This window comes from Fundulus heteroclitus, chromosome 6, assembly GCF_011125445.2.
Source record: "Fundulus heteroclitus isolate FHET01 chromosome 6, MU-UCD_Fhet_4.1, whole genome shotgun sequence".
In the NCBI taxonomy this organism is placed as follows: Eukaryota; Metazoa; Chordata; class Actinopteri; order Cyprinodontiformes; family Fundulidae; genus Fundulus; species Fundulus heteroclitus.
In genome coordinates, this window is record NC_046366.1 from 14630951 (window position 1) to 14917937 (window position 286987).

Genomic DNA, 286987 nt, shown 5'->3' on the forward strand with positions numbered 1-286987 from the left:
AACATTCTCTGATTATTTTATTTTGTACCCTATATCTATTGATATTGGTTCTGATCCCCTGCTGACACTTAATGTATGATAGATAAAAACCTAAATCAAGATCAAACCAAAATAATGAAAAAATGACCTTCTGCTGGTAAATATTATTTGAGTGATTTACAGATAATTTGTTAAAATCATTGGTTGCCAAAATAGGTACAAAATGCCTCCAAGAAATGTAGGAATTGGCACCTGGTCAATTTGGGACATCCCATGGGACGCCCCCCCCCCCTCCCAGAAAAAAAAAAGTACAAAAAAATGAGGGTACAAAAAGAAAATGAAACTTCGAAAGTCCAAAATAATGAAGGGGCAAAATGAGTAGTACCTCATGAAGATACTTTGCTTTCATGTGTTCTAAGTTTGAAATCAAATTCTGATAACAGGCAAACCACCTCTTCAGGACCAAAGGGTCCTTCACAACCAATTTGATTGATGCTGCTGTCACCATGACTGGTATTAACTGTCCCAGCACTACTCATGTCTTCTGAACGATCACTCTCCTGGTGCTAACACAGACTGGTATGTTTAGCAAAATGTTTGCCTTGTTCATGAAGGACAGAATGAAACAGCTTTTCCTGGCTGGACTCTCATAGCTTTAATTCTTCCTCAGCAACTCCTCAGTTTGATCACTGTCATTATGTCGAGAGATAATACCCTGCTTAAACCAACTTGATAGTTACTACACAAATATCAACGTTATCTGGGTTGAATTTTTTTTAAAGCAATAAATTAAGCCTTCTCAAATCTCGTTTATGTAAACCTCAACAAGAATATGTTGTAAAAGTGCATCGGCAAATGCCAGGGTCTGTCCGGTTCACAGATCTGTGTGGTTGTGCAGGTGTTTTTCCTCTCTCTCTCCCTGCAGGGTGCGATTGGCAGATTGCAGAGCTTGTGCTCATCATCTAATCTGATAAGCGGGAGCATAAAAGGGAGCAGGAGACATAGGGAAAGTGTCAGAGTGTTTGCTCATTTAAGCCTAGTGCACACGTAGCCAGACATCTGGGAAAAAACAGATACATTTTTATGTGGTTATGTCTTTCATCCACATGTAAACAACATTTTAAAAACTAATGATTCTGAAAACTTCAGCCAAAGTGGAGATTTCTAAAATCTCCAGTTTTGAGTCTGAGTGTTTACATGAAAGGATGGAGTTTTAGTTACCGGCACATCACAGCGTTGACGTCACATGCGTGCAGCCATTGTTATAGACTCAGCCTTAGTGGAGTAAAACATAAATGCTGTCAACAAGGTGCTGATTTCTACATTGGTGTTGTGATTGACTAAATAATGTTAAACTGGACAAATTCACTAACCTTCGGCATCTCTGGTTGTTTATTTCCAACTGACACCTGGCACCGCAAAGCATTTCCTGTTATCACCTCGGTATCGAGACTTCAAAGTAAGAGTATACATGGAAGATTAGAAACATTACAACCCCAGTCGGTCGAGGCAGATGACCGTTCATACTGAGCCCGGTTCTGCCGGAGGTTTTTTTTTCTCCCGTTAATGGGTGGTTTTTCTTCCCACTCTCGCTTCATGCTTGCTCAGTATGAGGGATTGCAGCAAAGCCATGGACAATGCAGACGACTCTCCCTGTAGCTCTACGGTTCCCCAGGAGTGAATGCTGCTTGTCGGGACTTTGACGCAATCAACTGGTTTCCTTATATAGGACATTTTTGACCAATCTGTATAATCTGACCCAATCTGTATAATTTGATTGAACTTGACTTTGTAAAGTGCCTTGAGATGACATGTTTCGTGATTTGGCGCTATATAAATAAAATTGAATTGAATTGAATTGAATTTGGTTAAAGAGGGCTTTTATTTGTTTTTTTTTTTTTAAAAGCACATCTTCTCCAATACTTTGAGGTGCAAATGAGAAAAAGTGCTTGGAGGTCAGCTGTTTTACACAGGCACAATGCTGTTCAACTTCAAGGAATCTGACAGGCTGATGTAGGTTTTAGCTTTGCAGTACTCTGCCTTCTATGTGTCTGGCATGTTAAAAACAATGGTCAATGATGAATTTACACGGGCTTGTTTGAATGAAAACTTTTCTAAAAATGATCCTGTGTGTACAGTATTCTTTTAAAAAAACGATGTGGGGAAAATGATTTTTTTTTGGTTTTTTTTATAAATGCCTGGGTACGTGTGTACAAAACCTTAGAGTGGTACCTGACCAGATGCTTGATTCAAGAATCAAGCTTTCATGAACTTACCTAATGTTCTCTGTTCTCAGGACTCATTGCATAACATAAGATAAGAGATAAGCTAAGATAGGCTTTATTGATCTCACAGTGGAGAAATGTCACACATCTGCTCAATAGTCAAAAGAAGGTGCCAAAAGGAGGAAATGGTGCATAGGGTATAAACAGTGTTGGCATTTCTTCAGCTCTCTTCAACCCCAGTCCGGTTTCTGCTGTAAGAACCAAGCAAGATGTCTAACCTGTGTTCTTCACACTCTCTGGTTCAGCTCCGAGCTCCAGGAAGAGCTTCCTGAAGCCAGTTGTGCAGAAGCCCTCCCAGAAATCCCGCAACCCAGTGCTCCTAACTGGGTATAAATCCATCCCAAACCCATGCTGCAACACCTACGATGCCAAAATGCTGGCATAAACCATTCCTGGAACTTCGCATCAACCTCCATACAGACTGTCAAACGCAGCCCTCTTTGTTTATGCTCAACTTCTCCCCAGACACCAGCAAACATTCAGAGTCAGCCAGTTTTGACTCAGTCCAACTTTTTCCTGTCTGCTGCTGGTGGTTAACTCTATTCTGTTTTCAGTCTGTGACCTGAGCCCTCCCAGTAACCCTGGTTCCCACTACTCAACTATTTCAATAAACCTCCATAAACTACTCTCTGCTTCTGTGTTTGCTGTAACATTAGGAGTCTGTTAGAACCCCTAATTATGACAGGGTCAGAATGTGTTATGACAACATAAAGCATTAAAAAGCTTGTGGCAAAAGTATTTGCACATATGAAACGTTTAGGCGAAAAATAACAAGACTTTGAGGAGACTTTAAATTGGTACGTTCCATTTGTCCTCGGTAGTTGGGATTCTCAAACTCCGGGCCGGAAAATTTATCTGGAACAGCCCGTAAAGCTGGTATTAAGAGTCGGAAAGTCAGTACAGCAGGATGGTAGCCGATATCGGCATTCATGATGGCTGCTATTCACAGCAGCATTGAGTAAAACCTCATACTTTGAGTGTTTGTAGCAGCTGTCTATCATTTATGTAACATTTAGTCAGTCATACAGGTGCCACCTTTCCTGTGCATCAGACAGGATGTTTCAGTTCTGCTTATTTATGACACAAAATACCACCTAAAACAGCGTTATTGTCATTGTTCCTGTTTTTTCCTACTGTCCGAGGAAAACTGGAATGCAAAAAGGATGACTTAATCTGTGACTAATGAGTTCCGACCCTTAGGCTTAAGGAACACATCATAAGGTTTGATGAAACAGATGTGTTAGTGCCTTTACAGTTATCCTTTCCCCATGTCGAGGAAAATCTAATTTAACAGAACATGTAGCAGATAGGGTTTTATTATATGTGTATTAGCATTGTAATTCCACATAATATTAATTTCCAAAATGTATATGTAGTTTGTTAATTCTAACCTTTAAAAAGAGACTACTGGGACAATCAGAAAGAGCAGAGCACTTTTAATAGAGCTCAACTACACTGTATCGTAATGATACAAAAATGACAAAATTAATCACAAAACAAATGACAGGATGTAAAATATGTACATTTATACACATGCGAGGGCATAAAATTCCAAGTGGAATATGGGTGAATTTACTGCTGCTTTAGAGCAAAACGCATGATGGTTGAGCTGTTGTTAAAGAACACAAAATGTTACACATTCAACCTTTGAAAGCTTGCATAGTTACTATCATTTTCACTCTATTCCAATTTGACAATAAGGCCTCCTTATATAAATGCAAGGGTGATTTAAATTACATTTAATATTTGTGTTTTCAGGAAGGGTGTAGTAATTTCTAATCATCAACCCAACTCATACAGCCACAGTTCAAACCAGATATCTCCATACATTGTATAAAAAGAGAACAGTTTTTTTTTTTCTTTTCTTAAAATAAAGTTTAGTGTTTAGGTCAGTTATGACTAATTAAGCTATTCTCATTTGACAAATGCCAGAATAATGAAAAAAAAATAATTCTAGAGAATGTTGTATTATTTTATTCAACTTAAATATTTACATACACTGAGCTTCTAGAAGGTTAATTTACAACATTTAGGTTAAGCTGAGGCACAATTATGAATGTATTTCAAGGAAATGCCTCAAACACACTTCTTCCTTCTGTAACATGATGGAAAAATAAAATAAAATTCTGATAAAAAAACTGATCTCTCTCTCATTATTTTGGCAATTATGTATAGAAATTGTTTGATCTAAAACAGACAAAAGTATATCTGACTTATTGTGTGGCAGTCAGGTAAATATAGCTGTATGTTTCTTTTACATAGAGAATGTGCATATTTGATTTAAACTATATGTCTCTGTGGTAATGCCAATTAGTATAACATTATCTTCTGCATTAAAAAAAAACTGCTACTCAAAAGAAGGCATGTCTGAACATAATTAGATTTTCTCCTTCCGCTTTGTTCTCTGCCAACAAAAAACATTTTTAACTGTTGTAATCACCGAATGGGGGCGGGGGGGTTGTTAACCCTAGGATATCTGTATTGCTTTGTGATTCCACAGTATCTGCTTGCAGTAGACCAGGGAAAAAAAATCACTGTTGGAAATGTTCAGGGAAAATGGGGCTTTGTGAGAAGGCCAATCAATTTGAAAAGCTTGCATTTTATACGTGCAATGATGTGCAATTCATCAAGCAAACACACAAAACAGGATGCACAATCAACATTACTAGAGCCAGCATTTTACAAGCATTTTGCTCAAAACTCTGAAACTCCCCAGTCTTGTAACGACTTCATGTGGTAAGTTATGCATATTTTCCCTTTATTTTTGGCATCAAAACCCTTTTGACATGTTGTGTAGAGCTGTCAAGCATAGCCCATTCATGAAGGAACACAAATTAACAATCCATTCAGCTCATGTCGTACATTCACTCAAATCTCTCTAACTATATACAGTTGCTTGCTACACTATTCACACCTAGTTTGTCTGCACAATATGTTTAGCCGTGCATGGAAGCTTGTGATGTACCTGTGAAGTCATTACATTCTAATCCCTGCAAGGTACACAGTCATTAGAGCATGTCAAATCTGCCATTTTGGGCCAGGCACCCGGGGATGGATCTATCGGTTTTTCATGCATTCCTTAATTTCCAAAAACAGGACTTAAATTTATAAAAGTGCAGAGTTCTTCCACCTGGCTGGCATTAGTGCAGTGCTGTGAAGAGGTTTGTGGCTTAGAATATAAGTAAAATCAAAAACAGAAAAAGAAGACAGCTCTTATATGTTATTTGAATTATGTTTGTAGTTAAGTGTTTACAGTTGTAAACGTTATTAAGAATGATGCAACCCCGTTTTGAATCACAACGGTTAGGTCTGTGCAAGTGAAGCCAGAGCTGTAGCACTCCTTTATACTCCCATCTAGTCCCAGTCAGCATAGTGAAAACAAGTCTAGTCTTTACAAGCATTCACAGTGGAGATCCTGTAGGAAGAGACCCTGCAGTCGCCCACCCATACACAGGCTTCTACGCTGTTGTCCACACACTGTCCCACTCTTCATTTCTGTGTTGGCCTTAATGACGTCTGTCCGTGCAGGATGATGACAGGATTAAGGAACATATTTGTGATATGTCAATTATATGAGTGCCATGGAAGTTCCTAAAAGGGCAGGGATGAGGAGGGATTTTTTTTTGTTTTCTTTTTAAACAGTGCTGTCATCAGAACAGCATCCACTTCAAACAAAGTCCAGCAAAAAGCAGTGCAAGGCACTGTGGTTGTTGCCAGCTTGTAGGCGGTGAACCTCCGACCACCTTCACCGCGGGAGGTTTGGAGGGGTTTTCTTGTGTGATGTCACCTCCATGCTGTCTTCCATTTGATGTTCGTCCATTGACAACATCTTTATGGGACACAAAAACAAAGAGAGAGAGAGAGAGAGAGAGAGAAAAATAAACAGATAAATATTAGGCTTCAACAATGTGATCATTGGCTGTTTTGAAGAAATAGTTCTGGATTCTAGAAATTAAGTTATGCAAAAAGGGTCGGCAATAAGGAGTTATTAATGTCTTAATTGTAGTAGAAAGCTCTGCTGGCATCTTCATTCAGTCAGTCCAGATTAGTTGATCCCAAAAGCCTAAAGCTAAGAACTATTCCAAATGGGGCCATGACTAAAGGGAACCTCTGCTATCTTAAAACAACAACAACCTCAAAAGCACCATAACAGTTTATTTTAAGATCATTTTCTGAACCATTAAATGATTGTCACATTTGCAATTGCGATTGTGTTTTTTTCACAAAAGTTGACAATGATATACATACAACAAATGATCATTCCATGTTAAACATGGAGTGAGAAATGGAACATTTAAATTGTGTCTGGTCAGAGTAATTAGCTGATGGAAAAAGTAATGCAGTGTAAAAAGCAAAACTATTACTGATTTTTACACTGCCTTACCTTTCCATCAGATGTTTAACTGACTAAAAAATGTTTTACATATTCTGTTTCCAGCACTTTTTTCCCCATAGAAAGATCACTGGAGGTGCACCACCTCCCACCTCCATTTCCTGTGTAAAATATCATCAGTTTTTTTGTGTACGCATGGCTAAAAGCAAATGTTTTGACAGATTAAAGGGTAGCAAATCCACATTAGCAAATTCTGCCATTATGTTATTGAGATTGGAGTTGATTTAAGATCATAGAAGTTCTTTTCAGACCCTGACACTAAGCCATTAGCCCTTGTCATCAGGTCCAACTAATTTAGATTTATTCTAAATGAAGATTCTGAATGAGTTATCCTGCTTGTAAGACAGCAGCTGGTTATAAACGTTTTACATAACCTCATTTATTAAAGCCTGGACTACATCTTAAAACTGTTAAAGAAATATATATATATATATATATATTTTTTTTTTATTGCTTCCGTTTCACACTGAAATCATTCAGTTGTGGTCTATGTAAAGTAGAACTGCAATACTTTGTTCTATATTCCTTATTAATTTACCCCCATGTTCCCCTTTTCTACCACTAGTTTTGGCGGTGTCTCTTTAAATCTAAAGAGGGCACTTCCCACTCCGCCCACTTCCAGGAGCTACAAAGTGTTCCAATTCATGGGGGATGGTTTAATGAACATTTTACCTTTTCCATTTGTATCCTGGCATCCTTTAGCTCAGAGAAACAATAATGGCAGATTTGTGCGATTAGGAAGACCTTGTTTAGCAGCTCCGAAGGAAATACTGTGACATAGTAGTTCAAAAAAACATAATAGAAAACAGAGAAAACTCAACAGCTTGAAAAATATGATCCAAACAGAGTATAAAGATATCTAAGCAGCTACTGGGTAGACTACATACATTTTATTCTGCACTCATAGAGACTCCAAGTACCCAACAAAATGTTTTAAGGGCCAAAAAAGTGAATTTTGCATGAAAATGACCTTTTACTGATGTTTGAAACACACCTACAGTTTCCATGTATTACTGTTAAGCTGCCAACCAGGATCTGACACCAGTATTTCCAAATATGCAGTTGCGAGGAAATACCTTGAAGTCTTCTCACCTTTATGTACCTTATACAGTATATTCATATAAACTCAGACACAACCACACAACTTTCCTGCTGACACCAGTGAAATCTCAGCTCTGCTACACTTTTATCCTCATATGTCAGTGTCATCTGTCTTTATTTCTCTTTCCCGTCTAGATGATGACAAGGTGGAAATGGATTCCCCCTATTCATTGCCCATCCCTCTCACCAGTTCTCAGTATAAATTCCATCCAGACCCAACCCAACTCTGCTGAGAAACACAAGTGTACGGGAGCCAACGTAACACTTTCAGCACAGAAGAATCACACAGCAGGATCACACACACCCATAGATAGAAAGATGAGAGGGAGCTTTTTTTTTGTATGTCTCAGTGTGAGGGGCTCATGGAAGCCTCGTGTGAGTGTAAAACAAGATCAGGATCAGTATAACAAAAGATACAAAAATAAATTGATTGCAGATGTGGTTAAAAGGTGGAAAAACATAGCATGTGTACTGAAAATTTGAAGAGCAGAATTTTGTTGTTCACTCAATGGCAGGCAAATTCAGCAATGATTTCCTCTGCATCATGTTTCAACCAAACTGTGTGGGGTTCTTACTAAGTGAAACCTCTGTGTCTCCAAGGACATGGATATAACACTACCTTGCAGTGGGGCAATGTATTATGGGGTAATCCAACACCACGTTCATAAAAGTAAACAGATTTATTTTGCACACCAAAGAGATATGGGAAATTGGTATCCAAATCTCTCATTTTTTAAAGTAAAAGAGAAAGCATTCTGTTTTGTGAGTGTCCAATGATTTATTTATTATTTCTCCTTCAGCTATCTTTGAATTTACATTCTTTTGTAGGGCTGAGAAGAAAACCCATCCCTAACCCTGCTCGTGGGTTTCTGTGCATCCCTCTGTGAACAGGGTATGGCAGGGCTTTGGAGAGAGGAGTGTTTCCCGTTCCAGGGATTTTTTGTTGTCCTGGTAGACAATAGACAAAGACATTATTTATCCCAAGTCAGATTGCTGTTATTGTGTAATGGCAATGGGGTGTATCTCATCACAGAGATGTCAGAAAACAGAGTTTTAATGAAACAAGTCAATGGAAACGCATCTCTACAAGCCAATCTAATGAAAGTTTAATGGAGCAGATAGTTGCAAATACAACAAATGCCATTACAGTTTCACAGTATTGCCAAATGGATAGGGTCATTTTATAGGTTGTTTGCACTTTAAATTATGTCTTCATCCTCCCACTCCTTTTTGAGTTAAAGTACCTTAAACCTACAAACAGAAACTTATGATATATATATATATATATATATATATATATATATATATATATATATATATATATATATATGTGTATATATATATATATATATATATATATATATATATATATATATATATATATATATATAATAAAGTCAAAGTATAACTGTTGGTGCTAATGGGTGGAAGGGCACATATGAGAGTGCTTTAGGAGTTAGATAGTCACCGTTCTGAAGCTGTCTAAATATAACCGTGCAGACTTTCTAAAGATGCACTTGTGAACATGGTGATCAATGTCAACATGCTGATGATGCAGCACTACTAGAAAGGTTAGAAATTTACAGCATTCACAATTAGTTTTTAACCTACCCTATTATGCCAACAGGGTAATTTTTTGTGTCAGAATAATGATTTTTCTGATATTTAATGATATTATATGACATACAGTAGATAACTTGTAATTTTATTTCATTGAGCTTAGTTACACAACCAAACTACTCCTTAATGCAGTCTTTCAGACCAGGACATAGAGCAGGATATATCTTTTGCCCCCTTTATTTCTGACTCTACCTTCTTGGTATTATCTCTATTTACTCATGTCATTTCCCTGACATAGTTGCAAGTTGTCTACATCAGTGCTTCTTGTCTTCTGTGAAATAACCTTGAGTTAGTCGTTGTCGATTGTTGCTCACATCCTGAGCTGGGTTCTGCCGAAGATTTCTTTTTGTTAAAAGGTTGTTGTTCTTTTCCACTTTTACCTAATGCTTAGTCAGGAGGAGGGTTTTCTGCAAAGTCAAGGATTTAACACGATCAGCACAGATCCTGGTTTATAAGGCCACAAGTCTGGCCTAATAAACTGAATTTGATTGAATTGTATCATAACTAAGATCTAATTGACATATTTATTTTTATTTTTTTTTAAAACTGAACTAGATTAAAGCTGTTTAGGTCAGATAGGATGATCAAAATTACTTTTATTTGTTAAATGTTAGAATAACAAGTTTTATATTTTTTGTTTTTCCCCGAGATATTTTGTAATACTATCTTCAAATTCAGACGTTTACAACCACTAAGATTACTATACTCTGAAACAACTTTGGAAAGCCTAAATTATGATTTCATCACTTTGTAAGTTTCTGATAGGTTAGTTCACATCACTCATGTAAAAAATAAATGAATAAATAAAAATAAATCAGTCAATACATCAGGAAAAGAACTGGTTTGCTGTTGTGGACAGTTTCCAGACACCATTAGGTGTTACATTTGTCTGTACAAACAATTCTACCCAAGCATCAACACTATAGGACTCTCTGGACATCATACTGTTCAGGAAGGAGATTGGTTTTAATGCTAAATATGCATATCAGCCCCAGAAAAAAAGCAAAAGATTAAAGAAGAGGCTGGCTGAAGTTGGTAAGAGTGTCATTATTCCCAGTGGAGTCGCCGACGATGAGAAGCAAAATATATTGTGTTTATTATCCTGTAGACAGGAAAACAAGCTCAAAGTGTATCTGCATAGCTTTGTTTCTCTCCTAAATGAAGCCACTAGGAGCTACAACTATTATTAACTTTATGCTTTCCTCTATCAAAGAAAGTACTGTGATATAGTAAAAAAAAATACTCCTTTTTTATAAAGTGCCTTGAGAAGACATTTGCTGGGAATTGTCGCTATATAGATGAATTGAATGAAGTTGATTCTATCTTTTTATACAGTGTATGTTCATCTATCTGGTTTTAGTTGTATGTAAATTAATGTGAATCTATTTATATGATTGTATTTTACTGTACTGACCTTCTTGAAATGTTTACTTGTTCATGCAATTGCACATTGTTCTGTAAAGTGACTGTTCTCTGTCTTTTTGAACATTTAAATATTATCGACAGATGCTAGGGACTATTTGCACACTTTTTAGTTTCTCGGCAAGTGTGGTTGGTATATTGAACTTAAACATTATGTCTTTGATTTGTTTCTGTGTGTTATATGTGAATTCTGAGCTGGTATCTCACAAAAATGTCTTTATGGTTACATAATGACAATAAAAATCCATCATATGTGACAAGTTTTTCAAGTAAAAGGCCATAAAACAACATTTATTTGATTTTGCACTGTGTAAATAATCTAAACTAAGCTTCATACAACTTTATGCAATTTCTTTCCATCTTCCAGCTTGATTGGAACATATTGCTTGGATCAAATTTCGACTTACAAAACCAACAAACTCTCAGTTTTTTACAAACAATCAAACAAATATTATCTACACCTGTATCAAAGTGTTATGTCACATTATTTGATAACACCCAGTAAGTGTTGAGCAAGTTTGTAAAAACTCCCAGTTTTTACAAACTTGTAACACCATTTGTAAAATCTTAGCTCCATTGAGTTTTTTAACATTCTTGTCCCATTCAAAAAGGAACAATCAGACAAATATTATCAACACCTGTATCAAAGTGTTATATCATATTATTCGATAACACCCAGTAAGTGTTGAGCAAGGTAGAAACTTGAGAAAACAAGCTGGAGTGAGGCAGCCTGGAACACAGAGAAATCCAAGAAGGAAATGGAATGTGATTCTGTTGTCATAATCAAACAATGTTAGCAGATAAGCCATTCTTTATAAGCTGGCTCATGTGTAAATCCTCTAAATACGAAGGGGAAAATCAAAAAAGATCAAGAAAGACAGAAAAAAAAACAATGAGTGGGAGTGAGAGAGGAATGTCATAGGGAGAGAGAGGAAGAAAGCATTTGGCCTTTTAAGTAGAAGAAGGATGGATATCCGTCATCGCTCATATCAAGACAGATGGAATCAATCACTTTAGGTGACATCAATTCTATGTAGTGGCACAAGGACATTCCTCTTCCACTATGTTGCCAGTTGCTAAAAGAAAAAAGAATGTCTTTTAAATTGTAAAGTTTTTATACAGCCATTAACAATAAAAACTGATTAAAAAGCAGTTTGGCACTAAAAAGTTTAGATGAATGAATATATTAGTGGTAGCTGTAAATTGTTATTCAGACCTAAACGGACTATTTAATATCTCTTCTGATATAACACACAGCTTTAGGACCTTGTTGACCTCTGTGTTGGCAAAGTGTGTGAGAAGTGGTTCCTAGTGTCTTTTGTCACTAATGCTTCCCCAGATGGGTTAGCTTGTGTGTTTAGAGAAACAATTTCCCACTGGCCAGGGAGAAAACACAGCTGCCTGTAGCAAGTCTGACTATAACAATAGAGCAGTTCTGGCCAAGAGGCAAAGCAGAAAAAACAGTAGGGTGGGTGAAATAAATAAACAACTAAGTGAATACTTCTTGACCATAATTTGACCAAATATGAAGCTTGCTTATCTTCATTGCTAATTTTATGTGGTGTGTTTGTGAGCAGTTTCTATTAAATGTTTATTTTGCTACGCTTTGCTCGCTGCACACACTGGTTCGCTGGTAAAATATACCACTTCTGATCAACTTGAGGAGTTTTCCCACTGCACAATATTTATTCTAATGTATAATTCAGCTCAATTATAAATCTTCCCAGATGAATACGCATATTATCTTTGCTTTCCCAATCATTCAATTTGGCTGTTTTGGCCTCGTTTCAGAAAGCTGGGTTAGTAGATATGCAGAGTAATTTCAGGAGTAAATTCCTGCAAACCCTGGCTTTTCTGTTTCAGAAAGCTCAGAAGCCTTTAACCTTAGTCAAAATATGACAACAAATTCCTCCGTGAAACAACCCTGCTACCGAGCACAGTTGTTTGGGATCACCCTGAGTTTTTCATGTCCTTTCTGGAGGAGCCTATACAGGCTGAAGCGCAATACTCTGCAGAAATCTCTGTCAGAAGAGGCGGATCAGACCATGATTAAATGTCTTATAATTTCTGGATTAATAGTTTTCAAGCAATACCCTTTTTCACCACTGTCATTGGTTTATCTAAGTATTCTCAGCCAACACATTGCTCTTATAACACAACGAGGGGATGCAACAATTTCTTTATGCTGCTCTTCGTTTTTATGCTAACTGTGGCGTTTTAATAACGTAGGCGATGCAGAGAATATTGCAGAGGCAACTGTATGAATATAGTGTGAGAATACAGCTTTAATTCTTGCTTATGCTTAACTTAGAGTTGATAGGAAGTTGAGTTTAGTTACCTAATTGATACTACCTGTTCTGAAACTGAAAATGTTGAGTATGACAGCTTGAGGTAGAACTACTCAGAGTAGCTGCTTTCTACTCAGGTTAGATGAGGCAAACCTTTCTGAAACAGGGCATAGTAGTTGAAATTATGGGACAAACCAGTTCAACTTATTGTGTGAGTTCTTCCAGGATGATGATAAGTCATGGAGAAGACAGACACAAAGAGTGAATGTACATACTTCTCAAAGATGGACAGCATGTAACACTGCTACACTTACATAATGTAGCAGTAATGGGGCTAGTAATCAGTTAATCTATGAAGGGACAAACCTGGTGAGACATTATTTGAAACTAAAGACTATATATATATATATATATATATATATATATATATATATATATATATATATATATATATATATATATATATATATAGATAGATAGATAGATAGATAGATAGATAGATAGATATTGCGTAGACAAAAACCTGTACATGTCGGTGTGTGAGTTGCGCATGCCTACACAGAACTCCTGAAAATCTTAACTGTGATCCATCTAGGAAATATGTTGCTGTACACTCAGACCTATCATGTTATCATGTAATTTGATATTGAGCTGGCAAAGCAGCTTTTCCAGACAGAAAACACATGTGTAGCAGCTATAAATATTGTCATCTGTGCTATGATAATAGTTATGCTTCCTATTTTAATACCACTGACTGAAATTTACTCAGAATGCTTTAATAGCACCTCAGTCAATTTAACTGGGACCGGCTGTTGAACATTGCATCTTAAACGTTCACTAAAGTTGAATGTGTATGTATTTTATCTTTGATATTATAATAGCGTTAAAGCACCTCTGCTCTTGGATGCTGTCTGCAATTATAAGATACCACGAAGCAGAGAATAGACTGATGACATATTAAATGTGTGGTGGATGTTGATGGGATGAGTATTGCTTCTCATCATGCTTTATGTCCGTTTCTATATCTCTCTTAGCTCCACAGCTGCCTTGACCTTGCATCGCCTCAGCCTGTTAAGCAGTTGATGGGTGGCGGATGCAGCGGTTGGGGACTTTAAAGCAGCTCATGAGTCTGGCTTTTCACAAGGCCACTGAGTCTGGCGCATGGTGAGCTTTCATTAACACCAGTAACCTCTGACACAGTTTTTACCACTCACAAAGCCAGCCACATAAATGTAAGCAAGCTCAAAGGCAAAAAGATTTATGGAAGTCATGATGGATGCACATCTGCACGCACTGGCAAATGTGCTGTCTGAAGCACAATGTGGGTAACAGATATTCATATCTGAATAACTGAGGTGAATTAAAGATATTACCATAATTAGTCTGATATGTTACCTTTTCTATATAATCTGTTGTCTTCTCATGAAAAAAGTGGGGCTATTTGCATCCAGTGTGAAAGGGCAAAGAGCCAGAGATATGCAGTGAATACAGTGTTTCACCTTAGCCTACATCCATGGAAATGAACCAGGTTTGTAGCTTTGGGTAAACAAAAAAAGTTAATGATTTAAAAATGTTTAGGATACGATTTTTTATAAAAAATATGTATTACATTTTAGATTTTATGGGCTTAATAAATGAAAATAAAGCTCAAAGAAAGAAAACATTAGGTCCTCTTGTAGAGTAAGAATGAGCCCTAAAAACAGGTTGTGAATGTCCGAAACTTGAAACTTGCAATTCTACCCTGGCAAATCCTATAAAAGCAATGTAGTGCTATGGAAACAACACAGGACATGCCTGAACCTGTCTTTTTAAATCTTAAATCTTATGTTGATCTCACCCGCTGCTGGTGTTATCAGGAAGCACACATTCATATTCTGAAAAAACAAAACATTTGCTGCAAATGTTATATTTTAAGACGAGTCAGCCTTCAAATTTTGTCACAATACTCCATAGTTAGGATGGCGATACTGAGAGTTATTTGTAGTTATGTTGCTATACAATTAAGCAGCTGGAGGACATATAGTACTGACAACCTTTTCCTCACTTTGCTATTTTCTTCTAACTCTCTCCATTTTTTGCTTCATGCCATTATTATTTTTTTTTTAAGAAGCTACACTTGGCTTTGTGTCACAGTGCTTTGCTGCATCACCATCCTTGAGAGAGCCATCTGATGAGCTGTTGTTGCCAATAACTTAATTTCAGTCTCCATAGATCATAGACTTGGTTTTGTCTTTCTCTGATTAACTGTTTTCTATCCCCTAGCGATTGTATCGCTGACTCAGAATGTATGTGTTTAGCTGTGTTTCTCTCTTGGAAGTCCGCAGAAGTGCTTCTGCATTTGTTAATAGTATTTTTTTATTAACGTCTTCCACCTGCTCTATCTTTGTAACTCTCCAGTTGATTGGGACAGCTTTTCAGTCATGAGCCCTTATTCCACTGTCTCAATTTGGCACGCTCCACTCCACTCTGCCCACTTTGCGAACATTTCAGCAACCGTGTTTTAGGGCCAGCCCGGTTCCTCCGGCCCTGTTCAGGAGCAGGGTCAAACCGAGTGGACTCGAGGGCAGTTTTGACATGAACATATTTATTTTCAGTGATTGTTCAAGAGGGAGAAGAAACATGGAGGTTATTTACAAATCATGAACCATGTTTGAAGGAAAAAGAAAAGGATACCTCAGCTTTCTATATGCAGACACCATGTATCAGATCTGCACACTTACCAAGGCCTTTTCTCATTTTACAAACATTGAAAGCTGTTAAATTTTAAGAAGGTTTGGTTAAAAATGTGTTTTTGGCTGCTGATCTATCCTTTGTGTGTGGTAGAAGGCCGAGCTGCTGTCTGCCTTTCAGACTGAGAGCAGTCAGGGGAAGCTGCACGGAGCTGTCCACTACTCTGACCAAAAACTTCCCAGCGCAAATATGCAAAATCCAAATAATTTCACTGTGGTTAAAAATCTTTTGCCCTATCAAAGGGCTCTTGTCGCTCCCACCATGACTTAGGCGAAATTCTCAAGAAGCTCTAAATTGCAACTCTGTAAGGCAAACTTTGGAGCAAGTCAGACAGCCCTCGTCTCTCCTCTCTGCTCCTGTCTCTGATGTCTGATCAAAGATATTTATCCTAGTGGATTATGTTATCCTTAAAAAATATGTCCCTAAAAACTATGTCTAATGCCACCCAGAGAAGGCATTTCCCTCTTCCAGGCATTTCTAGGCCAGTCGAAAGAAAAAACACACAGAGTAAAATGGAGCTGGGTAGGGAAAAGCTGGTCAAATTGAGTAGTCGGTAGAAATGGGGCTGTACTGAGCTAAGCTCTGCTATAAGTCTCTGTTAAATGAAACGTTCCTTTTCACTGTCACACCATACTAGCTCAGTTTAGGGATTGCTAGACTGTTAACCAACCGTTCACTGTTGCAACATGCTTTTCTCAGCATAAAGGATTGCTGCAATTTCTTTGGGTCAGTGCATTTGGCTTGGCCTCCAATAGATAAATGGGGTTATGAATTGAATTTCAGTATATTGTGTTCCAAAACTGGATGAAAATTTAAATTAAAGGTTGAGTCTATGATTTTACCAGAAGTTTCCCCAAGTCCCTTTTTGAATAACTGCGCATGCGTAAGACCGTCTTACCTGCTGTTCCGCTCCTTACCGGGATCACATGAAAAAAAAAAAGACCAATATTGTGCACCTGCTTGGAAACATATAGGAGCTAAAGAGTTCCAAAATACTGGGACACCAGTAGGATACACATCTTAGCCCACAGATACCCTAGCAACCAGCAACACAGCATGGCAACTCTATAGTAGAGGTCACACCAAAGGCATCTGTCAGGACTATTGAGCTTACTGGCCAGAAGAAAATTTACACCCTCAATACAAACAAAAACAAAACAAAAACCCATATACATAGAATAAATTGCCATGTGGGCCTCTGGGGACACAGTGACCTGTGCTATTTATAGTGACAGCTCCTCAAGATCATTTGGAAACTTTTGAAGACAGGAAACACATCTCCACAGCAGTTAAATGTTCAACACAACTTTGCAGTCTCACATGCAAATGCAAGCGGACATACACACACAGCACCCCAACAGAGTACAAAGAATACACCCTACACCTGTGTGCACTCAGACGCCAGATGCCTCATTGCACTGGCAGGTGTCAGGCTGTCCTTGCAGACAGACAAGCATGAAGGATGCAGAAATAAGCTCACATTCATTCTCTTTTACCCTTTTTTTATTATCCTATACATGCATGCAAACACTTAATCATCATCCATTGTAGTCAAGGGGAAGAGAACGTAAAGGTAGCAATCAAGAAATTCTGTCAATTTTTGTATGACCGATCATATTCAAAAATGAAATCAGTCAAAAGAATAAAAATTAACGCTTACCCCTAAATATTTGTTTGTAATTTTAACATTTTACTGCATGCATTTGTTCTATAACAACAATACTGCTCCTTTTGATATTAACATCAGCAACTGCTGAAATCACTATTAGAATGGAGTAATAAGTGACAGTAGTTATTCAAAGTCAAAACTCTTTCTCTAAAGATTTTGTTTCTCCATAACAAAGTGTGCAATCATTATTTTTGGCATTCAAATAAAATTCACATTAATAAAACTTAGATAACTTTTTAGTGAAAATCAACATTCTTAAAAATTCAGTACTGTTATTTAAAAAAACAATCACAAAGCTGGAAAAAAAATTATAACGTATCAAAAATGCCTTATGGTACAATGCCTGGTCGAAGGTACAATTTCACAATCTCCTCAATGGAGGCACTATGTCCTGAGCAGGAGGCAGAGTTTTAGGACTCCGGGAAAGGCAAGTCTATCAACATGGCTGAGGATACTGAGTTTGTATAAAAGGCCGCTGGTTGCAGGACCCCACAGGGTGGGACAAGATATGTCCTGACATGCAAAGTGAAGGTCTCAATTTACCATTCTGTCTATGTTCTGATCCTCAGGAGTAGTAATGGGATTTGGAACAAGTCATAACCAATGCGATCCCGGATACAACCAGCAAAAATGAGCGCACTCGATGAGATGGCTGAACTCAGCCTTTGAGATGCGGTAAGATTTTTCTTGTCATCTTAAGGGAGCTCAAAGTGGAGCTGTTTGGAGAGATTGAGTTGAGGTGGTTTAGACATCTGATCAGAATGATCATGGATGCCTTCCTTTGGAGTTTTTTGGGGGATTTCCCACTGGGAGGAGATCAAGAACCAGGTGGAAGACCAATATATACCTTTTAGCCTGGAAACACCTTCAGTTCCTCAGAGTGTGCTGAAAATTGTCACTGCAGCGATGGCTGTCTGTGTTTCCCTCCCAGAGCTTTTACTCCCACGATCTGTTCTCAGATGTACAGAATTCAACCAAGGCTTGGTGGCAAGCAGCAAGGATTCACACATAAAAGTAGAGTGCAGAAATTAGAATGCAGCTCTGTGTTACTCCATGTGACTAGCCTCCCTTGACTAAAACTAATTTAAGTGATGCTTGCCAACCTTTCTTCAAAGTGATTTTAGATATCTGTGAGGGTAAGAAGAAACAACATTGTGCTGTGATGCTATAAATGTTTCATTTCCTGAGGATGAGTAAAATACTTTGATGTAAGCTTTTCCACGCTTACTCACCGCAGGTTTAAAGTATGCACATGCAATATGCATTGAATAAGCTGTCAGTGGTTCTCTCTCTTTACACTGTAATTAGCTAGTTTAGTTTGAGGTCAAACCCTTCAGTCCTCTGGCCTGACAGCCTGTTCCAGGTTCAGCTCTAATTAAGACATTTGTTATGCATAACAGAGAAGGCCTTTGCTGCTCGGGCAAATAGTGATGGTCTTTAATGGAAAGACTTGTCTTGAATCTCTCTCTTTGTTATATTTAAATTCTATACCCAGAGACCTGCTGGTAGTTAATATAAATAAATATATGATATAAGTATATTGTTATGGGGTCACAGTATTGCAGGAGCTAAGTAGTTTGTCCTGTAACTGGTGGGTTGCAGGTTCAAACCTCCATTCTGATTCTGACCTTGGGTTCGCCTGCTGGCGCAAAGGGCCTGCAGGCACTTGATCAGAGAGCCTGGTGGCAGCAATTGTATGGCAGCCCCGCTTCTGTCAGTCTGCCCCAGGGCAGTTGTGGCGGCGAGATAGCTTATCACCTTCAGTACAGGCCATTTACCATTAAAAATGGGCTGATTGCTTGTGGCAAACAACTTGTTTTTCATTTATTGCTGAATCAAATATGCCAAACATAATATATACAATGGTAATGTACAGCTGCCATCCAACCCTTTTTCAGTTTTAACTAGATGTACCTTCCTAACTGTGCATGATGGGGTCCCATCTTTCCTTCTCATCTCACCTAGTTTGTTCTGTATATCTCCCTGTGCAGTTATTTGAAATGAGACAGAATGAGTAGTACTAATCCTGCTCATCCGTCCACTGTATTTTTCAATATCTTTGGAATGTCTGTCTTTATTTACTCAATGCCGCCTTACAGCAGGAATGCCAGTTTATCTATTAATAGAGAGGGATAAGCCACAGCCAAGGCAAGACAGTCCAAGCAATCTCTCATGCTACACAAACACTCCTCTATACGCTCATCAAATTCCTATTGCAGCCCTCCAAATTGTATAAGCTTGAATAGGAGCTTCAATGAAGCAGATGGAAAAGCAAGTAAGTCTGTCAAAAAGTGGCCCCAGCCTTTAAAGCCAAAAACAAAATATTTCTTGAAAATCAATAAGCATCAGCTCCTTACAAAAAAAATTAAAGTAAAATCAATGCCAGGGTCAAGTGGAAAGGGTGGTGGCCACGGGTTTCATACACATAATAAACCTCAAGTTATATGCATTGAATTTGCAGTTTTCAATAAAGAAACCTTTATGAGTCTAGACGCCATCTTTTAGCATCCTTAAAATGACATTTATTGTGTTGAAACCTGCACAAGTCCATAAAGACTTCTTGAGATTAGTGAATATAAGTGTCTGGTGCTGTAGTTAATGCTTTTTATGTGGCTCTTGTATCAGAGCACTGAACTACTGGCATTCTTTGTGCTTCCGCTGGTTAACTTTCCGCCAGTCACACAAAGTTCTGAATTGTATGGATAATTCTCACTAATTTCCGTGGGTAGTTACTCACACCACAAGGCTCCATTTTATGGCCTGCTGCCACACTAGAGATTCTTGGTGTTGGCGGTCTGGGGAAGCTCAATCATAAAAGGCCCTGCACATACCACTTTAAAAGGAAATGATGATGATTGCTAATCGGAACTATGATCCTCTGATGAACATTGCCTGGGGAGCCTTTCAAGCTAACATCGTCCAGAAAAAGTGCAATAAAAACCAGAGTGCAGCACATGTCAGCCAAGGAAGAGAAAGGAGTGCACAAACAGGTTAGACGCATAAGGGTTTTAACAGCATGACAGGTGACAGGAGTTTATTGGAAAACACAAAAAGTCAAATTTGTTTCCACTGTCTAAGTTTCAAAGGTGTTTTCTAAACTCTCTTGAAAACATATTTGTTCCACAAGACAACAATTAATGGAAACCAAAACTTCCCCACATGTTTCTACAGCTTTTAATAAAGAAAAACGGCACCCTGCAAATGTGACTGGAAATGTGATGAATTCCTACATTTATCTGCAAACCGGACCGTCTTCCTGTCAATTGAAAGCCATCACAGATCCTCTTGTTCCTTCTTCTACAACACCGCTCTTCCCGGAGGAACTTTCTCTGAGCCTGGTGAGCTCTAGATGAAAAACGAAGGGAAATGGCAGGCCCAGTAGTAATATCCGCACCTGGGACTCAGCCACTACATCTGCTGGCCAGCTAGCTTCTATGCACGCAGTCTCAAGGGGGGGGGGGGGGCATTAGAGGAGGAAGATCCAGGGTTAGGGGAGTTCTAAGCAGCCAAACAGGGATTTCAACAACCAAATCCACCACATATGTTTCCAAACCTCCTCTCTCACAGTCAGTGTTGGGGAGTAACGGATTACATGTAACGACGTTACGTAATTTAATTACAAAAAAAGAGTAACTGTAATTTGTTACAGTTACAATGAGAAAATATGTAATTCAGTTACAGTTACTTCCGAAAATATTAAGAATTACAAATTTAGTTACATTTTTTTAAAAATATAAAGAAAAACCTTTGCGAAATATGTAATGATATTTTTATTGCTTCGCGCCATGTATCGCCGTTTCCCGCTACGGCTCCTTGTCTCTATCACTCTGATGATCCATCATGTGCTGGTGGAGCCTTCTGAAAGAACAGCAAGCGAGCGGACGTTTCACGGTTTTATTTCAGCTCAAGCAGCGCATCAAAAATGACAGCCTTCAAGCTTGTTGACAGCCACCTCTTGTTATTCACACACAACAATAAACCGTGAGAGCCGACGTGTGTTGTCGAAACTGCAAAACTTTGTCTTAAGCGGAAAATCAAAGGCGTGTCTACACAGCTCAGCGTTCACAGTGTTGCGTTCGTGAGCGTCGGAAAGCTATGGTGCATTCAGGAGCATGGGACATTTCAGTTTTACAACGAAAAAGGCAGAAAACGGAACAGAACTTAACTCATACAATAATGTATTTATCCAGAAACAGTGTGGGCTTTCTTACAATACTGAATGCTCTATATTTGTATTTCTGTTATTTTTGATTATGCAAATCTGCTAGCTTTTTATTCTAAAAAATCTATAATATTACAGCAGCAAATTATCAAAGTTTTTCAAAGCCTGTTTAAAAGCTCCAAATGGGGCTTCAGATCATACAGCAACAATTGTGCTGTCATTGTTTTACAGGGCAGAATTTGCATTTGCTGATGGATATATAATTGAATCACTGATTTGTTCACTAAATTTCGAATAATTTTGTTATCCATTTTTCTCTCATTTAGCAGTAGCTCTATTACTGCATTGTCTATTTTGCTGTAACATCATATCATACAGCAATATGCCATTAATTAGTTCTGCATCGCTCTGTTTGTGACGTTTTTTCTTCTCTCCATCCCACCAATGGCTATGACACTGGGGCTTCTAGCTTAATCCCCTCTTTCTGTTCTGACTTTTCTAAAACAAAAAAAGAAGGCATGTTCTTGTTTTAGGAAAACAGCAGGCTGTACTGAGCCTGTGGTGTTTTTCATCATAATCTTAGTGATAGTGGTGTAAGTTGACCCGAGTAGCCATTCATGTCTGGAAAGCCATTTTATGATTTGCTCAAACAGTGTTCAACTTTTAGGGCTTTGTGTGCTTTGGAGCAAAGCTTCAAGGTCAAATTCAAAGTCATATAGTGTCCCGCTAAAGTATTCAAACACCTTGAAATTTCTTGTTTTGTCTCTTTATAGCCACAGACCTCATCCATCCATACATCCATTATTCATTATCTATGCACGCTTATCCCTCATGGGGTCGCAAGGGGTGCTGGTGCCTACCTACAGCTATCAATGGACGAGAGGCAGGGTACACCCTGGACAGGTCGCCAGTCAACTCTTACTAGTTGCTGATAAAAAGCATACCCATAGCATGATGCTGCCACCAGATGTTTCAGCTTAGTTATGAGCAGGGTTAGTTTTCTGTCACGCACAGTATTTGGCACGTAGTCTCATCTGAGCAGAGCAAGATGTTCCACGTTCCTTTTGTGTCTTTAAACTACAAACAGGATTGGGAATGCCTTTCTTTCAACAACGTCCTTGTTTTCACCACTGTTCCAAAAAGCCAGACTTGTGGCTGTCTTGTGACTAAGAGCTGTCATCACATTCTCCCACATGAGTGCTTTATCTCTGGAGCTTGTCCTGAATTACCTAGGCCTCTTGGCAGCTTCTGTTTGGCGAACCGCTGAGGCCTTCACAGAACAGCTGTAGCAGTGTAAAGATAGTTGAATAGTTGAGTTCAGGCCATATGTTGTAGATTCTTGTTTTTATTTTTTTTTAAAGTTGAAAACCACGTATCATTTAGCTTCCACTCCATAATTATGCCCTACCCTTGTGTAGGACAATAACATAAACCCCTACTACAATACGTGTGGTTTAGTCACATTTATGTTTGTAACAGGACATAATAAGGTATAGATATTTTTGCAAGGCTCTGTAGTATCACATACATTACTGCTTCATCTTCTGACAGTGTTCATATTAACTGTATCTGTATCTCTGTGTATGTGTGTGTGAAGGTGGGGGTGAAACAGAGATAACTAATTGATAGAAAGCATAGATTTTCTCTTGCTGCTCTTTAAATGCTTGACCTTCCATTATTATGTCTTTGTTCACTTCTCACTTTCTCGATAAGCCAACCAATCATCCTGCCAGATGTTGTGAGTTACCAAACCGGAATTGTATTTTAAGGCTGAGTGACTCACATAATTATGCAGAGCATAAACCACCTCAGTCCCATGATTATCTCTTTTTGATTTATAACCTCCTTTTCCCTCGGCTTGTTTTATAAACTTCTTAAACCCTGTTTTAACATTATAATTTTTAAATCTTACTACTTACTAGTTCATTGTTTGTATATCTGTGCTGCTATATATGCAATAAAGCAAAACAACTTCACAAAATTTCCATTTGTGAACCTCTTGTTCAATTCATGCACAAACAACTCCTGGTAATTTACCGATCTGTTTCTTTGTAAGGGGCGTGGAATCTCTTTGGGAAACTTCAGACAACCCTCATTTAGCAGTCTTTTTTGCAGATGTACACTTACAAACTGGAGGAAAAAGGAACGGATAATATCTACTGGAACCTCAGGCAAGACTGTTGCCCACATCGGAAAAGAGAGACAAAAAAGTCTTAATGTGTCAACATTTGAAGAATCTCTTTTCTTAATAGAGAGATAGTGGTCTAAAGTACCATGGAAAGTATTTTAGAGATTAATCTGTTAATGAGCTATCTACAAATGAATAGCCCCTTTGGAAGCAGCACTGTAAATGTTCCCATGGCTAATGCGGTTAATAAGCCCTGGTCACGCCACAAAATGTACCACAGAAGAGGCACTCATGGCCCCAGAGAAGAGGGATAATATGGTTCATTAAAGATTCGCTGATTTATCCCCTCTGTTCATGATTGTCGCAATGGCAGTTCGTACATGACCAGACCTTGTTTGGCTGGCACACAAAGCACACCAGCATGTCCCTCGGCAAGAGGAGTGAGATCACAGCCAAGATCAAACAGGGATCAGCAAACAGTCAGAGTGCATTTTCTTCAAGGAAGAAACGGCGCACCATATTCACACAGTTTGATTTTGATGTTATTTTTATATTTTATACAATAATGTGTTTTTATTCATAATTGTATTTACCCCGTTATAGTCAATTTGATAATCTTTACTCTTTCTTCTTGTTTTGACACTTGAAGATTTGTTTCTAAGAATTACAAAAACATCTGCATTGTCATACCCTATTCAGAACAAGCAAGAAATAACATAATTACTTTTTGTTCTATTAAGCAGCAGGTCTTAAAAACAAACAGTGTTGCTTATTGACAGATATCGTTCACTGAGATCATTAATAAAATGCTTTACTAGACCAATCAACTGAGAAAGCAGTCAAACTATATAAGTTTAACTTTCTCAAAAATATTTATTCTGTTTTAAATGTTTGTGTAAAACCATAGTAGCCAATATTAAATTTCCACGTTTTAGCAAGTAAAGTGTGTCCAATAAACATCTCCCACTGAACACTATTTAAAAGCTCAATCTGCAGCTCATCAAGTCGTTCTAAATCTGCAGAGAGTGCATTAAACTTTAGGATTTTGTGACAGGCTGGAAGTTAGACAGAACAGTCTTATGCTTTTCCAGGTCTTGTGTTTGTTTGAAAATTATGCCAGGAGAGTTAAGATCAGCTAATTTTGCAGATTGATACAGCTGGCAGCCTCTAACAACAGACATGCATAGCTACAACCTTTAAAATTGTTTTGTGTAACACTGTAGGCACTTGATATCTGCTTGTACCACACTGTATTCTCGGGTATGCATTCAGTTTTAATTGTGTTAAATATTTTAAATCAGCTATAATTGGAGATCCATCTGATTAGCTATTAGCCCTATTTTACACTGTGGATTTACTGAGAAAACTTTGAATACAAAGTTAATTTATTTAAACAGGCAGCTTGTATATTAGATTTATTTGGAAACATACTTCCTCATTACAAATAATATGAATTAAAATAATAAATTCCAGCTCTTCCCCTACTACCAAAACCATGCGCAGCACTAGACAACATAATCATTTTTAGCCTTAATTGAGTCATTTTTCCTATATGATAACATTCTTAGAAACGTTGTGATGATGACATAATGATAAGGGAATAACAACAGTTAATAATAACAGAGATAGCACAAATTCTTAATAAAGAAAAACCTGACTTCTGTGGAAATAAATTAAATCAAAGTACATTTTGAGGCTTCTTAATATGGTAGTTCTAGTCCTAGACAAATGGAACATATGGTTCTCTTCAGAAAACCATCTGCTTTCCAATTACATCTGTTCTAGCTTTCTAGCTCTTAGACTTCCTGAGATATGAACATAAATTCATAATAAAGAAAAACCTGATGGATCATTGGGTTTTTATTTTTTTAAATAAATGGTTAATTTATTTTTCTTATATAAATTTGTATTTTTTAGAAGGAGAAACAAGTGTAAAGGAGGCACTCACAGGAAGGAATCATTAGCTGTTCTCCATCCATGGAAATTTGACAAAATTGAACAGAACAGCCACAAAATGGCATTATTTGCATCCAAGTCCTCTTGGTTTGTGACAAAAGAAAAATAATGTGCTCAGATTCTCTCTGTGCTTCAAACTCTTGGGTAAAGTTTGACAACAGTTTCATTGCCTTGATTTATGCCAGAAGAAAAGATTAAACTTTTCCAAATCATTTCTGCAATGGCTCTGGAAGTTACCACATCCTTTGGTCACGCAGCTGCCAGCAACATCCTTCAAATTTGTAGTCAAAGGAAATTATTAATTTGAGTTATCCGTGTACTGTTTCTATTCAGAATAATTTGTATTCAAATATTCAGAGGTTCCACTGAATTTACTATTTGGCAAAGTTATCTCAATGTGATATTGTTCTATTACAGATAAGGTAATCATTATTGATACAAAATAACCTCACTTCAAAAAACTAAAAACTATCCTTTTGAAATAAAAGCAAAATATCTGACAAAAAAAAACACAAAAAAAAAAAAAAAAAACTTTAAAAGCCTTCAGAAAACCTCAACAACTATTGCCAAGGTCCATTTTAAAAATGAGTACATAGCCTATTTTATTAACCATATGGTATGGTAAGTTTTGAAAAAATAAAAATAGGGTCTTGAGTCTGTTGTTATAGTGTCATTTATAGTAAATATCTTTTCTGGCCAAGTGTCAACATGTCAACAGGTTGCCTGTAGTTCCTCTTGTGTCAAGTTTTTTTTTTTTATGCTACTTTCATAAATGTAAATAAATGTAATATAGTTTTCAAACATAAACAAGATCTGATACTAAAGAGAAAATAAAAACAAGCAGATAAAAAAATTATGTTTGTTAGATAAATGGCCTTATATGAGTTATGTTGATAAGTTATAAGGTGATGAGAATAAGTAGATTCTTCCCCACCAAAGAAAAGGGTTCTTATATTTTCCCTTGACACTTGACTATTTGGGGCTTAAGTAGGATTAACTGTAACAACAATTACATAGATCCCCATCAGCACAAAGTGTTGTTGTTCGTGACCAGTTGAACTGTCAAAAAGCATAAGAAAATGTTTTAATTTGCTTTTGCTCAAAAAGTTTGTATATTTCTTACCCATTGCAACTTTGAAATACCCCCAAAAAATGTCCTAGATTTAAAATATATACAATGGAACATATGTTTGTAGAGTACACAAAATCTGATGTTTTATTATACTATATATAGGTGCGTTCTCATGCCTAGGTGATGTGCTAAAAGTGTGCTAGAGAGCAGTATTGCACTTGTACAAAACTATTGCATCAGCTGATGTCAGTGCAGTAGTTCATACTCCTGGGAAATACAAAGGAACTTTTTCTTACTCAGCCGGGAACATATCACTGTGGCTTTATGGTCCTTATGCTTAATTTAACACCTCTGCATATTGTCCACGAATGACCTAGTTACACACATGGAGCTGAGGTGCTTTACTTTTAATGACATTTTTGTTTTTTTATGTATTGGATAGCGTATGAGAGAAAGGAAAAAGTGGAAATATGATTGATTCATGATTTTACCTTGACTGTTCACCAACCTGAAATAAGAAAGCCAAACCCTAATTGGCCATGGAAATATTTATATCTATGTATATTTTAGACATACTGTGCAAAAACACCAGACAAATTAGGAGAAAAAAATAAATGAGAAAAAAAAACATCCATCTGTTTTTGTGAAATATGGATATAAACAGAAGTACATTTAAACTACAAACATAATATGACTGTGCCATGTAGTTTGTATTCGCAGATCATCAGGTGTGATCAATTTTGGTTTCAGTAAATCTCCGGTGTTTACTCAATACTTTAGTATCTTTAGGAGAGTGAATACCATCAAAGTCAGCACAGGACCTAACAATTTCTACACTGTAAGCAGGTTTGTTTCGATGCTCAGATAAATATCTGGCCTCAGTTTTTAAATAGTCTTTGGTTATATGGTACAGGGAAAAGAAGATAAAAACAATCAAATATCAAACAGCGTAAGCCCTTACTAGAGATAGACTCTGAAAATAATGTGGAATAATTAATGGAGGACTTGTTAGTATATATTTATGCCTAGAGTTAGTATAGGTTTGTACATTCATGGTCAGGTTAAGGTGTGACTTACAGTTGTGTTCTGCGCCATCTCCTGAGCTTTGGCAGCCATCTTCATCATCACAGTCTGCGGTGCTTCCTTGCTCTTCCCCACTGCCCAATTCTTCCCAGACTGCTATCTCGCTAAGATTTGTGAACTTCTCCAGGGTTTCCTACAAAAAGTATTGTAGAGTAAAAGAGTATCAGCATACACTAGAGTACCATTTTGAGGCTAAAGTAAAGAGCAAAAGACATACATTTTCGTCTACATTTTCATTCTAAATGAACAACGTGAGAATACTATTCATACAGTGAGTAAGTGGTTTTCTATGATACTTTGTGATCAATATCATGGAAATATTTAAAATAACAAATTAAACGTTCAGAAATTAATCCAAGGATTCACTTTAACATAAGATATGGATGATTTACTGTGACAATTGTTTTAAAAAGTACATGAAAATAGTCCAAGGGCTATGAAAATTATATAGACTGTTCAGAGACACCAGACTGGCATCTTATTTTTTACAGCTGGAACAAAGGATAAAAGGCTGAAAAGCCAGATGTAAATACTGAGTGGTTGAGAAGGGAAGAGAGGAACAGAGTTATAAGAAAATACACCACAGGGCAGAGCCACAGAATAAAAAGGTTGTTGACAAATTCAGTGCCTTGATTAGGGCAAATTACACAAGAATGGAAGTTATAACACAATTTGGATGTAACATAGGAAACTTGTAAGCTACTTTAAATTTAGTACAATAAGTTCTGTGTTGGAAAGGGGAGAATTATGTTTCCTTACTTAACTGGGGAAGCATTTCTAAAGATGAGACACAACCTCTTTAGCCTGGACATATCAAGTCTTGCAAATGTTGGCGAGAGCTCAAAATATCCTGGGGTAGATCAACATGGGTGGTGTACAATAGCAAAGGCCCCAGGTGGTAGGATTATGTGTTCCATTTACTGCCTACCACGTTTCTAGAGAAGCATTAACTCATACAAAAAGTGTTAATTATACATGACCTGTATTTATGTTACATATAAAATTGTGTTTCTCAGGTTATCTGCTGTACCTCAAGGCACGGGGGCAAAAGAATCCAAACTGTTGAACGCATGGAACCATAAAACTCATTATTTTGACACTGTAGGCTGTGTCAATATTCAAAGACACAAGTATCATTGATGGGGTTACCCCTAATAACTGACCTTCAAACAGTAAAAACATGCAGAGGTGAATGTGAGGAATGTGGGCAGGGTTTATCAATGCAGGGGGATGACAGATGTCTTTGCAACTGACACTAGACCACTGACTTACACACCTGGCAGCAATGGTGACCTGGAAATTCCCCACTGCAAAATCTTTCAGGAGATTATGCATACCAGAGCAGTGTTTAGGAAGTTAGCAAATTACAATCTCAGGCCCACTGAAAACATGACTTTTGTTCCATTTCTGTTACTTTTGTTACATTTACACTACAGCATTCTATCTCCTCCTGAACCAGTTGGAGTTTCCTGGACTGATTTCTGCTCTGTTTCTGTTGCACATAAAATTGTTACATTTTATCACCATTTCCTGGAATTTTCTGGATTTGGGACAATAAACCTCCTGAAATTATGACTGATACTGTTGGCTCTGTCTTTCAGTGTCTAACCCTAGACATAGCCATTGGCTGAGCTTCTGCTACAACTAACTGTGTGTGCTCTTTCATCCTCTTGACCTGAAAACTAGCTCAAAGCTTATATGTTTAACTGTGTTTATTTCCTATATAAAGCCACATATGGAGCTAGTCTGCCATTAGTCTTCTACTTTTCTCTAACTCAGATCAGTGCTTCTGTGTTCCTTCTGTGTACTCTGTCTTCTCAGACCCCCAGTAAGCCGTAGGAGATGGCTGTTCACACTGAGTCTGCAGGAGCTTTCTTCCTCCCAAAAGGGATTTTCCTCTTCACTGTCGTTACATGCATGCTCGTATGAGGGAATGCTGCAAAGTCTGTGACACAATACAAGTGACTGTCCTCTTTCACAACATGTTCATCCAGAAGGAGCGAATGCTGCAAGTCAATGACTTGATGCAATATACAGAGTTTCCTTAGATATAAAACTGTTAACCAACCTGTCTGTTGGATTTGGTACAGTTGACTTTGTAAAGTGCTTTGACATCACATGTGTTGTTAATTTGAGCTAAATAGAATAAATAGAATTTTAAAACTACATTGGTAGGTGGCCTGTTGCAGTCCTGAACATACGGTGTTCGGTCACAACCAAGAGAATACTGACATCCTAGGAAATGAGTTACTACGGATAATAAACATGGATAATTGCACACAAACCTAATTTACCACTGTGTTATAGTAAAGGCCAGTAGAAAACCAACCAAAATGCAAATCGTTTAAATATCTGAAAAACCTGTTTATTTGGCATATTCCGGTATCCTTCAATGAGTAGCATTGAAACATAGATGACAACAGATTCACAATGACTTGACAAAACCACAAGCAAATATCTATAATACATTAAATTAACAAGTATGAAATGAGAACATAAGCAGCATTACTATAAAAAGGAGCATACTGATGTTCATTTATGATTAGAATGGTTATTGCATCTTTCGACAGTATGTAAAGAGGAAAGAAAGAGTAAATGATTCAGTTACACAGATGAGTTTCTGATTTTGTAACCTAATCAATGTTAAAACACATCTCCTGAGGTGCATGTAAAGCAATACCCTACAGTGCAGCTGTAACACCATGGCACAAGGCCTGATGAATATGATACTTTGAAATCATATGGGCCTTGAAAACAAGACTGTTCACTTTGTCGCAAAAAAATAAAATATGGAGTCACAGGTGGACATCTCAGTTTGCAATTTTGCAACAGTTAGTTACAGAAAATGTTGATCAATATTGCATGATTGTTAAATTTGTGCTGTTTGTGTTTAATGGATGATCTATATTACAACCCGTATTTATTTTGAGGACATTTTGCCTCTTTGGAAATAATAACCAGATATTCTCTGTTCAATAGGAAGAAAAAGAACAAAAGTATTCAGTCAGAGAGCTCATAGTTCATATCACTAACAGTAGAAGCTGTGTGTATTTTTCTAAACTGCCAGTTCAAATGAAATTCAGATAAGATATGTCTGTGTTACTAACAACAATACAAAAATGAAACATAATTGTTACACTTATTTGGACATCCATACAAATTTTTATACATTTCACACACTCCGTAGCTCTGTAGTTCATCTTACACAGCGTTATGCAAAGGTTTGAACCCTCTTTTTGTCTGTTGAATTAGAACTATGCTAAAAATTATCTGTCTGAAAAAAGTGTATACTGTGCATATGCTGGACAGGTGCTTCCAATTATGTAAGATGATCCACTGCCAAGAGAAAGTGTTTGAAAAAATAAAATTCCAACCTTTCATTACTCTGGCATCTAAAGAGAATTCAGGTATTCCCGAAAGACTTGATGAAATAGTTTTTTAGTCCTGCTCGTAGAATGCAACCTAGTTCTCTATCCTCTTTCTTCTTAAACATATTTAGTCAGAGGATGATTTATTTTTTGTTTTAGGGCATCAAAGGCTAAATTTCTGCAGGCAACCTAGTCACAATAAAGTTCGTCCTAGAATGGAAAAATCTGTCTCCTTTATAAATATATGTAAAACAGACACACACGTTCATATTTAAATCCAGTATGATTTTCACTAGAGAGCCTAACAATATCTAATTCTGCAAACAAGAACTCCTGCTCTTGAATGGAAAATATACTTTGGATGAAAGACGGTAAAAATCCATTATTGATGTCCTCTGATCCTCCACCGATAGTTTAAAAATGGAACTCTTCATTGAGGCCGTTGGTGAGGAAATTACATTTGAGAAAAATGAAAATGAAGGGAATTGAAGGATAAAAATGCCATTATTACTAAGAAAAAAGTCTGCCAAGTATTTTTCATCGCTAAAAAATTCAAATCAAACTGAAACACGCAGTTGTTCTGAATAGATCATTATTCATACCTCAGGCAGATTTAGACTTCAAATGATTTTAATTCAAGTTATGTTTCTTAAAGAAAATAACACACACACAAATGATACAGACAGAGTTTTAAAATGTTTATAGTAAATGATTGTAAATGGCAAGTAGAAAGTGCAGGCTGAAACACAATGATGTTGACAGCAGAGACTGACTTGACCAGGTGATGCAGGCATAAGCTCAGTCTGAATACCCTTATAGAGCAAGGACTCTTTAGCCAAAGCAAAAGTGCATCAGCAGTCACCATCATCAGTGCTGTCCGAATAGTGCAGTAAGTAAGGAAGTAGGTAGGAAAAGTAGCCTGCATGCTCTCTCCTACGGCTAGTTTTACTTAGGAACCCAGCAACGTCCCTTACCAGCACTAAGAACCCTTAAGGTATCCCACAATAACTCGCATCATCCATGTGCGTTTCCATCATGAAATGTTGTTAAAGTTACGTAAAGGCTGTCTGAAATTGGCACAGCAGCCCGAAACTCCTTTCATCCCCACGATAGAGTTCTTACTGTTGACCCCGTGAAAGGTCATAGAACAGGACCTAAGAGCAGGGTATTCGGATGGAGCCAGAGACTGACTTGACCAGATGATGCCGATGAGTCCCCAGCGAGGGTAGCGTGAGATACGGAATACCCAGGAACAACCTGAACCGTGCGCTGCACACAATCACCAGTGAAGCCAAGCAGCGAGGGCAGGGCGAGAACAGGTCTAAAGGATTAGCAGGCTGAGCGACATATACACTGGGGCAAACACATGCAGTCAGGGAGACAAGAAGAGACGTTCCAGCAGGGAGTAGTAGAGTGAGACAGATATATGTAGATGGAGTCCCAGTCGGATTGGATTGGCCTAATTAGCATCAGTAGGTGAAACTGATAAATGTGAGCTGAACTGTGAATGGGAAGTTTGGAGCATGGATCAGAATGATCAGTCCAAATAGTCCAAAAACACAAACAAAACCCAAATCATAACACAATAATAAAAAAAGAATCTATATTTAAAAAAATAACAAGAAAAAAACAACTACAGCCTTCTCAAAAATCAGCATAAAAACTTCATCAGCATTGCAACAAACCTTACTTATACACACTATCAGGTTATATACAGTCATATTCAATAAATAAAAATATTATTGAAAAGTACCGACTGGCGACCTGTCCAGGGTGTACCCCGCCTCTCGCCCAGTGAACGCTGGAGATAGGCACCAGCACCCCCCGCGACCCCATGAGGGATAAAGCGGTTCGGAAAATGGATGGATGGATGGATGGATTATTGAAAAGTTGCTTTATTTCAGTATATCAGTATACTAAGGGAGACACATTATATAGATTAACATAAACTGATGATATTTTAAGCCTGATTTTCTGTAACTGTCTTCTCTTTGGTCTCTCTCAAAAATAGCCCCATAGGTGGTTCAGAATTCAGCTGCTTGCATGATTATCAAAACCCCATCATTTCATCACATCACCTCAGTCCTACAGCAGCTCCACTGCCTCCCATTTAGATTCCATATATAATTCAAAATTCTTCTGTACACATTCAAGGCCACCTACAACTTCACTCCCCCCCTACCTCTCTGATCTTCCACATCTCTACTCCCTCGCGCACCCTCAGATCCTCTCCCATTACTGTTCCTCCTTTCCATCCCAGCACCATGGGGAGCAGAGCTTTCTCCCACTCTGCTCCCAAACTCTGGAACTCGCTCCCCCCAGGCATCTGCAATACTGACACTTATTCCTACATCATGTCTAAACTGAAAACACACATGTTCAATAATGCCTACTCACTGTAATTGCCTGTTCATTGTAACTTTCTTAATGTGTGTTGTTTTTTTATGATGTTTCATTGTTGATATACTGTTGGATTTGTACAGTGTCCTTGAGTGCTCTGATGTTTCCTTTCCACCCCAAGCTAATAAAAACACAGCATTCAAGATTATAACATAGCATTAGACCAATAAAAAAAGCAATATTTTTCATGGAGAAATGGGGGCTTAATGAAAAGTATGCTTAATATTTACTTAGAGGTTGCTCTTTTGAAAAGGTACTTTTATCTGACAAAGCTACTTTAATCTGTCTAAATAATTGAATATGACTGTATCCTGGTCATGGGGCAAGAGATAGAGATGAGATAGAGAGAGAGAGAGAGATATGAGAGAGAGAGAACACACACACACACACACACACACACACACAGAGAGAGGATAGAGAGAGAGAGAGAGAGATATATAGAGGATAGAGCTAGAGATATAGATATAGATATGATATACACACACACACACACACACACACAGATATATATATATATATATATATATATATATATATTATATCTATATATATATTATATAATATATATATATATATATATAGAGTCCTATTCAGTTAATAACAATCTGTGTTCTGATTAGGTTAATATGTAAGGCTCAACGCATTTAGTCATCTCTAGACAACAGACCTTGCTGATGTTCAAATCGAGTGTCAGAATGGAGAAAGAAGGGGATTCACTTGGGTTTGTATGTGGTACTACCTTCAACCAAGGTCTACGGAACACCAACTCTGAATACCCAACATGTTAAACCTTTTAGCACATGGGTTATAGTAGCAGAGGAGCAAGCCAGTACTCCATCCTGTCAGCTAAGAATTACAACATGCTAATCAATAATGAACAATAACAGATTGGACAATGATGGATAACTTTTACTGCAGATAATACAGCCCAAATTTGGTATGAACATCGTGAAAGAATGGATCCATCCTGTCTTGCATCAAAGGTTTGGGCCCCTGGTGGGATTGTAATGGTGTGTGTGTGTGTGTGTGTGTGTGCGTGTGTGTGTGTGTGTGTGTGTGTGTGTGTGTGTGTGTGTGTGTGTGTGTGTGTGTGTGTGTGTGTGTGTTCGTGCGAGGAGGAGTGTGAACTTTGGGGTTCTTTATGTCCATCCTGCATTCTTTACATACCACAGACTACCTGAGTATAGTTGTTTCCACATCTATCTCTTTGGGACTCTGAATCATCTTGTTACTGAAATGTGCTTTAAAAATAAACTTGCCTTGCCAGATTTGCCTTTGGGAACACAGCATACCCAATGCTCAAATCATGTCAATCATTTGTCACCAGCCACTATAGTTTTACCTTTTGAATATCCTTTCTTTTATCCAGACAGGTTCTTATAATATATATTTAAAAAAAAAAAACTGGTCACTGGTCGATTTAAGTGCCTCAATCAGTGATAAAGAATTGGTTTATAATTTAAAATCGAAACATTCCAAGATCACAATGGAAAGGTAATTTTAAATGAAAATACAGATGACCATTTTTTTAAAAAAAACATCAATACTGTTACATTCTTGGACAAGTTTTAAATAAGAGCTGAGCAACACACTTCTACTCTACATGCTAGCACAAGCTGATTGTGTTACTAACTGTTAGTGACACCTTATTGGCTGTGACCTTACGCAACGCTCGTGACTCATTCACAGCAGTGCACTGTTTTGTTAGGCTGTCTCATCCTGCACCTTTCAGACACTCACTGGAGCATATTGCCTGTGTGTATAATGCATTTGTATTTGAATAAACTTTGACTTATGCTCGGTGAATAACAGATTTCATTTTTAAAAAAAAACAAATGACAGTTTGAATAATATCTGCATTTCTTTTCAGAGCGTGTTGCGACAGCTGCTTAGATGACAAAACAATTGTGAGAAACTGTGAGCCTGCTCCTGTGTTGCTGGGAACCTGAACTATTTCAAACATCAAACTGAGCTTGGCTTGTCCTCTAAGGGCAACGGTATGAAAGATTTGAAAAGCTGCTCTGACAAGGTACCACTTGAGGTCACTCAGCATGAATGCCCATTGTAATGGTAATAATCAGCCCACATGCTGAATTAATGGGAATAGCCTCTACAGTGCATGTACGTTTATTTCAATTGTCACCTAAAGAAAAAAAGTGACCTACTTTTCTATTGACTATAAACTGTATCTGTTTATCAATCCTTTAAAAAAAAACATTCACTCTTTGCAGGTTTTGTTAAATAACAGCAGCCACAGACGCCTATAAATTCCAAACGATAACTGTGAAAACAAGTATTGATTCACCTACGCACGTTGAACTCTTGAACTTCTCTACCTACTTTCTGATTAATTCAGGCAAATGTTATTCGACTATTTAGAGGCCCTTATTTGACATTAAGGCTGTAGTTGGCAATCCTCTTCAGAAACACTTTCTAGTATAATGGGTAAAATCGTCCTTCCATCCTGAAAGTAGTCAATACATTATGTATTTAGAAAAAGGAGGGTAAAAAAAATCTATCACTGTGGAAGCTGCAGGGCTGTAAAAACTCTCACCAATCCCTGCTCTTCACACCAAAGAGCAGAGATTGGTCATAGTTTTGTTGCTGCTCTCACTCCCCTCTGCCCCTTAAGTTCCAGGTGTATCGCCTTGTCTATTGGTTGTCCCACATGTCAGTCATTCTGATTCACTCCCCGTACAACCTTTCTGTTCGAAAAAATAAAAGAGCTCAAAATTATTGCTTACTCAGTAATGTTTCAACTGTAATTAGAACATTGTGCAAGTACTATTTCTTGTTGTTCAGCAAAGATGGAAATCTTCTGTGTTTTTTTAGGGGAATTTGATAACTGGGCATGTTATAGAGTGGTTCTATTCTGAATTAAGCCAGGTGCATATAAACGCACATTATGATCAAATTACTTGATTGTGTTGGTATTTTCAGAACTTTATGTTTCTACCACAAGCAAATTTTACGTTTTCTACACATGCCAAGACTTTTTTTTTGTTGTTGTTCTTTTTTTATGAATTGTAACACAAATATGAAGCAAAGGTATAAAACTGTCAATCCTGGCAGGATATTTACAAGCGTTGTATTAAATTACAGTGGTTAAAAAAATGTTAGGATCAAATTAGTCTGGCTTCATAAAGTTTGGTTGTCAGGAAAACACAGAGCCCTGTGTAGACAGACCTGTTACTGTATTGTTGCCACAGCAGCAGCAAAAAAGGAGCAGAGCTGCTGTGAAGACTAAGTCCATCATCTTTTTCAAGTGGAAAGAATTTGTCCCCTCCCTGTGACTTGGTGCCAACTAAGTCCAGGCTTTTTCTTCATCCCTTGACTGCAGTAAGTCTTTACAGCTCAAACTCCCATTAGACTAAATCATAAAATCCATCCAATGTTGGCAAGCTGAAGACAAAAAAAATGTATTATTGTTTTTGCTAAAAAGCATTCGCAAATTGCTATCAGAATAGAAATACAGTAAAATACAGTATATTCAATGGCAGAGATGACTGTGGATTCAGTGTATTCACAGTGTGTGTTTAACCCCAAGGGAGGCTTCTCCGGTATGGAACATAGCTGACCTGTGCATCAAAGCAGACAGAAAAGCAGTAGTCAGCCTCATCATTCACACACAACTGCTTTCTCTCAATTTGGCTTTTATGTTCTGTATTTCTTAAAAACGGTCTTCATGCTCCGACTTGTCAGTTACCGCAACTTCCCCACTTTTTAAATGGTCCTGTCAGGGTTTGTACATAGATGTTATTAGACATGTCTGACAGGAAATAAAGGATTAAAATACAATAAAAATGTGTTTTATGCATCTCACTAGTCACATTCCATTTACAAAAGGAATGGTTTTGCACATAGACAAATGTTCTGACCCTGTTGATGGCATGGGAACAAAACGAGCATTCTTCAAGGGTCCACACCCAAAAACAGCTGGACTAAATGCTATTAGTCAAACATGCTTTTCACAGCATTTATTATCCACTTTAGTAGTATTTACAAGCGGAGGGGAAGATAGTGAAAGGAGAAAGATAGTCAGGGGAGATGCACATGGGTGGATGCTGATCTGACTTACTGAATATGCCCTTTTAAAAAAATGATCAAACAGTAATTTTGACACGTGCGTGCATGTGTGTTTATGTTAAGATGTTATTTCTAGATTCTATTTGATTCAACAAATCTTGTGTATTTACAGCTGTGTATGTCTTCATTCACCACATAAAACTGTCAAACAGACATCACATGACTGTGAGAAGCTAGCATTTGCACTGTTGTTTTTGTTATGATTAAAGCTGCACTCATTCTTCTCTATGCATAAACAAAAATAATTACATTGCTACATTTTAGGCAAGTGCCTGGGAGATCCAAGAAGGAATCATATTAGCAGCGTGGAATACCATGAGCCCAACAAGAAACATATTTTCTTGTTGTTTTTCTTTCTCTGTCCTTTCAAGTTTTGTCAATGCCATAGTTCAGAGCGTTTTATAAACTTTGTGTTGTACTGTGAAAACTGAAATTGCAGTTCATGTAGACAGCACTGAATCTCAGTCATTCCTGCAGCTAGAATCTGCAGAGAGGGCAAGGCAGGCACTGCAAACCTTGAGAAGAAAGAATGAATCTGCACAAAAAGGTATTGAAAGCAAACACAACCTGTGGAAACATGTTGCCGTCATTCATTTTCCAAACCTGCCCATCCCAGCTGTCATCAAATAAGAGGTGGGGTAGACTTTGTATAAATGTCAGTCCATTACTGGGCCCCAAAGCAGACAAGTGGGACCAATGATTTGGCAAAGCCACGAAAATAAGAGCTGAAAATACAAACCTTGTGTGCAGCTACAACTAATTTTGCTTTCTGGAGTGTACAGTTATTTTTTTCCTCCCACTCAAGCAGGAAGAAAATCAGGATTTTCTTCCTGCTTGAAAAAACTAATGAGGAGTTTTAAAATGAAACAAATTGTTGGAGTTTTAAAGACCTTTTGTCTAAACAATTCCCCCCTGCAATTAGATTTTTGCCAATTTTGATTCTCTGTGGACAGGTTTGCTTTTCAGTTATTTTCAGGCATTGCTCCTCTGAGAAAAAAATAAAATAAAATGAGTCAAGAGTAGATATTTGCTTCCAACCAGTTGCTTATATGGTTCATATAAGATACCAGGTTGCTTGTGCTTAATTATGAAATATCGCAAGTGTGCTAATTAGACTCCCTTTACACCATATGTCCTATCATATGTATGCATTTACCAGCTCCTTTATTACGGTGGACCTTTAGAATCAGAATCATTCAATCCCAGGGTAGAAACTAAATCTAGATGGGGTAAAGACGACTTGTGGGATGTTCAAACTGAGCATCAAAATGGGGGAAAAACTAATTTAAGTGATTTTCAAGATGGCATGGTTATTGGTGCCAAACCAGCTGGTGAGAGCATTTCAAAAACTGCTGAACCACTGGGATATTCACACGCTCTTGGGTTAAAAGAGAAGGGTCTGAATAAGAGCAAATATTCAGACAGCACACACATGGATCAAAATGCATTGTTGATGTTAGAGCCCAGCCACATTGAAAAGATTAGTTTGAGGTAATAGAAATGTAAATTCAGCTAAAAAAGTCAACTAATTGCAACCAATGTATGCAAACTATTATCTGCATGCGCAACAAGTTGAGCCTTGCAGCACACAACAAAGGATGCATCTCCTGTCAGCTAGAAACAGAAAGAAGAACAGAGGCTGCAATTTGCACAGGCTCGTCAAGATTGGACAAAAACAGAGAGGAAAAATGTTGCTTAGTATAGTAAGTCTTAATATCAGCTGCAATGTTCAGACGGTAGAAACAGAATTTGGTGTAAGCCATATGAAAACATGGATCCACCCTCCTTGTATCAATGTTTCACGCTGTGGTGATGGTGCAATGATGTGGGAGATATTTCTTTGGGATACTTTCAGCCCCTTCTGCCCTGTAGAAACTCTGAATGCAACAAAATAACTGCTGCTGTAAAATAGAAATGGATAACATAATAGCACTGATGACAAGAAATACAGAGTAAACAGAATACATATTAGTTGGTTGACTAAACACTAAGCCTTTTGTTATATGTATTATATTGTTGCCATAATATTTTACAGTTCTAATGGCTAGATAGCAGGCTGGTTGTTGTTTCAAAGTACAATGCTTTGAAAATGTATTCACCACTGTCACATTTACATGTTTCAGATCAACAAACACATTTTAATATCAGATGTAGTTAATTTGAGGAAATGCAAAATGCAGTTTTCAATGGATTTTATTCATTATGGGGAAAAAAAGCTATCTGAACTTAACCAGGCTTTTTTAATCATACCCCTTTTTAAGTCATGATTTAATCGTGATTAATTACATCAGTTGTAAAGATATGTTTATTTCTACTAGCCACACCTTGGCCTGATTACTGTCAGACCTGCAGAAAACAGAAATCAAATAGATACAACCTTTGTCTAACAACAAGAAGTAGTCTGCAAACTCAAAAGAATTATGTCTGTATTAACAGAAAATCCCGAAAAAGCATGTCCGTCCATAATTTTGCAAACTTAAGCTCAAGTGCTAATATTTAATGCTGCATGGTGAGTGAATTAAGTAGAAATTCACAAGAATAATTTACACCATGTAGCTCTGATACAATGCAGTCATTTTTTTTACTGCTCTTTGAAGCTACTGTGTTGGTAGCTTTTTGCTAACATTGTATTTAAAAAAGTGGATAAAATATTTAAAAAACAAGTATCACCACACACCCAATTCCCTTGGGAACACTGTCCAAAGAATTCCAAAACATCAAGAATGATCTGTACAATATGTTGTCACTCTACATAGAAAAGTGGGAACAAAAACACTAGGCTATTTAAAACTTATGTGTGCCTGCTTGCTCTTTGGAAATGTAAACATTTACTGTATAAGCTGAAAAAGATCTTTAAAAAACGTTGCTTTACTGTGAATCGCTAGCCTAATATTTAGTTGTACAACCACCGTTTTTGAGAACTGTCTCACATCTGTGTTGTATAGAGTCGACTGACTTCTGGCACCTGTGAACAGGAATTTCAGCTCATGATGATTGGACCACATTCCAGTTGCCTTGGTTTTACCTCGGAAACAGTATGCTTGTCGTCGCCCCACAAGATTTATATCACCAATCAGGGTCCTGGAATAGGGCTGGTCGCTTTAGTATGTTAATCTTTGCATCCAAATCTGTATCTAATTAAAATGTGACTCCCTTACTAGTGCCTTTGGGTTTGTTGCCATGTTAAAAAATCCATTTGAAGGCCATTTCTCCTTTGGCAGTAGGCAAGACAACCTGTTCACTCATTCTGATTTATTCAGACGGATCAAGGATCCCTGGTATGTAAAACATCCCCATAACATGTTGCCCTAACCATCAGGCTTCACAGTCTGCCGTAGCTTGATTTTGATGTTAAGAAGCTTTCCTGATAAACTTTCTGAAGGTCCTAGATTCAAAAGGTACAATCCTACTTTCATCAGACCATAAAATATTGTACCATTTCCCTCTAAGCCATTCATTATCTTCTTTGGCAAATGGTAAGCTCTTCAACTCATTTTTTGTTTTTCAACAATTAGAATTTGCAGGTTCATCTTGCCAATAGCTACATTTCACTTAGGAATATTCCAATTATTACAGTACTTATCAGTAACTACAGTCATTCTGTGATTGCCCTGGAACTGAGTATTTGATCCATTGTATTGGTTTCCCTTTTTATCATCCTGGTTTTGGTTTCCATTTTGCAGCATTTGAGATTATTTATAATAAGAAACCTACTATCTTCTGGACATTTCCACGGCACCTTCTTATATGGTTTCTTTTATTATTTCACCTTTTTAATCATAGTCTGCCGTGATCTGGGATATTCAGGTTTTGAGAGAGTATTGCACAAAAAACAGCTGGTAGAACTTCTGAGGATGTTCTCCTTCAATAAGTGCCACATGTTAGACATCTGTTTTTTTTTTTTTTTTTTTTTTTTTTTCACAGAATGAAAGGCCTTACTGACTGAACTCTATGCCGCCAGTATTGGGAACACACCTCTTTTATTTAATGATCAGTTACACTAAATGTGCAGTATCCATGTCATGACTTTTGGGTCTATTGTTTTCTAGTACTCTGCTACATCTGCTGCATTTGCAATGCAGGCACATTATTTCTTTCATAGAGGCTGAACTAATGTTTACGCGGTACTTTTTAACACAAATTAACATAAAATTGGCTTCATTAACTAACCGAATAACTGCCTAGCACTTGGTATCGGTAATCGAATTTTAACTTACTTGGATCAGTGTTGGGATAAAAGGACCCGTGTCGGCACATCCCTACTGCAGACTAGTCCTCAAACAATCTAAAGACATCTGTTGTCCTCAAACAATTTAACACAGATTTTGTGAGCTGGCAGATAATTTGCCACAAGAAAACCCACGATGAAAACCACACCATATTTTATGGTTTAGTCAAAATGCCAAATAACTACACTTGCTGTTCAAAAGTGAGACTCAGGATCTTAACTGGAGAGTGATGGCAAAGAAAATGTGATGGAGCTAAAATAAAATTAGGAAGCTTGTCTTTAAACCTGTAATATTCGATATGAGTGTGAAATTGCATTAATCTAAATCTGAACAAAATCCCTTTGATCTGCCATGTGGCAACTGACAGAGGTTAGGAGCATTCCAACACAAACAGCCAGTTTAACTCCTTGATTTCATGACGAAATAACAGCAGTAAGTACGTAGTCTTTAATCATTAGAAAGCTTTTAATTATTATCCCTGAGATCAACTATTTAGCCATGCTGTTCTGTAAACATTTAACTGTAGTTCTGTTCACAACCTCCATTTTTGCTTCCTGGGAATTCTGATCCTGTGCTCTTATCTGACAGAGCCAAAACACTCAGCAAAGCTCTGTCACTTGGTCTGGATTGAAGGTACGCTCCTCAACTCTGTAAATGTCAACGGGACACCTGCTCAACTCTGCATAGTTTCCATGACAACAAGGTACTTGACAGCTGCAATGCACAACAGGATGCTGAAGTCTAACAGAAGTGATCTTGAGCTGTCAGGGGCAGACAGGCAGAGAGGATGACAGGCTGACTGAGAGATATGAGTGATACAAGATATTCCATAGCAGGAAAAAAATATTGATGAAAAAAGGAAGAAAAACTGAGATAAAGGCAGGAGAATGAAAGCAGATAGAATGAGTGGTGATCATATCAGTTCAAATAAGAGCAACAGAGAGGTTCACTAACACGAAGACAAATGAGAACATGGGAGAGAATGTCTCTTTGATGTGTTAGAAGCATGAAGAATAAAATAGGCACAGACAGGGGAAAATCAGGGCAAAGAAAGAGAGATATAAAGTGGGCGGTGACTGGTATACTTTTTGTAGGCATAATTTCCAGGGCAACAAAAGGGCAGTCAGGCACAGGGAAACAAAATCCTTGTCCGTTTGTCTCCTCAAATGGCCTCTAGGGAAAGTATGAAATGGGCCTTTTCTTCTTGGTCCTTTTCAGCTTTAAACCCCATCTACATGACAAACAGTGTCACTTTGAAGCTGCTTGTGTCATCTATGCCTATCTGTCACTCATTCCTGACCTTTTGCTCTTTCCTCTCATCTCTTTCTTTTTCTTTCTTTCCACAGTAATTCTACTTTTTGTCAGTGTTTCCTTTTTTTTTTTTTTACACAATCATTCTCATTTATCTTTGATTTCTGCCTTTGATTTCTTCCAGGATAAGTCTGTGATTAAAGAAAAAAAAAAATCAAAGATAGTTCAGTAGATTCCTGTTTCCCTGTGTTACATGTTTGAGAAGAAAAAAAATATTTAAGAAGTGGATGTCAGGGTTTTACAAGGGTTTATTGCTAATAGTATTGGTAATGAATGTTGAATTTTTGTTTAATGAGCAACATTAGGTTTTGTTTTTCTGGATTGTTTGGTTTAAATTATCTATTCTCCCAATTATACATGACACATTTTTGTCAAACATGAAAGAGCAACCCAGTGATTCCGTAGCACCATTAGGTCGATTCATCATTTGCGAGAAAAGACATACATGCTTAAATTTGTGTAAAAAAACAATAATCAATGACAGCTGTGTAAGTGCTTCAACAAAGTGGTCCTACCTGGTTGAAGTGCTCCAGCCTTTTCTTGAACTCAGCCATTATAGGGTCCATGTCACGAACTTTAACCTCTGGGTTTTGTCTCTGGGCATCAAGGCCATTTCCGATAATTCTGCCAGTATAACTGAGAGACGAAATATAGAAATGACAAAAGACATATTAGTTGGTTGACAGAACACATTCCCTGTTTGCAAATTATTTTATGGCAGTAATTGTTAGATAGTAGGATGGTTATAGTTACCAAGTACAGTGCTTCAAAAAGTACTGATTTCACCAGTTTTCTTGTCACATTTAAAAGTTTAGATCATCAAATAGACTTTAATGTCAAATTAAGTTAACTTGAGGAAATTCAAAAGGCAATTTTCAAATGACTTTTTTTATTATGGGATAAAAGGGATGCAAACCTACCTACGCTTATGTCAATTGTCCCATTTTTTTAAGTAATGAATTAACTCTGATTAGCCACATGTGTTGGAAAGATTAATTTATTTTCACTATCCACACCATGGCCTGATTACTGCCAGACCTGCAGAATACTAAAATCCTATAAATATAACCAACCTCTGACAACTGACAACATAAAGTATTCTCCAAACCAAATCCAAATCCAAGTCCAGATTTAAAACTAAATTAAACCAATGTAGCAAGACCATAGCCTGTTGTAGTGCCATTAAAGCCATGAAGAAAAAAAAAAATTAGCCAGATTGAATTGGCAACTTGTGACATGGGGAAGGAATCAAAATGGATTGTGAGCAAGGAAGTTCACAATCCACTTTGCGCAACCAGCTGCAAAGTAAAGAATGCCGAAACAGCTTTGTTTATTTTTGGCAGCTGATGCAAGAAAACGGACGCGGTACGGCAGATCGGTCGCCTTCCCTCACCAGACAAGCTGAGAGCTCAGAGACTGTATGCAGAACGTCAGGCCGGCCTAACCTCGACCACGTTTTCGGTTAGCTCATAGCCGCAGAGCTGCATATCTGCTGCTGAAATTACCAACATTTTCCCTGGACCACTGCTCTTCCTTGGACGTCCAAAGTGAACTGAACTCACATCAAGGCACCGACAAGTTTGGCAAAGGATGAGCAGGGAGAGTTAAATGGTTTATTTGGAAAGATTTGTGTGATGCAGTTACATTATGTTTTTAAACACATGGGACTGGGCGACATGGCTCCAGTTAGCATGTTGATACCATACAATTCGAGTGTGTTTTTATGGTTTTAGCAAACGTTATCTCCACAAGAGTTTTATACATTGATAGGATATTGATGTTTGTGTTATCTGTCCAATCATTATTACCACATTAATGTGGAATACTAATGTTGATTTAAAGGCGTTTTTTAACTTTAGAATTAGCCGATTTTAGCGAACGATCGCTACAGCGAACCCTAGCCTCCCGGAGATATAGTTGCATTAATAAAATCAAGTGTCCCTAAAGTTAATGATTTTACTGAGAAAATCTTTCTTTAAAATGTTATTTTGTCAAATAATGTTTTATCTCAGGATTTGAATTGTGATTGGGTTGAAAGACAAACCAAACACTGTTCTAAATTAGTTAAGCTAATTTAAGCTCATTCCATGTTCTTTAAGTTGAACTTTGGTTCTTTAACTCAGATCTGCAGGGAACCAGGATTCACTGAATTATTCTTATGATGGTCACCACTTTTATCTTTTGTGTCTTTTGTATGTACATAGTTCCTTAGCTTAGCTTCTTTTATCTTCATTTTGCTTAGTAGTTTAGTTAAGTCTCACTAGCCTTGTAGAGAGGATTTGTTGATTGAAACATAGTGTTAATTCAGATAAACAGCCTTATATGGTGATGTTCTCTAACCTGACCCTTGCCAGACGGATGTCGCTCCGCCTAGCTCCACTCACATCCATATGGGACCTCTTCATAGGATTTGCCTTTATTGAAGGCTGGGCCTTATCAAAAATCCTTGCATATAATTGGATAAGCCACTTGTCTGTCATCTTTATCGACGTGCTATTTCAACCACTCACACCGAAGCCAACCCGTGACGCTGTGAGAGCAACGCAGGACAAAACAAAACTTTTTTTTTTTTTTTTTTTTTAAATGTGTTTGCGGCTCTAGTGGCACGCGTTTTATTGACAGTGAACTGACAGGAAAAGGGGGGAAGACAGGCGGCAAAGCGCCGCGGGTCGGAGTCGATCCTGGGCCGACCGCGTTGAGGACTAAAGGCCTCCTAACATGGTTCGCGCTAACCGCTCCACCACGGGCGCGCCCCGGAAAACAAAACTTGCCAAATTCGGTCGGGAGAAGGGCAAAAACATTGTTTCCCCCAACAAAAGCCTTCAGAGCCGTTCTCCGATGTTCTTTTAATGACACAATATTAGGTAGATTGGACAACACGGAAGAAATAGCAGCATCAATGTTAACGCTTGCTTCTTCGATGCGAGCCGCCAGTGCTATCAAAACAGTCTCACGTCACGGTCGCTTCTCCACTACGTCACATCTATGAAACTCCAGCCCTACGTCCTGATTGGCTAGACAATAAAATTGGTTGGAGAAATCACTCTCTATGGGAGATGCCCCAGATGGATGTGAGTGAAGCTAGGCAGAGCGACATCCGTCTGGCTAGGGTCAGGTTAGATTTTCTCTGGATGTTCCTTTTATTTCGCCGGTACTTGAATCATCCCTTCAACTATTATCCTCCCACTGGACAATACCTAACAGGAGAGTTATTTATTAAACATTAAATAACTTTAAAACAGTGTATAATTGCACAACACTGTTTTTGCTGGGAAATCATACAATTTGGCTGAATTAAAACGAGAAGAGTTGGTCAAAATTCATCCACAATGATGTAAGACTCATCACCAGTTGTTGCAAACACTTAATGGCAGTTTGCTTAATGGCTTTCAAAAGTGGTAAGCCAGATTTTAGGTTTAAAGGGAAATTTAGGGCGGGGTTGGTTTGGAAGACTTACATAAACAACATAAAACTGCATTTTGTGTTTAGTGAGTTCATTTTCTGTTCACCCATCCATCCATTTTCCAAACCGCTTAATCCCTCATGGGGTCGCGGGGGTGCTGGTGCCTATCTCCAGCGTTCACTGGGCGAGAGGCGGCGTATTTTCTGTTCAATATAAAAAAATTATTTATGACCTAAAATTCTTAAGAGTAAGGAAATACTAACAGAGGAATTATGTAAGAGTTTTAATGCCTTGTCATAGCTCTGTAGTTGTAACAGTGTATAATTATAATTGAAATCAATGACATCAATGGAACCCTCGAGACTTGTCTTTTTAAAATAATCTGATGTATTTTTCTTTTCAATCCAGAAAAAAAAGTAAACTAAAACTTACATCACATACAGCAGTTATTAGAAACCTTAAATCATTAGGGGCGTATTTGCCAAATATGAAACTCACCAAATTACATAAAATCATTAACTGCTCCATTAGGCAATACACTTTGCAACAACACTGAATTAAATGCAGTCCAAATCATATAATAATGCTTTTATGTTCTCCTTTGACTGAAAATATTTGCTTTGAAAATGGTGGGCAAGGCAATCTCTGCTCTGCATGCTCTTTGGACCAGAAGCATGCTATTATTGAGCTTATGTCATGAGGGATATCTTTTCCTACAGCAAACCTTGTTGTGAGAACGTATTATATGTTTGTAATATAGTCTCTAAAAATAAAAAGTTCATATAACACTGTCTTGGAATGCCTTCAACAATAATTGGCAGTCTGTTTTTGTTTATATTCTGTAGCTACGGCTGAGTTTGGGCAAGCGGATATTTTCTTGTAGACGTTTTCTGACTTAAACATTATGCTTAATCATAAGCCATTCTGTCTTTACCACTTTAAGTGGGTAAGATATGTGTTTATGTGATCACATATTTTACCCTTGCAAAACAGGAAGTAATTTGAATTTAACACTGATCAAATAAAAAAGGTAAAAACAACAACAAATGCTGTATTCATAATTATTGTATAAAATAGTTTGAAGTCCCAACAAAGGCTGTGTTGGTGATTATGTTAAAAAACTGTTGTTGGTGTGCTCTGATGGTGCAGGGGTAGAGAGCACGACCCATAGATCTGGGCCTCTATTCCTCTTGTGCTCAAGGCCTGCTCCTGTGCTGCCATGATCAGTGCTTCAGTACTATCCTTCAGTCCAGCCCTCTCTAGCCATTGGCAGGATTTGGTCATATCAGCCATTTCAGCTATTTGTCGGTGGTACAACCCATGCAGGGTTTTTTCCTCCCATGATGGTTCCTTCAGTTCCTTCTCTTCCAGCTTTTATTATCTGAGACATTCACTGAGTGCTTCAACCCATGGGGCCATCTTCCTGATATATTATTGGAGCTTGGGTGTCTCATCTTCAGTGGTGGCTCTGATGCTCACTAGGCCTCTGCATCCTTCTTTGCACTTAGTGTATAGCCTGTGGATAGTGGATTTGGGATGGAATCCAGCATGCATGGTGAGTAGCTTTCGTGTCTTAACATTAGTGGCCTGGATTTCCTCCTTTGGCCAAGTTACTACCCCAGCAGGGTAGCTGATTACTGGCAAGGTATAGCTGTTGATTGCTTTGTTCTTGTCATTGAGCTGACTTCTCAGAACTTGCCTGACTCGTTGCAAGTATTTGGCTGTTGCTGCTTTCCTTGTGGCCTCTTCATGGTTGCTATTTGCTTGTGGTAGTCCAAGATACTTATAGGTCTCTTCAACATCTGCTACTCTTCCTTCTGGGAGTGCAATACCCTCTGTGTGGATTACTTTCCCTTTCTTTGCCACCACCTGGCCACATTTCTCCAGCCCAAATTACATTCTGATGTCCCTGCTGTAGATCCTGGTGGTGTGGGATCAGTGAATCAATGTCTCACTCTTAGAATACAGCTTGATGTCATCCATGTACAGGAGGTGGCTGATAGTGGCCCCATTTCTGAGTCGGTATCCATAGCCAGACTTGTTGACTATTTGGCTGAGGGGGTTCAGGCCTATGAAGAACAGCACAGGGGACAGGACATATCCTTGGTATATTGCACATTTGATGGAGATTTGTGCAATTGGCTTGAAGTTGGTCTGTCTGTCTGTCCTGCTATTAATTATCAATTCATGAACTAAGCAATATGGTAGGTGAGTGACAGACACTGACATCGAATTAATTGATGCTTCCACCAATGGTGCTGAAATGATTTTTGATGGTTATAGTTGGTGTGTTGATATAGACATGTTGATGGGAACGTCATGTATTTGTGGTTGTGTAAGCTCACATGTCTATGTATTTATGCAAATAATAGTGGAGAAAATCATGAAAGTGCTGAACCTGAGAATTTGTGGCCTGTGATCTGAGCAATGTGTTGATGAGGTATGTGCTCCATCAGTTTGCTGAAACAGCACTTTACTGATCGAGCCAATAAAAATTCCACCTCTTAACCCTGTCATGCTGCACATTAACTTTACATCTCATTGTTCTCTTTTATTATTCATTCCTCCATGTATTGCTTGATTTACTTTAGCGTATTTGTAAAGCTGAATTCCAAGGCACAGAAGAGATAATCATATCTTTGTTTTGACAACAGCTAAAGCTCTTATTGCTGCCAACTCTAAATCTTTTCAGGATGAAAACAAGCATCCGTTTTCCAGCATCACTCCACTGAATAAAATAATTAAATGAAAAATCAAAACCTCTGTGGGTTGGGAGCGTACCCGTGTCTGTCTCTGGGCTTGGCTCAGGATGACAGTATTGGTGCGGAAATGATCACAACAGACTGGATGCTAGTCAAAGGGAAGTGTCACGGTGAATCTGGCACGGTATTAGGCCCATCATATTTCATCGGAGCAACACTTGATAGTACATGAGGGACATGACAAATGACACAAGGGGATATACAGGGATAACTACTCGATAGAAAATTTAGTGCTACAGTATAATCCAGTGGTTTATGACAAATATTAGACGATTACTGCAGCAACAGTACTCTAATTATAAAAACTTTACCCATTGTGTCTTCCTTTTATCCCCTTAACTCAATATAAGTGTCATTACAGTTGACTCATGGCTCTCTGGCTCTTTTTGGTGGAACAGTAACATTCCTCCTCTGAATGCCCCATTAACACACTCTCTTAAAGGCATCTTTGTCTTGATCTTCCTTCTGCTCAGAGCACACAGTGGCAGTGACTTCCACTCCCTATTTCCAACTACTAACTGGACTCACTTGATCTTTTAAAGGTCTGTAAGAATGATTTTTGTGTTTGAAGCAGAAAAGAAAACTATATATCCATCCTCAAAGGGGGGAGATAGCAAAGTGAACTTGACCCCTTTTTACATTTTTTATAAATACTTTACATAGAAATATGGCTTTGCGTGGAGGAGTTATGGCTTTGAGTAGATGTATTTTAAATATGGTTTATAAAGATTGTGAGCTGTAACAATGACGGTTTTCAATAAAGCTATATTTAACTTTGCAGTTCATCAAAGTGCAAATCAGACAGTTTTACCATACTTTGACATTTCTTTGTGCTCATCTCGTTATCTACAGAAAAATCATCTTCATATCTTACATATTTTTTTTTTCAAGGCAATGGTGCAGCCTGGCTTGTCACAATTGATTAATTTCCTTTATAAATAAACACACATCATTACTAAAATATGGATGTAAACTTTTAACAGAAAGTTGACCAGGCAAAATTAAACAAATAAAAACAAATAAAACTTACTAGTTGATCTCTATAAAGACAACAATGCTTACATATTTTTACAGTCAGCTACACTACTGTCATGTTTTAGTTTATTTTACGTTTATTTAAGTTTCTTCCCTGCTGTTTATGTTCTCTAGTTGTTCGGTTTTGGAAGGACCCAAACGCAAAGCAGTGAAGGTATCAGGTTTTAATGAACAAAGATATTTAAAAAAATGGGCTGAGCAGCAGGGGAAATGAAGTCAACAGAAGAAACTAGCAAAGAACTAAGAAAACCAGCAAGCTTATATAGTGAGGGGATGTGTGGTGAATGACATGGGCTATAGAAGTGAGCAATCAGGTGGGAATGATAATCAGCTGAATCTCATGAAGACAGAAGAGCAGAGCTGAGAGGTGTAATGAACTGGTACTGAACTCTGTTCAGTTCCTGTTCATTACTCTCCTCCTTTCATGTCCCTATGCCCTTGTTGGTCTCAGCTGTTCCTCATTTCCACTTGATTACCAGTGTTGCCAAGTTTGCTTATAATAAGCAACTTTGGACTTCTTTTTTTTTTCCGGAAGTTGCTTGTAGTTTTTATGAGTCGCCACTATAGTATTTTCGGGATTGTTCACTTCTTTGGGTTATAAAAAAGAGATTATAAACAAGAGGTATACAGATACCTGCTCATGCTGCTGTGTTACAGACAGTGTCAGCACATATCATGCCACCCCCCTCACCACCACCGTCACGACCGAGTCATGGTGGGTAGAAATACAGAACATGCAGTTTCACAGTATAGAAATGCACCATGTAATAAAGTGTGGTGGGTTGCTTGTTGTGCTTCTGTTGGGCTTGTTTTCATAGAGCTGGTCACTTGTTTCTCTCGCAAGATCGGGCAACACTGTTGATTACACTCACCTGTTTTGCCACGCCTTTCTCCACATTTTCCCCTTTACATAAGCTCTCTGGACAACTTGTTGGTTTCTTTCTTTACACTGATCTATGCCTGATACTACGTTCCTTCGTCTGTCTGACTGCTTTTCTGTGCTGAATTTCCTGGTGCATCTGAACACACAAAACCTGACATTGTGAAAAAATATTGTAGTGAGGTCTGTGCATAAAATAATCTCAGAGAGTTCTGGAAGCTTAATTCCAGCCTGTTTCATCCACCACAAACCCATATTTGATCTGTATTTGAAATCAATTCTTATCAGTGTTCAAGTTTCAACCATCTCAACCAAACTTTCACCCTCAAATTAAGGACACCTGGTTAGCTTGTTGAAGAACGCCTAAGGAATGGCCAAGACAATGTGAAACTGGGAGCCAGGCAAACACTGATATCACCATCTATAAGTGAAGCAAGTTTCACGTCAAAATGGACAGAGAGGGTCCTGACCAAAGAAGAAGCTCCTCCAAGTAAAAGTGACAATCACCTTTTAGACTAAAATATTTGTCAAAATGCAATTTCAATATACTGTAGTTCACCTTCATGAAATAAATAATAAAAAATCATCCCCTGAGACTGTTTTTATGCCTGAGAATAAACCCTTAAAATTAATCTTAGCTGTACAGGTGACTTTTATATTATTTAACGTATATAATAAATGTTAAATAAGATAAGATAAGATAAGATAATAAGTTTATTTATCATCGCACATTGTTGCCAGCATTATAAAGAAAATTCTTTGGGTTCCTGTACCGAGAAATAAAAGGATAAAAAAACAGTAAAAAATAAGTAATAGATTAAACAACAGATAAATAACAATAAAGCAGTTTAAGAGCCATTGAAGAGTCTGTATCTATGTGGTATAGATATTTATAAAGCAGTTGTAGGTGAAAATGTTAATTGTAGAGCAAATTATTAACAGCAACAATTAAGGGGTAAGACAGGCAAGACAAACTGCACATAAATAAATAAATAAATGTGGCACAAAAATCAAGAATAAAATTAAGTAATGACGAATGACTAGGAATGAATTGCATATCCCAAGCAGGTGTTTTTTGTATAATTAAATTATACTGCACTAACAAGTGGGGGTATGTATGCTTGTGTGGGGTCAAGCTAGATATAAATTTGATAGTGAGATGGTGTGTCCAATTATATTGATGCAAAATGAATATATCGATCAATATAGTAATTTTTAAGATACGCCTTGGTTTTTAAATTCACAAGGCATGAGCCTATAGTGAACAGGTTAGTGTCATTATTTTAGAATTGTACCTTGAAGTAGTACTGTAACTTTGATTGAGATTTTATTTCTTTTTTTTTTTTTATTTCATTACTGCTTTTCTTGGAATAAAATATTTTTTTTGACAACCGTTTCTTCTTGTATTGGATGCTGAGCAGCTGGATTGATTTTTCTCAATACTTTTTTATATTTTTATATTTTGTTATGATGCATAACTACATAGCAACAGGATGGTTTACAACAGGGAGCAGCCGATTACCATTGAAAAAGAAGAAATAATACGACAATGAAGCCAGAAATCCCTCAGGAGTTGAAAAGGAGACATCATGGTTGCAGAGCAGGAACAAAGAGGAGATAGAGAAGGAGGAAGTTCAAACCATCTCTGCCATCCATTATCATGAGCAAGGCAAAGGCAAGGCAAGGCAAGGCAAATTTATTTATATAGCACAATTCAGTACAGAGACAATGCAAAGTGCTTTACATGATCAAAATATAGGAAAATAAAACAGAATAAAAGCAAGCAGGGATAGTGTAGAAACAAAGTGAGCAATGTGAGAGCATTAGCTAGCAAGTTGGATGAACTTCAAGCCCTGACAAGGACTCAGAAAGAGTATTGGGAATGCAGTATTATGTGTTTACTGAAACATGGCTGCAAGATCATATCTCAGACTCCAACGTCTCTCTGCTGGGCTTCCTGACTATATGAGCAGAGACTTAAAGAGCAACAGGAAAAGGAAAGGAGGCTGATTGGCAGTGCTTGTCAACAACAGATGGTGTCACCCAGTACACGTAACTGTGAAATGTCATTTTTGCAGTCCAAACATTGAACTGTTGGCAGTAAGTTTACGTCCATATTATTTGGCAAAAGAGTTCCACCTTGTTGTTTTGGTAGTTGTTTACATTCCACCCTCAGCTATTGTGGACAATGCATGTGATGCCATCAGTTCCGTTGTTGCTAAGATGCAGCACACCTCACTCTCTGCTACACCACCAATGTTTCAACAGTTTGCCAGCTGCTCTACCAGAGGAAGCAAGACATTGGATTTGTTTTACACAAATGTCAAGGATTCAAATATTTCCAAATCAAAACATCCTTTGGGTAAATCAGATCACAACCTTGTTTTGCTCTGCTCCGTTTATAAACCCCTTGTCAAGAGACTACCTGTAACAAAAAGGGTTGTGAGAAAGTGGTCAGAGGAAGCTGAAGAAGCCCTAGAGGGTTGTTTTGAAACCACCAATTGGATTTGTCTTTGCAAGCCACTTGGAGAGGACTTACATGCCACAGCTGAGTGTGTGACCGATTATTTGATTTCCATCCTTCTCCCACATTTCTGTGTCTAGAAGTCAGGTGAATAGGCAGCTGGAGAGACTTAACCAGAACCAGGCTACCACTCCAGATGTTGTCAGCCCCAGAGTCCCGAATGTCTGTGCAGAGCAACTCTGTGGGATTCTGTAGCACCTTTTCAATCTAAGCTTGACCCTAGAGAAGGTCCGGTTCAGGTACCAAAGAAAACTCACCCATCAGTCATCAGCAACGACTATAGACCTGTTGTCCTTACATCCCACATTATGAAGGTTCTGGAGAGACTCCTGTTGGCCCACCTGTGTAAGCAAACCAGCAGATATCAGGACCCCCTGCAGTTTGCTTATCGCAGTGAAGTTGGAGTTATACACCTGCTTCAACAAACCCACTGTCATCTGGACAAAGCAGGCAGCACTGTAAGGATCATGTTCTTTGATTTCTCCAGTGCATTTAATACAATTCAGCCTGATCTGTTTCTCCTCAGTCTCCAGAAGACTCAGGTGGATGCCTCAACAATCGCCTGGATCAATGACTACCTGATAAACAGACCACTGTTTGTGGGACTTAAGGACTGTGTGTCCTACCAGGTGGTCAGCAGCACAGGAGCACCACAGGGGATTGTACTCTCACCATTCTTTTTCACTCTGTACACTTCAGACTTACAGTACAAGTCTGACTCCTGTCATCTACAGAAATACTCGAATGACTCTGCAGTTGTTGGGTGTATTAACGATGGATAAGAAGCTGAGTACAGACAGCTAGTGGATCACTTTGTGTCATGGTGTCGGAACAATCATCTCATCTTGAATGTGAACAAAACAAAGAAGATGATTGTAGATTTCAGGAGAAACAGGATTAGATCAAACCCAATTTCCATCATGGGAGAAGAAGTGGAGATGGTCGAGGAATATATATACCTCAGTGTTCACATAGACAACAGACTGGACTGGAGACTCAACAGTGAAGCCATCAACAAGAAAGGACAGAGCAAGCTGTATGTTTTGAGGAAGGTGAGATCCTTCAAGGTTTGCAGCAAGATGTTATCTCTAAGTCTGTTGTTGAGAGCATCGTCTCTTCTGCCATCAGCAGCAGCATCAGAGCCAGGGACCTAAAAAGGGTTAACAACCAGATAAAGAAGGCTGGTTCTGTTCTGGGGATGACTGTGCAGCCTCTGGAGACGATGATGCAAACAAAGATTTTGCATAAAATCAAAAAAATTATGGACAATCCTGAAGATCCTCTTCATGACATTGTCATTGAAAAACAGAGTCTCTTCAGCTAAAAGCTTTTTCAGATTGGTTTTAAAACGGACAGCAACAGGAGACCTTTCCTGCACACACCCATTACCATTTATAATAACTTCTTGACAAAGTGAGTTACATCAAGATTTAATTTCCCTTTGGTATAAAAAAAAGTATTCTTGAATTGAATTACTTTTATAATTAGAAGAACGCTGTTTTTTGATTTAAATGCCTGATACATGTAAGAGCTTAAAAATAAAATGGTCAAATCATATGTGGGGTTGTTTTTGTGACTTGATATCAATGTAAATAGTAGTGTCAGATAGATGATATTACATCATATCGAGCGCAGATTTCTGAACTGAATTAATGGAAGTGATATTGGCAAACATCGTATCGTCATCCAAACAAATCGATTTAACATCGTATTGTGATAAAGCTGGTGATTTACACTACAACTTGAAACGCAGGTACGAGTGATTCTGAATCTTCTGCCTTCCAGGAGGAATTTGCAGAGATGATGAGCCGAATGTATTGTGTCTTGGATAATTCTCCTGGCCCTGCTTTGACATCAAGTCTCAAAGATGTAACTGGTGGCTAGAAGATCATACCTGATAACCCTATGTGCTGATTTTATGACCTTCACCAGCGCCTTCTACTCCTTCTTGTGGCATCCTGTGTACCACGCTGTGACACCGTAAGTAAAAATCCTCTCCATTATGCACCACTAGAAGTTCATAAGAACGTTTTGAGGTAATCCAGCCTTCCTCTGTCTTCTCAAGATGATGCTGATGGTGTAGGTGGTGTGGATATGTGTGCAAAAACAAATTAATGCATTCAAACGCGTTGCAGACACTTATTATAATTATTATTGTTATTATTAGTATTATTTCTATAATTATATAATCTTGGGTAAAGTCCACATTAAAGAACATATTTCCAGTAGGTATATGTTGCTAAATACATCATCAGAAACATTGAACACTGGAAAAACCTGTGAATACAACTAGGCCTTCCTGCCTTTTTAAGAGGAAAACCTGAAGTCACAAGTGAGTCCAGCAGTGAAAGCAAGGGAGTGGTCTAGTGGATGTCTGTAGCCAGCTAACTTTACGAGTGGGGCTTGGACATGTTGAAATAGTCTGTACGAGGGGTTTTGTTCTGAAATGCCAGACTGTTCTCACACGCTGTGAACCCAGCAGCCTCTTGCTGTACTACAAACACTAAAGGAACTGGTGAAAAACCACTTTACAAACATTTAATCAACATAACCTATGAGAACATGCTGCCACTTACAGTGACTATAAATATGTCTAAACAGATAAAAACCCTCTGCAGTGTCATGTTCTGTTCAAACGTAAATAATATGTTGCTGAGACCTGCCATAGCCTCTAAAATCCAAGATTTGCTCCCATGGAAAAATAAATATTTCAAACATCAAGTAAAAAAAAAGATGCTGACTGAATTTTTTGGTTGCTCTTGCTGAAGCTGTCTCAACTCCTGGCACTAAGCAATGTAGCAGGCTGTACTTCAAAGGCACCATTATTAAAGAGGAAATACTTGGATCACAAAATGTGCAAGAAGAAACTGCAAGCAAATGTGGAGGGGTCATCTGCAGGGCAGGCCAGCTTAAGCAGTATACTTTTTATTCAATGCTCTTTTCTCTCACCCATCCTGCACTCCTACCCTTTATTTTGTGCTCCTAGATTACCTGTCCAAGTCAACTCGTTGGTTAGAAGTTCAACGTCTATTTTTTTTAATTTACTGGCTTTATTATCTTTATAGCTGCTGCCATTGTCTTTTGTAACCCATCTGGATCTAAATTGACTTGGACGGTATTAGCCATACTCTACTGGTTTCATTCTACCATAACTTTCTTCTTTTTCTATTGCTGATTAACAACAAAACCTCCACTTTGCTCAATTTTGTTAAGCCTTGAGTTAATCTATTTAAGAGGTGATTTAAGGTTGCCGTGTGATTCTGTGGTGCTGGCTAGAAGCCCAGAGAGCCTCCTGTCATGCTTTTCAGAATGAGATAGCTCAGATTTGTGGGAAAAGTCGAGCAGAGTCAGAAATTTAAAGATCAGTGCTGGGAAAAAAAGACATCTTGGCAACAACAAACATCATCGAAATAGATAGCAGCAGAAATTTTGGGGTTTAATCTTTCTTGTTTTGAGGTTGCTTGGAATTTGTTTTGATGATTTCATTCTGACTAACAGCTTCTTGTGATGGGGAGTGTCTGCATGACGAACCAGAAGAGGGTGAGAAACTCAAAACTCTGAAATCTTGTTGTTTGTAATAATTCATCTAAGGCTCAGCCAGCGTTGATCCTCTTGAGGCAACCCAGAATTCAAAGCAGATTTAAGTGGTTTCAACGCTGTTTGACTTTTGACTCTCAGGATAAACATAGTTTGATTAAACAGCTATGGTTTTTGACCTTTTGCAATAATTGTCAGGGATATAATTAGAAAGGAGCAAAACATTTAAACATCCAGCAATACCATGGCCCTCAAAGCTAAATACAAGCATAAAAATGTAAAAATAAATAAAGCAATGCTTATAATTTAGAGCAGTTGTTATGGTCAACTCTAGGCTGCATCATCTCTGTCAAGCTTATGCTTTTTTTGTCCACAATGTTTGCATTAGCATACCTTAAAAGTGAACTTCTTGGACTATATAGGAGGCACATCACCTGTGCGTAGCTGGTAATGTGTATATCTGAGGCATTCCTCCCTGAAAAGGGGTGTTTATGACTTTGTGGTAGCGTTGGAATTACCCCTTCTGAAGTGGACCCAGGTTAATTTTACCAAGACTGGGCTAGCTTATTAAATGGTTGCACTGCAACAGTTATATGGCTTAGGGTCTTACAACTCAAATTACAAACGGCTCACACACAATAAAATCCTGGTCTCTACAGTGCAATAAAAGCTGTGCTTACAAAATGCTCCCTTTCATAGTTTGCTTTCTGTTAATGCCATCAATTACATGTACCTGGCTTTTTATTAGGTCAAGTCAGGTGCCTCATGATTTCCTTAAACATTTAGTGTTTCATACATTGATTGATCCTTATGTACAAGAATAAATTACATACCCAATACTTTATGTCAGATTTTATTTAATATGCATCATACACAGTGTCTCGCAAAGCAGTTTGTAACGCATGAACTTTATTTTACCACAATAAAGCTATAAGATTCAGGAAATTATTTTTTGAATCCCTGTGGGTGAGCAACTCAGATAGCACATAATTATGAACTGAAAGGAAAATGATAAACAGCTTTCGATATTTTATTACCAATAAAAGTTCATCTATTAATTATCAGCCACCGAGAGTCAATACTTTGTTTTTAAAAGCAACTTTGTTTGCAAGAACATCTGCAAGTATTTTGGGAATATCCATCTCCAGGTTTGTCCATCAAGAGAGCAAAATTTGTTACAGAAACCATGCAATTTCTGCAAAATAGCTGAAGATCAGTCAGATAGCGTGTACTCATCTTTGAACAGCAAATGTTAAGTCTTGCAACTACTTCACAATTGGTTTAAGCTTGAACCTTTGATTAAACCTTTATAACACATGGATATGCTTTCAAATAAACCCTTGCATTGCAGCTCTGGCTCCATGTTTATGGTTGTTGTCCTGCTGCAAGGTGAACCTCTGTTTCAGTTTCAAGTCTTTTGCAGTCTCTAACAGGTGTTCTTTCAGAACTTGGTATACAGAAGTACCATCTGTTTTCCATTGTCATATGACCAATTGAAGAGGTCTTATTGTATAATCAAAGCGTGGGATGTTGCGCTCATCAGAATTAAAAGCTATAGATTTAAGACTTACACAAAACAAATAATCCAAAATGGATAATGAATAATGAACATTATAAAGTCAGACACATTTTATAAGGAAACAGAAATGATAATCACTTTTAATTTCTGTCATGATATGGCGTTGAAGTGGAACCAAAGTGCGACAGGAGCGAGACAGCGCCATGATGATTTTCTGACGAACAAAAAAACTTCCAAGGTACGGGAGAACGCAGGGGACAGAAAAAAGCAACAAGACAATGGTATGGAAGCAAGGAAGGGTAGCAAAAGAACAACGGAATCTTGGCAGTGTAACAAGGATCAACGGGATGTACTTAAAGATAATTGGAAAATAATTAACTCAATGAAAATTCAGGAAGGAATAATCAACAGAATACCAAACAGCAGGGAGGGGAGACTAAAGCAGTGAACTAAGAAGACATGAAACAGAATATTAAATTATACACAAATGAGAACTGAGCACAAACAACAGATAATCGTGACAGTCTTGTCATTTATGTTCAGTGTGTTTGTACTTTTTCTTGCAGTTTTCCCTATTGATAAGCTATCAATAGGGAATACACACTGCACTTAAAAAAATTAAACGTGTGACCTTATACAGTATGTTACTTAACATTGATCAAGTTCCATGTGTTGAAACAAGGCATCCTGGATGGTTGCCTGTCTCTGTGTTTGCTTATGTGATCAGCCATGTGGTAGCTGTTGACTGAGTGATTTTTCTCAGATTCGTGTGTAGATGGAGATGAAAGATGACCCCAATCCCCTCCACTCCAGTAGACCGTAGTCTCGGGGTGATGCGATCCACTGTTAATAGCAAAACTACATGCTCTTCAGCTGTCCAGTCTACTTAAGGCCAAATTGGTTAAAGAAAAAAAAACAGATTGCAGACAGACTTTCAGGGGGAAGTTTGGAGGATCCGCTGGTGACCAAGGTCACACTTCCTGAATACAGTAAGCCTAACGGATAATATTTATTATACCCCCCAAGCCATTGCTTGCGGACACACACCAGCCCTGTTGTAGGTTATCCAAACGAAAAAAAAATTGTTTTTAATTTAGCCCATGTCTTGTCCTTTCTTGGAATGTGCTGAAGACCACTGTGACCTGAGACAAATCCAGATATCTGGGAAACCGGAACAAAAACTGAGCAACAGTGAGCGAACCAAGTTTCAAGAGGAAAAGAGAACTAATTCAATGCAAAGCTAAACACTCCAATATGTACAGATACCCACATCCTGTTGTTATCAGCATACTGTGATTACCTTGTACCTGAGAGCTGTTTGATATCATTAGACCTATTCTTTTCCCATGTCTGTCTGGAGGCGAGGTGAGACAGTATCTAGCCAGGCTCATCATTAGCTCATTACAGACCTGCATTCAGCTGAGCATGTCTCATTTCGTCAGTACTCCAGGCTAATGAACAAGTATTGATTTATCTAACAATTGCGGCAGCTGCAAAGTGGCAAATTAATTTGGTGATAGTGACTCGCACTTGGCAAACAATACCCATACTCCTTTTTTTTTCACCACGTAATCTTTTTTCTATCACTCCGTTTTGTTTGTGTCATATTTCCAAATCTAAGGTTACAGCAGGGTATTTCTCTTATTACAATACAAACTATTTGAGGTTATCAGATTCAACAGTTCCTCCACAGAAATAACATTTTAACAACAGTTATAACATCCTCTTTGACAGATTAGCCCACACTGTCAATACCATTACGCACTGGTTTAAATTATATCTCTCTGGACACACTCGGTTTATCTAAAACAAATCCTTCAAGAGGGCAGTGCACGGACTTGACAGGAGGTAAAATATATATATATATATTGCCAAGTGCTTACCAACTGAGTTTTCTATTGCTTTTTTGGTTTTCCAGTCTATTTTAACTCTTCCATATGCAGTCCAAACACTGTCAGAGCTAAAAGAAAAGATTGTGGTACACAGTGTGGCTGGGTAATGATGCTGAATGTTTTGTATGAGTTGCCATGGAGGCCTAATCGAAAGAGTTTTTTCTGTGCTTTTCAGAAGAAGCCTGGTCTAGATTTGATAATCTTTAGATTAAAATGGAAAAAGAGCAGGCTAGTCAACCTATATACAGTATTTTACTGCCTATCCTACCTACTTATAGGGAACAAGGCCTAACTTCATAAATATAAATATTTTTAGGGTATCTTTAGTTTTTGGCAGTTTTCATATTTTACTGTAGAAAAAAATACAAATGTGAATCACCTAAAAAAAACACAAATTCGAGGTCCAGGGTGGCCTACAGTAGATATCTAAAAGACAAAATATCACACTCAACACATCCCAGGCAGTCTCATTCTTTATTCAAACCAGAATGCCAGTATTGCTGTTGCTTTTCATCCTAATCTTTTTCAAATCAAACTGAATAAGTCATTTGTTCTATTACATGCAATTGTTTTATAACATTAAAGAAAGTTTCTGTAGCAGAGCCTTTGACAGCTTTTTGTGATGGCCTTTTTGCTTGCAGCCAGCAGATTTTAGATTGTTTTAATACATTTGTAACCCTGAGTGTTCTTAAGGGCGCTTATCAATAAAATTTATTAAAAATATTTGGTTTTGTTGTTTAGCAGTTTACAGGGAACGCATTAATCCTTTAGTGAACTCATAACTACACTGGGCACTAACATACATTAGGTGCTGGCCTAAGAAAAAGTACTGCTATACTGCCTCTATGTGGTGAGTGTTGTGAATTGAATGAAAACTGCATACATTATTTAAAAGCAACGGCTGCACCCGAACAAGGTCACTTGAAAAACGAGCTTGCAGATTAGTTATAGAACTGCAACATTTTTTGATTAGTAATTATATTAGTCAAAATTAGCCTGTTGAACAATTACACAGTGCCTTTCAAAAAGGGATACCAAGCCATCATTTAGCCTGTCATTACCAAAAAGTAAACATTAATATTCTTGTTAAAAAGTTTTTTTTTAGTCCGTAAGTCTGGATTAAACAAACTCTATCCAGCTCGCTGGTTGAAGGAAAGTATTGCAATTTTTTTGTGAATTTTAGCTCCATGGACATTGTACATTTTATCCAAATCAAATAACTTAAAACCGACAAGTTTTATTTGCAACTAAGTGAGGGAACCCACCATTCTCCGTCTTCGCAACTACAAATTTATGACTCAGTGGGGACATGAAAGTTAAATTATAAAAATAAATTTGTGGTGGAAACACTAAAATGGTCATATGAGTTTAAAGCTCTTATAGCCTGTGATGGAAATGAGATCGATTAAAACTGTAATTGGTCCGTGGTTTGCTTTGAGGACATTTCCAGGCCTGGCCGCCCTGACTATGTCTGTGGCTGGGTGTTACTATTCCCCACCTCTGTGTCGCCTGCGTTAATGTACCAGCAGACGTGCTGCAGACTGAGACAGCAGACCACATAGACCTCTGGAGAAAAGAGCAGAACCATTAGACTGAGGGAACACCAGTGCAAAACCCACTGTGTACACTTAAAAATTGGCAAAACTGAGACAGATTTTGTCATGAAGTGAACATCCATTTGAACAAAAGCCAGGCTATCAATAACATTTCCATCCATTTATCCAAACAAAGCACCACTAACCTCATCTCTTTTTGATCTGCACGTCATCTGAGGCATAAATTACTGATCTCATTGCCAGAAATTTATTTTAAACTATAGGCCTCTGTGTAAAAATTAACAGAACAAAAATGATATTATTCATGTAGCTAATAATCTAGTTTTTGCATTTTAAATTAAACCTTTATCATAATATCTTTTTCACTCCTCCTTATATATTCCTTATTTATTTTTATGTTTTTGGCACACATTGTTGGGAGGAGACCATGGGGCAGACCCATAACTCTGGGGAGAGGCTGGATAGAATCCATCTTCTAGGCTGCAAGAAGAAGTTGGACGGATGGAAAGATTTTATTGCTTGTGAAATAACCAACCAACACCACTGATAACTAAAGCAACAAGTCTGAATAAAAGTTTTCTCAGCACCTCAAATGGAAAGTATTTGGCTTTTTTAACTGGCAATTAATCACATGCTGCAGTGACAAAGGATTGCCACTAAGTGGCAATACAGGTCAACATAAAAACTAAAAACTGCTGGAAGGAAGGAAGGAAGGAAGGAAGGAAGGAAGGAAGGAAGGAAGGAAGGAAGGAAGGAAGGAAGGAAGGAAGGAAGGAAGGAAGGAAGGAAGGAAGGAAGGAAGGAAGGAAGGAAGGATGGAAGACCTAAATCTGAAACTCTCCTTAAGCCACATGTCTGCATGCCGAGAAGGGCATGGATAACTGAGGTTAGAGGTCTGGGGGGGAGACAGAGGGACAGTTGGTGTTTGGAAGGCAGACAAGGGCAGGCAGGGGCAGAGCCAGTAGAGTAAACTATGCCCAAGAGCACAGCCGGGCGGAGTGGACTGTGATCCTCTGGTGTGGTGGGACCACCTGTTTGCCTGTCTGTCTATGTTTAACTGGTCGGAATAGCATGAGCTAATGCTTAGGGCTGACATTTTTTTAGTAAACGAGTAAAAAAAATATTTTTTTCTGTTTTTTGCAATCAAATTACCGGTTTGTGTGTTCATATCAACCCCTATTGACAGAAGAAAGGATCTGACAGGGTGTAGCGTGATGAAGCCAGAGCTCATGGTCTGCTGCAGCAAGGAGGTTGGGGCACATGGAAGTACTTCTCACATTCATGTTCTACCATGAACTCATGCACTCAAATTCACAAGACACATCAACAGCCCCAAAGTATACTTATCACGCCAAAGAGCAATCACTTCAGACCACAGATGGTCCCCTGAAACTCAATAGGATGGAAATTTGAGAGCGCATTGTAGATAAATGGATTAAGGGCCTGCTTTAACTGCAGCTATTCAACACCAGAATAACATATATTGGATTATGTACTGCAAACTTGTCGTTAAAGTTTGAGAAGAAGAGAATGATTGCATTTCAGACAAAGAGAAGAAGGGCAAAGTTTGGGGACCTGTTATCTAAATGAAGTCAAGCAGATGGTAACATTGACAAACACGTAGACAAAATGGCCTTCTTGGCGGAAATCCCAGCCATACCAATCATGTTTGCCATGGACAGGCATATCTGTCAATCAAGCACAGATTGGAAATTGTACACAGCATCATAAAGAGCCACTCAGATGAATTTGAGAAGTCCAGGTTGAGCCAGTTTGTTCAGCGCCAATTCAGTAATTTATCTCAGTGTCATTATGACACTGGTTATGAAATATTAAATTATTCTGTCACATGAGTAACCTTTGACAGACTCTTAACATTTAAATATAAAAAACAATGGTGTTTTCTTTCACTAATACGTGTATGTTGACAATGAAATCAAGAAAATAATACCAAAGGGAAAAAAAAACTGTTCATCCTGCTATTTGTTTTTGAATCAATGAGATCATGGAAGGTACAAGGATTTTTAGCAAAGTTGTATTTCCCTACGAGAATTAAAAAATCTACATTTTCTGTTTATGATTTAGCTGATCAACTGCTGCTTGTAAACATCATGGTGGGCAAGCAACTTTTTGCAGATTTCCACACATCTGCTTAACTGTATTGCTTTCCACAGCCACCTATGAAGCTAGTCTGTCATTACCCTCTCTAACAGAAAGTATTCCTGGATCAGTGATTTTGTGCACTTTGGATGCTTTGCCTTTTCAAATCTCTCTCAGTCTATCTTTCTGAGAACTGAACTGAGTGATGGAAATGTGAAGGTATATGCTGTGCAGCAAGTGAATGAATGGTGAGGCTAAATGGTAGAAAAAGGCTCAGTACAAGTCTGCCCAGGTGACAATTTTAGGGAGTAATGAAGGAGTTCTGCGGGAAATATTGTGAGGATTTTAAAATCATCTTAAGAGAACGAATCAACCAAACCACGTAGCTATCATAATGCTTGACCGGAAATTATCACTAATTTGTTAATGAAATCATGCCATTCTGCCTCTTCACAAACCCTGTTCTTTCTTGCATATTTTTTTTTTTCTTGCATTAAATTTTCCTTAAGTCCATGCTTTGTTTTAACAAACATTTAAAATGTTTTGGTGCAGCTGGAAAGAACACAAAGAAAAAACTCTAAAGCAGGGGTTCCCAAAGTGGGGGTCGGGTACCCCAAGGGAGTCACAAGATGATTTGATGCTGATGTGCTAAAAATATTTTAGGACTTTTTTGTAAGAGTTCTTATAAAGATATGACACTATTTTTGCAATTTTCTGACTTTATTCTCGTGAGATTATGACTTAAAAAACTAAAATTTAAGATTAGAACATTACATCAGAGGAATACGCAAAACATATTAAATACAGACATTTAGGCTTAACACATGCTTGAAGGTTATTATTTTCAAAAGGTACTTTTAATCTGACAAATGAGCCTATTTGGAATGGACATCTAAATACCTGTAGAAGAATGCTTCTGGATTGGTGGGTTTTGTATTGATTAAATAAAGATTTGCAACAAGGAACAGAAAAAAAATGTTAATCACATGTTGTTTTAAAGGTGACAAACTGTATCTGAAGTGAATTTTATTCTCTGTACAAAGAAGTCTGGCTTGTAGTTTTAGATTAAGAGTAAATCCTTAACTTTCTAGGTGTTTATGTAGGAATCATGCAGTAAACCAGTAAAATAATCACCAATAACTATCACACACTCGTCAAAATGACCAGCTGAAATAATTCAGTAGTAGCTGCATCATAATAGCATCATAAAACTATATTCATGTTTTTATTCCATCTCATCAACAGCATACAGATATCTGTATGCCACATGAAAGTGTTACTTTGCACAAGCTCCAGTCATTTGCAGACTGTGCAATGTTTTATGACTTGATGAACCACTTATTATTGAGTTTTGGTGAGTGTATGGCAAAACTGTTTGAACCAAGACTGTAAACATGGACCAAAAAGTGAGCAATAGCAGAAAAAATGTAGGTGCACAAGTTCTTAATGTGAAGCTTTAATTTGATGTGGGTTTCTTTGTTTGATTAGGAAACAAGAGCACTTATTCATTTTAAAAATGTGCAGTTAAGTTGTGTATGACTGGATCTACAGATGCACCGTTTTGTATTTTTATTGCATTTCTGTGTGTTTGGTTGCAGATCAAGTATACATGAAAAAATGAAAATGAGGTAGGACCGTGCCTTCGTTTTTGCATCTCTTCCCTCTGCAGAGGCAACATTCCCAGCACTACTCAGGGGGGCTCCAGTAAGCAAGGCATGGTACCAAAACCCACCCGGAATTCAAGGAACGTTTTCCCCGTGGTTTCAGGTTACCACACGTTAAACACAGGTCTCACACACATACAGACACACACCCTCACTCACACATAAATACGCACATACATCCACACAACTGCCTACACAGTAGCATACTGTACTTTTGTTATTTAGACAGAGTTGGGTTGTTGGCTTTCCTTCCTCCCTCCTATGCCTGTCATTCATTTCGTTTTGAAACTCACATTGTTTTTCCTGTGGGTTGTGTAAAAACTTGGAACTGAACTTAAAACTTCAGCATGACCCAAACCACCCGCCTGTTAAGATTCTCACTTTATTGATAAATACCACACGCTGAAAGTTTAACCTTACATACACACTCACACAAAAACCATACATAAAATATGGCCAGAGCTCAACATTAGCCTTAAATTCCAAACTCTATGTAAATATTACATCCCTCAATATGCAGCAGCTTTTAGGTGAAAAAACTATCAACTCTAAATTACTCTTTTTTTTCTTTCACTGTATCCTTTCAAAAGAGGAATATAGACATCTAAAATAAAGTCTGAGCAGAGGGATTTGTAGATCAGAAGTTTTTTCCAGTTTGCAAGTTCAAAGACAGTCTTCAAGGGTCAGTGTCTTGCATATTTTGGATGTTTCCCTGCTTCAGCCTCCCTGAATCAAATGAATGTGTTATTTATTTAGTTTTTTTTTTATATATATATATATACCAGACCTTTGCAAAACAGGGGTACCTCCGGTAAGTTTTCAAATCGGGGTGATAAGGGGCTAACTGATATTTTTGTGGTACAACTCAAAAACTCAAACAGCCTTAAAGGAGTTTTATGATACCATCATTATTTGCAGATAGATTTGGGGCAAAGCCAAGAAAGAGTCCGATATTTAAAACTGGGATGGAGATCAAGATATCTTGATCTGGGCAACTGTAAATGGATTTATTCCCCAAATCTGATCAATGCTAACCATAAGTGAAATTTATTCAGCAAGAGTCAAAGATAAAAGTTGTTGTCAAGACAGATACTGCTTAGACAGATACAGATATTGCAGTAAAGAGGTCATGTTTTTACCAATACAAAAATTAGGCAGTTTTTATGTGTGGCAAAAAACAACAATACCAACAACAAAACTCAATAATTGCTGTTTCAGTTTATATAAGATATAGCACTATTGAACAAACTGGATTACTTAAAATATGAATTAAGAGACCAGACATAGTCAGAAAGTCTTAATTCATGATAAGCACAACAGAATGAACCAACAATCACTTCACTACATAGCTGTGGTGTCTTTCTCAAGTATTTTTCCTCCTAAAGGGGAGGCTTCATACCCTAACATCCGTGGAGAATTTGACTTTAAAATATTACATGTTGTCACTCAGCAACGGACATCAAGTGGGGCACATTTAGGAAGATTGTTCTTTGTTCATTGACAGAACGCATGAAAATTTGTCACAGTGAGCAGAAATTTCTGGGAGGCTAACATGCACCTCTCAAACAAACAACAAATAATATACAGACTGGCTGCCACTGGCTGGCCACCAACAGCTAAAGGACTTGAAATAGGACCATCAAAGCAATAATGCCGCAAAGACTAAGAACTCTCTTAAAACCACTACGTCTTCACGCCACAGCCATACATCCCTCATCTATTTCAGACTTTAAATCTGTTTTCCTTGTTTGATTGACACTTTTATTCTTCCTCCTGTTCTCAATTGTTTTACTTCTTATCCTCCCCTTTCACTTTGGGTTTGATGTATTTCCAGTGGGCAGAGATTGGTCAGTCCAGTCTACCTTGTCCAATATAAACTGCTCTCATAAAGCATGCCAGTCTTTTGTGGCGTTTTAATTATATGAGCTCAACCCGCCACACCACCGAGGCACACAACATCACAGGAGAAGCTAGAAACCCTCTGCTTGCATAGAATAGAGAGTAAAACAAGCTGGAAAGCAACCTCACAAAATGTGCAGAGAGGCATAAACACAGGGAGACTGAAATACACAAAACACTCATTACTGAGAGAAGCGTGACAAGTACCACATTTACAAAGGATTGCATAATGGGGTTTGTTCCGCATTACCTACGCAAAGACATCTTCTGCAATATTTTTTTTTTTACTATTTATAATTATGATAAATCCAAACTCACAGGCCAAACATGTTAGCAGTTAAAATAAATGAGTCAAAGGCTGAAATGTGATCATTGCTGTTTTCACCTTTCTTCAATTACACAGACAAACACATACACACGCACACACAGTCCAAAAGATTCAAAGCAATCTGGAGGGTCAAACTGAGACCCTGAGCCCTAGAGTCGGGTTATGGGAAAGGAACAGGCCACTAAGTCAAATCTGAAGGCACGGCAAGAACACAATAGACAATAGACACATACTGAAGATGATAGTCATGAAATTAAACACAAAGGGGTTGACTTTACTCCCAAAAATTTGATGTATGATGTCAGCTGCTCCTTGTCCCAATTTAGTCTTACCTTTTTTTCTTTGTTGAATTACCTCTCTTACCTAGCACACAATCAGTGTTTTCAAAATACAAGAAAAACTCTCTTAAGGCTTTGAATGTTAAATGTTTTTCTCCCACATACAAAAATGAATTTACTGTTTTCTCGACCTATGCTATCCAATTTTGCAAATTCTCATACATTTTTCAGCTAAGCTCTTCACGACCCAGGAGACTGACAGAAAACACGGGGGAGACAAAACTTATGACTTGACAGTACTGAAGGGAGGGGAGTAAGCGGGGTGAAGGCTTTGCCCAGCACACCACTCTTCCTGCTTCTTCTCACAATGAGCAGAATAGATTCCAGATGTTGAAATGATAAACAAAAGGACTGTCATAACCTTATAAAAATGCAAGGCATTCAGAAGCACGCACATTGCTGTATTGTCTGTGGACCATCTATTTGACTTAATCTGAAAACTTTCGAATCAGCCCTAAAGAGGAGTGCTGAGTTAGAAGTTTCTTAGTTCTTACCGAAGTTCACACACATGTGCAACACACCAGCATGTGCAGAGCAATCTTACAATAATTTCTGAGGTTGAAGTGTCAAACTACTCTAAGGAAATCAGGATCACATTATGCAAGAGAAAAAAAAAAGGATGGAAAACGCAGAAATATAAAATACGTGTTTGCTAATTTGTGGAGAATGTTTGCAATGAATGTGTGCTCTTGCATGGATCAAGATAGACAGAAATATGTGATCTACTGCATCCCTCTTTCTAGAAATCAAAACAACAGTGGAGTGGTAGGTTGCTGGAATAACTCTGATCCATCATCTCTGATTTACCCTTTTTAAAACTTTTCAAGGTGAGGCATTGTTTTTTTGGGGTGATTATTCCCTATGTTTGGATGGAGCTGATTAAGATCTCGAAAGCGCAAATAATACCTGAACCACGATCCCAAATCCCAGATGAGTTGAAAAGGAAGCACTGTGAAGGCTGAACAGAAAAACAAGGAAGAGTCCCAAAAGGATAAAGTTTAAACCATGCCATTGATCATAACAAGGAACCCAAGATCTCTGGCAAATAAAACAGATTCACTTTGAGTGTTAAGAAGCACCCTGCCAGATTATTAGGAATGTATCATGGTATATATCACTACAATGCAGCTTCAGGATCATAGACCCAACTATAATCTCACTCTATCTGCCTTTTTTACCATACAAGGAGACAGGGATTTGAAGAGGAGCAGCAAAAGCAAAGGAAGTGGGTTAGTCGAAATTTTCACCAAAATAGGATTGAAACATCGCTCCGTTGAGGCCACCATCTTGACTGTTATGGTTACAGAGAAACGCTGCTGCATTATGGGTAATTCTGGCACTAAGAGTGACACATTGTAAACTCCCGCTTCCTGCGCTGTGATTGGTCCAGTAAGTTTTAGACTGGAGAGTCTAAGCGCGCCCAGACTGACAAGCTGTGTACTGAATACATATGGCGGAAATCAATCTGGCAGGCCAGGCTAATGTAGTCCAGGGCATGCTACTGTGAAATATCACCTCTGCAGTCCCGATAACAAACTGTTTGCTGTAAGTTTATGTTTGTCAAACATATTATATATGTTATAACGTTATATATATATATTCAACTGCCAACTGTTGACATTGAATTTCATGTCATCAACTCAGTAGCTGTCATGGTGAAAACAAACAACACCCTAACACATTTGTGGCAATATATATTTTAAGCATGCTTCACTCTCTCCTACATATTTAACATTTCAACCCCTGCTCTACAATAGCAATGAATTGTGAGACTGTCATTTCACAATTCATTGGTAAGTTTAAAAGTAATATGGGTCTGGCAAACAGGACTGCTAGGCTGATAAATAGTTTTTTTCTTAAGCTAGCAGGCTTATAAAACAAACAAAGATTTGAGCTTTACATAAGCAATTTAAGGTATTTGGTGTTCTTCCTGCTAAGTGTGCTCTCCCAACACAGAGGAACCAAATTCTGTTGGAGGTAACTACATTGGCACCGCCTTTGCATGAACCATCAAACTAGCAAGTTTACCCCATCGATAAACAAACACAGCAAGAGAGAGTTGGCAAACATTAGCCAGCTCACTCAAAGCTGGGGTTGTGTTTCAAGAAACATCAAGAGTGGGACCAGAAGAGAAGGAAGTCAGCCTTTGCAGAGACACAGTGGGTCTGGAGAAACTGAGAGATAGCAATAAGATGATTTTTTTTTTAAACTTCGGAAAAGTGTTGGATCCCATCTTAAGAAAAAGTTTGAGTGTTAAAACTGCCACATCCCCTATGGGCGTTACACCCATGACAGCAGGGAAGTCTGGACAAAGCCAATGAGCTGAACCTCTTCTTCAATACATTCAATTCAAGAACAAGCTCAGCATCCTCATCTCCTGCCCCCAGCCAAACAGACCACCTTGATCTTCCCTTGACCTCCAGCCTTCCTGTCGCATGACTTATCTCCAATCTCACTCATGGATCCTTTTTCTTCTGCATCTTTGTTTTCAAACATTTTGATGCTGGTGCTGTAATGCCCATGATAACCAGAGAACCCTATATACAGCCAGGCACGGCCTTTAAGGATTTATTAATGTAAATAAAGAACCCGGTACAGGCAGGAAAACCCTCAGCAGGAATGAGCACATGCCTGCCGATGCTGAATACAGGCTACTCACAGCAGGGGATTCTATTCAGGTAATGGTTAAAGGCTGGAGTCAGTTCTGTAAAGCAGACATGGGTCATAAACAGGAGAACTGACAGGCAGAGTGATTAGAGGGGCTAGGCAAGGTTTGAGGTGAGGGATCAGTCCAGCTCGTATCCAAAAAAAACAAAAGCTTATGAGTCATCCGATGAGGACAAGACAAGACAGGGAACATCCAAGATATGAGAAACTGATCAATAACAGGCAAGCCCGGCAAAGAAAATCTACTCACTCTAGGCTTTCAAACTATTTGATGCCCGCCAAAGGTGGATAACCAGTATAAAGGCAGGAGAGGAGGTGAATGGAATGGGCTTTATGGCGCTGCCACGGAAGGAGGTTCAAAAGTGCATCAGGTAATCTCTACTGCAGTGTGCAGCAGGACTGTGAGAGAACCATAGATAGCCAGGTCAGATCATGAATGGGGCTCCATTCCTCACCCACTCCTGCCTTTTCTGCCAACAGTTGTTTGCTGAAGAGACAGCTGGAAATAATGAACCAGAATAATGCTGCAGGTCCAGGTGGTGTTAGCCCCTGGTACTGAAGGCCTGTACGGATCATCTATGTACCCAGGAGAAGACATTATGCCTTGTCCCAGTGACTAAGAAAGCTTGTCCATCAATTTTCAAAGGCTATAGAACTGTTGGGCTCAAATGACGAATCAAGAAGGTTGTGGAGAAACATCAACAGGCCCAGCTGAGTGGGATTATTCTATGATTCCAAATTTTAAAATTCAGCTGGATTTACTTTGTCAGAAACCTCAGAAAACATGGGTGGAGGCCTCTACACTTGCCTCGAACAATAACTACCTGACAAACAGATCACAGTTTGTGAGACTAAAAGAAAGTTTGTCTGACCATGTGGTCAGCAGAACAAGTACACCACATGGGGTTTTACTTTCACTAATCCTTTTCACTCTGTACACCTCAAACTTCTAGTACGAGTAAGAGTCCTTTCATCTGTAGAAATACTTAAATGACTCTACAGCTGGTTATATCAGTGATGGACAGAGAACCTGTGGACCGCTTTGTGACAAGAAAGCAATGGATGTTTCTCGCGGAAGCTTAGGCCCTTGAGTGCTTTCTCCTAGTCTGTTGTGGAGAGTGTAACTTAATTGATTTTTAATTGTAAACTAAATCATATTTGATTATTTTTTTGTCAACTGCATGATTAGTTGATTTCCTCTTCACTTAGTGTTTAGAAAATGACTTGAGAGGCTTTGGGCAAAAGACATTAGTGTCATACATCAACTATATCGGCTGACATCAAATGACAAACATCAACCAAAACAATTGCTACATTCCCATTCAAGATCTGAATATATACATATATATGGGAAGTTCACCATTTATGCATACTTTCCATAATTTTATATTTTATGACATTTTTAAACTGTGGATTTAACTCTTTCCCAAGTTTTTTTCTTCCTTTTTTTCCAGTAGTCTCTACATTCCACACCAGCAGACTTCATTGATCTGGCTATCCAAAGCAACTGACTTTTGGCAAGAAACAAATCAACACATTGAGCATTACAACTCCAAGATGCCACGTAAACTGCATATACAGCCAACTCAAAAGTAACATACCAGATAGTATTATTTATTGATGTCACACTACTTTTTAAGCACAACACTGCATGCTCAGTTCATGCACTCTCAGTGTTAAAAAAAAGAAAGAAAAAGATTTGGGTCAATTTCAGGAAACAAGGTCAATGAGTTCAATTCAGAGGCAATGATGTTATCGGGAACCTGGCCCACTCAACTTAATGAAATAGTATTCTTCTGTCAGTCTAAACAAGGATTTAAATGCGTGGGGATTATGCTAACATCTAACCCCATACAATTATTTAAAACAAATTACAACAGTAATAAGAAACAAACAGATAATGATGATTTATTGAGATGGGAAAGAGCTCCTGATCTTTGCTTGGAAGAGTAGAAATGTATGTTTTATGAAGGATTCTCTTTTAATTCCAATCCTTACCCATTCGGGTCTTGGTTCAAATACTTATCTCATTAGATAAGCTCATTTCCAGGTTCATCTGGGAAAACAAGAGGCCCAGAGTTAGGCTAAAACCCTTATGTTTCCCTAAGGAAAAGAGAGGCTCAGCTCTTCCCAATTTAAAGTATTACTATTGGGCTGTCCAGTTATCTGATATAACTCAGTGAATCAATAATGACCATGAGACTGATAAGGTTCAAACAGAACAGAACTCACTACAGGGGCTTGGTCTCTACACTCTCCTTTTTTAAACAAGAAGCTTTGATATAAACCTAAAATAAAATAAAAAAATACCAGGGTCAAACATAATTTAGGAGTATGGGATTTAGTCAGAACAAGATTGGGGGGTCCACTTGCTATCTCAAGAGCCCTGCATGTTGTCCGGTAATGTAAATATTTCTGAAATAAGATTTTTTTCAGGACACCTATTTTGATTTCATCCCTCTATAAAAGATTAGTTTCACCACAGAGTTGGAGGAACTGTGGCCAGATAGGGGACCACTCCCTTATTCTGGGAATTACCAGCTTTATCTGAATATTGGAATTGTGTAACAGGAATGATAGAGAAATAAGTTCTGGTGTGATTCCACTGGACCCAGTGGTGTTTATATTGGGAGCTGTACCACAAAATTTATCAAATAGGAATCAGAAATATATACTCCTACTGATAGCAAAGACAATTATAATAGTGAACTGGTGTAAAATGGACTCCAGTAAGGTCATATTTAAATGTGTAATCTTGATATATTGTTAAAGCTACCTGCCCAATGTCAAGGAATGTTCTGTTTTTGTGTATTTTTTATTAAGATACAGTTCCAAAGAAATACATATCCCTTTCTGATTCACAGCAAAAGACTGAAACTTCTACACCCTTCATCAGAAGTAGATTTGGTTGAGGAATATACATATCTTGCTGTTCATCTGGACAACAGACTGGACTGGAGATGCAACATTGAAGGTGTCTATAAGAATTAAGGGAATGAGCAGACTGTACATGAGAAAGTAATGGTCCTTCAAGGTTTGCAGCAAGATGCTGCATATCTTCTATAATTCTATTTTTGAGAGCATCATCTCTTCTGCCTTCATCTGTTGGGGCAGCATCATCAGAGCCAGGGACCTACAACATAACTTGATGAAGAAAACTGATTCTGTTCTGGGACAACTGTGGAACCTATGGAGAAGGTAATGCAAAGAAGGGTTCTTTATAAAACCAAAATAATTATGGAAAACCCAGACCACTTTCTTCATGAGACTGCCTTTGGAGAACAGTGTCTTCAGTCAGAGGCTTTTTCAAATACACTGTAATACAGACCACTTCAAGAGATCCTTCCTGCCAACAGCCATCACTATCTATGTACAACAACTCTTTGAAGAATTTAGATTTGTATGAACAACATTTAATTTCCTTTGAGATCAATAAAGTATTTTTGAATTTGAATCCCCACACAATAGCCCTCTGTGAAAAGTAATTGCACCAAAAGTGACACAAATACTTCAAAGATGAGACAGGATTGACAGAATTCTCTGTCAATTGTGTTTTTAGGTTTCCAGGATAATTTAAAAATCAAAAGACTACCACTACCAAGGTGCATCAAAAAGGCACATGCTGAACATAGATTTATTTAAATGGAATACAGTTGACGAACCATTGCTTTATTCTATACTACAGAGCTAAAATAAGTCACACACTGCAAAACTTATTTTAACCTTGATTTTCAAGACAACGTGCCTCAAAAAAATCACACCTATGATGGTGTAAATGTTGAGAGATGTGAGCAGATGTCAACATGCCCTTTCCAGCTGCTGGCACCCTGTCTGCAACTCTGTCATCAAATGTTGAATAAAAAGAAGGGGGATTTCAACGTCAAAAGCCTTTCATGTGCTTTGAAGCTATAATACTGTGTCCGTCTGTGGATGTGTGCTCCTTTTCTGAGCCCCTTAAGAATAACCTTCCAGCTGTTCACAAGCTTATGGATCCCGTGTGGATTGATACTCAGTGTATATCTCTTATTTGGGGGAAACCCAACATGTCTTCAGAGGCTTTGTGTGTGCACCCCGTGTGAAATGGACTTATACCTTTGCATCTCTGTTATGAGATCTGTTTCAGCTGATTTTATCTGTTAGTTTTAGCTGCATCAAACTCTTCCTAGCATATTTGTTTTTGTTTTTTGTTTTTTGCTTACAATCTTTGCTTATTTTAGCTGTACTCCAATTCTAACACCACCCTTCCAAGCATGGTCCAAGCAATGGCAGAAGTTATGGCAGTGATGTCCAAGTCTTTCCCATCCAGGCTCATAGGAGGGCCTTTGTTCTCCCTCCACGCTTTAGGGGTCCCCACAGTGGGGCTGTGCACTACTCTACTGACTCCACAATGGGTCTTTATGCTGCCAAGGCCCCCCTCCCCACTTTCACTCCAATATGTTTGTCTCATCAGGGGCACCCGGGCACACAGGGGGCACCACGACACCAAAATGATGACTCTTTTATCATGCCCTGCTCTGTCCTGCTTTCTTTCATGAATGCCAGCAGAGTTAGATATAGGGAGAGAGAGTAGCTAAAGGGGCAACGCTTGTGAGTGTTGCCAAATGTCTCAGTGGGGCAGTGTTTTCTCATTCAAACCAGAAACACTTGACACCACAAGTAATGACCTGGCAATCAGCAGGGTGTGTGTGATAACACACTGTTGTAGCCCTGTAGTACAGTTAATGAAAAAAGCAACAAAACCCTTATGAGTAAATTACACAAACTCAGTTCCACGCAGATTGAATTAGGCAAAAGCTGGTTATCCATACAGACAAAGGAGGACATTTGTTGGACATCTTTTATACAGTAGTTGCTAAATTAATGTAGGTACCCCACTCTGGGTCTCCACTTTCCATGTTTCTAATCTCAGATCTCCAACAAAGATGAACTGCAATTTTAAACTGTCAACTAAAATCCTGGGACATCCCCAATTAATTGGTATTATGTTCAATAGAGTACCTTACAAAGGTAATGCTACCTTTCACCCATTCAATTCAATAACATTTTAGCTATGTAGCGCCAATTCACAACACGTCATCTCAAGGCCCTATATAAAGTCAATTCAATCACAACCACACAGATTGGTTAACATGTTTTTTTTCTATCTAAGGAAATCCAGCAGATTGCATAAAGTCATTGACTTGCAGGATTAACTCCTCCTGGAGGAGTACATTATGTAGCATCAGTGGACAGTTGCCTGCATTCTGTCATTGATTTGCAGCAATCAATCATACCGAGCATGCATGTAGCAACAGTGGAAAGAAAAACTCCTCTCTAACAGGAATGCCAGCAGAAACAGGCTCAGCATGAATGGCCATCTGCCACAAACAACTTGGGGTTTGAGAAGATAGAGCAGAGACACAAAAAGATAATGGAAGCACTGATCCAGGAATATAATTTTGTCATGCTGCAAACACAATACATATGGCCCTACAGAGTTAATTTAAAGATGTTTTGACCATTATTTGCTGCGCAATAATTCAAGCCCACTCAGACTGCATGGAGAGCATCTGCTGTATGACGCTCAGTAGTCACCTCTTGCTGCTTTCACTATGATTTAAGTCAAGAACTTGACCATCCTCACACATTGTTCACTTTTGACCTAAATCCTTCCACTGTAGCTATGGTGTTTGCAAACTAGTTTTCTCCCCATATTGCCCTGTATCCCCTGCCCTTACCGATCTTCCTAATCAAATCTAACCAGTGTCCCTTTTCCTGCAAAGGAAATGCACCTACATAGCATCCTCCTACCAACACCATGTTTTACCAATGGGATAGTTTACACGCAGTGATTTGCAGTGTTAGTTCTCCTCCACACTACATACCTTCCTTGCATAAAGGCTGAACATTTGATTTTGAGCTCAACTTAGTGGAGCACCACCTTCCACATGCTTGTTGTGTCCCATACATGGCTTCCAGGAAACTTTTAATAGTGAGTTTCTTTTGACAATATTTTCCTTTGCCAGACCCCAAAATGGCCCTATTTCATCCTGCCAGCAGATTCACCCCTCTGAGCGGCAAATCCTCCAGACTTGCCATATGTTATGTAGCGGCATATTTGATTAAAGCTTCTCTTGCCTGACCTGTTAGTTTAGGTGGACAGCCATATCTTGGTAGATTTGTGGTTGTTGCCATACTATGTCCAGGTTTAAATGATGGGTTGAATAGTGTTCTGTGAAAATTCAAACGATTGGGGTATTGTTCAAAATAAACAAAATTTTAGGTTAATAATTTCTATGGATGCGAACAAAGCAATTGACAGGTTCGAACCAAGCTTTCTCCTTCATTCACTAGAAGCTCTGGAGAGAACTTTACTCACTATATTGAAGCTATAGTTGGTAAGCCTGTTCAGAAACACTTTTTGTTATACTGTTTAAAATTGTCCTTCCATCCTGAAAGTAGTTAAAACATTGTGTATGCACAAAAAGGAGGTTAAAAAAATCTTTGTCTTTGGGAGCTGCATGCCTGTAAAAACTCTGACCAACCATAGACAAATTCAGTTTAGTATATTTCATAGGACATACTATACTCCTTAAAGGTTACATAAAAAAGACAGTAAAATCTCCCCCAAATGCCAGAGATGTAAGGTAACTGATGGTAATCTCTTACGCATGCTGTGGAGTTGCATAATTATAGAAACATTTTGGAAATGTACTATTGAAGTAATTTCAAAGGTTACAGGAAATTAGATTGAGCAGGATCCCAAAATATCGATTATAGGAGACATAACATCCCTCAATGTAAACTATTGTAAGAAATACTTTATCCTACTTTCATCACTGCAGTTACAAGATGTATCCTGACCAATTGGAAATCCGAAAAATTACCGCCAGTAAGACAATGGATTGAATAATTGGCCTCTTATTGCAAAACTGAGAAGACTCTTTATAAGTATAATTATTTAGAGGGAGACAGGCAGTCTTAGAAAAAAATGTGGAATCCCTTCATAGATATACTACCCTCTCTGGATCTAGCTGACCAGGGTGTGACGTGAACCCTCTTGGACTAACTTCAAAGTAGCCCACTAGTGCTGTTCTCAAGTAATCTCTTTATTCTGACTTATGTATATATATATATATATATATATATATATATATATATATATATATATATATATATATATACATATGAATATATGCTGGTGGACCTAGGTACAAACTGCTTGCATGACTGTTGAATATAAATGCTTAAAAAATGAGAGACATACAGGGAATAAGGGGGGTGGGGGGATTGCTGACTTTTTGGGTTGTATGTTTTTTTTATGTTTTGCTCTAGGTAGTGTTAAATTTAGTTTTTTTCTCTCTTATTTCTCTTTTATTATCTTTATTCAGATGTCCAAATTATCCTTCTGTGGTGCAATTAAAAAGTCATACACTGACCAGCGTCCCTGCTGCAAACATGTTATTCTCTCCTGTTTCTTCACAGTGTATCTTTATGATTCTGTTTGCTCACTAATGTTATCTTTAAAACCACATAGATCTTTACAAAACAGCTTTATTTAGTGCCATAAGAATAAAGGAAAGGGATAGGAATTCAAAAGCATGCCATACCTTTTGGATTTTAATTTGTGTAAAAGGGTGTGGTTACTTTTGTAAGGCACTGGATTTTTCAACAAGAAATGTATTAAGGAGGATGAGAACTTGATAATAAAGTAAATTACAACATTCTGCAACCAGCCACTGAACACAAAATAGACAGCAACCCAGTCCATCTGTTCCTGAGCACAATTCCTTACCAAGTACTGAAGTAAAGCAGTGCCAGATCCCATATGTTCAAGAAGGGCAGAATGATCTGTCACAGTCACAAAGGGAAAACTAATCCATAAGATCTATATATTCTTCTGTCGAAGCAAGTACTGGTAGGGCCAATAGAGCTGAAGTTACAATGGTTGTTAAAAATGGGAGAGCATGACCTTGTCTTAACTGTGTAGTTGGCTTCAAGGGTATTTAAGAAACCGATCCAGAATTTAGAATTAATTACAGATTTGAGTTGTCTTAGTAATTGTCATAATTTTCTTCATATGCTGAGTAAGAGGCAGGAGAACCACACACTGAGCAAGCTCTCTGGTCTTTTAGAGATGCACCCAAAACCATCAGCAGGGAAACAGTTCCAATGCTGCATCTATATATCAGCACAAAATTTAAATCTCATCTGAAAACAATTCAATCACTGACACTAACACAAAGAAGACCGGAGCCTTGTGACTTTTTGTCCTGCCAACATGCAGTCAACAGAGAGATGGATAATAATAACTTCCTTATTTGCACAATGAATAACAGCAACCAGCCACACTGACTCTCAGCCTGACAGTTTTTAAAACCCTTCTTGTTTTCTCAGATTTAAAGGAGCTGTTGTGGAGGAGTAAGAAAGACAACACAGGAGCTAGGTTTGATCCCCTCGTTTACTCGACTCCAATCCAACTGAGTAACGGTACACAGTGTGATGATAAGAACCAAAAAAACACTTATTTTTTTAATCAAATATCCCATCATCTGGGTGTGAGTGGAGGCCCCAACAATCTAATGTGCCGTTTTTAAACGGTGTGTTGCTGTTGTGAATTTTTACTTACACAGGATAGATATGTGATGTTGTATTGTGTTCTATTTCTGATCTGCTTGTCTTACTGGTTTCCATGCTTGCAGGTTGCTGCTGTTTTGCCAAGCTAAAATACCAAATACTGCATTCTGTTTTGGGAATCATCCCAGGTGTGAAATGAGAATGATTTAGGTTAATTTTACAGTGAATATCTTACTTATAGCCCCTTTAAGATATATATTTGTCAATGTAGATAATTAAGTATTTAACTACTAAAATTGTTAAAAGAAAATCTCACAAGTCATGATACATGTCGAGATTTACAGTAATATCATTTTGGAGTCAAACAACTAGATTGGAATAGAAATAAGCTTTATTTATGTATCACTGAAAAAAATGGTAATTAGTAATTTAAACATTGGGGAGATTGCAAATATTTCTCTTACCTTTCTACGACTCCATTGCCGCCCCAGCAGGTGGAGTCATCCACTACATACTCCCCTTCACACAGCATCTCTGGCACTGTCGTGAAGAAGGATTTATAACGCTGCAGTAACAACAAGAAATCCCTGATGGAAAAAACGAAAGATTTAATAGATCGATCATGATGATGAGGAGTATGATGAGAAAGATGATGATTATGATGATATTATTTTTATTATTATTATTAGTCATCTGCATGATTATACAACAGGTGACCTCAATATATGTTATACTCTGGAATAGTTACAGCAACAACAAACACTAGTTGACTATTCATTTTACAAGGCATGCATGTGATATATACACATTGAATATGACTGCATCAGCACATGTTCTTAGCTGCACTGAATTGCTTGCTTCACCAGATCTGCCAACACATGTTGTCAATATAGACACTGTCATCTTTTGTGAAAACAAAAGGCAGAACTTTTGACCTGTTGCAGATTTTCTTAACCCATAATGATAAGCAAAAATTACATATTAGATACTGACAGCCAATGAAAGGATTTTAAAAATGGTGACTTGTAAAATATGTTATTTCTTTCACATTTTGTTGTGCTTTCAGTGCAAATTTTACTGTGTTTGAATGAGGGGAGTTCATGTCTGTGATGTGCATCAAATATTTTTTATTGGTTTTCATCTTTGTTTACTACAACAGTCTAGTGGGCGATACAGAAGTTTAAAGCAGGGTAAGCTTTCAAAACAATAACTCAAACTTTGACCATCTCAAGCAACACCATTCAACTCATCATCTGAAAATGGACTGATTATGACACAATTGCAACAACTAGAAGGCCTTACAAGAAGGCATTATTCAAAGAAGACATTACAGTAAGAAGCTCTTGTTAATGTTGAGCACACCTGAGCTGCAGAGATCCACAGCTCAGATGGGATCATCTTTCAACAGGGTAACTATTTCTGCACAAATTAGGTTGCTACAGAAGAGTAGCAGGAAAAATCCCTTTGGTCAAAAAGTATTGCCCACAGTAACCATTTATTTTTATAAAACTGTTAACATTTTCTCTTTAAAAATGTTTAAAATAAATCTGATTGTGAAGCAAATTTGGAAACTGGAGTTGTAAGGCTGCATACGAAAGGCTTTGTATGTTTCCAATCTGACGGAGCTTTAATGGGCAAAGATTTCAGTCTCTATATGTGCAAGCATACTTCAAAGCTTCAAATATTGTTGTACAGTCTCACGCTGATCTAAATGTCTCCACAACTTTGTCATTAACACATCTAGTGTGTAACTTAATGATGCATGTTCACTAATGTTATCTTAGAAACCTCAAAGAGCATTCACAGAACAGCTGCATATAAAGATTAAATTACACACAGATTGATTCTATTTACCTACCACGTAAACCGCTGAAGCCAATTGGTCACACTGAATTTTATTTAGGGGTATCAGAGGGGTCACAAAACAGATGCTTGCCTCACATTTCAGATCTTTTGGGTTAGAAAATACATAGGTGTTTTTTAATGTATAATCTAACCTAATGTGAAAAAGTTTAAGGTGTATGTAAACCTTTGAAAGAAACTGCCACTGTCACAGTCATCTCCACAATACTGAATGAAATAAACTAAGAAAAATAATTGCCTTATGTTCATGCTTACCTAGAGAGTGTTCTCAGATTAGATTTATTGTTCTTAGAGGGTTTCAGGGGGAATGGGCTGGGAATGATGGGAGTTGATGTCCAGGGGAGGGTTGTTGCAAGCAGGAGTATGCAGGGGGTTGAAAAGGGGGCATGGGGAGATAAAAAGAGAGACAAAAACGACTGACATGACAGGCGGTATGGGGAGGATGAAGGACACTCGATTGATTGTTGTTGAAAGTGATAAGTCATGCACATGCAAAAACATGTCAAACCACATATACATCAAAAACCAATTCATCCCAAAACAATAAGAAAAATAAAAAATAAGCTGTAATAAAATAGAATTATGGTCACGAAATCCACTCAAAATGATATCTACACGCGTACAGTTAAAACATACGATTAAGACAAACAATGGACTGCTGAACATTCTGATTCACTTTCTCCCTAAAAAACTGCTATACTCTATGATCTTTCATATTTTCCAACCACTATTCTTCCTTTGCTGTACTAGTTGCTGCAGTGGCTTTGAACCCGATCTATGCTCAGCGCTGGCAACAGGCAGACGAACTGAATTGTGTTGCTATGAATTGTGGTGGCAGTGCCATGCCAGCCGTGACAGCTAGGCTTGGCATCAGTGCAGCGATTCACAGACTGAGAGAGGGTTAAGCAGTCAACAGCGCTTTAGTTCGTCTGTGTATGCTTTCCAAGGCAGCTCTGGCTAGTGTGCAGAGTTGGTTGTATGGACGTCTGGGTAAACAGGAAATTGTGTGGTCTGTCAAGATTAATCTTTCCAAGGTTCCGCCTGCCTACCAGCTGGTGTGGGCACAGAATGGCTGCCCCGGGGACCAGGTGGGGAGCATGGGTTGTGCTGGAGAGAATTTACTTTGTCTGCATGGCTGTGTTCAAATCCAACTAAACGTTTGTGAACAGTGTGAAGTCATGGAAGCTGTAATAGTGTAAAAAGACCTTAAAAAGTAGTTAGTTATAAACTTTTAAGTTTGTGGTTCATTTTGATTCAATGCTTTGGCCTACCTTTTTAAATGGGCAAACTTCCCCAGCCACTCGTCTGGTAAAACTTGGGAGGAGGAGGAGGAGGAGGCAGATGAAGGAGGCGAAGCTGAGGTTGTGGTAGAGGTTATGACCTCTGGGCTCGTAGGCCGCATGCCTGGAGGTTCCAGCGTGGACAGGCCACACACCTTGTCCACCTGTAGAGACAGCAGAGCAAATACACACCTGCTAAGCAAGGAGAACAGATGAAAGTGTGGGTGGCTTGCAAACTTTTCACTGGCATCTACACATTGTTGAGTTTTTTTTAAAGCAAATGAATTGGGAATCTTTTTCTGATAGACAAAGACAACATTTTAGTTGTCAGATAGATGACTAATGTAGATGTAAAGGTGGAGCTGAAGAGAGAGAGATGTGATGAAATAAAACAGTATAATGAGTGAGTTACTGCCTGGAGCGCTGACAGTAAATATAGAACATTCCACTACATCACGGAGGTGAGTGCACGTGTGCACATTTGGCAACGCTAGCAAGAATCCCATGTGGGCTATTAAACCCTGTAGCAGAGAGGAGCTGAAAGCAGGATCTTGGAAAAAAAAGGGACAAAAATCAATGTCGTCTCATTGGCTTAAGAGCCTTGGGGTACTGTTGTTAAGTGATCCTCAATTAGCCAGGGAGACAGATTGTGATAGCTTTTTTGTGCTTGACTGAATAGGTCCTTAAAGTGATCAGTGCCTTCACTGCTTTATCTACAGGGATGAGTGACTGGATCATGTAAGAGCATCCATATGGAGTAGGTTGGGTCCCTCGATAATGCCACCATGGCGGTTGAGATTTAACAAAGTAGCCAGGTGAACAAGAGCGTGCAGTGTGTCACGTGCACGCCCAGAGAATATGCCCCAAATAAGTCTCTCATTAACTGACTAATGGAGCCTACAGAGTCAACTGCGCTAAATAGAAGACAACTAGTTTTACACATCGGGAAATTGTAAGGGCATGTATGGTAGATACAAAATAACAATATTTAACCTTTAAACTTGTGCAATGCTCCTTTAAGTTGACAGCAATTCTTTTAGAAAAAAATAAATAAATGAATAAAATAGTTCCAAAAATTGCAAAGCTGCTGTGGACATGCATACCAGCAAAATGTGTGAGGTTTGCTCAAATATAAACACAAAAACATCCTATGCTTTGTGCAAATGAACTAAACACTACTAGACAGCGACCATACTCAACAGATGCCAATGGCTTTGAAATAAGAGATCACGTTGCAACTACTTAAACCATTGAAGACAACTTCCCCCTTCACCGTAGCCTTTTGCTCCAAACCTTTTCCTAACTACATGCACAGTAAATCCACTCTTCAAGCAGACGCTGGGCACGAGGAAGGTTGCTTTACTGCGTTGACCTTAACTCCCTCTGAAACCATAAAACACACTCACATGTGGTAATGCAGCCCACAGCCACACATGCAGACAGCCACACGTGTAAACACAGAACACGCATGCACATGCACATACATTTCATTGTCCCTGGAAGAAGAAAATAGAGTACAGCAACCGTTTTGGCCAAGTAATGTGGAAAACCAGTGGAAAAAAAGCACTATCTAATGAACTATAACAGAAGTATTTCCATGTGCATCATTACAATGTTGTCGCCATATATGTTTTTTGCTCCTTTTGAAATTCCTGCTTTCTTGTTATTGATTTCTGTTTCTATATTTCAGACTTTAAACATTGTTTCCAATTTTTAAGTCAAACTGTTTGTGTTTGCTCTAAGCTCACTCAATTGCCCCTTGGGGAGAAATAAAGTGATTCTGATCTATATTTGGCTAACCTTTGATGCTTTTTGTGCCTTTTTACATAATTTGAGCTATTAAAAATGATTTAAATAAATATAAGTAATATAAGGGAGTCAAGCAGTCAAAATAAAAAGTACTATATTGGTAATATAAATAAAAAAACAAATTTTATAAACATGAAAACCAGTTCCTCTTTCTTAAACCTTTACACATAAAATAAAAATATATGTGCTTAGCAAATCTGGTTTGTCCTGCCTTAAGGTAGGGCATATGCCTGTTCTTTATTTCACATTAGGAAACAGAATCTTTAAATTGAATACCGTGGGTTGATTTAAAATACTTTAGCTGACTAAAAGACCATGCATGAGAAAGTGTGTGTTTTGTAAAAAAAGTTAAGAAATTGTTTAAGTAGTAGGGTTTTGCAAGAGAAATTCCAGTTTGTAATTCAATTTGTAAATGTTTATCCTACATTTTGGTATTCCATTTTACTCTGTGAATCTCCTGTCACTTTGACTTTTTTTGTTCACTAAACAGAGGTGGAAAGGCGATCACAACAATTTGAGGACAGTTTCCCTCTGACCACCTTCAGGGTGGTCCGCAACTTTTTTTTATCTGAATTAGCTTAGCAGTCGGAATGCAATCCATCTTGAGACACGCTGAAGGACCACCCGCTGACCTGATGTGACTTCCATCAAGAAGCAGAGTTGTGACAGGGAGTTTTATGGCCGTTTTGTTCTGGACAGTTTAAAATTATTGAATGGTCTTCTGATGAATCTAAAGGATTGTAAATATTGATTCTTTTAATGAATAATCTTCTGGCATAACTCCATTATGCTTTACTTTCCCACTGGAGGTTTTATTGCCAAAAAATGTTTGTGAGGTCTGATATATATATATTTTTTTTTTTTTTTGCTTAGTTGTATGGATTAATATTTTACTGGGACCTCTATCAGACTGTTGTGTAACCAGTCTACAATTCCCAAAGGAGATGTGACATTACAAATAAACAAATATCAATGCAGCACATGTCAGTGAGTTTGCCTAAGTTCTGAAGTTGTCACGCAAACTGACAAAATCATAACTCGCTTCACCAACTGTTGTAATGTTCGGTAGTACTGTTGCGCTAACACTTTAATTTTAATGAACATGAACTCTGCTTCCAGGACCAGCAATGCTATCAACTATACAGACATGGGGGAAGCGGCTGAAACCCGAAACTCCAAATAAGGGTGTGAGGATGCAATTATTAAATCAGGCAGCAGACACCTCTACATCTGCTATGCTCAGTTCATCCTCTGTTTACATTTGAGCTTGCCTCCTCCTGCTTCTTCCGATACAGAGCATTAAGGCTGTCACATGCGATGACGCAGAAGTCGACTGAAATGTTTTTAAGTTGCTTTGAAAAACTTTAGATACATATCCAATTTGGGACCACATAAATGAAGGTCTGATTTAAAAGGGAAAAAAAAGTCAGACTTTTTTTTCCACACATTCATAAAAAAACAGACATGGATCACAAAGTTTTGGATCAAATTTGCCTGTGGAATGAATTTAGGATTTAATTAATCTATGATTACAGGGTGCTGTTTGAGTGACTAAGTTTTCTCCAAAGATGTGAGATTTTTATGGTTGATTGAGCTCATTGTGATCACAGTACTGTAAATTGTTTCATGTAAATTAAATAAGTTCTCTATAGAAATTATAATAATAAAATCTCTCTATTGAATGTTGGGTCACTTTTACTGGCACTATGGGGAAAAAAAAGGTGTGTGGAGTTGCTGGTAGTGAAGCTTTTAAATTATTTTAAATCATAAGTGGCCTTGTGCTGATGATGAGTTTTTAAGACTCACAAATAATCCATTTTTCTTTACCTTTCACCTATTGTCTCTACTAATCTATATACTTTGGCTGGTCAAGAGTCTGTAGCATCTACACTACCAGTCAAAAGTTGGGACTGACATTCTCATTCAGTAGTTTGTCTTTATCTTTAGTACTACCTATAGGAACTCCTTTGACCAGCATTTCAGGTGACTGGTCAAAGTATCTGCCATGTAGAAAGGCATAAAAAAAGGAAAAGCCAAGTCACTGAATGACAAAGGTGAGTCCAAATAGTGCAGCTCAACAAAAACAGGTTTAACGTAGTCTAGTTTTATCAGAATCAGCCATGCTGCAAGGTAATTAAAGGTCTAACCAGAGCCTTTTTGTTCCTGATCTTATCTAGCTTGGCAATTGAACATCCAGGAACAAAATGGGAGAATATGAAAGAAATAAACTTTGCAGCACAAATGTCTGTATAACAGCATGCAAAAAGCAGGGGAGGCAAAGAAAACAAAGTATGTATACTCCTCGAAATTCCACATATCCTCCAAGTAATGTAAATAAAAAAATCAAACAAACATTCTGACAAAAGATAACATAGATAATAAAATAGATAATAAAATAAACACAATAATACACAAATATTAAAATATCAAATTGAAAAATAGGTAGATAATACAAATACAATGCCAAAATATAGTTATATTTACATTCAGATCCATATACCTTGCAGTTAAGTTTCTTACTCTTATTTTTATTTTTCTCCTCTGGTTTTATATTTAGAGTTAGTCTAAAGTTGTTCTAATCAGAAGATTACCAAAGAATGTTGTATTTTGAAGAAAGTGCTCTCAAGCTCCGTTTATACAAATTCCATTTCACATCTGCCATTGTCTGACACTTTGCTATTGTAGAAAAGCACAAAAGGTAAACATAAGAACACACAGAGGAGGTCATTCTTGGTTCTGTTTGCATAACACCATTATTTTTGAGAGCATACCTCAGAGAAAAGGTTCAAAATCACAGGACCCCTAAACAGACCAGAGAAGATTGGAGAAAGCGCTTCATTTCAAAACAGTAACGATAGCACAAATCATTCGTTTGCCTAACTAAACAGAAAACTGGATAAACAGAAAGCAAAGTCATTGCAGGGAAAATAAACAGAATCCTCTTAAGGATCCTCTTGAGAAAATGAGACACGTCCTTACAGGACGGATCTGCTGACCGTTTAATCTCGGGGGACAATCTCACAACAGGCTGAATGATGACATGAAAACATAAATCAATTATCTTCATAGCTGACGAAGGCGTGGGAATGAAAACCTCATTTGGGCACATTGATCCACCTTGAATTATGTTGTGTGCATGTGTTTGGCCACCTGTTTGCCCTTGCTATTCCTCCACAATTTCAACTATGTTGTAGAGCATTCCTTGTATAATTGCAGACAGAGACTGATGGAGGGGGAAGATTGATGGGAGGTACGCTGTCCAGGTGGCACTTAAGGGAATTACAAGGCACACATTCAATGTGCATTTGAGCTGTCGAATGAAATCCTACTTTTATTGCAGTCTGCAGAAGAAACTCAATAGGCAGCATATTTATTTCATGTAGGTTTTTATTTTTGCAAGAAAATGTAATATCCATGAATTATGCTAGAATTAAAAGTGTGTAGATGGGTGGTTGAGGCAGTTTACCCCTATAGCTTGCTCTTGGTGTGTGTTTGTGTGTGGGTGGTTGTGCATTATACTCAAATTTTCCAAAGGTGAAAGAGTGCAAGACGAATAAAAAAACTGCAAGAGAATCAGCTTTATCCGAGCCAAGCCCTGCACCATCCCTTCTCTAGATGAGTATTGCCTTACAAATAGCAGCGGTGGTCTTTCTTTTGAGTTTATTTATCAAGGGATTACCCAGCAAAGCCAGGGGAACTTTCTCAGCCCCCTATCACCCCTAGCACTGTGGGATGTGGTTCCTTTGGGGCTTTATTGGTCATAGAAGACCTTTATCTTCCGCTTTAGAGTTTGTATAGAGGAGGAAAAATTTGTTGGTACTCTTGATATTGAACTGAAAAAAAATTTTCTCTCAAGCTATGTAAAACTGAAACAAGTCCTGTTCCCCTCTATCCATGTTTATCACATTGAAACAGAATTCAAACTTTGATTGTGATCATTAATTCAGCTAAATATTTAGATGTGGTTTAACAAATAAGGATGACATAAGCATGGTAATTGCCTATTTTGTGGCAGCATTTGCCGAGTACTCAAACTGTGTCAAGTATGGTGTCTTCACCAAACAGTTTCCAGATCTATCCACTGATGTTTCAGTTTAAAATTAGACTAAGTTTGTTTTCACGAGCTACCACTGAGTGTTTCTTGAAAAGCTTTCTTTTTCCTATGTAAATACAGAGCTGAGTTGACAGGGCAAACACCTGCAATTGTGTCTTATATGTCTAACTGATGAACTCTCAGAAACTTTCAGACTTGTCAACAAGTATTGTGGCAAAACTCATTCTGTTTTTTTCCCCCTGGTTATTCTCCAGTAGTGAGGCTCTCTTGTGTCATATCAAATGGAGCCCATTATGGATAAAAATGCAACAGATGTTGTGATCAGGAATGACGGTATTCACATTAAGCACTTGTGGATGTTTTCTTGGCTCATTCTCTACCACTATCTGATCAATCTGGGATTGCATCTATCCCTGTGCTTGCTTCCTGAATGATTGGCTCTAGTCTTGTGATATATTTTGCTTTCTATCTTGTGTTTTCTCTGTCTGGTTAAGGTTCAGTGTAGTGAGCAAAACACAAGAAAAAAATCCAGTAACAGGCTTGTTCAATTTGAAAAGGTAATTACATCTTTGATACTATAATGCAAAGTTTAATAGTTTCATCTATAAATTATTTTAGAACATCTTTTATGAAATAAATATTCATTTAATATTTTTTTTCACAATTTTTTCCATTTACCCTATACACACCAAAGGGTTGCAGGTACTGTAGACATTAGCAAATTATTTTATTTGGCCACCTTCCAGTGTGCAGCAAGGGTATCCACACATTTTACTGCATCTGCAATATGTCCGTGTTGCCCTGTGCTTATAACTGTAAAATTGTACTAATTACAAATTAACTGTTATTCACACCATAGTACAATCACTGTAGCTTATCTTCTTACATCTTACCAACTTAGACAAGGGAATGTGTTTCTTTTTCTAGCCTTATTTAAATTACTGACCCAGACGAAGTTAAATGTATATAAAAGTGACTGAAGAGTGCAGGACCAAAGCTCGGACAGGAACCTAGGAACAGTAAGATGTGAAGGAGGAGATAATAGCAAAAGATAAAACTTATAAAAAGAAAGGCACATGGAGCAATGGACAACTGTGAACTTAAACACAGAAGGAAGTGAGCAGAATGAGATCGGAAGCTGGCAGCTGAGGGAGAAGGTCAGAATCTAAAAGAAGGAGACTTATGGCTCCCACATACTTGCATGTACTTAAGCACAAACTCCTTGCAGACAGGTATGCACAAAGCAACATTTTTTTACCACCGGTGTCACACCATAAACTGCTCGATGGGAAGAAGTCTTCACATCGAGTTGTTTTATTTGTAGCACCAAGCTGATACACTGAACTCCTGCGATCAGGGAGTCGTGAGGACTTGCAGCGTCATGGCCACTCTCTACATTATACTGACAGGTGTGCGGTGAGTGCCTGATGGGGAAGAAACGACGCCATTCACTCAACTAGCACATTAAACTAGGGACTATGCATTCATCTACTTCATGCTACAGGCAGAAAGTGTGTCACTTGTAGGAATTTGTCACAAGAAAGGTTGGAAATTTGTATGCTTGACTGTGAAGGCTAAAACATCCGTGGACAGTCCGTGTGGAGTCTGCACGGTGTGCCCTAGTATGTTGGAGTCTTAAATATCACAGAGGGTCTGAACTGGGACACAAGGAACCACTAAACCAATACAAAGACATACAGAGATCTACGAGACCTAAAACTAGAATGTACAGGGAAAATATCTGAAATGAGTAAGGAACTAAACCTAAAAGAATGAACTATTAAAGCAACACATAGGGAACATAAACAATGGGGAAGAGCTGAAAACATGCGGTTGCTGCAAAAAAAACAAAAACACCTAAAGATCATAATCACAAGTTACTGTGTCTGTTTTAAATTGCTGAAAGTTCCCTAAAAACACTATACATTTTTGAATACAGTATGTCAAGTTCCAAAGAGTCGACTTAGGAACATATTTAATGATTTTTTTCATTTACCCCCTTTGGTCTATGTTTTATTAAAAATGTATTAAGAAAACTCTACAAATTTAAGTTGTATTACTGTCTTTCTCTATTATCTATATTATGTGACAGTAGGGTTAAAATGACTACCTTCCAAGGTTTTAAGTACATAACGTATTAAGATGAAAAGGTATAGCGTAATACAGGAAGAAGCGAAAAAACGTTTTGAGTAAATGGTCAAAAAGCCTTTTACAACAGCTGTTTGGTAGAGATGTTCGTAAGCGAACAAGCAAACAAACTGAACCAGGCAAATTAATGCATGAATAAAAAGCAGTTTATTGATTTAGTTTGGTGTTTATTTTGCTGTGGGTTCTAACTAAATGAAAAGCAAGAGAAAAATAAAGCACAATAGTCAGATACATGCATGATAAAAAAATAACTTTAGCTTTCTTTTCCAGATTTACTTTGGCAAGACTGTTGTTTGCTGCATTTTACAACAACCCACCCATGGCTTATAATTTTATTTCATATGTAGAGCATTAACTGCTGAGTAGCCTACTATTATATGTGTGTAATTGTGCAAAAAATTATTTCCACTCCTAATTGCAGGATGTTGAAATTAAAAGTCCCATGACTTAATTGTTTCCAAATATTTTCTATTGTTGTTTTAGGGTAGCATTTAACGAATCACCGGTATTCAAGGCCAGTTTAGCAAGGAGATGAGTCTGAACAGATATTCCTGCTTTTGTCCCTGCAAGACACAAACTTTATTGCACATGGGTTGGTGAGGAACATCTGAACTTGTGGTCACATTAACTTTTATGTGTAGGATACAGCCACAGAAATACATTTTGTCTTTATTTTGGAGGAGCAGCAGTGCTGCGGTGGAGACCTTGAGGTTAAGGAAGCAGACGTGTGACTGGATAGTTGCCAGCAGAAATCTGGAACCATCTGGGAGAATTTGGGTCTGCTAAGGGAATATAAAAATGTATCTCCTCTCTCAACAGCAATGTTAGGTTATGTTTTTGGGTTAATCACAGAAGTGGGGATTTAATGTTGACTTTATTCAGCCATTGTTGAAGATTTCAGAGGTGCATACCCTAGACTAGAGATTTTTGTTCTCTAGGGTTTGCACACCACAACTGAGGTTAGTAATGTAATACTAATAGCAAATATTCAATCCAAAAGATAGTTTGAACTGCAAAATGTAGTCTTTCTTCTAAAAACAACGCTGTTCCAACATAATTTTGTCTTTTTGCTCATTCTAGGGGCCTAGTCACATACTATGACTTTACAAATTTCTCCACCAGTAGCTCACCCTGGTTGCATACACAGGTTTTCCAGTTAAATATTTGTGCTCTGTTGGTTTATCATATTATTTCTGTATTTTTCACATTACATTTGCTCTGGTTTTTAATAAACAAAGTGTTTTTGTGTAAATTTACCATAGCAAGACCATGTGACCTGAAGTGCGGTACTGCGCATGCGCGCAATGAGTGAACAAGGAGAAGCAATGGAGCCGAGCAAGTCAGCAATGCCCAGCGGAGGTGCGGAAAGAAAGACGTTAAGTAACCCTAACCCTGTAGATCTGGTTGGTCATCGACCATGCCGAGCTCTTACTTCACTGAGAGGCATTGCAGAGTGGTCTACTGGCTCTTACAGTATCAATTGTCGGCATCTTGACCTTAACAGTGTTGTGCCGCCAGATGGCACAACGATAGATAGATAGATAGATAGATAGATAGATAGATAGATAGATAGATAGATAGATAGATAGATAGATAGATAGATAGATAGATAGATAGATAGATAGATAGATAGATAGATAGATAGATAGATAGATAGATAGATAGATTTAATTTAAGCAATAAAAATACTGTTGGTTGAATTAATTTTTTACAAGAGGGTTTCAGAATTATCTCAATAATCTCAATATAACAATTTTTAGTGCTGTAATAAGTAAATACATCAGCATATAATTTAACTTTACATGGTAGAATTCAGCTAACTTTTCATAACAAGTAAAATCTAGAGATATAACAGTGATTTCTCGTTCATTGTGGTGTGTATACTTGTATGTAGAGCAATAAATACAAAGAAGCATATATAATCCACCCTCTAACCATTTCTAAAATGTAACTTCAGTAGGCCCATTCTTAAAATGAAAACCTAAAATCCTACATTACTCTCACAGAAAGATATTTACAGCCTCTTCTTACTTGGAAAACCATCAAGATGGTAGCATAGACAATTTACAACATCAATCCTCTGCCCTTACTTTCTCGTCTATCTCTCTCTCTGACATTTCTTCAATGTAATCTTTTTAGGGTCTCCTTCATTCTTTCTAAATCAAGCTGTCTGCATCTCTCCGTCTCTGTCAAGCAGTCCTTCTCTCACTGCCTATTGCTCTCGTCTTTCAAATAAAGCCGGGACTAATTAAAGAGAGTTGCAGCTGCATGTATATCACAGTGGGCAGATTCCAATCTGCAAAAAAGCATGCTGAGTTTCTCAATGCTGACGCTTGTTTATCCTGATTAAATCCCTTGCAGATGGTGAAAAATGAGAGACTCACGGGTATCTCAAATATGAACGAAAGTGTGAAATTTACATCAATTTTTGCCCCTTTGAGTGATTTCAAGCTGTCTGAAAAAGAGAGGGTTATGATTAAATAAGGTTTGTCTGGGATACAGTGGAACATGCAAGGGAAAGAAGGGGGAAAAAAGAAGTCTGCGAAGAGAAACATGGAGAATACTGTGTGTTCGTTTGAAGTCTTCCAATGCACCGGCAGTTACCACTTAAATCATAACACACATGCGTCAGGCATTTCTGTTAACATTACAACAGCTGCCGTTAACACCATCATGTCAACATTAAAGGGAAGATTTAAAAAAGCTCTTTTGTTCATGGTTGACAGCATATAACTGTGTCATGGAAGTCCATATAAACCAAAAAAGGGCAGAAATTATCCTATTTATTGAACATTATTTGCTACTTTTTCAGCTCAAAAGTAAAAGTTATCCATCATTTTCATCATAGTTATGTTTTTCCTATTTTAGCAATAATTCATTCTTTGTTAAGCGCACACAAGTGGGAGGTCCAAAGGTCTTTGCTTCACATAGGAGTTCACATAGGAAAACTGTATAGCAAGAGACAACAGTTTCAAACAGTTTTCATACTCTTATAACCTAAATAATCAAACTACCAGTCATATAAAAAGCTATATTAAATTAGCAGATAAATAATATCAGGAAAAAAACAGTGGAATAACCTGATTTAGTCAGGGATGGAAAGAAAGGTAAGATCAGGGAGAACATGTGTGACGGCAACTGAGGACAATCTAGGGCTTCATGTCACAATTCGGGTTTCATGTTATTTCAGTTTTGCACTTTTCTTTATTTTACTTGGTTATCAGTCAGGGTTCTGCAAGCTTTTAGTTCAGTTCTGTTTACCTGCCAGCTCACTTATCTGTCTTCACCCAATCAGTTTGTGTCACTCCCCTATCAGTAGTCACCAGCCAGTCAGAGCTATTCATCTGTCAGTCACTTCCCTTTCCTTGATTAGTTCCACCTGTTTTCTGTAATTAGTTTCTACTCCGTTCACCTGCTCACTCCCCTATTTATACCTGCTTCACTCCTTTGTTCATTGTCAGATTATTTTGAGCCTTTTATTGAGTCTAGTCCAGCGTTCCATTTATTGTTGACCTGTTGATAAGACCCAATTTTGATTACGGATTTTCTGAGCCAGCCTGTTCCCTGTTTTCCGATCTGACTTCCTGCCTGTTTTGCCTAACCTGTTTGTGGATTATCTGAGTTTGCCTGATCCCTGCCTGTTTAGTCTGCTCAGCTGTGTACCTTTCTGGACTGTTTCTGACCACCAAATCTGCCTGTCCTCATCTAGTCAGTCTGCCTGTTTGTGTACCGACCCTGGATTTGTTATTCTGACCACCGAGCCTCCCTGTCTTGCCATTCTGACTTTAATAAACCATCTTAAAGTCTTAACATTTTTTTCTGGCTGAATACTGGATCCTTCTGTCCTTATTTCATGACACTTCATCTACAATCAGTAAATCATCCTGGAGGATTAGAAGCAGAATTAAATTGTGCACAAAATAAGACAATTCAGTAACTAATACAACATTAGGAGGAACACGAACAGCAAAGTCTGTGTAGCGATACATTTACCATCTTTTTCTTTCATTTAGTAGACTTGATTTTTATTTTTAACCAAAAAGGCCTACATATCATAAATAGCTTCTCTCATTATTACTAAAACAATGTCAAAGTGTTTTGGGTAATTAGCGCAGAATTAAACTCTAAGTGAACTCTCACAGTTTAAACAAAATACCATTGGGGTTTCAAATATCCATTGGAATCAATGGGGAAAATGCTGTGTAACCAGTTTACTTTTTTAACAATGTTCTTTTTTTTTTAACAATACCACCCAATGCTTTAAAATATTGTGTTATTGGCTGCAATAGAAAAAACTCCTAACTGCATGTCAGACCAAGTTGTCTTGAAATGGATGAGAATTTACAATTTTCAAGTGAATTTCTCCAATGTGAGATCAATAAAGCCTATCTTATCTTATCTTACAAGTGGAGATTTTGTGAGCTGCCCTATGCTTCTCCAGAATCTTATCCTTCACACTGCTCCATTCCATGCTCCAACCAAGGCAGATTGAATGTTAATTTGCATACTAATGATTGTTATATTCTGTAATTAGCAGGGTAAAAACAATATTAAATGTGTTCCAATTCAATCCCAGGATCTGGATTTTGTTTTAGATCTTGTTGCACTGAATTGTTCATTTTCGGGAGAAAACCCAAAGATTGTGTAGAATTGTTAACTCTGACCTGGTTTTGTGGATTCTCTTGCCTCTCCAAGCCCCTTTCGGACAACTACCAAAGCTTCTGCTTTCTTTAACTGTTCCCACGACTAGGAGCCCTGCCTTGCTCCTAGTATCTGGCTGCCTTTCTCAGTCCAGACCTCCTGTGCATGACCCAGGTCTGCTTCCTGGACTTTAACCAATCCTCAGCCATCCTGCCTCTCTCCTATGCAGTGAGTAAGTCAGTGAGTATTTTGAGCTCTCAACTCTGCCTGATTACTTGCTTGCTCCAGCAGAGGATCTCTGAATTTCATACATGTCTCATCATTAATAAACCTTGTACATGCAACATGGCATGGATGTTGGGTTCCCTGCCTGTCTGCTGCATGACAAAAGGCTATTAATATTTGCCTTATTATCTTTTTTTCAAACTAAGTGTTAAGCCTTTATTAGTATCACTAAGGTAAAACTAGGCCACAAGTCCATCTTTAAGCCACTTTATGTTCTTGTCCCCAATGTAATGGCACTGTAGCCAAGCTCTCAGAAAGAAATGCATCCCAGGTTTATTAGAGGGAACGAGTGAATAGATGAAAAAGAGACAAACTATTCAAATTGAGTTTTAATGTCAAGGTACACCACTTTCTGATTGCACTGTTACATTTTGAAGAATAGCAGGCTCCATGGGAGAACAGCCAAGAGGGCTTCACTGCTGACAGAACAATCAAAAAAAATGTCTGACTTGTAGAAAATCTGAAATTAATAAAAAGGGATGATAATCTGGTATGATTTCAAATTATTTGACAGATAGTTGTGTTTTGTAATTTAGTGTATACTAAAAAAATGTGTCTGCATTTTAATGATTTTAATAACCTAGTTGTATATATAGTTTGTAAATTACAATTGTCTGAAAAGAAATTTGGGCTCAGCAAATATTCTTATGTAAAATGACTGGAACTTGTAATAATTACGAATACAACCAATGCTGCCCTTGCCATCCAGTCATTCAGTGCCACTTTTTCTTTTTTGTGAATTGGTTGTGCCTTGTTGGCAGCGTTATCTGTTACCATTATCTGTTTAAGGCCAATACCTGTCTGTAGTGAACTAGTGTGGCAGGACCATTAAAAAGATGACATAGACCTGCCTTCAAAATGCTTTAAGATGTACAATTACAATTTGCTCATAAGCCCTCTATAACTAAATTAAACTATAAGAGAATATATGCCTCCCATGTCAAAACATAATCATGTATGTCCATTGTTAACAAGCAGACACTATTAAATTTCCTTTCAGGTTAAATAAGCTATAACGTTTTATGACCATGTCAATAAATTGCAGTTTCTGGTCTGTCAAGCAAAGCAATCACGGGGACTTAAAAAAAAATTAGTCCAACAAGTCAGTATTCATAGAAAGAAAACATATTTAAACACTATAACTGCCGTTTGCACCAGGGCCTAATAAGAGTATCCACTTTAACTGGAACCTATCCAACTTTCTCTTACTTATGCAGACTTGGCATAATCCTGTCCCAGGCTCCCCAGATATTCATGACCACTTCCTTTCAACATGTGCTCATGCTCCGTCCCAGCAGAAGACGGAGTTTCTTAAAACAAATGATATCCTAGATTATTTACAGACCCTAATACGTCTAATGGGCTCGGCACACGGGGAGCGACGTCGCTCCCTCTTCATTAATTTCCAACCAAACTTGTGCGACGAGGTGACAATTGCTTGTCCACCTCCAGCAATGCTACTGGCAAAATTTGTGCGTGTAAAATGTTGAGCACGTACACGTGAACGTGCAAACGCGGGCTTTCGACGTGACACAAGAAAGTTGTACAATGTTCAGCTTTTGTCACTGTCGCTTGGCACAACAGCCATTTATCTGGATCCCCCATGCTGTCCCCTTGTCTGTAACATAGGATGAACCCAGTTGTATTTATCTTTTGTAGAGTTCATATGAAAGCAATATTTTAGTTGATTCCAGCTAAATCTAATGACTCTTCATCCTTGCCGCTCTAATCCCTCCAATTTCATAACCAATAAAATTTCTGGGAAACATGCAATTCAACAGCAAGATTTGAAAAGCTGCCGTTGCTGTCATGTGCAGTGTGTTGGTTGCTCCCTGTGTGTCGAGCCCATAAGTCCTGCAGAGTATGTGTGCATTTGTTTGATGTGTTCCTATGATGTATGGGGTCCAAGTTTTAGTTATTTTTAAAGTTGATTATTAAACTAAGGATGGGAGATACATGTATTTAAAGGTTACTACCATGATTCAGTGGCTACACACTTAAGAATTAAAAATGTAACTTTAACAGGCTACAGTTGTTTCATTAAACCATGTGTTAGAACACGGAAAATAATTAAGCTGCAGTTTCTAAACCATTGGTTACCTCCTTTTTTTAAAACCTTTTTGTTTTTTTGTTTGTTTTTTTACATCACACTAGTTTCCGTTTGTTTTGCCAAGTTGGAGCCTTTCCAGTTTGACCTACTTGGTTCCACGGGTCTCTGTCCTCTCTGCTTGCCTATGACACCATGAATACAAAGCAGGCATCCAGACACATATGCATGTACATACAGTTCACACACACAATAAAACCTTGGTTTCTCAGTGCATAGTTGGATAGATCAGTGTTTAAGCCTGGCAACCATTTCCCTTTCTGTCTGTAAGAGTCTGTGGATGGTGTCCATTTATTTACAAAAAACATCTATAGAAAACAAGAAAGTCTCATAAAATTCATCAACTATATGAAAATCACTTTGCCTCAACTTTTATTGCATGTAAATAAAAATGAAGCAATCTGAACTTTCATGCCAGCAACATAACCATAAGAATGTGTACAAACGTATTATTTTTTTATCCAATTGTGCCATATGGCCATTTAAATAATCTGCACCAACTGTTTTTTTAACCAAGGATGCCAATTGTAGACTAGTTATGCCATTGTGTCCACATTCTTTTCCTCCACTCAATAACAACTGGTCATCATGGTCTCATTTACTTCTATAAACATTCTTCTAAAGTGTACCTGAATAAAGTCTAGTATTGTCCTGATTAAATAACTTCTGAAAATTAGTTTTACTACTTTTTAAACTCGATTTGACTCTCCTAATGGATCCCGATATATCCCAAAAATTCCAGTATAATGCTTTTGTGTTAGAGAAAGTGGCTTTCCATACTCATCTAGTAAAAGTCTACATGGTCTATTTTTGGTTTGTACAACCTTGAAATCTAAAGTTGAGACTCATCTTACCCTGGGGCATGTGTCCATTATTGTTCTGTTAGTTTGAAACCCACCTTTGACCTGAGAACACCTTAGTTTTTGCCCAATGGATACACACATAGCTCCTTGCTAAATATTATTTCAGGTGGATGCAACAGCTGACTGTGTTAAATGGCAAGGGGCTCCACATGGCTTGTAGCTAAATTCTATAGGAGAGCAACTTAAGGACTCAAACATTAGAAACATCCAACAAGGTTTCAAGTCTTGACCTTTTCCACAAGGAAGATTTCCAAATAATCCTTAATGTTATAAGATATGCGCACTTTATTTGTTTTTTTGTTTTCTTCAGTGGCAAGCTCTAAGAGGTTAGAATAATTCTTCTGTACTTTGACAAGTAAACTCCACTGGTACAAATTCTATTTTCCTGTTAAATCAATTATTGTAAACACTAATAAAGGAGCAAACAATTCCTGATGTTATTAGGTCAGTAAGCCACTGGATTTTGGTTTTTAAGCCTGTGTCTCTGAGGAATTACAATGAAATGACTCACCTACCAGACACTTGAAAGCAGTGACACTGTGGTAGTCTTATTTACAAAGCATTTTGTTAGCATCGGTTACTGATTGTAAACTGCACCAAAACTTACTTACTCACACTTGTACTAAACTGATCTCACAGGAAACTTATTTTTCATAAGAGGGGCTTGAAGTCAAATAGAAACAAACAGAGCAGCAAATACTTCAAACAATCAAAGAAGACTTTGAAAATAACTGTGATCCCTTTGTACTTTCACCATAACATGTTAAAGACTTTCACCAAGACTTCAGAAATCTAGTATGTGCCACCGATATGTCTCATTAAAAGTAAAAATGGCTTGTAGACAATTTTCTTCCTCAGAGTTACCACAAAAATAATTTAATGGGAGGGGGGGGATCTCTGACCAGTATTAGAAAAGGTGGAGATCTCCATCACACATCGGTCAGTGCAGTAGTTGGTCACCATGGAAACCGAGCACAGCGGTGGACAAACATTGCTGATTTCTAAGATTTCTAAGTTCTCTTGCTGCATAGATATCAAGGATTATGGCAGATGCTGCTCCCCTACCAAGTTCTGGTTGATTTCCTAATTATTTAAAGGAAGATACTACTCAGTATATCCTCTGAGAAAAGAAGCATAAGTCAATCCCACAACGTAAAATTAGTATAGTTTTTAAATAACATAATGTGCCTGTTTGTATTTACATTTCATTAAAAAAATGCATCTGAAAACTATTTATGATCTATTAAATTATCAAAGAAAAATTTTGAATTTGCATTATACCAATTAAACCTTTATTTAATTGCTGGCCAGGTGTTTGCACATTTCTGCTGTTGTTTTGATAACTTATCTTTGGTGGTCCCCTCCAAGTCTTTGAGATTAAAAGGTCATCTTGCAGTCACCTTAATCTTTAGCTCCCTCTAGAGATTATCTATCAGATTCAAGCTGGGACTCAGGTTATACCACCCCAAAAGGTTAATATTACTTCCTATCAGAACAAACCTGGTATAACGTAAATATCTTTTTAAACCTAAATCTGCTGGGGGTGTGAATAACTTTGGGCTCCAACTACTACATGTACAATAAATCACTTCAATTATCTACTAGGATTTTTGTAGAAGGAGTACAACTAAATGACAAGAAAGAATATCCAGCATGTTTTTACAGTTTTGCTGCTTAAGCCAACATATGGTAAGGTTTGTTCCTATAAGATGTGTCTTTGTGTTGCTGTCCAAGACACAGATTTAAGATTTGACAATGCCAAAAATGTCAAGTGTTTCAATATATTAAATCAGTTTCTTCAACAATAATGTCATTACAAAGGTGCATGAAATGTGGAGTAACATAAGTCCGTAGTGGAAAGACATGAATTAAGTTTCTCACAATCAATAAAAAGATACTGGTAGCTGACTTAGCATACTAAATTTTAAAATTAGAACTAGTAAAACATCAATGCATCACTTAAATCAGTTATAATTAAGGTAATAATTGATATCCAAAAAACAACCACAAACTCTGACTTGTATCTGGTTTATAAAATACTACACAAAGTAGGATATAGTTTAAGATTAATACAGTTGGAGATCTCTAGCTGATGTACTGGTGCTAAAATGAAGAGTTATACTCTTGCCAACTCCAAATTGATTTATTTTCTGTTTTTTATGTATTTCTTTAAACCATGGCTCTCTGCCTGACAATAAGGATAAAAATCCATAATATATTAACAAAAAAAACTACAACTTTCACAGTGGATTTAACGACAGGATTCTGTTGTAAGAACCGTCTTTATGCTAGAATGGGAATGATATGAACAATGAGTTATAGCCATATATAACATAAGGCATATGGTAGTAATCATACCATGTGAAATCCAAAACAATATAAGATTTGATATTTGAGTCCACTGCATGATGCTCAATGACATAATATTGTGCTTGTCAGAAACTAAACTACAATGATGAATTTAAGATGCATTGCCAATTTTGGAAGACTTGGCAAAGTGCTCTGTTTGACTGAACAATCTTTCTCTTGGATTAGTTTCAGCACTGCACAAACATCAATGCAGTGTGTGAGATTGTTTTGCAACACTCCTGGGGGGAAAAAGACGTTCACAAACCACAAGCAAGCAGAAAAGGCTTTTCAATAATTACCACTTAACATTGACAAGGTATATGGATGTGAACAAAGATGTGTAAAAAAAAAAGGACTTAGATTTTTTAGAATAAACCATTAAGATTTCTGATCGATGTTTTGTTGATGTGTACTCACCGTAGCAGTAATTAGTGGACCATGGATCTGTGCGTAGAGCAATGCTTCATCGACATGCCCTCTGACCCCCAGCATGGCTAGCTCCAGGTTGTGGTGCCCAGCCATCGTAAGGGTTAGTTTCTCCAAGGAGCTGATATATATCCTCCAGGGCTGATCTAGCTCCGACATACTTGCTAAGCAGCCCCGCATTACATTCAAACAGTAGCCAGCACAGGGCTTGATCAGTGTCAAGCCTCTGCAATGTGAGCAGTACACCATCTTTGCCAGACCTTTTACACAATCTCTGGTAAGGTCGACATATTCCGTCGAATTAATGACCTCCAGTCCTTTATCCAAGGCAAGACCCAGTTGCCTGCCAGCCTCCAACAGTTCAGCCATTTTCCGAGCCATGATGACGGGATGATCCCCGAAAGGTTTGACGTCCTGTCTGATCTTACGCAGACAGTCAACCATCGTGCTGCTTGCTGTAACACTCTCTTCAATGCTTGGGTTTATGAGCCGTGTGTACACAAGAGGGAAGATGTTGTTAAAGAATCTGTGAACTGTCATCTCAATTGAGATGTTGGCTCCACGTAGATACAGGGAGAGAGAGGAAAACAGTTGATTCACGTGGGGCAAAGCCTGACCGGACAGGGACGAGTAGGTTCCCTCCAACAGTGAACCTAGGTGGCCTTGAGAGAATGACAGGAGGGACTGAAACATGTCTGCAAGGAGAGGAGAAAATAAAAAGAAAGAAGATGTAAGAAAGAATAGTAAACACAGAAACATTTTTATTTTAATCAGTGCATTTCAGCTGTGTATGTCTTTTGTAAAAGAAATTAAACTCAGTGGAATTTACAGCATAGAAACATTACTATTCCGACCTAAAACAGTTAACATTCGACTCAAAAAAATAAGCTGATAAAATAAACAAGAGTAAGTTTCATAAGACGATTCATCTATTTTTCTTGAAATAAATTTAAATCGTCCAGAGGAACCAATGTTAATAGCTTTAAATCCTGCTGTAGAGAGGTCCAAGTTGACGGGACTGAGTAAAAAAAATGTTTCTTCGTCACATGTTCTGATCAAACTAATGAAGCACTGAAGGAGATAAAGTCCTAAGAACAAAATGTCTGGCTGGGCTGACTAAGTGACATCTAGTTGGATAAATAAGGCGGGAACGGTCCAAAGACTGACTTATAGATGAAAATGTGCTGATGCATGAGTCAATGGTTTCATAATGATGGCCAATTGATCTGTGAATATAAAGTACATTGATAAGTGAGAGATGTATACCCTGTTATGAACTATAATAGACCGCATCCAACATATCTATGGAGGTGGCATCCCATTGTACTGAAAAAGAAGCTAATTTATTTCTGAGGAAAACCCCTAGTTTGATCTCCACCTTGTATGCAACATGTTCAATATGTGACATAAATGAAAGCTTACTGTCAATTCCTGTATCAAGGTACTTGTACATCTCAATACACTATTAGTATATGTGTTACTGTTTTTATTGAAGGGAGAGTTTATGGCACTTTATTTTTGTTAGTAAACTATTCTAGTTTGTTTCTTACCAAGACTACTTGCTATTCTACAAACCTTCTATTATCACAAAAAAGGAAATGGACTGACTCCAAGTATTTTCAAATTACAAGCTCCATCCATTCAGCCTCATTCAAACAGCGATATGCAGATTGTTAAGCAACATTGATGTTAAGTGTCTCTCTCAAGGCACTTTCACATTTGTTGGGGAAGGCTGGAAACAAGCTAGCAACCATCCAATTGCCAGACAAATGACATTGCCAATAAGTCACAACCAATCCACAAAAAAAGAAAGTCTCTGTTAAAATATACCTTTTCCTTTAATTCAGTGTGTGGTAACCTGACTCTCACCATATGGATGTAGTTCCGCCGAGCTCCACATGCGAGCTCCACACAGCTCCACACATCCATCTAGAATCGCTGCCATTAGGAGGGATTTCAATACCTAATAAAATGGACGACCCAATCAGGATTGCCGGGCAGGATTTTCATAGATGTGATGTGTCAGAGAAGCGACTATTTGGATTTAGACAACAATGCCTGCTCGCAGCTTACAGTATTTTTCGGACTATAAAGTGCACTTAAAATCCTTAAATTTTCTCAAAAATTGATGGTGCACCTTATAATCCGGTGCGCCTTATGTATGATTACCGTACTTGGTGTGCTTACTGACCGATTTTATGTGGTACAATGCACTCAAAAATCTGTCAAAATGTATATTTACAACTTTGGTAAGCAACAAAGCTGCTCCGGTCAATGGATATTCTGAGAATTACGGTATACTGTGTCACTACCTGATCGGCCCTGTAACAGGACCCCTGAGCAGTCAACAAGACTGCTTGACTGTAATGTCTAAATTAGAAGTGCATTCATGTAAGGCAGCTCGTGCCCTGAGTATGTGCTAGCAACAATATACCAAGTAAGTTAATTTAACATAAAAGTGAAGTTTATTTTGGCCGTATGTTAGAAACAGGACAGATAAGTCCAACTACTTTGTCCTCCCAACAGAGACAGATAGCTCTCCCTCTCACGTACTATGTGTGAGAGACAGGCGAAGTGATATGGGAGGAATATTTAATGTGCCTTTATGTGTGAACATAGACACGTTAATTAACAGTGCGCCTTACAATCTAGTCCGAAAAATACCGGTAATTCTTTAAAAGAACACCAACATCGGTCATTTACCAACATCGCGCTATATCCAAGATGGCGCCTGTTCTGTTTTGGTTTTCCCTGCATCGCTCTCGTCAGCATTACGGTTGGTTTCAATGTGATTGGTTGAAGTAGCATGTCAGTAAAGATTAAGGATAAGTGGTTTATCCAATCATATGCAGGGTTTTTGATAATGCCCCTCCTTCTGAAATACATCACCAATGGAACGATTCCAGATGGATGTGTGGAGCTCGGTGGAACTACGCCCATCTGGAGAGAGTCAGGTTAGTGTGTAGTACATTGATTGCTTAACTAAGTCCATATGACTCTTTTGAGATAAAATGTTGTCTAACTCCTTCCAGCCATGGAAACCCTCAGCAGAAAAAAGGCAGATTGTCTAGAGAGACAACACAAACCCTAAAGCTTGGGTCCTTCAGGGTTGGCAGAAAGATGAGGCTTGTATTCAATATTTCTGCTGAGGAGATTGCAAGCTTAACAGTCATCTTTGGGTTGCAAGACATGACTTAAAACTCAGTTCTGTGGTCTTGTTGGTACCCTGTTGAACCTTTTGCGCAAAGTATTAAATTGAATGAAGTTGAATGGAATTGAATTGAACTGCCATAAGGAGTTCTTTGTGACAAATGTTTTTTTTATGGATCCTAAATGATGGCTAGAAATGAAGTTTAAAGAAATGTGGTATTACACAATATCTCTCCACCAATGCATGGCCAAAATGGTTCTCTGGGATCATTTGGTTTATTTTCACCAATGAGTGATTTCACACTGGGCAATGCACTATAAAAGAGCAGACAGAGAAACTGAAGGTACATTTTTGTTCTTCTCTTCTAATCTGGCCATGACAATGTCCTGTACATTTATAATGTTATACTTTATTTCATTTGGGTTTGATGAAAGCTTTTAAAGATTGGTATGGAAAGTGTACTCTTGCATGTTTAAAACAACTGACCCCAATGACTCCTGGCATTCTGTCTTGACACTCGGGATTATACAAATAATACTTTTGATAGAAAAAAAAATAATTAATTCATATTATATGCTGACTGTTTTCTTGGAAAGACTCTTCAACCTGAACAAATGCAGCAAACAGGGTTAATAAAACATAAGTCAAGTTTTCTTATTCCACGCAAAATGTTCTTTCATTTCCTCGCATTCCAAGTCAAACCAACACACATTGCATTTTGTTTGACTCTACTAGAAAAAAAAGGCAGATTGGTCATTTCACATTGCAATTCAAAATGATCTAATGTGTATCTGACTGACCACTACTCTGGCTCCCCCTTCTAAACATTCCATGCTGTCATAGCCGTAAAAACTTTCGCCTCTCTCCCAACACCAGTGTGTCTTAATTTTCTGCCATTTTTCTGACACTTCCCATAAAACACTGCTTTATATATATATATATATATATATATATATATATATATATATATATATATATAGAGAGAGGGAGGGAACACTAAAATAACACATCCTAGATCTGAATGAACGAAATATTTACATGCTTGAATATGCTGACAACCCAATCACACAAAAGTTATCAATGGATATCAGATTTATTAACCCATGGAGGTCTGGATTTGGAGCCACACACAACATTAAAGTGGAAAAACACACTACAGGCGTATCCAACTTTGATGGAATGTCCTTGAAACAATTCAAAATGAGGTTTAGTAGCCTGTGTGCTCCCCCCCCCCCCCCCCCCACATGCCTGTATGACCTCCCTACAACGCCTGGGCATGCTCCTGATGATGTGGCGGATGGTCTCCTGAGGGATCTCCTCCCAGACCTGGACTAACGCATCCACCAACTCCTGGACAGTCTGTGGTGCAATGTAGAGTTGGTGGAGTTAGTGAGGCATGATGTCCCAGATGTGCTAAATAGGATTCAGGTTTGGGGAATGAACGGGCGGGCATCGATGACACACTCCAGCCTCATAAAATCTAGCATTGTATTGCATTAGGAGGAACCCAGGGCCAACCACACCAGCATATGGTCTCACAATGGGTCTGAGGATCTCATCTCTGTACCTAATGGCAGTCAGACTACCTCTGGCGAGCACATGGAGGGCTGTGGGCCCCAAAAAAATACCACCGCACACCGTTACTGACCCACTGCCAAACTAGTCATGCTGGAGGATGTTGCAGGCAGCAGAACGTTCTCCACGGCGTCTCCGGACTCTGTCAAGTCTGTCACATTTGCTCAGTGTGAACCTGCTTTCATCTGCGAAGAGCACAGTGTGCCAGTGGCTAATTTGCCAATCTTGGTGTTCTCTGGCAAATGCCAAACGTTCTGCGCAGTGTTGGACTGTAAGCATAACCCCCACAGGTGGGGGTTATGCTTACAGTCCTATATATTGTTGTAAGTTTGTGTATCCATGGGCTAAATGTAACACTCCTCTCTGGGGTGTGATGTAAGCTTAAAAGCATGACAGGAGATGAAGGAGCAGCAGCAACTGTACAGAAACTGAGACATGTGAATGAGGGTGCCAGGGCATACACAATATTACCCACTATAACCACAAAGTACAAACACACACGCACACACAGACTCATCTAAAATAAGATTATACCTACACTGACTCTCAATGCTGCATGCACAACACTAACAGCTTACTTAAAAGTATAACTCATGTGCTCTTTCACATTCATTCATGAGCGTCACCCCAGTGTTGCTTTTTTCAGCTCAGAGCTTGTTAGCAAGTGTGTTGCTGTGTGTGTGTGTGTGCGCGTTAATGCTTTTGTGTTTTTTTTGCATGTGTCCTGCCCCTCCCAGGTCACAGACAGAAGGATAACAACAGCCATGTCCTCATGAACAGCTGCACTAATATGAGTACTGTCTGTGACACACAGGGACTCCCCACTTGCCAGTGAGAGGCAAAACGTATTTTAGAGGCCCCAGAAAACACCATGGAAGTTAGCACTCACAAAACACGAGATGCTATTTGAACACTGTGAAGGCTGGGGACAGATGTCAGGCAAATGCATGTGAGAAGAGAAAGTCATGTATGGAAAGCAGGCCTAAGAGAGATGCCAAAGGAGGTAAATACAACAATAACACAATAAAGAGAAAGAAATGACCAACAACTTAAAAATAAATTTCAATCCAACTTCACTGTCTCTTAATGCCCCCTGGTGCCAGGAGGAGAGACAGATTTTTGTATTTATTTTTTTAACCAAAAGAATGGCACATATGTATAAAAGAAAAGTCAGAGAGGGAGAAAGCCAGGGAAATATGGGGAAAAAAAGAACATCTGAACTTTTTAAACAAGGAATAACAACTACTGTACAAGACGACTCCACCTTGTGAACAGGCCAACATCTGGATCTGTTTGGCTCTTGGCCTGGAGCGCTTCCCTGTGTCTCCATGGACTTTACTGCAAACATGTACTTCTGAAGGAAGTGCATGTTGTTTCTTTAGAGATTTTGAGTTTCTTCCGCTTAAACACAGGACCAATAAACAAGAAATAGTAGATTCTGACAACAACCTAATGCTCCCTGCAGGTGAAGAATGAGGCATAAAATATAACACTTGTGGGTGGCCTGGCTGAAACACCTGTGTCTACACCTGCTCCGAGACACACAAGCTGGCAGTGTCATCTGAGTTGTCTCTCAGTTCAATGACATGCTCTAAGGTGAAATCCTGGGATACACTTAATTATTTTCCAGCAGGATTCATCACAGTCAGTCAGAACACAGTGTCTTGCCAAACAAGTCATACTACTTTATGTGACAGACCAACATAAAGCAGCATGTGACTGTAAAGTGGAAAGAAAATAATGTGCTGCAAGCTGAGAAAGGACCACAACAAACGTGAAAAAGACACATTGATCAGGTGGGGGCAAAACAGAACTTTTATACCTAAAGTTAAAGTGCTATTATGTATGATGGAAACCTAACACTAAACACCAACCTAAACATACCATCCCCATGGTAGAACTATGTTGAGGGGACACTTTTCTGTAGTAGGGACAAGAATGCTTGTCAAAGTTGATGGAAGGATAGAATAGAATAGAGCATTTGTATGTTCCTCACTGTATTAGCAGCACAACAATAATCAAGTAGAACAGACTAAAATACACAAACTAAAAATTTAAGAAAGTTGACTAAAACTATACAAAGTGGTACAAAATGTAAAGTGGACCTGTTTTGTTTGGAATGTGATTTTATGATTTCATTAAATGCCAAATACAAAAATCTAGCACGTAAAGAATACAGGAAAAAAAGTGGTAAATAATTATTCCATCTTGAATAGTAAATGTGGCCACAAAAACAAATATAGCACACAAATTAAAGGGTAATATTGCTTGGGTCTGTTTAAGTTTGCGTAACTAGTTTGTTTGGACCAATGCTGTTTTAAAGAGTCTAACAGCTGCTACTAGGTGACGCTAGAGGCTACAAAAGATTTCAGTCAGAGGTTCATGTCCCAGCAGACAACAATCCAAAACATATGGGGTTGCCACACGTCCATTAAAATGAGCATGTCCCATATTTTAAAAAATAGTTTTGAGTATTGCATCTTACCCACAAATTACATTAAAGTGCTGTAGACTGATCTGTTCAAATTAAAAGCTCTAATGATTTCTTTATATACTAATAATTGTAGACATTAAATGTTAGAGGAGAGTGAGTTTGTTTAATACCATTGGGTATCACATTAGTTTTCTTTAAAGGTGTATGACAAAAGTTTTGAAGTTAAATATAATTTATTTTCTTTCTTATACATGCACTTACGATTGCCCGGCATGTAAAATGAGTTACCCTCTATTTACTGCAGTTGCCTCTATGAGTTGGATTAGTCAGGTCATGAAACAGTGATTTGTGCCATATTCTCTGGCCGTGTGTGTGGGTATGATGCCTTGCGCACTCTCATTGACCTGGCTGCTTTGTTGCTTCTCTGCTGTAATTGATGCATTAGCGACAGAACTCAGGCTAACCTCAAGACTAATAATTGTCTAATCTCAGAAGACATTATGCTTCTAAACAAAAGACCTGTGCAGTCACAGGGGCAGATGGTATTTATCTTCTATTAAAACTGATGTCATTTCAAAGGGGCAATCTTGTGCAAAAACTTATGCTGTGCTTCTGTAAAGTTAGTTATTTTCATGAAGTACTGTATGGTATTAAGGTAATTCAAATACTCAGAAATTGCATACAAAATTATTTAAATTTCTATTATTTTACAAAGAAATATTGCACCTTTCTATTTAGTTTGGATCTGATCCCAATATGGACAGTTCTGTCACATGATGACTTAGAGATTAAGACAGAAATGACAAATAATAATCATAAATAAGTTACCTCCAGCTGGTAGATTTATATCGGTGTCTAAATCTAACCCTAACCACACAGCAGACTGACTAAAATGTTAAAAAAATAGCCAAGCTGGTACAAAATCCCCCTGGGGGCTATCAATTGTCACATGGTCCCTACAAATTACCCTTTGGCAGATAGCTCTGTTTTAAAAATAATCGTAAAAATTAATTAAGACTATAATATCAGTTATGTCGAACTGCGGCTGGTGCATCATTTGGCACAGTGTGGTAGTCATCTTAATGTGACCAGCCCTGATAGACATGTTTCTGCTTGAAATGTGGCAACACTAAGCCTTAGCTGCAATGAATTAGTTTAGATCAAAATGTATCCATGTGTTAAAATAATTTCATATACGCAAACCAATTAAGAATTATTAGCCAGACTAGAAAACTATTGAGCACAGATGCTCTCCATCCATTCTCACTGAGATTGGTATGCTTTACAGCCTCCATTAAATATTTCCTTATTCTGAATTTTTGGAATTAGAAGTCAGCTTTGTAGGCCAAGTTAGTGCACAAAACAAGGAATATGACTTCAAATAGAAAAACAAATAAATTACACTATGCTTTGCAATGTAGATTTGAATATATAAATTTAGTAATATATATATATATATATATATATATATATATATATATATATATATATATATATATAAGGAAATATGTATGTATATAGTACTGTTATATGCTTCATACATCCAGCAGCTGACATAAAATATGCTTTGGTCACAGGGAATCTAAACAACAGAATCATATGTTGTTTTTTTCATTGTTGACAAAGTATTTTTATCATGCCCTCTACGTGACTCACTGATCTGACTTGTTATTCTGCAAGTCAATCAAGAGATCTCCAAAACATTTGTTTCATATTCTCAGTGCCATTGTAGAAAAGTCACTTGGCTCAGATTGTTGTCTCTGACCACCGTGCCTAAATTTGGATGTGACCACATTCAATTTAGACAAGCATTTGTTGGTGGCTATCCTTACGCTTTATTGTTTCCCGTCTGTGCTTCTTTTGGGAAATGAGAGATGGTTGAAATGTGGTCACTCTGCATGGGGCAATTATCTTTGATTTAAATTAAAGTCAATAAAAAACACAGAAATTACAAGCACAAAATTGTAAAGCTGACAATTCCAGAATGAGCTGAGATGTCTGCATTTGCTGTAGTCCTGGGGGTAAATATGGCATGTTCTTTGATTGGAATAAGCATGAAAATATGCAGCCCTCGTCCTGCAATGGCCTGAAGTGAGTACAAATTTATGACTCCGAAATGAGGTATTACACAATATCTTTCCACCAATACGTGGCCAAAATTGTTCTCTGAGATCATTTGGTTTAAATTACGAGAACCCAACTCCAGTTGACATTCTGCAAAGCAAACCCCAATGTTTAACTGGCACAATTTAACTTAGGTTTCACCATGGTGAAGCTGCCACAATCAGACTCAAAATAAGCATAGCAGAAAGTCTGTGGTTTCACTCACAACTATGGCGTTTATTGCCTTTGCTGTGATTGGCTCTGATTTCTCCACAAATATATTATATTCTATAACTAGTAAAAGAGGCAGTTGTAATAGAAGCAGTTTCTGCTGTTGCAGCAACAGTTACAATTACTACTTATTGATGTTTAAAGCTCTCATGTGAATTCTTTTTTGCAAAGAAAACAGCCGACTTGCTGCACTTTTTCACTTCCTAGAGTCAAAAGCACTTGGTACAGCACAGCAATGCTAAGGACAAATCAACGTAGTGCAGTTCATATCTTGTGAATGAAACAACCAAAGGTTACTCCCACTACAGTATTTTTTACTTGCACAATGTCCTTGACAGCAAATGTTTACATACACTGTATTGAAAGACACAGAACTGTTTTTACTCTCGTTGTCTGACATTATATCAAATTTCAGATTAGGTAGGATTGCCAAACATTTCTTTTTGCCTAATGCCAAAACAACATGATTTATTTGTTTTGTTTTCTATCCTTCCTAACAACAGAAATTTTGGGAAAAGCCTGGATTATGATGATGTAGTAAATTAGTAACATTTGACTTAACTGGAGGGGCAACTGTGGATTACTTCTACAGGACATCTCAAACATGCTTCATTGGGTAACATAATTAGAACGTCAAAATAAGTCAGCCAAGATATCAGGAAGTACAATTATGGACCTCCACAAGTCTGGGCCATCCTTAGATGTAATATCTAATTGTGTGAAGGTGCTTTGGTAATCGGTTCAAATAAGTGTATACAAATATTCTGGCAGAATTCTAGAAAACTATCCTGAAATCGTAGGAATAATCTTGGTCAGGCTAAGTGACCTAAAACAGGAAACATTTAGTCTGATTTAAGAGTATGGTCAATGAAAACTTTTTCAAAGAGTTTCTTTTTCAAAGACTAAAAGAGATTAAAAAGAGTGATTAAATGAGTTTGGAAGTACAAATGACCTTTGTCAAATAATTTTGCACTTTTAATACATTGTCTGAATCCACACTATGTAAAAACAAACTGTACAAAAATTAGTTATCAGAGGCACACAGAGTGAGTGGGGTGAACCAGTGAATTGAAGCAGTGTGTGAATCTAATTCAAGAAATGACTGCCTGTGAGACAGCGCTGAGGGATGGTTTGAGGGATAGTGCTTTCACCTATTGCCATCAACACAATACAGTCGATCAACTTGTTGCTTGTTGCTTTTTGAAAGAAAGGCGCTAGATGGGTCTGAAAAGTCGCTAATTGTAGCAACAAAGATGCTAAATGGGCAACACCAGACTGTTGTCTCTACTTTTCCTTCCTTCCCGAGAGCAGGCAGCGGTAGCCGGCCTCTAGCCAGCTACGCAGCCAGACATGAAGGAGCAGGTGGAGTAGGTTTTAATTTTCATCATATGTAAATGTATTCAAATTCTGATTATGGTTAGTATATATGTGCAAATATAGGCTACATATAATATAGGATGTAAATATCTCATATGCTTTACATTGTTTAAACATATATCTATTTTTCCATCACGCTTGTCCCTCATGGGGTCACGAGGGGTGCTGGTGCCTATCTCTAGCATTCACTGGGCGAGAGGCGGGGTACACCCTGGACAGGTCGCCAGTCTGTCGCAGAGCAACACAGAGACAAACAGGACAAACAACCATTCACGCACCCACTCACACCTAAGGACAATTTAGAGAGACCAATTAACCTAACAGTCATGTTTTTGGACTGTGGTAGGAAGCCGGAGTGCCCGGAGAGAACCCACGCATGCACAGGGAGAACATGCAAACTCCATGCAGAAACACCCAGGGTCAGACTCAAACTCAGGACCTTCTCACCGTGGAGGTTCGCGATGAGGTAGCTGAAACTCTGTATAATACTGTATCTAAGATAAACTAGGTATACTGTATGGATGGATAAGAATGTAAATGTGGCCCTGTGATTTCCACTTTGCTTGCTTATATTTGCTAGGAGGTACAACAATATTCTGTTAATGAGACAGGAGACACTGTTCTCATACCATGAAGCCGTGGGACATTCCTACCCTGGCAGTCGATCCTGAGAGTCCTGACCAACCATCGTCTCAGGAAAAACATTTTAATCCCTCTACGGGCTTGGGTTTCCAACCGGTCACCACACAGATATGTGTCACAGTGACACATGTGAAGATTACATATCCTTGTTTTAATTAGCAGAAAGACTGTATATGTAGGGCTGTCTTCTCCCAGGCAATGGTGGTCATCTTGAGTTACAATCGAGCGGTGCAGTGTCATCCGATCTCCCACTTTAATGGTAATAAACTATGATTAAATTCTTGAATCAATCTGTTGATTCATCTTACTTATGTGACTCTTGAACACAGCATGGTCAAGTCTAAAGAAGGGGCATGAGTCATCTGTCAAACTACACACTCACAGGTTTGCTGCTCATGCAAGCTTGACCTAAATGAAGTGGAAAACTGAACTCCAACCAAAACAGTTAGGTAACCGCTGGCACAACCCCACACGCGCAACTTATATGCATATATGCATATCTTTTCTAATTAGCAGGCAAACAGGTGTGATAATTACAGTGCTGAGAAAAAGCATTTGTACGCCTTCAAAAAGGTTTAATATTGACTTTGACAAAATATTTTCCCAAAGGTGTTTAGGATCATCAAGATGTCTTTTGACATGGAATTCTGCCATGTCTTTAGATTTTGCCCAGCTTCTTTTTCACTGACTCATGAACTCTGGCCAGTAAGGTCTTCTGTGCTTTATGAACTTTTCTTCGTTCATTTCTGACCTCCTGGAAGAGCCGTCATTGTTCCTTTGAAGTAATCTTGGTAGGCCTGCTATTCCTGAGAATGTTTAGAAATGTTTTATGTTTTCTCCATTTGTTTATATTGGCTCTAACTACGGCTTGTTGGAGGTCTAAAACCTTGGCAATTGAAAAAAATCACAGTTATTACAGAAATTATAAAGTAGGCCAGTTACTTTACTTTGGGTCACGTAGGTTTAGAGAATAAATTTCATTCGGGAAAATAAATCTGGTTATCTGCTGTCAAATGTGTTTAATGGCCTCAAAGGAGCAAGTAAATATAAGTAAAGATTGTAGGGGTAATTTAATTATTAGTATTTCAGAAATTAAAAAGGCATTTAAACACAAAAAAAATATGGAATATGAAAAACTATCACTCATTCCAGCAGAATTTACTAAATCGTGTCTATTAAGTTAAAGTACATTATAAGAATAAAGAGAAAAGCATTTCTTGTTGTTTGCAGAAATACACAAACATTATCACAGATGAAGAAATGAGGACATGAGAGAATGACATGGACAGAAGAGACAAGAGCTGAAGAAGTGAGGGAGGTGTGAGTGGATGAAATTGTTAAAATGGGTAATGTGAGGGGGTTGGTGTGTGTGTGTCTTCTTATACATGAAGCCAAACGACAACATTCTCTTGCTCACTTTACTAGTAAAATGAGAACTTTGATGTAAAGTGAAGACATTGTTTTGGTCCTCACTTTTTTCTGGGCTAGAGGTTAGGTTTAGGACTAGGGTGTCAGTTAGGTTTAGGTTAGAGTCAGCTATATACTGGTAAAGGTTAGGGTCAGGGTAAGGCCATAGAAAGTGTTGGAAGTCAAGGCCCGGTCCTCACTTTGCATTTTAAACAAGGATGTGTGAGTGTGCGTGTGTGCGTGTCTTTGTGTGTTAGTGTGAGTGTGTAGGGAGGAATGTTGACAGGGTGATGGAAAGCACCTCCAGTACTAAGCAATAAAGGGACAAAGGTCAAAAGTGACCCCGACTTTTTCCAATTGGTTTATATAATGTGGTATGGAGCACATTAGGCACAACAACTGTAAGGGAAGTGTTATCTGCATTATATTCCCAGTTCAGCCTCTTGATTTTATGATGTTGATGGTGTAGACTGACCAACTTTCCACGTGCAATCAAGAACTTGGTATAAGCACAAACTCAACAAAACAAGAGAAGTCTCATTTATCCAGATAAACTGCATGTTTTATTGCACAATTTAAGTTATTTTGTGGTTTGGTAAAAAGTAGACTGTGCACACCTAAAAGAAACAAGAGAAAGAAAACACCCACATTTAAATAGAAGCAGATTTCATGCATTAACTCATAAAACTTGAATCTTACTGACTAGAGGTCCTTACTTCAAAATTATTGATGCTGTGTAAATTAGGATAAACAAAAGAAGGCAAATAAGGCTGAAGAAATTAAAAGTAGTCAAAGAAAGTAAAAGCATGCAAGACTTTTGTTGGAAAATTATAGGAAACACTTAGGCTGGGCCACTTCTCACCCAGTGAATGCTGGAGATAGGCACCAGCAACCCCTGCGACCCCATGAGGGATTAAGCGGGTCAGAAAATGGATGGATGGACTTAGGCAACAATATGATTAACATGAAAGAGATTTCTGAAGAGACTGAAGTGTGGAATGAATTCATGATGAAAGCGACTCTAATGAAGAATTTTCCACTATTCTTAGCAGGTGTGGTTTCTGTTTTCATTTATCAGCCCTCCTTACAAAATGTGAGAGGCGGAGTGGTTTCTTAATGCATTGCTCAAATTAGAGGCTGTGACCACTTGTTGTTAAAGCCGAAAAATTTATGGTTACAAGATTAAACACAATCCAGGCACTACTCTTTCTCTCACACAGACACACACACACACATCCTTGTTTATTGTGTATAGAGAGGACCGTGTACTGACTTCCATAGACTTTCATTCATCTTCAAGGCTTTATATGGCTTAACCCTGAGCCTAGCCCTAACCCAAACCTTTACCGGTTTATACCTAACCCTAACCTAAATCTAATTGACACCGTAGTCCTAAAGCCATGGAAGAAAGTGAATAATTTTTTTCTGTTCTCACTTTACATCAAAGTCCTCATTTTACTGGTAAATCTCGCTCAGCTGCAAGTACAAGAACACACAACACACAGGAGGAGGGAAACTCCCTTTTGGGGAAAAACAGAACTTCAATAAAAATATAAGCATCTTACTGAGAAAAATAATAAAAATATGGTAAAGGACTGAATGCAGGATGGTTTAGGGGGTAATACACACCTCTGTTTGTTTTTGGCTGTACACCAGTTTCACAGCCATGGACCAAACAAACATAACATCGCTAGTCAGGGTCAGAACACAAGTGTTGATTTTTCTGTCATTTGCTTTCCATGCTGTTCTGGAATACATTGATCTGTCACAGGAAGATCAGTGGTTAAGTCTTGCACACAGACATCTTTATGGTACACAGAGGGAAGAGGGAGGCAGAATAAACGGTGAAGAAACCATCCCAGGGCGTAATGAGGAAAGTTAGTTGAGTTGAATGTGGGAGTGATGAAGTGAGCCAGTGGTGAGAGATGGGAGGAAGAGAGCCAACCCCAGCTCAGTGTGGACTGAACCAACAGTATGACTCATAATTCAGAGACGTGCATTACAATGCTTTTTCACTTGTGCATTAAAATCATGCATTCCAAATAGACCTTGATGTTGCACAGGCACCGAAAACCAGCACTTCTTAAAATACATGTCTAGCCATTGTGTAAAGTTCCGCTCCTCTTCTACCTCAATTACATCTCAGCAACACTCCCTTATTTCTCAAAGGATAATTTTATTTGGGTCACATCCACAGGTTTTTCCCCTAACAGGTTCTGCTTTTTCTCAACCGACAAATTTATAATATCAATATTCGTCACTATTGTGCTGGTTATCTCCCATTGTTTAATAAAGTATGTGATTGGCACTTACATATATGCAGATAAACATTGCATGGCTGTTGGGATCTGTCGTTGAACCATAAAGGAAGCAGAGTCAGACAGTACACAGTAAAAACAGACATACCAAAACAATTAAAGGCAGTGCAGTAAATTCCCAATGGCAAGTTAGACAAACTATGTTCCAGACAGCCTGAAATCTATTAAACAGAAAAAAAACAAGGCCAGAAAATACAACTTTGATAACAGTGGCGGCTGGCCCATAGGGGGCGCTCGGGTGCTGTCCTCCCTAGATGTGGAGGGGAAAAGTCAAAATATATATAGATTTTAAAAGTATTATTAATGTCAGCTTTTACTTAATAGTACGTGGCTACATGTAATAAGAGTTATTAAAACACTTCTACTAATTGACTCTATCAATTGACTCTCATTTAACAGTGCATTTCCACCAACAGAACGTATCATTTCTCTTCTTCTATACTTGTGGGGCTGTCACTCAAGGAGCCCCACAAGTGTAGCAAAATAACCAATCATATACTGTTGCTAGGGAAAATTTATAAATATTTGGCCAATATGAATGGCTTTGGGGCTCCTGGAGTCTTTGCAAGGGCAAAGACTCCAGGAGGACATACATTTTATATATGTCTGAGCTGAATAGTAAGATATAGAGAAATAATAATTTTAATTAAAACAGTCAAAATTTTCCAAAACTTTTTTTTTGCAGAATATTTTAAAGGAACAATAAGTAAAATGTAATTATTTTAGATAGAAAAACTAAAAAAAGTAAATCTTTTATAGATGGAATATAGTATGATGTCACACACCATTTTGGTGTTGTGTTGTCCAGTGTCTTATTTGCAAAGCCCAGCATGTGCATGTATGTCCACGTGAACAGCTCCCACTCAGGGCTTACCCCCTTCCTCCCCATAAAATGCATCCACCAGAGCAGCGTAGGAGCAAAATGGCAGCAAGCATGCCCAGTGGATCAAAACGTCCTCTTGCTAACATCATTATAAAGGTATTAGTTGCTTAGACATATTACTTTGAAAGCTGATACTGTTTGAAAAGGACACATTTAGAGTGATGCAACTGGCAAGAAATGGTCAATTGGAGCAAAGAAAAACTGTGAACGGTGCGGTAGATGCATGAATAGAGCAAAACGAATTTTTGCCCAAGTTCAAAAATCTCAACATTTCAGTCAATTTGTGTTGTGGTAAAGGTATAGTGGGCAATAGTTTTTCAGCTTTGAGTGCTGGGGGGATCACTTTATTTATCGGTTGTCCCATATGCCAATCATTGTGAACCGCTCACCTAACGCCAATGTACATGCACTCTCCTTGCAAGTTTCCTCTTGCTGGCTACGCATGTGTACTTCTAGTGCTTATGTATCCAGTGAGCTTTGGTTTCTGTCGCTCATTGTATCACCACTGTTATCACCATACACTTTAAAAATTGCAAGTCACAAGAAGCAAACTGTCTTTCAAGTTTACGCGAAGAAGAAGGCCTCAGAAGAAGGCCTCAGAAGAAAGAAATAAGATCAGAGTGTATTTCGGAGATTCTGAGGAGCGGAAGAGCAGGCAAGATGGTCTTGTGTATGCGCAAACAGGGACTTGGGCGTTTCTTGCCTACATTTTCAGAAAAATTGTCCACTCTATGTTTAAAGGTGCTCATGGTCCATTTATTTAAGCACAAAAATGTTTTTTTAAATGTGTTACATATTTAGACAGCACGATTAGGCTATATTTTTATAGAGCATTGATGGATTTACTGAACAAAAACCCCTGTAGTTGGTGTCCCTGCAGAAGATCCGTGTCTCAGGGGGAATGTCTTTACCGCTGCGGGGCAGCAGGTCCTTATGCTCAGTCCTGGAAAGAAACAAGTACCGCTGGAAGCGATCGTCATCCACGCAGCTACATGTGGTGGTACTCGCCGAACCGGGTCTGGTTGACCCAGGGGCGCTGACGCCGTTGTTGGGCTTTCCATGTTACATACAGCACTGTGTCTCAGTAAAATCCATCTCCACCACTGAACAGACAGGAGGAGCGGATAGACACTCTTCGTATATGATGAAGTGGGCTCGGGGAAAAGGGTGCATTATCAGCGGGTTGTCAGTGCATTGTCAGTGTGGATTGTTTGTGAGAGACGCGAAATGTCAAGCATCCAACAGCAGGTGATCCAGGCCAATTGTTCACCTGGATCACGTTTGCTGTGAACGTACCTTTCTGATGACATCAAAACCGTTCTTTGGTGGTACAGTTTCGATATGTGTCCCACAAAAACCAACACTGAACTTCACGAAAAGACCTAAGTGAAACATGTTGGTGGAAGTATCAAGTATCATCTTCTTAGATGACTTTTTCTTAAATGCAACCAGGGTTATTCATTGGGTGGATCAAATTATAATGACGTAATGTTGGCCCAATACCTTCATGTGTCCAAAAAGCTGAAAACAAAGAAAACTTTGAAGTTTCACCATCACACTGATTCTAAGCATACAAAAAGAATAGCTTCACCAGTTACCAGTTGCTTTGGCAGGTTGTGCACATTAGATGACTAAGTTCACAAACTGCAAAAAAAACAACTTGCTAAACACTGTTGTCATCATTACAACAAAATTGCACTGGTTCAAAGAAATAAAATGAAGAAAGACAAATACTAATAAAGCAAACTAAGTCATAAATTAAAATATAATAAAATAGGAATAAGAAGCAGCAAGCTGCTCTGAAAGCCTGTCTGTTGGCAGCATACACACTGTAGAGAGAATAATTTGATGGTGTCCTGGGTTATTTCTGAGATCCTAGTTAGGGCATCACTGAACTCCTGGAAAGTCTAAGATGCAACTTAAGGATGTTGGATGGACCTAAACATGATGTGCCTAAGAAGTTATATTTGATATAAGTCAATGGAACGTGGAGTCCAGTCAATGGTCAATTCCTTCATCATCCAGGCACTTCCTGCATACCCTTGCCATATGTAGTCAGGCATTATCATGCACCAGGGGGAACCTAGTACCCACTGTACTAGAGATGGGTAAAACAAAAAGGTTCTATGGATTTCATTCCGATACCTACTGGTAGTGAGGGTGCCATTATTTAGCCTGTACAGGTCTGTGCATCCCTCCATGGATAAGCCTCCCCAGACCAACACTGACCCACTACCCAATGAATCATGTATATAGTTCCCCACCACCAAACTGATCATACAGCTCATCTCCTCTAATCTCATCCACTTCAAATATAACTTTCTCAGTAACAGACATCAGGTTGTCAGATCCAGCTGTAAAACATCAACTTTCACCATCATCAATACAGGTATACCACAAGGCTGTATTCTCAGTCCATTCCTGTACACTATCTTTACAAATGACTGCCTTATCCTATTTCCCATCACCAGATAATTCAAATATTTAGATGACAATTCCATACTTGCTCTGCTCTTGGAAATAGACTTAGTCACATCCTACAGAGACCCTGTTCCCACTTTGTCCAGTGGTGCAAAGACAACCATCTTCTCCTCAATGTCACAGATGAGACCAGGTTAACTCTGAGCTCCTGTGACAGACGTAAAATGGGTCAGAAGACTTTGTGGTGAATGGTATGGTGCCTGTAACACTGTACAACATGATACAGCAACACAATAAGAAATAAAATATGTAAATTGTTATTACTTAGCTGTGCACTAAATAAATTTTGTATTGCATTTTTTAGTATTTTCTGTCAGTGACAATTTGGCGCCTCCATGTGTGGAGAAGGCATTCCTCTTTGTTGCTGACATTACAGGGAGCGGGTTACCTCACTGTGTAGCACAGTATTTTTCCCGGCCCCACATTCGAGAGGTTTTCCTCAATTTGGTTTCCTCAATTTTGGTTTTCAGGAGGCATGGCTCTTTGTTGGTGTCACTCAAACTGAGCCCTCATGGGGTAAATCACACGTTAACTTAGGACATCCTCTCTACCTTTAATATGACACTTCAGTGCTACATTAAGCGATGTGCAAGGTGGAAATGTGAGTAAATGATATCTTCACAAACAAGGTGGCTTTCTTTGAATACTTGTATCACAGACACAATTACATAGAGGAGAAGATATAGTGCTAAATGGGAACAGAATGTGTGATGGACCGGTCCCTTGTCCATTCTCTTCATCTGGTTTATGTGCTCAGCGTTCTGCTACTTTGGGCTTCACATATTATGATGCTGTGACAGGTGCTGATAAAAAACACAAGTAATGAGATTATTTTCAGGGAAACTTTGTAAAGATTTGAGGTTTTTCTTCTCTCGTCTTCGCTTCCCTTGTTGTTATCCAGCTTCATTCTCTAGAGAGCCAGTGTTCTCCAAATTCAGTGAAAGAAATGCTGTCCTTACTTGTTATCACTTCTCAAGGGATTTGCATAAGCACAGTACGAGCACCAACATTTTTCACACACAAATACGCAATACACTCTCTCCACTGTTAACTTCATAACCACATTTACCCTCCACCCAGCATGATTAAATAAGACGTGTCGGGACAGATTCCGGATATCCTCCCTAATTTGACAATGAGCTCATGTTGCAGAAAAATATCATCATGTGTCCAAGCATCAATCTCTAGAGCAATAACCCTGTCAGTCAAAACATCTGCAGAAAAAAAAGACAGAAATATGAAGTGAGAGTACAAAAATGTGAGAGGACAGGGAAGGGATGGTGGGGGCGGGGGAGTCATCCACAATGTGCAGGAAAGCTTCCAGACAAAAAAGATCGCAATTAAGATAGAAGGTACAGAATTTGATGAAACAATGAAGACAGTATGCAGTAACCAAGCAACAAAGTTAGTTGTTATGTCTTATTGTGTCTGCAAATATGTATGCAGGCATATTCTGCAATTTAGTGCCCACATGAAAAGCAACAGAAAAGCCCTGGAAATTCCCTCCTGTTCATTAATGGGACAGGTGCCTTTACAAAAGTTGTGCTGTCTGGGCCACCTAAGATGATTCTGACAGCTGAAATTAAGAAAGCAAAATCATTTCCATCAAACAATATACTTTAAGGCTACACATTCTCTTCTATCTGCCAATAAATCTCACGTTGCTAACATGCTCAACATTTCCTTCAATCTGAGTGAAAATAAAACTAAATCATTTGTGTCTGAATGAGGGCTCTGATCAAGGTCATATGAAGGCTGAACACTCTGAAGTCAAATCCCTATAGCTTTATTAGAGACACCTTGCGGGTAGTGGTAGTTTTGGTTTGCATATCTTCATTTATTATTTATGGTAGAGATTGTGTCAGGGTTTTGTTTACCGATGAACTCAGGACGCACACACGGGACTAAAAGTTTGAGTTTTTATTGAAGGAAGTATGCTGGGTGGTGAGTGATGAAGACCGGAGGTTCAGGACTGCAGAAGGTCAGGGATGAATGTGATGACAGGAGCTGACGGCCCGGAGACAGAGAGTCCACACTTGCTAGGTGCTGCTCGGCTAGCAGGCCTCATAGCACTCAGGTTAGCAGTTCATTGGAGACACCAGGGCACAGAGCTGAGCTTCACCAGGGCGGCTAGTCAGGTTAGCAGAACTTGAGAGACACCAGGGCACAGAGCTGAGCTTCACCAGGGCGGCTAGTCAGGTTAGCAGAACTTGAGAGACACCAGGACACAGAGCTGAGCTTCACCAGGGCGGCTAGTCAGGTTAGCAGAACTTGAGAGACACCAGGGCACAGAGCAGAACCTCTCCAGGAACAAACAGAGAACAAACAGTCTTTAGAGTGACTGACAGGACTAACCTTAACAAAAGGAGCAAAACAAAGCTTCCAAGGCAAACCGGGGACTGGCATGGAGAGGTGTGGGATGATGACGGCCCAGTGCTGAACTGAAGGCAGAGGGAGGTTTAAATAGAGCACTACACAGGTGGAACAAGGATCTGGCTAATTGACTGGTAAATGATAACAGGTGTGACTGACTGCTGAGGGGGTGAAGTGAAAAATGACAGAAAATAACTGATGACTGAAAACTAACAATAAATAAAGTCAAACCTAACCCAAAAGAGATGAAAAAATGAAAATAACAGAAAAACAAAGCCAAACCAAAACTCAACCATGACATTACCCCCCCCCTCAAGGCCGGACTCCGGACGGCCTATCAAACAAAACAAACTACAAAGTGACCGAACCAGGGTGGGTGGAGGGACGGCAGGATGGCGGGCAAGAGTCATAACTAAGCTGATCTAACCTGGGTGGGTGGAGGGAAAGTAGGATCGTGGGCTAAAATCAAACCAAAACTACCCACTAGGGCGAACTAAAAAGGATGTCTAACAGATGCTGGTAGGCAAAACAAAAGGCGTTTAACCGACGTTGACAGGCGAACATCGCCACCAGGCAAAAACGGGCATGACAGGCGAACATCGCCACAAGGCAGAACAGGCGTACGACAACGCCAGAGGGAAGAAACAGGCGTACGACAACGCCAGAGGGAAGAACAGGCGTACGACAACGCCAGAGGGAAGAAACAGGCGTACGACAACGCCAGAGGGAAGAAACAGGCGTACGACAACGCCAGAGGGAAGAAACAGGCGTACGACAACGCCAGAGGGAAGAAACAGGCGTACGACAACGCCAGAGGGAAGAAACAGGCGTACGACAACGCCAGAGGGAAGAAACAGGCGTACGACAACGCCAGAGGGAAGAAACAGGCGTACGACAACGCCAGAGGGAAGAAACAGGCGTACGACAACGCCAGAGGGAAGAAACAGGCGTACGACAACGCCAGAGGGAAGAAACAGGCGTACGACAACGCCAGAGGGAAGAAACAGGCGTACGACAACGCCAGAGGGAAGAAACAGGCGTACGACAACGCCAGAGGGAAGGAACGAGCGCACGACAGCGCCAAAGGGAAGGAACGAGCGCACGACAGCGCCAAAGGGAAGGAACGAGCGCACGACAGCGCCAAAGGGAAGGAACGAGCGCACGACAGCGCCAAAGGGAAGGAACGAGCGCACGACAGCGCCAAAGGGAAGGAACGAGCGTACTTAACGCCAAAGGGAAGGAACGGGCGTACTTAACGCCAAAGGGAAGGAACGGGCGTACTTAACGCCAAAGGGAAGGAACGGGCGTACTTAACGCCAAAGGGAAGGAACGGGCGTACTTAGCGCCAAAGGGAAACCCGCCGGGGCGTGAGGAAAACGCCGGGGCTGGGGAAGAGAACGTCGGGATATGAGGGAAGCAGGAACATCTAAAACGCCTAGGAACAAGAACGGAGGGCGTACTTACACGCCGGGGAACCGAGAACAGAGGGCGTCCCAACACGCCGGGGAACCGAGAACAAAGGGCGTCCTAACACGCCGGGGAACCGAAAACAGAAGGCGTCCTAACACGCCGGGGAACCGAAAACAGAGGGCGTCCTAACACGCCGGGGAACCGAAAACAGAGGGCGTCCTAACACGCCGGGGAACCGAAAACAGAGGGCGTCCTAACACGCCGGGGAACCGAAAACAGAGGGCGTCCTAACACGCCGGGGAACCGAAAACAGAGGGCGTCCTAACACGCCGGGGAACCGAAAACAGAGGGCGTCCTAACACGCCGGGGAATCGAGAACAGAGCGCGTCTAAGCACGTCGGGAACACTAAATCTAAACGCTAGAAATCTAAACACCAGGGAACCAGGAACAAAGGGCATCCTAATACGCCAGGAGACAAAGGGCGTTCTAACACGCCAGAAAAACACGAAATCTACAGGGGTCAGAGGGCGTCCTAACACGCCAGGAAACAAAAATACCAGGAACTAAGGGCGTCTAAATTCCGGAGAATGGAGAGCGTCAAACACGCCAGGGGACTAAGAGCTAGGGGGCCAAAACAAAACTAAGAAGCGCTGGGACCTAAAGAACGCTGGGAAACTACAGATCTAAACCAAAAACTAGAAAACCAGGCATGAACTAACCTATAGAACAAAACCAGAAGAACTAGGGTAGGGATAACAAAAGAAAAACCGAAGCAAAAAACTAGAAAATCAAAATAAAACAAAAGAACTAGGAAAAAGATCAAGACATTCAAGAAAAACTATAAAACTAATGCAAAACCAAAACAAAATACTAAGCAGAACTATGAGACTAAGGCTAAACTAGAAATTAAGGCAAAACAAGAAAACTAGAACATGAATAAGTAAACTAACGAGAAAACCAGAGAACTAAGGTTATAAATGAGGAAGCAAAGCAAAGCTTGGAAACTAAGGCAAAATCTAGAATCCTAAAACGGAGCAGGAAAAACAAAAGCAAAACAGAGACTAAGAACTCTAAGAAAACAAGAACCCCTAAATAACTCTAAAACCCCAAAAATCCTAAGTAAATCAAAAACTGAAATCGAGCCCAAAAAACAACAGAAGGCACTGGCCTTAAGGGCTCATGCATAAACGGCTGCTAAGCAAAAAAGAAAAAGTCTTCGTGGAGGTCGTCCTGGACGAGGCAGGCGGCGGAGCAGCATCGCCCGACTAAACCCTCGAGGAGGGCGGCCCCGACGAGGCAAAGTCAAGCAGCCCGGAGACCGCGGTCGGCGGCTCCGGCCGAACAGGAAAGTCAGAGACGGGCTCCGTGGTGGACGGCGCCGACGAGGCAGAGTCGAGCGGCTCGAAGTCCACAGTCTGCGGCTCCGGCCAAACAGAGAAGTCAGAGGCGGGCGCCGTGGTGGACGGCCCCGACGAGGCAGAGTCGAGCAGCTCGAAGTCCGCAGTCTGCGGCTCCGGCCAAACAGAGAAGTCAGAGGCGGGCGCCGTGGTGGACGGCCCCGACGAGGCAGAGTCGAGCGGCTCGGAGTCCGCAGTCTGCGGCTCCGGCCAAACAGATCAGTTGGAGGCGGTGCCAAGCTACAGGTCTCGGTGGAAACCGAGGCCAGAGGCGGGTCCTCCTGGACCTCCTTACGAGGCTTGGGCGGAGGCAGGTCCTCCTGGACCTCCTCACGAGGCTTGGGCGGAGGCAGGTCCTCCTGGACCTCCTCACGAGGCTTGGGCGGAGGCAGGTCCTCCTGGACCTCCTCACGAGGCTTGGGCGGAGGCAGGTCCTCCTGGACCTCCTCACGAGGCTTGGGCGGAGGCAGGTCCTCCTGGACCTCCTCACGAGGCTTGGGCGGAGGCAGGTCCTCCTGGACCTCCTCACGAGGCTTGGGCGGAGGCAGGTCCTCCTGGACCTCCTCACGAGGCTTGGGCGGAGGCAGGTCCTCCTGGACCTCCTCACGGGGCTTAGGCGGAGGCAGGTCCTCCTGGACCTCCTCACGGGGCTTGGGCGGAGGCAGGTCCTCCTGGACCTCCTCACGGGGCTTGGGCGGAGGCAGGTCCTCCTGGACCTCCTCACGGGGCTTGGGCGGAGGCAGGTCCTCCTGGACCTCCTCACGGGACTTGGACAGCGGCAAAGCGGCTCCCTCGGAGACCTTGGGCTCATCCTCGTCGGCCGGCGGAGCCATTTTCTTGGCGGCCAGCAGAGCGGAGCCTTCAGTGGTCGGCAGAGCGGAGTTTACTGGTGGAGGCGGAACCATCTCCTCGGCTACTTCAGGCAGTGACGGGCAACAGGCTTCGGAGGGCAGCGACGCCGGGCTACAGGCTTCAGAGAGCGGCGCCGGGCTACAGGCTTCAGAGAGCGGCGCCGGGGTTGGAGGCGGATCCTCCTCTTGAGCCTTGACAGACCCTCCGCGCCGGTGGTTCTGCTGTCTTCGCCGGGAGGGGACAGATGAGGAATCTGGGGCAATCTCAGGGGTGGCAGCTGGCCAGCAGGGCAGAAGGTCGTCTCGGTCACCGTAGTAGAACTCCCACAGCTGGCTCTCCTTGATGCGTGGGGCTCTGCTAGGTGGAACGATGAGCCTCACTCGAGGGGCCAGCTGCGAGTCATGGAGGTGATGACCGAGACGACGAGAGGCTGAGCGGCTTCTCTCCCTGGCCTCCGGGGTAGCTGCATCAACGCCCACGTGAACCACGGGGGAAGTGGAGTCGACCCGGATCGGTGGCGCAGGGTCCCGGGCAGAAGCCATCTTGGTGTACCTCTCCCTCATCTGGCGTTCGCACATCTCTACATATGCGAGGATGTCCGGGTCGTCAACTCCTGCAGGTAAGCCCCGCATGGCGCCTGAGTTCACCTTTTGACTGGGCCGTACTGTCAGGGTTTTGTTTACCGATGAACTCAGGACGCACACACGGGACTAAAAGTTTGAGTTTTTATTGAAGGAAGTATGCTGGGTGGTGAGTGATGAAGACCGGAGGTTCAGGACTGCAGAAGGTCAGGGATGAATGTGATGACAGGAGCTGACGGCCCGGAGACAGAGAGTCCACACTTGCTAGGTGCTGCTCGGCTAGCAGGCCTCATAGCACTCAGGTTAGCAGTTCATTGGAGACACCAGGGCACAGAGCTGAGCTTCACCAGGGCGGCTAGTCAGGTTAGCAGAACTTGAGAGACACCAGGGCACAGAGCTGAGCTTCACCAGGGCGGCTAGTCAGGTTAGCAGAACTTGAGAGACACCAGGACACAGAGCTGAGCTTCACCAGGGCGGCTAGTCAGGTTAGCAGAACTTGAGAGACACCAGGGCACAGAGCAGAACCTCTCCAGGAACAAACAGAGAACAAACAGTCTTTAGAGTGACTGACAGGACTAACCTTAACAAAAGGAGCAAAACAAAGCTTCCAAGGCAAACCGGGGACTGGCATGGAGAGGTGTGGGATGATGACGGCCCAGTGCTGAACTGAAGGCAGAGGGAGGTTTAAATAGAGCACTACACAGGTGGAACAAGGATCTGGCTAATTGACTGGTAAATGATAACAGGTGTGACTGACTGCTGAGGGGGTGAAGTGAAAAATGACAGAAAATAACTGATGACTGAAAACTAACAATAAATAAAGTCAAACCTAACCCAAAAGAGATGAAAAAATGAAAATAACAGAAAAACAAAGCCAAACCAAAACTCAACCATGACAGATTGCAAAAAGTGTCTGAAACATTCCTTAGAGATATTAGAACATATTGATGTCATAGCATCATGTAAGTCCTGTAGTTTTGTCTGCTACACATCCATGATGGGAATACATCATTCCACTACTTCAAAAGTTGCAAGAATGGATTGAGAGCTGGTGAATGTGGCAAACTCCCTATCATGTTCAAGAAACAAGTGGCTGGCATTATCCTGCTGGAGGTAGCTATCAAAAGATGGTTACGCTGTGGACAATAAGGGAGGGACATGGTCAGCATTTAAACAATCACAAGTTTGTTCGAAGGTCACCACCACTGACAGCCTGTATGGTTGATACAATATCAGATGGATCTATGCTTTAATGTTGTTTCTGGAAAATTCTGTCTTTACCATCTGAGAACCACAGCTTAAAGTGAGATTCATCACACACAATCACACCAACATATGCTATTGTTCAACGTTAATGATCCTGTGAAAATATTACCCTTATAGTGTTGTTCTTGGAAGACAGGAGCAGAACCCAGCATTTTGTCCTGTGGCTGTAATCCATCTGTTTCAAGGCTTAATATGTTGTGTTTTCAAAGGAGGGATTCGACACATATTGGTTTGTAACAACAGCTTATTTGAAATAGGGTCACCCATGCTCCTCTGATATTCAGAAGGCATTTCCGTCCACTCAACTGCTGTTTACTGTTAATTGTCTGTTTTTGTTTTGTAATCATTCCATGTTAACACCAGAGATGGCTTTGGATAGAAGAATCCAAGTAAATCAGCACAGTCTAAAATGTTCAAACCAGGCTATTTGGCACTGACAAACACAACTGGTTCAAAGTCAAACATGTCTCCTTTCTTCTGCATTTAAATACTCGTTTAAACTTCAGCAAATTTGTCTTCACTACTTCTAGATGCATAAATGTATTGAGCTCCGGCAGTGTGAATACTTTATTTGTTTATTGCTTTCACACGCACGTGTGAGCAATGTCTAACAGGTGTACTAAATAGTGTCATGGAAAACAATCTTTAAAATAAATGTTTTTATTATTTTTGTATCCTACTCTCAGTAGGAAATATTAACTAACTTTATCTTGGCATTACATACAGTGTGGAGTACGAAAAGGAAGGCAACCGAAGCTAAAAAAAAGTTTATTAATAGAGAACTACAGCAAAATGTGCCACCAATGGGCCAAGACATCTGCATAGCTTATTTTTAGGCTTTTTTTTAAAGAATAAATAAAGTATTGTGCAGGGGGCTTTAAGCACATAATTTTAAGTAAGCATTTTTAATGGTAATTGTACAATATTTATTTATTGAGGTTTTTTTGGGTGGCGTTTGTATTTTTAGGACTCCTCTGTATAACAATTTACACATTTGTGTAAAGACAGCTTTGCAAAATCACATAGTAGAAATGAAAATCCATAATAAAGTATACTTTATTTGTCTGGTATCCTGTTACTGAACAGCTGTTAGTTAGTATACCTTTTTCCTTTGCCAACTACTCTCTCAGCAGCTCACAGAAAGAAGACAGGACATGTTAAGTGCCTCAGGTAAAACTCTTATGAGGAATAATAATATAATGTTGCCATATCTAAATTACATAGTGCTGCCACTTGAACAGGGGTTTAAAGGGTAAAGCAGAGATGATGACTGGAGATGTTGTCCAAAATGCAATGTATTGGAAAAGGCAAGGGGAAAAAAAACAAAGATTCACAAGGGGCAGAGAGACACAATGGTTTGAACATTGTCACATAGCGAAACAGATGTTTTAATATTCAACTACAGAACTGTAATTTCATGTTCTTTCAAGTCCTTATTTATCAGCTAGTTATATGTTGTAGAACCAACAGCTATCATGCAGAGCAACTGTCTTCAAGCTATTTTTAAATTTCAATTCAAACAAACCAGCATAGACTATGTCTATATGTTCATCACAGTTAGTTTTATTTTATACGTTGCACAGACAAAGGTAGATTATCTGCTTGAATGTCATTGTTACACTACAGCAAATGCTCTATTTACAAAGTATCTTACCGTAAAGGAACACAATTTAGCTTTGTGTTAACATTTAGGGTACAAGACCTTGACCGATGACACTTTTAAATGGAAAAGTTTGATATCCAGCTCATGATCTGTTAGTGTGGGTGTGATCTTTACTCCACTACTGCAACCTACATCAATGTTGAAAAGAGAGATGTAGGTGCACAACTGTCTTTACTAATCCTAATAGTTAATTTTTTTTAACAAATGAAAGAAAGAAAGAAGACACACTCACATAGATAAACTATGAATTAGCAAGACTAAGACCTGCAAAATGATCACACAATTCACATTTCTGTGCTTACTTGAAGCCGGGAGTGGTTCATAAGCCTGCTTTTTATCAATTTAGTAAATGTTAGATTTTTATTTATTTATTTTTTTTTGGGGGGGGGGGTTCATTCATCATGTATTAGGATTACATTCATACATAAAACCACTGAGTTTGCATGTAAATATGTGTTTCTGGGATTTTGGCCCCTCAGTTCTGCAACAGAAACCATCTCTACACAGAAAAATCTATTTTGAAAATGCATACGGATTTTTACTTCAATGTGATTTGGTTGAAAAATACAAAGAGAATGTTTTGTTTGGGGGCTCAAATGATTTTAAGGTGTTTCTTAAAATAGAACCTGACAAAGAGTAAAAAAGGACTGGAAAATGCTGAAAACTGGTTCAAAAGATTGTTTGCCCTTATAAAAAAATTATATAACATTAATTTAACATTGTTTCAAATAGTTACATTGTATACATATGGATACTGTTTCATACGACTTCAGCTTCAGACTTCAACAACTGCATTACAGTTTTCACTTTAGCGTCTTAGGGGTTGATAATGAGTTCATAGGCTACATTCACACTGCAGGTCTTGCTGCTTAATTTAGATTTTTTGCTGAAATCGGATTTTATTTGAGGTGGCCGATCATACTACTATTAAATGTGACCACTAACATACTGCTGTATGAACGGTTCAAGACCGCAAAGTGACCCACTTGCACGGATAACAGAGGGAGACATCACAGAGCAGAGCACTATTTGCGGAGGTAATAGTGAATGTAAATGTTTCTAGAAGTGTTCAATAAAGTTTTGTTAGAAAAACTTGAAAAGAAAAAAAAATTACCAGCCGGCATCTCTCCTTGCTATTATTAGAAAGCTGCTGAGAAATGGGAGCCGACATTATTAACACGACAACATAGCAAGACTAAGAAAGGTAAGAAGAAAGTAGCACAGCTATTGACAACGTCTTCTAATGAATGTTTACTGCTACTACTGTGTGTTGATGTGTAGTGACAGACAGGAGAGTGACGTGAAACATGGATAAAACGCGACATGACTGTTCAGATAATGGACACTGTGAAAGAAATCTGATCCGTATCTGAATTAGTAACACATAAGAAAGACGCAGAAATTTTAATTTTTGGGGGGTGAAAAGACTGGAATTGGGCTGTTCACACTGCCGTGAAAAAGACAGATATGGGTCGCATGTGGGCAAAAAGATTGGATTTGGGTTGCATTTCCCTGCAGTGTGAACGCAGCCTTACACAGTCTATCCAGAAGAGAAAAAGAAGAAATGATGTGAAGTGATTTCTCACCAGAATAACAATGTAATTGTTTACTCATCCTTGTTGAGCCTTAGAGGCAATTTATCTGCATTGGAAAAACAATAACTCTGGCTTCTTACTCGTCAGTGAGGTGGCATTCCATCTTCTGAAAGTGACGTTATGGTACTCACAATATGCACACTCAGGACCCCTGCTATTGCCTTCCACCCAGCTTGCAACCAGTTTGCATGGCACCCTTCTGCTCTTCAGCCCCAGGTGCTGACCGGCGACTGACCGGTGATGCTATCATCAGACATGTGGACTTACGTCTTGGACACTCAGGTGAAGACAGGAGCAGAGCTGTCAACTAAACACCACCCGGTAGTAAGTTGGGTCCAGGGACAGGGGAGGCTACCAGAGAAACCTGACAAACCCAAACGGAGGTTCAGTGCTATTCAACTCCTTTGAATGAATTTCTCTCATATCCTGAGGGAGGTTATAGACAATGGATCTGAATGGGCAATATTCAGGACCTCCACAGAAAGGGGCAATGGGACTGTCTCAAGCTGTGTTTGCTATGGCTGGAAACCACCAACCTGGACTGAAGACTTTGAGGACCTCTTCAATCCATTCCCTGTGTCCTCTATGGAGGATATAGAGCCTGAAGACTTAGAATAAAGTGATTCCATTATTGTTGCTATAGTGGTGAGAAAGCACCCCAGTGATAAGTATGGATGAGTTTCATCCTGCGATGCTGAAGGCTTTGGAGATTGGAGTGCTTTCATTTATCTTATTTTTTGGTGTCCATAGGAAGGATCTCTAGGCATGTTCATGGAGAGGAGGGTGTCTGGTTAGGAAACCTCAGGGTTTTATCATTACTTTTGGGAGATGGTTTGATTATATGTGATACTTGTAAAAGCTAAATAAATGCTAAAGAAACTAACTGAATGTTAAGCTAGTAAATCAATAATCTGAAAATCAATAGGACTGCAAAACTCACTATTCAAGCTCCAACTCACTACAGAGGCACAAGACGGAGCTGCTTTTATACTCCACAGCAACAGAGCTACTGACACATCAGTTTCTCCAAGTGATGTCACAAAAACGTGAAGGCTCCCACATACTCAGGCGTACTGTGCACATACTGTAAGCCGCGCAGACTCAATGGACCAGACTCTGCGCTGAGTCTCCATGGATGTTTTACTCTTCATAGTTGAGCATACCAATTGCCTACATTTCTTGTGACAAATCACTATAATTCCCCCTCTTTCTGCCATTTGGACGATGCAGCGTAATATATGGTAATATGGTGTGATTAACTAGCTGAGCACCTAGAGCCGTTTCTTTCCCAGCAGGCTCCCACCGCCCATCTGTCAATGCGAGCAGGGAGGGACTGTGATGCCGCACATCATTGTGAAAGCTTGCTTTGAGCAGCTCAGTGTATCAAGCTCGGTGTTGCATGTAGAAAAGTTTGATGTGAAGAGTCGACTGTTTATATGTCCGGTTAGCTTAGGTGTTAGCCATTCATTGTAGCTCCGCTGTGCTCACTGTATACGTTGAACATGGCGGAGAGTTACAAAAAGCGAACTGCGTTCATGTTTATCAGAAGAAGAGGAAGGCCTCAGTAGAAAGAAATAAGACCAGAGTGGATTTGGGAGATTTTTTTTTAACGCTATCCCCTTGAAGAGCGGCAGAGTAAGGTAAGACGATCTTGCCCATACGCAGTTATTCAAAAAGGGACTTGGTGAGACTTTATGAAAAAATCGCCGACCCTACCTTTAAGGTGACCTGAGCATGAAGTCCTTAAACAACATGTAAATACAAGGTCACTTTTCTTGTTCATTTGTTTTTGTTGAATAAAAAAATGAGAATGAAAGAGAAAAGACCATATCCCTTAAGCACAGATCAGGCCTTCTGCCCTTTTCTATTAGTACTTTTTTCAGATTTTTCAAGCCAAAGTTTGATAATAACACAAAGAAGGTGCTTGACGTGGGAATTCTTACTTTGAAAGTCAAGGTTATTTGATCAGCCCTAAGTTCAATGTGCAATATGTCACGGAAAATATAAGGAGTGTTGTAGATATTATTTTGACTTCTTATACATTGCATGTCATTAAACAAGTGGCCCACATAGTACTATACAGTTCTATCTGTTTCAGAAATTTATTGTTATTGGCTTGCATAGCTATTTGTGTTTAGTAACAAAACAGTTTGCTACCATTTCTAACTGGAAAGTGTTGAAATTAGATGCAATTTTGGTCCTAGATCAGTTGCTGTATTTTAACTGAACAAAGAATAAGGGTTTAAAACAGTATTTTAGTGACTTTTGAGAAGTTAGAAAACAACTAAAGCAGCGGTCTCGAATGCAAATCCTCGAGGGCCGGTTCCGTGCAACTTTTAGATGTGCCCCTTGCCCTACATACATATATCAAATAGCTAAACTGCCTCACTAGCATGAAGCCAAGCTCTCCAGAGCTCTGCTAACGAGCTAATGTTTGAGTCAGGTGTGCTGAAGCAGAGACGGATCTAAAGGTTGCAGGATGCCAGCCCTCGAGGACTGGAGTTTGAGACCACTGAACTAGAGGATAGAATAACAAAGTCACAGCACATCCAACGCCGAGCTGTTAAAGGAGGGAGTAAAGATGCAGATAGGGCTACGGCAGACAAATGTTATGCTCATAGCACAGTTGAACTCTATAAACCCATACACTGATGGATTAGCATGCCCTTAAATGCATCTGATGGCAGGTGATTCAGGCCAGGCACCAAGCCAACCGACTTTAATTACATTGATGGTGTTGTCTACAGCTGCACAGCCAAGAAATGAAATCAGTAACAGGGCAGAGAAATACACACACATACACACACACACACACACACGAGATTTATTGTAAGATGTTTTGAACGGCAGGAATTTTAAACACAGATAAATGAAAATGAATGAAGCTTAAAAAAGCCCACCGTTATAAAGTAACTGGCTCTATGGTTAGACACAGCGGCACAGATACAGAACAGAAACGGACTTGCCAAAATCGAGCTGTCATTACTTCATGCAGCATGATCCACTTGCTGCTTCCCATTCCACCCAAGGCACTCAGACAGTACAGAGACTGTCCTTAGAAGGCCTTGAAAAGGAAGGGCAGCTGACGTCATTATCCTCAACACCATCACACCCTAGTTTCTACTGTTGTTCCATTGTGATTTTCCATTTTCGGCTTTTCTGGAAATGTCAAACACCTGATCATTATTGTCCAGACTGACTCAGACATGATGTAAGATGGGAAGGATCTTATTCATGATAAAACAGACAAGTAGCAGAAACACTCTTCAAACCCACTTATGGTACTTGTTGAGACAGCTGTAGGAGGGAGGGTCATATCCCTTGTACTCTAAACACCTTAAAATCATGTGTTAAACAGATGGATTTAATGGCCTATAAGAAATTGAAGACATTAAAGTATTGATACCCAACACTGTAAGGTTAATGACATACAGCAAATGTTTAAGTTACATCAAACAGTAATAAAAAATCTGTCAAACCAAGATTGATTATTTTTTTAAGGGTTGGACTGATTATACAACTCACCATTCGTCTGACTTTACTCTGGATTTTCTCTTATCCAAGGTCAAAATGTTATATGTAGGCTCAACATATACATACACAAAATAATTTAAAACAAGATGCATTGAAACCTCAAACTTCTTCGAAAGAGCTCCTGCTGTCATTCTAGCTGAAGATTTGATCACTATAATTATCCATTACTTTTTTGAGATGGTCTAGTTCTTTTGGATTTGTCAGGCCGGGAACTTAAGCGTGCACAGGAGCAGTTTGCAGCAATATACACACACATTCTCAACTAACTTAATAGACCTAAATGGCTCTCCTTTTTCCACCAACAATCGTTTCCCAAAAATCAAATAAGGAATCCGCCTTCATTTTCCAGGTAATGTTGAAATGGTATAAGAAGGTCTCAGGCTCTTTTCTATATCTGTTCTTGTTAGACTGATTTTCCAGGCACCCGGTGGAAAATACAGCAAATGATGCGCCTGAAGCAGGAATTTTGACTTTGGAACACTATAGTTAGAAAAACTGGAAGAGTTCATTTGGTGTCCATTATAGACAAGACTTTTAAGCTGAATTCATGCATTTTCAGTTGGGTTTTGGTAAGGAGAATTCCAAAATCTTGCATTTCAATTTTGCAAAAGTCCACCCGGTGGTGGAACAGACATTTAGGATGGTGCGTCCACCATGTTTACAAACAGGGACAGTGTTCTTTGAGTTGGACATCATATATAGACATCCCCAAAAAATTCTTCTTGTCATTGAGCCAACAAAGATCAATTTTTCTCTTTCTGACCGTAAAAAGCTTTCCCTAAAAACATTTTGTTTATCCATGTGGATAGCTGCAAAGTTCCATTGAGCTGGAAGTTGCAACTCCTCAAGCATAAAAAAATTGGCCTGTTTCATCTTTGTCCATCTTTATTAAAATAAATAAATTACAGTAGCTGTAAGCAGAACAGTAAACACAAGTATCATTGTAAGTACAATACTGTACAGTAGTATTGTGCGCTTTGATGCTGTACTACAACTACCCGATTTCAGGAAAATATTTAATTGCAAAAACTGGGATTACATTATTGATCACTATTAACTGTAATTTTCCCTGCGTTTTTCTTTCTTTACCATCACATGTCCCCGTCGTTCTTGGTGAGTATTAGCATCTCAGTCACTACAGAATTGTTCCTGGTCCATTGAATAGTCCAAATTTAAAAGAGACATGCAGAGTACGAATACATTATACCCAAAATGTAATATTCCACCAAATTTGGCATCTGATATTAGAATTGACAACAGTGATTTGGTATAATGTGCACCTTTATACTGTACCAAATATTATAGGTTATGAAATTCTTTCACAAAAGCATACTTTTACTGTGTTATCAGCCCACATCCATTCAACCCTTTCTAGACACAACAGTTTCAGCACTTACCCTGGAAGGCATCTAAGTGAGCAGACAAAAGATTTTTCAGGTGATAGGTGTGGGACTCGATTTTTTGGAGGGTTTCTTTTTTCACAGCAACCTGGTAAGATTCCTCCATCTTCTTGTTGCAGCAAGATGGACCTTGATGCTTACATATCTGCAAATCAGCATCTGGAAAAAGCAGCAACAACAAATTAATCAGTAATTTTTTTTTTTCCGTTTTTTCTTTGTGGTTAATCCTTTTTGTTGCTTTCATAAAACAAGGGTACTCCTTATGTGATGGGAGATATAGGAAAAAGTTTATATTTTATGCAGGAGGTTTAACTGAAATTCTCCAAGAAGTGCATTTGCCTCCGATTGTTAAAATATGTTTTCAACGTATGTTACATTGTGCCTAATGTGCCTGGCTATGTGCATAGACAAGCCACAACTGCTCTGAAAGACAGAAGTGGCTCCATGTCATGGTGAGAAAGTAGACCAAGTATTTCATCCATGAACTGCTATAAATACCGTCTGTGCTAAATATATGGCCTTGCCTCAATGTGATACTGAGGCACACACGGTTGCTTCTTGTACTGATGCATGCACATGCACTTTATGATACATATGAAAGACATTAAAATATATATGCATAACCATTCTTTTCCAGATTCTACATAGCCATAAATGGACATTTATATATAAACAGGACTGCTTGATTTGAATAAGCTGTAATAAAGCAACATGCACATTACAACAATAATTAAACAGCAAACAGTATGATCCAACACAAAGTTACATCAGATGAAACATTGTCCCTACGTCACTAGTATCAGCTGTTTTACATCATAGCTCAAGTAAGAAAGGGACGTAGAAAACAAAAAGTACTTTTTCTTACTCTTTTACAGTATGTACACACAAATATACTTTTATGATGTAAAAGGTTTATATCACTCAGATAACTCATTTTACTTGGGGAAGGGCTGGACAAGGATAGCTCGAGGCAGATGTTGTAATCAGAGCCTAAAGCATGGTGTTAGCCCAGACCACAAGACCAGCGCCTCACTGGTCAAATCCCTCCATGAAACACAATAGGGCTACATTCTGAAGCTCTCTTTCTCTCTCTGTATTCCCTCTCGTCCATTCGCCTGGCATATCCTTGTGAGGCCTGGGTGTCTTTTAATTACCTAGAGAGGGTGCATTTGTTTCCATCGCAGAGCCAGATGGATGAAGTCATGACTGGCTGTCCTCCGGCTATTAGCTCACTATCTCTATCTCTGTTGGGGTCTGCTTTTTTTTTATTTTGACACTTGTCTGTTGCCTAATGTACTGCCTGCCGTTTTTCTGCACCGTCATGTTAAAGCCAGTGAAGTACTGTTTTTATTTATGAACGGAATAAAACAGTTATTCAGTACTTATAAAATCTAACGTATCCTGGAAATCATTTTTCTACTTTATGTGACGATCTGTATGATTTTGATTTCTATGAATTAATATGCAGTCTGCAAATGACACTAACATTTAACCAAACAAAATCCATGAACAGTAGGGCTCTAGAATGTCTGCAGCATTTACTAAAATGCTAAACTTAAAAAATGGTTTCATTCTATGATCCATATCTCTTTCTCCATTGTGTTCCTTCCCTTCTGTCATGGACCTCCTCTTTTCAGGTTGACTCTAGTCTTTTGACTGTGTCCTGTACATGTACACTACCAGTCAGAAGTTTGGAGAAGGTGAGTCCAAATGTTTGACTGGTATTGTAGCTGCATTAATTAAGTGATACATAGAAGATCATAGAGGAAGCTGCTGTCCTAAACAGAAAGACTAAATCAAATGTCTATATTCATTAGAAAACACATCACCATTTGCTCCAACAACAAAGAAATTGTTTATGAGTATATTTTCAACATCTACACTCACCTTTTCTTAGAACCAGAACACTTTATGTTCTGGGCCTTAGTGATCTGGGTCATAATGATTTATTGCTTCCACAGCTATGATGCAAATCTCATATTCCACCACATCCCAAAGAATGCTTTATTGGACTGTGATCTGTTAGTCAGTTAGTAGGTACTAAGAGGCACAATGTGTGCTAAGAAAATATTCCCCAGCTCATTACATCATCACTAGCCTGACTCATTAATACAAGGCAGGATGGATTGATAATTTCTTGTTTATGCAAAATTAACATGTATACATTGCAGCTAAAATCCAGGTTCATTGGATCAGTCAACTTTTTCTCTATCTGTTATTGTTAAATTTCTTTGAGTCCTTATAAATTGTAACCTTCCCCCCCCTTGTTATCTGACACGAGTAGCACCTGAAGTGGTCTTCTGCTGTTGTAGGTCATCTCTGCTTCAAGGTTCGGCGAGTTACGCATTCAGAGATCATATTCTGAGTACTCTATCTGTAACGGGTAGCTATTTCAGCTACTGTTGCCTTTCTACCATCTCAAACCTGTCTGCTCCTTCTTCTCTGACCTCTGAACTCGACAAGGCATTTTCTGCATAAGTTGTGTGCAAAAAATCTAAGCAGAGTATAACATGTCATACTGTTCCATCTGGCCCTAACAGTGATGTGATAGTAGCAGTCTATTAAATTGCTGTTTTTCCTCATTCCGTTCTTTAGTTTGGAGTTCAGCAAGTCGTCTTCACCATGTCTAGATACCTAAATGCATTAATGTCCTGTGGTTTGCTGATAAGTTATTTGTGTCAACAAACGACTGAACGTGTGTATTTAATAAGGTGGGCTGTGAGAGCACTTTCTATTCTCTCTCTCCCCTATTCAAATAACAACCACAATGCATTGGAATGCCAAGTATGAAACCTTCGGACTTCCTCTTAAACTTTTCCCATGTTGTATTGTTTTATCAGAACAAATTATCAGATGCAATACAGAGGTTCTCGACCTCCATGAGTAAACACTTTGTAGCCACATCTGGCAGCAGTGACAGAACATCTGCACCCCAATTTTCCAATTATGAATGGCAAAACTAGTCTGTCAAACTGCTAGGGGACCAAGACAGCACAATTTTTAAACATTTGACTAATTGGACTTGGCATAGTTTCTGGCTTAATAGACAGATAACCTCAGAATTAGGGACATTCCTCTTTACAGACTAACTTTGGTCTTGTTAACCTGAAAGAAACATTATACTTAATGAAACAGTTATTTTATCAATGTTTCTGGGTACTGAGTCATGGAATGCTGAAGCTGCGCTTCTATTCTGGTCCACTCTAACCAGCACACACAGAAAATCTACTTTACACAAATAGACCTCCCACACCTTTTAAAGCAGCTAGATTTTTTTACTTTGTCTAAACTGCAAAGGGGTGAATAGCTGATAACCTTTGCTCAGTAAATTCTTGTAAGTATGCAAAATTCACAAAACCTCTACAGTACCTTAGTGTTACAATTCCTTGAAACATTTAATGTATTTTATACTAAATTAAAGTGATAGATCAAATAAATATGTTTAGAACTGTGAAGAAGAAGAACACATATTTAAATCTGAACAGTGTGGCAGGAATTTGTATTTTGCCACCTTTGCTGTTATGCTCTTAAACAAATCCAATGCAACCATTTTAACTAGAGTCCACCCATGCAACATTTACCATTAATATAAACAAATTAATCAATCTGTTCCATGTAAATGTGTTGCACAGTGGCACACTTAGAAGCACTGTTGCCTTGCAGCAAGAAGATCCTGGATTTGAATCTTGGCCTGACAGATGGAGTGCATGACCAGTAGTTGCATGGAAATTGCATGTTCTCCCTGTGCATGGGTGGGTTGACTGCGAGAGATAGAGACTTTCTATGCACTGATTTCTGCTAGACCATCAGTTAAAAGTCTAATAAAATATATTGAAGATCATAATTCTAATTTGATCCAATGTGGAAATATTTAAAGGTTAGTGCTACTTTATCCAATCCCATTAACTCAACCACATATTTCTTGGCTGGGATATTTTTTTTAAGTGGTTACATTTGATTCTTTAGGGAATAAAAGAAAAATCTAATGTTCCTCACCATGTGTAATTAGTGCCCAGTGTACATGCTACTTATACTGTCTGGAAAAACCTTAACACAGTCCAGATGAGATGTCAGCTCTGACTCTTATTTTATTGCTCTCAGGTGACTAATCCCTCTTGAGTAACTCACAAAGGTTCGAAGGTCTTGTCAAAAAATTAGTGTGGAGAAACTCAACCACTCTATAATTGCTTTGTTAACTCACATGCCAATAACAATACTCTAATCAATTACATCATAATTAATGCTTTAAATGTGTTTTTGTTCTTAGTGACGTTTCACAATTGAAACCAGCTTTGGAAGAAGTATGCATATTTCACAAAATTGTACTCACTTACTCATTTTTTGCCCCCGCTTAATATGCTCTGTGTTACAGAGGAGGTTGGAACCTAATCCAGCTGTCAACAGGCAAGACATGAGGTGTATTACATAGACTGCCACTGTGCAGGCCAGATGATATTTATGTGCTGTTTAAATCTTTCAAATGGTGCACGGACATTTCACTCTGATATTCGCTGATAATTGGGAGGGCGGTGCTTCCTAACGCTACTGTTTATTTATAAGCGATACCATTTGTCAGGGAACAAGAATAACTTTGTTAAAAAAGTTGGCAATTCCTGCAGTTTGCCTTCTGCAGCCCCAAGAAGTCAGTATCCTTTGAACATGAAGGATATTTACACTGTAAAGATTTCCTGGGCTTTCTAGAGACCGGGTTGAACGAAAACACATCTCAAAGCGGTCTTTGCCACATACCTGAAGTTTTGGACTACCTTAAAACTCAACTGAAATGTTTGGTTTCCCCAGAACCAAAGCTGGAACTGCATTTAGTGATTGGCATGGAGTCCAGAGCCACATCAGAGGGCAGAAGTTGGCAATGCAGATCATACAAATGTAAGGTTAGTGGGCAAATATACTCAGAGCTGCTGAAGCAGCAATTTACTGGAAGGGCATTAAGACACTCTTACTTATAGTATCATTTAACAGTATCTGTTGACTTAGAAATCTCATGATTACTTAGGTGTTCTTTATACTGGTAGACAAAAATTAAGCTTTTTTTCTATATATATTATATATATATATATATATATATATATATATATATATATATATATAATGGTAAATATACACTAACAAAATAACCTCTTCCCCTGAAAAAGTCAGGGGAACAAAAAATTAAGTGAAACACACTAATTTACCAAGATGTTAAGTAAAACCTAACTCAGCTCAGCAAAGATTACCTAACTGACTGCTAAGTATATGGTTGTGTTGTACACAACATTATATGGTTTTACAAGACAATATAGCCTTGAAATTGGTCTTAAAAATCCCCACTGTTTACATAACTCAAGCAAAATAATCCCTGAGCATATTTTTATATTCGATCTATATTAAACAGTTATAGGCAGTTGAGGAATGCCCAGCAAAGGTAAACACAGATGCTAAGTGTTTTCAAGTGTTTACAGTGGGTAAGTCCTGTGTGTGCTGTCCAAGTGAGAGAGGCCAAGTTAAAAAAGAATCAAAATAACTGCAGTCAATCAGACGATGGCAGACTTTCAGAGCTGTAACGCTTTAGGGATGTGGCAACATTGTGCAACATAATGTTTTCCATTCATCGGCTGTTAGCTGGCTACTATGTATTGATGTGTGTTACTAAGATATGACAAATATCTCAGTAATACACATCCATGCAATATATTGTAAATTAATATCTAAACGGGTCTATATTTAATGTAAAAATTGCAAATTTCTGGTGTTATGTCCAGCAGTCACTGGGCGAGAGGCAGGGCACCTTTAATTACACCATTTCCCAGCTCCATTAATACTAATAGTTGATTAAAATTATTTTATGTGTTTTCATTTTTAAGATAAGCAGATTGTCAGACACAGGCATACTATTTGTACAGCAATAAAGCAGTCCATTTGAAACTGGATCGTTCAAATGCTGGGTGACACAATCCTGCTACTTGGTAAGAAATCTGTTCACAGCACATAAAGCGCAGCACTGTATTCTAAGGCAAACATCACACTGTGAAGAGGGCTGAAGCCTGGCCTCTTCACATTTTAGGAGTTGCTTTGGTTGGCATAGGATGTGAGGACTGAAGAAAAATTGCATCAGTCTGTACACAAAATTCTTACACATGCTAAACCTCCCAGTTAATAAGACTTTTCCACATTTTAGCCCTCGAAAGACATAATTCAAATCAGAGACCTTAATTGTCAGGTACTCCTTTTCTTGATCACTCTACTCTTCTGTGATGGTTTGTTGAGGACAGGGATGATCGTTTATTATTAGTAGCAGGAAAGAACAATTCACTGCTTCAATGATCTGTTGAAAGTTCTGGTGAAGACAAGTGACAACAGTTGAGGAAATACTAACAAGCAGGAGGTTAGGGAACCTGGGCCTGGTGCTTTCCTGAGCTTTCTGGGAGAGCTCGTTGCTACTTCCTTCACAGATCTCAGGTGCAGGCTAAAGATTGTCCCTAAAAATCAACTGCACCTCATTATGGGAGTGACATAGTCTGTTGCTAATAGTGACACTTTACAAAACAAACATATCAAGTGGTTTGGATGCACCTCAAACTATGTTTCCCACTCAGCTATCAATTACTCTTCTTCCAGTTACAGCATGCAGACTCATGCTGGGTGACACTTGACCTGCAACCAACATGCAGGGTACACTCCTGCAGCATCAAACTCAGTTTTAATCAAGTACAAAGCTAAGCCAAAATAAACTCTAACCCTAAATACAACCACCAAAAATTAGCTGACCTTCCAATTACCAGATATAATGCATCATTATCCTAAAGTTCAATATGTTTACAACAAAAAAAAAAAACAACACTTTCTATTGGTAGTGCAAACTTAATTAATTAAAAATAGAGGCTCAAAATTTAATCTATTGATCTTGTGCAGGTCAATGCTGAACCTTCAAGTAGAGCTGATCTGGAATCTACATGTATAGGTAATTAATTTCAAAAAGCAGAAAATATAAAAAATAATAATATGACTCTCTACCCCATTGAGTTCAGTTGATTGAGCCAGGCCAATCAAAGGTTGGTAATTGCTTGGGGCCTTTAAATCTCAGCTCCCCCTTAAAAAGAAACTCAGTATGGAGTATATTTCCATATGGAAATCTAAATGTGCCTAGCTTTAAGTCAATCTTGAATCCCACACTAATGAGAAAATTGCATCATCTATCTTTGTGAAACTGGTGTTTGTGGGATCTGAAGTGTTGATTGTGGATGGGAAAAAGGTTGCCCACATATCTGAAATGTTATCCAGAGATAGGAGTGTGGTTTACAATGATCTACCAAACACAAAGTTCATTGAAAGCTGTTATAATAATAAAAAAGTGAAAGTTAAACACAAGTTTTTTTCTGTACATTTAAGAACACAATAATCTGAAAATGCAAAGTAGTGAAGAAATAACTGCAACACTAGAAGTCATGTGACACTGAAATCATTGCTGGTATACTGCATCAATTTGTTCTACTGGTAAAATTGGGTAGGTAAATATTTTACTTCTTGAGTACTCACAATTAGTTAATTAATTGGAAATACAGGTTGTACTGCACATGATTCCAACCCCGCCCCTTGTTTTTCACCCAAATCAGAGCTGTGCATGCTCACATGCACTCACATATCCCAGCCCACACCATCTACATTAAATTTAGTTTTTTTTTCCTTCTATCCCTAAATTATTTTCATGGCACTTCCTTTCCACAAGATACCAAAAGAGATGTGTAAATGCCTTTAACTGAAGATGAGCTATAGGTGAGTCATAGTGTCTACAAAACCTGGTTGCAGTGTTTTGTTTATTCTAAAGATCCCGAAGTCTGAATACGTACATAAACAGGAGAATAACCTAAACCTTGGGGTTTACCATGCCTTAGATTTTCTCCACTGAAAATTAAGGTGGTACCATGTTGGACTGAATCTGTTACATTCATTCTGATTTATTATTTTTAAAACGTTCCAGCTGCACAGCATCCAAAACCTCTGGTTTTGAATGTTCTGTTGCTAATACTCTGCAACGTCCTCTTGGCAAATCAGATCATAATTTTATTTTTCTCTGCACTGAATATAAATCCCTTGTTCAGTAGCAATCTGTGAAGATGGATCCAGGAAGCCAAATAAGATATACTGGCTTGTTTTGAAGTTACAGACTGGGATGCACTGTCTCCCAGCCACATGGAGAAAACATAAACGCTATCACTGAGTGTGTAACTGACTATATGAACTACATTGTGGAAAACACAGACTACATCAGAATAGTGGAATAGTAGTCCCCTGGAGGAACTGCTGAACAAGATAAAAGAAGCTTTCAAGGAGGAATACATGGAACTAAATAGGAATATAGAAACATTAGAGTTAAGTCAAAGACAGTAACGAGGTGCAGAGGAGGAAGGTGGAGACCCACCTACATCAGAACGATGTATAAGAAATCTTCAAGTAGAAGGAGGATCAAATAAGTGAAAGTCTGAACAGACTAAAAGAACAGAACACATTCCTCCAAAGGTTCAGTTCAGGAACAAGCTCAGCATCCTCCCACCCACAGTTTTTCTTTCAAACCCAAGATGTTTCAGCTGAGATCTTGGCCATAGAAATACCTGAAAGGCCCTAGAGGCTGTAACATCACTAAGCAGGAGGCATCACACTAATAAGACCAAGGAGCTCTACGTACAAGTCAGGGTCAAAGTGGTTAAGATGTACAAGTCAGGGTGGGGTAATAAAAAAATATTCAAATCTTGCCCCGGAGCACCATCAAATCCATCATTTTGAACTGAAAAGCACATGGTACCCCAACAAACTTGCCAAAAGAGGGCCAACCTCCAAAATCCACAGACCGGGCAAGGAAGGCATTAATCAGAGGGGCAGCACAGGGACCAAAGGTAAACCTGATGGGCTGTAGAGCTCCACAGCAGAGACTGAAGGATCTGTCCATAAGCCGTACACTCTATAGAGCTGAGCTTTATAGAAGAGTGGCCAGGAAAATGGCATTACTTAGTGCTATAAATAACACAGCACTTTTCGAGTTTTATCCAAAAGCCATGTGGGTGATTCCCCCAATCTATGGAAGAAGATGCTCTGGTCAGATGAGACTAAAGTCTCATTTTTCGCCCACCAAGGAAACTCCACACATCCACACATCCCATCGCCTCAAGAACATCACCCTCCACAATGAAACATGGTGGTGGCAGCATCATGCAGTGGGGAAATTTCTCAGCACCAGGGACTGGGAAACTGGTCGGAGTTGAGGGCAAGATGGATGGTGCTAAAAACAAGGATATTCTGGAGCAAAACCTATCAGTCTGCCTGTGATTTGAAACTTGGGCATAGGTTCACCTTCCAGCACTACAATGACCTCAAGTATACTGTGAAAGCAACACTCAAGAAGTTTAAGGGAAAATATCTAAATGTGTTGGAATGGCCTAGTCAAAGTCCAGGCATCAATTCAATTGAGAATCTGTGATTAGAGTTGAAGATTGATGTTCATGAGCGAAAACCATCCAATATGAAGGAGCTAGAGCCTTTACTTAAGGAAATTGGCAGAAATCCTAAAAATTATTTGGCAAGCTCATAGAGACTTATTCAAAGCCATTTGTAGCTGTAACAGTTAAGTGTGATTATGTTTTATGTTATTTTCTCCAGCTGTTGTTTGCCTTATATTGAAAAACTAATACATCTTCAAAATGTTAGGCCTGTTCTGTAAACACAATAGTGCAAACTCTGAAACAATGCATTTAATTCCAGATCGTGAGGCAACAAAAAATCCAAAATGCCAAGGGGGTGAATACTTTTGCAAGGCATTGAGCAATTAGGCAAGGGCAATACACTATGGCTGTGGAGGACACATGTCTTGATTATTTTCTTATTACCAATCCATACCTGTAGCCTCTGGCACAAGTATAGATTGGTTGCTAGAGCGTCCCATGCACTATACCAATCAACTTGTTATATTCAGGAGCATCAAACTACAGTTGAAGTCCAGTAATCAGTTATGAGATTTTTTATTCCTCCTATTATTTCTGCAATCTGTGTCATGGTTCTAGAGTTTTACAGTTTAACAGCATAGTTTGGTATTCTGGCACCTAAAGCTCCTTTAGTCGCATGCTACTGCTTCAGCATAGGAGCTGCTCAATGCTTGTTTCCCACAAGTCATATATGCATGAAATCAAGCTCACACCTTCACTTAATTAACTTAAAACAATGTAAAAAAAACTTGGCAATCACCTGAACAGAAAATGCACATCTGTCGTGGAATGCTCTGATACTGATTAAAACGCAATCTAGTTACAATGACGAACACATTCTGCTTACAGTGTTTGTCAAGCAATGTCAACATAGTTGAACCAAGGCCAAAACCTCCCTAAATGGAGTTCTGGCTAATACAGAAACTGAAAACCACTTTAATCCACACACATCTCCTTTTCTTTAGTGTGCTGAAAGAAGGATCATGCCACAAAACCTTAAAATGTTTTGAAAATTTCAAGTTTTATTGACGTAATCTTATCGATGCATTGATAAAAAAAAAATGCACTTAGAATAATATCAGCAAAAGTGCAGAATTTTTAATAAGCATTTGTAATAAAAATATTCTCATAAGCATAAGCTTTCTAGCTAACGTTTTAGGCTGCTATGATGTGGTACAAATGGTAATTTATTTCAGTACATTTAATTTACATGTTATAGACACCGGTGCTTCTTCTAACTCAGAAATAAGTGAATCACATGTGCTTTTACTTTTCTCTGCAAGTTCTGTCGTCGCTGTAATAATCTTATTCTTTTCACCGTTTGGCTTCATTTGATATTAATTATCGGAAGATCTTCTCCTTAAGTACAAGAGACAGGATAAAACATGTCCATCTCAGATAGGCAGCAGGAAAAGCTTAAACGCAAAATGGGTTCTAAGCCTTTGCAAACTTGTGTGCTGAAAAACATCCACCACAGTTATATAACCTAATCAATCTGCTATTATTTTAATCTCCTCGCCAACACAGATAGGAACGTGTGTACCACCTGAATTCCAATGTACAAGCTGTTACTTGAAAAGGTTGTCTCAGCACCTGGGCTGAGAGACAAGTTGTCAAGGAGTAAATTAGTTTTGGCTTCAGTTATTTCATCATTTTTAAGCAATATAAAGAGGCAAACAAAATGACAGATTTTATTAGATAAACACTTTTTACTGATTTCACTCCATGTCCTGACCTAAGGAATACATGGCATGCCTGGCATCACAATATGAGACAGTGATCAACTTTTTAAAAGTCCAATATGCTCACACAAAAGTAATCAATTTCTGCTCCATCTGCCACCCCTCACCTTCTGTCATCGGACAGCTTAACATGTGCGCTTTTGACCCCAGCACATAAATCAACGATTTCTCTAAAGACTGGCAGACGCATTTGATCTAAAGTGACGTATAGGTCCTTGGATATGTGCAATATATATATATATATATATATCTTATATATATATATATATATATATATATATATATATATATATATATATATATATATATATAAAATATTGCACACTGTGCTGCTAACTACATGATGCTTTATGTGCGCCAGCTGAAGCGCTCTTTCCTCCACCAGCCTTACCTTTGTACGGTTTCTCCGGCACCAGGTGAAGAGGTCCGACCTGTCGCTGCTGGAAAGCGGCTCTCACTTCATAACAGCTGTGCTTATCCGCGTCGATCACATTTGCTGCAAAGATCACCAAGGCGACAAACCGGACGGAGTCAAAAGGGTTCACGCGTAGGCATTTTCCTCGGGACATTGCCGCATCTCACGCCAGGTATCCCCGCAGATGATCGGCTGTAGCCTGGCTGAAAGCTGTCTGACAGTGTTGGAAACGGAATCGCGAACGTAAAGAGCGGCGGCTCGTCTGCGCATCTGACAAATCTCTCCGACTGAGTCTTACATTATCGGCTGGGATGGGGAGAAAGCGCCTCAAAGACAGAGGAGGTTTGGGGTCGAGCAGGGGAGGAGTGGTGTCTTCTTCTGAGTCTGTCCCGCGTTTGGCACTTTGCAGTAGCTGACTGCATGTTGGCTATGTCTGTTTCCAAAGTACTGCGCACATTCCCCTCCCTGTTCTGTATATCTCTGCCGAACGTCAACACGAGGGTATACTAACAGACTTGAGGAACTTTGCTCTCCATATGTTGTGGGGATTGCATTAATAAACTCTGGCAAATAAACTACTAAAAGGATAGGGGAAGGAACAATATATAATTGTGTGGTTATTATAAAGTCAGCTTTAGCGCTGCTTTACGTTTTTTTCTGCAACTCATCAACATCACTTCCCGTTTTTGTTTTTGTTCATCTCAAATCCATTGGCCTATTTTTCAAGGATTAAAATCAGCAAGTAAATGAATACGACATAAGCTTATATCTTAAGCACTACACTCATCTGTTGTTTTATGTCGATTTTTTCAGCAGTAATTCTTCCTTAAGAGGCAGTTAAGCCCATGGAGGTCTCACAGTTACCAGCGAGACTGTAAATTATACATTTGAGATACAATGGCCCCATCTCATGGACAGAAAGTGTCATGACATGGCTTCCTTCTTTATGTTTGTACGCCACAATTTCTCCCTCTCCTCAAAACACCTCAACACACAAACATAAATGTCAAAACCACTGGCAAAAATCGTGAGTACACCCCTAAGTTATAATGTCCAAATTGTGCTTAAAGCATACATGTTTTGTGGGGCCACAAGTGCCATCCAGCACTGCCTTAAAGGGGACATAGCATGACTTAAATTGTTCCTTAACACATTGAAATCATTCTCTTGCGGTCTAAATACATTGGAACGGGAATGCTTTGGTCTGAATTCCCTGTTAATTTACCCCTACGTTTCCTTTTTACTCCTGTTCTGAGATTTCATCTGAGAACAATTTGTTTTGGTCCTGTCTCTTTAAATCTAAGGGAGGCACTTTACACTCCGTCCCCATCCAAGTTGTAGAGCATTCCAATCCACCCTGTTCTGCAATTTTTGTAGCATACTACAGGGCGGTATAATGAACTGAAGCAACAGACATACATATGTCTCCTTTAACTCTCTTGGGCATGAAGTTCACTAGAGCTTCACAGGTGGCCACTGGAATCCACTCCATGATGGCATCAGAAAGCTGGTGAAAGGTAGAGACCTTGCGTTCCTCCTTCTTAGGTTTAAAGCTGCCCCACCGATGCCTCTATAGGGTTTAGTTCTGGAGTCATGCTTGACCAGTGCAGCATCTTTACACTCAGATTTTTTTTAGCAAGGGAGATGTTGCCTTGGACGTGTGTTTTGGATGGATCAAACTGTGCTTCAGGAGGTCACAGTACATGTTGGCATTCTTAGTTATCTCATTTAACTGTAGCTCCCTACTGCTGGCAGCACTTTTGCAGCCCCAGACCATGATACTCCCACCACCATGTTTGACTTTAGGCAAGACACACTTGCTTTCCGCAATTTTTTCCTGTCTGGATGTTGACACCGTCAGGGCCAGACCTGGACATTTGGGAGCTCCAAGCAGAATTAGTTTTGGGGACCCTACTTTATCATGGGTAGACAGTTAGAGATAGTCGAAACCAAATGATGCATACAAATATCTACCTTATGAACAACATTTGCCCTATATGGCCCTGGTGTATTATAGATACCTGCTCAGTACTCAGTACTGCTGGCTCAGGACTGAGCACACTCACTGAAAATGCTGTATGAATGCATGTATGAATGGGTAAATGAGGGCACAGATTGTGTTTAAAGCTCCTTAAGTAGTCTGGTTGACTGGAAAGGAGCTATATAAGTACAGTCCATTTACCATTTGTCGGTCTAAATGTTGCTTTGTGTTGAAACTTTAGAAATGGTATTAACCCAGTTGACCACTAGAGGGCTGTAAACATAAAGTTTTATTTATAGTGCCAATCTCACAGACTGAGAATGGAATGGAATAATAGATTAAGGCATTTATTTACTTTTTACATTTATCCTATAACAGATAACAAGCCAGTCAATTTAAAGGACAGTATTCACAACTTAAAGTGCACAAATAAACTTTGCTATCCAGTAACAAATAAGAACAACACACAATCAAATCAAAAAGATGAAAAAGGTAAAAACTGCACAGATAAAATTCCTCTTAAAAATACATTACAAAATAAACATGGTTTCCTTGTTCTAATCTTAACAAAAAGAACAAGTATTGGCAAAAAAAAAAAAAAAATGGAAAGAAAATAATTGGAAAATAAAAATGAATACAAAAAATAAATCAAAACATAGTTTAACACGCTACATAAATTAAATAAATGATTAAAAACTTAACAGTAACAAAAAATTACTTCCCTTGAAAATGTTGCTTCATTTTAAATAGAATTTATCATCATATTGTGGGTCGCCTTCCTTTTTAGGAAGCAAAATCAGCTGTAATGTTTGAGTAGCTGCTGTTTGATCCAGATTACACATAATTACACATAATTAACATGGAGTGAGTCAGTTTTCAGTGCACCAATCTCAGAGTCCCCTCATGGCCGCAGGCCCCTAAACAGCTGCTTAATCTGCCTACTGGCAGATCCAGTTCTGGTCGCAGTCCCTTCACATTTCAGAATCCTGGTGTTGCTGCTAGTACCTGTATGGCTGCAAACAAAGGCCCACGTCACAATCCTCCCACTGCCATTCAGTGCTCTCGTTGCATTTTGCAGCAGCACACCCCAAGGTGCCTGCCTGAACTATGGTCTATCCACTGTTGGTAGAGTGTTAGTGTTTACCAATTAAGGTATTGTTATGTGTATTTATCACAGAAACTGAAAGGTGTGCAGCAAACCCCCTCTGGAAGGCTGAAATGTCATAGGTTTCTGCTGCATACTGACACATCCCACTTTTGGGATGACATAGGAGTTTGTCACAGCAATGGCAACCAGATGCTGCAAAACAGTGAAGGACCATCTCCAGGATCTCCGGTGACCTGAGTTTATGCAGTCAGCCTGGAAACAGAGTTCTGTCCTTGTGACCAATCAACCGTCCTTTCCCGCTGCTGCGTGTCCTGCCCCCTATGTATACGGTGTAGGATAGAAACTTCTCTGCTCCTCCGGACACAAACTGAAAGTATTTGCCTGGTAACGTTAAGCTATTTTCTCACACACAAACACTTTAAGGATCAAACAAGGCATTGTACACTTTGCAAACATTTACATACAAGCATTGCTATACAGCAGCTATAACGATGCTACTAACAGGATCCGTAATGTGATCAAAGAGATGTCATTTTGTAGATGGCGTAATATGCACATTTAAAAAGTGCATTAAGTACTGTACATACAAAGTACAAATACACTTACACTGTACCAACGTACTGACTTGGTACACTTTTCTAACGCATTACAGGCGATACAAATCTCGATTTACACCAACAATAACCTGTACAAAGTAACATCTGGACACTATCAAGCTTAAATCTTCCAGAAGTTCAACCCGGTCCACAGGTGACAAGTCTGTTTACAGGTCCATTACCTTTCTTTGTCAGAACTTTCTCCATCAGCGTCCCCTTTGTCCTCAACACTATCAGGAAATGTAAGTGTCAGTCTTCCCACCCGGGAAGCTATTGTATTTCTCTGCTCGTTTGCAGATTTTCCCCCCCACAACTTTATTTGCTTCCTTTTTTACAAACACAGACAAAACTAATAAACAGAAAAACAGCCTGACATCAGCTCAAACTCAAACAATATTCTACAAAAGAGAATATGGCAAATAACATTATAGAATAACCAACGCACATTTTTGATCTTTTCATATAGGATTAATCAATAGTAAACGTTGACGGTGCAGCCATATTAAAAATGAATTTAACAGTTTAAAACTTAGTTTGTAAGTTTATTTGATGCTTAAGAGCTGTACATCTTGTTATATGATTTCCTAAATATTTAACGCTTAGCCAGAATATTGAACCTAACATGTTCATTAGTTTCATATAAACATAAAATTTCACCTTTGGCAATGTTAAATTGCTTCTAGCGCATCTGGTATCTGTGATTTATCTCCAAGATACAAGACAGTGTCATCTTCCAGTTGAGATGTTTTGATTTCTTTATCAAAAATTGTTAAACCATGAATATTATGGTTGTGCAAAATATTTAAAAATAAAAGCTCAGCGATGACCTAAAACAGAACACAAGAAATAGGACAGCCCTGCCGTACACCTCTCAATATGGGAAACCTATACTAGACATTTGGGGATATAGAATAATTGCACTATTTATGTTATTGTAAAACATTTTAATGATCTTATTAAATGACTCTCTGAAACCTATTTCTATAATAAAGGAATGCTCATTTGAGTCAAATGATTTTTAAAAGTCAAAGAAAATCATAAACGCATTTGAGAAAAACAGTAATCAATTAAATCCAACATCATATTAGAGCTAATGTAATAGATTAATGTAAAGCTAATGTATAGATTTATAATCTGTATTACAAAGTGAGATTAGACTCTGAATTTCTATTTTTAAAGGGTCTGTCTCTGCCTTAGGCTTTAGAGTTATGGCACGCTGTGTCATGGTTGTCGTCATTTCTTGATTATTCAACGCTTAAACATCAGTAAGAGATGATTTCTAATTCATTCCTAAAAACAGATAACTTTCAACTCCTTCCAACCATTTAGCTCTAGATCTTATGAATGCTCATTTAGCTCAAATTAAAATTTTATCAAGCTGCTCCTTAAGATTGTTCAGAATTTTCATTTCACTTTGAGATAAATCCTTTTTAGGTATTAGCGGCTCTAATTTAATCAGTATGAAATTAATTGTGTTAGAGTCTTACTTTTTTTTATCTATTTACAACGATTTATTGCTGTTTCCTGAAATTTGACTTGGAAAAACTTACACTTTTGTGTTGGATCTATCTGCTTTACATTAAAAATGTTAGTAATGAGTAAATCAACACTTGTCTATCGTCCAGAAGATTATTAAATTTCCAATAGGCTCTATTACTTGGTTGCTCCTAGTCCCTTTTAATTTCAGATTTAATTTTTTTTTTATTTATCAATTGTTAATGGAGCATGATAATGACAGTTATCTGTTATATACTGTAATCCTTGTGTTGACATTAATGAGCTCCTGATATCAGGGTTCAAGTATCCTCACACATCCATAAGAATACAGTAGGTGTAAAACTGGATGTTAATGTAAACCTCCATCCAGAATATCGTCTGGGAGACTGGAACCTACCCTGCTGCTTTTTTTAAAAACTTAATTTGACTTCTGTTACAAATACGTATTCATGTATGCTGCTTCTATCCATGAAACATGATGCCTTTCAAAACCAATCACATGCATATAGAATATAGATGATGAGTTACAGATAGTTTCAGTTCCCACGGTCCCTGAATGCAACAGCTGTTGTTCAGCCGCTGTGTTGAGCTGTCAGTCATGATTCCACAACCCCGTGATCTGAGGCCCCGCCCCATGCCAAAACAGGGCCATTAGTTTGAAGCCGAAAAAATAGAATCTGCAAGTGCGAAAGAAAAAAATAATAATATGAAAAGTAGTTTTGAACTTTTTTTCAGTTGCAAAACCTTTTTCCAGTTTTTACTTTTTTTTTTTTTTTTGTGGGGAGGTTCAAAATAGTTTTTTCAGGTTTAAATGTCTTTTTCTTTTGAACAAACATTTATTTTTCAGGTATTTTTTTTTTTCTGTAGAAGAACCTTTATGGCCTCACTTTATCTCCAAATGTGTTTCTTTTGAACAAAATTTTATTTTTCAGATTTTTTTTTTTTTTTTTTTTTTACTTTTGAACAAATATTATGGCTCCAATTTAGCTCCACAGCCCTGTCCAAATGTGTCACTGCCGACACGTTCGGTCACTTTTGCGTTCAGTGTGCACTCAGGGGACATTTGTCTCTGTTACACCCGCAGAAATTAAGAATTTAAACATTTTGTTGGATCAGAATCCCTTGGGGATACAAAGAATGTTTTCGCTTATTTTTTTTATTTTTTTATTTATTGGACGAGTGTCAAGATCTTTCACCATAAATAAATGCTAAATAAAAAAAACTGCTATGTCTGTGCATATCATTATGCTCAATTTACTTTTTAAAAAACATTTTATTTCATCGAGTGGCGGCTGTTATTAGCGTTAAAACAATTTGTTCACACCAGAGGGCGCCATGTGTCCTATTTTTCCACACTCAGATTGCCCCGTGGTCATTTTGCTGTTATAATTATGAAGAAAAAGTGCAAAACAAGGTCAGTGGGAGGAGAAAGAGGTATGCTTATAGTCTACATCAATATAAGATGCATTTTCATTTTCTATCCTTGGGTTTAACCTTATTTTGACAACCAAAATCAATAAAAATAATAGATCTTCATAACGCAAACCATTCTGTATTGCAGCAACCCATCAGTCACCGTTTGTATTTTTACATGTAGTACCAGCAGCTTAGAAGAGAAGACCAATATGTTCGTTGAAATGCTACAGCACCCTATCAATTTGAAGATGTGAACTACCTATTTTAAAGATTATTGTCAAAGAACTGTGACGTGTAGCATGAAAAACAAATAGTTTCTGTCCTATGGTTTTGAAGGGGTGAAGCGGCTCCTGCAGTCGTGGTGGGAGACCCTTTACCAGCTTGTCTGGATCCTATAATTTGTATCTAATCTGCAGGTGCTTTTGCCCATCAGTTCTGGCTCTATAAACTGGAAATGTATAGATTCAGAAGGGGTAAGCCCATTGGCTGCCTGTTAGGAAGATTACTGACTCCAGTATCTAATTTTCTCTGCTCTGTCTTGTCGGAAGCAGCAGGAAGTGTGAAGGATGGACGTTAAGGACATGCCTCAGCTTAACGTCTCTAGGGAGAGGAAGCTGTTATAAATTAGTGCTTTGAAGCTTGCAGCCTTCTAGGGAAATTGTGAGCAGTACTTTGATTTTTAAATCTTCTCAGTAATATGAACATTTCCATCAAGATGCTCTTAAATATGTTTTTTTTTTCTTGGCAAGGGATCTGAATGAATGAATTTTTTAGCTTGAGCTGGCATGTATGAATCATAGAGTGGCCAGATTTCTGCAAATGGCCGGTCAGACCAGAAACCTTATGCTCCATTTCTCTCTCCAAGATCTGAGGAATGGAAGAAAGCCATGCTGCATCTTTAATGGGAGTCTGACATCTGTCTCACTATGAGTTCCAGCAGCCCCTTATTCATCTTCACCTACACTGGACTTCCTGAATAAACAGAATGTGATTAAGCATCCAAAAAAAATTATTTCCCTGCTTGACTGTGTTAAATCAGTTTGAGTCCGTTTCATAAACATTTCTAAAAGAGATTGTTAGTCAAATGAAACCGTCAGGTTATCCTGCTGATGTCATCCCTGAATGTCTCTTGAAAGAGTTTTTTTCTCAAGTGTAGCCTCAGTATTTGCTATTTTAAGCAAATGACTGGACGTTTTGTGATTCTCATGCTTTGACATCTTACTGTAGCATGCGATTGTGGGGACCACACTATACTTCATATACAGTATATCTGTCTTTTGGAACATTGGGATGGGATTAAAGGTACAGCGTTGGATTGACTTCATTCCTATTTGAGTAACAGAACATTTAGCATTAATATTGATGATGTTCTGTCCACCTCAACTTTATCGTTATTTTTATACATCTTTGGGGTCTTTTTCTTTAATGGCACATCCTTAACTAATACACAGATGGCCGTCAGATTTACTGTGCTCCATCCAAGCCCCATTAAATTGCCTTGAAGATGTCAAGGCTTTGACAGGTCTGAAACAAAGGTTATTAAGGCCTGATAGTTCCTCACACAACCCACTTATTAATTTTGGTTGCCTCCGGTGTTGCTAAGTCTGCTTATTACAAGCTTGTTTTTTTTTTCTAAAGTCGCTTGCAAATTTCATGAGTTATGGTTTTGTCCAGGCATGGCATGGCTAAAATAATACATGCCTTTATTTCAATTTGTCTCGACTATTGCATCATTGTTTTTGCCGGTTTCAGTCAAGCATCCCTTACAAATCTTCAGCTTGTTCAAAGTGCTGCTACCCATCTTTTAACTGGTACACACAGACAGGATCACATCTCGCCTATCTTTTCCTCTGTTAACTGTCTCTCTCTGCATCACTGAATTAATTTTAAAATCCTAATGTTGGCTTATAAATACCTAAATGGTCTTGTTCCTCTTTACTTCTCTGGTTTACTCAAGCCTTACCCTCCTTCGTGGGTCATATCAGTAAACCAGCTTCTTTTATTTGTCCTAAAAACCATGTGGAAACTTGGAAATCGAGCTTTTTTCTGTTGTGGCTCTCAACCATTGGCACATATTGCCTCTGAATAGTAAACAGGAATCATTGCTTTCAGTCTCTTTTTTGTTTTATGTTGTAGTTTTATCCATTTATATATTACTTTTGTGATGCACTTTGGGAAAGTTTGCTGTTTTGAAATGCGCTTTCTAAGTAAACTGGATTTGGAAAAGCAAATTTCATTAACAGACAAACCCTTTCTACACGTCGGTTTGTGATATTTAAAGCAATCCCTTTAGAAAACATTGAAATGTACTGACACCTGTATTCATAACAAATCATTTTCCTCTGTTTCATGTAATTGATTGGAATAAAGTTTTTATAGACTCTTCATTGGCCTTTTAGAGTACTGGATCAATAAAGTGTGACATGCATGACTGAATTGAGTACCACATATTTGCTCCAGGGCATGTTGGTGTGTGGTAGCTAGCAAGTCAAACACGGGCCCTCAACCAGCCTATTGGGCAATAAGATAAGATAATAAAACATTTTATTGTCCAACAATGGGGAACTTTGGGTGTGACAGTGACAAAGGCACAGAGTTACACCCAGTTTATAGTAATGAAAAAAAACAAGCTAATCTAATCTAAAGTTAGCTCTAAAGCAACAAATTATGTGCTTCATCAGAAGGGGCAAAATGCCTCAACCAACTGGGGGTTAGAGAAGATGCAGCAGAGACACAAAAAGCACAGAAGCACACATTGATCCAGCAATCCTTTCTATGATATATTGTAATAGCAAATAATATGGCACACTCAGTAAAACGATACAATATTCAAGTTAAACAGTGGAAAACAGCGCCAAAACACAAGCCTGTTTACAAAACTATATGACGTTATATGTAATATGCCTGATAGCATAGCAACATCTCAAAGTAGCTAAGCAAGTGTACCTTAGTGTAATGCAGCAAAAGAATCTGGAGACCTGATAATTCAGCCGGTACAGAGAATGAGCATTTAAAAATACTTATTGAAGGTAAACTGGTGTTGCTGGAAAAGGAACTGACTGGAGCTCGTACTGGAAACACTATGGGGAGAAGAGCAGGGTTAGTGTTTGACTAATTGACTGATCTGGATCACGGCGCGACTTGGCAGGGCAAAGGCTGGAAGGGAAGTCGTAGTCTGTTCCGCGTTCATGCACAGTGAGAAAGTCCACAAGGCAGAAGTGTCCAGAAGGGATAGGCAAGGGGGGATTCCGGAATCCAGGCGAGAGAAATGGTAACGAGAGTCACACACAGAGCAGAGGTTCCCAAGCTGGGGCAGAGACACGAGTCAGGTCCGAGGTCCTGGCATGGGTCATATACGAGAGGCAGGAGAATCCGGGCAAGAGCAGAGACAGGTAGGCTTGGTCGAGAGACGAGGCAGGAGGTCGATGTCCAGAACACAGAGGACAATAAGAGTATTTAATAAGGACAAGGCAGGCAGATCAGGAAGTCAGACAAGGAATGCTGGATGGTTTACTCTCATGGGGGCTTTCAAGAATCTGGCAGTTACACAGTGGGAGAGCCAGGAATATATAGTGCTCCTCCCATGTGCAGCGACTCCCCTTAATTGGAGCTGCTGCAGGTGTAACTACTCAGATTCTAATAACCTGTGCAGCACAAAATGCAGGGAGTGACGTCATGAGACTGCAAAGAGGGGATCTTCAGGCAGGATCAGACAGGAATCATTACACCCCAGCATCTGAGAGACAGTGTAAACAATTCATGATCAGATCAGAACCCGTGCAACCATTAGCATGTTGTAAACACTTATTGTGTCTGTTGTGTGTGATTGGAGGAAAAGGGCTTTGTGTCATATCACATTAATACCTCGGGTATATATAAAGTCAAAAATTATTAAGTTGGAGACCTTACAAACTCTTACCCATCTAAAAGGTGAAATATAATTTTAAAAAAGGTTTTAGTTAAATTATTTCAAAATGGTTGTGGGGAGCACCAACAGTGATTTTGTTATAAACACACAATTCTATTTTAAGTTTTTTTTTTATTCCCACACTAAAAAAAATGATTTTTTAAAGTTAATGCTTCTAGAATAAAAATAAAGAATTTTAAGGATTTTTGTAATTTTTACAAGGGGATGTTGAGTAACATGATATGCAGTATTTTCAAAATCAAAAGGGAATTATACAATAGAATTATACAATGCATATCCAAGATTTGCTTGTAAGTTCTGACAATAACCATATAATCATGTCACAGTCCATATCATGACACAAAACAAACTTGTAGAGTAGGTTTATTTGTCCAGGATAAATTAAGACAATGCAAAACTAAAACCTAAACCACTCTGATTTGAATCGGGCAACAAAGGCATTTGAATACTGTCAAATATGTGTTTTGATTTCTTTTCATTGTATGCAAATGTATTCCAGCAAGGCTACGTGAACTAAAAAGTTCGAGGAATTGCCTTCTGTTTTACCCCTCGTTCTCTCCCAGAGGGAGTGTACTCTGCTGTTCACAAAGCAAACTACTCTTGTGAACATAGGTGGAAATATTTGTTTTACCCTTTTGATCCTTGGTTGTTGTTTTTTTTACTGTCTGTTTTAATTAAACTCCCATGGGCTCTAAACACTGCCTTTCAGATTGGGCGCACTGAAGTCGCATTGGCCTTTTGTGCATGTGTATGTTTGCATGTGATGAGCCAGGATGATAAGACTGACTTCCTCAGATCAGTCGGCCACATCCATCACGAAAAGCATATAAAGGGCTTTACTACCTTTTTGGTAAGCCATTTTTATATCAATGAGGTCACTAAAGTTGCCTGTTTTGCTGTTTTGAAAGGTGAAGTAGGTGCCGCGACATAAGTCTAAATTCCACCCTGTATTCCCCTCCAATTATTGATTTTCAGTCAAACACTGTTTGTGGATCATACTGCCCTCACCATGTTGTTGTTGCTCTTTTATATCTCCTTCTGGGCATTCCACCCTTTTTAAGACCTGCTTTTATTTCAAACCACACCATCTCCTGTTATTCCCACAACAGACCATAGCAGAGACCACAGTCTCTAACAGGTTAAGATGTCTTCAAAGACTCCATAAGCTTTATTGCCTTAACCAATGTGGAAGGGACAGCCAGAGGTTAAAGGGGGATAGATATGAGGGGGGCAAGTGTAGGAGTCAAGGGAAATGGAGGGAAGGGTTGATAAAAACAACAGATCTATGCTTCTTAATCCTTTTGTGTCGGCAGTGTTAATCCAGTCAGGCAAACCCAGATCCCTCCAATCAGCCCCCCTCATTGCCCCCTCAACACGACCATTAGCTTCCGTTTTTGCACCATATACCGCTCACTTCCCGCACATAAACAACCCACAGCTATGCTGAAACTGATACTCATCCCCCAGACAGTCATGCACATGCACACAACGGACAAAAACAACATCTCAGCTTCAACTCTGTCCTTTCTTTTATCTCTTACTTATGTAGCCTCTGGGGGGGAAATTGGAACTGAATTTGTTTGTTTTTGCATGCTGTCGTTGCGCGCTCAATTTTTGATCTTGCATCAGTATTTCCATTTGTGCATGGGGAGAGTTACAAAGTGTTGTTGTTTCACTCTGTATAGTCTCCTTATTCCTCTTTGTTTTGGTCACAACACGTAAAGAAGGCACCAGAGAGCAGCACAGTGGATTCACTGCAAGTGTTCTTGTGTCATGGTCTTGTTTACGAGCTGCAAGAGGGGAGCGTAAGGAGAAGGCATCAGGGAGGGGAATCGCAGCGGTTGCCAGGGGAATAGGAGGTTGTGTCTAATGAGGTCACACCCTAGCAACCCTTTGACTCCTCCCCCCCCCCCCCCCCCCCCCCTCTTCTCCCATCTTTGCAATTGCCCCTCTGTGCCCGCCCAGTAAACTCCCCGCCTTCTTCACCCTCTGACAGGGAGAACTCTCCGTGGTGCTGACAGCAGAACAACACATTCCGGCTCAAGCTTCCTCTCAGCCGCAAAGGGTGAAGGCAAGCGAGACACAAGAAACAAAAACACAACACGAATGGCTGCAGAGAAAGCCTCGTGTTTTAGGAGTATTAGTTCAAAGGCACTCGGCAAGAGAAAGAGCAATGAAAGAAAGGGATGGACAGAAAGCAAGAGAGCGCGGCTGACGTATTAGCGTAAGGTGGCTACAGTAGGGAGTGGGCGTGTTCTTCTTGTTTTGATGTATAGTTGGGAAGCCCAGTGTCATCTGCTTAAGCGCCGAGCAACTGTGCTGAACAGGACAGAGAAAGCCGGCACGGAATGCCATATCTTTGGTCTACCTCAACCAAGAGGATGGTGCGGATGAGGAAATCTTTTTTTTTTTTTCCGCTATCATTGTGACACTTTGATCCAATGAAAAAGAGAAATACACACTCCAGGAAAGAAGAATTTGAAACATTTTACCAGCCTGCTTGGCTCTGCGGCTGATAGAGGACTTTGATGTGAGATGATGTGATGTGCATTTTTGTAATGCATGCAGTGGCAGATGTGTCATGTGTCCTTAGGATGTGCAGATGTGTGCAAAAGTGAAGCTTGCAGCTGGCTCGGAGTTTGGCAGCATCTGGATTGGAGGTGTCCGATCATCGGCCCAGGAGAAGGGAGCATTGGGCAGGGCACCCGATGGCTCGGCTCCCTTCTAGTCCCATCTTCTTCCTGGGTCACTGGGACTCCTTCTAGTGGGACACAATCTGTTGGAAAATACAATGGATGGAGGTCTATGTGGATTTAAGTGGGAGAGTGAATGGGTCCTCCAGCAAAGCTCAGAGTTCAATATTGCACCCTGGACTCAGGTAAAGACAGAAGACACTTTGATCTACACAACAGTAAAGACAAAGCCCTTTTGTAAGTATGCATCACATATACTTGTTTTTAACAAAAACATGACTTGCAAGGCATCACGCAGATCCAAACCAAAAGTCATACATATAATAGTTTATTTGTCAGAAGTTTAATCAGTATAAATTTGTTATGTGAATGGGTCCTCAGTATTGGACTTAGTCAAAAGTAGAGCAACTAAAGGTTAGCCGAGGTTAACTGCAATGCATTAATGCTTGTATGTGTGTATCCGTACGCAAGCATCCATGCGTGTGGCCACCAGACTGCTGGCCCTGAAATTTCTTTGACATTGTGTCTTTGGAATATCCATGCTGGACCTCTCTGGTGACATGGTTGCCTGGAAACAGAAATGATGTGCCACCATCATTTACTTTTAAGGAGAAGTGCACCTCTGTTTCAACTGTTGCAGCCCCTGTCATTCCTGGGAAAAAAAATGGGAGGGGGGGAGAAGGAAATGATGTCAATAGAAAAACAAAATGAGATGAGAGGACCTGAGATTGTTTTGTTTTTTTAAAAAGTGGTTGGAGAATTCAGACATGTCGTAAAAGCGAGAGAACAATACCGTCATTTTACATCAGTAAGTTATTGGAGGACAAGTCCTCAGGAATGGCCAGTAAAAACACTGTGATACACAATCTGATTCCAGTGAGGGCTCCTGCTGAAGGCTTACAGGATTAGGCCTGTAGGCTTAATTCAGCTCAAACACTGTTTGAACAGTGCTTTCTCATCTCTGCACCTATGCTGGTCTACCTCATTTCTTCCCTAAAACCCAACGTTATTTCCCTGTGGCACAGCTGCAAATCTATACATGGATGGCTGCATGTGCTCTAGTGACTAGATATTGCGATCAACATTAAAAAAATATATTATCAAGATTATTTGGCACCTTGCTTCTGTGCCCCAGTATGAACTCTCCTCTCCTTGACACAAACAAGTCTACATGCCTTTAAAAAAGCTGGGATGAAAAGTGTTGAGGATGCCTGAAGGGGTGTGGAACCTACAGATAAACCCACTGACCTACCCCGCATGCTGATACATGGACACAAAATGCAGGGATGCTGAGGATGACCAGACAATGGTTGGCCTCCCTGTTAGGCTCGCAGTCTCCATCTGGCTGCCCTCCAAGACCCCCCTCACTGCCCTAGCCTCCCTACACACACAACATACATGCAGTTATCACCAAACCACCCGACCTCCCCCCACCCCCTATGCCTCTCTCACACATAAACAAGCAGGAGTCTTACGCTGATCTGAAAACACTGACCTACATAAAAGCATCCACTGTCTTCTCCTCATCCTCTCCTAGCCTCTCCAAATTGAAGTTGGGGCTGCTGCACATTTTATACCTATAAAATTTTGCATGTGGTCGCAGGTTTCTTTTTTTTTTCTTTTTTTTTAAGGCGAATGCAACCAGCACATGCATGCTCAACTGAATGTTATTATTGACTGCTCTATTCAGTGCTTGAGTAGACATGAGCATTTTTACGCTAAACTGATACAATTTTCCGAAAGGAACAAAGTATATCTCACTTCTGCATCATTTTCTTTTATTTTTTTATCAAAACAATGCAGCCAGGATTATTCCTAATGCAGTATTAGAGAGCAACAAAAGAATATTTGTGGATCAAAACAATCAATAACAACAAAAAATCGACACTATATGTACATGCAAAGCTCGGTTGTACTTTCCATCATATGGAGGTGATGCAAACCCTGCCAGCATCATAAATTAGAAAGGTTCACAGATACTCAGGCATACCATTTTTGGTGGGGTTTATAAGGATGTTTTACAGTTGGCTTTCTTATCATCAGGAAATTATTCAGTGCCTTGCACAAGTATTAGAAGCACATATAGTGGTAGTAAAAGTCTACTATAGCTATAGCTGGATACCTTGTAAGGCTGAAAGTTGACCCTCTTCCCCAGCCTCGGGTCTTTTGCAGTCTGTAATAGGTTTTCTTCCAGGAATGTCCTGTATTGGCTCCATTCATCTTCCCATGAGCTCTGATCAGGTGACAGGATGAAAAGCATCCCCACAGCATGATGCTGCCACCTCTGTGTTCACCTCAAAGAGATGGTGTCTTCACGGTGTAGAACTATTAGTGGCTTTTGAAGGCAATAGGTTGCAATGGTACAAGGGTTATATATCCTTTTGTGAGGTATTTTAACTGATGAAACATGAAAAAAATAACGATTTCCATGTGCAAAGTGCTATGTTACACTTTGTTCCGCTGAATTTTCTGTGTCCTGATTAGGTAAACGATTCTGACTAAAAGTTGTCATTTCTTCCAATTAGAATGCAGTGCAAAGACTTGAAGAATAATGAGCTCCAAAGAGGAGGAAACTCTCAGCTTTTTCCAGTATGTTGAGGAGAATGGGCTGAGAACCTACAACAGTCTGGTGGCTCAAAACTTGGACCACACCAGGAATGAGAGAAACAGGACATTCCTGCAGGAAAAAAGAGACAAGAAAAGAAAACAGGAGGAAGCCATACGGAGGTAGGAAGACAACCAGCAAATAAAACAGCAAAACCTACATTTCATCTTTGTTTTCAGTCATTCATCACAGATATGATAGAGTTCACTTTAGGTTAGAGGGAATTGGGACCAGAGGGTGCCTGTGGTGCTGGCAAGTAGTATTTTGTGGTTTACAAGCGGGGACTGATGCACCCCATGAACCTACAGAGGATAATTAATTTCTCATTTAGACTTATTTAGGACTCGTCCTTGCACCGAGGTCACTGCTGCTCCATTTTTTTAGGATTCAAAGCTGAGGAGGATGAGCTGTGAGAGAAACAGTTTTAGACTGTCAGGATAAAAAAGAGAAAGATGTAAGGGAACTATTTTTATTATGTTTCCAATTGGAGATAACACATCCATTCATGTTTAAAACATATGATTTAACAAGGTAAAAATGTGTAGGAATGTGTTTTCTATCTTAGACTATTTATTATTAGATATTAGAATCCTGTTTTCATGTTGTGGTTAAAAAAGTTTTAAGCAGGAACACTAATGGCATCCCTACATTTAGCCAATAAGAGTCCTCTTAAAGGGCTAGTATAGGACCTTTGATGTCAGGTTATTTTAAAAGGTAAGAGACTGTTATTATCTCACCTATGCAGATCATTTTCTTGGTACCTTCATTTAGTATAAGTTCAGTATCAGTACAAGTTTAGCTGGCCCCAGAGGCAAGTCAAAGAGGTGCCAACACCAGAGCGAACCTCTACAATCATCAAACAGCTTTGTCCCAAATCTTTAGGCAGACAATACTTTATGAACCTTTAAGCTATTGTCATGCTTACAGTGGGCTGTAATTTGCAAAAAAATTGATCACTATTTACATGGGAAATCCACATAGGAGGACAAGTGCCACCAATTATCTTCCAATTTTAAATGTTTTTAAAGAAAAAAAATGTAAAGCATTTCTAGTCAAAATAAGAATCTGTTGAAAACTCAAAAGTGCCTTAGTGGTTTAAGTGAACACTAGTTTTTTTTGTGCTGCCTTAGATGCTCCACTCTCAAGCGACCAGTATATGTTTCACATAGGAAGATCAATGGTGGTGGACCATCACCAAACTCCAATTTCAGTGAAAATAATTAGCGGCTTTTACATTAGCAACCAGCCAGTGCACATATGACAAAGGTTTAAAGGTTCATAAAGTAATGTTTAAAAATGCAGCCATGACATGTTTGAGATCGGAGTTGTTTTAAGATGGAAGAAGCCCACTTTGGTATCTTTTTTTCTTTAGTATCTTTCTAGCCATTAGCTTCAGCCTAAGAGACCAATTAATAAAAATTCAAACTCAATTAAATGGCAAGAGATTTATCTACTGCAGGTAAGATAATAATTGCCCATAACCTTTTTAAATAAACCAGTTAGATATTGATTCCCTTTGATATTTCAGAACCTCACTTTAGAAGTTCATTAACTATCTCATACATACACAACCTGTACTGTTGAGTAGACTAAACACCAATAAATCACATAGGATTATAATGAGATACATTACACAAGGGACTGAATATAAAAACATCAAAACTTGTGTTGCCTCATTCCCTAATAAATATTTGAGAAAGTTTTCTAGTCATGACCTAAGAACTTTGTTTTTATACCAAATCATTTCAACCTATTTTTTTAATGAAAATTCTCCTAATCAATCAACTTTCTTAATTACTTTTTGTGATTCTTTAATTCTAGGGGAAAAAAACTGTATAGGTCTGAAAACTGATAACTTATCATAAAACGTAAAAGTTTAAAAATACGGCACAAACAAAATTTGCTTTAGTTATAGCCATTCATTTCTTATCTGCAGCTAATTAAATAATTTTGCAAGAAAGTTTGACATACATAAAAGTTACAACATTTAAACCAATCACTAAAGTATATCAGGTAATCGGATAACTCCCCAAAATGAACCTCCTTGAGTTTGCGACAGAAAGGTATATACCAGAAATTCATCCTTACACTGGAATCCTTTTTTTTTTGTTCAGTCTGACAAATGCAGGGCAAAGCATATAAGACCCCGTTCAACGTTGTAGCTTGCCATCCTGTCATTACAATGATACAATTCTAGGTTGACGAATGTTATTTGAGCAGATGTTGCTCTTCTTAACCAATGCGACTTGAGCCCTGTCATGTTTCTGTCAAAGGTCATGTAATTCAAATCTTGTTTCTGTTCTGTTGTGCTTCTGTTGTCCTCTGTGTGACTCTTATGGACAATTCATTACAGCATGCTTATACTTTACTACTTTAGTGATCAAAGCTGATTTAGAGTTGTTCATGTCAATGCTTCAAGCATTTTGGGAGACAGATAAGGTTGGAAATCCCACAGAAAAAAAACAAATATTCTGTCCTCATTAGATTCAGCAAAACAACATTTCCCCATCTTTATCAATAGCCTGATGTAATGCTGTGTAGAAACTTGATGAATTAGGCACATGGTATGCTGGAGAAAACTGACACCTGCCAAAGCAAAAGCATTAATATAGTATGTCCACTAAAGGAGGAGCATAGAATTTTTAGATTTTCTGTGAGTCCTACAAGTAGGTCAATGAGATGACCTATTTCTACGGTAACTGAATAAGGGTGTGAGAATGTTTAGTGTCTACTTGTTTTTCTGAGTGGATAAGCCCATGCATGGATGTACAAGTATGGGCTTAAACCACAGGTTAAAAGAAATAAGAGAGGGGTTGAGAACGATAAAAAAAGAGCAAATGGCCTGCAAGATTATGTTAGGGATACAGATCTTGTTAGAGCGAGTGCATTTAAGAGTGTGGTGATGGGAAAAAAAGGAGGCAAAACTTGTTAGAGAGAGATTAAGGATGAGCTCAGTTTCAGGAGATGTGTTCTGCCTGGTGACAGCTGGAGGAGCCGTAGTCCAATTGAATCAGCCTGTTGGATTTGAGCATGCGGGCCTTCCTGCTGAAAATTTCCTCACCCAGGCTCTGTTTAGTTGTTTTCACCTGAAGACAAAAGTCACCTCTGAAGCCACGCAGAAGTGTGCATGCCAGGGCATTTATCACCATTAGTCCAGCCTAACAACAAACTCACAATGTTCAGAGCAATTTTCCTACATTTACATCTGCATGCAAATTTCAAACGTCCCCAGTTCACCTTCGTGTAAACTCTTTGTGCATGGGTGCATCCACTTGCAGGCATCCAATTTATTATTTTTTTCCTCAGTATGTTCCTCATTCCTTAGACAGAGTTACGTATTTTTTCACATTGTCTCAGAGAGAGGCAGGGTTGCCCGACAACAAGTCAACTTCATTTGGTCCAACTGCACCTGTGGTCTGTCCTCTAGCCAATCACTGGGCAAATATCCTAAAAATAACCCAGCCACCAGTACTCCAGTCACACCAAACCACCTACACACATGCGACCCATGCATACTTGAACTACAATGAGGTGCACACCCAAAACATATGGGAAACAGAAGCTGTTTATTCCAATGACACCTGTGGCTACAACTAGCTGGTGGATGCTTTTTTGTTGCATCTTTTTCAATACAGCTTTACCATAAAACCTTAATAATGGTAAAAAAAAAAATCATAATATTAATAATAATAATCCAAAAACAGATGAGTTTTTGGATTCTCTGTTTTCCTGCCTTGTCACATAGATATTCTACAGGATGCTGCTGGCAGCCTTTTCTTGAACCACCTGCGCAGGTTTTAAACAAAACTGCCCAATAATGATGCGCTCACGTGCAAATGTTAGACGGTGCGCGTGTGCTTTGTTATTGTTGTGCGGGGACAGCTGGTTTTGTGTCTGATGTGTTTGAGTACCCTGTTGCTAGGCAAAGTTAAGCTCCTGGCCAATGAACCCAACCTACAGAGCACCTTCTGTTTAGCCAAGAGGCAGTCAGTGTCAGCAAAGTAGCAAGCATTTGCATGCTTTAAAGACATACGCATTCTGCTTCCTGTCACTTGTGTAAACATTGAAATCTTTCATATCAGTTTGCGTTGTGTCTTTTTGATATGGCGGCAATATATCAAACAAACAGCAGAGTTCAAGCATGCACACAAGACACACACACACACACACACACATGGACACAAACACACACTAAATCCAATTAGTCCCCCACTTTTGCCCATCATTAACATTACATTCAGGCTAATCATCCATTTATGGGCATTGATTGTTTACAGGCAGGAGGGCTTCCATCATGTTTGTGTGACCGGCATTAGTCATGTCCAGGGTTAAATTCAAGTCAATACTTTGCCTTGGCTCTGGCGACTTTCATGCCGTTGGTGGCTTTAACATTTGTTGATGTTAACTTGGTGCCCTGATCGTTTCAGCCACTTATACAGGATGAAATAAACAAACACTCATGCACTGGCAAGAACAGCTTAGAGGGAAGATCTGTGTCCTTTGGCTTATGCGTATTTAACACCTTTTACAGTGTAAACAAAATGTTTTTTGCAAATGTGGCATTTTTTTTCTCATCTTGCACCAGAACTGACGTGTTTAATACTCCACCTTTAAATATGCTTTTGTTTGTTTGTTTTCTTCCTTGTACCTTCCCTCCCCTCCTCTTGCTGCTTTCAGAACTGGTGAGGATATAGCAACAGAAGGCAAACACTTGCGTATGGGCTCAATAACCATGCCTGATCCCCAGGAGCGTATGCCCTTGCCCCACCTGCACACCATAGCCTGCGGGCAGGGCTTTTCTGTCCGCTCCCAGTCCCTTCATTCGGTCGGGGGTGGAGGTAACAGCGGAGGAGGAGGGGATGAGGAAGTAGGGAGTCCGACCTCTAGGAAGCAGCCACCACCTAAGCCTAGGAGAGACCCGGCCACCAAGCTAAGCATGTCGTCTGAGGCGGTGGACCACAGTGCCATGTCCACCTGCCACGGGGAGAGATGTGACGGTGAGTGTTGGTGGCACTTTACACCAGAGTGCTGCAGATATATTTAGCTGTTCTCTGATTTGCCCTCCTCAGCAGTGTTTCTCCCACAATGACATGACATCTAGTTGTTGACAGAATCCTTCACTCTGACAGCAACTTATACAAGACTGTAATGAAGGATTACAGCCATAAACATGTCTTATAAAATCAACTTCATCAGAAAGTTCACCTTTATGTTTTCATTGGAGCTTTTGAGTGTTGATTGTTGGCCGTTCGCTAATTTATACTCAAACTTCATGCCTGCAAACTGGCATTTAATATCTTCTGGTTTGATTAAATACTCGTAAATAAACTCCTGTGTCCACATGCTTTTAAAACATGTGTGTAACTGGGTTTTTTTCCCTGTAATTTTTAATGATTACAAATAGTGAAAAAAAGATTCAAATCTCACAAGCTGTTTACTGGAAACTTGGTATTACATCCTATTTCCATTTATTTTGGTTATGATTACAAGAAACCTAGTTTACTCTTGATAATTTTATCAGAATAGGACCAGTCCTCAAACACAAATATTTATGGGAGTTGTAAAATCATGACAATCGAATCTACAAATGTACAAAACGGTGAGGTAGTGACATTTCCAGCCCCCTTCAAATGTCTGACAATCACCTTGGCCCCGCTCCCAAACACAACTGCCTACATATTATGACAGATTATAGAAAAGTCTGAAAGTTTTTGGTTTAATTTTACAACCCAAATAATCAGAGGTCCTCTTTTGAGAGCTTTCTGGATGTGTGCCTGCACATTTTCAGTATTTTGAAAATTTAAATGATCTGTAATTAAACAAGGATGCTCAAACAAAGCAATATACAAATTGCATCTCAGTGAACACTTAAGCCTGTGAAAAGCAGACTGAAATTGAAGGGTTTCTTATGTAAAGTGACAACCAATATCCTATGGTCTTGTGTATTTTAGGAAAAACAATGTTTATATCATAACCCATTAAATCACAGCAAGTAAAGAAATATATGAATAACATATTATTTATTGCGTTTTCATTTTAGCATGTGCCCATTCAAATTTTACTGCATATATTTGAAAAGGACAATTTTCTGTGAAAAGCAAACTTGATGCTCACATGAGTGATAACGTAATATATGTTGTTGTCTGTGCACGCATCACCTGCTGAAAAACTGTTGCTTTAACAAACTTAGATAAAAATCATTGTTTAAAATGCAAAAAAAGGGGGCAAAAAAATAAAGACAAAAATCTCTAAAATCCTTGCAATCACATTTAAGGAATGGTGCTCATTATAGCATTTGAAGCAAGTGAAGCTTTGACTTATTTTTCATTGGTATCCTTTACTGCCAATGTGGTGTACAGGGAGTCACCCAGCCAGGCTCAGATTGGTGGGGATCTCTGTGCACACACAGATCTTCCTGGGCACCACGGCAACCAGCCCACAGAAACAAGACCCCCTGCAGCCCAGCCAATCGCAGCCGTGCAAAGCAGCTAGGGCCAATGGGACTCCAGAGATACTGAGGTTTGAGCTTTTCCAGCCAATCAGCAACAAAGTGTGGGGGTGTCCCTGGCTAAGGGGAGGCTTGCGTGCTCCATTGCTGGTGTTTTTTGTGGAAAAGGGAGGAGCTTGTCAGAGTAAAATTCATTCAGGAGGAGCGATTGACCTAGATTTGTTTTCCCCAGGAGAAGAGGGAGGGGGAGGGTGATGCGGGTAAACACATCCACTACAGGGGGAGGGGGAGAAGGGGAAGCAAAAGACAGAGGAGAAGAAAAAAACAGGCAGAAAAGGATGCATGAACGGGTGATTTTAGCATCAGTGCTCATACAGTTCTCAGCAACCGACAAGAAAACCTCATTGCCTAGTTTTGCTGTGCTAAGAAAACACCAATATATAAACCACTTTGGGTATTATTGCATACACTTGCGCAGATTCTAGCCAATATTCAGTCAAAGAAATAGGGCTCAAGTTTAAGAGTGTGGCTCTTATTTTGTGTCCAATTGTAGCATCTTCTCCTAACATTTTATTTGTAAGTGGCAATAGGAAATAAAAAGCAAGAGACATTTGCACACAAAAGAAAAATAAGCATACCTTGACATCAGCACCATGTAAACATGCAAAATCTAAGTGCAAAACAATATTATATGCTTTCATGACATTTATTCTCTGTTCTAAATAAAATAAAATGTTTACCATAACAGTAAATCTGCTAAGCTCAGTTGTAACAGGAAGATGAAAGAGAAACGAGTACACTGTTAGGCTTCAGTTAAAAATAATTTTACAGAAAAATTAGCACATGTGGCCCACACTGTTTTCATGATTTCCATCAATGTGTAGACATGTGCCATGCGTTGGTTTGCACATACTGTAGTGATGGGTGGTGAGTCATACAGTTACGGGAAATATGCATGTCTGGGGCCATCTGGTCTCTGAATTATTAAAAGGTCTAAAATCTGCAGTTTGGAAATTTCGGCTATAGTTTACTTCACTACACTCGTCTCTCTCACTTCCTGTCCCAGGGATGGCCACTTCTATCCAAAACAGCTCATCGACTGACCTAGAAATACACTGTGACACAGAGCAGTGAATGAGCCCTTATCCCTGCGCCGCTATTATACAGTAGTATCTAGGAAATACGAGCACTGTACTAAAGCCACTCTGCACCACATCTAAAGAGATTCACACTGCAATACCACGTCAGCGCTATCAAAAAGAAGCTCCACAGCGTGTGTGACCCAGATACAATACTCACATACTGCTTCTCTGCTATAAAGCTGACCTAGAAACATGCATATGCATCAACTGTTCCCACGACTCACATGCAAGGTATTGCTCATGGCAATACATGATGACCTACACCTGACCCATGGCAATGCATAAAGGTTTCCTGTCAACACCGGCGATTGACTTCAACTGTTTTCCATAAAGAATAGCCTTTTCGATTATTTATTTTGCCTATGCTGTATACTGCAAACTGTGTTGATGTTATTGATTCTTTTTTTTTTCTTCCTGTACCTTGTTTTCCATTAATCTTTATTGCAGATGTTTTTACACAAAAGAAAATATATTGCTCTGAAGGATGCAATAGCATTATTCTGTCATATTTAACTTTATGTTATTCAGTTTCTTTCAAAAGTTTTCATACTGTTGAAATTTTCAAAATGTTTGGTTAATTAAGTTGGAGGGAGTTTGTTTTTGAATGATTCAAAGGGTTAGGTTCTGAAAAGAAATCATGTTACAGAGCACCATTCAGATTGCCAAACAATAAAAAAAAAACTGGAACAACTGAAACCCCCAAAAACTTGTTGTGCATAGAAGTCAGGATGGCAATTTGGGTTGCCACAAGGGATGTAGAGGAAATGCCAATCATGGAAAAAGGTGGTAATGGTTGGACGGGAGAAAATGTGACCTTTTTATTCTACGAACAAAATGTTATGTGTGTTTATCACCCTAAATTAAACCTTCACACAGTGAAACCTAGTGAGGACAGCATCATGCTGTGGAGATAATTTCTTTTGACAGGGATGGGAAAGCTATAGTTGATAAGAATACGAATGGAGCTAAATTCAGGATAGACCTGGAGGAAAACCTGTCATAAGCTGTAAAAGATACAAGACTCGGCCAGAGATTGTACCATCACAAAAGACAACAATAAAACCTGTTAAGATTCTGCTGTTGTTAGCATGAATCAAACGGCATTATATTGGCATGGGGTTAAAATGTTAAAATTAAAGACAACACATGACTAAACTAGAACACAGCATTATTCAGAAATTTCTTGTCACTGTAGACTTGATAAAAATTTCTCCTCTCTGTATTTCAACAGCACAAGGATGCAATGAGGACTGTCGGAGGGTGCCACCTCCCAAACCCAAAAGGAACCCGAACACACAACTGAGTGTTTCCTTTGATGAATCCTACATTAGGAGCCATGGGAGCGGTGGTGTGTGCCCGTCCAAGCCCCTCCACCACACCACATCCCCCTGTGAACGTAACCCCTCACCTCCACAGAGCGATGAGAGTCCCACTGACGACTGCGAGGATGAGCCTGTCTATATAGAAATGGGTGGGATTGACATAGGACCGCGGGAACCGTTGAGGAGTGAGGATGAGGAGCCAGGAGAGTCTGTGTATGAGGAAATGAAGTACCCAGCCCTGGATGATATGGAGTACCGCACCGATCCTGTTGGATGTCGTTCTGCCTGCCCCACCCCGGCACCCTATGACCCAGAGCCGCTTAGTCGCTGTTCCACCCCTCGGAACATTCCCTTATGTGACATTCCTGCACCCTTTCCTAATTTACTCACTCACCGGCCTCCGCTGCTGGTGTTTCCACCAGCACCGGCCCAGTGCTCGCCAAACTCAGATGAGTCCCCCCTCACACCTTTAGATGTAACCAAATTACCAATGCTGGAGAACCAGCCCTACAGCAAATCCCCCACCTCTTCGAATGAGCCTCCCCCCTCTGCACACATCCGCAGGGAGCTCACTGCTACCCCGACACTCACAGTCTCTGGCCGCTCCTCTGCACCTCCGCTCCCCTGTACTCTCTATAAATCCTCGTCATCCTCATCCTATCAGCGTAGCCACTCTGCCTGCCCGTCACCAGTCAGCATGGGCCGCTGTCTCACCCCTCTGAGCCTAATGCGCACACCTCCATTTGATGCTCCAATGCCATTTCCCGGGGGTCTCCCTCGGAGTGCCTCCGCTACCCCTCATGGCAAAGGTTCCCCACCTCAAGAAGGCGTCGGACGGCTCCACGGCTCTATGCAGAATGTGTCAACAGGTCGTTCGCGGACACCCACCAGTCCACTCGACGAGCTAACGAACCTGTTCACCACAGGCAGGAACATGTTAAAGAAAAACACCAGTGGAAGAAAATCTAAAGAACCAGGAGAGAGTAAGTTATATCTCAGATTAGCCTTTATATTATAAATAGTTGTAAAAGAAAGAATAAAAGACAATATTCACAGTTTAGATAACTAGGATCTGGAAAAAAAAATTGTATTAGCCCTTTAACTTGCAGTTGATTGTCCACTAATATTTTATACAATTGGCACAAGCCAATCATAACGTTTAATAAACTGCAACACAAGAAATGGCTTGCAAAATCCGAGAATATCATAGATTTAAAGAATCAAACACAAACACACTACATGTAGATCTTGGCCCTACCCCTTATAATTCATCTTATTTTTATAAAATTATAAAATATCAACTCAGCCAGTTTAAGAAGCTGTAAAGTGTGCATCACTTTTACCGCTTAGTTGCTGTAATTTCTGCAAAAAATTTCCTTTGTTTAATCTAGGTCCACAAAGCCAAGTCAGATACATATCGTACGGTTTAATCTGAGGAGATTAGAGGCTAAAGCGGACAGCGGCTCTCTCAAACCAACTCATGGCATTAGGCCATCAGGCAGGATTACTTTTAAATATGTAAACATCAGATTTAAATACCGATATTCATGCCACACTCACTCAAGATGCTGCCAAAATCAGTTCATTTGCAGAGGAAAGCAGAATCTGCTCAAAGACAGCCAGGTATATTTCACTCTTGAAAGTCAATAAAACTGTGATTTAGATAAGAATTTATGATATTAGTATGTCTTGGAAGCAGCATTGTCAGTGAACCAAAAATTAACTGTGTTGCTCCTGGGCATAATACATAACCTATGAAATGTTAAGCATGAATGCGGGCTTGTATGTAGACCCTCTTGACAGGCAAGAGGACGTCTCATAAATACACAGCTGATGGTAAGGTTTATTTTTTTTAATTTGAAAAGGAACTGCCCATAATCCACACATCCATTCTCAGTCAGTCCTCTTAGCAACTCCAACATAGCAACAGAGGAAGGGAAAAAAATCCCTGTTTCTTATTTGCAGATTTCCTTCCCGTGGGTAATGCAGCCAATCGCGGCTCAGGGCACGGTGGTGTACAAGCGAGTGTTGAGCAGCTGACAGGCATGGCGACCGCTCTCAACTCAAATCTATTTTGTCCAATCAGCACGTACCTTTTTCTGTGGTTAAGCCAACCAGGCAGCTGGTACAGATGTGCAGCGTGAGAAAGTAGAAACAGTATATTGGTTTACTTATTTTTTTCACTGTAAAATAATTTACTTCAATTAGGATTCTCTACATGACGGTCAAAGTCCTAATTTAGATTAAAGGGAGAAAAAAAATAGTATTTAATATGAAAAATGTTTGGAATGTTTATTTTGTAATTTGCTCTCAGGGTTTATTGTTAACACTGACACAAGTATTGAGTGCCATCTAGTGGATATTACCTGATATGGCAAATCCTATTTTCTCAATCCTTTAACTGACAATATAAACAATAGAGGTTTGCAACTGAGTGTTATAACCACAATGTTAAGATTTTGATATTTCCTAGGGACCTTGAATAATAAAGTAATTTGTTTCATGTTCCTCCGCAGGTGAGTCTAAGGTCAAGTCTCACGGTGATTCTAAGCGCGAGGGTAAGGAACGCCACAGCAAGGAGTCCAAACGTGAGTCCAAAGAGCGTCACAGCAAGGAGTCTTCTCATCGAAGAGACAAAGACAGAGACAAAGAAAAAGATCGGGGCACCAGCAGCAATACAGAACCTCCGGTCCACAGACGCAACAGTAGGGACCGCACTTCCAGCAGTACAGACGCGCCCATTGTTTGCAGGGATAGCAAGGACCAAGCCTCCAGTGGTCTAGAGCCCATCCCTGGCAGACGGGACTCCAAAGACAGAGGCTGCAGCTCCTTAGACCCCATACCTTTAATAAGAAAAGACTCAAAAGACAGAGGTATCAGCAATGGCGAACTGATGCCTAGGAAAGAGAGTAAAGATCGGAGTGGGGGGCACGGAACAGAGTCCTCACAAAGACAGGACAGCAAAGACCGAGACAAGCTAATAGATCAACCACATGAGCCGTTGTCAAGACAAGACAGCAAGGAAAGGACAAGGAACGGTATGGATTACAAGCATGAAAGCAGAGAGAGACTGCTGGATCGGCCACCTGAGCTTTTACCTCGGCAGGACAGCAAAGAGCAAGCCAGGAATGGTTTGGAATCGAAGCAGCACAGCCGAGACCGGGCAGGTGACCTTCTGCCGCGTCAAGAAAGCAAAGATAGAACTAGAAATGGACCTGAATATCGGCATGATTGCAAAGACGGTCGTCCTGATTTGTTACTCCATCAAGAGAGTGTCGACAGAGAAAGAAGTAGCACTGAACATAAATACGAAGGAAGAATAGACCAGCCACCTGAAATGCCACCACGACAAGAAACATCCAGGAGCAACAGGGCTGATCTTAAGTATGAGGTCAGAGATCGGAGCTGCCACAACGGAGGGGATCTTCCTCCCCATCTTTTACCCAGGCAGGAGAGTAAAGACCTGAGTAGGACCGGCCTTGAAGTGAGGCGGGACAGCAAAGACAGAAGTCTTAATAGCTCAGAGCAGCATCATTATGACATCAAGCGCACAAAGAGTCCTCCTTCACTGGAGTACAGGTGTGATAAAGAACGTGGGCACAAGTCCGATGGCACACCACGGCGTGATAACAGAACAAATTACAACATGGACTCATCAAAAGCACAAGAGAGAAACGGCAGCACAATTTCAGGGCAGCATTCATCCACTAACACACCCACTCACCATGGGAGATCATCCGGTAGCCCGCCTTTCACTGCAGGAACTGGAAACGGTGAGTACCCACATCTCAGTTCACGGACAAAAAAATAACATTGTTATCTATTCAAATAAATTTTCCTCAAGGAAAATGCATTCAAACTTCGCTATGACACACAGCTTTACATGTTTTTTTTTTTTCTTTTTAGATTTGAAAACAGCACCTAAGTATAGCCGCTCCCCTTCTGTGCCCAATAATCCTTCCCCAATAGGAACGCCACAAAGGAGAGCAGGAGAGACACATCAAAGTCAGGTATGCAGTTGGTTATCTTTATTTGTATAACATGATTAAAACCCACACACAAATTAGTCTTTAACTTGGGAAGATATTTTCATTGTTTGTGTATGACTCATTGTAGAACAGTGTAGACAATTATTATTATTATTTTTTTTTTTTTTTCACCTGATAAATAGCCCCCCTGGATTATCTCAAACATCTCGAAAACATATTTGATTCCAAAACATCAAAAATAGATGGCAACACTATCACCAAAATAAACTGCCATATAGATGAAACCAAACATTAAAACTGCTAATTTTAATGGACAGTTTCTAAAGTTTTTAAAAACATTTAAAGGAGCCACATTTTAAAGAATATAATAAGAGTGAATGGCATATACAGAAATTAAGCTAGACCAACAAGAAACCTAAATTTTACACACCCTAAGAATAAATCCTGTGAAATCTCTGAATATTGTGTTTATATTTATTATTCAAGAATCAAGAATATTTATTGCCATTATGTGTTACCATAATGTAATTGAGACGCCGGCTAAGAATGCAGGGATAAGGGAAAGTAGGGATAATTTCTAACAGCTAAAAGCCTTTGCTTTTTTAGAGCAGAGCAATCAGATAAAAGACGTATTTGACCTCTAAAATAACTCAAATGTAAAAACCAGTAATATTCCCTGAACAAAACCAGGTAAAAAGACAGAGTGCTGCTTTTGAAATTTCAGTTTGTGAAATATAGAGATTATTACAATGCATAAAGTGAAATTCTTTATTAAAGTTAGTAATTCAACAGCAGTTTTTTTTCCCAAGCTGTTATTCATGGCTGGAACTTGACTCTACAAACACAATTAGCCAACTTCTGTGTTTGATGTCAATCAGACCCTAATGAACTGCATCAGTTGAGTCCTGAACCCGTTTTAATGCTAAGTTCCAAAGTAGTTGACTGATTGTATTGCTACTTCTGAATTATTCAGGGAACTTTATACCTTATTAAAAATAAAACCCTTGTAAGGCTTTCAGATGACTTAAGGATCATAAATGACCCTGAGGTAAATCTGTTTTCTGATGAGAGATTTCTTATAATTAAAGGGAGTCATTCCTCCCCACATTCACCACTTGCTTGCTCTTGATGATTGCTGCAAAGTCAATGAATCAATGCAATCAAGTTGGGCTTCATTAGATTGAGAACTTTTCATTCATTGGCTATATGCGATTAAGTAATTCTGACTTTTTTGTACAAAAGTTTGGATTGAATTGTAGTTAATGTAATTGTGTCTGAAAGTGAAGATATGATTCACAATATAAATGCAACTGAATTTAAATGAATAAAATTAATTCTGTCCCTCAGGTGCCCCAGATGCCATGGATATGTGGAGACACCACTATGCTAGAGCAGATAGAGAGGAAACGTAACCTGTGTGCAGAGATCCTCTCAAGGCAGCATCCTCACTTGCAGAGATATCTGGAAAGGCCTCCACCTCCGGACAAGAATGAGGACAGGTACCACGAGCGAAGTCAGTGCAAGCTGGAAAGCTCATCAGTCCTCGCTGGCTGTGGGAAAAGCAGTGGAACCAAGAAGATCCGACCTCCCCCATACCCAACACAGACAACTGTATTCTGGGACACAGCCATTTGACATTTGAAAGAAGATTTTCAAACCTCTGCCACATAACCCCCACATACTCACTCCTTCTCCCCGCTTGGTGGTACTGGGTCTCCCCTGTAACAATGCTTCAGGGACCACAAAGAATACCAGAGGGTCAGGAAACTCGCTGATGTCAGGACTATAGTGGTTACCATTGCAATATTTCTGCTTGTTCAGGTTGTCACATTTTCTTATCATCGCTGTTGATATTTGATATTTTTCTATTTCCTTTTACTGGACTCTTGTATATTGATAAGTAGAGTAGATATTCAATGATGAATAGATATTTTCCAACTAAGATGAAGGGGAACAAAAAGCATCTTGAAATATGTATAGTAGATTTCAATGCAATCTAATATTTGTTTCAATGTTATTTTTGGTTTAGTTTATTTTACATTTAAAAAAAAAAACATAATGTATCAATACTTGTACTGTAGTAGCATAATTTTTTATGCCCAGCTCTTTCTTTGTGTGTGCGCAAAAGCACTTCAATTCTGCTCAAACACTCAGTTTTATCTATATTCTTCACGTTTTCACTGTTGTATTGTAATCGAGGAGTGAACGTTAACGTGCTTTAGATGCCGGGGGGCTCTCAAAGCCTTCACAACTATGTTCCAGAACAGTGGTCTCAAACTCCAGTCCTTGAGAGCTGCTTTCCTGCCACTTTCAGGTGTGCCCATTGCCCTGCACATCTGAATCAAATGGCTGAACTGCCTCACTAGCATGCAGTCAGGCTCTACGGAGCTCTGCTAATGAGCTAGTATCTGAGTCAGGCGTGTCGAAGCAGAGAGACACCTAAACGTCGCAGGACACCGGCCCCCGAGGGCTGGAGCTTGAGACCAACGCTCTAGAATGTACAACAGTGGGTCCTAGAACAGATTCAGTTTCACTTTTGAGAATTGCGGTTACAAGCTATGTGCTCACAAACTCAAAGCCTTTCTGAAGTGGCTGAATCATTTTAGCTGTTGGTTGACTTACTGTAACAGACAGAGCAATGTTATGATGTAGTCCAAAAAAAAGCTAAGAAGTTGAGTTTGATAGGTAGTAAATTAGAATACACATTTTTAATAGTCTAAGACCGACCAAAGCCTATTGACATTTTAAATCTGCAGTGCCGGTTTTAATAAGGGCCATGTAGGGAGTTGTCCAGGGCGGTATCAGAGAATGGGATGCATGAACACCAGATAAAAAAAACAACTTATCTGTCAGTTAAGCCATTCTATAGTCTCTAGTTTTCTATTGCTTTTATGCAGGTTAGTAGCAGTCCTCTGCTTGCTTCAACAAATAGGGAGACTGGCTCACCTGCTTTCTGTGGGACTGCCTGCATTTTGTCCCACCTCAGAATCTCAGATGACTTCCTGCAATTCGATTGGCTGGGGTGCAACAGGATGATGAGCTTGTCTAAGGCACCATTAATATGAAAACTGCCTCTGCAAATCGGTGTGGTTGCACTCAGATGGTTGGGTATTTGTTAAGCGGTTATTGGCAGGAGCTAGTGAGTAATGTCACTCTTATAACGCCATGCACAACATGACCACCACGACAGTGTAAATACTCGATGCCAACAGTTAGCCCGTACAATCAAGACCTAAGCTTTTAGTGAATTTCCTAATTTTACAGCAGATTATTATAGCCATATGCACTTGAAGAAATAACATTCAATGTTATGCTTATATATTTTTGGGGAAATGTTAAGAGTGATGCGTTGTGCCATGTTTGATTTAATTTATTGGCTGTAAAGGAAATCCTCAGGAGTCTGGCTGTGTTCGATGTGCAGTCATCTATCAGCGGTTGTCTCTGACAATGTTCCCAAACCAGAATTGGTTGGCAACTGCTTTAGAAATGTCAGATTGTTTAAGGACCTATCACATTGCAGTCAAAAAGAAAAAGGGTTTGCCTTTCAAATTATTTGGGACTTTTTCTTTTGGAAAACAAACAATAAAAAAACACAACAACACTACCAATCATTTTCTAAGACACTAATTCAGGCTGGTTACCTGTATGTCCTTCTCTTCCTGTTCTCATCCTCTACCTCTAACCCCTTTCTTACATCTCAATTGGTATTCCTTTTGTACATTAAAATGCAATGTTAACATTACCAAAAGCACCATTTATTTGACAAATGAGCCAGTCCTGAGTGTACAGCAACCCAAGTGCAGCAACCCTCTCTCTGGTGAGGATTAAAGAAAAATAACACTTTGTGTTGTTATTGTATGCGTGTGTGTGCGTGTGCATGTGTGTTTATGAAAGTGTGTGTATGAAAGTGTGTGTGTGTATGTGTGTGTGAGTGTGTTTATGAGAGTGTGCCAAGCCACACAGGTTTGCAAGTTGCAATTTCAAAATGATTGTTTCAAAGACATTCACTTTGCTATCATGACATTGATGGGTGAAGGGTGGAAATGTAATATTAACGATGTACAATCTTTTTGTGTGTATAAACATGCACTGTGAAAAGGTAGAGAGAGCACCGCACTGTCAGTCCTCTGTCTGTATTGCACTGTGTTCTCGTTTTGCGTTATATAAAAAAGAAAAGGAAAAAAGTCCTGTATTCTGATTGTCACTTGGGTTCTGTTCAGAGAAATAAATAAATATGAATTTCAAACCTGCAATGGAAACATTTTTTGACTAAATCTTTTGGTTGTTTTACTAAGGATGTTACGTTAGACTATACCATTCATCCCTGACTCTGAAGCCTCTTCATGGTCAGGAGGACTACTAATGAGCAAATTAATGCACCAACAACGACTGGTGCAATGACACCAAAATTACTGAAGGTCTTTGCACCCCCAACTTGGAATTTCTGAGTGTTATGTGCAGACCATTCCATTTAGGGAATATAGTATTATTTACATCGCCACCTTGGGCTAACACAAAGCTAGCATTGGAGCCACTGCACATGGCTATTTGTAAACAATAGGACTCTCACCCTGGGGGTCATTTCTATTACTGCTGGTGACTTTAATCGGCGAACCTCAGGTCAGTTCTTCTAAATGTCCATTAAAATGTAAATTGCCCAACCAGGGAAAGAGCTCTTTGCACCATGTGTACGCTAATGTTGATAACGTGTACAGAACTGTGCAGCGCCCTTGTCTTAGGCTGTTTGACTACATCTCTTTGTTAATATTACCAGCTTACAAACCACTAAATAGCAGGTGGAAGCCAGCCAGTAGGGAGATCAGAATATTGGGTGAATCTGCATAATCACAACTAACAAACAGCTTTTTGAATACCGCATGGAATCCATTTGCTCCAGAAAGCTTTGAGTTGGACCACTACAAAGCTTCAGTAAGGTCTTACATTGGTTTCTGCATTGAGACTTTTAGACACACAAAGATGATCTGCGTGTTCCCTTCCTAGAAACCTTAGTTTAATAACAAGGTGAGAAACCTGCTGAGGAGCAGAAAATATTGCCTATAAGGCCAGATACAGTGCTACAGCCAAGCAAGAACCAACTTTAAAGCTGGAGTAGAAAATCATTTTATAAATGTATTTTTTACATATTTGTTAAAACTGTCACCATGTCCTAACAGTAAAATATGAGACCGCTAATTTGTGAAAAAATCATTTCCTCTGGCTTCTCCCAGTGATCCCACTGCTATTTCCACAAATACACCGCTTCCAGACAGAAACAACCAGAGGAATGTCTGGCTTTGATGGGTTAGTAGCAGTGTCAGTTGCTCTTGTGTATGCACTGCCCACACCCCCTGGTGCACTGCACCAGTTTGCCTACAGAGTCAATAGGTTAAGAGATGAGGCCATCAGCAGGCTGCCCTGGAGAATCTCAAGAAATGAAACCCTCATGTCAGGCAGCTTTTCCTGGACCTCAGCTTAGTCTTCTCTTAAATAAAATAATAAGGCAATAAAATAAAATGTTTCAAAAAGAAAATGGAACACTGACATTTTATTTTCTGGATGCCATTTTCTTGTTTTAGATTTCATAAGCCTAAATTCCTGAACAATACAGCAAGAAATTAACTCTGTCTTTATCTAGAAATGTATATAACTCTGTCATACAGTGTTAACTATCTGCCATAATAGTAAAGTGGTATCTGGCAAAAAATACCTGCATTTACACACAATGAGCACAGTGGAGTAAAACACTTTTGAAACGCAACAATAACAAAAGATTAGAAAAATTATTGTGACCTTAGTAACATTGTTCGATAATAGGCACATGTGATTGTTCAATAATAGGCACATGTGAACACTTTAAACATACTTTCTAAGTACAAAAATCAGCTTTCTTTGTTGGACATTGCAGAGACAAGTTACTACAGCAGCGATCCACATAGCTTTGAGGATTACTAACAATACCTTGCTTCCTACAAACCGTGACAACCTTTTTGCATGTTTTAATGTTTAAAAAGAAAACTGTAATATTAAGTCTGTGGGTTATGTTATCTGTGTACATCCTAACCCGGTATCTGTCTTAAAGGAAATTTCACAACATTAACACATAGTGACAATAAAGATTCTTGATTGATTCTTGATTCCTAAGGGTGAATGCAGTTTAAGATTTGAACAGCATATGGTGCATTTTAGTAAGATTTAACCTGAACCATTTTAACTACGTCACACAGGAAGAGCTGTTAGGTGGATAGCAGAGCTCATTCTACCACATACAAATACAGTATGCCCCCACACATGCATACATACCCTCCACTACTAAGTTCAATATACATGATGGGGATATGGGAAATTCATTTATACTCATTGTTCATTACTCACATTTTTTTCTTATTACGAATATCTCTGCCATATTGATTTATTTATTATTTATCCGTGCACAGCTGCACGTTTACCCTCATCTGTTGCTGTTCACAACCTTCTGTGCAATTCACTTTCTCACCTGCAACTTCTTCATAACTGTCCATACCACATAGATGTAGAATGAGTCTTAAACTGCTTTATCGCTTTTTTTATATAATTGTGTAATCTATTACTTATTTTTTACTTACTTTGTTATTTTGTTTTGTTCATTTTGTTTCTCATTATGGGAACCAATGCAGTTTGTTATAATGCTGCCAATGGTGTGCAATGACAAATACACATATCTTGTCTTATTCTCATTCAAAGAAATACCCCCAAGTGTATTTGCGACGGTCACTTTCTAAACATATAATGGCATGGAAATATACCCAGTACCCAGTCTAGTCTTTCTTTTTTTAACCCAGTAGCTTGGTCAAGAAATGTTTTGCGCTTAGTAATGCTCTTTATTTCTGTTTCCTGAATTCAAATGCTCTTTTTTATTATTTTAGCCAAAGCACATGTGGTCATCATGTTGGAATTTAACCTTTTATTCTTGAACTTTTTATAAAAGCTACTGTTGATATTAAAAAAATTAAAAAAGCAAACAAAAAAGATATGAAAATCCTTTATCCCAGAAACAATCTTATTTAATATAGAATGTAAAGCAACAAAACATTCTATTCTGATTTACTGTATCTTTAGTGAAACAAGTTGGACTACAGTGCCTTGCACCTGCTTGGCTTTTTATCCATTTTGTAACATTCTAACCTGTAATTTAATTTTTTTTAAATCTTATTTTATGTGATGGACCTGCACAAAACACAAAAATATGTATAAGAAAAAGAATGAAAAAATAAAATCTGAATATTGGCATGTGCTTATGTATCCACATGCTTTTCAATGAAGCCCCTAAAAGTTCTGGTGTCACCAATTACCTTCAAATATCACAAGATTAGTGAAATAAAGTCCAGTTGTGGGCAAAATAGTTACATGCTCAGTTAGTTTAAACACACCTTTTCTGAAAGGTCCCAGAGGGTCCAGCACCACTAAGCAAGAGGTATTACACCATGTAGACCAAGGAGCTCTCCAAACAAGTCAGGGACAAAGATTTAAGAAGTACAAGTCAGGGTGGCATTATAAAAATACTGAAATCTTCCTCAGAGCCAGAATCCATTATCTTGAAATGAAAAGCACATGATATCACAACAATCCTGCCAAAAATAAATAATACAGGGATATTCTTTAACAAAAATTGTGTCAGTCTCCCTCAACGTTTTAATACCTTATTATTCGGACTATAAGTCGCTCCAGAATACAAGTAGCATCAGTCAAAAAATGCATGACAAACAGGAAAAGAAAACATATATAAGTCAGACAGGACTATAAGTGTCATTTATTTCGAAATTTATTTGACACAATCCAACACAAAGAACTGACATTTAATCTGGTAGGGCAATTTATTCAATTATAAAACTGCATCCACTACTGGCTGAATAACATGGAACATACCTGAGAGGTTGAATGGGGTAAATTACCATAACAAGCTAGCAACTCCAACCGGGAAAATTCTTGCCAGCACATTTAAGCATACGGCTAAAAGTTGTCAAAATTACGCTGAAATTAGAGCGTGATGGTGCTATGTGCTAAGCTAACACGATGACAAGGATGTTTAGAGAAACATAAAGCTTATGTGTATCAGTGAAGTTGTAAACTGCCTGGGCAACAGACCTATAAGCTAGCGCTAGCTATTATTAGCATCACAGTCTCTGTCACGGTCTGGGCCCTTCAACCTGCACCACGCAACGCTCCGTTGTGTGAATGCCTACTGAAATAGCAAAAAAACATACATATACTTATCCCCGTCGGCTTGCAGCTGGAATTGATGTAAAACGTGGCTCCACAATGTACTAACTTTAGGGGGTGAACAGTTATGCATGCAGAGTTTTCTGTTAGTTTGCCCTATTTGTTGCTTGCTTTACAATAAAAAAAATAACATATTAAAAGTTTTATACATGTTCTGTACCTGAATTAAAAATTCAAAACATTCTTTGTAATTCCTGGTTGTGAGGCAAAAGAATGTAAAATGTCAAGAGGACTGAATACTTTTGCAAGACACTGTAAATGTAGATATATTTAAAGACATGCAGGAAGCGCTCTGTGGCTGTTAGCCGATGGTCTTAATTAGAGATGGGCTTTAAAAGGAAATATTAGCTTAGGGCCCTATGCAACTATGGGCTGATTTTCATTTTAATGATCTACAATATCACAAATATATTTAAAATGATCACATTTATACCTTAAAAGTGTAGCGAAATCCTTAATCCCGAAGGCAAACATTACACCGGCTGGTCTTGAGTCGCTGCTGCTCAGTTATTTTGATGGTACCAGGCCTAACAGGGAGAAACTCCTCCGTCTCTTTTACAGTAGTCAGCCAAAAACTGTAGAGGTTGGAAAAGTAGTGACAGGAACCCTGCGCGCCTTGACACTCAATCAAGGGATGAGTTCGAAAATCCTTAAGGCAGCTACCAGAAGAAGCCAGTGATTGTCCGCCACCCTCGTCACCTGCCCCTGTGTGCTAAAAAGCAGTGGTATTATATGAGAAGAGTTGACTTTATGAAGCATCTATTATCACATTCCAACTTTTCGTGTAACTCACCAGAAGGAAAGAGTATCCTGTCCATAAACTCCTCCAACCAGATGGGCAGGGAGGGACAGCATGAGTTTGACTGTGAAAAGGCGTTGCAGGTGAATGTGTCTCACACACAACACAACGGCTAATGTGGAGGCTGATCTCCTGGCCAAAGAGTGGCATCATGGGAATGGGAGCAGTGGTAGAGAGCCAGTAGGACTTGTCATTGCGACTTGAGTAGTAGCAGGCATCTTTGTCACAGTAGGAGAATGGCATAGTGGAGAAAACAGGTAGACAAGAGCCAGGTTGGCCTACAGGGAAGAAATATATAAGGAGACAAGGAAATTATTCTAAAAAAAAACCCTGCATGAACCAATTTCATAATTTCTAGAGGACAACCGAATAGTGTGCAAACTTGCCCAGATCTTGTGTGTGAGCCTTCTCTTGTCCTTCCAGGTAGATGAGGCTATATCCCACCCAAAGCAGGTTGCTACCTGCAGGACACTGTGGTACCTGAACTGACTGGCTGTGGATGACCAAAAGGAAGCCGGATCTCAGTGGCCCTCTATGGCCTGGCTCACCTGCATCACCAGGAGGACCAGGGGCACCTAAAAAGTTGAATGAAGAGCAAAATAGTTATATGAAGAGATACAAAGTAAATGCAGGCAATGTGTCTTAAGACACTAGTCCGTCATGTGCAGTTAGTTTCAGCCCTACTTTCACAGGTTTTAATGGGTAAATTTGGAGTGGGCACATTATATCATCCTGTTCACCTTGAGGCCCAGTGAATCCTGGCTCACCAACATCACCTGGGTCTCCACGGGGACCATCTAACCCAGGAGGACCTGGTTTGCCAGGAAAGCCCAGAGACCCTTTAGGACCCTTTGGTCCTGGAACATAAATAACAATAAATAATTAAATTAAAGGTGACAACACATAAAACGTATATACAATATAAATTTGCAGGATTTATTTATTTTTACTTTATCACCTGTTTGTCCAAAAGGACCAGGTGGACCCACATCCCCTTGTGTTCCTACACTTCCCTGAAGCCCTTTTGGTCCTGTTGCTCCTGGTGGAGCGAAGCCTAAAGTGATTAAATCACCAGGTTCACCTTTGACACCTATGAAAAAACAACCAAAGAATGACTTCAGTGAAATACTTCATTCAGTACTTTAATGATCACACTTTATTAATGCAAGTATTTATATGTGTCATACACCCAGTAACACTTAAAATGTTTTCCAAGCTTAGACACACCCCTGGTCTTCTCATATGATGTAACAAGATGTGTTTTCCACTGTTTTCCAGTGTGTGTTATTTTATGGGTGTCTTAAACTGACTAAGTGAATACATAAATCACAGGGAGAGCTGTTGCATTAAGAACTTCACACAGCCTATAAATAATAATAATTAGTTTTAACTTTTAGCAAAAGATTACAGAAATTAAACAAACCATAATATTAAAAAAAACAATTCTGCCACAGTGCCACCCACCTGGATCTCCAACAGGGCCAGGCTCACCCTTGCAACCCCGGGGCCCATGGATTCCTCCCTGACCTTTGGGTCCCTGAGGGCCCCTTGCACCTTCATGACCTTTCTCACCTGTTAAAGGGTATTAAAACCTTTGGTTCAAGTCAATATCACTCTGGAACCCTGTCTGCGTCCATTTGAACGTACCCTTTGGTCCTCGAATGCCCAGGTGGCCAAATGGCCCAGGAGAGCCTGGGAGGCCCTTGTGTCCCCTATAACCTTGTACCCCAGGATGGCCAACTGGTCCTGGGTCTCCTTTATATGAAACACTGCAGTCCTGTGGTCCAGGTCGTCCAGGAGGACCTGAAAAAACAAATTCAGACCCCAGATGTGAGCTCACAATTCATTATTTTCTAAAGTCGGTAAAGTCCACAACTAAAAAATAATGCAAGCAAAACATACTAACCTGGGGGTCCTGTAGGTCCTGTAGGTCCTTCATAGCCTTTATCTCCATGAGGCCCATGCAAGGGGGTTTGGCAAGTTTTGCCAGGGCTGCCAGGTGTTCCTGGTATCCCTGCAGGGCCTGCAGGAAAAAATAAACAATGACATTCAGTAATGGTAGGTATGACATCAACTGCATCATAATTGTACAAAGGTAAACTGCAATCTGAGAAGCCAGGTCACTTCAGAAATCACAATTTTAACAAACAATAAGATTATAAACTAGTAACTTGTTCTTTCTTTAAAGGATTTATAAATGCAGACTTGTAAAGCATCGAGGAACCAGTAAAAGGACTCAGAGGTCTAAATGCAGATTCCATACCTGTGTTCCCAGGAGGCCCTCTTTGGCCTTTAAGCCCTGCAATCGTTTTTCCTGCACACCCTGAGATGCCCTGGGCACCTTTAGCTCCAGGTAAACCAATTTTTCCAGGCGGGCCAGGAGTGTCTATGCCTAGGTTTTAATAAGACAGTCATTACATGATATTTATCATTTACATTTACAAACATGGTACTTTACTTTTGAGATTTGATATCATAAATCACACATGTTAATGTATGTCAGCCTCTCTATTGAAGTGTATTTTTAAGTAATCTTTACCAATAATATGCCTCATTCTTCTTACCGCTTGCTCCCTTCAGCCCTTTTGAACCTTTTAACCCATCCAATCCATCCAAACCTGTTGTCCCAGGAGACCCTAATATAACATAACAAGAGAAGTTAAAAACATGCTTTTTTTTTTTTTTTACAACATTTACTCTCAATATTCAACTGAGTGCTGATCTGAATTTTATTGAGAAGTCTTATAGAGGAAAAACAAAGAACACCTCACTGCTTAAATGTGGCCACCTAAAAAGTTGTATTTCAGGTGCGTTGTCAACCATTTTCAAAGAAAACAGGGGATAGCTACAACAAGTCATCATAAATCATAATGTCTTCATTCATTGTTTGTGTGTTCATTTAGAGATGGTTTCTAAACATAATTGCACCTGCAGAACCATGTGGGCCGGGTAGGCCTGGTGGTCCCACACCTCCTTCATCACCTGGAGGACCCCAAATGCCTGGACGCCCAAAGGGACCTTGGGACCCAGGAGAGCCTGAGGATGCACATATGTTGAAGAGGTGAAACCAACATGCTTAAAAACAATCAGAAGCTGTTTGGACTGCTTTTGATTAAAGATAATCTTCTTGCAAATAAAAATGCTTAAGGTGAAGATTAAAAATAAAATTTCCCCTTATGAATTGTGCTGTATATGGGCTGTAGACCAACACAAGTGGAATAATTTTACTTTGTACATTACAAAGCTTAATAAACTCTGGCTTTAAGAATGTTTTATTCCATGTAAGGGAACTGAGAGATCTAAAGTCACCATGCAAATTTTAAGAATGTATTTTTTTTTTTAGCATTAACATAAGTCAGTGTTTTTTTTATCATTATGACGAACAATTAGTCGGGGATGAAACAAAACACGTTTCCTAACAGAAATAACATATAATTTCACCAGGAACCTCAGATAAAAGTAGAAAGTCTTCACAGCAACAGCCTTTGTATCAACCATGGTGCCGCACCGACATGCTTGCTGGCTGTGTCAAATAAATTCTTAATCCCCATTTGTCAGTGACAGTCACCTGGTCCTCCTTGTCTTCCAGTTTCCCCAGTAATCCCTGGATTTCCAGGTTGTCCTGACCTTCCCCTGGGTCCTGGGTCACCTGGATCACCTGCACTTCCTCTAGGTGCTAAAGAAAATAAATGTGGTTAAAATTGCAATTTGCAAAGTGAATTTGTATAACTATAGAGGCTCTACTTTTTTATACATAGTCTTACCACTGGGCCCAACCTCCCCTGGTAATCCTTTGAGCCCCTGTGGACCAGGTATCCCATAGGACTGTCCTTTGTCACCTAAAACAGGTTTATTAAAAGTATGTAGAAAATATTGAGGAACTGATAGGGTGGCATCTTGGATAACAAGGTGATGTCTTGTGAACTTACAGGATCATTATTGTATTCAAATCAGTTTAACAGATTAGATTTTGTAGTTTTGAAATAAATATTTCATAATCTGAATTCCTCAACTTGCATTGATATATTGTCCACATCATTTTTAATTTTTTTTTTTTTTTTTTTTTTGCTCCCACCCCTGGAATATTGCAGATAGTACATACTTCCTTTCAATCAGGTTATTTTCCACAGACCCTGAAAAATGAAGACGCCATCTAGATGTATCTATAATGGGAAATTACAGGCATATATCCAATATAAAATTTTTTGCAAATATTAATATTGAAATTGTCCTTTATAAGCAAATTTACCACTTCATGACAGATTATTATATCCTCTGTGCTTTCTAGTAAGACTTTAGACCAAATCAAGGCACTGAGACTGCATTTGTAAAAGCATTCAGTGATATATATCGATAGAGTAATGGGGCTAGAAGTTCTTTTTTAGTACAATTTGATATCTGTTGCTTTGGACAGTTTATCAAATTATACTGAATGATGTCTGGGGAAAAAAAATTGTGTGGTACTAAATCGATCCAGGTCTTACTTGGCAGATAGGTAGTACTTTGTGTCACTTGGTTATTATAAATCTGGGTGATTGGGATTCCTTAAATTTCCATTCTCGGTCTACTTTTACTTAGTATCCAAGTGATCCCCCTGGATTGTATTGTTTGCTACTAGATTCATCATTATACTGTAGCCATGCAGATGACACACTACTGTATAATGTTATGTAACATGATCACAGCTCACTGCATTCACAGCGTCAGGGTGTTCATAATCTCAATGAGTGGATGGGTCAGAATTCCCTTTAGCTTAATTCAGGAAAGACAGAAATTGTTGTTTTTGTTCCCATAAATGCAAAAATATAGATTGAGCACTCAGATGGACTCAATGGGACCAAAGACCATAGAATATGCAGGAAACTTTGGAGTAGCAACATTTTTACTACAACATAGTCTTGTTGAATCAGGTTACTATTGCCTTTAAAAAAAGGTGCAAGAATAAAGGGATTCTCGTCAAAAAGGTTTACTGAAAATTAAGTGGGTCAGAAAATGGATGGATGGATGGATGGATGTGTATCGATTTTTATTTTGAGTTGCTGAGATTATTTTAACAGTGTCTTTACCTGTCTCTGAAAACAATAAATAAGGCAGCTGCAGCTCATCAAGTTTATATATCACCTTGCTTTATGTTTTGCTTAGAACATTTTTCATTAATGTAGATTTTCTTTCATATGAACTGGGCAGAAAAGGTACTAGGAACAGGTTTAAAATATCTGTTAAGCAGATATTTAAAGACCAGTTTATTTGGGAAAGGATATCAACGTCTTCCTTTTGATGATTTTTATTTTGTGTCTGATAACAGATTCAACAATATTTGCTGTAGAATGATCATGAACATTTTGAGTTAGGAAATTTAGAAATTCATAGGATTACTGGAAGGTACGAGAGGTTGGCTAGGAGAGACTGCAGTTTTCTTTTTGAATGTGTAAATAACGAGATGCTACAACACAGTTATGGATTCAGCTATATTGTTGCCACAACACCTTATGTCTTACCTTTTGCACCTGGAAATCCTGGGAGGCCAGGGATACCGATTTGTCCTGGTGTCCCTGTATCTCCCTAGCACAACAGAAATACACATTAAGGATTTATTGTAATCTACAACACACCTTAAAGGGGCCATGACAACACATTTCATTTTTCTGAGGTTTCAGGAGTATAATATGGTGCAATGATGAGGCCGTGTTAATGTCAAAACTGAATACCAACCGACCTGCCCAGGGGCAATCAGTTTTATTGCTTTGCTCAAAAACGGTCAGATCAGAAATTGGGTTGTCTTTCTATGTAGGTTGTCTTTCTATGTAGGTTGTCTTTCTGCAAATTCATATTCCCCAATCAGAGCACACCTTTAAGCAAACAGCCTACCCACTCCCCTCCCCTCCTCCCGGCTGATTCACGGGCTGATTTGAAAGGAGGAAGGCGAAGCAGCAAGCAGAGGGCAGCCCCAGATCACCCTCCCTGTATGAGCTTCAACAGTTTAGCAGCAGATTTATAGATTTATTAAAGGGGGCTCTATTGCATATGGATACACTCAACATACAGTATATTTGAAGATGAGAACACAAATGGCAGTTACATAACTATTTAGATAGCGTTGTGTACCTGATCTCCAGTGTTCCCCGAATATCCCCTTGGACCTGGGAAACCTTTAATCCCACGACGTCCAGAGGGACCTGATAAGCCGTCTCTACCTGGAACCCCAGCAAACCCTTTTAATCCTTTCAATCCTGGCCTCCCATCAGGCCCCATATCACCCTGCGTGCCATTTTTGCCTTTGGGTCCTAGAGGTGAGGCAACAGATTACAAGATATGCAATGTGGCATAGTTTTTAGTCTCATGAAAGAAATCATTGAAGTTAAAGCTTAATTACCTGCAACTCCTGGGTGACCTGGAAGCCCCTTATTTCCCCTAAATCCAGACTGGCCTTTTGTCACATTGACTTTGTGACATACTCCCGGTAATCCCATGGGGCCAGTTGAACCTGGGGCGATGAAAGAATTTATATGTCATTACCTTTTCTCATATAGGATACAAAAAGAGCAACACTACAACAAAAGCTTAAAAAATTTAATAATCTAATAAATATGTGTTTGTCTCAATAAATATTTACTACTGCAGAGTTTTTATTCTTCTGTGAGTGTTTGTCAGATCAAAACTGGCTGTTTTGGGGGGAAAAACCACAACAATGTTTCAAATATTATTTGCAGTCCAAAGTGGTTAATCAGCAAAACAAGACATAAATAAATTTAATGAAGGCAGCACAAGCAGTTTATGGTAAAACCTCTAACCCACAAATCACATTATTGGAAGAAGTAATTAACAGTAGAAAAGCATCTCAACTCCCAGCTGATCCATTTGAACTTAAAGAATCGGTTGTGGGATAAGACATTGATTTTTTTTAAACTGAAGTGGTAAAGCTGGTCCTAAAGTCAAAGTTCAATGGGTCAGATGGTATGTCACTAGATCCTTAAAGAAATAATTCCAGGTTTATGCCATCTCACTTTCCCTCATGAGAAAATAAACTGGTACAAGTTGGGTTTTTTTTGCAGGAATATTAGAACTAAAGCTATCCAAAACAGGATTTCTTTGTTCACACAAATTCACACTGTACCATATTTTATCTTAATGCAAAGTGTGTGATTCTCTGGCGATTTGGTTAAAAACCGGTCTCTCTTCAACAAATGAAAGTGCCATGAGTATTAGAAACAGTTAATGTCTCAGTAAGTGAGCAAATTTAATGTAATCAGCAGGGGTTCAAAAAGCTCTTACTCCACTTTGAGACATTTTATTTTGTGTACCTTTTCAATAAAGGCACTTTACTTTTACTTTATTGGATTGTTTTAATACTCCTACTTCTATTTAAATGTACCTACACTTTAGTCAAGAAGAGTTTTAACAACATTATAAATAACTCTTTGAAAAGATGAAAAACCATAAGGAGCGAATGTAGTAATTTCTTTCTCTTTGTTTACCTTTTTTACCAGGCAGTCCTGGATCTCCTGCAATTCCAAATTGACCAGTGGAACCTCTTTCCCCCTTTTCACCTCTTGGTCCTGGAGGCCCAGGATTTCCAAGCCCACCTCTAGACCCAGACTTCCCAGGGTGGCCCTTTTCACCTAAATAAATAAGCAAAAAAAGAATAATAATTCTAACAAGAAGTATTTAAAAGTGGGCCAATGTTGTTTATTGCTTAGATTAACAACACACTGAATTAATTTACAGCAGGAAAAGGTTTGTACAAAGATAGGGTTGTATCATTGTTTGAGAACTACATGCAAATTGAACTATGCTGATTTACCTTTCTGTCCCTTTAAACCATCAGTACCATTGTCTCCTGGAAGACCAACAAGGCCTCTTGGCCCAGGAAGACCCAGGCCACCAGGCATACCAGGATTACCTTTTAAACCCTTCTGACCATGACCAGGTAGACCAATGTCTCCCCTAACACCTTTCTCACCAGTGTAGCCTTTAAAACATCACAAAATATACAATTTAGGAAATATATTTATTTCTTAGTGGCATTAATTGTAACTGTGATGTGCTTACCTGGCACTCCTTGTTGACCAGGGTGCCCTGAAGGTCCATGAGGTCCTGGTGGTCCAAGCAAATCACAAACAGTACAGGGTGGACCTGGGGGACCAGTAGCTCCAATGTCACCATTATCCCCAGGATCTCCTTTGTGGCCTTGGGATCCTAGTTGGCCTTGTAATCCTGAAATCCCACGGTACAATTGGTCATGAGTTCCATTTCACACAAACAACTTTAAATTTCCTCCAAGTTAATAATTCCTTTCCCCCCCCCCTGTATTTTAACAGAAAAAAAAGCCTATATAAATGTAAGCATGTCTATTTTCTCATGTACGTCATCAAAAATTACCTGGTGATCCTGGATGTCCAGGGGTTCCAGGAATTCCAGGTGACCCAACAGCCCCTCGTGGTCCAGGTGCCCCAGTAGCACCTGGCTGGGATGAAAACATGCCTCCTGGGTCCCCCTTTGTGCCACGGGGTCCTGGTAACCCAGGGAGACCTTGAGGGCCATTCAGGCTATTCCCATTGGGACCTCGGTCACCCGGTTCTCCAATTGTACCATGAGATCCTTGGTGGGTGAAAAGGAGAGAGCCGGGTACTAGGTACTATTTAGTTGCAATTGTTGCTAATACATAATTTTTGATTAGGACATGCCATAGCAATCAATGGACAGCAGCGCAATTCATTGAGGGACCTATTATTCTACATTTATAAACTGGACACCTTACTTATTCTCATTCCATCTACATTTATGTGTCCCAAACCGTTGTGTTCACCTATACAATATATATCAATATGTGTGGCTCAGACCTGAGATGAGTGCTATTACTTTTATTGGCTTTTCTAGTTATCATAGTAACATACTTGAAAAAAACTCCTAATATTCGTGCTTGTTCCTGCAGATTTTCCCTGATTTTCACCAGCTATTCTTGTTTTGAATCAACCTTTTAAAGCGCATGTCTGGCTAGAATTATGGGTCTGTAGCATCAGTTTTCTGACACTGATAAAACACTGATTTTAGCATAGGAAAAAGGTTCCATCTTACTAACTAAAACCAATGCTTAAGAGTTAACCGTGCTGAACTTTCAAAATAAGACCTAAACATACTCTTGGAAATGAAAGCCTTTATGTTTAAGACAGCAGACTATTGCAGCACTGGGAACAATTGCTGGAAATGGGACTACTTTGGCCTTACTGAAATTTTCAAACAAAAAAGAAGTCTGAGTTTTCATTGTTACTAAGTTGTTAGCTGATCCAATAGTACGCAATGATTATAGCATAAAGAGAATGTTCCATATTAATAATTAACCTAAACCAATATTGAGAGGAGAACGATGCAGGACTTTCAAAATAAAATCCAATCCTCCTTAATAAAATAAAAGCCTTCTTGTTCAACAAAACAATTTATTGCTGAATCAGGACATGCCGCACTCCCAGACCCCAACCAGTCAAGGACATGAGGCTACTTGATCCTTTCGAAATAAAGCTTACTTATATTTTCTAAACAAAAGCTTTGATATTCCATTATCTATACCCGCTAATCTGTGCAGGAACTGGTGCCTATCTCCAGCAGTCATTGGACAAGAGGCGGGGCACACTCTGGGCAGGTTACACAGGACAAACAGCCATACATGCACACAGTCATAGAGTGTGTGCGTGTACAGTTAGAGAGACCAATTAAACTAACAATCATCATGTTTTTGGACTGTGGGAGGAAGCCGACGTACCCAGAGAGCTAAATAGAATGTACATTATTAGAAATGCAATACCTGGTGGTCCAGTAACAGTTCTTGCATCATCTCCCTTCGTGCCTTTAGGTCCTTGTTGTCCTAGAACTCCTGGAAAGCCATCTCTTCCCGGTTGACCTGGAGTACCTAAACAGGACAAAAAAGTAATAAACACTAACACAGTTTTATCAACGAAGATGTCTCTTTTAGTAATGCCTGGAAAAAAGTGACAAAGTCTTTACAAAAGTCAAGTCACCTCTGGTCTTAAATGGCAAATTACCTGGTAAACCTGGCTCACCCTTAGACCCCAGTGGGCCAATGTAACCTTTAGGAACACATAGCTCTGCTTCACCTGATAAAAAAAGCCCAGTTTTTATTTAAAACCCACAACTGAGGTAGAGATGGGAGCACCGTATTAGCATAATAAAATAGCTGACCTGGAGAACCTGGCCGTCCGGGGACTCCAGGAACCCCTGGAAGTCCCTGGTTTCCTTGAACTCCAGGTGCCCCCTTTAGGCCAGAAAACCCTGGGCCTGGGGGACCAATAGGACCAGGGAATCCTTTGGGTCCAGGAGACCCCTGATAACCTTTGGGACCGGGAAGTCCTGGGCAGCCACAATCCTGCTAAAATACACATTTGCACCAAGAGATGCAACCTACAGCAGCCTGAAAAATATTTTTGCTCTTTCATTTTAAAGACTTAAAATTACATTAGCTTGAATTTTTTGAAATACTAGTTGTACTATTTACACTAAGTGCAGAAACAAATTTGCTGAGTGTCATACAAAAGTATAGTGAAGCCCCATAAAATCAGTACTCATACTAGCCATAATTTATACCACACGTAAAAGTTTTAAGCATATGCATACTTACTAATGAACCAGGTTCTCCCACAGGACCAGGAAGGCCATCTTGTCCAGGCCCACCTGTTCTTCCTGGAGGACCAGCATATCCCGGTTCTCCTTTGTCCCCCTTAGGACCTTCCAAAGACCAAAATGACATGCAGCACGTGAATCAATCCAGGCATGTAACATTATTCATCCTGTGCCTCAGTGCGGTAGAAGAGTTGCACAGCACAGGGGAAGAAAGACTTAGCACAGGTGGCGAGGACAGCACAGGGAATTGTGGGACGCTGTCTACCAGATCTGGACTCGGTTTATGCTGCACGAACACAGGAAAGGGCCAGAAGCTTTGCCACAGATTCCAACCTCCCAGGCAATGTTTGTCACACTTCCATCAGCAAAATGATACAGCCACATTAAGTCCAAAACAAATAGACTTAAAAGCAATTAATTTTCTAAAGTTGCGAAAATAGTCATTAATCAATAATCAGACACTCACATCCCATCTTATCTTCACACTCACACATACCCCTCCTCATACACACAGTAACAAGATCACACACACACACACACACACACACACACACACACACACACACACACACACACACACACACACTGTGACACACACATATAAACTTCCCCGATGACAATCAAATAGACCACCATACTCTTTCATAGAGCATTCAGCACAAGCTGCACTTTATGTAAATACTACATGCTACTCTTCCATGTACATTTTTTTCTTTCCAAGGATGTTTATATCTTTATATTACAATTTGTTTTTCTCCTGAGAATATTATACTTTTAAGGGCCTCTTCTGGCAATACCTATTTTTCTTTCTTTATGTCTTTGTGACATTTGTTTGAGTTTCATATGTAGCTATATTATGAGCCAGATGTTTCAATAAACTCTTGTTGTGTTCTCATAATGACAATAAAGATTCTTGGCTAATTATGCGCTGACAATTACAGCCTAAGATGTATCTAGTTCCTTTTTTAATTAACATACAGCTGTATGCAGTGTTTGCCTTCCTCTATCTACCGAATATAAAAAAATTAGACAAAACAAAATCCCTGAAAAGCCACATCTTCAGTGTAATACGTGTTTTTAAACAGAACGTTCATCTATTAAGATAAGTGAATATCAAAAACATGCTTACCTTTAATATCTCCCATAACTGAGTCACCTTTTTCACCCTTTCTTCCTTTTTGACCATGGCTACCTTGCGGGCCCTGCAAAAAAAAAAACAATGTTAAAGATTAAATACCTCTTCTGTGATTACATAATACAAAACAATTTTTGTTATAATATTTTGGTTACATTTACTTCAAGTAAATTCCTTACATCTAGCCCCCTTGAGCCTTTATTTCCTCTCAATCCTGGGTCCCCCTGAGGTCCTGGAAGTCCTGGAAGTCCTGGAAGTCCTGGAAGTCCTGGATGACCAGGTGAACCAGGTGTTGCCACAATCCTCCAGTCCTGGGTACATTGACATTTTCCTGGACAACCTTAAGGATTGAAACGACAGACCACTGTGTGACTATTTCTCATCTAAGGCTTTTAAAGTTTCCTTGGTGCCTGCCTCTTTTTTGCTGTTTTTTTATTTCTTAAACGTGTTTCCTTAGTCCACTTAATGTTGCCCTTATTAGGGAAGCAGATGGTGCCTCGTGTCTTGTCTGGCTCCATGCTGTTTGGTTTTTGTTGATTTATTTTTGCTCTTCGCAGTGGTGAACACATTAATGTCATAGTTTATGTTAAGTAAAACACAGATAAATTATCATAACAGTGCCAAATTATTTTTATTTAGGCTTGATGCACCTGGGTCTTGCCATTCAACTACAAGTAGAGTTAGAAAAATTGGAATGTCACAAATACATACACCATTTCTTGTTATTTATTTCAGCACATGAAACTCAGATATTATATAGATTGATTACATGTACATTTAAATATTTCAAGTCTTTGTTTCCTATAATTTTGATTATTGTTGTCTAAAATCAGTATTATATTGTGACAAAATTACAGTATATTCATGGAAAATTGAGTGGAAGGAAAACGTAGGAAAAGGTGCACAAGCAACTGGGAAAACCTCAGTCTCAAGAGGATTGTCACCAAAACCCATTCAAGAATTTAGAGGAGCTTCACACAAGGTGGAATGAGGCTGGAGTCGGCCCATCAAAAGCCACTATGCACCACTGAATCCTACACATGGATACATTCCTTGTGTCAAGCCACTCCTTAATCAGAAACAACATCACAAGTGCCGTACCTGAGCTAAGGAGAAAATGAATTGGACTGTTACTCAATTGTCTAATGTCCTTTATATAGATAAAAATAAAGTTTTCATTTAATTTGGAAATCTAGGTCCCAGAGTTTGCAGCAAGAGCAGAGAGGCTCAGAATCCATATTGCTTGAAGAGCAGTGTGAAGTTTCCTCCAGTCAGTGATGGTTTGGGGTGCCAAGTCATCTGCTGGTGTTGGTCCACTGTGTTCTACAGTCAACTCAGCCATTGATGGCAGGACATTTTAAAGCTCTTCATACTTCATGCATATGCTGATTTTATTTTCCAGCATTACTTTGCACCTGTCCACACTGCCCTAGGTACCAAAAGTTGGTTGACTGAGCATAGTGTTACTGTGTCTGATTGCCCGGCATACTGGCCTGACAGAAAGCCTGTGAAGAATGTAAAGAAAGTCTTGTCTAGAAGAAGATGAGAGACACCAGAGCCAACAATGCACATAACCTGAATGCTGCTATCAATGCCGTCCGATGAATCTTTATAATGTCTGAGTTTCATTTTCTGTAACGAGTGACACAAAATATTAAACTTTTTCATAATTTTCAAATTAGTGAGCCGTGCTTGTATATGGAAGGTAACAAAGTCGCACAGTCACTAACCCCATCAGAGACCTCTCTATTAGACATTAAACAACACAACTGCACCAAAATGTTGATCTTAATTTACGTTTAGCTGCCACTAGGTGGCAAACTCCAATCATGTTCGTGAATTCTGTTTCAAGTCATGCAGATATGTTGAAGATTGTCCAACCAGTGGGCTTTCTGAATTACTCGAGAATCCAGCAAGAATGAATTAAAAAGCCTTTATTGTACTTTATTAGATAGTGTGATAAAATAAAAACAGCATGAGGATTACTGGTGATATAAGAATAAGACAAAAAAGTCACTTTGCCACACTGTAAAATCAACCCGAGGAAAGCAGCTGGCCCAGATGGTGTCTCTGGAAGGATCCTTTCCTCCCCCACCACCTGCCCTTTCCACCTCAGACTGAAAGTTTAAAACAATTGACTTTTAAACTTCTTATGGCCACTAACTGACTATAATACTGATATGTATGTAGATATTTTATCATTTATCTATTGCAAATTATGTTAATTCCCCCCCCCCCCCCCCCCCCACCCCCTATACTTGTCAAATTGTCCTAGATAATTTACTGTTAACACATGCTTGGTTAAATTACCACTAAATTACCACCAAATTAAACTTTCCTGAATATCACCAGGGTCATCATTTTTAAAATCCTATAACTTGCTACCAATCAAACTTCTATTCTGGATGTTTTTTGTCAACATGCTCAGCACAAATGACAGAAAAATACATCTGATTTTGTATCAATACAGCAAAACAAATTACCTCTGACTCCTTTTAAGCCTTTGTTTCCAGACAATCCTTTGGATCCTTTCTCACCAGGTTCCCCAGGAGAGCCAGGCTCGCAGTAATAATCTGCGGGGTTATCGAGTCAGATATGTTGAGTAACATAAACTACGTCTGCAGCAGATTTCTTTTTCTTTTTTTGAGGATTTAATAACTTAGTACTTTAAATAATTACTTAGACATCCTGGTCAGGTCCCAGCACAAATGCCGCATCATCCCCACAAACAAAGCAGAAACAAAGTCATTCAAAATAATGATTTGCAGACAGTTAAAGAAACATGTTTTGCTCTGAAATTTGTTGATTTAGCATTGATTTGCATATAATGTCTTGTATACCTTGTGGACCAGGGTGGCCTTTGGCACCTTTTCCTCCTTGGAGTCCTTTTGCACCCTTTGATCCCAGAATTAAAATTATTTCATTTGGATCAAACATCCCAGGTTCCCCCTTTTGGCCCTTTTCACCATGGGCACCTGGATGACCAGGGGGACCATGTGCCTCTAAAGGGGGAAAGGAAAATCACGTGAGACTTCACATGATGAAAGACCAACCATTGCAGTTTGTAATCTATGTGAACACTAAATTTATAAAACTTAAGAACATTAACATATATGTTTCAAAACTTTTATTCTATGGACTAATATATCATCACTACTCTTGTTGCTCTTGCCCAGAAATTCTTGGATAAATGGATGTTAATTTATCACATTTTAACACATACAGTGTTTAAACTCTGACCTGGCAACCCTGGTGGGCCTGGAGGCCCAGGCATGCCCATAAACCCGGGCTCCCCATGGGGCCCAGGGGCACCTGGATGTCCCCGGTCTCCTTTAGCGCCTTAAACGTATAAACATAGAAGAAGAAACATATTGATTGTCTGATTATTAGAACGTAGGGTTCTGGACACGGGCTGAAATTTTAAAAGTTCCAGAAGATAAGGGGGAGCTAATCCATTTAAAGCTTTATAAGTTAATAAGAGAATCTTAAAATCTATTCAATAAAAAACAGGCTCATTCAAACAGGCTGGATCATTTGAAGTCGCTGCATCTGTGATTTATCCAGGCCTCTATATAATGAATTGCAATAGTCCAAACGAGATGTGATGTATAAACATAGAAGAAGAAACGTATTGATTGTCTGGTAATCCGCTGTAGGAAAACAGTATGTTTAAATAGAACCGAATACCTTCTACGTTGTTATGAGTTTGAAAATGCATGATGTTTTGTATTTATTTGATATAACAAAATTTCGTTATACTGTAAATGCTCCTGCTTTGTACACTGTGCAGATAAATTTGTTAGCTGCGGTAAGAAACTTCTGTTAGTGTTTGGCATCTTTGGGCTACTTGGGGTTAAATTGTTATTCTGGATGCCATTGATTCGGCCTTCATTACCACATACTGTATAGAAAACCTTGTTTTATCATCTTACATCCTTTAATACCAACAAGGAACATTTTTCTAGGACGTCCTGCTGCTGCATGCAGTTTTTTATGATCAATTGAATCTGTTTGTTTGTTTTGTTTGCTTTATCTGTGGGTGTCACTGGGTATAACTCATCTGCTTGTAACTGGATTATGATTAGACGTAATTAGATTTGATGGTGTTGGATAGAGTTAGACCGAATGTGATACACTTTCGGTATATGTAATTAAACTTGAATTTGACCATTTGTCTGAAATGTCCATGATATTTCATTTGTTGTAAACTGTTGTTGTATAAACAAATCAAACTGGAATGGATGTTACAGTGAATCACACACGTTAAACGGTTATTGTTAAAATAAAAGAACTTATTACTGGGAAGAGAAAATACTTTATGTAAACTATAATTTTTTTTCATTTACAGGAATATTAATTCAGCTGATTTCTGTTCTTTTTTAATTGGAAAAGTGCACAAAGATCATGATCTCACCTCTCACAGCACCTTTGTCGTAAACCTGTGGACCGGGGAGACCTGGATCACCTGGCCAACCCTGTTAACATCACACACATGACTGGAAGCTGTGGTTATGAATGTGAAGGGGCAGCTGAAAAACATTCTATCATCTATGAATGGTTATCATGTTACATCATTTACTGTACAGTGAACGACTGCATCACTAAACAGCCACCAGAGGGCAGCAGGTAACAAAAAACACGTTTGCTTCCTACTTTGACATCCAGTAATATTCACTAATTAGAATATGCATCCCAGTCAGGCTCGTTTGTTAGTATAAAAGTACCTTTTAAGAATAACAACATTCCAAAGTACATTTTAATAAACTCACATGTTTTTAATTGTTTATTGGTCTGATGGAATACTTTTATCGTTGAGGAAATTAAATGTTGTGTTTGCATAAGCCACAAGGAGAAAATGACAATAATTAATAGAAGGACATGCCTGATACACATCCGTGTGTAATTAAACTACATAATGTGTTTAACTCAGTCAATTCAGCATGTAAGTGGAGTTTTTAAGGATATTCTAATTTATTGAACCTGACTGTAGCAGTTCTATCCAGAAAATGAACATAGCTGTTAAAAACCTGCTACCCATGGCATTCTGATCTGCTATTTAAATCTCATTAAATACCAAAAACATCCTTTAGTAAATCCCACAGCAAACTGATTAGATGGTGTACTTAGTTCACCTTTTCTCCAATACTTCCAGTGGAGCCTCGAAATCCCTTGTCTCCTGGGGGTCCCTAAAATCATAAGCAATGTACAATAACTTGAGTAAGATCACAGCATAGGCTCCATGAAGGTGTGATGCTACATCAGGTGTACCTCTGCTCCTGTTGATCCATGAGTTCCAGGCAGTCCAGGTAAACCCTAGAAATGTCAATAAGTACCTGAAATATGTATTTTTGTGTTTTCTAAGAGCATCTGGAAATATAATTTACTTGACTGACCCTGTCCCCTGGAAATCCAGGGATTCCTTTCTCTCCTTTAGATCCGGTTGAAGTGGGGCTGTATTTGGCACCCTAATTTGAAAATAAATAAATTAATAAATAATATAAAACAAACAAATTTTTCTCTTCCACACAACTGATTGGCTTGAAAAAATATGTGCAACTCACACGTTGTCCTTTTGGTCCACATGGTCCTGGAAGGCCTAGAGGCCCCTGAAAGGCAAAAAGGATGAGATCATTTAAATAGTAAAAAAGGCTGAAATGTGCTCATGAAATGTCATTTTAAATAAAAAACTGTTGTACTATGTTAAAGAAATTTAATGAACTGCATCACAATAATATAATAAAAATAAAAATGTTGCTACCTTCTCACCCTTAGTGGGAAGATATTCTGGAGGGATTCCTTCTCTTTCTGCCTGTGCTGGTGGGCCAGGTGGCCCCTGTTCACCCTAGAGTCAAGAATTAAACATTAGGTTTTATTCATCCTCATGTATGTATGTATGTATGTAGGTAGGTAGGTAGGTAGGTAGGTATGTATGTGTATATATATATATATATATATAGATAGATAGATAGATAGATAGATAGATAGATAGATAGATAGATAGATAGATAGATAGATAGATAGATAGATAGATAGATAGATAGATAGATAGATAGATAGATAGATAGATAGATAGATAGATAGATAGATAGATAGATAGATAGATATGAACTGACCCCAGTAAGACATATGCAACAGAAAGACACTGAAAAAACGGTCACCAAACAGTAGAATGGTTCTTACAATGTCACCTTTGGGACCAGCAGGCGATCCTCCGGGGTCACCCTGCACAACAAGTAGATCTTCAATGACTGTGGCTTTGAGTTGGTTCATTTGTGAAAAGTTGAAAGAAATGTTCCTTTGCAGCATAGACTTTGAGGCTACTTACTGGTGGTCCTTTCAGGCCTTTAGGACCCTCAGAACCCTAAGAGAGTGACACATAAATTATTCTGTGTTTGCACAATGATGCACTGGAGTAAAAGGTCTCACATAAAGATTCTTAACCTGAGGCCCACGAAGTCCGGGAGGGCCACGGACACCTTTAGATCCAATGCTACCTGGACTGCCCTGAGTTAAGAACAAATTGTAAACAAGAGATCTTTACATAAGCCTTGACCGTTTTTACATTTTGTTACTTTAAGCTCATACATTTTTTTGGGTTTTTATTGTGACAGATCAACACAAACCCGTGCATAATTGTGAACTCAACTGAAAAAAAAATGTAAATCCTTTGCAAAGTTTTTTTTACAGAGGAAAATTCGAAAGATGTGCATTAGTCTGTCTGAGTGGAACTTTATGGGAGGGAAATTCTCTGCAATTGGTGCTGTCGTTCTTTTGGGTTAAAGCATCCCCACAGCATGATACCACTGCCACCATATTGAATGACGGGGGTGACGTTTTCAGGGTTATGAGCAGTGTTCATTTTCCTCAACCTATTGCTTTTTGTATGTTGGCCAAAATTGTTTCACTGTTGGACACATCTGACCAGAATGCTCTCTTTCCGTTTTTTGTGTCCACTACATGGTTTGTAACAAACTACAAAAGGGACTTCTTATGGCTTTCTTTCAGCAGAGGATCACATATAATAGCTTGGCGTCAACAAATCCCCCTGTCTGAGTTTTGCATCTCCACAGCTCCTTCAGAGTTAATGTGTTTTATGTGATGGTAGGCTGGCTGCTTACATATACACAGGACACTTCTTTCTTTTTTAATGTTATGTGCTACTTTGTGTTGATATGTCACATAAAATTGCGATGAAAAACTAAAAGGCTTTGCATAGTCTTGCAGCAAATGTTCAAAACCAAACCTACTGATAGTCCTTTGGTTCCATCTCTACCCCGTTCACCCTGTGAAATGAATAGGGAAAGTAGAAATGAAAGAAAGAAAGAACAATTTAGGTGGAAATATAAAAGTATAGTTTATATATACCGAATGCCATGCAAAATAAATCTTGAAGCTATTAAATCCATGATTTCTGGCAAAAATAAAAAGGCTAATATTGACAAATCAGAAGAAGGATACTTACAGGAAGACCTGGAAGGGCAGCTGCATGAGGCTCTCCTTTACTTCCTTTAGCACCACTTAATCCCTGACGAGAAGAGAATATATGGAGGACATTTCTGTTATATGTTTTTAGGTATTAATACAATTTAGTTTTTCATCAAGCATATGCCTGTCAGATAAACTCAGGACATTGATATGAAAAAAACAAAAACATTAGCTTATCTAGATGTTATACTATGACACCTTTACTTGCAGGTGTTTGCTTTATTTATTAGTATGTTCAGTATGTGCATGCTCCTTCTACTTAATAACAGAGATGTACTCACCGGTGGCCCAAGGAGGCCATCCAGTCCAGGCAAACCAGCCTGTCCTGGTTGGCCTCTGGTTCCATTACAGCCATCCAGTCCGGGTAAACCCGGCTCACCCCCTGCCCCAGGATGACCCTGAGGGGCAAAATGAAGTAATGTTGAATTCCAACTAAAGATTATTGGAGGTGACATCCAAGGCCTTGCTGGCACTAAATGGAAAGCTGGCATTCACTATTTTTTTTTTAAATAAGGTGGCAAAAATTAGACTGTATCCAAATCTTAGCATATTTAAAAGCAGTAAAAAAAAGCAAGTTAGTATTGAAAAAACCTTATGATAGGTGACAAAAAGCAAAAACCTCTGAAGCAGTGAACAAAATTTTTAGCATTAAGAAGAAGCAAGAATAATTTAACTTAACAATTCATTTATATAGGTTTTAAAACCTACACAGTCCCTACAAAAATGCTGTTAATTTTCAAACATATTTATTGTTAGCGTTAATAAGATATATTTAATACTGGCATTTGTAAATACATGTAGAAATAAACCCACCGGAAATCCATCATGACCCGTGAAACCAGGAATGCCAGTCAAACCCTGAAACATGCAAAAGAATAATTCTAAACGAGGTAATTGGATAACACTAATGACTTATTTTGTCAACGATTTGCAATCACACTGCAACATCCAGCATGGATTTCAAGGCTCCTTCCTATCTGTTACTTTAAAAAATTTAAGTGTTCACATGAACACTAACAGGGTCTCCTTTTGGCCCTTCTGGGCCATGTGGTCCTACTGCTCCGATCCTTCCTTTCTCTCCAGATGGCCCTTCTCGTCCTGCCGGTCCAACGGGACCTCGGAGACCTTGCTTTCCGGGCTTGCCTGGAGGTCCCTGCAATTTTTTTTCATTGTTAGAAAAAAAAAATCCTAAATATAATTAATTAACGATTATATTAATGAATTAGTGTATGAATACACAATGAAAAAATGTATATATATATATATATATATATATATATATATATATATATATATATATATATAAAAACACATAACTTATCTGGCTTGGTGAGGAAAGACAACAGCTGTGTTTCTTACCCGTGCACCTTTGGCAGGAAAACACAGACACCGAGAGCAGTCTCTGCCTTGACATGGGCCTTCAGATCGACCCTTTAGAGCAAAAACACAGACAGTAGCTTGTAAGCTGGAAAAAGTCAGCATTTAAAGCTGCGGTTGGGTTGAAAATCCTGCCTGTTGATGAAAACTGCAAACTGACCTGTTTCCTACACTGACAGGAAACATTACAGATAACCCTGAAAAATGTCAACACTCGCAGACAATACTTTCATAGATAACAGCAATGTGACCTCGCTGTGAACATGTTTGTACTAACCTTTTTATTCTCGCTGATTTAGAAGTATTTCCATCGACATCCAGGTGTGTGTGTGTGTGTGTGTGTGTGTGTGTGTGTGTGTGTGTGTGTGTGTATGAAACACGTGAACACGGTTCGAAGACTAAACATCTTAAGAGTCTAACATTGTGGTTTGCATCATATTAATGGTCTACTATACATTGAACAAATTTTCATTATAATCATTGTTGCTGTTTTGCCATCAAATATTTATCCCTCTTGTGTTTAGCTGCTGCTACAATAATTTGATAATCAATTTGACCCCGTTGTTATTATTGATTCTACACTCTCAAGATGCAGCCATGCATCCAAGGCATCATTCAAAGTTACAAAGTTATGTGGGCTGCCTAACTCAGCTGTATTTGCTAAAGGCAGACAAACAAAAACAAAAAACAATTTATGTGCTGTCATCTTAGAATGGCTGATTAATGTAACCTGTAGGTTTTTAGAGGAAGACACAGAGTGAAGTGTGAGACTACTCAGCCAGACCGGGACTTCATTAATTTAAAAATGATCTGATTGATTCCTGGTTGGTATTGAATGATTACAGAACCTGTGGGTCTACTGTGATATACATTCAACAAAACCCTTTCCTTTGGCACCCACATTCAAAGTCTGGAAGGCTTGCTGACCTAAATATACCGTTTTATTTTGTGCTGTGTTAAAACTTTAACTGGAGGATAATGAATATCGTCTTAAAATAACATTGATAATGTCATAAAAGTCGCATTTTGCCAGAAATTATTTTTTTGCCTTAATCAACTTGATAACTTATTGGCGCAATATTCTGTGTGTTTTCCTAAAAACCTGAAAAAAAAATTATTTAGGACATCATTTTAGGAAGGTGACAATATTAGAAACAGTCATACATAAAATACAGTTTTTTAGGTGCATCAATTGCAACAAAGAATCCTTGTGGAAACAGATTGCCTGATCACCTGAAAATAGTACTCCGACTAGGATAGGGGCAGAATGTGAAGCAGAAAAATGAACGTAATTAACATAAATCCTGTTTGTATATAGCTCAGTAAACAACAGGGTTATCCTTGTGCCCCTGTGATAAAAGTGTTGTTTGTTACATGCAAATGTAGACTTAGTTTTAGCTGCTCCGGTGATAGAAACGGGAGCAGCATTGTTTACAGAACACAAACTATACAACTTTTAACCCTACTTCTGTTCAAGACTTACATATATTTTACTACCTTGTGGATAAGATAGCTTACACTTTATAAGTATCCATAGTATTTATGTACTGCTGTACATACCATACATTCAGTTTGAAAATATAGAATGTGGATTAACTACATGTAACTACATCACAGAGGCAAACGTAAGCAGCAGTATAATGAATGTGAGGTGCTTAAATGAAAACAGTAATTATAGTCAAACAGTGAGCACCTGTGCTCCTAAATTATTCACAAATCATCTGCATTTCAAACAGTTTTCCATTTGTATAAAGTAAACATCTAACAAAAAAAATATAGCTAAATATGAACATTAAAAAAGTCCATGATTTTTAGCATTATATATTTTTCGTCATGAAATTAGTGAATATTTAAAAAAATACATATAGGTGTTGAGGCCTTTTTTTTTTTAGAAATATCAGAAAGGTGTATAAAGGTGTGTAAAGAGAATACTTATTATATAGATTCTTACTGCTCTGAGCAGCTGCACATTGATGACCAGGAAATGGATCCACCTGTGAACAAAACCACAGAATGAAAAAAAATTTTTTTTTGCAAAACAGAATTTGTTTTATTTAAAACAAAAAAGCAGGAAAATTTAATGTACTGGAGTTAAAGTACACATTACATACTTCCAGTGGTTCAAGACTGTGTGAATCTGTTGATCAACTTACACTGTTATTTCCTTATTTTCAATTTATGGGCAAATTTATCTATGGTAAAAAAAATCCTTAATTGCATGATTGCAATATAAAGTAAAGTAAAATACATGATCTTACTTGCTACTCATGTAGTCTGTTTTTTAACTAATACTAACTAAAAACAAATCTAAATGCACTAATAATTTTGTCAATCCGAATTTTAAAATTAATTTGACGAAACAGCGTTTGTGAGCAGATAGTGGTAAGCTTCGACAGCAAACAGATTTGTTTTGATTAACTGAATAAACCTGAGAAGATTGCTTTTATTCAAGTAAACAGACCTGCATAACATTTCATGTGAACCTACCTGAGGTATTTCAGATTTTGTTTGCTGTGTAAGGTGACGTAGCAGAAAGTATGTAACAAATGCATACACTACCAGACAAAAGCTAGGACTCACCTTTGTCATTCAATAGCTTTTCTCTATTTTTATGACTTTCTACATTACAGATACATAGTAAAGACATCAAAACTAAGACTCAAGTATATAGAACTATCAAACACAAAATTGTGAATCAACTCAGCCTCCCCCTTCTCTTTCTGGTATCTAAACACCATTTATATATATATATATATATATATAGATAGATAGATAGATAGATAGATAGATAGATAGATAGATAGATAGACAGACAGACAGACAGACAGACAGACAGACAGACAGACAGACAGACAGACAGACAGACAGACAGACAGACAGACAGATAGATAGATAGATAGATAGATAGATAGATAGATAGATAGATAGATAGACAGACAGACAGACAGACAGACAGACAGACAGACAGACAGACAGACAGACAGACAGACAGACAGACAGACAGACAGACAGACAGACAGACAGACAGACAGATAGATAGATAGATAGATAGATAGATAGATAGATAGATAGATAGATAGATAGATAGATAGATAGATAGATAGATAGATAGATAGATAGATTGTGGGTGTGAAGTTCTTTAACCTGCTGAAGATGTTTTTTGGGAAATATGACATTGGCCTCTGTGCTTGCTTTGGTATCCAGCTGTGGTTTTGGCTTTGGCACTCTTGCCACTCTTGCATTGATGCAAATTGTGTCTTTCTCACTGAATCATGGACACCAACCTTAGCTGAAGAAAGTGGGGTCTACAGTGTTATAAATGTTGGTCCAGATTCTTTTCTGACCTGCTTATCCATTTGTGTGTAATGGTTCTCACTTTGGTGTGCTGGAGTACAAATCCTGATAAATATATTTGGTACCCATTCCAGACTAATAGCTGTCAATGACTTTGTTTCTCTTTAGACCTTGTGTGTCTTTGGATGAGAACATGTTGTTTGAGGACTTGAGCCAACCATCTGTTGTCACACAGGTTCTGTTTGATTGTTTTATTGATTCTACAGGTCCAGCAATGATCAGGCCTAGGTGTAGCTAAGGAAACTGACCCAACATGCCATAGGTTATCACAGTTACATATTGAATTAATAAGGTTGACAACAATATTTTCAAATAGAGTCAGGTTGGTTTGGACAGCAATTTTCCCTTGATAAAAGAGATTAGATTTTGAAAGTTGCTTTTTGAATGTACTCAGATTGTATTTTTTTATGATGATCTGAAACATTTAAGTGTGTCCATAAATGAAAAAAAAAAACCTTTTCAGAGCATTGTGTATATTACAAAATGTAAATACCTACGTATACACATGGCTAGAAGCACCCATATCTGTTCAGACTCCTTAATCTCATACCTATTAGTAAAAATGAAATACAACCAATTTCTTTCATTGGTCATTTACTAATAAAACAAATGCCAGCTTCATGTCATTTAATTTCAGAATAAACTCAGTTGTTCTATGGAAACCTCAAAGGTCTGTTATAAAACATTAATGAACCCAGCCTAAAGGAGACTTGGTGTCACATCAAGCAAACTTGGATTATTATTCAACATTTCAAGACACTCCACTGTCAAAAAAAAAACTACCAGAACATACTGTAGTTGCCCGCAAAACTGACAAACCGACTAAAAAAGAACATTATTAAGAATTTAACAAGGGAATATGTTGACTGGACACTTATTAATCAGACACACAACAAATCTCAGCAGATATTGCATTGAAAGCCATTGCTGAAGAAGGTCATAAGAAGGCCAATTTGGATTTTGCCACAAGCTACTCAGAGATGCAGCAAACATGATGAAGAAGATGTCCTGGTGAGACGAGTGTAAAGTTGAATTTTGTGACTGTTATGCAAAATCCATGGAGAAAACTAAGAGGTGTCACCATGAACACACCATGCTCAAGTTCAAACATGGTTTAGAGAGCACAATGCTGTGGGATGACCTGTCTTCAACTGCGACAGAAAGAATCTGGTTAATGTTGAGGGAAATATGGAAGGAGATTTAGTTAATTATAGGGTGATCATAAAACAAATGTTCACCTTCCAGCAGGACAACAATTCAAATCATAGCCATTGTTTGTAGGATAGTTCAGTTTAAACATAAATCAGTGTGTTAGAATGGCTCAGTCAAAGTCAACCCTAAATCCAAATGAGAATTTAAGGCAAGACTTAAAATCGTGACGTTAAGATACACCATTCATCCAGTGTGACTGAACTGAAAATATTGAGCAAAGAATGGGTAAAACAGATACAGATGACACTGTTATGTAAAGAAGAAAAGGGCAATGGGCTCACCAGAGGGTAAAAAAAGTCACAAAAGGTACTTTGAACGTCATCTTTCCTTTTCTCTGGGTGCTTAACAGTGAGAGCTGGCCTCAGTGCTGACCCCTTTGGCAGACAAAAAGAAACATTATGCAAAAAAGACGCGATAGCCAATTGTCAGTTCCTGTTAAATTGCACTATACTATTTTCTAAGTGCTGAGTAAGGGGGAAAATTGCATTTTCACAAGTGACATTTAAAAAATGTGAAAAAACACTGACATTTCCAACAGATCGTTAAGGTTGTAGTATGTTTTCACTCACCCCTAACAGAAAAATTGACAACTCACCAAAACACCAAATTTATTCACATGGATGATTCAGCAGATTCCCACATAATCCGTCTCACAGTCGACAAAAGACCCAACTGCCACTGTTTGTCACTGGCAGGAGTAAGATGAGCGCAGGGATATTGTTTGGGGTGAAGCATGTTGGCGAGTTTTAATCTCCTCCCTTCTTCAAGGCCCCGTTAAACAGCTTCCTCTTAGCTCTCAGGCCCGTATCGAGACACTTCGAACGACATAGTACACTGTGGTTTTACCGGAGCAATGATCTAACACTATCTTAAGTGTCGCAGTGGACAGAGCGGGATGTGGAACGTGGCTGCAGAGGAGGACTATTAAGACACTCATTACCGCTGAAGAACCCAGGCTTTTAATGAGGGACTGGTATGACTGAGACAAGAAAAAAAACATGATAAAGCCAGTGATCATAGTTTTCCTGATCTTTGCAGGGATGTTGATGTTGACTGAAGGGAAAAAAGTAAGCTCTCTCTCGCTTTAATGTTTGTTTTTCCAGTGGATAACTCTGTTATTATTTATTGTCAAACCGTGTAACCACGTGAGCTAGATTAGTTCAGGAAACAACACTCTAGGTTTTGGTGTTTTCCTCTTACTACACAGGCTGGGCTCATTGCTGAATTATGGTGGTTTAACTGGGGGGGGGGGGGTGTTGCTGGTTGATTTGTGCAATTAAACAAATCTATATACAATGATGGCATCTTAAAAGCTTTCACCCTAACAATGAATGTTTTTCTGAATCAAAATTTTAATAACTTACAGTTCACCTTTACACTAAATATGTTGACTGAATTCCCCCCCCCTGGATTTCAAGATGAACACATTTTCAAGTAATTGTTTTATTGTTTTTCATACAATTTTATTATCAATATTAATAGTAATAGTATCAATAGTACAATAACAGTATTAACTGTTTAGTTGTGTATTCAATGCATTTTAGCTTGGATATACAGAGCTTTGGTTTGTTTGTAAGTGGACGCTCGTTGCCTTGACCGGAACAGCTTGCATTCGGTATAAAACTTGTCACAATTTGTCTGCACTTTGATGCATCTAATTTTTCCCACAAGTCTTCAGTGGATTTTTAAAAGGCTTTAACCCTTCAATTTAAATGACTTGATCTAGAAGGTTTTTCAGATTTTAAAACTTCCTTTACAAAAAAGTGCAGCACTGGTTAACTCAAATCAGTCGAATTTCTTCAGTAATGGCAAGTTGTAATATTCTTTGAGGAACTCTTTGAGGAGTTACTTATATAGTTTTTTCTAGAAATATTTTACTAAGATTTTACTCTGATTAGTGTTTTTTTTTTTTTCAAACAGCAGGCCGCCACATATATTTATGTATTTATGTATTTACAGTGCACATGCAATGGAATATCAAGATGCCACTGTAAAGGAGTAAAAGGCAACAGGGTAAGTGTAGTTTGTTGTTTTGTTGTTTATATATATATATATATATATATATATATATATATATATATATAGATAGATAGATAGATAGATAGATAGATATTACTTATTTTACTCTTCACTTTAAATTGTTTAGCTTTACTTTTATGTATGCATATGTGTAGAAGTAAGATTTCTTACCTTAAACACCTGGTATGTGAGGACCAAGAAAAGGGAGCATGTGAAAGCCTCACTTTCTAACTAATCTGGCACAGATCAACAAAGAGTAATATATAGGAAGAGCATTAACAAATTAATATCATCTATATTTCACATTGGAAAGTCTGAGTGTCACTAGTTGGGCCTGTTGCTATGCTGCATGTAAAGATCTCCTAGACACGGTGTCTGCAGTGATGAAAGTCCTGGAGGGGAATTTCTGATGAGACAAATCCACAAAGAGCTGCAGACACAGGAGGATTACACTCTCAGATTAATTTCATAGGACTTCTAGTGGTCTTCAGAAATGTGCTAGGGGAAACAATGATTTTGTCTGAGATGCTCCAGTCAGCTAATGTGGACCTCAGCGAAGCAGCCGACCTTACTGAAGCCCTGAGGCAGACTTTGGAAGACAAACTCAATGAGGAGAGCTTTAATAAGCTCAATGACTGAGGACAATGACTGAAACATGCAATAGTGGAAAGATGTCTACCTTTGCCCCCCAAAAAAGACCAAAACAAACATATAGCACACTGGTAGTCTTAATAATATCAACACTCCGACAGCAAACAACTTTCAACAAAGATTGAAGATTCCGTGATTCATGTTGAACATTCATGATGTACAGATGCTTCTCAAACTCTAGCTGTAAGAAAATGAGGCATATACAAGAATTAAGGTAATCATTCAATGACTTCCTAAAGGATGATTTAGTGTTTTTTAGTGGTTGAGACAGACGGTTCTGACTTACAAGACTTGAAAACTGAGATGTGCCATGCAATATTATCTCTTGAAGGAAACAAAGTAAATTACCAAGTGTGCCCAAAGTGTTCAGTCTGACTGGGTTTGTGACGTTCCTTGACATTTTTAAGGAGTTTTTCTAGGAACTAATTCTCTTGTGCAACATTGTTAATTATTTTGCTTGTGATTATTGCTGTGACTGCAGGTTTTCTACTTTAAAGCTTTTAATCCTGCGCTCAACTCGGGCAGATATTTATCTGATCAATCTAGCTATCCTGAGGATAGAGAATCAGCATCCCAGAGAAATAGTTTTGGATGAATCTAGGTGAGACATTTTGCTGCAGAGCACAACAACCGTTGCCTTCAGATCTCCTAAAAGTGATAGTTGAAATCAGTCCTGTACAGTAAATGAAAATAATTTTTCTTTATTTATTGAATCAGAATCAATCAGAATCAGACATACTTTAATAATCCCAGAGGGAAATTACTTAAATATTACTTATTGTATGTTCCTTTTGGGGAAACTATTTTTCATATTTGTACATACAAAATATCTTTGTTTTCTAAGGAGGAATAATGTAACAGCAAATTATTTAAAACTATTTTTGTGGATACTTTGGTGACTTTATTTCCATACAGAGGATTTTCACATACTTCACTGAGAAGTGCCAGCATTGCCACTCTGCCTAGCCCTCATGCCGCTCCTTTGCCCCCCGACATAAACATTTCTACAGGCAGCATTTTTGTGTGTTCTGTCTTTATTTTTACATTTCTCTTCCATACAAACACCCATGCATTAATCACACAGGGTGAGAAAGGTATTCCAGGAGATCCAGGTCCTTCTGGACCAGGGGGCCATCCAGGACCCGTGGGTCAACCTGGACCAATGGGACTAAAGGTATAACTTCTGCCACACTCCCATTATTCTCCCTGCTTCTGTTGTATGCTATACTGTCACTCTGTAGTATAGATCCCATAGATGAGAATTGCCCAGAGATGGTGATAGATTGCACTGCATTTTGTGATACATTTAGCAACACATCTTCCAGGAGCTATAAGATTAATCATGGGTTGCATTCTTTGATAGGGCAACCCTGGGTCTGATGGACCAATGGGACCGAAAGGCAATCCGGTAACATGACTGTATTTAAAAGCTTAGTGAGTTGTTGTTTTTCCCCTTAACACCAGAATATAGCGTCTTTCCTTTTCCTATTCCAGGGACCAGACGGCAAAGTGGGCTTTGCTGGATCTCATGGCTTACCAGTTAGTTCCCTCATGCTTTTCTAAAGCGCAAAAACCTTACCTAATGTGTTCTGCAGCATTCCATACATATCTGCTGTTAACCTTTTCTGAAAGGGTGTTCCAGGTTTACCCGGGCCTCTGGGAACCCCTGGATACCCAGGCTGCAATGGAACAGATGTGAGAAAATATTTCATTTCCACACATTTTTATTTGTGCCTTTCCTGTTTTGACAAAAGTCATTTTCTCACAGGGAGACGCTGGACTTCCTGGTCTTCCGGGAAATCCCGGTGTTTCTGGAAAGCAGGTAAGAAGTTAACATCAATACTTCCTGCACTGAGTAAGCTTTACTACCTTGATGAATAGTCGTGACTTTTTTTTTTTTTATTATACTTTATAGGGACCTCCAGGTCAGCTTGGTCCTAAGGTAATAAACTGTATGTTATGCTGTCCCAAGCTCTTTGTTTAATCCTTGTTTTATCCGGGAAAGGCGGAACAGCAAGTTTGCTACAGAATAATTATCTTTTAGGAGGTGGAAGTTCTTGGAGCATCATGAAAAACAACTTGATGCAGCAGAATTACTGTCACGCCTTCTCCCTGCTCCCTGAGCTAATTTTGTATAAGGTCCATTTGAGACCAATCACTTTTTTTAGAGGTCGTTTTCTCTCCCTTTACCACACAGTTCTGTGTTTCCATCGTATACAGCATAGTACTGGTTAATCCTAAAGATAATTATCACAATAAAAACTTTATTGTAAACTGCTGAGTGACCTCATAAAGATAGATGAACAGCGTTGTTTGATAAGTCTTTAGGTGATGTTTTAAATTTTTGGATCTGTAGACTCTGCAGTTTGTGTAGACCAGAACAGCAGATTTATCAGGGGTCTCGTATGTATATATTGAATGGTCGCTCTCTGTCAACATGCCAGGGCCTTAAACGACTGTGCTCCTGAAACTTTCCCTTCCTCCAGCTTTTACACAATGATCCTTTTGGGAAATAATCCACTTTCAATGTATTCAAGATTGTGCATGTAACACTGTCTTGGACCCCACAAAGGGCCACTTAAAATTCAAATCTGTCTTGTCTCAGAATCACCAGAGGTGGACAGAGAAGGAAGATTTAAAATGGTTCTGACACGTTTGCTTTTAAAACTGAAAATATAAAACGGAGATCAGATGCCTAAAGTTTAATATTAAACTGGCATTGTGATTGTTGTTTGTCTGTTTGTCAGGGCAATTCTCAGGCAACAGCAGGTCCAATGCCGGGGCCACAAGGACCACCAGGAAGAGATGGGAAACCGGTAACTTCGTAAATGATACAGTACTGATTAATGAAAACAGTTTTAGTCCAACCATATGCTAAATACTCCAAATATGAAATATGTATAGATTGGGAAAATCTCTTCCTTACATTCCAGGGTTCTCCAGGCTTGCCAGGAGAGGATGGACTACCTGGGGACATTGGACCAAAGGGACCTCAAGTATCTATCTATCTATCTATCTATCTATCTATCTATCTATCTATCTATCTATCTATCTATCTATCTATCTATCTATCTATCTATCTATCTATCTATCTATCTATCTATCTATCTATCTATCTATCTATCTATCTATCTATCTATCTATCTATCTATCTATCTATCTATCTATCTATCTATCAATCATGTAATGCTTGATCCAAATTTCTCTATTCCAGGGGTCTCCAGGTAACCTTGGAGCTCCAGGAGCCAAGGTAATGCTGATGACTCTTTCGTTTGTTTGGCACATACTCTATGCATTACGCTGAGGAAAACGGTGTCAGTATTTTTCTTTTTACTGAGATTAAAACCCAAAGCTGCAGCTGCAGAATCTTTTGTTTGTACTCCTTCCCTCGTTATCAGTTTTTATTCCCAGGCGTGAAAGACTAAACTTGGACCCCTTGTGGTTTTGGTTCCTAGCATGGGATTTACCGCAGGGTCCAGTTATCAGGATTAACACAGCGTGAATCTTCACAAGCACTGCCATCTCACAGCTGCGTACCATGTCTATAGTGATTTAGGATTTGTTTTTATCTTGGAATGTACATCATTTTAAAGCTGTAGGTGATTATAGAGCAGTGCTTAAATGTGGGAATGGATGGATGGATGTGGTTGTTTATTTAAAACACGTTTCACATGCCTGCCTCAATCATGCAGGGCCAGGGAGGAGCCCCAGGAACTCAAGGACCACAGGTAGTTTCTTTCTTTGACTTCCTGTTATGATGATCAGACATAACTAAACTTAGTTTATTTTATGTAGGGTATGCGAGGTCCACCAGGCCCACCTGGGCTCCCAGGCAGCATTAAGGAGTTTTTCACTGGGAGCTTGTCATTAACGGTATAGTAAAAGGCTTTATTTATTCATTTATTACAATTCATTTGTGTAATGCAAACTGCTGTTTCAATTTTGCGTTAATTACCATAATTTCACAGTTGGACCGCTAAAACCCGAGGGATTGCAGATACACATGATGCAACATGTGTGTCCACCCTCTTAGAGTTTCAGTATCAAACACCAAAAAGAAATCCTCCTCCTAACCCTAACACACTTCTCCAGCTATTCCAAATTATCTGGTGGCAAGAAACCAGTGGATATTAACTATTAACTGACTGAAATGCAAACAAACTGGAGCAAAGACATTTAAAGAGCAAATGTAAGAACTAATATTAATTAGAGAAAGGTTTTAAAAATGTACAATAATAGTTTTGTGTTCATAAGGATACCCCTGAACAGCCTATGTACAAAAACTGACTTTTAGTTTTTCTTTAGGGTCATTCAAAAGGCAAATACTTTACCTGCAGGCACTAAGCTCTAACTTCAGTTCCATGTGTTAATCAGGGTATAAAAGGAGACAAAGGAGATGTCGGACACAAAGGATGCAAAGGAGAGCATGTAAGTTTCTCTTTACATTTCACAAAACTAAAAGTCTCTGGCCATGGAACTTTGGAAATATGTAATTATTTTTAAAAGGATGAGTTGTCTTTATTATTGTCATTGCTCCATCCTTCCTCAGGGAGATCCTGGTGAAAGCAACCACACAAAAGGCCAAAAGGGAGACCGAGGAAACCCAGGTCCAGAAGTAGGAAAAGATTTGTACATTTCTTTATCTATACAGCCTGCCTTCTACCTCACTTTGCAGTTCCATAACGCCTCAGAATTAAATAAATAAATGTGACCAACAGAGGGCAGTAGTGCAGCATTGGCCTTGCCATTCAGTTCTGCTTCTGGAGCAGAAACTAAACTCTGCCTAGTTTAGATTAGTAGTTCCATAACCTACTCAAAACTGACCTGTGTGGTAGGAAGACTACCACGTGAACTAAACAATTTAACAATTTAAAATATGCATTTAAATTACAATTATCTATGTTGACTACTGTTTGTGCTGTCTTGATAAACAAAACTTTTTGCAAGAATAAGAATGCAAGGCTTCAGAGTCTCACTAAGTTAAAGCATGTTTTAGTTAGTTCACGTCGGTATGAATTATTTTATTCACAGGGAAAGCCGGGAAAGGACGGTGAACCTGGCAAAGGTGGATTCAGGGTAATCTCTGAGTTAGTTTATCCATAACAAGAAGTTTTTTTACTGTTTTATCTGCGTTTTGCAAGTTTTGAATACAATGCAGTTCTGCTTAGGGAAGACCTGGGCCCAGAGGGGATCACGGATGTCCAGGCACACAAGGAACAATGGTTAGTCAATCAGCCTACGTCCATCCATTTATCCATCCATCCATCCATCTATCCATCCATCCATCCATCCATTTTTGATTGCATCCTGTTTTTTAGGGTGGAAAGGGAAACAGGGGGCCCCCTGGTCCACCTGGAAATGTGAGTTTGCACTAACATTCATTGTATGTGCATATATTGTAAACAAAATAATAAAAAAAACAATTAGGAAGAAAATGTTCCAATTTCCAAACTGGAAGAATGATTTAAAAAAAGCCTCAAAATGAAAAAGAGATTTATCAACAACCCTGACCATAAATTTCAATATGGCTGCTGTGCTTCAAAAACAATGTCATGACTTCATATCTAGAACACGGGGAGCTTAAAAAATTGCAGGAAACCTTTGGGCGTACCATTTGTGCAACTGTTTTCAGATACTTGGGACGGAACCACTCAAGGGGCATATTGGAGATCCTGGCCCTCCAGGACTTCCTGGGTTCCCTGGGCATCAAGGTAGATGAACATATTTGCTGACAAATCAGCAAATAGGAAAAGACTGAATTCATTGAGTATCATGACACATAATGATCAATGTTTTTTTTCTGCACTGTAATTTAAAACTAGAAATCATTGCCTTGTTGTTTAACAAGCTTTATAAAATTGTACACTAAAATATTTTTTAGGCATTATAGGTTTTCCAGGACCCACTGGACCTCCAGGTGGGTGTGCAGGGCAGGCAATCTCACTGTTAGCATTAGATGTAGTTACTGCCATATTCAAAATATATTCTTCTTCTTCTCAAATTGCCTGTATATAGGCTGTGGATTTGGGGTTTATGTACCCGGCAAGCGTGGTTCCCCGGGCCTCCAAGGGCACAAGGGAGAACTTGGAGATCCTGGGGGTATTAACCCAGGACCTCCAGGGCTAGATGGTGATCCTGGTGATCAAGGGCCTCCTGGAGACCAAGGCCCACCTGGACCCTTTTCAAACAAAAGTAAGTGAAAAATGTGCTTCTCAAAACAATAAAAACAACTATTTCCTCTGAGTAACATTTACCATAAGTGGAGAGGAACGCAGTGCTGTGAAAAGTATTTGCTCTTTTGAGATTTCTTCTGTTTTTTTTCTTCTTTTTTCCGAGTAAACCTAGTTTCCAAATGAAAAGGGAAAAAACCTATCCAAACTAACTAGCGCCTATGAGAATATATAATTGCGCACCTTGTTAAATCATGAATTGATTATGACTAACCAACCTTTTGGGACTTCTGAGTTCAATTGTATAGGCCCCAAGCTGGATGGAAATCACTTTAATAGAACCTTGTCTACAACATGAAGCAGGCTATATTCCTTCAAATACCTCTGTAAATTGGAAAAAGGTTTATTATTCCAATTCCAAAGCATAGTAAAAGCCAACACTTTGCAAGCATAGAAATCAGGGAACAGTGGTCAATCCTCTAGCCTCCACTAGCCTACCAAAGGTATACACGATTGTATCAACGACTAATCCGGCAGATGGCCAGAGATCCCGGAACAACATTTAAAGCACTGCCACCCACAGCTATCACAGTGATAAGAAAGAGACTGGTGAAAACCACTTCTGGCTAAAAACTAGAGCTGTGTTAAAAAAATATATATATATTCCAGTTCTGAATCGATTCTCATACTAATTCCTAATAATTGATTCATATTACCAAAGATCGGTTTAAAAAAAATGTCACTGTGAACTTAAATGTGTGAGCCAGCATGCTCGGCTTATGCTCCACTCCAGGCGGTTAACTTTTAATGTCAAATATTTAATAATGCACCAGGTTAGTGTCCAGATTTAGTGTCCCTTGGGGATTAATAAAGCCTTTTAATTGAATTGCATTGAAATGGCAGCTGCAGATATTTAACCTGCCCAGCCAGATTGACAATGTGTAGCACACTACCTCATGTGTTTGTGAAGACAAACACATGAGGTAATGTGTGCCACACTTTCAGGGAGATGGTTCGGTTCTTACAGCCGCCATTAACTACCACTACTACAGGGTACTATCTACCACAAAATGCTGAGAATAGTATCTCCAGCCATCGGTTTATGACCTAAATTGAAATGCGCTTGAGTTGTACAGCAGGAAAATGACCTGAAGGACATCAGCAAGTTCACCTCTTTATTGTTCAACAGATATTAAATGAAGGCCTGGACAATTTCTGAAATTAAATCCAGTTGAAATGATGTTGCTCAGCCTTTGTATGACAATTTTTGAAAACGAAAAAAGACAATTTCTCTTTTTTTCTTCCAAGTGTGTCCAACCCTGCAGGGTTTTACAAGGTATCCATAATCTGAAACAATCAATCAAGGCTATATTATAGCAAATCTGCCTCAATTCTAAATCATCATTTGAAATAACCTTTTTGTGTTTGACCAGGTTACCATGTCCTATTAAAGTTTATTCTATTTGAAACATTTAAGTGTACAAAGCAAGACCTGAAGAAACCCATAAAGGGGCAAATATTTTTTTCACAGGACGGTGCACTGTAAAAAGATTATTATTACTATTATTATTATTTTCGAGTGATCAAAGTATTTTAACAAGGTTTCGTGATCAAAGAGCATTCATAGCACATGATTTCTTTGACCAGCACAGTTACATCCACGCGGATGAAAGGTGCCATAGATATTTGAATGTCATGAGCCATTGTCAATATGAGATTCATTGCTTCTTTTTTCAAACGAATATGTATAATAGTTAAAAGCCTGAATTGTTATTTGCATCAAGGTCACAATATTTGCTGACATATGTTTTAATGACATTGAACATCTGTTTAATAAAAGTGAGTGACAAATGCATATGTAAAAACTTTTTTTTTGTGCAATGATGAAACTAATAAATTTTTTTGGTGCTGCTTTTAGCTAACTGTGTCATTAAGGGTCTGCCTGGAATCAGGGGAAAGAAAGGTTTACCAGGACCTATGGGAAATCCTGGGGAAATGGGGAATACAGGTAAAACATTTGTGTTTAACTGGCATTCAATTTATCATCTGTTAGTTTCTATCATTAATACCAGTAGTTGATAGTGTAATAATAAGTAGTATATCACCTAATTTATTTTTCCTGACTTGCTGAACATAACAGGAGAGAGGGGGGAGCTCTGCCATAAGTGTGGATCACCAGGACCACCAGGTCCCCAGGGTCCACCTGGCCTTCCTGGTACGACTGTTCATTGCATGCATAGAAGGACGATATTTAATCAGAAATGTAATATCCTGTACGAGTGATGAATTGACACCCCTTAGAAAAACTCTACATATATCTGGTTTCACTCAGGCACTAATCAGGGACCAGGTGAAAAGGGTGATACCGGCTTACCAGGTCCTACAGGTTCACCTGGGCCACCAGTAAGAAAATGCATCATTAAGAAATTGTGAATGTATCTTATGTATGCAATGTATCTTATTTTTTAGATAAACGCTTTCATGCCAAACTATTCTCAATCCATTCAGTATAATGTGATACAATATATATATATATATATATATATATATATATATATATATATATATATATATATATATATATAGAGAGAGAGAGAGAGAGAGAGAGAGAGAGAGATAGATAGATTGATTGATTGATTGATTGATTGATTGATTGATTGATTGATTGATTGATTGATTGGTTGAAGTCAGGCCTATCAAGTCACCTAAAGTGGGTGGAACACAATGGGTAAATCTGCTAAACCCAAACTCTCTTACTGGACTGCCAGACAGAGAGGCATGATGAAGTTCTCCAGAGAACACGTCTCCACTGCTCTACAGTCTAGTGGCAGCATGCTTTACACCACTGCAGCCAATGCTTTGCGTTGCTTTTGGTCATGTTAGGCTTGGAAGCAAGGCTGTCTATGCACCGTTCTTGAGCTATTATGAAGGCCGCATGAAGTCAGTTTGTCGCTGTTTGCTTTTAGAAAGTTGGTGACCTCTGCACACTATGCGCCTCCTCCTCAGCATCTGCTGGCCTTGCTCTGATTTAACGAGACTCACCATATTGTGGCTGAGTTGATGTTTTTCCCCCACCTCTTGCACTTTGTTTTGATACCTATAACAGTCATCTGTGAAATATTTAGTAGCCACATAATTTGCCACCTGCACACGAGTGGCAAGATTGTGATAACATGGTAACATTCAGCTTGACCGTGAGAGTCGCCCAGAGCAAGTCTGCTGGCTCGGGGCTGTAATTTATATACCTGTGGCCATGAGAGTGGTTGAAAAAGCTAGATGTAAGGAATAGGATGGTTGAGTGAATAGTTTTGGCAATACAGTGAATGTTCTGATAATTACTACATATATGTGACTTTTTTTTCTTCTTTTTATCCTAAAGGGCCTTATGGGTCTAACAGGATTGCCAGGCCAGCCAGGGCAAAAGGGAGACCCATATTTACACGACTCTCCAGGGTTCAAAGGGAAAAAGGGAGAACCAGGACCCCCTGGCAGTCCTGGTCCAGATGGCTCTCTTGGATCTACAGGATTACCAGGAAAAAAAGGCACTAAAGGGCCTCCTGGGGAGTTGGTAATAATTTTGACAGTTTGTTATGCACAAGTCTTATTTGGTTATTTAATGTTTCAAAAATTGTGGGCCATTTGGAACACCTTTCTAATCAGGTCACTTCCCCGATTTAGCGTCATCGCACTAGCGTAGAAGGAGACCGTGGTTTTTCTGGTCCACCAGGACCTTTGGGCAAACAAGGACCCGTTGGCTACCCTGGACCAGAGAGTTATGGACCTCCTGGACTACCAGGGATTAAAGGAAACACTGGTGTACCTGGTTTGCCAGGAGAGCCAGGAAATACAGGTTGGAAAACAGTGGTCATTCCAATTTGTACAAGAATCCAATCACATAAAATTACCCAAGTGGACAAAGCTCCATTTTGTTTACTTGTAGGCCAAAAAGGGGAACCTGGTCCTTTGTGTATATACAAATCTACCCCAGGACCACCTGGGTTTAAGGGTCTGCCTGGCAATGTAGGAAGCCCAGGTAATCATTGTCTACCAGCTTGTTGTCAACACAAGCGGATAAATCATCTCTCGCTATTTCCAGTTTGACAACAGAAAACTGAATATTGTTTTTGTTCTGACACACAAATCCTCCAGGTGTTCAAGGGGAGCCAGGTGTTCCAGGAAAGCCAGGCAATGCAGGACAAAAAGGAGACAGAGGAGACTTGTTGCTTGACGGACAACCGGGGTTCCCAGGGCAAAAAGGTCATGCGCAAAGGATTTACAACTTGCTCAGCTTTACAGAGGAAAAGGTCAATTTAGGTCGAATATTTTGTGCCTGTATAATACATGTTTTGATTGTGATTGTTCAGGTGACAAGGGGAAACCTGGATCTCCAGGGACTCCAGGTTGGGGTTTACCTGGGCAGCCTGGACCTCAAGGTCCTCCTGGTGCCCCAGGAGAAAAGGTCTGAAGTCTAAAGTGAAATATCCATACAGTATATAAAGGATCGTACCTGCTGTACAATGGTAGACATTTACATTCGGCAGACATTCCTTTCGGTTTTTCGTGGATTAAAAATACAAGATTCATAACTACTAGATTGTGATTCAAACAGGAAGATTTATCATAAATGATTTATTTAGCAAGAAAACAGTTGACATGTTTAGGAAGGGGTTATTTTTTCTGTATTCTAGATACTTGCCGTGTTTCTAAAGTTTTGACTAAAGGAATTAGTTATCGCATCTATTAGGGTGACGATGGCCATGGACACCCTGGCCTTCCAGGTCCTCCAGGACCACCTGGTGAAAAGGGAGCTCCGGGGCCTGAAGGTGATCCTGGGATTCCTGGTCATTCAGGAAATCCTGGAACAACTGGCAAGTCTGGGCCTTCAGGAGAAAAGGGTAATTATGAGTGAGAGTTTGAAATTTACAATAATGATAAGGATGTATTTATTCACGCACATAATGTGAATTGTAGATGAGCATTTATTTGTTATCCATAATTTTATCCTTCCTGTAGGAAGAAAAGGTTTAGTTGGACTTCCAGGGCTTCCTGGAAGCAAAGATTTATGTAAAGGTTCACCAGGACCGGAGGGATTACCAGGACCAGTTGGTTATCCAGGACTTACAGGTGAATCCATTCTTGACGTGTAATATAACAACCCAATAAATACATGTAAAATGTACCTAATACGCAAGAGATTTAATGTAAAATTGTGTTCTGTATAATAGTATAGTCTCTTTTAATATCTGTTTTGTTTTGTTCTTCAATTCATTTTCCAAGGAGTTAAAGGCTTGCCTGGAGAAAAGGGAAACATTGGCTCACCTGGGGTTGGTTCACCTGGTCGTCAAGGTGATCCTGGCCCTTGTGGATTGGCAGTTGTTGGTCCACCTGGGCCTACAGGGCAAAAGGGGAAAAGGGCTCAAAATGGCGCGCCTGGTCAGCCTGGTAATGCAAATGTTTAACTTATCTTAGTCTATGTATCCATCTGGTCTTCTAGTTGTGAATGTTTGTCCATTTTCCTGCATAGTTTTCTATGCTCCTTGACATTTTATTTTATATTTTAAAACTTTACATCCACAAACATGAATGTCTTGAATGTGAAAGACCAACACAAACAGTTGTTTACTAACGAAATGGGGGAAAAAGCATGCAGTCTTTATTATGGCAAACGTTGTGTTAGTGTGTCACACCCCGGTAAAATATATTCAAGTAGAAAAATATATATATATATTTTTTTTAAAAAGAAATCTACAACATCAGTCGCCGAACTGTTGATTTCTTGGATTTCTAATAGTCGTGAATGTGCTCCCAGACACATTGAGTCAACGTTAGCTGCTTTTCTCAGGTTCTGAAGGAGTCTCTCTTCCAAGCTATCCTATTGGGGCTTAGATCCACAGTCTGATTCTTCTCAAAGAATCATCTTACTTAACCCTAGATATGTTTTGTGTAGCAGCAACAAAAACCAAACAAAGAAAACGTGATGCCATTAATTGCAAGCCAGGCACATGTCAAGACTGGTTTGTCTTCAAGATAGAAAATGTTAAATATGTTTTAGACATATTTGTTTGTTTAACAGTTCATTTCAAACATCATTTTAATAATCCGAATGTCAGAACTATTATGCTACTGTATATAAAATGAATACAAGCATAGTGCAAAAAAGCGTGATTTCATACATTTTCATTAAAATGTCTTTTTTAGGACCAAGAGGAGAACCTGGACCTGATGGTATTTCAGGACTTGGTCCAGAGGGAAAGCCAGGGAATGTTGGAAAACCTGGATTAAGAGGTAAGTGTTATGCATTATTACACTCATCCATTTACCACTCTGGTTGAGGTTCCAAGCTCTCGTTTCCACCTTCATAATTTCCCCCATGCTGGTGACGATATTTTTCTATAGTTCACAGGTGAGATTCTGTCAAATTCTTTATGACCATTTTACAGGAGACCCTGGTCCTGATGGAGCTAAAGGTCACCAAGGAGGTCAAGGCATGGATGGTAATCCAGGCGATAAAGGCCCTCCAGGACCGTTATGTCCTCCATGCGCCTATGGGCTTCCAGGAGACCCTGGAGAACCAGGTTGACTTATAAAGAGTTTCTAATACAACAATAATTTCACATCCAACTACATTTTCAGGGTGACATTGAAGAAGATATGAATGATTTGGTGAACACATAAACATACGACAGGTTCCACAGGTTCTTGATCCGACTGAGAATCATTACACTGTCGCTCACATACTAGTGTCTATTAGCTTCTCAAGGAGTGTTTGTTTGGACATCTATGCAAATTGTACAGCTCTTTAAGTTTAGGATTTCATTTCTTTTGTATGTATCTCTGGAAATACTTGTCTTATACATTCATGCTATCATGGTCGTAACGGATGATGGGTATGGGTGGGACGTGTCCCCCCCATCCACTCACACTTTTACATCTGCTATGACCGTTTAATCTGTTATCTACATGTTGTAACGTGTTTTTCCAAGCAGTCTTTAAACGCATCTGCCCTGGATCACAGACGGGAGACGTGCAGCAGATAAGCAGTTCTTAACAATGTGTGTGGGTGCGCACGTGTGTCAGCAAACCAGCCAGAGCCAACAAAAGGCACAAAACATTATCCATATTTTTCTAAATAAAGCGTGTAAGTTGAGTAATGTTGCATGCACGATGCAGATAAAGATAAATGATGATTTGGTAGTACATGCCAGTATGCTAAGCTACTTGGAAAAAATACTATTGTTACCTCTGTTACATTCCTTGCAAGTTATTTAATGGCGAGACTATACACAACCCTCTTACATTTCTGTGTAGAACTTATGTTCACTGTGGCTTTCCACATGTTTAAAATAAATCTTTACTGCCACAATAGCAGAGTCAGGGAGAGCAGAAGCAGTGGATGATGATGCTGGGTCTTCACAGGTAAGGAGAGGCTACAACATATTGGGTAAATATAATCAGGGAGAGCTTGCAGACAGCGATAGAGCAGGAGATGGATCTTTGTTTGATTTAGTTGTTAAATATTTATTTACAGATTTTATTTGGCGTCTGCATTATTTGCGTTTTTAAAGGAAGCAGGAATATGTCCTGCCATTTTTCTCGATCTTGATTAATTTTGTTACATTTGACTACAATATCGATTTTAGTATTGTGTCACTTCCGATGTTCGTGCCAATAAATTAAATTATGGGGCTTGTTACCATTACCTTGTCACTCCCATTCCATATTGTGTGATAAATTTGTGCCATGTCCAATTGCTAATGGGATTTATAACATTTCCTTATGATTCCTGTAAGAATATAATTACAATAATTTGCTTATAGGAATATTGTTTTACCAAACATTTCATGATCAGTGTTTTCATTTAGCACCTCATGATCTGGCTACTTGCCTTGTGGATGTCAAAGGGCCAATGTGTTAACTAAACCAGAGGTTGGCAGATAAAAGCTTTGAATTTGTTAGTATAAAGCAGCGGCCCTCAAACTGGGGTCCACAAACCACGGGTCGGTGGTCCAGGAAACACATGTTGTCGGGCCTGAGGGGGCACTGTTGAGGTTGCATCAGGGTTGACTTAAGTAACACAATGAACAAATATTTAACTTCGTCCACTTCATCAAGTAAGGTAAAAGCCAAATCAGCTAAAATTAGGAAGAATGACAAAAGTTGCATCGAGTTTGGCTTTATCCAGAAAGAGGATCTAATCAAATCTCTAATAGGTGTATTTAGAGATATTTTCAAAAACATACATAATTCATAATGTATTTAACAATACAAAAGGCTGTTTAAAAATACTATTAGCATGAGGAATCTAAAGGGGTTGTTGGAAAAAATGTTACCGCTGCTAAGGGGTCCCTGGCCACGAAAAGTATGAGAACCCCTGGTTTAAAGAACTAAAGTTAGTCCGCCCAGTGCTGTACTGTGGCTGTTGGTAAGTATGTGCTTCCTTAGCTACTAAGGAAGTAGACCTTTGAAAAAATGTGTCCCCCTCACTTCTGTGATGACACACTTGCATGCAATTACAATGAATTTTTTTTACATCATCCGGTAAAATGACTGCTACCTGTATTTTTGGTTTGAGCATCAATTTTCTTCAACAACTAATGGGTATTAGCACACTTTTTGACCTCTTAGGGAGTGTTTTCTCTAATATGTTCATGCAATTGCACAGTAATTACATCGTACAGTTATCTGTCTTTTCTGACTTGAACATTTAAATCTTTTTCCAATGCTAAGGTCTATTTGCATGCTTTTTTAATTAGATGAATGCTGAGACTATTCTTGTTCTGTTTCTGTAAGGACAACCTGGTTTACAAGGTCTTGCTGGAGATCCTGGAAAATCTGGACCAAAGGGACAGAGAGGAAGAATTGGACATCAAGGGGATCAAGGGCAAAGAGGTTCACCAATGATGGATTTTAGTTAGCCATTGTTTCAACCTGAAAAACTTTAACATGCTGATTTTCAGACGTTATTCATTCTGTGTTTGTTTACAAGTCCAGGTCCTCCTGGTGATGCCGGTATTGATTGGCAAGGACCATCCCAAGGATGCCAAGGACCAGATGGAGCCCCAGGAGACTCTGGTCAGAGAGGTCCTGCCGGTAAGAATTCCTCCATTTGAGACTTTATACATGATGTTACTTTGTAACATCCTCAAAATAGTAGTTTGTTGTACTTCCCACAGGGCCCAAAGGAATGAAGGGAGATCCTGGAGTTCAAGGAGGGCCAGGAGCAGATGGTGTTTCAGGTCCAACGGGCTACAAAGGAGCTGCTGGAGAGCCAAACTATGTGCATGGACCCCCTGGACCCCCTGGGCAGAAGGCACTCATGACTTAACAGAGATTTTTGATTAGGATGCTCTATATGTTCTATGCTGTAAAACATCCATCAGGACATAAACTCAGAACTCCAATTGTTACAAGAGTCTGTGGGTGTTTTTGTTTTTCTTCTTCCTCCCATTATGCCAGGGTGAACCAGGGCTGAGCACAGATGGCATGTTCAAGGGACAGAAAGGAGAACCTGGGACTGAAGGAAAAGTAGGTCCTCCTGGAAACCCTGGAACCAAAGGAAACCCAGGACCTGATGGAACAAATGGTTATTGATCCCTATCTTTAATGTTAAGCAGCTTTTGATAGAGTTTACTTTTTTTTGTTTTTGTTGTTAGTTTTCAGAATCTTATTTTTTCTTCACATTATGGTTGTTCTTTTTCTTCATCACCTTCTTCCTTATAATTTATTTGTCTTTCCCACTTTCTGGTCCAGGCTGCAAGGGCATTCTGGGGCCAACTGGCTCCGACGGCCCTCCAGGAATTAAAGGACGCAAAGGACCCACTGGACAACCAGGTATCCATGTTATGTCCTCTGGTGTCAATGGTACCAAACTCTATAGTAATAGAGTTTGGTCGTGTGGCCAAAAAAAGATCACAATTTTATATCTGTATTAACCAGTTCTGAAATGTATCTGTCCAGTTTCTAGAATAGCATATTTTTCTAAACTAATGAAAATAAAGGAAATGATCCCTCTTAATCTGCAATAGACTGGCGACCTGTCCAGGGTGTACCACGCCTCTCGCCCCATGACAGTTGGAGATAGGAACCAGCACCCCTCGTGACCCCACAAGGGATAGACGTGTTAGAAAATGGATGGATCCTTATTAATAACTTACTGCATTTTAATTAGTATAAACTAAACAACACAAATCTCTTTGGATTGTGGAACGTTGTTGATTTGAATGCAGTAATGAAGGAAACTACATCATATTAATAATAGGACAGAATTTATACAACACTTTTTTGGTCATACTGACTAATTGTAGAACATTACACAATAGTCAGTTTCACTCACTAAAAAATACTTTAAAAATACTTAGATAATGGTTTATTTTATGGCCCCTCGACCCAAGTCACAAATTCTGTATGGCTGGAAGTGGAGGGACCCTTCCACCATGGGGCCAGGACAACTGACCCGGTTGCCCCCTATTGACTTTTAAAGCCTACTTTTATCATTGCAATAGTGATTTTCTGTTTCTCACTAAAATCTTATAAATTATTTTAATTGTTCTACCTGAAACTACTTTTGTTTCCTTGATACTTTCCTTTTTTTTTTTTTTTTTATTCAGGCACTCGAGGCCCACCAGGCCAGATTGGGGACCATGGTCCAAAAGGAAGCCAGGGCCTTGATGGCATCCCTGGGTCCCCAGGTCAAAAAGGGGACACTGGTAACAAAATCCAGCTTTAAGGCTCTTTCATTGTATACAGCTGTGAAGGATTTATGATTCTGGCTTCATAAGCTGATTTACTACAATCGAAGCTCACTTTTCCATCCATCTTTCACCTGCAGTTGTAATAGGAGCATCACCAGGAAGGCCTGGTGATCCGGGTCCACCGGGTGAGTCAATGAAACAAATAGTCTCAGAATGTTCAACTTAAAAAGATTTATACTTTGTCATATCTGACAAGTTGAAATATTATAATAATTAAATATCATTGATGTGCTTTGATTAAAACCCAACAGGATTAAAGCACTGCTCCACTCCTTTTGCCTTTTACTATTATTCAACCATCATTATAGGCTGGAATGAAATATTTTACCGTTTTATTGTCTCTCTCTGCATCCATGCACATGTCTCACTGTGCAATAGACTGCAGTTGTCCTGCTGATTGGAAGGAAATTATACGAATTTATGTTGTTCACAAATGAATTCAAGGCCCAAAGCGGCAATATGATGTTTCAAAATTAAATTCTATAATATTTATGTTTTGCCCACTTAGTTTGGGGGTTGTTTGTAGTCTCAGTTAACAAACAACTAAATGTTTGAATTATAAACATCGAAAGCAACTTATTGTAAAGTTTTTCTGGGATTTTCTTCTGTAACAAAGGTCCTCCAGGGGACACTGGTCCACTTGGCTTGTCTGCTCCAGGGAGTCCAGGAGCAACAGGGGACAGGGGGCTCCCAGGTCTACCTGGACATCAAGGGGTAAAAGGACAACCAGGAAAATACGGGACCTGTGTTCCAGGGCCTAAAGGTGATCGGGGATTACCTGGCCATCCAGGAAACAAAGGTGAGTATATTGTCCTGGAGAATAAGTCCACCTATTTCAGTACAGCGACACATTAATTGTTTGATTTCAACATAGGCTACCCAGGCCCACCCGGTCCTCCAGGTCCCCCAGTGTCATGGCTTAAAGGCGACAGAGGATATCCAGGTATTTTAGGACAACCAGGTAATAGGGGGCCCCAAGGTGATCCAGGCCCTCGAGGTCCACAAGTAAGTGTTAGTTACATTTCCTTTACCACCAAACAAAAAGACTGAATGGTGCATTTGTACTAATGCTTTTGTTTTTGTTATACAGATGTGTAAACTGTATTCTGTTTTTGTTTGTGATTTAATGATTTAAATGTGTGATTTCTCTGTAACTGGAACTGTTACATAAATCCTGATTTATCTGTAGTTGTGTAAAAGAGGCCAGAATTCATTAGAAACGTTTTCTGTGTACACTGCTGCTTGTGTGTGGTTATGTAAGAAGTGTTAAATCCAAGCCTTACAGCATGACTTACAAAGTATAATCTTTTACTTTTTCTGTCCCTTATGCCTTTTAAGGGTCCACCCGGTATATCTGGATCCCCAGGACCGAGAGGAGACCCTGGTCCCTCTGGGATGCATGCCCCCCCTGGTAATCTATCATCTTTCAACTGCACACAAAAGTGTGATCTATCACTGCAAAGAGTATGGGCGCACAACTGATTTATGTTCCAGCAACAGCGACGAAATGCTTAGAACTTGGAAAACTGAAGACAAAGAAAAATAAGATTTATGAGACTTCATTTTGCTTTTGTCTGCAAAATCTGCTCAAGTGATGCTTATGCAGGAGGATGTGAGCGCAAGCTAATTAATTTAAAAACATCTTGCCATGTTCCATCTCATAGGCGACAAAGGAGATCCTGGAAATGTCCCAGGTCCACGTGGTCTGCGTGGGACCAAAGGCTCTCCTGGACCCCCAGGTCTGTCAACAGTTTTTAATAGTACAATGATATTTACTCAGTCTAAACATTCTGAAATATAATGCAGTGTCACTCATTTTTTAACAAATAACATTAATAATTGGCTTCTGTGTACTTGAAGGGCGCAAAGGTGAGCCGAAATTTGTTCACGGAATATATGAACCAGGATCTGTTGGCTTATCTGGCCCTAAAGGCAAACAAGGACTCCCAGGAGACACTGGCCCACCTGGATCAATGGGACCTCCAGGTGAGCAGTTGCACGATAGTTCAGTGAATACTAAACAATATTTTGAAGGTGTTTGTATAATTAAGATTTTTGCCATTTATACTCTCGAAACCATTTCCAAACGTGACTTTTAGAACTATAAATCTCTCAATCCCAGGACCGCCTGGTGTCAAGGGACCGCATGGAATTAGCCCAGATGGTCCTCCTGGATTCACTGGCCACAAAGGAGACAAGGGAAAAGCAGGACTGCCGGGTTGGTTCTTTGTTTGTTTGTTCCTGTTCTTTAGTCTGCACCTATTCATCAACAATTATCATTAAATTACTTGATAGGAAGATTATGTATTCACACTAGAGTGCTTCGGAGTTTGCTAAGAACACACAAACTCACCACTTTGTAATGTGAAACTGCCAAGTTTGGCTCAGTGAGATTAGTTGTCTTCCAATCGAAATGTTGTGGGTTTGAGTCCAGTTTCACACTGAAGAGCCAAACTGTGACAATGCTATGTCTCCCCCTGTGGACGTGTGGATAGCACACGTTTTTCAGAGAGACTGGGTTAGCCAGTTTCTTACGCTGCCACAGGAAAAAAGTTTTGAGCGTGCAGAAGTCGTGTAGCTAAGAATTACGATATACGATTACGATGTCAGGGGTCGGAGTACAATGGAGAGAATTGTTCGAGATATTTGAAAGACAACAATTGCTTTATTACAGCAAAGGTATATGCAATGCCCAAATGTACAGCATGCTGAACCTTAAAAGAGACTTCAGCAGCAGGCAGCCACACTGAGGAAACTCCTGTCAGATAAGAACATGAAACTGAATCTTCAGTCCACACGGGCTGATCAAAAACATTTGGGAAATGTTGCATTAGTCTGTGCCAGATTCAGATAGGATCTAAATTTGGCATTAACATTAGTAAAGCATGGATCCATCCTTGCATGTAGCAATGGTTTAGGCTGGAAGTGGTGGAGTAATGCTGTGATGGATAGATTATTGGAACACTTAGGGCCTCTTAGCTTAATTGAGCATTATCTAAACACCACTGCCTACCTCAGTATCATTATTGGTTATCAGTATTTTTAACGCAAAAGGGGGTCCAACCTTTTACTATCAAGGTGACCTAATAAAGTGGCCACAGATTTTTTTCTGGCTCTAAATCCTCTCTTAAACTTTAGCTAGCTTCATTAGCTTAAGCGGTTATTTTTTTTTTGTTTCTTTTAAGTATAGGTGCAACTCTGAAAAACTCTGAAAATTTGCACAAACATACATGGAAAATCCTAAACGCTCAACCCTAATTAAAGTTGCCTTTGTGTTATGTTGTACATTAATATGCTCTTCAGGTCAATTAGGCAGCCCAGGAATCTCTGGTCAAAAGGGTCTGAGAGGTTTGCCTGGGAGAACAGCTGCATGTCATGATGATGGGTTCCTGATGGCCAGACACAGCCAGACCATTAAGGTTCCTGACTGCCCTAATGGCACGAGTCTCATCTATGCTGGTTATTCCCTCCTCTTCATCACCGGAAATGAGAGAGCTCACGGCCAGGACCTTGGTATGAAGACGAGGATCCACGCATCCAGAAACAATGTGTATTTTATTGATTATGGTAATCTGTGTCTTTAATTGGGTCACCATAAAACATTGCCCAAATGTTTCTCTTCTAAAATCTCAGGAACAGTGGGAAGCTGTCTCCCTCGTTTCTCCACCATGCCCTTCCTGTTCTGTGACACAGAAAGTACCTGTCGCTACGCTTCTCGTAATGACTACTCATACTGGCTGTCCACTGATAAGCCCATGCCTGCCAACATGGTTGCCATCACCGCTGATAAACTTGCCCCCTACATCAGCAGGTCAGGCAAGAATATGCACACACATTCACCACAGCATTATTCGAATCAAAACAAAACTCCTCACTGTTTTATCTATTGAAAATATATACAATATTAAATGAGAGGTCTAGTTTTGCTTCTTGTTGCATTTTGTCATAGTGGACTAAATCTTTCCTGTTTTTGACAAGCTATGATGACCTAATTTATTTATATCTCCTAAATGACAGAATGATGGGAGAAAGAGTTATCTGAGGAATATTTGTTACTTTCTTCAAAGACAAGAAACTGCATACAGTCCCTAGTATTTGATATAACTGCCTTTCAGAGCTAATGACTTGTCATTTCAGCTTCTAACAATGGTAAGCTGAAATTTTGTCCCATTCCTCCCAGCTTGAATAAATCTTTTCTGCTGTGCCTGCAAATTTCCAACTATACCTAGACCAGGCCTTTTTGATCGAGCCTCTTAAACATTGGCTACACTTTCATTGACCCACTTTGTAACTAATTTGTCAGAATGTATAGGGTCATTGTCCATTTGGAAGACTCAGTGGTCTTTCTCAAAATGTAATGATGATCGTTTTGGCATCATTTGCCAACTGTAGTCTAGCTTTTCCATGTTGCTTTTTTTTATAAATCCTTCATACAAAGGGGGTTTCTAGCCCCTTTTGGTCCAGGTCTAGCTTCACTATGCATAATGTCATGGAAATGGAACGCAGCAAAACCCTGCTCTGGCTCCCTGAGCATGACCCATAGCCCCAGAAAGCTCCCCAGTTGCTGCACAGTTACAGCCCACAGGTCCCTAAGGGAGGAGTTAAATGCAGAGGACAAATTTATTTGGAATGTACACAGTTTCAATAGCATATAAATGTGGTTGTTATGATTATTATTATCAGATAATTATATTTGAATTTTTTTTTACCTTTCCAAAAAAAGAGTTAAAAAACAAAACAGGACTTTTTTCCCAAGTTTGAAGACGTTTCGCTTCCCATCCAGAAAGCTTTCTCAATTCAAATGTCTGGAGTAATGTGGAGCTCCAAGCTTTCTCCACACTACTCCAGACATTTGAAATGAGAAAGCTTTCTGGATGGGAAGCGAAACGTCTTCAAATTTCGGAAAAAAGAATTATCGTGACCTGGATGACTGAGAATCAGCTTATTTTACCTTTGTTTTGGGGTCTATTCATAAGATAAGATAAGCTTTATTGATCTCACATTGGAGAAATTCACTTGTCACACATTGGCTTAGTGATAAAAAGAAGGAAAAGGTGCATAAGGTATAAACAGTGGGTCCATATATATATACATTTGGGGTGACTATGTACATTCAGGGTGGCTTATATACAATTGGATTGACATTGTACCTTAAGTGGTACCAGGTAAGGAACAACAGTGAGGTAGTGCGGTGGATCAGGGACAATAAAACTCAGGACCTTTTGTTTTGGGGTCTATTCATAAGATAAGATATGATAGACCATAGACTATTGGTAGTCGATTGTCCAGTCAGCCTTTCATTTTAAAACTTATTCCCCTCTGGAACACAGGACCCACCTCCTTTCTGAACAAGTCACATGCTTCCAATGTTTGTGCATCATTTTCTGAACAGATCAAAGTGGAACCTACAGGCATCTGTAAATTGTTAACAAGGATGAACCAGACTCGTGAAGATCCACATTTCTTGTTCTGTCATCTCTCCTAAGTTTTTTTTTTTTTTTCCATGATGGATATCACAAAAGGAAGAAATGTATTTAAGGTCTTGTCTTAAAATACATCAACAGATGTCGGTCAATTTAACTAAAATGTTGTGAATTAACATATCAGAAGCTTAAAAGCATGACATCATCTGGCTTTCCCAAATAATTTAAGAGCTTAGCCGACATAAAATTCTGACTGTGAAAAAACTACTAGATGTCAAAATTGTCATTATAATGGAATGCAATGAATAGAAATAATTTATGTAATCCGAAAACAGGACATTTTTAGTCAGATGTCATCACAGACTATGCTGAGATGTTTGTCTTCATACAGTTATATTTGAGAACTTCTTTTTTTTTTATCTCATCACCGCTCTTTGCTTACATTTGATTTAGGTGCTCCGTATGTGAAACCACCTCCAAAATCATAGCCATCCATAGCCAGAACACTCTGATACCTGAATGTCCCAGGGGCTGGGAGGCCATTTGGACTGGTTACTCATTTGTCATGGTAAGAAGGCAAGCGTTTTAGCTCCTGCTTGGTCCTATTAGTGTTGGCTTCACGTTTTTTGTCAAATACAGTCAAACATGTTTCCCTGTGGAAGTAAATTCTTTATTTGCTCTACACTCTGAACGGCAACAAACAGGAGAAGTAGTAATACAAATTTAGGAAAAGTACAGAGAAAAGAACCGATAAGAGCTCAGATAGCATTACAAAAATATAAATACAGTATTTACAATAATACAAAAAAAAGTGATTTTCCAAATGTTTTTAATCGGCTGTTTGCAATGAGCAGAGCAGGATGTGCATAATAAACAAGTAAGATTCGTAGAAATAAGTACTGTACATGATTAGAGAGAACTGTCACCAGTTTAGAAATCTGATGACTGAGGGGAAGAATGGGTTCTTTGGTCTGGAGATCCTGCATTTCACACCAGGACATCCATGCATTGGACACCATATTCTGTGTTCTTTAATCATTATATCTTTCAGCAAACTGGAGCTGGGGCAGAAGGATCCTCCCAACCCCTGACGTCTCCTGGGTCATGTATGGAAAATTTCCGCCGAGTGCCATTTATTGAGTGTCACGGCAGAGGGACCTGTAATTACTTCCCTGATTCCTACAGTTACTGGCTGGCGTCTCTTGACCCAAACAACCTGTTTAGGTAAACTGTTTTATCAGTGATGGATATAATAATTCAGATGTGTGATTCAAATTTTTGGATAACATATTTAGCTTCTACTTTTTGTGCCACATACACTAATAATCTCAGTCCACTTCCCAGTTGTTGCCGATTTTTGTTTTTATTTTATTTATTTTAGTTTTTTGCTCAACTGTCTGAAAAGATCACTCTTTTATTCATTTCACTTGAATCTAAACTATTAAATGTTCCTTTCTTTTTTTTAAGCAAACCATAATTTCTCGTATTTTTATTCCTGTTTCTAACTACATCCTTTTCTCGCTCCTGTAGTAAACCGGTTCCCCAGACTGTGAAAGGATTTGCTCCAGAAAGAATCATCAGTCGTTGCCGGGTCTGCAAAAAAATAACCTGACACCCCGGCACTGGCACAGGCCGGAGAAGATGCTTAAAATCACAGTGTGTGAAAATGATTACTATTTTATAGACATTATGCAAATGCACAAAATTTTATAGATGTGGTGTGCTTCACCACAAGGGTGCTGTGACTACTATACCGTAAATAATGAGTGTTTTTTTTTTTTTTTATTCGCCTCAATTTAAATGATTTTTTAATTTTCTTTTTCGTGTTCTGTGTCATTTTGGTAATACGTGTTACAAGGAGGGCATTTGTGCCCTAGCAAGCCTAAACTTTGGCAATTTATAGCATACGTAAATAATGAATGTGGATTGATTTTACTTTCTTTTTATCCTTTCAACATCTGTTCAATTCTAATAAAAACTGAAATTGATAATAATATGAATTTTATTTTCCAATTTTCCGGTATGAAGTATTTCATATTTGAGCTGAGATTTTTATATGGTTTACTTTGGCTTCTGATAGTATGAGGATGTTAGTATTTCCTATACTTTTACATAATCATACTTGATGTCCAGGTTCTTTGGTGATTTATTTGTCTGCTTCAGGACATAACCTTAGTCGTAGCTGAAGGAAAATAGGAACTTACCTCTTAGAAAACTACGGCACCTTAGGTTCATGGATTACTTTACAGCCGATTCTCAATAACCCTGTAGGGTATTGGTTGATGCATATAGGTAGCAACGTGGATTCCTCCATATTTAGGTTCAGGATGTCGGGCAGCTGGAAAAGGAAAAACTTGTTGAACTTTGGCTATTGATGTTCAACCCAAGCTCAAGAAAACAGTTCCTCAATCAAAACCCAGTTTCTCTTGGTAGTCTGAAAGATATGTCAAAGAATCATCATTACAGTTTCCATGCAGATTTATATATATATATATATATAAAACAAGAATAATAGCTCAGAGATGAAGATTAACATTAAAAATCAATACTCAACATTTTCATACATTGATTTATTTTCTTTTATTGCATTTAGGAGCACATTCATTTATTTGTCAAACTTGTTATTGGGCAAATCATTTATTTATTAAAGGTGCATAGTGCAAGTTTTGAATTTAAATATTATTTATTTTCTTTCCAATATATGGCCCTACAATTGCCCAACATGTCAAATGAGTGATCCTCTATTTACTGCAGTTGCGTCTAGTCTAAAGCATCCATTAGACAGATCATGAGAAAGTGATTCAAAACTGATATCTGTCACGTTTTGTTCTGATGACCCGAACACACTACACACAGAGGTAGGAATCTTTGAGATTTTATTGAAGAGATGGTTGTTGGATGATGAGACCAGAGACAAAACTGCACGGGAACAGGGGTGTGAAGGATGGCAGGAGCTGACGACCCGGAGCGGGAGTCCATTAACTACAAAGTGGCCGGGAAGCAAACAGACCCTGTGGCAACGTCAGGGCAACAGATCAGAACTCCTCCAGGGCGGCTAGTCAGGTTAGCGATTCTCTCAAGCAAAGAACAAAAAACAAATCTTCCAAGGCAAACGGGGACTGGACATGGAGAGGTGGAGAACAGAAGACGGACCAGCACTAAAGTGAGGCAGAGGGAGGTTTAAATAGGAAGACTAACAGGTGAAAAGCATCTGACTGAATAATTACTAACAGGTGTGACTGACTGCAAGGAGAGTGAAGTGAAGGCTGGGTGGAAGGGAAGGAGGAAACTAAAATTTAACAAACTAAAACCCAAACAAGGTGGAAAAACTGAGAATAATAGTAAACCAAAGCCGAATCAAAACTAAACCATGACAATGTCATTTCAACTTTTCACTAGAGAAGGAAGAGGTCTGCAAAAATCCTGGAACTTACGCTATGTTCCTTTAAACATTTCCATTTTTATTCTTAATTATAGCTGGATTGGTCCTCCTTACTCTGATCAGTTAACGCTGTAATATCGCTAGAAGGTGTGAAGGTAGGTGTGAAAGTTACAGCAAAACCAGTGCGGTAATGACTACTCATACTAGCTTAAAACAAACGTGGATGTTTTAAGTAACAAACTATATACAAAATTGGCTTAACATAAGTCCTTAGCTAGTTACCAGAGAAGTAACTACCATTCATGGCATGTTTTTGTTGCCTGGTTCCACCCTGATAGAGATGCAAGAGTCTTGTAAGTGCTTGATGTTTACCCAAAGGGGTCACCACAAATTACGCTTGTTTTCCTCTAATATTTCCATGTTGTAAATGTGAAACGCTAGTTTTTCGAAATGGTGTGATGTTGCATTTCCATGTACAAATATGAAGTAATTTATTCCCCGACTCTAAGAGCATTTCTTTGAATTTCAGCTTGTTAAATGGAGCATGTAAAATACCTAACTTTATGACTCCTGCTGCCTGCAGCCATCTCCAATCCCTCTAAATATACTGATGTTGTAAAAAGATACAGTCTTTCTATGTTTCTAGGTATACTCTTTCTATGTTTTAAATACAAACAAATCCCTTTTGGATCTGAACATAAATTGTAGATTTATTTCGGGAAACCATCCTTATTTTCAAGTCTTAACATTGCACATTTGACCTGTGCCTATTTTTATGTTCTTCTAATTTATTTGCAACATTTCTTTACATTTTTCACGCTAAATACAATGACTGAAGTAGTGTCCCAATGGTTCCGATAACTTTCATGTTGATTGGTGTACTTTTAAGATGGACAACAATAACAAAACAACCATTAAAATATGCAAAGGGCAAGCACGTTTTCAAATAAAATGCTGGAGTTATTGCTAAAGCAATCAGGCTAGTCAATGGGCACAAGAGCATGCTGAAAAAGCCAAAGCTTCCCAGACAAAAGTAAAGTCTGTGATGATCAGACTTTTACCTACATCTATATTCTAATCAGAATTTGATAGCACATCAAGAACCGGCTCGTTAAAACGTGTTTTAAGCTATTTGTAAATCTCACTAGAACAAACCAGCGTTGCATCACCTTGAAGTATGCAAACCTCTCATGGTCTGGTGAAGACAGACGTGCTGGATGAAAACACCTCTTGCCGTGGAGAGCTTTCATCAGCCTGCCTAACAAGATTATTTCCTTCCCGACAGCACAGCTGCTAATTGTTAAGGCACTGTGTACCACAGCTCTGCACGTCAACTACAATTGGGTTAGAATGCCAATTTGCTGAGAGGTTGATGCATTTCAAGGTTGTCTTTTATTTGAAGGGTGTGTCCTTTTGCATTTCCCCATCCACCTCACATGAGCTGGAGAGGCACACACACCTTTAATATTACAGGTTAGATTCACATATGAAACAGGAACTGCCAATAGAAATGTATGAAAAGCATGCCTTATGGCTGGAATTTGGTATTTATTTACACCCGCAGTATTCTGCCTTCACATTTACATACCCACGGAAATGTATTCAGACCCTTTTAACTTTTTCGTATTTTCGTCAGCTCACAAATATTCCACAGATGGGATCAAAAGTGAAGGAAAACTCACACTGCGCACCACCATGAATACGTCACCCCCACTGCTAAACCTTTTAGGAGCACAATCATGCTGTCGGGATGCTGTTCTTTGGCAAAGATAGGAAAGCTATTTGCAGCTGACAATAAGATTGATTCAGCTAAATACAGGGCAGTCCTGAAAGAAAACCATTAAAAGGATGTTCACTTATCAGCAGGACAGAAACCCTTAAGATGCAACCAGAGCTACAAAGAAGTAGCTCAAAGGATAGCATTCAACGTCCTAGATTGGCCCAGTCAAAGCAAAGACTGAATCCCAAGAGAGAATCTTCAGTAAACAGTTGATGTAAGGTCACATTTATTTATTTAGCAGATTTAAAACAAAATATATTCAAGAATCAAGAATCTGTATTGTCACCGTTTGTTAGCATAGTGAACTTTTTTGAGACAAACGACTCAGAAATCGCTGAGAATCTAATATAGAGATGGATAACATAAAGCAATAAAACTTAAAAAACCGGTGTTCACAGGTGGGCTCCATCTCATCTGACTGAGCTTGAACTTCTTTGCAGAGAGGAATATGCAAAAACTGGTAGTAGGAGAAAAACACTTCAAAGGACTTTGAGCTGCAACTGAAGTGAAAAAGTACGTCTAACAACTGTTGAACCAGGGTCGATTGGTAAAAGCATTTGAAAATGATGCATCATTTTTCTTCAGCATAACAATTACTTTGTATTGGTCTATCAGTGAAAATCCTGTTAAAATGCACTCCAGTTTGTGATTATATTGTGACAAAATGTGACAATGTTCAAAGGGTTTTAACACTCTTGCAGGGCGATGTATGCAAACTTGCGATATCATAAACATTCAAAAAACCACAGTCCATGAAACATAGTTGACAATTTAAAGCAGGTAGCGTGGAAAAAAAATCGTATGGTCTTTGACAAATACATCTTCATCTAGATGCATCACATCTGTAAAGTTAAACAGAGCAGAAATTCCATTAAATCACATCACGAGAATTAGCTCACCGGGGTGCAACTAATGATAAATTGACCTTTATGGCCTTTAGATGTCCAACTGTTTCTGCACTGGCGCTGATTTGACTTTAAGGTAGAGCGGGGGATAATGAAATCATTGTTTCCTCCATGTTAGTGACATTAAAGTTTTATCTTACATGAGTGCACGGAGCACCTGGCTTACAGGATGCATTCAAACAACTCACAAGTTCCACTAATGAAATGATGAGGATGACCTTTACTTTTACGGCCAGATTCCTAGGGGTGGGGTTGGTTGGGGGGTATTTCACATTGTGGCAGCGACAAAGACCATAATGGTGAAAATGTCCTTATTTAGAGTTCTTGTCACCCTGATAATGGCCATCATAAAATTAGGAAGTACGCGCTTCGGTGCGTTGATGGGAAGGAACACAAAGTTGAAGAAGCTTCTAACGCGTCACCCGCACATCACGCTTCTCCTCCCTTTACTGTGCTTCAGCGCTATAAAACAGAGGTCTCGCTGTGTTGAGCTTCAGTTGAAGATTTTGCAGCATCTTTCTGGGGGCAAAAAATCACTGCGAAAAGAAGAACAAAGGAGAAACTTTCTCTTCCAAGATGGCCTTCCTTCTGTGCCTTTTGAGTGTTCTGTGTTTTGCATTATGCGCTGCGGGAAACGGAGAGATTGCAGAACGATTTGAAGGCCTGCAACCTCAGGAAGACTCGTTGCCCCCATTTAACAAACTACACGACTCCCTGGTAAGGCATTTATTTTATTCTATTTGTTTCTTCTTTCCAACACAACTTTTTCAATTCGGGATTCTATGGTTTTGTGCAGTACTCGATTAAATTCTGCATCTTCAGAAAACAGACCCTAGCCGACATTAGCTGTTAAAATGAAAGTATTAAGATGCCATTTCAAATTATCTTCTGACTGTTTTGGGTTATTTGATGATTGTTCAAACTGGAGATTAGAAATCAGTCTCGAACAACTTCTCATTTCACCTTCTATTAACATGTTTACTATACAATCAGCTGATGTAGAGATAACTAGGTTGTCCAATCTTACTGGACTACAGGTGATGGGATGTAATAGTATATTACAAAATGTTTCTTGCAATTTTTTTCCATCAACTTATTGTTTTATTCTTTTCTAGGAATCTGTGAACAGACAGAACCTGATGGATTTGATTCATAAACTCTCCAAATATGAAAATGGAATCTTTCGCCAAGAGTTCAGAGAAACAGAGAAACAGGGGAAGAATCAGAAGCGCGGAGCAATAAGTGGCCTGACAACTCAAAGACCCTGCAGAGTATTCTACTGGAAATCCTGGGCTTCCTGCTGACATCCTCCTGATTTACTGCTCCGACTCACAAAATAAATGTGTAAAGCTTTTTGTCTGAATTGAAAGGCAGCTCTTCCCCCAGCTGACGACATAATTTAGTCAACATATATCCCCAAAGGAAAACATGGACAATTGACCAACATTTAAAAACTGTCACAAAAAAAATAAACCATCATAGCACCATCCCAGACTATGTGTGAATGTTTATTTTTACTGCAAAATGTGCTGCCTTCCATTTTCCACAAAGGTTGCAATTCTCATCTGACTGTAAAAATCCAACCATTTTAGAGATATAAAATTCTGTTGCAAGCCAGAAAAACAATAGTATGTAGATCTTGTTTAGTGCTCGTCAATCAGACTAGCTACATTAGTGGGACAAGTGGTTAATAATTTAATATGTTGTATATGTATTGAAACACTGTAATAACATGGTTACAAAGCAGGATATACAGCATTTGATATGCATCTCGTTTAATGAGACACAAACTGACAGCTCTGCAAATAAATACATGTGATTATTACATTTTTTAAATCCATAAATGAATCATGCTGACTTGCAGCGGCTGAACTGGTAAAGGAATCCTGACAAAAAATTACTATTAGGAATGAGGGGATCCCAGAGTCCAACAAAACCAGAAACAGGACATGTGGTCATTTGTTGAATTGTCGTGATAGAATTGATTCATAATATCCTGCAAAAAATTAGATAATAATTGAAAATGGAACTTTTTAAGATGCATTTACTCAAATCTATTTGCTCAAAGTTCCATCAACATATAAAACAAACTCTTATTCAGGTCCTATCTTAGCTACCCAGGAGTCTTAGCTTATGAGTGATTCAGATAGCTGCTGAGAGTCACTCTGAGTAATGAGATGACAGAAATGTTTATCTTAGTGAGGAGGTGTGGTTGACCCTTTTGCTAGGTACGACACTGTCTTTTAGGAGCTGTGATTGGTTGATAATATGAGAAAAACAAATAACCCATTTGACTGGATTAACAGAGCTATAAGTAAGATGTTTACTGTAAAATCAACCTAAATCATTTTCTTTTGTCACCTGGGATGGAAGTTTTCTCCTTTCAAACCAAGAGGTACGGTCCAGAACTACTTCAGTTCAGAGTGAAGCCGGTGTTTACTTCCTGGTCCCTGAGCCAATAATATGAGAGTTCCCAGGGTTCCCAAAGCAGAGCGCAGAATTTGGTCATTTATCTTCGCAAAAGAGAAGCAGCCTGCAGACGTGGAAGCCAGTAAGAGAAGCAGATCAGAAATAGAACAGAATACATCATATATCTGTCCTGTGGAAGTAAAAATTCAGTGAGTAAATGGCGGATTGCCGTATTTGTTGTTCCGATTTTAACCACTGGGTGTCATTAATTATTGTTCCTTTAAGAAATCTGTGACATGATGATAAAACTTAGCAAAATAAAATGTCACACAGCAACAAAATATTTCAGCACATCTTATGTACATCCACATCATCGTTTTGATTTGATTGTTATGCTTACTTACCATACTGGTCTTTTATGTACCCGCCTGGAAAGAGAGAAGCGCTCCGTGCAAGATCAGACAAGATAATCTGATGGATAACAATTGTCTCACAATGGGAAAATTTGAGCGTGACAGTGGCAAAGACACAGACAGAGTTACATATGGTTTATAGTTGTGACAAACAAGCTAATCTAATCGTAAATTAGTTTTAAAGCTGCAGAGGATGAGCTTTATCAGAAACACCAAAAATAAAAGTAAAAAAATAAATGTCAGAGTAAATATTGCACAATTGTTGATAATATGACATTGTCTGGGGAGGAAAAAAAAAGATGAAATATTCAACTTATTCTGTAAATAACAAAAATTATTCTGTACTATTTTCTTTGTACATTTCTCCATTATTTATTGTTGATTATTCAATACTTTTATTATTTATTTATCCTCTGTAAAATTGCATTACTAAAGCCTCGCCTTTAACCCGTTGGGTTGCTGAAACTGATTAATTTCCCCCTAGGGGGGTGATAAAGTTTATCTTACTTACATATTAATATTTGTATGATTGTTAAAAAAGTTTATGCGCTTGTTTCTTCCACTGTTTAGGTGGTGGATAAGCCAATCAGCGCTCTCTGTTCCGACCATCTTCCCTGCTTAAGACATTCTTAGGCTCTCTAAAAGTCCTCCTCATTACCCCTGATGTTTTTTTTTTTTTTACTTTAGGAGCTCTCAAGAACTAAACGTTTGTGAATTACTTTTATCTTACCAAGGTAAAATTCCAAGAAATATCTCAGAATTTGGGAAATCCTAAGAGTATTCCTAAAATTATGTCACTAAGAGCTACATTCAGTCTTAGGACGCTTTGTGAATATGGGCACAGGACTATATATAGTCAATTCATTCCAATTGCATGTACATATTTAAAGTAAATTACATATACTCAATTGCAGGCAGAAAGCAATACAGCCAAGTTCAGTTTATTAAAACATTGCTAACATTGCTGTTTTTGAGACAGTGTGGTTACATGTCTACTGCTACAAAGCCTCCTATGACTGGTTGAATGCTAAAGGCAGGTGGATTCTGTACCTTGCCTTTATTTTCGTTGTATAGGTAATGTTTGCCTTCAATCTTGTCATGGTTTTCAGGTGACGAGTCCACATGCAGATACGAACGGGAGGCAATGCACAGTTTTAAGATATTTTATTTGGAAAACAGGCAGGTCTATGGACGGAACTACAGGTGAATCGGCTGGGTCAGAACGTCACGGCTGGAAAGTCTGCAAGAGAGAGTGAGTGAGTACTCAGAAGGAAGAACCCGGAGAATTGCTAGAAGTAGCGCTGATTACCATTAGGCTGGGCGGACCTAACCGGGTAGAAGTAGCGTCAGGAGAACTCTATGATACTACTCTGCTGGAGATAGGCGGCTAGTGGCTGAGGGCGGCTGATGTAGTTGGCGAGGAATCCTGAGCGAGCCTCATCGGCAACGGTTGACAGATGGATTGACCAGAGGGAACACAGAACCAACAGAACCCGGGAGAGGGGATCTCAGGCCTCGCTGGGTAACTTCCAGGAAGTATGAGGGGAGCGCAAGAGCAAAATCTGAGCAGGCAGGTTCCGCTGGTCTGTTTCTTCGGACGAGACGTCAAGACAGGTGAGTGCATCCAAGCACCAAAATCTGAAGCAACAGAGAGGTTCAAAAATTAATCCAAAAATGAAGAGTAACAAAAAAACTCACAAGCTGGTCTCCGAGAGTTGGGACTGAGGCCACGTCGTACCACGACTGGTTAAGGCTCCGGCATCTTCCATCTGTCAGCGCTCTGCTTAAGACGCCAGAGGAAGCCGCCTGCAACGAGCTGCAGGTGTGGACCACGCCTCCTCAGCCAACTAGACACACCTGAGGAGTAGAGTTAGAGCAGCCAACACAGAGAACCCTGACAAATCGGACATTTTTTCAAGAGAGTAATTAAGTTCAAGGCTGATGTAAAACCTTGGTGTGGTCCACCTTTCTATCTCCATCGTCACTGGAGTAGACAGAGAACCCTTAATGCTCAGACACAGCAAACTTTATTGATATTTAGTCCTCACACACTATGCTTTGTTGTAGCGCCACTTTTAATGTCGTGCTACAAAATATAGGGGTATTTGCAAAGGTTTAAAATAACAGTGGCATTCAAACAAAGATTTATTTATAAGAATATGTGTATCATTACGCCACTAATGTGAAAGGCTAATGGCCACTGATGTTTATTTAATATTACTGCAAAACCTCTGAGTCATTTAGATTATTTTTCTGTTCCACTTTGTGTTTCCTGTTTTAACTATTTATTGCACTGGTACATGTCATTTTGATTTCAGAGGAACTTATACAACATTTGAAAGCAAACTGCATACTACGCTATGTCGAGACATTGCCTTGTCCATTCTTTTAAAAGTGAATGTTCATTTTTCATGTTGCAACACTCCCATCTTTCTCAAAGTCCTTCAGACATTTTATGCTTGCAGCTGGCTGATTCCCAGTTGACCCTGATTGTGCGTGTCTGCGATGTTTAAAGTAGACGGTGGGACATTGAATTTATAATGAGCAGGAAGTGAACAGCCACGGTGGATATGTTGCTGCAAAGCCCTGTTTGTCCTGTCTGTGTGAGAGATGGCGTGTTAAATGAGCCCCCGCAGATAAGTGAAAACTCAGCAGGCTTTGTTGATGGCCAGCTACGCTCCGCTGACCTACAGACATAAGTGCTTTTGTTTAATCGTGCATCTGTTTTAAGAAAAATCAACCAAATTGTGTAACTTTCATTCAATCGTCACATTGCCAGCGCCCACCTTGTTCTTTTCTCCAGTCAAACGTAATTGTTTGATCCCTGTAAAATGAGCCTATTCGTTCACGCGGTCACTAATGAATATCAGAGGTGCATTTGACATTTTTCCTCACGGCAGATTGACAAAGCAAGAAAACATCTGCTTTATAGGTGCTTTTTTTTAATGCAGCAGATTCTAGCAAATCAGTTCTTTTCCTGCGAGTATTTATGTGGTCTGTTGTAAAATTACCAACCCCCATGTAATAATTCATCATATACATCCTCGTATATTTTATTCACGCAGTCCCCCTTTTTTCTGTGTTCCCGGTTCTTGGCTGCATAAAACTGTCCCGTAGCATCAATTATTCTTGCACTTATAATAAACACGTTTAGAAAGCAAAAAATAATACCCCTTAGGCATTTCTTTTGAAAAATGCCTCGATGTGCACTGAGTCTGAACTGTGCACACATGTAAAATGAAGACGATGTTGCAGTGAACTATATATATATGTTAAAAAAAATCATCAATATAAAACAGTTAAACTGCTGGGAAAACATTGAAGGGAAAGGTCCGAAGCAGAATGGATGCAACCATGGAAAAAGAAGACAAGATTGATGTGGTCGTGCTCGTGGTGCGGGAATAGAGATTAGCAGAGTGAGAAAGCATAGGAAGGGATGGAATGAGAGACATAAAGAGGATAAGCGAGGGGATGAGGGAGGAAATTATTAAAGCACCGTGTTGGAGCATAACCGCAGCCAAAGCTTAGTTTAGCATTCTTTCTGTGCTTGGGGTACATTGATTCAACAGGACATTTTTCCTGCTACAGGAACCACTGCCAGCACATGCTGCAGAGCTCTTTTAATGAATTAAGCGCACATAGGAGTGGGAAACACAGAACTTGTTATATTGCAGAGAGGGTTAGAAATCTGTGTGGGTGCAAGTGTGCACGGGCTTCTCCATTGTCTGGATAAGGAGCCAACAGGTTTAGATTCAGCACTATTAAAAACGAGAGCTGATTTAATTCACACATTTATTATCAGTCTCAGGCATTTGGATGGAAAATAACGACCCAGCTACATCAAAGGAGCATAACTGAGTCTTAATTGAACACGGGCTAATTATTTTTAATGAGCAGCGCTGAACCCCCTGCTTCTAAGTAGGAGTTCCCTCAATCACTCCCAAGAAGTATGAGGGGGGAAAAAAGAGACGAGTGGAGTCCCAGAGGCACAGACAGGCCCATTTCAAAACAAAAAAACTCAAAGGAAGGAAGACAGAAATGGATGATGAATGTTTTTCTGCTCACTCATGAGTCTTTAGAAGACAAAGAAACACATAAGTAACACGACAGGGGTCTTATCATTGTATCAAGATTCTTTGGAGACTTCTAATGTGGTAATTAGTATTATGTTTCTTTTACAGTCAGAAAAACAAGACAATTACCTGGTGAACTGATACCATTTACACATAAAGCCAATCCCTCAAACAGTAAATGTAACAGCTTTCTAGGGAAGGGATGGTTACAACCACAGAGAACTTGTAAAATATGCCAGCTGTGACCTTCAAAATCCCATAAGACTTATGCTACAAATTTACCATGTTAGCACAGTTGCTTTGCAAGGAAAGAAGAGTATAAACGTCTATGGAACCATAAGAAGGGAAATCTTTCTATGAACAGATATATTTTTCAAATATGATTTTTGGCATTTAATATTCTGAATGTATTGTTTCTTATATGACAGAAAAATAAAGTGTTGAAGCCTTTATCAGACGCACGTGGTTGCACATAGTTTCTATCCGGGGTCCAAAAAAACAATAGTACTCCTGCTATACACACCGTTGACACCAAGGATACACATAAAGAGCAAACTGGCAAATCAGCCAATTGGAGATTAGGTGCATTTTCTCTTAAAACAACCATACAACTGTTTTAAAAGCATAAAAATAAAAATTAGTATTTAAACAAAATTTGTTGTTTTATTAAAAGTGAAAAAAATGGGAAATAAGTATTTCTGTGTGGTAAACTTCTGGGTCATACAGTGGATGGTCGGAACAATAGTCAATAACAGGGCTCAAACAAAATACCTGAGTTTCAAGGGTGAACTGTTCGCTTTATTAAACTTTATGCTGAACAGATTCCAATATGAATTCTGAAGCCTTTTCATCAAGTCAGAAGCAGAAGGCAGAAGGAGCGTTCCTGCTGCAAATAATCAGCCTTATCTGTCTAAGACAAATGAATGAGCTACGATGGACGGCAACATGAGCGCAGAGGCTAAAGCAAGCAGTGATGATTTGTAGTCGGTACTTTAAAATATAATAGGCCAACCTGGTTCTTTTAATGACCCACTTTGGTGTGTTTTTGGTGCCAACTCAGCAGGAATTTTATGCAAGGCTCTTAATATACTCTTTAATGGGTTTTCAGCAGCTCTAAAGAATACAAGTAATCCCCATAGCAGAAAAAAGGCGTTAGTTAAAAACGCAGCTAAAAAAAAACAAAATAGTCATACCGTGAGCCTTACTTAGACATGCTCCATTCTGGAGACTGCTGTGCCTGACTGCATGTACTGTATCTGAGCCTTTCGCTATGAATGTGCAAACTGGGCTGTTGTGGGGGAAATTGTAGCAGTACAAAACAAAAAATGATAAAGCAAAAAAACAGACTTTGGCATGAGATTTTTAAAGAGAGTAGTTAGGTAAATGTGATGTAAGTTGGATTGGTTGTTCAGTCTTAGTTTGGTAAGTTTGTTTAACTGAGTTGGTTTTTCAGTCTTAGTTTGGTCAGCTTGTTTAACAGAGTTGGCTCAGTTTTGTGTGGGACCCAAAGCAGAATTTAATTTGGGAGCCAATTTATAGATAAGCACATTAGTCATCAAAGCACTGCTTATATATCTTTAAAATCCTCCGTGTTTGTGTAACTGTCCACTGTGCCTTTAATACAACAGTTTTATATTTCACTTGTGAGCAAGCAATGATAACCTTTAATCGACTGAATGACAGAATATCTTTGGTTTGACGATCACTTAAGTCACTTTATCTCATTTAACTCATGAGCAGCAACTAACATAAGATGATCATTTTAGATATCCCATCATGGTCTTTTCCCACTTATCCTTACAAAGTCACGGAGGGCTGAGGCCTTCCCCCAGTGATCATCGGGCAAGGGGCGTGGTGCCCGCTGGACTGGTCACCAATTCACTACAGGGCAACGCTGAGACACATGGGACCAACAAACATACACACTCGTCCGTGAGAACAATTTAGAGACACCAATGTGCAGCCCTCATTTAATTTTTCTTTTCTTGTCAATTTGCGTGATAATTCTGTACTGGAATAAGCTTCACTGACGACTCGTCTGAGGTGTACCACGCTTCTCACCCAACCACTGCTGAAGATAGCCCCGCGCAGCCCTGCATGGATAAGCAGGTATGTAGACCGTGGATGGATGGACTGATTAAGCTTAGTTCAAAATTGCTGAGCAGAGAGTAAATGAGTTGTGGAAAAACAAAAGTATTCTGCTTGACATTTTTTCCCTTGTACTTGGATGAAAAGGTTCATATTAAAGACACTTTTAAGTCTTGCAACACCTTTGTTTCTGTGCTTTTTATATGCTTACACTGAACATAAAAGTGTGCAAATCAAAACATTTGATACTTTATCTAAACCTGATCAGCCTAAACCTGAGGTCTGATCAGCATCAATGTATTTATTATTCAGAACATTTCATGTCCTCGCTGCGCTTGTTACCAGTTGCTTCCATTTGATCCACAGCACTAGCAGTGGAGTGTAAAATACTTAGTAACCAGTATATGTCATAATTGGACTTATTTCACTGTTGGCAAAATACCACAGTACATTGCTGGAATTCACTGAGAGTGATCCATTCTTTCATCGTTGTTTAGAGAGGCAGTCTGTATGCTGAAGTGATGGATTTTATACACCTGTGGACATTGAAGTAATTGGAAGATAAGAATTCATTTACAAAAATAAATAAATGACAGAAGATTGGAAAAATAAAAACAATGTCAACCAAATACATTAATAAGACAATGTTATTTTGTTCCTGTTGAAATTTAAAATGTGTTTTTTTTTTCAATCGTCACAGGGTAGAAAACTGCTTTTTTTAAACTGTTTTTGTTGTTGTCACATTCATTACTAAATATACTCTAAGTCCCTTGTTTCAAATGGCAGAACTAGACCACCATTCTGAATTACTGCCAGATTCGAACTGGCAAGCCATTTATATAATATGTATAATAATGGAGATTTGAAAAACTGTGGATTAAAGCATATTTGAAGGCAGAAAAAAAGTAAGCAACATCATAAACTAAACAGAAGCTACTGAGAAAGCTTCAGCAGTTCTGTTGCCCTTCCTGTTCACTTAGTCTCTCTCTCATTGAGAGTAGACATTGTCTGCCTGGTCTCTCCTCTGCTCTTTGCTGTGACCGAGGGAAACTCCAAAATAGAAAAGGACAAACACACACACACACACACACACACACACACACACACACACACACTCCTGCTGTTCTCCCCCGCGAGACGTCCGTAAAGCCAGGGGAGCATTCATCCTCTTCCTTCTCCGTATTCTCCTTGCAGAAGACACGAAAGGTCTGTTTCCATGACGACGGAGTATTAAGGGGGAAGGAGCGCCATCCCAAAATGACACATTGGATTTAAAGGCTATAGGGAGAAGATAAATCCTTCCGTGTGAACGATAGAGGCAAGAAATTGTGTTCGGCGTGATGTTTCCATATTATTAGTGCAATATTTGTGGCACTCTGCGAAATAACAATGTCTCTGTGATTAAGGGGGAATATGTGGAGGAACGGGCAACTTAAACACATGTCCTTATTTGGTGATTTATGGTTCAGTTATTTAGACATCCTAAAAAATGGGCTAAAATTGCTCTAATTTCTTGTTGTTAGTTTTTTTGTTTTGATTTGTTTTGGGTTTTTTTTTTTCAAACCAGAAGAGGATAATTCGAGTTCCTATTTGTCAATAAAAGCACATGATTGTGTAGCAGCATTCAGCCATTACAGTGTGAAACCGGTTGGTATTAACACATATCAACAGCATTCTTCCTTGTGAGCCTCTTGAAACAAATCCAAAAACCAAGCAACAAATCAAAAGTGAGGCCCAAGCTTTGTGGCGCATATCCATGATGGAGGAACTACGACCTGCTTTTGACTGCTGTGATTACCTGGCTGGTTGGCTGTTATGTTGCTCTGTCGGTGTAGTGATGTTTTCCCAGCCTGAGCAAGGTCAGTGCATGATTTGTGATCAAACGTTGTCTCCAAAGATGGATCTGCACCATCTGTACTTGGCTGAAGTGCAGAGAAGGGAAATGTGCGTGGAATTAAACTGCCAGTCAAGTGTTTTTCTCACCTTGGTCTGTCTGTTTCTGGATTAGTTTTGAAGTGTCAGACTATGTGCTTTGTCTTCTTTCCCGTGACAATAATGTCTTGAGATTGCTTGTGTCCCAATTTAACACTGAAAAGCAACCCAAAGCTGTGGATACAGCTGATCCCACAAGTCACACCTCCCATGGAGGAGTCGGGTGGAGTTTAGTGTCTAACTGCAACCTTTGAAACAAACAGGAGGTGCGGAGACGGTATAGAGAAGAGTACAGTGATGTATCATCAATAATTCGCTGAACCAATCACTCAGGAGGCAATTTCTTTTGATATCATAATCTTTATTCTTAAACAATCACTAACTTCATTCTGAATTTATAATCAATGCATATTTTTTTTGTTATGTCACAATTCATAATGCATACATGGGTGTGTCTGAATGCAGTGAAATCATCTGCAAACATAAAAATATTAAATTAAGTTCAATATTTCAAACAACCAAAGCCTTTGCCCCTCATACATCAATGAACCCACAACAAAGTGCTTTGCAGTTTTTAACCGCCTTACTCACTTCATTCACCTCCCAAATCTGTCCATTCTGCTGTCGGCTGACGATGTACATATCCGGTGTCATGCACCACCATAACTCCACACATTTCTCATTTACACAATATAAACATCTGTAAAAAGATACTTTTATGCTGGTCTTGCCTTTTGACTTTCAGTCTCACATTGATCATGATGTACAATTCACAGTAATGCAGTATTGCAGGAGGTGAGGTGGATGTTGAACTAATCTACCGTTAGCTCTTGCAGGTCTCCGTTGTGGGCCTGGATTCCAAGTGGTAAACCCTCCCAGATCCATGAAAATACACCCACTGCCGTTTGCTCTGTGCAGCTGAATGTGTGCTATTAACTGTACAAACTACCGACATGGCAACCAACTGTTTCCACCCAGATGTACAGTAGTAGACATATATATATATATATATATATATATATATATATATATATATATATATATATATATATATATATATATATATATATATATATATGTATGTATGTATGTATGTATAAACCTTCACTAAAATACTTCAACAAATGTTGCATATAAAATTTTTGGACATATACTCCCAAAGTCAAACTATTTATTAATGTTTTAGATTTCACCTCAAACATAAACTGTTACAGTCATGCGATGATCATGCTTTGTCTTTGTCGGGTTTTCTCGTTCCAGCCTTCCTAACATGGCTAGGGTCGGCTATGCGTCGTCGCCCTCCGATGCCGAACACACCGGGGGCATTGCGCAACGTGGGCTAGAGACCACAAGCAGCCATCCTCAAGCTCGACTCCATCACCGAAACAGCCGTGAGACTTCCTGAGATAGATAAATTAAAACGGAGGCTGGCTAAATGAGCGTGGCAGGGTACACGACATGAGGTATACCCGTCTGATCAGCAGGTTTAAACAGCCCTGTAAGTGTGTAGACTTATGAAAAATAAACTCTTTATAATACAGCAAATGGCTCATTCGGGGGGGGCGGTGGCTCAATCAAACGTTCAGCTTTCACTGTGATAGGAAAGCATTTATATTTGCGTTCGAAATATTAGCATGAAAGAACAGCGATTCATTAAAACAGTCAGGCACCCTGTCCATCAGTGTTAAAACATGTATATATAATGACTTCATAATTAACATAAAAGAGGTTGCGAAACTTAAAACTCTGGAAGGTTAAGTCATTCACCACTAAGCCTGCTAAACAGAGCCCAGCTTCTCTTTCATCCTAAGAAAAGATGATAAAGTGTTCAGCCAGGTAATACGTCCTGATTTGTCCGTATACTTCCTAATAAGAGTTATATTTTGTGATCTGTTACAGCTAACAGCATCTCTTGAGGTGCACATGTAAAGTCTCTTTTAGCAGCATTGGCTCAAAGAAGAGATGCTGGTAATTAGCAGCTGCCCAGCTTTTGGAGAAAAATCTATAATGTTTCGTTTTGTAAAGTTTGCACATCTTTACAAAACAACTAACAAACTTTGTTAGCATACGGAAACTGTAGCAAGACAGTATTTTCCTATTCTTACCTTTACCCACTTATGCAACTTTCTTTGTCAGTCATTTGTACAGACCAGCACACCAGCTACAACAATGCTAGCTATTGCAGTCCTTTAAAAAACATTCCAGATTGCCCTTTTTATGATATTGCTTGATGTAGTTCTGTCCTGCAGCAGCAGGATAACACGGGGAAGTCCCTTCCCGATGAGCCACATTGGTCTAACTTACAGTTACACACCTGAGTAAATTACATCCCACCATTGATAACGTTCAGCTTTCACCTTTGACCTTGCATTCAACATGATCTAGTAAAAAAAAGAAGAAAAAAAAAGAAGAAAAAACTCACATGTAACTGAAAAAGGTCCACAGAACCGAGCCTCATAGTAACTGGGATCCAACTCCATAAATCTGTCGTGATGGTTATAATGATAATGGCTAAGGATTTAATTTACAAAAATAAGACAATAAAGCATAAAAGAGCAACAATGTTTTTTTTTTTTCTTTTTAGGGAAAAAAGGTGTTGGATGAAAACTGAACATATATTAAAGCTTGTTTTTCACAACATAAAATAGGAATGACAGATATCTGTGTGTATGTATGTGAAGAGAGACCACAATTCCTTAGTTTTCACAGCCTTTTCTCAGTTTTGCATAAAATGTTGGTCAAGAATATATATATTTAAATATATATATATATAGAGAGAGAGATCTAAAACGTTTTCACAGGCAAGAGTTCACTTTTGTTTTTGTTGTCTTGGTTGTACAGCAGTAGCTCCTTGCAGCTGTCCCACATCCTCTTTTGTTTAAAAAGAGTATGTAGGTGCAGAAATCTCAAGGGGAGATGGTAAGATGTCGTTTTTTTCGGCCCCTTCCTCCTGAGTCAGGATGAGACCAACCCCCCCTCCCCCCCTCCCCCTTCCCACCCCGCTGGAAGTCCCTGTAACTGGTGCTATGTGGAATCTTGATTGACAGCTTTCCCTCCATTCATGGTGGGGGTCCCTGAGTTCTTCCTGGAGCGGTGCTTGTCCTCTATCTCATGCAGCGACGGCTCCCGATACATACAAACTGTGGCAGGAACGCAACCAAAAAGGGAGGAAAGAAAAGGACAAAGACAGGAGGTGGTCAGAAGGGTACGGTGTAAAGTAGATTGAAGAGATGGGCGTGCAGACACGGACAAGGTTAGGCGTGAGGCTGGGACAATTATACCAGGCTGAGAGGGGAAAGACAAGGGAACGAGGACACTGTCAGCAGGATTTTCTTTCCATCAAACTTCTTGACAAGTTCTCGTGATGAGAATAATCTCCTGATCGCATAAGTTGATAACAGTTTGTAAATCTGTGTTAAACATCCTATTATGACCATTCTATCCAATGGGTGAATCTTAAATCTGTCTTTTTTTCCCAGCATAGTTTCTCAATGTAATGTTCAAGTAAAATTTTAAGACTTTTAAATTTGTAAAGATTGGTAAGTTTCAAACAAGCATTATTCCACCAAATCTCTTAAAGCAAATAATTCATCATCAACAGTCGCAGTGTTTGTTAACGTTGTTTATAATGGCAGGTGGACATTCTGCACTGCATTCAAACTGTACCTACTCATGCTATTTCAAACAAACTCACTAAACACCAGCTGGTGAGACTAAAACACTAGAGAGTGCTTAGAACTTAAGTTGCAACCTCCAATTATAAATCCAGCTTCATACCGTAGCTGAAAATACATAATGGATAATATCAAAACAAAGCATACTGGACATTCAGTTCAAAACATTTATCTTGAAAATGCCCCTACAGTAGATACGTTTTACCATCTATCTATTTAAAATAATCACGACACTGAAGTTAGGTCTTGACTTGGCAATCTGCTTCACTACTTATTTGGCATTAAATTAAATTAAATTAGACCTGTTTTGGTTCAAAATGTTTGATACATAGACTTTAAAACAGTTTGTGTACTTTGTTACTCTTATTCCATTCATGAAAATATTTAGCTTGTTTCAAATCTTTGTTTGGTTTCTAAACCCCATTCGATCATGATTAGTTTAAGAGCGACACATTCAGCATAAAACCTTAATTTTAAGTGGCCTAGAGATCAACCCTGTGAAAATTCTGTTTCCAATGAGCACTTATTTATGTGTGGATTCTAACCTAGAACCTCGAAATTTAAAATGCAAATAGCTACAGTATAAACAAGTTTTGATGTGAAAATCAAAAATAAACAATACAATTTGAGCCAAAATCAGTTTAAAAAAAGTCTTCATTTGAGATAAACTTAAATTTTTAGATTTTCAATAGTTTTAATAACTAATTTTGTATGGCAACATTTTCCCAGACTTTTCCCAATCTGGTGTTATCCAGACTTTTAAAATGAGTAGGAACCCTGTATGTAAATTTAAATATAGTATCTGGCTGGAAATACTGAAGTAAAATCCTGCTGGATAAGAAAACTTAATAAGAAGCAAACATTAGTGAAACCAAAGTAAAGCCCTGACTCATTTAGCCTTGTAAGAAAAGAGAAAAAGGATGACACATTTTCCCTTGGCGTAACAACTCCCACGCTCACATAATGTCACCTTAGGATCCTGTTTGCAGTGGAAATGCAAACAAAGATATTACGCATGGAGCTATCTTGATATCCAGGGACTGTCCTATAACCCCCCCCCCCCCCCCCCCTCAAAACCTTTGGAACGTTTTAGTCTAAAAGCCGTTATAGACTATCCTATCCTGAACGACCAAAAACTGAGAACAAGCTAAATGTTTAAAAGCTTGCTTTAAACATTTTCATACCTTCAATAGGCCTGGGAACAAAGTGAGATGAGGGCTTAGTTTTCTTGACCCGATTGCCTTTCATGACTTGTCCCTCTTTTGTGAGGCCGAGGAACCATGCTCTGCCCGACTCTTGCTGCCGGTACACAGTGGACGAGTAGATCACGTAGTAGTTTTCAAAAACTGACTCCTTAAATCTGCACTCTGGTGTGAACATTTCCTGCATGAGAAAAATAGACAAAACTAATTACACAGACGCAAAGATCAGAGAGTAATAACTGTGCGAGCTGAGGCACGGCGTCTGCCTTAAAGACCTGCGTGTGGACGTTGCCAATGTCGGTTCAAAAACGTCATTTGTGTCCACACGCGCAAACACAAATGAGAGATAACGAGAATGACGGCACTGTTGGAAAATTAGAGAACAGCAGAAGATTTTTATCTTACAATGTCATGGCACAGCTGCAAGTCAAGGAGGAAAGTGAAAATGACGCAGTAAGGAGAGGTGGCGGCGAAAAAGGAAAGGACCTTATACTAGAGAAAGTGTCAGAACTAAGTTCTCTGCTAGATCCCAATCGTGACAGTAAAGGGGGAAAGAAACAATGCACTTGAGCCTCTAATCCATCAGTCTTTCAAGATACTGTAAACTGGGTCATTTATATAATTCTAATTAGGGTAATGGTACCATTCCATTTAAAGTTTGTATCTTCACCAATCCAAAACAAAATCTATATTCATTGAGCTAAATGTGCTGATTAATGAAAGCTTATTCCCAGCTCCCCATCTTTAGTCCTGGTCCCTGTTCGTACCCCCCCTCTCAGTGTCTTCAGAGCGAACGGGGCTGCATCATAAACCAATTCCAATCTGTTTTAAAGGAGGGGAAACGTGTCTGTCGATTACAGAGGCAGCTGATGCACAACAGCTGGTTTAGAGGATGTTGGACCGTCTCAGTTTTGGCAGACTTTGTACTGTGTGTGTGAGAGAGAGAGCGAGAGAGAGAGAGAGAGAGAGTGTGTGTTTACCCCTGAGCTAGATTTTATTTATTAATATATCCTTCAGGGCTCTGTGCCCTTTCACGGTTGTCTGTTTGACTGACAGCCCAATTCTGCTTCCTGCTGGAGGTGACTGTGCATCTATGATGCAATGGCTGGGGACACATAAATCTGTTTACTGTCATTTTATCGGGACCAAATTCAAGTCTGCATTTTATATTCTCAAATTTAGGCCAGGTAACCCCCATAAAGACAGAATGCAGCCACAGAAATCGGTTTATTTCTTTCCTCTAGGAATTAAGAAATTAAAAGCTGGGTTACCCTGCCCTGTATGTTATTTTATCCTGAAAGCTCAACCAAACCTCAACGGATCAGTTTAACAGTCAGTCATTTGATTATGAATTAATATTATCAAAAACTGTCTTGATGCTGTAAGCGTACGATTGCATGCTAATTTTCTTTGCCGCTGTACTCAGTGCCTTACAAAGTGTTCAGAGTCCTTGAACTTCAAAATCATGCACTACAATGCACTTTATTGGGGTTTCATGTGACAGAAGAAGAAAGAGCTGAGCCAGAAAGGCATGCTCTCAGCTTACCGATCCGTCTACGTTCCGACCCCCGCCTATGGTCAGGAGCTATGGATCATGACCGAAAGAACGAGATCGCACAGGAACTACCTGAACTGCAGATCTCCACACCTCTTCCCAAGTTACCATGGGCCTATTGGCTGCTTCTTTTCCTTAAAGCTCTCCTTGCCTGGCCTGTCAGTTGATGGCCATGTCTTGCTGTGTTTGCTGCTGAGCCTAATGTTTTTTTTTTTATGTTCATTTGTTTCATTCTAGGTGGTGTTTGAAGCATGAACAGAATGTGAAGACCCCCACAGGGTATAAACTATTATGCAAGGCACTGCGTTTAGGAGGTAGTCCGAAAAAAAATGACAAGCCATAGAGTTGTCTGCAGATTGGTTTGATTTGCCCAAAAAGTTAGAACTGCAGCCCAAGTATAAGGTTACAGCTGAAAATGCCACATAGGTGATAAATGAATACTGCCAGACACACGTATTGATGTGCAATACTTAATTAGAAAGCAAAGGTTGTATTATTTTTTTTTCATAAGATCTCAATTTCTGCTCAGTCATACTATTGTAAGTTAAAAGGAAAACTCAGCAGGTTGTATGTACGTGTCTAATTTTTTACCCCCCACACGTTCTTTCAAAAAGTAGCCAGTGTGGTCTCATTAGAGGAAAAACAGCAATGCTTAGCAGCACGGGGGGAAGAACTCAGTCACATGGTCGCACGTGTGAAAACGTGGCCCTGGTCAGCAGGTGGGAGGACAAGCTCAGAGAAGACCTGGCGCTTCAGTTAATCAGGACCTGCTGCGAAATGTCTGCTGTCAACCGGCAGGCACTTCGCACGCCGGTGGAGCTTCAGGGGTCACATTGCGCCTGTCTGACCGCACGAGTTAGAGTGTGAACATATGTGTTCAGGCGGGGAGAGGTTTGGCATTGATGCATTACATGGCAGCAAGCTGTGTTTTTTTTTTCCCCCTTCAGCACATACAATCATTAGTAATACTATTGTACCCTTCATATCCAGTCATTTGGATTTGCTGACGAGCTCCAGAATCTGCAACAAAGTTTTTACACTGACTGTTCATAAAGGGGTTTAACAGGGCTCGCAGTATTCAAGTACTTTGGTTGAGGATAACTGACTTAAAATATCAAATATATCAAGCATAGATTAAGAACTAGACTGACGGGGAAAAGCGGATGAGAGACAATTTATCCAAATTTTGCACATTGTGTTGTAGCAACTAATACCTATTAGTAATCACACTCACATGTTTTCACTAGTGACAAGGGAAGAACAAAAAAATTAATTAAAATAAGCATAATATGTATAAATATAACTACTGTTTCAGAATACATTTCAAATGATTTACACTCTTTTTAACAGAGTATTCCATTGGCACGAGTGATGTGCTGCTGCTGATGTGATAATTAGGTTGCATATCTTTGCCTAATGCCCATGCACTGAAAAGGCTCTTGGGTGAGCGGCTCTGTTCCAGTTTGAATTTCAGAAATTCAGTCATGTCAAATGTTGAAGATTTCTTGTTGTTTTCCAATCGTCCGTGGTTTTGTTATGGTGAGTTTAATGTGTTTCACAGCTTTAAAGTTCAACTTGATTTTTTATTGAGTTGCTAAAATATGTTAACGTCACGAAAACATAATTTCTACCTTCAAACAAATTGTAAGGTCAGGGTGATATCAATAAAATCTGAAAAAATAATAAAAAGACATAATCTATCTGAGTCAGTCTGGCAGTTGTTTGCATTCTGCGTCCAGATCCTTCCAAGGAGCAAAGCAGCTTTCTAAGTCTACAAAAAAGAAGGTATCTTCAGATAATTATATGGAAAGGATAGGAAGTAGCTACAGTTAAGTAGGGCACTAAACCCTTGTTATATGTGAGGGATTTACCCCATCTGATAATCCCAGACCTAATATTAACCTCCTGGGGATTTTATTATCCTTTCCAAGATTCTGATCCAGGATTGTCTGAACATTACTTAATGTTGATTACAAACTGTATTTTTTCACTTCTATCCTCTACCAACCGCTTTTATCTCCATATTTCTTCTTTTTTTTTGTCAATTACTTAGAATCAAAGTTTTGCCTGGAAGAAAAAGATAGACTAAAGCTAATTAACCCCATATTGGCGCAGCATAGACATGGCAGTGATGTCACTGTAATACCCTTAGTGCAGCGCAGGGGCTCATTTTAAAACCAGCCATGGAGCAAATGCTGTGCTTTAAATGACTGGAACTGGTGTGTGGGACAAAATAAAAAAAAGTCTAGTTAGTCACTTGCGTTGCTTTTCCTTCTCCATTTATTTTGAAGACCAAGCTATCACGCAGCACAAGAATATAAATCGCAGCTTCAGTCAAAAGACACAAACAACCCGTTTTTCTTCCGCAGACAGGTAAAGGAAAAAGCGACAAGCCACTTAAAAAAATACACATTATCATTAGTCACCACATTCATTTAATTTCCTTGCTCAGTCCTGACAAAGACTTGGTTTCAAATGGTAAATGGCCTGTACTTGTATAGCACTTTATCAAGTCTGACGACCCCAAAGTGCTCTTCACTACATTCACTTATTCAAACCCTGATGGTGGCGAGCTATGTTAGCAGCCACAGCTGCCCTGGGGCACACTGACAGAAGCTGCCATACATCGGCACCACCGGACCCTCTGACCGCTGCCAGCAGGCAATGCAGGAGAAGTGTCTTGCCCAAAAACACAACAACTGAGATGCTCAGAGCAGGGGATCGAACCAGCAATCCTCCCAGGACAACCTATCTAACTCTTGTGCCAGATAGATAGATAGATAGATAGATAGATAGATAGATAGATAGATAGATAGATAGATAGATAGATAGATAGATAGATAGATAGATAGATAGATAGATAGATAGATAGATAGATAGATAGATAGATAGATAGATAGATAGATAGATAGATAGATAGATAGATAGATAGATAGATAGATAGATAGATAGATAGATAGATAGATACCAGAGGGAAACAGCGAAGGAACAGTGGTTAGTTGCTGCTGTGCAGTAAAGTAGGTCATATTGTGTGTTATAAATAATGGAAGAAAACTCTTTATTGTAGATGCTCAGCCCCCACGCACTCCATTGCTAAACACTCTGCATTATCACCCAACTCACCCTCATCTTTCAATGAGCAACAGCCCCAACAGCAAGCCCTGCACTCCAAAATACAAAGAAGCGAGCCACCCACTAGTTTTACTGTGTGCAACCCATTTAACTGATCAACAACAATTGTATACTGAAGCTTGAGAATTAGTCACATACAAAACACTTGGATAAAAAAAAAGACTGCAATGTTGCTGGAAATTGCAGTCTAACAGAAAGCATGGAAGCAGTGGAGCCTTTCACATCATTCTGTCAAAACTGCAAAGCGCCAGACGAAGCAAAAAATGAAAGGAGGGAAGAGTAGGGAAGGGTTCCCTTTATAATTATTTCCCTGGGGGCAGGAGGGAACGAGGAGAGCTGCACATCAGTGCTTTGCAATAGGATAACGAGAAAACAGGAGAGCATAAAAAAAGCAGTGACAAACTTTTTAAGTTTAGAGACAGAGGAGAGAGGTCTGGCAACCTTAAAGAAGAGGAAGTAAAACCAGCAAGTTTACAGCAGAACGGGTCAAATGGAGAGCAAAACAATTAAGGCAGGGACAGATATTAGATGTGAGAAAGTAGGAAGGATTGTAGTGAATGGTGTGGCTGCACCATGAGGGTGCACAAAATGTGTGAATGTGGAGCAGAAATGCACCTCTTTCCTGTCTTCTCTAGAGACTTTCAATAGTCGCTCATCTGAATATTTCACAGGTAAATAATGGCAATAGCTGAAAAACAGGCAGCTTTTACTCGCGGTTGGCATCATAATTTAGCTTGTTTATTAGCGTGTCGTGCCAGTCTGTGTTTTAAAAGCCTCTAAATGTTCCAGCTTACTACCCACATAATAGATATTAAAGCAAATTGTCCCATGCTTTGCATTTTTTATACGCAGGTCTCCATGTGTTTGGCCAAGTGTGGATCAGGCTGGACTGCTACTGCGGAAATGACCTTCTTTTGCAAAGGTGAAAAGTCTGCTTCTCCGTGTGAAAAAAATAACAAGATGTACAGCTGATAGCTGCCATTTGACTGTATGGGACGTTACTGCTCTGAATGACTAATATTCCACTGACTGCGATCCGAAAGATGATGTCCTCAAGCAATACGGTGTATTTGGGGGTCTTAAAGCATCTCTTAACTGAGAATCATTTGGAGAAATGAGAAACCGCACCATCTAGTTGTAATTAAACTTTAATTAGGCATAGATGGGTGGGTGTTGGGGTTTTATTGTAGGTGTTACAGTGAAGCTGTGAATTGTGGGTATGTTTATGAGCTTGTAGCTGAGAATGAGTCCATCCACCTGGGTGAGTCATTATAGCATTCGCTGAATGACCTTCCGCGAAATTGCGACTGGCTCACACATCTGTCAGGCGATGCTGGAGGTGTACAAAGTTAAGAAATGTTGTCATAAATAAATTACTCTAAAGCTGTAAGACTTAGCAATCTGAAGAAGAAAAAATTACACCACTCATTTCACCTACTTTTGACTTACGTGCCTCAGTGAAGCTTTTCCCCAGTCAATAAATCCATTGAGGCAGCAAGATTGAAAAGAACTTCACTGTGCCCTTCAAGTATTTATGAAAAGAAAAGGTTTGATAGTTTGTTAAGTCCAACTCTTGCTTTTCATTTATCATGGGTGAGTGGCATTCAGACAACCATCAAACACCTCAGCAGAGGTCTTCAGGTCTTTTTCTCTAATCAGTATTAACACGTTCATTTGGATTTAAGACATTACGGGTTCAACAGGTGTGAGCTGAAAATAGGACTGACACAATTCCTTGAATGACTCGAGGAACTTGATTACTAAAACTCCTCGAGGAAAATGATCTGCCTTGATAGATTCTGTCTAAATATTCGATGCACTGTGTACCGGCAGGGTGGTTATTTGTGTAGCACTATGCTCTCCCTTCCACTAATGGTAGCCTATGCTGCTGATGCATGGATGCCATCAGCTATGGAGGGAAATGGCGAGGGGCAGAAAGAAGCTCAGAGAAAATGACAGAAAGCCTCAAAGGGTGTGAGATCAGTTAACACAGCATATTGTACTGCAAAACTGAAACACCTCTCCCCTCCCCATGGGGAGGGGGTAGTTGTTCGTTAATTATCAACCTGTGCTTTGAAAGCACACCAGAAAGAAGGAACACTTCAATGAACAACAGATTTCCGCAGATAGTGATGTGTTTTGCGCCAAATATGATGTTTCGTAGTGAATTGGAACAGTAGGCTTGCATCTAGTTAAAGCCAGCCCCCAGTTTCTACCCTTTGCTGCTTAGCTCGCAAAGTGCTTCACAGCAGTTGGCCAGCATGGTAGCCATGTGGCCGATCCCAATAGGATCATACCATGTGAAAACAGAAGGGGGGACGCTCCACTGCAAATGAGACAGCAAACAACAGTGAGGCGAGTGTGTGAGTGCGTCATGTCGTTGACAACCGAAAACATGACATGAATGTCTGCATTTTATAGATGTTTAGAAGAATAAAGCATAGTTGCAAAATCTAAGTGACTTAAAAGAGTAGATAAACCTCCAATCAACTGTTTTTGCAGATAAACTGTATGAATCGGGCCTTAAAGGTGCTATATTTATGATACTGTGCAAATGATGATATTTTTATACTTTTTAATTCCCCAATAGCTGACCTAAAACCAAACAAACGGCGGACCTTTTTGGGTTGGAGGGTGGCTATTGCAGTTGATTTTTCCTATTGGTTAAAAACGGTACAGTTTGGTCGATGTCTACACCCCAGCATTCGGGTATAAAACCCTCTCGTTCAGACACACGACACCAGTTTGAAACTCAGAAACTGAACCTATTTTGTTTCTTACTTCTTCGAAGCGTCCGTTTCGGGTATCGCTGAGTCAGCACCTTAAGCCAGCGGCTTGGACTGGTAAGGTTCAAGCTCGCTGGGCTCCACAAAGCCTCCCTAAACCTCTGGAGACAAAAGTTGGGTGAAAGATTCTGACTCTCAAAGACCAATTTGTGGTCAAACGACGAGACTAGCTCTGGTCACTTACCATGGTTTCAATATGTCAAATTAAGACAGCTGTCACTTTCGCTCGTCCTGACTAGACCCCCGCTGAACCCCCTCCATTAATCTCAACATGTGGTCCTGCCTCTCATTGTGTCTTGGCACTGCCCATTATGGTGGAATTTTTAAAAAATTGTCTGGGAGCGGGTTATGCTTTTACATCGGGGTTAGTTCCACTTATGACCTGGTTTCACCACAAACCCGCACAGACATGTGAGAACTATCCATCGTACAGTGTAGTTAAGATGAGAGGTGAGTGCTGGTTCTGTGGATATGTTTGCACTTTTGTATTAATTTGCGCAATACAAAAGTTTGAATAAATATCACACCAAAGCCAGAATGGTTTTGTAACAGAATAAATGCACAAAATTTGGGGATAAGGAGCCAACAAATGAATGTCCAGACCCAATACCAGTGACCACAACGCAAATATGTTTATCAGGCTTTATCTTGCCAGAATGAAAACATCATCATACAATCCAGGGTTTCCCCCAGGAAATGGACTAATCCTGGCAGTAGGGGTCGTTGTAGGCTCTGTGTAGTGGAGCTGAGGGTAGGGGGTTGTTGCGGCATGCACCAACCAAGGACGATCTCCCTTTTGTAGAGGGGCACAGCGTGGATGTACTGTGCGTCGAGCTAATAACAGCTAGCATGTTAGCTATTTAGACCGGGATGTTTTTGCTCGGACGGGAACTTTAATGAATGTTTCATGTCGCTCTCAAACATTGACGGATTTAAAATAAACAGACAACGCTTAGCCTGGGGAGGGTTAATGTTGCAACTGAGAACTTAGTTCACACTAACTTGGTGGTGAACTGGGAACTTTATATGAACATTAATTAATTCCTCTTAATCTGGCCGAACTCAATCTAGACCAGTTAGGCACAACTTTTAACTCTTTATCCTGAAGAAATACTCACAACTGAGAGGCACGTATCCAATATAGTCAATGCAGAGCCAAATTGCATGTATAACAGCATGGCACAGGGGATTTTAGAATCTATTTCTCTGTCTGATAAATGTACTCATATTAAAGGTTGGAATTTTATATCTTTTCATTGTGAGATAATTTTATTGCAGTAAAAGATACATTTTTAAAAGGCTTGATTCCAGGGTGCACCAATAATTATGGGGGATGCTGCGTTTAATGAACATTTTGCAGTGTCAGAGGAATTTTGAATTGAAACGAATGTTGAAGAAGGCAATAAAGTTTCTATTCATAGCTGCTGATTTAAAATTTTATTAGCAGCCGGTGCAGGAGCAGAGAATCCCTTTCAGGAAGGGAGCGCAAAAGTTAACAGTAAATTAAATGCAAAACATGTGCCGTGCTTCTTCAAAGACAGTGGGGGAGTAGGTGCTGCGGCGCAACAGAAAGCCACATCTGAGGAGCTACTGAACTAAGAAGAGATAAAAGGCTTTGGATAAGCTAAGTATTTACAGCAATAGAATAATAAAACAGACAACGGCCAGAACAAAACACGTGTAAGCGAATAATTACGCGTGACAGCGACAGAGAGATTTGCACAATCCAACGGGCCGACGGAAGCTTACCGAGCTGTAGAGCATGCCCTCGCCATTCATGCCGATGTAGAAGCCGCTCTTCACCCCTTGGATGGCCACCACTCTCAGACCCACGGGAATAAGATTAAACAGGGCTGCAGAGCGCAGCAGATTGAGGACGAGGCAGGGAGGCACAAAGAGGCAGAGACAAAGGAGAAACATCAGATACAAAAGGACAGAACAGGACAATTGAGTTTGCACTTAACTCTTGTAGACCGCACAAAGCTTTGATCTGTGGGGTTTTTGGCTATCTATCAGGATTAAAGTGAAAAGGAGACGGATAACGGGAACACCGCCACACTTCAGGGTGAAGTATCGGCGCTAAAGCAGAAATCTGAAACTGCTATATGATACTAGGGCATCTCAATCACGTAAACATGTGGCTGGCTCGCTTAAACACTTGACAGAGGTTTCAATTTTGGTTTTGAGAGCGCTAGCCGGCTCATACAAATTGTGCAACTTTGTATGCAAATGTCACACTGAGGGAACGTCTCATTGGCTCAATCTGAGTCGCTCCGATTAATTATACAGCGTATCAAATATATTTAACGGTCGAAAAAAATACATTCCAGACAATTACAGATGTGGGTAAATTTGTTTACAACCCAGGCGGAAAAAATGTGTAACAAGCCTTAGGATAAACTATTCTTTTACTGCAGTAGTATAGTTACACAATAGAAATTGCATTGAAAATACACTTGACTATATTTATTCTGTGAGGGGGGGGGGGGATCCCATGTTAATAAATAACACCAGCACCATAACAAACATAAACATGAAGCATTTGCTAAACTCTACTGAGATTTTGGAAGGTACATTTACGCTCCCCTTATGCACGTAAATAAGTAAACCCGTTTCCGAAGTCGTCCAGTGCCGTTGCCCCACATGACGTCAATTTCAATTTAAGCCACTGGATGTAGAGAAAGGTTTCTTACAACAGCAAACACGGTGATGGTGGAGGAAATTTTGATAATGTATATTCTAAGAAAGAGGCCTAAAAAGAGGCACCTCAAAAGCCAGAGGGACAGACCCTCTAGAACATATTGTTGCATATCGATGGAAAAAATATGTAGTTCCTCCATTTTCCCATCATCTTCATCATCCTCTTCCTTATTTTCTCTGATCATTACACGATTTGAACCGCATTAACCCGGCAAATACCTGTTGTATTGCTCTGTTTGTTTGTTTGGATGCACATTCACAAGCTCCCTGATGATGGACTAAAATACAAGAAAAATGAAGGCAGAAGACAGACAGGAGATTCTGCCAATATGCGCCTCAACGTTGAGCATTATTGGACCGTGACTGGCACTGTATGATTTTGTCAACTCAGACTAATGTTGAGATTTATAGCGACAAACACTTCAGGTGAGTTTGCCGTAAAATGGAGGGTCAATATGTGGAAAAGCACCTCAGCCCAGCCCAGGGTAAAGGATGGCTGAGGAGCTGCGATGCTGTCGGCTTGAATTCTCTGAAATACCAAGACATTTGAAATGAAGATCTCCTGGCGTATGTCAGAAAATGGAAATGGGTTGTCATTGAGTATTTCAACAGGATAATGATAAAAGATATATGGCTATATGAATGTAGGGATGGTTCACCAGACACAAAAGCAACCTTGTACTGTGGCCACCTGGGTCCCTAAACCCTATAAAGCCTTTAGGCTGGGGTGAAGAGAAGACAGCAAAAGAGAGGAGCCAAAAGAGAGAGGAATGGTAAAAGATCCCTCTCTGTCTCCGCTCCAACGTTGTGAAATGTTAGAGAAGAAGGCCGTGTGCAGTACTGTTCCACACTGCATAAATGCCCACAAATTAAAAGTAGGATTTTTCTAAATTTCTCAACGTGAGATAATGCTGCTACAGTGATAGAGTCATTTATTTTAACCATTTTAACAAAACTGACACAAGTTCCGTAAACTTTGTTTGCATCAGTTTTATCTAATTAAAGCAGGTAACGTAACTTTGTTACTGTGATGGTGGGGTTTAATTTGATTGTCACCTTGTTTTCACTTAACCGTTGTTGAGCGTTAACTCGTACATTAAGGCTCTGTTTTCTATTTAAAGCAGTCCAACTTCAAAATACCAGCTGGACACGTCCGACGGGACAGAATTACGGTGGTTTAAAAACCAAACAGCGCTTCGATGCAGGAGCAGGATGCCGATTGTCATTCTTTGCCTCTATTTAGTCCCCCGTCTGAGCTGTGACTTTGACGGACATTGGCCCGGTGAAGGTGTGGGACACACTTTACCTACGGAGAGCAGGAATGATTGCTCTGCAAGTGCCGGTGGGGACTATCAGATAAAACTGGCAGGGAAAAGTAGAGACGTGCCAACACAGGTCAGTCCTTTGAGCTGATTCAATTTCACTCAATAAATATCGACATGCTGCTTTTGCCTGCCAATGGTTTAAACCTGCCCTCAGGCCGCTGGAGCATAGATGCACTCTGGGCATTCATAAAAAGGCTTTAAATAAGCAGAGTGCAGCGTTCAATTCAGTTTCCCAGCTTCCAGATTTTTTTATTTAGTTCTTCACTTTATACTTTTCATAACCATTAGTCCTTCTGATGACTGGTAGAGACTGTCAAGCACAACTTATCCTGGCGTGAAAAGACATAAAATATAGGCATGCCGCAGGACAATTCTACTTTAGTTCTAGTCCATTGTTCTTGCACTAATTTGTCATTTAAAAACGTTTATTGAGTTGACAAGAGTTGTCATTTGGCTGCTGCTGAAACGTCCGGCTTTTCTATTTTCAGCCGCTGATGGATTTCATTATTACAGCGGCAGCGACTCCTGTAAAGAGTATCTGATGACTATCCTGAAGGTGATTCTTCTTCTTTAATACCCTCACCGGCAAAAGAGAGCAGTCTGAATGGCATGGGAAGAGTTTAAGAGATTTCTGGGGATCTTCTGTTATAAAACAAAAAAAAAAAAAAAGCAGGCGATAAAACAGGTTGAAACGCATCAGTGAAGTAAAAATCCTTGAAAACGGCAAATCTTCCAGCGGAACGGTAATCTGCAAATCCCGCAGCTAGGCTGAGGAAATTTTATTTGACAAGAAGGCTGCCAGCACAGCAGGAATCACTCATGAAAGGTTTAAAAGGACATCCGGCTAAAATGTGAAACATCAAAGGCATATCCTCAAATCCAAATATGAACTCCAAATCCAAATCTATCTGTAAAGTTGTTTACATTCTAGTAGTCCTGTTGTGCTTGTGGTTAATAGATTCCTAATATTTGATTTGTCTGAATACAGCATGTTGGTCTGTGGTCAATATAACTAAAATTATTTTATATTAACTTTATAACTGCACTGGCCAGAGAAGGTTATATTTTAAATGTTAATATTTACAATATAAATGTCATTATTAAAACAACTAACATAAATGTAACTATATATATATATATATATATATATATATATATATATATATATACTCTATGTGAAATATTTCTTTCAGTTTAATGCCATCCTGAGCAAAATCTCCTGTTGAAGACCCACTTCCTGCTAATAAAGGAGAACTTCTACAGTTTTGTGCACAAGCAACCTTGCTGAAGTCTTGAAACTTTGAAAAATGACCCTAAACTTTGACAAAACCAGCAGAAATTGTGAAATTAGCATTAACATATGACCCTGTCCTCATTACTTTCAAGTGATAAAGGTTTTTGATAGTATGTGTTAAGCTGGTGCACTTAATTACCCTAATTATTCACAAAGTCTGCAATGCCTGTCCTGCTTTGTGTCTATGTGAGACTGTGTGGGTCCTATTTGCCACTATACACATTTGTCTGCAAATAAATGATTTTTATTTTATTCGGTTGTTATTTACAACCTTAGTTGTTATGTCAGATTTAAAAAACACAAAACGAACAGAAACCTAATGGTAATTATAAAATGGCCAAATGTACTGTTGAAAATGTTGCTAATTGTGTTGGAAAGGTGTTAAACCTCTCGGGTTTTACGAGGCTGGTCTGTTAAATGACGGCAGAAGTGAGGCGCCAGGCGTTTTGACAAGCAATAATGATCAAGGTGAAAACACTGGTTCATGGTTAGGTAAGGCCGTTTTAGGGGTTTTTCTGTGTTTACACACTCTTCATTTACGAATACAAGGTTTAAATTCGCCCAACCAAACCAAGTGCCTCTGTTACATTCATTTTACTGAGAGTATTTTATAGGCTTGTTTGACTGCTGCTCTGAGACCTGATGTTTAAAGGCTGCCGGGTGTGTTATCTCACTGAAAAGTTTTTGGCCGTCAGTGCTAGACAGAGAGTTGAGGGCTAAGACTGCGGGTATCTTATTACCAACTGTATCTTTCAAGAGTCTCAGAGTGGGCAGTTAATTACCGAGCACGATCGACTGATTAATCACTCTTCAAATTTCAACACGGCTGTTCGTCCAATTAATCATGTTTTAGAGCTCTTGCAGTCAGTTTGGTGTAAAGCTTTGCAAGTAAGTCCTGCTTTCTCTAAAACGAGTTTTGCTTGATATTCCAGCAGCCAAAACAATCCCAAACAAACTGGAAAAAGACTCTTTTCATGATGTTTTAGCTGATATTTTAGGTTTTAATACAGGGAATGGCATTAGAGCATTTTTCTCCATACGGACGATCTCCCTTTTGTAAAACAAAACTGCTCTGGCACATGTGGGCAACCAACTTCTGTTTATGGTAAAAAAAAAAAAAAAATCAAATTGTTTGCTTATGATCAGTCACAGTAATTTTCTATTTCTATAAATCAAATTAAATGGAAAAAGACTAGTTTCTGCAGTAACGCATTTAAAAACTAACCTATTACAGTGTCTTGCAAAAAAAAAAAAATCATACCCCTTGAACTTTTTCAACATTTGTCAATCAAACACTTACCATACCATGTATACCATGTATTTTCAGGGGACTTTATGTGAAAGACCAACACAAAGTAGCCCATAGCTGTGAAGAAGAGCATGGAAAAATCTTCAATTACAGTATTTGCTTATCCAGAGACTGAAAATGTTCCATATTCCTTGAAGCAAAACAGCTTGAACCCAATTAGACTGCATGGAGAGCCTCTGAGATCACAGATGTTCAGGTTTCGCCACAGATTCTTATTTGGATTTAGGTTTGGAGTTTAACCAGGCCATTGCAACACCTAAGCATGCTTTGGGCCATGTTATTCCATTATCACTCTGCCTGTAAGTTTAGGGTCACTGTCCTGCTGGCAGGAAGACCCCCAAACCAGTTTTAAATCTGTTGGAGCTTCTCCAAGGTTTTTTTGTTTTTAGGATTTCCCTGTTTTTAGCCTCTTCCATCTTCCCATCGACTCTAACCAGCTTCTCTATTCAAGCTGAAGAAAAACACCCCCACACAGCATGATGCTACAACCACCATGTTTCACTCAGGTGGAGGAATATTTAGGATGCTAGTTTTCATCCACACAAAGTTGTCTCCAAATAAGTCAAACATGTCAGCCTTGGTCTCATCGGACCGGAACAACTTTGTCCATATCATGTCCACTTTGCATTTTTGGCTGATGGATTGAACGTTTGTTTTATACCCTTACCCTGCTTGAACCACTCCGTTTCACATTATCGCCTTGCAGTAGATTTGGTTTAGGGATGTGAAAGAAAATCAAAATTTCGTATCAATTGCCTTCCACTTTCACTTCATTTATGCATTGCTTTGTGTTGGTCCATCACAAAAAAAAATCCCAATAAAATCCCCTGAGTCTGCGGTTTAAATGCAAAACAGTTCAAAAGGTACGAGTTCTTTTGGAAAGCACTAGTTCAGTATATTGCCACTATTTTCTGTTGGGCTTTATGGTTCGATAACAGTTTAACGTCCTTTTAGTGGTTCAAAAATAAATACATGGAAAAATAGGTTACATATAATTGGGTTTTCTCAGCTATTCAATCCACAACCACATTGAAAACAGTATCAATTTAAATGTACATATCCGCGTGACATGTACATTAGAAAACATTATCCTCCATCCAACACCTGCCACGCTGCTCGTGTTAGCGAACGAGATTGGTCGGCGCTTTGTGTGTTACGCCAAAGGGTTTGTGCTATTCTCAGCACAACCGTCCGTAGCAGGAGTACGGCAAATGATCAAAAAGTAAATTGGGTTCAGTCCGAGCTCATGTTGGGCAAAGCACGCTCGCAGCACATGCGTCTCAACTTTATGAGTTTCGCCGAGCCTCCGCCTGGAAATAAATGACTGTATTCCATCTGCCAGCGCTGAGGATGCGGCAGGTCAGAAGGTGACGTAGTTCAAGGGTGATGGTGGGGGGGGGGGGGGGTAATCTATTTTTCTAATAATCCACCCTGGCAATCAATGGTTCACTGCAAAGAGCTGCATACTAAATCTCTCTGCTCCATGTCTAGCTTTCTTACTCACTCTGCCGTGTTTAGCTTTTCTTTTTTTTTTTTTTTTGCGTTTGAATATTCTGCTGTAAACGCTTGAAATGTCTCTCGCAGCACCTGAGTCTTTCTGATGCTTCTTCTGTGTCTTCCTCCGGACCGTGTCTGAGCTTGAGGCATCTCATGTAGAGAATTATTCATTGGGCACGAATGGAGAAGGTGGTATTTTTAGTTGCTGCGGCTGAATTATTTACCGCATTCCTCCAGCCACGGGCCAGTGGGACTGCTTAACTAAAGGATTACCTCCAGGTGGGGAAACCCTGCACAAGCCGTGATCTCCAGAATGCAAGAGAGAATACCTAAAATAACAGTAAAAAAAGGGCTTCACCTGTACAGATGAAATGCATTATGTCGATTTTGCTCCCTTCTTAGGTGGTGATCTCCTTTGTCCTGAAGATATTTCTTCTGTGCTGTAAGTAGGTTTAACTCGACAAGCTTCCTCATCGTAAAATATAAAGTGACATTTGATGGGGAAAGGTCGTTTTTTTTTTTTTAACTGCATGACCGCTGCTATCCAGCAGCTTTGGCTTCAGGTTTATTTCAAGATTGGCAGGAGGTTTTCACGAAGAAAGGTCATGATTAGTTTCCCGACTGGCTTCGGTCCAGGCTGGTAGTGTCATCATCGCTTTGATGACCGTTCTGTGCTGACATATATTTCTTCCCCGGTGCGAGATGGGAAGGTCCTTTCAAAGAAAAAGTAAGGGGTCTAAGGTACAAACCAACAAGGTAAACTTACTTTTTTTTCCTCGTTTTTTTTTGCTCCTGTAAAAAACGGGTTGTAAAAGCTTGAGGGTGATTGCACCCAGAAGACCTTTTCTTGCATGGCTCAAAGTGGAAAGGCATTTGGTCTTGGAACACCGGACAGAGGAGCTTCAGGGAACGATGTTTTGAACAAGAAATAAACGGGTAAAGGTACAACGGCTTCCAAATGCCCATTTAACCATCTGAATTATTTGAAGCTCAAATAATTAACAGATTAAATTGAAGAATGTGACACAATAGTGTCTAAAGCAGGTCAGATTAAAGTAATGAGGAATCGGACAGAATTTTGGAGTAAATTTAAATCAGAATTAAAAAAAACAACAACAACAAGATAAGTATCTTGTTGCCATGATAAAGGAAGAACTCTCAAACCATTGAATAACCATTTGACACATTTTCTTTTCCTGTGATTGCATAACCAGATGCAGGAATGAGGGCACACTGCGCTGTAAAAACGACTAAACAATTCCCTTCAAAACGGTGCATTTCAGGGGAGAAAATGGATTTCAGAAGTCTCCTAAACTAGTTTTGGGGTGCGTTGAACAGTCCCACATTCATCAATTGCATAAGAATGATGGTTAAGCACACAAAATGTGGCGAAACGTTACATAACCGGCTGACTCACAACCGTTTAAAACAGTTGGAAGCTGCAGCCCCCCCCCCCCGAGCGCTCCACTCACTGTTGTCGCTGTTCTCGTCCTTGCTGCCGTCGATTGTCCCATCCGGCTGCATCTGCAGGTAGAAGCCCTGCTGGCTGAACAGTCGCGTCACGATGCCTTTCAGCTGTGGCTCTGAAACGTACAAACACACGCACGCACACGGGCAACACACACCGCACGCATACACAGCCACCAGCAGCAAAGCCACGGCAGCATCCCCAACAAGAACATGTCAGAACAAGAGTCGCTTGATAATGGGAAACATTTTTTTTTTTTACTTATAGAACTCCTGCACACAAACATATTTCTGAATTAATTGAAATGCTGAAATCATCACAAATGAATTACAAAAAGGGCTATTGCAGTATTGCTATCTACAACAGAGTACACTGGCTGTGGAGGATAGAGTGTTCAGGTAAAAGGGATTTAATCAATTTTAAGATATTGTTTTTTTTATAAGCACCATAGAGCAACTTCACATTATTAGGACTCCTGGTGAAGATATATGCAAAAGCTTTAAAACATGTTGTTTAGGAAACTAGCTGATCTCGAGATGTTGCTCTTTAACAGCATGTTTTTTTTTATCCTCCTGACCATTCCTATTATTGTGTTTGGCGTCAAAACCAATCTCCTTCAGTTCATTTTTAATTGCTGCTCCAACTGGGCAACTTTATGCAAGTTGCTTTTATTTAAAATGTAATAATAAAAATAATAATAATAATAATAATTATAATAATAATAATAATTATTATTATTATTATTATTATTATTATTATTATATGTAATAAATTATTTAAAATATAAAATATTAAGTACAAAAATTCTTCAGTTACATTGATGTTGTTAGATCTTCTTTCACACTGAATAAATGTACCTAAATTAAATGTTAGATTGTATTTTTTGGAATTATATAAAATATAAATGTCATTATTTCAAATCTTTTCAACACCAGGGGTAAAAAATACTTTGTTTGTTTGAAAATGAACAAAAACTTCAAAACTACATTTTATGAAAATGACATAAAATTTTCAAAGCCGGAGAAAGACAAGTAATCGCTAAAGGTTTTATAAATGACTTGACCTTACAATCCAGCCTCCACAGCTTTCACAATGTAAAAGTAACTTACAGCACTGAACATTTCAGGACATACGTTTCAGTCTTACCAGCTGCTGAAAGGTTTAAAGCATCTGCCGCAAAACTTATCATAAAAATATAAATGGTTGCACAGTTGGCAGACTTTTTAAACAAGAGAAAAACAATGAAAGTGCATTTATGTTTTCTGTGATTTATTGCAGCTAATGCAGGAAAGTGGCTGTTGTACATCATTCGGTGATGTTTTCAAAATGAAACTTAAAGGAACTGTGGTTATGGAGTAAATGTGGCTGAAATTCAAAAAATAATCCTCTAATTGTCAGATTTTTACAAGTAGGTTAAGAAAGCATTTTTTGTTTCTGTTCACTTTTCTTTTTTAACATGACAATAACCCTGAACCGACCTCTATCTTTGAAGCGTAGGACTTCTGGCAAGCTGTCAGAGTGCTGCTCAGAGCTCCCCATACCCTTGAAGCGAGCAGGTGAAAACTAAAACTAGCTCAGGGCAACAAAAGCCTCAAGGCCCCTAGCGATGCCAGGAAAAAACTACAGTACAGGTGTGGAAAATGATCTTTATCCAGAAGAAAGTGTACAGCCTCCAGTCTGTTTCCTGTCCAAGAGCTTTAGAGTTTTGTGCAAAAGTAAAACATAGAGAGATACAACCAGGAGGTTTTGGCTTCTCACAGGGCAGTGTGTTAAAACAGTGCTGTTTGTTACATTTTTTAAGAATAGTTTACTGTTTTGTTGTTTCTGGCATTTATCTTTTTTATAAATGACGACCTGAAAGAAATGGACATCGAGCGTATGCAGTTCTGATCAGAATCTTTGTGTCTGATTTCTGGATTTTGACTGACTTGATTTTCTTTAAGAAATGTAAGATATTAGAACAGTATACAAAATAGTTTTCCACTATCCCTTATAATGTGAGTGGTTGTTCATTATTTATACTAAGACCACAGGAGAGAAGGTGCGTGGTAGAGGAGTAGCAGTAAGATAGGGTGATCCCTAATATTTTAAAACAAAGACAAAATGATAACAATGCAAGCATCTCATACTGCCTTTGGTATCAAACGTTGGTAATTAGTAAGAGTGACACAGCGGCACATCATCAATCTGCCTCCACCAAAAGCTGTTTTGCATAGACAGAAAAGATTGGGCTGGACTTTCATGAGTGCAATCAAGGCACTTAACTCTGCTGCTCAAATCACAAATGTATTGCCCTTTCATCTGTACCATTTCCAAGGTTTAAAAATGTATGACTAAGAATCATTGCTAGAATTAAAACAAAATTGGACCAAACAGAAATTTCCTGACTTCTTTCTCAAAGTCTGCCTTGTTTATTATTCCTTTTCCTGGCGTGAATGAAACGAGGATGCGTCTTTGTTTCTGCATGCACCAACTTGAAGCACTGTCCTTCATGAATCAGAAAAGCCTACGGACTGTGGGTAGTACGGGTACGTCTCCAAAAATTTGAATATGAAGAAAAAGTTCAGTGTTTGTTTGTTTTTTGTCATTCATTTCAGAAAGTGAAACTCACATGTTATATAGATTAATTACACAGAGTGAAAAATGTCTCGCCTTTGTTTCTTGTAATTTCGATGATTATGGTTTACAGATAATGAAACCCCAAATTTCAGTGTCTCCAACTTTTGAATATTAAATAAGATCAATTGAAAACATATACATAAATTCAGGCTTATGAAAAGTCTGTTTAATTTTTTGCACTCAATACTTGGTTGGGACACTTTTTGCATGGATTACTGCATCAAACATGGCATTCAGCATTGCTGAACTGTAGTGCAAGCCCAGGACGCTTTCATAATAGCCTTCGGACACCTGCCCGCAATGCATCTCCATACATTTTATCAGCAGAAGAAAGCATGAAGCGCTCTAAAGTTTCCTGGTAGATGGCTGCATTGACTGTGGACTTCTGACCCAGTGGACCAAAACCAGCAGATGACATAGCACCTCAAACCATCAGTGACTGTGGAAACTTCACACTGGACTTCAAGCAACGAGGATTCTGTTCCTCTCTGCTCGTCCTCCAGACTCTGGGTTGTTGATTTCCAAACGAGATGCAAACTTTATTTTCATCTGAAAAGAGGACTTTGGACCCACTGAGAACAGTCCAGTTGGTTTTCTCACTAGCTCATATGAGACGCTGCTCACATTGTCTCTGGTTCAGCAGTGGCTTGACAAGTGGAATGCAACATTTGTAACCCATGCATCTGTGCATATGGGACTCTTGATGCGCTGACTACAGCCTTAGTAAACTCCTTGTGATGCTCCATCAAATTCTTGAACGGATTTTGCTTGATAATCCTCTTGAGGCTGCAGTTATCCCTGCTGCTGGTGGACGTTTTCCTACAGCACTTTTTCCTTCCACTTAACTTTTTATGAATATGCTCAGATACAGCACGCTGTATCTGAGCATATTTCAGAAAGTTCAGAAAAAAAACCTTTGCAGGTGTTTTGAGTTAATTAGCTGACAAAGGTTTGAAACTAAGAGTTCTAATATAACGTTTCACAATATACTTATTTTCTGAAACAATTCTCAGTCTTTTATTATGTGTAAGCCATGATCACCGAAATGACAAGAAATAAAGCTTTGGAATATTTTCTTTTCATGTGTAATGAATCTATATAATAAACAAATTTAATTTCCTGAAATGAATATTTTCTTTTTTAACTTTCTCACAAAATAAAAATATATATAAATGTACCTGTAAGTACCTGAGTAATTTTGGTGCTTGGAGTGATTTTTAGAGCATGTTATTAGACTTAGGATTGCTCATATAAAGTTCCAAGATAGAAAAATTATAGATTTTTAAGTTTCTGATGGGCAAATCACTGGTCAGCGCTGATCAATCTAATTGCCTGACTCCTGTCAAGGGCCCGTCACTGGTGTAGAGTTATACTTATCTAAGGATCACTATAAAGAACCACACTGTACATTGTGCCATGTACCTGACACAACGTCACAAAGTCCCTCAACGGTTGCTTTGTGTGAGTGTTTGCTCTGATAAATGAAGAATGTGGGAGGAATTAGCAGCTATGTTGGAGCCAGACTGTCCTCCAAGGTCACAACAAGAGTTGGAGGACATGCAATTAATTTCAGCCTGGCCAGACACAAAGTATTCGAAATGATTTAGCAAAGAGGAAACAGTTTCAGACTCGCTATCTTGAGAAAGAAAGACAGTTTTACCCCGATCCTAATTCAACAGCAATAACAGATGGGATCTGCTCCAAAGCCGATTGCTCCAATAATTACAAGTGTGTGAGATTTATTCATACCGTAAAAAAAAGGGACAAGTGAATGGAGAGGGCAGCAAGCCGAAAGAGTTGGCCAAGTAGTGACCCAGAGCGAGAGTGAGTTCACGTCTGCTCAGCTTTACATCATCCCTGACCATCAATTCCCAACTCACCTACCCCTGGGTTAGGGCCATCAATTCCTAAGACAGGCACTTCATCATCCATCATGGTTGAGGAGAATGAGAGTGTGTGTGTTTATGCGTGTGCGAAAGCACATGGGAGTGTATACATCAGTAAATCACGTGTGATAACTACGCTTCCATAAATTACGGCAACAGCGCAGCCCCTGAGCAATCGCTGACGGCTCATCAGTTCCAGTCATTTAGCAAAGAGCGGGTGTATGCTGCACATGTGCGTGTGTCCGTGTGTGTGCAGGTGCAACCGGATTCCTTCCGCTTGTGTTTGTGCGTGAAAAATGACTTTCAATGACAACAAACTTGAGATCATTGCATGAGTGTACGGACCATTAGAACGGCACTAGACTTGCTTCATACCAATACAGAAGGACAAAAACATTCAGGTACACTGACAAATGGCATCATGACCATGGGATGGGGAATGATCAGCTGCTCTAACATCATATTTGACAAGAAAAATAAAAAAAAAACATCATAGTAATGTACACCAATATACACACAGTATCATCCCTGTACTGCACTTACACAGTTGTAATCAACACATATTTACAGACACACGACGAGGGACAAGGATAAAGACTGAGCCGACACTGACTGACGGAGAGGATGAGACTGAAAGGAAATGACGAGAGGCAGAAAGAGAAGGGGCAAAAGACGACCTGCCGGAGGAGAGCTTGAGCTGATACAGGTTTGGGGATAAGGTACGAAATTAAGCTTAAAAATTTTGAAGAAAAAAAAAAGCCACACAGAGGGAAGAATGAAGAAGAAGAAGAAGAAAATCAGCGAGGGAGAGGGTCGTCGGCTGTCAGACAGGTGTTTAGGCCCCCAGCCCTTCCATTCCCCATTTGTTTCCTCTCACAAAGACCCAAAACCCTAACCACCCACCCCCCTCCCTGGCCGAGGAGATTGTCGACATGGGCGCGAGATGGAGTGGAGACGAGGAAAACACAGCAAACACGGATGGAGGCTGAGCTACTGACCTAGCCTGCAGCCCTTATGGGACACCTGTGGAGGTTTCAAGGGTGCATCTTACGAAGGGGGGGGTGGGGAGGGGGAATAAAAGGAAAAACAACAGTCTTTTAAACAGGCAGAATTCATCAGTTCTCCAGTGTATCTGCTATTTATAGGTAAATATATGGCAATGCAACAGTGCAAATGTAATGATAGTCAAACATAAGAGACACAGCATCTTTGCTTTTCCCGCCTATCTAATGTCAGATCAAGAGGGATTACCTACCAGGTAAAGACACCTATAGAAGCTTGATCAATATGCTTTCTGTGTAGTTGCTAACATATAGGAATTTTGTGGCTTCACTGGCACAGGTTCTGCTTGCCGAGGCTGCTAGACGGCACAGTTTTAGTTCGTCTGGCCATGAGGGGAAAGAGAGGGGTTGACTCCTTCAGTTCTGCCTTAAAAATTGATGTCTGTCCGCCTCATCCATCATCAGTCTGTCTGCGGGACTCTGAGTGGACCGGGCTGTCGCTCATCACACAGCAGAACTATCTGGATGAAGGGGTGGGGAGCTAGGGTGCAGAAGGGAATGGGAAGAGGAGGCGGCGGTGGCTGGCACGACTGGGGTGTTATCTGTGCACCACGCAGGGCAGCGCTGGAGGAATCAGAGAGGGAGACGGCTGGACCTCCTAAGTTCTTTGGAGGGGGGGGGGGGGGCAGAGGCGACGGGTACGTCAATATGGCTCTCAGTGGCAGAGGGCTATTCCTCCCTTCGCTGCAGTAAAACTCCCTCTCTGCAATAAACATTTACCATTAAAAACATTTAATCTCAAAAGAGCCTTGGTGCACTGCGGTGCAGCTTATCTCCCCTCTATCCCTCAGTCTGCATTAATATTGAATTAGGCCATTTAAAGCAGCTTTTTAAAAATATATATTCATTTTGCCTTTGTATTTGGAATGGGAGGGGGGGTGGGCGACGGGAGTTGCAAGAGAGTGGGTGGGGGCCTGCTGGTCTATATGTCTGAGGTAACAAAAGCTGCTCAGGTCTTGTTTGGAATCTATTGTGTTTAACAGCAATTTTACTCCAAGACAACTGGTTATTTATGACGGAGTTATGTCACAGTAAATAGTCAAAAGCATAACGTCACAGGAGACAGCATTTGCTTTCCATTCAGACATGCTCCTGTGCTTTATGGACAGATAACAAGCGGAGCTACAATAAAGAAACAGGTGGATTTTATTTATTTTTTACGAAGAAAAAAAAAACATCAACCTTTTCAGATTAAAGCCCCCCCTGACTGCAGTATAATGTTTCTGCTGCTCAAAGAGCAAAAGAGGGGCGGTTTGCGCAGGGGGGGGGGGGGGGGTTCTGGATGGAGAGGGGGAGGGGGGTCCCTACATACACACAACACACATCTGTAAAATAAATAAATAAAATAAAACAAAAATAAAATGGTCCCCACTGACCTGGTCGCCGCCGAACGGGTCTTTTCTTGCCGCTGCAGAAACGGACTTTGCTGAAAACCCCCAAGAAATGCCTCTCACAGAGAGAGCGGGGGTCCTTGCTGGGGCTGGGGCGACGTTTGGAAGTGGAGACGCGGTCGCTGTTGGACTCCCTCGCCTGGCGTTTCTGCCGGATCAGGGAGCTGGCGATAGCAGCCATCTGCCCGAACCCGATCTGCAGAAAGAGAGTCTATAGTCGCTGCCCGCCAGAGGTCGGATCTCGATGCGCTCCCTTCTCGTGGTGCACAAGCGCACGGGACGCCCCCAAAGAATATATATATTACAAAAAAATAATAATAAAAAAAGTCGATTCTGGGTCTCGGTCCACCGAGAGTTTTAACTAAATGGTATCCGGTTCAGAGAATCCTGCGAGTCCCGCGCATCGTTGCATGTCATGCACCGTCTTTGAGGAGACAGTTGCATGCAACTGATCTGAGTTACGGTGGCGGCAGCCGACGGGGAAGCTGGAAATCAGCAGTCGCCGACCCTGCAGCGTAAACCTACGGGCAGGGCCGCTGGGGGCCGAGATACGGGTCGGGGAAACATGCAACAGTGTTCGGAGGTCGGTGCGGCTGCGTCGTCATTGGAGAGCCGCAGGTAATTCCCGGTGAGCGGCGCTGCGTCCGACGAGCACGAAATCCTCCGCTGCACGGCGCTCCGTCCTGACACCTCTTTAATTATGCGTGTCCACCTAAAGCCGAGTAATGCGCGCCTCTGTGTGCAAAAAAAAAAAAAAAAAGAAAAAGAAAAAGAAATGGAAACAAGGCTGTCCTAACTTCCTCTGCGTGTTGTATTACGTCGTTCCCTCCATGCACATTGAACAATGAGACCGTCCGCGTCCGCCGGTAAAGACAGGAGCCCACATATGGGAGCCCACCCCTCTGTTCCGTCGATGGCACCTCTAGACGCAGGCTTGGGGAGGGGGGGTGGAAATCAAATCGGCAGCAGAGGTTTTACTCCGCAAACATGCTGCAGCGCTGGAAATGAAGCCGGTGGGGAGCGATTTGTGTCTGAAGAGCAACAACTAGTTGAAGCAATGCACAGTGCAGCGCACAAATAATGAAGGGTGAGTTTTCCCCCCAAAGCGCAAGAAAGAACGAAAGAACGCAGTCGGTGAGTTACATCGCCGACGACGGGACTGACGGGACTGAATGTGGTCCACAGTCTCTCTGTCTCTCTCTGTCTCTCTCTCTCTCTCTCTCTCTCTCTCTCTCGCTCTCTGCTCTATCGTCTCTCTCTCTCTCTCTCTCTCTCTCTCTCAGCCTCTCATCTATCTCTCTCGTCCTCTCTCTCTCTCTCTCTCGACTCTCGTCTCTCTAGCTAGTCTCGACAACTCTCTCGTCTAGTGATCTGCTGGTCGACGATCAGCAGACTAGACTCGCATCGGTCAGTGGTTCTCTCTCTCTCCTCGTCGTAAGGAAGATCTCTCGAAGGTGGTCTAATCATCGCCTCTCGTGATAGACTCGCTGCTCTATACATGAAATCTCAACTCTGTCTCCATCTCTCGCTCTCTCATCTGCTCTTCTCTCTCTCTCTCTCTCTCTCTCTCTCTCTCATCTCTCTCTCTCTCTCCTTTCTAACTCTTAACGCAATCATACGTGATGAGGTTCGTATAAGGAATCACAAGGGTTGTATAGATTGATTCTCTCCTGATGAAAATGTGCATTAAAAGAAGGTCAATACAAAAGAATAAGGTTTAACAGCTATTGGCGTGTCTTTTCAATGAGACAAAAAATGGGTTCCTCATCCCTAGAATTCGGGATGATGTCAGATACAAATAAATGTAAAATGACACCGTTGCATTCGTTAGGGAAGCGTTTTGACAATACTTTTTCATCCACATATTCATCTCAGATCTTAATGGAAGAGATGACATAGAACATATTTAGTTTGGTCTAACAAAAGGTATTCATGGCCAACTGGAGACATAGTTCAAAGACAAAACACCGTGGGTGGACATGATTAAATAATGAATGAACAAATTAAATGAATAAATTAAATGCTCTGGCATAAATGAAATGAAAAGGTTACAAATCTCCTCCTGCCCATTTAAACACCTCTCAGTTCATGACCGCACCTCATGATGTGTGATTCCGATTCTTTCAAAAGGATCCAAACCCCTTAACACTTTTCACACCTAGAACTGCAAACTTCAGTGCACTATTGTGATACGGAAAGGATAGACGGTTTTATTATTAACAAATAAATAGTGAAAAGCATGCGGTGCAATCATATTCAGTGCCACTTACTCTTATATCCCTAAATATAATCCATTGCAATCAAATGCCTTCAGCAGTCACCTAATTAGTAATCAGAGTCCACTTGCCTGTCATTTAATCTCAGTATCAATGCCGCTGTTCTGTGAAGGGCTCTGAGGTTCGTTACAGAACATCAGTGAACAAGCAACTTCTGAAAGACCTGGGAACAAATCCTCTGAGGGAGGGATAAGGTTGTGAAGTAGTTTCAAGCAAAGTTAGGTTATACAATTATATTCCGAGCTGAGAACGTCTAACGGTGCACTTTTGGATTTATGTCAAAACTGCAAACTTACCAAAAACTAACAGACTGGCAAGGAGTGCTATAAACTTAAAGGAACAGTGTAAATTCCCGAAATTTTGCAGAAGTCTGCCCCCTCTGGTGGCAAGTTGAAATGACACCAATGTTGTGAACATGCATGGGAGACGAGGAAAAACATCTGCTGCTGCGACTGCACAGATCTTTTGTCTAGAGGTGTAATGTCTTCTGAGGTAAGAAAGCTATAAATATTGAAGTTAGCCTGCGTTCCCTCGCTAATGCATCCTGTGGACACGCGCTTGGGCACCCAGAAGATTCGGCCTAAATCACTTTCTCATAAACTGACTAGTCCAACATATAGAGGCAACTGCGGTAAATATAGGATAACTAATTTTACAGATCGGGCAATTTCCAGGGCATCTATGGGAAAGAAAATAAATAATGTCTAACTTCAAAACTTTCACTATGCACCCTTCATTTATACTTGATGCATGTATGTTCCCTAGGGAAATGAAACACACTGAATCAAGCCTATGCAAATTCAGCAACCCTACAACACCACACTACTTGTATTCCAACAATTTATCCAACAATTCCAATAATTGGCATTTCTCAGGAGTGACAGCAATTTCTTTCCAAGAACCGTTCACAATCTGTTGATGGTAGTGATCTTTATGGGCCGAATCATAATGGTGAATCTACACCAGTAGAAGTGTTTGCTCGTCCCCCACATTTTTCCGCATGAGACTTTCTGCATAGTTAGAAAATTTCCTAGGTACGCGTTTGCCGTTGTCACAGACACTACGAACCGTGCCCCCGTCCTGCAAAACACGCCTGCTGTCTTTAGGGGTAGGGTGATGGGGCCCGGGTTTAGGCATATTTTGAAGCTGCAGCTATAGCTAGAACCTTCTCAAAAACTATGGGGAGCATGGATTGGCACGCAGAGGGCATGGTTGCTAAAATGTCATAATTTGGGCCGTGTGGACCTCATGGATGCAATAAAGCATAAACCAGCCTTTAATCAGAGAAAACAGCCCAGAGGCTCACAATAACTCACGAGGAGCTGCAGAGTTATACAGCTCGGGTAGAAGATTCGGTTGACAGGACAACTATAAGTGTATCAGTTGTGCCCTTCAGATATTGAGCTTCAGGTAGCAAGCTTCAGGTAGCTAGCTTTATGGAAGAGAGGTAAGAAGAAAGCAACTGTTGAAAGAAACTATAAGAAGTCAACAGATATGAGACAGGACTACAGCAGGACTACAAGCCTATACAACTCCAAAGGAAGGTAGAAGATCCAACTAAGAATATCAATCTGACTGAGCTTGAGCTATATTTTCATAGAAAACAAAGTAAAAAATATTGGTCTTTAGATGTGCAATGTGGGTAGATAAAACACAGCAAAAGTGGGTTAAACATTAAATACAAATCACACAATTTTACTTGTAAATAAATGAATAAATCATGCATCATATTTCTTTCTCTTCACAATTGTAATGTAAAAACATGAAGCAGCTCAATGGATGTTATCTCTTTCACAGAGCACTTGAAATACCCTTTTCTCCTGGTGACTCTGTTTTTCATCTAACTGAGCACAAACCCACTAATTAACCAAGGATGCCTCAAAGACAAAACCAAAAAGTCTTCCCATTGGGAATTCCACATGATTTTCAGTGTGTGCATGTTGCTAAGAGCCCCCACAGACATGTGCTTGGATGTAAATGCAGGTTTGTGTGCAATACTGCAGAATACATATACATTTAAAAACTACGTTGCCAGAGTTGATGGCCATCATCTTGTGTCTGTTGTTGCACAGAAGCAAAAACTGCAGAAGGACAAAAACACGAGGGGTCAGCAAACCTTCCATGTCCCATGATGAAACAGCATGAAACATTTAAAGGCTTTCTCCGCGACTTTGTTTGACATTCTCTATCCAAACCAAATCTCTTCCCCCAGCAAGATCAGGGAAACAGTTTTAGATTGACTTACATAACATTTAGAAGAAAAAGAATCTGAACAGCAAAAAGCCTTTTTAGTCTTTTGTCTGTTTTTTCACGTGTGAATGACAGTGAGGCAGACAGTTAGACAGAGAAAGACACACGATGGATAAACTCTTACCTTTCCAAGACAAAGATAAAGGAGCAAAAAGATATTGATTACAAACTGAGCTATTGCCACAGTCAGAGACACAGTTTTGTATTAAATCGAGCTGCAGGTGAGAGGAAGAAATCATTATGCCACTGTGGTTTTAAGGAATATATCAATGATAAAGAGTCTAAACAACATTAACTATTCCCAGCTGTGTGCAACAGCATGATATACAGGGCGCGCAGGCAGGCTGCAGAGTGAGGCACAAAGGGAACATCTGAGAAGTGAGCGGGACTTGCAGTCTGAGAGCTACAGATGTGGACATATATCTTTGTCAGGAAAAGATAAAGCATTCCCTTCAGGAATCTGCTTAGCTTCCTCGTCCACTGCAGACAATTAGTGTTTCGCTCCCTGCAGAGATTTACAGCA

At 39.2% G+C, this 286987-nt stretch overlaps 6 protein-coding genes across 10 annotated transcripts; 2 read left to right on the forward strand and 4 right to left on the reverse strand.

Annotated features, from left to right (window-relative positions):
• Positions 1-3684: 3684 nt before the first annotated feature.
• Positions 3685-148561, reverse strand: LOC105935931 (glypican-5). 2 transcript variants are annotated; one of them, XM_012876556.3, is made up of 9 exons: positions 148045-148561; positions 136439-136600; positions 101759-102462; positions 83077-83249; positions 82061-82117; positions 80407-80529; positions 43798-43918; positions 27883-28021; positions 3685-6093 (listed from the first exon to the last, which is right to left on the reverse strand). In XM_012876556.3, the coding sequence occupies exons 1-9, from the start codon at positions 148220-148222 to the stop codon at positions 5915-5917; spliced, it is 1836 nt and encodes a 611-aa protein (XP_012732010.2). In that variant the 5' UTR covers positions 148223-148561; the 3' UTR covers positions 3685-5914. The 2 variants fall into 2 exon arrangements, with proteins under 2 accessions (XP_012732010.2, XP_012732011.2); XM_012876557.3 differs by lacking the exon at positions 82061-82117.
• A 12016-nt stretch (positions 148562-160577) lies between these two features.
• On the forward strand, positions 160578-180535 carry nyap2b (neuronal tyrosine-phosphorylated phosphoinositide-3-kinase adaptor 2b). Of its 2 annotated transcripts, XM_012876518.3 has the most exons (7): positions 161434-161524; positions 163813-164014; positions 168570-168889; positions 172714-173787; positions 175321-176577; positions 176711-176814; positions 178141-180535. In XM_012876518.3, exons 2-7 carry the CDS (start codon positions 163839-163841, stop codon positions 178426-178428), a joined length of 3219 nt encoding a protein of 1072 aa, XP_012731972.2. In that variant the 5' UTR covers positions 161434-161524; positions 163813-163838; the 3' UTR covers positions 178429-180535. The 2 variants fall into 2 exon arrangements, with proteins under 2 accessions (XP_021179260.2, XP_012731972.2); XM_021323585.2 differs by lacking the exon at positions 163813-164014 and having other exon boundaries at positions 160578-161524.
• Positions 180536-183922: 3387 nt separating this feature from the next.
• On the reverse strand, positions 183923-194442 carry LOC110369385 (collagen alpha-1(IV) chain). The gene is made up of 20 exons (XM_036138134.1): positions 194228-194442; positions 193898-194062; positions 193650-193817; positions 193324-193467; positions 192222-192332; positions 191954-192132; positions 191347-191410; positions 189613-189687; positions 189417-189524; positions 188777-188884; positions 188413-188484; positions 188112-188240; positions 187755-187871; positions 187496-187651; positions 187313-187420; positions 186807-186938; positions 186589-186705; positions 186235-186423; positions 185843-186126; positions 183923-185761 (listed from the first exon to the last, which is right to left on the reverse strand). The coding sequence occupies exons 1-20, from the start codon at positions 194325-194327 to the stop codon at positions 185504-185506; spliced, it is 2784 nt and encodes a 927-aa protein (XP_035994027.1). The 5' UTR covers positions 194328-194442; the 3' UTR covers positions 183923-185503.
• A 1009-nt stretch (positions 194443-195451) lies between these two features.
• On the reverse strand, positions 195452-211736 carry LOC105935917 (collagen alpha-2(IV) chain). The gene is made up of 29 exons (XM_036137774.1): positions 211639-211736; positions 211325-211417; positions 208429-208471; positions 206460-206531; positions 206119-206253; positions 205914-205958; positions 205382-205498; positions 205078-205140; positions 204863-204898; positions 204057-204119; positions 203941-203976; positions 203796-203837; positions 203374-203457; positions 203177-203221; positions 203009-203080; positions 202884-202928; positions 202748-202801; positions 202030-202090; positions 200856-200954; positions 200456-200617; positions 200295-200303; positions 200099-200188; positions 197795-197955; positions 197610-197682; positions 196479-196585; positions 196043-196229; positions 195886-195957; positions 195648-195752; positions 195452-195477 (listed from the first exon to the last, which is right to left on the reverse strand). Exons 2-29 carry the CDS (start codon positions 211363-211365, stop codon positions 195452-195454), a joined length of 2145 nt encoding a protein of 714 aa, XP_035993667.1. The 5' UTR covers positions 211366-211417; positions 211639-211736.
• Positions 211737-211906: 170 nt separating this feature from the next.
• Positions 211907-238062, forward strand: LOC105935907 (collagen alpha-1(III) chain). The gene is made up of 52 exons (XM_021323580.2): positions 211907-212110; positions 213003-213056; positions 214798-214887; positions 215077-215121; positions 215208-215252; positions 215346-215408; positions 215482-215535; positions 215629-215655; positions 216461-216529; positions 216647-216709; positions 216928-216963; positions 217406-217441; positions 217509-217586; positions 218088-218141; positions 218263-218328; positions 218745-218789; positions 218882-218935; positions 219032-219073; positions 219346-219424; positions 219595-219630; positions 219729-219905; positions 221802-221891; positions 222024-222098; positions 222216-222286; positions 223263-223451; positions 223562-223733; positions 223824-223916; positions 224033-224140; positions 224248-224342; positions 224628-224778; positions 224897-225007; positions 225161-225325; positions 226082-226168; positions 226324-226458; positions 228674-228772; positions 228875-228973; positions 229057-229193; positions 229340-229466; positions 229634-229714; positions 230491-230589; positions 230712-230759; positions 231251-231433; positions 231509-231639; positions 231973-232045; positions 232299-232373; positions 232495-232620; positions 232757-232852; positions 233938-234147; positions 234268-234445; positions 236511-236625; positions 237109-237281; positions 237588-238062. Exons 1-52 carry the CDS (start codon positions 212042-212044, stop codon positions 237667-237669), a joined length of 4956 nt encoding a protein of 1651 aa, XP_021179255.2. The 5' UTR covers positions 211907-212041; the 3' UTR covers positions 237670-238062.
• A 17554-nt stretch (positions 238063-255616) lies between these two features.
• Positions 255617-283140, reverse strand: fgf12a (fibroblast growth factor 12a). 3 transcript variants are annotated; one of them, XM_012876526.3, is made up of 6 exons: positions 281924-283126; positions 280485-280532; positions 274986-275096; positions 267138-267241; positions 257898-258096; positions 255617-256179 (listed from the first exon to the last, which is right to left on the reverse strand). In XM_012876526.3, exons 1-6 carry the CDS (start codon positions 282117-282119, stop codon positions 256064-256066), a joined length of 774 nt encoding a protein of 257 aa, XP_012731980.1. In that variant the 5' UTR covers positions 282120-283126; the 3' UTR covers positions 255617-256063. The 3 variants fall into 3 exon arrangements, with proteins under 3 accessions (XP_012731980.1, XP_012731981.1, XP_035994035.1); XM_036138142.1 differs by lacking the exon at positions 255617-256179 and adding an exon at positions 265384-265489 and having other exon boundaries at positions 257958-258096; positions 281924-283140; XM_012876527.3 differs by lacking the exon at positions 280485-280532.
• Positions 283141-286987: the final 3847 nt, after the last annotated feature.

What these genes read in the sequence shown, in the direction of transcription:
- LOC105935917 (XM_036137774.1), bottom strand. Translation starts at nt 211,365, where the DNA reads ATGACGTTCAAAGTACCTTTTGTGACTTTTTTTACCCTCTG. An exon ending in CTGCCCTTCCAGGTCTTCCT is followed by an intron (nt 204,899 to 205,077) that starts GTAAGTATCCTT and finishes TTCATTTCACAG; the next exon opens with GGTGAACGGGGTAGAGATGG. An exon ending in AAGGCCTGAAAGGACCACCA is followed by an intron (nt 203,838 to 203,940) that starts GTAAGTAGCCTC and finishes CTTGTTGTGCAG; the next exon opens with GGTGACCCCGGAGGATCGCC.
- fgf12a (XM_012876526.3), bottom strand. Translation starts at nt 282,119, where the DNA reads ATGGCTGCTATCGCCAGCTCCCTGATCCGGCAGAAACGCCAGGCGAGG. An exon ending in GGACGAGAACAGCGACAACA is followed by an intron (nt 267,242 to 274,985) that starts GTGAGTGGAGCG and finishes TGCGCTCTGCAG; the next exon opens with CCCTGTTTAATCTTATTCCC. An exon ending in TGTTCCCAGGCCTATTGAAG is followed by an intron (nt 256,180 to 257,897) that starts GTATGAAAATGT and finishes TTCCTGCCACAG; the next exon opens with TTTGTATGTATCGGGAGCCG.
- nyap2b (XM_012876518.3), top strand. Translation starts at nt 163,839, where the DNA reads ATGAGCTCCAAAGAGGAGGAAACTCTCAGCTTTTTCCAGTATGTTGAG. An exon ending in CCACGGGGAGAGATGTGACG is followed by an intron (nt 168,890 to 172,713) that starts GTGAGTGTTGGT and finishes GTATTTCAACAG; the next exon opens with CACAAGGATGCAATGAGGAC. An exon ending in GAGAGACACATCAAAGTCAG is followed by an intron (nt 176,815 to 178,140) that starts GTATGCAGTTGG and finishes TCTGTCCCTCAG; the next exon opens with GTGCCCCAGATGCCATGGAT.
- LOC105935907 (XM_021323580.2), top strand. Translation starts at nt 212,042, where the DNA reads ATGATAAAGCCAGTGATCATAGTTTTCCTGATCTTTGCAGGGATGTTG. An exon ending in CTGGGAGCTTGTCATTAACG is followed by an intron (nt 217,587 to 218,087) that starts GTATAGTAAAAG and finishes TGTGTTAATCAG; the next exon opens with GGTATAAAAGGAGACAAAGG. An exon ending in CTGGACCCCCTGGGCAGAAG is followed by an intron (nt 229,194 to 229,339) that starts GCACTCATGACT and finishes CCATTATGCCAG; the next exon opens with GGTGAACCAGGGCTGAGCAC.
- LOC110369385 (XM_036138134.1), bottom strand. Translation starts at nt 194,327, where the DNA reads ATGTTTTCATCCCAGCCAGGTGCTACTGGGGCACCTGGACCACGAGGG. An exon ending in AGGGGAGGTTGGGCCCAGTG is followed by an intron (nt 189,525 to 189,612) that starts GTAAGACTATGT and finishes TATTTTCTTTAG; the next exon opens with CACCTAGAGGAAGTGCAGGT. An exon ending in GGGCATTCGAGGACCAAAGG is followed by an intron (nt 187,421 to 187,495) that starts GTACGTTCAAAT and finishes ACCCTTTAACAG; the next exon opens with GTGAGAAAGGTCATGAAGGT.
- LOC105935931 (XM_012876556.3), bottom strand. Translation starts at nt 148,222, where the DNA reads ATGTCCCGAGGAAAATGCCTACGCGTGAACCCTTTTGACTCCGTCCGG. An exon ending in GCCGGAGAAACCGTACAAAG is followed by an intron (nt 136,601 to 148,044) that starts GTAAGGCTGGTG and finishes TGCTTTTTCCAG; the next exon opens with ATGCTGATTTGCAGATATGT. An exon ending in GTCCACTAATTACTGCTACG is followed by an intron (nt 83,250 to 101,758) that starts GTGAGTACACAT and finishes CTGTCTCTACAG; the next exon opens with GTGGACAAGGTGTGTGGCCT.